At 43.1% G+C, this 272,122-nt stretch overlaps 6 protein-coding genes across 13 annotated transcripts; 4 read left to right on the top strand and 2 right to left on the bottom strand.

Moving 5' to 3' along the window:
- Window positions 1–1,474: 1,474 nt before the first annotated feature.
- Window positions 1,475–44,560, bottom strand: ITIH5 (inter-alpha-trypsin inhibitor heavy chain 5). The gene is made up of 14 exons (XM_056513226.1): window positions 43,325–44,560; window positions 40,208–40,252; window positions 35,977–36,140; window positions 35,121–35,228; window positions 33,729–33,979; window positions 28,284–28,453; window positions 27,600–27,716; window positions 14,350–14,521; window positions 11,603–11,912; window positions 8,405–8,958; window positions 7,991–8,041; window positions 6,809–6,925; window positions 5,150–5,527; window positions 1,475–4,175 (listed from the first exon to the last, which is right to left on the bottom strand). Exons 1-14 carry the CDS (start codon window positions 43,442–43,444, stop codon window positions 3,877–3,879), a joined length of 2,856 nt encoding a protein of 951 aa, XP_056369201.1. The 5' UTR covers window positions 43,445–44,560; the 3' UTR covers window positions 1,475–3,876.
- A 6,828-nt stretch (window positions 44,561–51,388) lies between these two features.
- On the top strand, window positions 51,389–75,780 carry ITIH2 (inter-alpha-trypsin inhibitor heavy chain 2). The gene is made up of 21 exons (XM_056511859.1): window positions 51,389–51,650; window positions 53,180–53,254; window positions 58,326–58,361; window positions 59,087–59,259; window positions 59,925–60,029; window positions 60,345–60,507; window positions 61,000–61,107; window positions 61,838–61,966; window positions 62,633–62,749; window positions 63,886–64,054; window positions 65,673–65,798; window positions 66,782–66,963; window positions 67,745–67,930; window positions 68,893–69,032; window positions 69,226–69,398; window positions 70,198–70,332; window positions 71,477–71,590; window positions 72,629–72,827; window positions 73,970–74,142; window positions 75,039–75,150; window positions 75,429–75,780. Exons 1-21 carry the CDS (start codon window positions 51,567–51,569, stop codon window positions 75,574–75,576), a joined length of 2,847 nt encoding a protein of 948 aa, XP_056367834.1. The 5' UTR covers window positions 51,389–51,566; the 3' UTR covers window positions 75,577–75,780.
- A 1,507-nt stretch (window positions 75,781–77,287) lies between these two features.
- KIN (Kin17 DNA and RNA binding protein) lies at window positions 77,288–87,593 on the bottom strand. 2 transcript variants are annotated; one of them, XM_056511872.1, is made up of 13 exons: window positions 87,357–87,593; window positions 86,701–86,795; window positions 85,802–85,845; window positions 85,502–85,624; window positions 84,435–84,616; window positions 83,420–83,468; window positions 83,052–83,109; window positions 80,954–81,077; window positions 80,417–80,467; window positions 79,971–80,039; window positions 79,372–79,471; window positions 79,024–79,124; window positions 77,288–78,216 (listed from the first exon to the last, which is right to left on the bottom strand). In XM_056511872.1, exons 1-13 carry the CDS (start codon window positions 87,468–87,470, stop codon window positions 78,154–78,156), a joined length of 1,173 nt encoding a protein of 390 aa, XP_056367847.1. In that variant the 5' UTR covers window positions 87,471–87,593; the 3' UTR covers window positions 77,288–78,153. The 2 variants fall into 2 exon arrangements, with proteins under 2 accessions (XP_056367847.1, XP_056367855.1); XM_056511880.1 differs by having other exon boundaries at window positions 80,954–81,074.
- A 20-nt stretch (window positions 87,594–87,613) lies between these two features.
- On the top strand, window positions 87,614–94,764 carry ATP5F1C (ATP synthase F1 subunit gamma). 3 transcript variants are annotated; one of them, XM_056511893.1, is made up of 10 exons: window positions 87,619–87,722; window positions 88,878–88,912; window positions 89,774–89,905; window positions 90,236–90,440; window positions 90,875–91,018; window positions 91,372–91,436; window positions 92,047–92,202; window positions 93,155–93,251; window positions 94,069–94,106; window positions 94,625–94,764. In XM_056511893.1, exons 1-9 carry the CDS (start codon window positions 87,679–87,681, stop codon window positions 94,073–94,075), a joined length of 885 nt encoding a protein of 294 aa, XP_056367868.1. In that variant the 5' UTR covers window positions 87,619–87,678; the 3' UTR covers window positions 94,076–94,106; window positions 94,625–94,764. The 3 variants fall into 3 exon arrangements, with proteins under 3 accessions (XP_056367876.1, XP_056367868.1, XP_056367881.1); XM_056511901.1 differs by lacking the exon at window positions 94,069–94,106 and having other exon boundaries at window positions 87,614–87,722; XM_056511906.1 differs by lacking the exons at window positions 94,069–94,106; window positions 94,625–94,764 and having other exon boundaries at window positions 93,155–93,255.
- Window positions 94,765–97,132: 2,368 nt separating this feature from the next.
- Window positions 97,133–210,532, top strand: TAF3 (TATA-box binding protein associated factor 3). The gene is made up of 7 exons (XM_056515637.1): window positions 97,133–97,397; window positions 107,728–107,970; window positions 183,320–185,136; window positions 189,998–190,080; window positions 203,410–203,665; window positions 207,583–207,689; window positions 208,463–210,532. The coding sequence occupies exons 1-7, from the start codon at window positions 97,232–97,234 to the stop codon at window positions 208,575–208,577; spliced, it is 2,787 nt and encodes a 928-aa protein (XP_056371612.1). The 5' UTR covers window positions 97,133–97,231; the 3' UTR covers window positions 208,578–210,532.
- Window positions 210,533–231,651: 21,119 nt separating this feature from the next.
- Window positions 231,652–259,151, top strand: GATA3 (GATA binding protein 3). 5 transcript variants are annotated; one of them, XM_056481940.1, is made up of 6 exons: window positions 231,652–231,849; window positions 240,626–241,234; window positions 243,789–244,325; window positions 247,162–247,304; window positions 252,675–252,800; window positions 258,688–259,151. In XM_056481940.1, the coding sequence occupies exons 2-6, from the start codon at window positions 240,994–240,996 to the stop codon at window positions 258,970–258,972; spliced, it is 1,332 nt and encodes a 443-aa protein (XP_056337915.1). In that variant the 5' UTR covers window positions 231,652–231,849; window positions 240,626–240,993; the 3' UTR covers window positions 258,973–259,151. The 5 variants fall into 5 exon arrangements, with proteins under 5 accessions (XP_056337915.1, XP_056337913.1, XP_056337914.1 ...); XM_056481938.1 differs by having other exon boundaries at window positions 247,159–247,304; XM_056481939.1 differs by lacking the exon at window positions 231,652–231,849 and adding an exon at window positions 239,561–239,990.
- Window positions 259,152–272,122: the final 12,971 nt, after the last annotated feature.

The raw sequence follows: 272,122 nt of genomic DNA, 5'->3' as shown, positions 1-272,122 counted from the left end.
GGTATCCCTAGTGCAGCCATAGCCAGGCTTTGCTTCTTGCAACTCCCTTTAAGTGATGGATGGGAATGATCTTTTACTTTTTATTTTTCCCCTGTATTTTTCCCAAGAAAAAAGCTCTTATTGAGTAAAAATTAAAGAATTTGAATTTTCTAACTTGGATGGATTTAGATGTAAGGGCTGAGCTTGGAGCATGTGAAGATATTTGGTGGGGTGTTTTTTGGGGTTTGGTTTGTTGTTTTTCTCCTGACTTCAAAGTGGTTTGAAGCCTTAGATGCAAATCAAAGTCTCGGATGCCCCTCAGTGAACTAGACACGCTTGGCTACACTTGCAGCTGTGCAGCTTTAAACTGTTTTTCTGGAAATTAAGTTCTTTTTTGTTTTTCTTCCTTAATGAAGGGTCAAAATCCTACTTCTGCTGGCACATCAAAAGGCTTTTGGAACACATGGCACACAGTGCTCTGAATAGATTATTTATATTGCTCGGTGCACTTGGTTTCACAACACAACTTCTGCTTGTCTGGGGAATTCTGCACTGTTAAGGGCTGGAGAAAGTCCTGTGCTGTGTAAGGTTTTGACTGGAGATAGATTAAAACAGCTTCCCTATTAGAAACTTGCTCCCTGTTTTGAGGAATACTGGTATTTTGGAGTTTTTTTCTTGCTATGGGGCTGCACAGTGCAATCTTGTAGTGGGTGAAGAGTGCAAATTTAGCCAAAGCAATGTCCTTGTCCTAAGCTGGACTGTGAGTGGCATGACTTTCATTTTAGCCCTCAGCTGAGGCTGTCTGGGAAGGTTCATAATTGGCAACAGCAGAGCAAGTAAGATGTGGGGGAAGGTTCTCCCTCTCAATCCTTGTGTAGCCAGTGCTGTTTCAGCAGCCCTATTCCCTTTCCATCTCTGAAATTGCTGTGCAATTGTTTCCATTGCACTCCAGAGTGATTGCTCAGCCCCATTCCTGAGCTGTCTGAGCCATGTGCAATCACTAGACACAGCCCTGTGAATCCAAATGCTCTGTGACACTCTTGGAGATGAGAACAAATGCATCTCCACTGCAATAACTGCATAGAGGTCTGGGAGTTGTGTGGGATAGCATGAAGGGCTGTGAGGACCAAGCCTGAACATACTCCCCCTTGTGAGAGAGGGAAGTGTTGTGATACCCACTTCAGAGCTGAGAAAAATTGAAATTTACAGTCCATGACCTGTCTTTGCTCTTGGGGCAGCAGGAGCACAAACTCTTTTCCCGTGTCCTATTCTACTGTATTTAAAGTCTGTGGTTAAACTCTCATTTCAATGTGGGAGTAGAACCCTAGAGTCTGTTCTTGCCTTCTACCAAGTGTATAAAGACTAAAGAACATCAGTGACCTTTAATTTTCCACTGGAATTACTTTGGTTCCCAGCTTATTGTTAACTTGTGAGTGGTTCTTTCAGTCATCTGGTAATGTGAGCCTGTCCAACAGCATAAAACACACACAACCTAGGCTTCAAAGCTTGTTTTATCTTTGCCAAATGAAAGCTTCACTGCAGTGTTCACTGTAAAATATTTATTGTGAAATGGATAATTGGAGCCTTAAGGAGACCTTGAGTATATTGCTCCAGGTGCTTCATATCGCTAAGAAGTTGGACTTGATCATTGTTATCTTCAGGCCCTGAAAGAAATGTGTTTCCTTGGCTGGAGGAGGAGAAAGAGGAGCAATGATGCACCCAAATTATTAGCAATAGGTGTGTTTTTATATATATTATATACATATCTATGTACAGAGAAGATGAGAGCCTAAGCCAATCACTCCCCTTAGCAACACACGTGGGCAGCACAGTGTGGGAGGAGAGGGAAGGTTTCAGTAAGGACAGTAAACATCTGCCAAACCCTGGGGTGTCTAGAAATCCACTGCCACTTTCCTGTTTGCTCTGTGCTCGTGAAAGGGGAGGTGGTTTGGATGTGGGCTATGGTGACCTTCCTTCCGTCTGCTTGGGCAGAGAAGTCAACTTCACAGCTGTTCTTCCTCATCTCTTTCTGGCCCACAAGCAAACTGCAGAGCATTAAACCTCTGTTACTATTCCACACTCAGGACTGTGCTGAAGGTCTTGCCTTCAGCTCTCCCTTGCAGGAGAGCTATTCCTCAAGACAGCAGGGCCCAAAGCAGTAGTTTCTCCTTTATGTTCTGTTCCGAAGTACGAGCCTTGGCATGAGTTTTGTGCTAACTGAGCTCTCTAAGGATCTTCCAGAGTGCAGTTAAATCTTGCTGGTTGCTTTTGGCTGTTTCCCTCTTCCAGGCAGCACATGGTGTGAGTAAAGAAACCCTGCTTGGCACCTGCTCTGCTGCCACGGTGCTTGCAGCACTAACGAGCTGATCAAGCAACTGGAAAATCACCACCCCACCCCCAGCAGCTGGAGCTCCTACAGCAACATTATGATTTAATTGTTAAATATGAAAAAAATCAGTCAAGATTAAACCTATTTCTGTAGGTCTCTGGCAACTGTTTTCTCCTAACACATGGATATAATTTATTTCCTGGAGATGCTTCCACACCCAGCCTCCCTCCTTTTCAATTCTGGAAAGGCAGAATATTCATGAGCTCAGTTTGGCCTTGCCATGTAAATGTCTTTGTGGTTGTCAAGTCCCCTTTGGACAAGTGCTCTACTAAAACTCCCCTGTGGCTGCTCTATAGCATTGCTCAGTGATGCCTCACTTTAAAATGCACCACAGCCTTGCAGTTTTGGGTTTGGAGCACCACCTGCAGTGGGGGTGGCTGGCAGACCCTTCTGTAACCTCCTGCTGCCAAATTCCTGCTGTGCACGAATTCATTCCTGCAGTGTGAGGAAGGAGAAGAAGCCAGGGGAAATCGGGATGAAACTTTTTTGACAATTTGGAATAAATAAAGACTTCCTCCCTGATTACAAAAGCAGCTAGAAACATCTAGTTGAAATTCAAGAGGCTGCTTTTAGGCTCACAAGCTGTTGTGGGTTCTGGTTTGTCATCCCTTAGGAAATTTTAATCTTTGCTGAGCAGAAGGGGTGTGATGCTCAAGGACATGGCAGGGCTGTTGGAAGCTCACCGTACAACTTTCTTTCTGAGGGAGTCAAGACTTGAGAAATCACTGAGCCTGCAATGTTATTTAAATTGAATTATGTTGAATTAACTGCTCCATGGAATGGGAGTCTGCACCACCCCTGTTGCTGCTGAGGACCAGAGGTGCTTTTTAAGCACACAGCCTGTGCACCAGGACAGCAATAAACCCCATGAAGGTTTTCACCACTGTTTTAAGGGTTTGTAGTGATTCAGGGAATATGATGTTTAGTGGCAAATCCAGACCTCATCCCACTAACCAGGAAAGCAATACCCTCCTGTGGCCTGTTGATTTAAGGTTTTTGATTTTGTTTGATACTGATGGATCACTGTAGATGAATATCCACCCACCTCTCCTCTCTCCTTCTGTCTTTCTCTCCTTTCCCCATGGAACAAGGTTGGAGCACATGCTCCAAGTCCCTTCTTTGCAAAGCCTATCACCTCAACAGGCACTGTGCTGATTATCTGCCTTTTGTGGAGTGACTCACCAGCCCCAGGGGGTACTGCACAGATCCCTGCATGGGTTTATTTTAAGGCCATCAGCCTCTGCACTGTTCACTGGCTTATTTCTCCCTCCCTTCCCCCTGGGAGAGCATCAATCATGCCTTGAACCACATCCTTTCCCCCAGCCTTCTTTTTCTTCAGGAATTTGATGAACGTTCATGTAGCATGAAAGAGAGACAGCTGATTTCCAAGGACAAAATCCTTGGTTTCTTTGGCACCAAGAAGTAAGGAAATATTCGTAAGTTGCCAAGTAAAGGCTTCAGAAGGGACCTGCTGTCACACGTGCTGCCACAGTGCATGCTGTGACTGATTAAAGGCTGTTAATTGTCCCAAAGCTGGTCCCTGTGTCGAAAGGATGAGAAGCCAGATAGTCCCTGTAGCTCCCATCGATCAGTTTGTCTGCATTGTTTTTGGCAAACCAGCAGCTGACTTCCTGCTGCCCGTTGTAGATCCTCCTCTGCTTCCACACCACGGGAACGAGCCGCCCCTTCACCTTCAGGGTGCTGCTGGGGTTTGCCTTCAATGCCTCTGTTTGGTTCTGCCCAACCTCCCCACCACTTGTGTTCAGGGATTCCTGAAGAAGTTTAACTTCATGGTTCAAGAACTGACCTGCAAGGCAAGATAAAATAAGAGTCTGTGACTGGCTGGTTTGTGCTTGTTTATAAATTGTTGTGGTTTGGTGGTTTGTTTTTGGGGATTTTTTTTAAAGGATGCATTTGAGGATTTGAGCTTATGGATCTGGCTTCTCTACAAGAGCAGGATGAATCTTGTTCCTGTGATCCCATAAACATAAATGTTAGAATAAAACCCTATTTTTTTTTCCATGGGTAACTAAAAAGATTTTTTTAGCTGCCAGCAGTAAGTTCCCTTCTGTGGGACATGGTTACTAGAGCTTAATAACCCACACAATGTCCATTAGCAAGCAAAAAGTCCTAGGCCTGAAAATTCAAGTTATCTTCCCTTGCCTTCTTGGGAGGAAGTTCTTCTAAGCCAAACCTAAGTGTGGATTTGGAGGTTTGTCCATGAGAGAGGCCTGAGTCCAAAACCCCACTCCTAAGGGATCATCTCCTGCTCCACCTGGGGATGCCTGAGTGGCACAGAAACTATGGCAGAAGATTTAGAGTTCTGCACCTGTACATGACCAAAAACATCAATACTTCTCACTGGCTGAAAGAACACAACCATTAGCTGAGCCAACCGAAAGCCTAGTTCCTTCAAAAGGTTGGGGTGGCTCTTTTCATTTCACATTTGAAATAAAGGAGCCACAAGAAGTTCTTGTGCAAGATCTGGTTTATGTCTCTGTACTGGGAGCATCAAGCATGTGTATTCTAATAGTAACTGTATTGAACAATCATTAAAAGAGTGGAAATGTGAAAAGCAGACACAGCTGGGACAGGGAAAGATGAGGAAAAGACAGGAGAAGAGTTGGAGGTACTAGAAAGAGAGAAGCTGTTTGAGAGAGGATGTAAAAGTCTCACCTGGGAACTTAATCCCCACCTGCCTTGTTCCTTCCTTTCTGTCTCTGCTCAGAAATATCATTTTTGTCTGACTGACAGCTCTGAACCTGAGAACCTGTCACCTACCCAGTAGCCCATGGGAGTCAGAGGAGAGGCCTTTACTGTTGGAGATGTAGAACCCCAGGTGATTCCTCTGGTGTGGGGCTGGCCTCTTGTAGTGGTGGATGAGGATGACAAAGCTGATGGAGTCCCGGATCGTCACGGTGATGTTGGAGAAGGCAGAGATGGACACCTCCAGGCTCCTGCTTCTCACGACAGCACTCCGGCCACAGGACAGGACCAGCCTTTCCCCATCATCCAGGATGACCCTCTTGGGGGTGATCTCCAGGTAAGACCTCTCTGGCTTATTGCTGAGGATGGTGATGGTGCTGAAGTAAGTCCGATGCTTCTTGTGGCCATTGGGTGGTGCAGGAGCTCCAATTAATTGCCCATTCACAGTTACACCTTGCAGGAAAGCAATCAGTGAGTGAAAGCTGGAACCAGGACCACAGAATCAATCACAGAACAGTCTGAGTTAGAAGGGGCCCAGCAGGAACAGGTCTGTTGTCTCAATGACGCAACGACCTTGTGACTGAGGACATGCAACACCTCGTGCTCAATTATTTCACTTACCAGCATTCAAATGAATATAATCAGCCTGTTATAAATTTATGACCACATACAGAGCACATAAATTTACCCAAGGTCAGAAATACTGGTCTTTTCTGCAGACAGCTGCAGCCACATTAATCCTAACACAGTGTACAGATGCCACAAAAAAGAACCACTTTGAGTATTCTAAGGTGCTGATCCCAGAGTCAATTAAAGCCTAAATGTCCACAGTAACATTCCCAGTCATTTTAATAATTTTTGTGATCTGTTGTCCATAAGACAATGACTCACTTCCCACAAACCTCTGAACACCCACTGAAGAGTGACAATTAAGGAGGAGGCTTGTTACTAACCCAAGCTAAACCCAAGCCATTAACACTGATATGAAATTATCCCATTATTCCTGATGGGATCTCTCATTTCTGCCTTCAAAGACTCTAGGTTCTAGTGCGACAGTCTGTTTTCCTCAAGCTCACTCTGCATTTGAGCCACAAAACCATTCAAGCAGCAGCACAAACTGTGAAAGAACTTGAAGGGAAACTTTGCTGGAACTATATCTTACTAAGGCAGACACGAACACAGAAATATGGTGACTAGACCACTGCCACACAGAACAGAATCCTTACAACTTTACTGTGGGTTTTTTTAAAACAAGCCTATGAATTGTCTCTGGTTTTGACACCCCTTTCTCCCTCTGTTGCCCTAAGCAGGACATAATCTGCTTATTAGCTGCCCTGCTTAGAATTCCAGATCGGATCAGACCACACTTTGGGCCCCAGAGGCTCAGATTGGTTTGGGTAAAGCAGATCCTGAATCATGTGGGTTTTCTCAAGACTGTCATGACTTTCTAGCCAGTTTGGTGGTTTCTTTACTAAAAGAGCCATGGTGCTTGGTGAACCTGCTTGGGTACTTTGTAAGTAAAGAGAGGAATTCCCACAGCAGAGCAATTTTGATGAGTCCCAACCTTTTATTCGCAAGCTGTGACTTTGTAACTGGCTGATGTTAAACCATAGAAGAAACTTTTTCTAATTTCCTGTCACTTTTTTGCCTATGAGGCACCTTGGTGCTTGGTCTCTTCCAGCACTGGCCTTACACTTTGATTTTCCTCCACAAGAAACATAACTTGCTGCTCACCAGATTCCTTGTGATCAGAGACCAGCCGGAGAATGTCCCCTGGCTCTCCATCAATATTGAAGCAGACAGAGAACTTGCTGGAGGGAAAATCAATGACAAAGTGAGGGTCCCCATCCGCTGAGAAGACATGGAAAAGGAGATAAATGTGAGAGGCTGTCTCAAAACCGCCGTGTCAAAGATTGCTACAAAACTGCTGTCTAAAGTGTGTTTGTCCCTGGTTTTTTCTAAGTCCTCCTGGTTTGTTGTTTTTAGAGGGTCAGATGGAGTTTGCCAGGAAATGCCAAGTTTTGCTTTGTTTTTCACAAAGATTGTTTTGTTTTTCTCACAGAAAAGGTTGGGTTTTCAATGACAGCTCAAAACCCAAAACCGTGTAGATGAAAATCAGGGTATTTTCTTCCTGGAATGTAATTCCGGTGATTTGTGGGAATTATCATGTAGGTGTTTTGAACTGCTCTTCTCCATTCTTTCTTGGCAAGCTACATCCCTACAGCACACAGAAATGTACTTTCTGACTAAGGGATCCACCTCACACTGACCCCTCCTGGCCCTCAGTATCAGACTGGAGCAGTCAACAGCAGCTGTTTGATCCCACAATCTTAATTTTTCAACAATACTTGACCTATCACTGACCATCAGCCAGCTTCCATTAATAAGTTTCTAAGTTAAAATTGTTAAAATGCTTCAATTTTCTAAGGTAAAATTGACTCTATCAAGAGAAATTCAAGTCATAATTCTTGATCTGGACTTATTCTTCAGTGTTTAATGTATGAAAAGTTAAGTAAAGGTGCAGGACCAACAGGAAAATTGTAAAATACTATAGAATTTTCTCTATTTTCCATCTTCAACAACTTTTTTTTATATTTCAGCATTATTATTTATAGAAGGTTTTTTAAAATATTTTGAGTACAGAGAGGATGTGTTTCTGTTCTCCCCTAACCTGCAGAAGTCCCAAACATGAGGATGAAGTGTTGCAGATCATCTGCCTTGCTCACACTCCTTCTCATTACTGATCCTCTCTGTATTTTAGTTTTGTTTTCATCTTCCTCCCTACTCTGTAGGTCTGACAAACAGAATTTTGGCTGCTCGCTTGGGATGGTTATACCACAGTAATATGCATCTGAGATTTCCATAAATCAGCCACAATTATTTTGCATTGTTAAAGGCATGAAAACAGGCACTGACCTGAAGTTTTGGAGATTTTAATTCTCTGTTTATCTTGCCCTCTGCGTATACCTAGAAGTGGGGAAGGAAGGCTGTTACAAGTACTTACTGAGCAGTAGAAAGAGACATAATAATGTTCCCCAAATATTATTCAGAGAGATAATGGGATATATTCCTGCAGCCACTTTAAGTTTCATGTAGAATACCAATTTTTCTCCAGTAGCTTCTACAGAGCAGTAAGCGCTTCAAGGGAGTGAGTGAGGAGCCTAAAAGGTTTGCTAAAGGTTACCCAGCCCACAATTAGCAAAATTGCAATAAAAATCTCAGCTTTACCCCTCAGTTTACTGTCTAGATCACTCCTGTGCCAAGGCTGGCCATGAGACATTGCCCATGCAAGAAGATTTTTACCAGAACAAGGTTATTTTTCTCTCATACCTGGTGGGGCCCTGTGCCCCTGCAGGCTCTGCACCTTCTCCCCAATGCCATCAGTAGAAGGGCTGATAAACTCCTCCTGAGGTGGCTCTGAGTGGAGTCCAGCCTCTTTCATCTTCAGAACAGTGAAGGGGGTAACAAAATTGTAAGCCAGAGCCATTGACTTGGCTTTTTCCATCAAACTGTCCTTTTCCTGACTGTCATCACTCTTGAGCTGAGAGTTGAGCAATTCCTTGATGGTGAGGTAACTCCACGCCCTCTCGATGTAATTATTGTCACCTCTGCCATCCTCCAGGCCAGGGACACCTCTGATGTCATTTTTGCTCAGCAGGTCAATAGCCACATCAGTTTTGAGGAGGATGTACTTCTTGGAGTTGCTGGCAGTCACCTCCACGTGGAGTTTATCCGAGGTGCGGTTGATGAGTTTTCCTGCTATGATGATTTCAGAGCCATTGAAGTAGTTGGGGAAGAAGTTCTGGGTGACCTGCTCCACATCATCTTCAGGGTAATCAACACGGATGTCAGACAGAAGGGGTGTCCCTATTTCATCATAGAACCTTAAAGCAAGACATATTTTTCACCTTTAGTACTGTGTGAACACACTTTTGCACTTGCACACCAACAAGGACATAGTCAGATGATCTTAAATGGCTCAGAAGTCATTCAGGGACAGTTTGAGCCATCAGGAACCAAATTTAACTACCACATCCACTCTAACTGGGTCCAGAAAAATAGGGTGGGGAAGTCTCTACCCTTAGGACTTTTCAAAACCTGTGTGGACAAAACCCTGAGAAACCTCACGTAAACTTGAAGTTAGCTCTTCTCAGAGCAGGAGGTTCAATTACAGGATCTCTGGAGGTCCCTGTCAACCAAAATTATTCTCTGCCTCATTTCAGTCTTCACTGTTCCTTAGACATCTAAACAGAGTCTCTTAAGTATGTTCAGAATCATCCCAGCATGGCCTGGCAGCCACCTCCCTTCCACTGTGGTTCCAGACTTCTGCAAGGAGATATTTGTGACCACTTACAAGTAAATTATTGGCTTTCAAGATTCACAGAAAGCACCCCAGTTATTAAAAAATGTACTAGGATGAAATGCTGTTACCCACAGGTTTCTAGTGGTGTTACACATGGTATCCCAGAGGAGAAACTGTAAGACCAAAATTTTAGGTCCACCAAAGCTGAAGAGATTCCAAACCAAAGCTTCTGAATCTCTGAAAAACCCCTAGTTTGGGTTGGTCAGTGGAATATAGGCAGGAATACAGTTTTCTGAGGGCCAACAGAGAAAGAAAATCAAGAAGGAATCTCACCATGCCCCCCATAAATGAGAATGTTTCCAAGGAATGGAGGGATTCTAGCTGCTGTTTGCAGGCACAAGAGAACTCACTTCCTCGTGGCTGATCTTCTGTTGGAGAAAGGCATGGCTTATGGAACCAGGGAGGTTAACCCTTTAATGCCTTGTTAATATGATCAACCACACTTGTGAGAACATCTTACCCTGGACATCCCAGGAAACTTTCACAAGGCTCAAAGCCCAAGTTTACAATGCTGTGTTTTCCCTACAGCAATGTGCTTTTGAAGGTTCCTCCCAAGCTGCTCCAAGAATGCCATATTTCCCATTCAAATGCCAAACTGCTCATCTCTTGGCAAGTCATTCGAGTTTAATTTGGTAAATAAACAAAGAAATTGGCCTCAGCCCTTCTTTAGCTCAAGCTGCATTTATTTGACACATCTGGTTAAACAGACTGTCTGGAAGCTAAAGTCACACTTTCTGCTTTATTCTCTCTCCAAGGGAAGCAAAAGCCTGAATTGGTTGACTTTCTTTTAAAGTCTGTCTGAGCACTCATTGTCTTTCATGCAGAGACCTCACCAGATTTAAAAGCACAACTAAATTAAACTTCAGAACTCTCTGTAAATTAACTTCTGAGTTGTAACAAATGGTGGAGATACACAACCTGCCTTAGAGTACAATTCAAGGAAGTATCTGTATAAAAATACAACCCGCTGAGCATTAAAAAAAAATTACATTGGCACCCATTTAGGTTTTCCCTCCAACTGAGGTTTGAATTGGCCTCCAGCAGTGATTGTGCTTTTCTGTATAAATTTGGCACCAGATGCCAAATGGGTTTGCCATGACTGAGCTTGATAAACAGTGAGCTGTTCATCAGAAAGAGGAGTTTGAACAAGTACTTGCAGCACTGGGCTCCTGCAGCCCAGTCCCTCAGAACATCCTCTGTTTGCCAGGGAGTGCCACTTGCTATCCAAAATACATGTCCTGAGGAGGAAATGACCTGGGTGGAGTGACAGATGGATCTACAGAATTTAGTTCAGAAGGAATTCTTGTTCATGTATAACTGCCACAGAAGGCAAAGCCCTGGTGCAAAGTGCTTGGATGTATTGCTCCAGAGGAGTTAGGCATGAGCCAAGAGAGGTCAGTACTCAATAACTGTTTCTTTTTGGTTTCTGTGGTTAAAATACTAACATTTTGGGAGTGAAAGCCAAACATTTGTGTTTGGAAACACTGACACATTGCCAAACATTTTGGTCAGAGATGTGGTCAAATATCTTTCTGCTGTTCCTTACCAGAGCCTGCCCTTGGACTACAGCTCCCTTATCAGAGAAGAGGAACATAATCTCTGGTCCTACTGAAAGATGAGGATTTCAGGAAACTTATTCGGAGTTTGGGTCACAAAGAATGATGAAATTAAGTGACTATATGATTATCCCAGAAATAATCTTAGTGTGTTTTTCAGAGTCAAGTATTTTGGACCTTGGGAAAAAGGGTATCATTTCCAAAAAATAAAGATTTTTTTTTTTTTTGCTCCAAGTTGGAATCTTCATTTCTGATCCCCTCCATGCTGATTTATGTTGTTGATTTGATGAAGGAAATGCATCCTCTCCTCCCACCATCTACCTGTGAGGAGCTGGGACCTGTGCTCCCAGCTCTCTGGGTTTATATGTCAAAAACAACGATGTGAACTAGGGAAACAAATACCTTGTTCTGAGGGGCTGGGAAGCTCCAGTACATCTCAGGGGGTCTGCTAAGAAAAGAGGAAATTTCTGGGTAGCCATTCAGAGTATCTGATCATACCCAGAGCTGAGCCTCAGGGAAACTCCAATTTCTTGCCACATCTCATTGAAGGATTTTCCATCCCAAAACGCTTTCCCAGAGAACCCAAAGAACAGAAAAAGCAGAACAAACCCCTTGAGGTGGCTGGCTGCATCCTCATCCTCCTGGAAAAGCCTCGTCATGCCGCAGTTCTCCAGTGCCATCCTCTCCAGCAGCTTGTGGTCCACATCATTGCCAATGCCAATGGTGAAGAGGCAGAATTTATCCTGGATGGCCTCCTTGGTGTTGCTGAGGATTTTGGATGACTGTGTCTCCCCAACAGTCGGCCTCCCATCCGTCAGGAAGATGATCAGGGACACACTCCTGGCGTCAATGTCATTCTGAGCAATGTAATCATTCAGCAGCTTGGCCCCTGTCTGCAGAGCCTCATTGATATTAGTCCCTGGGAAGGTACCAGAATGATTAGAGATCGGTTCTCCTCCTAAGAGTGGTGTGAATAATTTCCCTGAGCTCCCTTCAGTGAGGTGACAGCTTCTCTGGACATCAGGATGTCCCTTTTCTCCAAGTGAAGTTGCTCTAGCCCTTTAATTCAGTTCAGCTCTGTTACTCAGCACCAGTTTGGCACAGCTGTTTGTGGTTTATGAACTGAATTATGGATTTCAGTTTGTCATGTGAAATTGCTGTTGAATGTCTCCATATACAGCAATCAGCCTGGTAAACAGTCACACTATGTCTGCCTGGTACAAACAAAAATTTTTAAACCTAATAATGGGACTATCCAGGTGATATCTGAACTAGGAAAGGTCCTAGTGCACAACACTTGGAGTCCAGAAAAAAGCCTTAAAATGGGAAAACAAGTGGATGGGCTTGTTCTTCACACCCCAGGAGATACAAAGTTTAAAGGGAAGAGCTTGGTTAGCTGAGGAGTGTGTTTGCACAAAACAACTGGCTAGTGAAGAACAGAACTGCCTGAAGTGGGGTGGGAGGGAGAAAAACTAAATGAAGGAACAGATGTACATTAGAATAGGCATGAAAAGGATTCAAGCCTGCTGTGTGTTTAAAAAAAAAAAAAAAAAAAAAAAAAACAACAAAAAAAAAAAAAACAGGAAAATGAGTACAAGTGTTCCCTTTCTCCATGTATTTCTAGTCAAAGCACAGAGGGATTGGCTGTGGGACCTTTGCAAAATCAGCACATCAGGGCTCAAAACAGCTCTTAGAAAACAAAGCAGGTGAAACGGATTAAGAGCCATACACAGCTGATTCCTGGGGGTCTGGAAAGAGAGATCTAGGAAGGTTATCAAAAGGATGAGATAGAAAGTCAGCCCATACAGCACCTGCCTAGAAACTCAGGGTGCACAGCTCCAGTGACTGCAGCAAGACAAGGAGAAGGAAAACAGCAAAGACTTCTGAAAAGTCCTTAAAATCCTGCCTCTGACTTCTGCAAACTCCCAGTCTCTAGGTAGATCCAAAATCTCAGAAAGAACTTTTCCCCAAAACCAGAAGAAAACCATGTCATGTAGCAGAGTGTGTAATTTTATACTCAGTTGTATCCTAGAACTACCAAGCACTGAAAACTGCCTTGTGCTCAGGTATTTAGCAGCAGGATTTTTCTCCCATTTCTTTGGTGTGTAAGTACCACACAGGGGTGTAACTACACCATGTTCATTGTGTGTTCATGTTCACTGGAAGATACTCAAGGAATAGCACCTTTATAGGGAAAAAACAGAGTTAGCCAGAACTGAAGTACCTGTGGTGGAGAATCACTGCACCTTCCTGTTGAGCCACAGTCAATAATTTCCTTTTACTTTTGTTCTCTGGCAGGTTCATGGGCAAACCCAGCTGGTTCTGCACAGCTCTCTTGGCACTTCAGGAGTAAAAGGCTTTGTTCTCTGATTCTAGTCCCACTGTTGGTAATTGTTTAACTGGGCAGGTCCCTTCACCATTTCCTAAGCAATTCCTCCCACAACACAAACAGCACAGTCAACCATCCTGTTTGCTGTGCTTTTCCATCAGAGGGTTTCCTCTGTCAGGAGTGGTCTCTGCCCAGGGGCAGCCATGGGAAGGCCCTCCCTGACCTTCAACCAGCTGTGACTACTTCCATGGGGAAGAATTTGAACAGGTAGTTTTGCAGCTCTCTGGGCACAGCTGCTGGAATATGTTTGATTACAAACCTCACTGTAGTTGGAGATTTTTTATACCACTGTCCATGGCCTCACAGAAAACCTGTGAATCAAATTAAAACTCATGCCTGCACTCTGCCACTCTTCTGGGGTTTTCTCTGTCTGCTTTCCTCCAGGCAAAAAGGGCTGAGAAATCCTTAAATATAATTTTGGCTGTTCCTTGGTAGAGACAAGATAGTGCTAGGTGAGAAACTAACTCCTGCAGAAGGCAATCCCACAGTGTGTGCTTCATCTGTGGGGTTTCAGCCCAGACAAAATCATGAGGCTGCTTTCACAGAGCCTTTCAGAAACTACACACTGGCACTGTGTGTCCTTTGCCAGGGTATGTTTTCATCTGTGTCCTCAAGAAATAACCTTGGAAGCTTTCCCATTCTGAGGGTGTCACCAGATAAATGAGAGAATGGAATCAAATTGTGTTTAATAAGTGTACAGAATCACAGACTAATTTTGGTTGGAAGGAACATTTAAAGGCCATCTTGTCCAAACCCCCTGCAATGGGCAGGGTCTGAGGAAACCTTCTTATCATGTATGTTAATAAAGAACAATAACCCTGAGTGGAGCTGAAGGGACCCCCTTGTCTCATTACCTAAATCCCAATGTCTTTTTATGCTGTATGCTCCAGGATCACATTCACCACTCCCTGTCCTGTTGTAGTTAATTGGATAACACAATTAATCCCATCTGTGTCTCTGGTCCTACCTCCAGTAGGTGACATGTTATGGATGTACTTTTTGGCATCCCTGATGTTATTTGGAGTAACTGGCACCAGTCTGTCTTGCTGCCAGACCTTTATTCGGTTGGAAAAGCCAATGATATTGAAGTGGTCTTCAGGCCTTAGGTCCTGGAGAATTGTGAAGAGAGCTTCTTTGGTCTAGAAAGAGAAAAGAGAGCAACAGACACAGCTGTCAGTGTTTTAGTGGGAATTTCGTTTTAAGATTAAAAGATTTCATTTACTCATCTTTTAGCTATTTCTACACTACCCATTTGGCTGATGAAGAAAATTGGGATGTCCTTCCCTATCTCAAGGCCTGATCTCTGTGGTGCCAGGGGCTGGACAAATATGATATGAAAAACAATTCTTGCCCAAAAGTCTAGTGAGGCACATCTAGACCTAACTAAGCTTAAGAATCAGGATAAAAGCTCCCAGTGACTGGGAGAACCATGTTCTGAATGAAGGAATAGTGAATAATAATGACTAATAACAAGTTCTTAGAGTTTGTCTAATGCCCCCTAGACTGGCAGTAAGCTTCAAGTGGCATATATTGAAAATAGGCTACTTGTAAGTTTAAAAATCCTGTAAACATGTCAAAGGATGCACATTGTCTGTTCATAATTAGGATACTATTTGCTACATATACACTCTAATGAATAGTTTTAGCAATTAATAAATGTTTAGGTTAATATAGTCAATTAACTAGATATAAAAAGAAGTCCTGACTAGTCATTGCAGATTCTACTGCCAGTCAGTTTTGTCCCAGGCATATTATTTGTCATCAATATGCCAACTGTTCATCACCCTATGTAAACACAGGCATCCAGAGTGAGGAAGGCTGGTCACAAGATGAGTTCTTAACAAAGGAGGTTAAGGATCCTGGGTTCTGGGAAAGCCAGACCACTGAGGAAGAGGAAGACTGCAGAAGTGTCCAGCTTCCCCCAGTGTGACCAGCTTGGATTTAGCAGCCATGCAGCTGCATTCACATGGAGACAGCTGAGTAAGAGTCAGAAGTTGCCCAAAGCAGCCTCTGTCCATGCAAACATACCCTGTAATTGGATGCAAAACACATGGGAGGAATATGAAGCAATATCTAAGCAGAGGAATCAGCAGATTCTCAGCTCAGCCCCTTCTTGGCCACCATTAAGCCTCCCAAATTCCAAGGAAAGCTATGCAGGAAATAATATGGTGGGCTTACCAGCATTTAAAGATTCCTCTCATGCCTGTCAGGAAAATACGTGAAGGGCTTGTCCAGAAAGAATGTAGAAGCAATCAGCAGTGCTGGAAACCACATAAGCCTAGGGCTGATGTTGCTATGTAAAGAGTTTGGAAAAGGGCTCAAAGGACTGATGAAGCTGTGTCATCAATATCCCCCTGGATTCTGCATGGCAGATGATGATGCAATGATGCAACTGCAAACAAATCTAATCCTCACAGCTGGTGCCTTGGCTCCCAGTCCACCTGAAATTAAGGGGAATATTTCCCATAGCTTCAAACATTCTGGAGCCAGGTCTGGAGACTCTCCCTGCCTGTTTCTGTCCTCTGTACAAATAATTTTCCTCTGCAGGGATCTCAGGATTAATCCCTCCATTTGCTTAGCTGGAACATTCCTCCACGTCCCACCAGCATTTCACAGACAAGAATATTAAAGCAAATGCTGGTGGAAGAGATTCTTTCAAAGAGAAGGGGAGAACTCCACCAGGTTCACATCATGATGTGCACCAAAAAAACCTTGACAAAGGTGAATTCCTGCCCCAAACACGGAGGCTGCCTCCAGTCTAACAGTCCACAGAAACTGGCAAAGTTGGGCTAAATAATCAGTTATTTAGAAAAGAAGAGAAGGTTTTACCCTCTCTCATCTCCTCTTTTACAACACCCTTTGTATTGTAAAAATGCTTCAGATAATGCATGACATCACCCTTCAGAGACACTCTCCATCAACATCCCATTTTACAGAGAGGAAAAGCAGGCTGCTTTTGTAATTATGTCAAGGTCAGAAAGTGAGAGGTTCTCAAAGCTTGGGGTTCCCAGCCCTCAGTCAGCCAAACCATCCCACATGTCCACAGGCAGCAGTCACACAGCAGAGAAAAGGACTCTTGGATTTATTCCATGATAACAAAGTTGGCCTGAGTATTTGTCCCTGAGAAAACAGATCAAAGTAAGCAGAAAGTGAAGATGGAGAACCTTCTATTCTGTGTGTGAGTAAGCCTCCATGCCAAGCTCTGCTGAAGGAAATTTGGGCAGGGTGTTAAAGCAAACAATGAGACCACAACAGCTCCCTACATACACTCCCACAGAGAGAAACAGAGGTTCCTAGAGGCAATGATTTGAAGAAAAACTCCCCAAATCTCATTATATATATTACAGCTCTGATTATAATTAACACTGCTTGACCTCTCCCATTACAAAACCCCTCTTTTCAGTTTTTTTTTTCCAATTCTGTGAAACTGCACTTTTCTCAGAGGGATTTATTTGGCCCAATAAGCTCTGCTGTTTCTGAGACCAAGGCAAGAGGAGAAATAATCTTGCTTTGGCCTACTTGCAGAGAGGCTGCATCTCACTTCCCTTGTACCACAAATTCCTTTTGACATTCTTGCCTGTGTTCAGCCAAAAGAAAAGGAAAGGAGAAGGTTAAACAACACAGAGCAGAAGTAGCTTGGTGTACACAGCATTCAAGCTAGAATTGCAGAAAGGACCAGGAGGGAACTGAAACAGACATTCCCAGGAAACCCAGCACTTCCCCACACCCTCATATAGGGGCCAAATGTGGGGCTGGGACCATCTTTCTCTCCTCTTCTTTCATTTCCTCTTAGCTGTTTGTCTCATTTTTGTCACTCCACGGAATTTGAGTCAATTTTTCCCATATTTTCTGCCATATTTTAATGGATATGCACTGACAGCCTGGATTCTGGCATCTGTATCCTGTGCTTGCCTCTGCAACTTAAATTAAAACCCTTTGAATTTATGTAACATGCACACAAACATATGTACAAGTGTGCACATGATTTTGCTCCAAAGCAAACAGAGTGAGGGAGGCCATATGGTTCATTCTCCTGCAGCTTTTACTCCATCCACAGTGAAAATAAAGGGTGGGATTCAGCTTTCCCAATCAGTCATCAGAAAACTGGGCATCACATCTAATCCTGCTGGAGGCAGGGGAAGCCACCTCTGGGGAATAATCCATCCCATCTGTTTTGGACAGGTTTTAGGATGGGCTGAGTCACTGTCTGGAAGTGCCTGTCTCCAGGCATTGCCTTCAGGCAGAGAAGGTGGGACTCACCTCAAGAACCAATCCTGCCCCATCCTGAGCATTCTGATTCTTGCTGGAGCTAAAAGGAGGTGAATTGTCTCTCCACCTCTCCCAGACTGCTCTGAATCCCCTGTCTCTTCATATTTCCACCTCTCTTCCCAGCCCATCAGGACTCCCAGGTGAAGTCCTAAAGACCTCATGGGGTGGCAACAACACGCTTTGCTCCCTACCAGCATTCCTCACCACCAATGGTTTATGAGAGAGATGTGACTTCCCTCTGAGTGCTGGATATGATTCAGAAGCTGGCAGGCAAAACCAGCTTTTAATAAAGAGAAAATCTTGGTAAAAGTGCACTGCTTGAAATCCTGAAGGGCTTGGCTATGACCAAGTGCAGTTGGTGCCCAGCTCTCTCCTCCCGTCTCCACCAGACCCCAGGCAAGGCTTTGCAAAGCTCTTCTGGCTGCAGCTGGGTTACAGCAGCAGGTTTCTGCTTCTGTCCCTGCAAGGCCACAGCTGAAACTTCTCCTGCCTCCAAGGGCCAAGGGCTGTGGCTGCCATGGGATTCCCCACCTGATCTGCTGCCAATTGGGTCCTTGCAGTTCCACTCCCACCTGGCCCCAGTGAGTCATTCCACTGAAACTCCTGCCAAAGAGGCAGAAAATTAACCCTTTCTACCCTGCTGAGGGCTAGCTTGTTCCTCCCTAGCTGTGCTCATGATGCTAGTTCATTTTGGAGATTAGCTGGACCCCCTCACACTGAGGAAAAAGAGTCTGTGCCAGGTGCTGCAAGGTGAAATACTTTTCCCAATATGTCTGTCTGGGTAGGTGCATTTGGAGCAAGGATTAAAGCAGAGGATGGCAGGAAGTAACAGCACAGAACAGCTGAATAACAATCCTTTTTTAACATTTGGGAATGGTTTGTATGAGTCAGAGTCAAGTTTTAAATGAGGATTTCAAAGAGGATAACTTGGTGGGGGAAGATTTCTCCATTTCCCTCAAATTAGCAGAGATAAAATTGAACTGAGAGGTGGAGACTGGATTGCCACTATTTGAGATGAGGAATTGTGGTGATGAATGAGCTGGCAACACAGCTGGGACCTTGAGATTGAAACAGCCACTTCCAGGGCTACAAAATTTACCTACCCCCACACCTGGAGCAGTACAACCCTGGTCTACAGCTGGGGACAGGTGAGGTGACCATGACTGCCAGGGAGAGACCACAGTTTATGTCGGTGCTTATGAAGGATGAGAGAGGAGAGGAGACAAGAAGAGCTCACACTGTCTAAGTGATTGATGTGCAAACAGTGTCTGCTCAAGCCTACAAGGCTAGACACAAGCCAGCTCCCAGCCACCACTCTGGCCTTCACTGTCACCTCTTTGTCACCTCCACACTGACACCTGGACATTCAACACAGCTTCTGCCTGTCTGGTTCTTGCTTGCTACAAGCCCTGCATCACAGCCAACGTGATTCAGAGCTGTAATAGCCCCAGCAATAGCAGGAAGAGCAGAACTCCCTCAGCTACACTCGAGTTTGGCTGTGATTTCTCACCCTTGTACCCAGCCCCTGGAGTTAGCTCTGACAGACCTCATCTTGCTTAAACACTGGTGGAGCAAAGCATGGGAAGACACACACTCTTATGGGAAAGATGAGAGCCTTCAGCCTTTTTTTGGGTCAAAGATTTGCCTCTGAGACATCTGGAATGATGTCAGACCATCTGGGCACCTTTTAGGAGGAATCTGAGTCCTAGTGACATTTCTTTCACAGTCCCTTGTTTGTTTGGGGAGCGAGGCAAGGGTGAGGTCTGGCTACCCTGAGAGCTGTGCAGCTCACAGGAACACAATATGTGGTTGTTAGGAGCTGTGGCACTGCCAGACATTGGCCCTGCTGGGCAGCAAGGGGAGAATTCAAACACCTCATTAAAATGCATATCCCAAGCCCACGTATTCACACTTTCCATGGCCTTAGGAACACTTCTGAGTGTTTCATCCAGCCACCCTCGCAACAGCTGGGCAGCAGGACTTCATCTCCAGTGGCACAGCCTCTTCCAGCTCAGCCAGCACCAGGAAACTGCTTGGGCTCAGGATCAGCCAGTCTAGAGAGCATTGCTAGCAGAGAGGAAAAAAAAGCATTCCCAACCTCAGCCCTTGGAAAACAGGGCCCACTGACAGGAAGGGATGCACAACAACAGCCTGTAGAGAGCTGACCTGGGGCCATCTGCACCCATGGGCTAAAAGATCCCACAACTAGAAGACAAAATTTCAGCACCCTTTGTCCTTCTAGATCCCTTGTGAGAAACCAATTTTGACAAGAAAGGAGCTAAGGCACAAGCTATAAACTCAGAGGGGATTAGGAAGCCATAGCTCTGTCCAGTAACCTGTCTGAGAGTGCAACAGTGCAGGGAAGGGCTCAGAAATGAGATCTCCTACAGCAAAAAGGAGAAAAGTACAAATGAATATATTATTTGGCAAAAGATTGCAAGAAAATACAGGGAGAAAAACCAAAATAGCTCCTTTCTCCTCTTCAATATCCTTTGTGCTTTGGTTCTTCTCTTTCCCTTTCCAAACATGCAGAGACAACTGATAAAAAGGTCCAGAGCTGGATTTTTCAAACAGCAACAGCCAAAGCTCATCAATGTCCCCATGGTGTGTCAGAAGGATTAATTAGTACTGTGACTTAAGGAAAGGCTGGCATCAAAGTCACACCTGAAATGGTGCTAAGATGGTCAGACAAGGTGCTGCCACAGACTTGGTTTGGGTCCAGAGCCAAGGGGAATGCACTGGGAGCACCACTGCCACATTCCAGGGAGCAGCCAAGGCACAGAGAGAGCAGAGGTTTGGGCAGTGCTGTTCCTGCTGAGGCTGGAAGCCACATCACATGAGTTCTGCTTTCCTCTGTGTCCCACTGTCCTTTCTGCCCACATAATGCTGGTCACACGTCCCCTTCCAGCAACAGGGACTTCTGTACCAAAACCAGGGTTAACCCAGAAGTGTATCCTTGATTGTTTTACCTTCCTGCATCCCACTCTCAGAGAGGACAATTGTCCCTTTTTGCCTCTACAGGGAATGTCCTGCAGTTGAGGAACTGCCACTGCCCCTCTCCCCGTCAATGTATCTTTGTACTTTCTTCCTGGCAGACAAGAATGGCGTAACCAGGGAAAACTCCTTCGCAATTCTGGACAACAAGCATTTTGTTCAACACTGACACAGGCCTGTGATGGGAGGGAGTTGGAATATAGAGTTTTGGACAATAAAGGTTTGTCTCCAGTCCATGGTCCAGTCTCCCCCTCCTGAACATCCCAGATCCTTTGCTGGTCACTTGAACATTGCTGACTCCCTATACGGCCTTAAAAAAAATTGCTTTGTAGTTTTCCAGGCTGAAAAACAACCATCCTTTAGAATAAATATTTGTTCCTATTGCCTTCTCTGAAAAATGTTTTCCACTTAACATTGAGTAAGACACTTAGCTCCACATCCATCCAGGACACTTAAGCACTGAATTTTTGCTCAGTGGATGGTAAAACTGTCTGATCAGTTGGGGTAACTCACTTGTCTAGCACCCAGCAGCATGGTGAGGATAAATACATGAATGAATAACTAATCTGATGATCAAAAGCTGATTTGATTTTTCAGGAACTGGAGTTCCATGGATCCAGAGGGCAGAATAGATGCTCAGTCTTTGCAATCTCACTGCAGCACTGAGGATGTGAATAAATGTCAGTGGGAAGATTTAGGAAGGCAAGTTCTAATCAGCACCAAGCATTGTTACTTGAAGGCCTTATCTCAGTGCAGAATGGATTACAGTTGGAGCAGTAAACAGTTCTGTACAGTAAATAAGGCAAAGGGAAAAGCTCAAGGGCTGCCCCACAGTGCACTACTGAAATAACCCCACTGGAAACAACAGGGCTGCATGGGCACACAGCCAGACTGACACAGCAGTGTCTGAAGACCACATTCTTCTCTTGTGCTTAGCTCATTTTGAGTGGAATCAGATCCCATAAAATGCCCATCAGACAGTCAAACCCCCACCCTGTCAGCATGACAAAAAATTTCCATGGAGTTAGCAGCAAAAAGGTCAGCACCAAGGGAAAAATGCCCCATGCCCTCAATGCAGAGCTTGAAATCTCCCCCTCTGCCCATCCTCAGAAGATAGAGTTCATCCCAGGGCATGAAAACTGTTCCAATAATTGGTTCATTTTCTGTCACACAGATCTTCGCAACACAGTGCTGGGAAGAGCTGACATGCCCAAAAGCTGTCCACAACACATCCCCTCAATTTCAGCAACCATCAGCTGTTGTGTTACAGAGCAGGAACTGAGCTGAGACACAGCTCATCATGCTCTTCATACTGATTACCCCCATCCATCATGTTGCCACTCTCACAGACTGGGTGTCTCAGAAGCCTGCCAGGTTTGGAGCTTTCTACTCCTACTCAGAACATCCCATCCATGGGTGTAACCTGCTAGAAGAGATGTGCTGCTCCTTTCTTGTGACTTCCTCATTTTCAGTCCTTTTTACAGGACAAGCAGTGGGGACTTTACAAGAGGATCCTAGTGACAGGACAAGAGGGAGTGGCTTTAAAAAAGGAGAGATTTAGATTGGATTTTGGGAAAAAATTCTTCTCTGTGAGGGTGGTGAGGCCCTGACACAGACTGCACAGAGAAGCTGTGGATGGCCCATCCCTGGAAATTAAGACCAGGCTGAACAAGGCTTGAAGCAGCCTGGGATAGTGGAAGATGTCCTTGCCCATGGCAGAGGGTTAGAATGAGATGATCTCTAAGGTTATTTCCAACCCATACCATTCTGGGATTCTCTGATTTCCAGTGAGTGAGGGATAGTGATAATGGTTTGTTGGTGTACGCAAAGACCCAGCACTTTGGCTCAGGGTTAGCATTAAGCAATGCAAGAGCACTAAATAGTTCATTTTAAAAGCAAACTTACTGGTTTTCCCACCTAAGAGTCTGCCACAGGGACCTCACAGTCCTCCAATACCTGCCCCCATCCAATTTTCACCATTTCCAAACCCCCTCAGCACCTCCAGGATCCCCACTCCCTCCTGCACATCTCTGCCTCCAGCCCTTCTCCTGCCCATTTCTATCCTAAGCCACTGCCTCAGGCACAAGAAGCCAATTCTTCACCCAAAACTCCTCCGAGAAGAGAGCAGATGTTTTGGAGAAAATTATGTCACTGCATCTGGGTTAACTATCCAAGAAAAGCTCTCTCCTCATGACACAGCATCATAACCCTCATTCCTAAGGGACCTCAAATTACATCATATGGATCTCAGGGCTCCTGTGAACACTGTTTGATGACAGTAATACAACATGGGAGACTTCAGTCCTGCAGGATTCCACATGAGGTTCCACAAGCACTTCTGAGCTTCAGCTGCTCTCCACAGCCATGAACAAATGGTCCCAGTTGAGCAATGTGTAGGACACACCCTGATTTAAGGTGAAAGGGTATTTGATTGGAAATAGCAATGTTGCTGCAAACAGTGCTAATCTAGTAATTTCAGCCTTGACAAAGATCTGCTGTCTTTTAGACTTGGGGGATCTTTATACAGCCATAAGTCCAGACATAGGTTTGCCAGCTAAAGAGCCAAGATTCTGCAGAGACAAGCACAGGCAAAGAAAATAACCTACCTAAATTCACATAACAGATCCATGATGAAAACACATATAGAAGCCAGGTCTGGCTTTCCAGGTGTTGCTCCAGCAGCTGGGAAAAAAACCTTAATTCCAGCTTGGAAAGGACTACTAAAGAAAGATCTTTCACTTCACTGACTTTTATGTATCTGCCAGAGCCTTGATGATACCAAGAGGCTTTAATTGCTCTGCCCAGCCCCAGCTGGGGCCTCCACCCACTTTCCTGCCCATTTAAACACCAGCCTGGGCCCTCATCCCAGTCTCAGACCAAGAGCTGTGCTGTCTGTAGCCTTGGTACACAAACCTCATTGACTCCAATCCATGGACTGACTTCCCAGCTCCATTTAGCCACTTCCATTTCACTGCAGCTTTGTCTGGTCACTGGGCTGGCACATTAGCAGAACCTGTTTCCAGTTCATCATTTGATGGACTCAGTGATAGTCCAATTGAAACATTTGGGAGAGATCTCAGTGTCTTCATGAGTTTTCAGTTCAAGCCTCAGCAGCATTTCCATGCAAACTCTACCCTCACCTTTGCCTCCTATTTACTCCTAACTCAATTAAAGGACTTGCACTTTATAGATGGTCTATGATCTGAGAAATTTTAAATCTTCTACTGCCTCAGCATGAAGCAAAACTTGGCTGTTAGTCCTAAGACCAGAAATAGATTATCCCTACTGAATACCTGAGAGCATCTTGCTCTGAAGGTTGCTTGTTTCTCTGCATGACCCTGTCATTATTTAAAAGTTTTAGAGTTAGGCAGATGATTTTTCTACGTGATAAGTACTTGCATTGCTCTTGGAAGAGAAATTATATTTCTATTTTCTTAGAGCAAATAAGGTCTACATGGATTTGATGTCTTATTTACTTTAGTAGTTCTTATGTCCCACATTCACACCTCCAGAGAGGACTGAGGTAACACTGCTGTGGTGCATTCCTGGGCAGGAGGCAGCTGCATGGGGTTGTTGGTGCTGCAGACAGCTCTTCTGTGTTCTCTTGAGTTGTTTCTTTCCAACAGAAATGGAAAACCTGATACAACTTTCCTCGTCACAGTAGCTTTGAACGCTCTAAAGGCTGCAATTAGAATTAACTTTTTTTCCAAAGTTCCCTGGCGATTTAAGGTTGTTCTCCTGGGCAGCAGCTGTTATTTGGACTAACAGGCAACAGGCTCACAGCCAGCTCTGCAGCAACCAGCAGAAGCCAGAGGAGTTGGGAAGGAGAACATTGAGTGCTCAGGTGCTTGTCTGCTCCTTCAGCACCCTGAAATCCTCAGGGGTGTCTGTGCTGAGGCAAAGGTTGAGGGGTTGGGCACGCAGGGCTCTCAGACAGGCTCCAGCAGTGTAGGTGAGCCAAGGGTACCAACAGTGTCCCTTGGACTGGCGCAGGAAAATGACCTGAAACCTTTGCAAATCCCCAGCAGGTCCCAGTTTCAGCTGGGTTCCTCCTGGAGCAATTAACCTCAGAGAAAATTACAGTCTGGCACACCACCATTGACAAGTTGCCAGGCTTGTATGAAGCCAACTGCTTAACTGAGTGTGTGGCATTTATTGCCTGTGGGAAAGGTAAGGTGAAACAAACTCGTGGTTGAAACAACTCTATTTTACCATACATCTGCAAAATACCTGCAAATTCATCCTCTTGTGGATATATTCACAGCTTGGAATGTTCTTGTTCTATAACAAGGGTCCTTCTCACCATGTGCAGTGAAGCTGGGTGCAATGATGGCAATCACAAGGGGGTGATTTTTCTCCTGGTTGTACCAATGTAAAACTGCTATATCCCCTTCTGCCTTACCAAATGTACCATAAAATCAGCAGGGTAGACAGCTCAAATGGCAAATCATTTTACTTTCCAGCAAAGCCTGCAGATATAACATCTTCCCCAGGCTCTCCTGGCTGCTAAAAGCAACTCTTCTACTCAGAACTTGCTGTCTCTTTGCAAATGAAGGAACAAAGTTCATGGGGATTTTCCTTGCCAGTGGGACAGCAGTAATGATGTGCAAAACCTTGAGCACATGAATATTTTTTTCTCATCATTTTCTATTCCTGAACTTTATCTTCCTGCCAGTGCTAAAAGGAGATTGCAGTAAAGGCTCAGATTCACAGAGGGGTTTGACTGGTGAAACACATCTGAGTCTGCTGGACACCACCAGAGCTCAGAGGCTGTGAAAACTAAGGAGAAATAGCTTCTCCTCAAAGCTAATACATCTCTTAGGATGTGAGTGGAATGTTTCAAGGGTCTTAATCACAGAATCAAAGAGGTGTTAAAGCTGAGAAAGACCTCTAAGATCATCAAGTCCAATAATTAGCACTGTGTTCACCACTAAACCATGTCTCCAAGTGCCACATCCACATGCTTTTAGAACACCTCCAATGATTTTATTCAAGCTGATCAACCAGTCTCACTTTATGTGCTTGCAACTGGACATTTGTTGCTTCAAAGACTGAGCTATCTTAGGAAAAAAAGGGATGGCACAAACAGATAAAAATTCATGTTGGAAAAGGAAAATCTTGGGAGAGGAAAAGATAAATGGCTCACAATTGCGTTGTGGGAACTGTGGGATGCATGAAATCCTGACCCCACTTGAGTCACTGCCATTTATTTAGTGAAGACAGGTGACTGAAGAGTACAAAATCTCCTCCATTTGCTACAGAAAAAGGTGCACAGCTGATGTTTCCCATCCTTGCTTATACAATCCCAAAAACTGTCCTTTGCCATAGTCACTGCAGCTGACCCACAAGAGTACTCTTTACAATTGCTGACTGTATTTTTAGCTGACCTTGCATGTGACTCAGTAGAGAGAAATGAGGAAAGAGAGCCCCATGGGATTTCCCAGCTCTTTACACATCACCACAGATCACTACAGCTGTGAGAGTCCAAGAAAAAAGACAAAAAGGAGACATTTCCTCTGCTCAGATGTATCCTGCCACCAGAGAATCTGTTTGTAATTTAATAAACATCTTAATGACATCAACAACTGGGTAAAAAGGACACTGAGCAGACATGACTGTAACTGATCACACTTTCCTAGAAAACCAAGAGAGGTTTAATTTTCAGCCAGTCCTAGATTTTGGTCTTTTCTTGATTAATCTATATGAGGGTTTTATGATTTTGATCTTAACTCCATAAAGTTCTATTTTTTGGAGCAGCTGGAATCAAAGGATAGTAAGTGCTTCCATCCCATAGCACTCCTCCATAATGTACCAGTGGTTCTCCACAAAAAGAATATTCTGAGATACAGCCAAAAACTTGGGTACAGACTCAACAAAGGCTCTGGATTGACACTTCTCTCACTTCAGGCTCAAGAGGAACCTTCTCTGTAGCTAATTTGCCTGAGATCCACATTTAGCAGCATGAACTGCTTAGGCTATGAAGTAAACCTTTAGGGGTTAATGTCTGTGTTGTTTTTAGAAGGTGTGATGTAAAGAAGCTCTGATACTCAGGAGGAGAATAAAAGCTTTCATAGTGCAAGGTTAATCTGCTGACTACTTGTGCAGCTCACAAAAGCACCAAAGCCCTTTAGAGTTTTAATCTCTCTGGTTCAACACTTGGTCACTGCCTGTCTGCTTCCAGCCTGCAGGACTGGGGCATTTGTGCCACAACTGTTCATTCTGAGAGGCAGGGTGGTCATTTTTCAGCAGGAGGATAACAGAAAGCCAAGTTCCAGGCTTTGTCCATGGGACTTTTCACATATTCAAAGGCATCTTGATTTGAGGCCTCATTCAGCACAGGACTAGGATTGCTTGTTAGTAACACTCTTGATGAGTCGTCTTCTTCCCCAATCACTGGGGAAGATAATTTGGATCCACAGGATATTTGGTGTGCCCTTCAGTTTGGTGTGGTGACTCACATTAAGGTCTGTGCCCTGGAAAAACATCTGAGATTTGTTCTGAAAGACTCAGATTCCCAAAAAGCACAAAATTACTTTTCTTTCAGCAGAACCTCTTGAGTTATACTTCACTAAGAGTTTTGCCAAGGTAATTTAAAGACAGCAGTGTCTTCTCTGTGCTGTTAGACTGGATACAGAGCCTGCTGAATGCACTTTGCTGGGAATTCTGCCTGATCTGCCTCTCCTCAAACTGCTCAGAACAGAACTGCCCCACACAATCCTATGCTCAATTCTGGCAGCACTGATCTTTACAGAATGATGAATCCTTCTACATTCCTTGCTCCCATCCCACTCCCACTAACACAATCATTTCTCATTGCAGGTAAATCATCTCACCTTGAGGTGTCTTCAGAGCCACCTCTCACCTCAAACACAGCAATCATTTTGTGAGATAAACTCTGAACCAGGCTTTGTCCCCTCAGAGCTGAGCAGGGCAGAACAGACCCAAGGAGCTCACCTGCTTCAGCTTTGTGCCCACCATGGAAGCACTGCTGTCCAGCACAAACACGACGTTCTTTGGCAAGGGAGGAAGATCTGTGGGGGCAAAGTAGTGCACAAAATATCCATTGAGGATCTGTGGAAGAGCAAGGCAGTCAGGAATCAAAGGTAGATCATGGTGCAATGTTCTACACACATCATTATGGGACATTTGGATGCTTTCAGTGACTGTCTACACTGGAGGATATGAATGCTCCTTGGAATCCCTCTTAATTCTGTTCCCAAAAACCCTTGGGATCCTCCCTTCATTCAGTTTATCTGGACTGGATGAGCAAACTGGAGCTCTCCACGTCTCCTTCCATGGCTGACACTGGGGTTTTCTTTCTAATGCAGCAAGGATATAACATGTGTGCCCACAGATGAGAACCACAACATGCACTTGAGTAACTGGCTTTGTATCCAGATATGCACAGCCAGGATATTGAGAAACTAAAAAGCAGACACAAAAAAAGAAATTCAGTGAAGTCAGGGTTTAAGTCTATCTTGTGGCTGCTAATTGACTGGTTTTATTTTGGATAGTTCTTACAAGATGGAGGAGTAGCCTCCACTTGGGAAGCATTTTCTAGGAATTTGGAGCAGGCAAAACAATTGAGCCATCTCGGGTACAGTTAAGAAAACAGAAAAGATGAATTGTGTACAGTACCTGAACATCCCCAACACTCAGCTCCCTGCTGACATCGTATCTGATGACGAAGTCTCCCAGAATTCCATTTCGGGCAATCCTGGTTTGCTCAACAACACTGGGATTGAAAGTAACCTTAGCTAAGGTTTTGGTGTGCCCAATGACAGTAGAGGGAGGAGGAGACACATCACCTGTTGAGATAAAAACCACAATACTACAGATTTTTCCCACTGCCTTACAGATGTCAAAGCACAGCACAGTTGGTATTGCCATGGAGCCAAGGCAGCCAGCAGAGTCACTTATTGGGACTGAAGATTCAGCTCTCCAGTGATAAAAAAAAAACAAAAAAACCCTCTCCTCTAACTATAAACTGAAACCCATCTTGCAGTGCTCTCAGGGATATAAATGTTTGTAGAAATTTCCAATGTTCAGTTCTGTTTGGCCAAACACACAACCTCAGACATGCACATGCTGCTCAATCTAGCCAGCTCTAGACATCCTGAGATCCTGATAGTCAATGCAAGTATGATTCATCTGACCTGTTTAAACATTTCTTCCAGGATTAGATGAATCACCCTGTAGATATTTCTTATTGATTATAAAGAATTCTTGGGGTGGCATGTTCAGACATACTGCAGGCATGTGAGGTGGGATTGAGCTGAGTGACTGATCCTTGACCTGGCAAGTGTCTTATGTGTGATGTCTACATTCTAACGAGTCACCTTAGCTGCCTTTATGTTCAGCAAAAGTTATCATTATAGTCACTGCAATTTCCGTCTAACTAACTCAGACAAAATCCAACACTGACAGTGCAGTCACACAAATTGCATCCTTGAGATAAAACTCATCCTAAACTCTGAAAATCCCTCCTGAATCAATAAAGAGGGATGTGCCTGGCAGAGGGCACCTCAGATAAAAACAATTTTTATGTCTGAGTCACCCTGCAGGAAACTCTCCTTGTATTGTTATCTATGCTCATTCTTTAAAAGTTGAGGGATGTGGAAGTTCCCTGTTGCCTCTCTATGTAAACAAAATCCCACCTTACCCTCTTTTCGTTTGCCAACTGTTCTTTCCCTCTGAACTCCATTGGGACCCTTACATGAGACTGATTTGGACCCTGAACTTCTCCATGTTTTGAGGGCTTTCCCCTTTTTCCTAACTGGCTTTTGAAAATACAAAAACAGATTGCCAACTGAAGTTGTTCTTGGTGCTTTAGCTCTCACAGTGATTATTCCAACATGTCTCTGAGGCACTATTATGTCTGCTTCTGGGCTGGTTAGAATTGGTAGGAATCAGCTGCTTAATTATACTGTGAGGGGAAATCTCAAATCTTTGCCAAAAATGCCCAAAAAATCTGTGGTATGACAAGGAAATTAGGGATGGGGGAGACTCAGCTCCAGTTCAGGTGTTCACAATGTAAATATCTACACCTAAGCTTATTTTCTATGTTCCACTATGCAAGTGGAGATCAGGTCAAGAGTGCCAGAGATTAGGGTATGATACATCTGGCCAGACAAACATCTGATTTAGAAAAAAATTTTAATTAACAATAAATTAACAAAACTGCTCCAAATGGCAAGGTGCTGGCAGTCTGGGAAAGCTCCACTCCAGGGGTTCCTGTAACTCTGTTTATATAATGAGCAATGGCACTTCACCTTTGTAAAGGGCCTTGAGCAGCATTAGGGAAAGGCAATGTGACATCTGTGAGCAACAATGAACACAACAGAATTCACATCCAGAATCCACAGTGATTTAGAAAACCAGAAATATGTGATTATGTCCATTTAACAAGCAGGAAAATTGAGACATGGCATGGTTACATAACTTACCTGACTTCCTACAGGTCAAAATCCATAGAAATGCCAGGGTTAGGTCCTTGTGGGTTTATGAAATTATTAGCCAAATCTGTAACTTATACTCTGAAGTGCCATTTACAATCTAGGTTCCTCTAGGCAAAGGAATGAGAGTAAGATAAATCAATAGCACTCTAGGATGTTACTTCCAGGATGATTTTGCTTTACTTTCACAGCTGTCCTGTGAGTGCATTTGAAAAGATAAAGCACAAGACTATTCTGCTGAGATAGAGAAGGGTTTTATCATAGGCCAAATTTTACACAAGCAAGTGTAAAGTATAATTAGAGCACTTAGACTGTGAAACAGCTCCTCAGCAAAAGCCTTGTCCAAGGAGGCTGAATGACAGATATCACTCAATTTCAGTAAAATCAAGAACTTTGCATCACAGCTCTCCACAGAGAGGGAGGTCCCAGCCAATACACTGAAATCACATAAGGACACTAGTTTTTTATCTTAGAGGGGGCTTATAAAATTATTACCCAGAGCTTTGACAGGTTTTCTGAAATCCATGTACAGTTCAGATTTCTTCTGGCAAAGAAAAGTTATAAATCAACATTGCTATAAGATTTTACCTCAGTCTTGATCTGTTTTTATTTTTATAGCTGCCCTTTGATCTGATGAATCAACAGATACAATATGTTTTTAATACATAATGCATCAGTTTTGTTTGTATCTGCCTCCTTGAATTTTCCATCTGTCTTCAACTGGTTCCAGAAATCCCATTTAACTGCCAGTGTGTGGGAAAAGCCTAGAATACATATAAAGTTAATTTATAATTTCTGATCTGATGTTTTCACATTACTTGTCCTCAACTGCTGAAAGGAAAGCCTGCTGTGGGTTAAGCTGCCTGGTCATATCACACCGGGGTCAGAGAGAATCAGTCAGAAGCTCCCTCCTTATTCCTCCTGCTTGTCCATATCTGTGGCATTTGGGCAGCACTTCCATGTTTCTCTGCCATAAATACAGTGATGGGTGAGGATGAGATGCAACAGCACAAGCTCCAGTCTTAACATTTCTATGGACCATTGGAAATCTGCTGATTTAGGTAGCAACTCCCTGCCTCAGTTTCCCCACCTGTTAAATTAGCATAATCACATATAACCCCTTCTTGAAAGCAATGTGGAATCTAGGCGGAGCATGTGGACCACACTGCCTCCCTCTATTGCTCCTCAGAACATTCTCTGGAGGAGATAAATGATAAAAGTCATCCTTTCTAACACAGACAATGCTTTAGGGATTTCTGGAGAGGAACTTTCCAAGGCTGTCTCACAGCCATTTTAACTGACAAGAATTTCTGAGGAATCTCTCCCATCCTCTTCATAGACATTCATCTCCATCCCTGGGACAGAAAACCAAAAAATGGTCTGATAGAAAACGAATAACAAAAATCAGGTCTGACAGGTAACTTATCTAATTCATCTAATGTTCCCAGACCAAGTCCCTTCCTACTTAGTTTTTTGATACAATCAGGAAACACTCCAGACCTCCAGTAATGGAAACTCAGTGTCTGCATTTTCCAGAGCTTCACTTTTTTCACTGTTAGACATTTTCAATGTCTAATTTATATTTTTCCTTGTGGATTATAAACTCATGACTTCTTGTTTTTCGGTTACTGACACAGAAGGCACGATATCCTTTTCCTCCTTGCAGCAGCCTTTTACATGCTTGAACACAGTTCCTATGTCTTCCCCCAGGTTTCTTTTTTAGGTAGCACTTGATATCTGGAACACAATTACTCTCTTCTGTTTATTGGCCTTGCTCTTTTTAAACAAGTAGCAGAGAGAGAAAAATCTATGAGATATTTCGGAGTCCAGAGCATGGATGAGATCCAAATGCTTGGACTGGTTTGTGCTCACATTGAGAGAGTTAGTAGAGTCTTCAGACAAACTTTCCACCAAATTTAGCTGAAGAAGTAAACAGAGCAGGAAAAAAGCATTCTTCCAGATGAAACTGTCGTCCTCACAAGAGGAACACTTAAACCTAAATTATTTTGGAGTCTGGCAGTTTTGGGATTAGAGCTCAAATGCAAAGTTCATCCTCTGCTAACATGTGGAAACTTCCAGACAGCTGTTCTAAGAAGTAAAAAGCTTTCTGAGACCTTTGACTTCAGAAAGAAACAGTCATCCTCGAGCAGCCTGTGCCTCCTGCCCAAGCCCATGGCTAGTTCTCACACAGCTACTCTGGAGGAACAAGATGAGTACAGCAATCAGGAAGTGGCTCTGTTCTGAGGTTGCCTGAGAAGGTCAGGATCACTGGCCTCAATGCCTCCTGTTTTGGGGCTTGTATGTGACAGAAGACAACACCTGCACATGCCAAAAGATCATTTTCCAAAACTCACATGCCTAATGCCTTCCTCTGGGAAAAATACAACTCCCAGATGGAGCCATGTGTGCAGGAGTTACTGCACAAGGAAATATCCTAGAAAGACCTGTCATCACATTGTCTCTGCTCCCCATTCAGAGAGAATGGATGCAGGATTTTTTAAGAGACATATACATTTTACTGGCTAGGGAGGATTATAGAATCCAACAGCTCAGGCCCACTTTTATATGAGCTCTTTGAAATTTGAAGCATGATGCCAAGAATGTCAGTGCTCCCAGACTGCCATTTGGATAGTGAGTTACATGAGTTTTCCCTGTATGTCACTTACATATAGGAATTTCCATACTGTGCTGGACCAACAGTGTGTCTGCTCTGCTTAGTCTGTCTCTACCCTTGATCAACACCAGATGTCTTGAAGAAACCAGATGCACTGGGATATTCCCTGATAGGTGGAAAAGGCTTCCTGCCTCTCCTGATGAGGAGCAGAGCACATTTATCACTTGGCACGTGGATGTACGACACAGAGACTGATGAGGATTGACCTGAAGATAGTCCCAGTCACTGAGAGCCTTGATTTCAGTGATTTGGATGAAATCAGTCAGATCCCACTGAGCAATCAGTTTAACTCCAGTTCACATGCGTTAGGATCTTTCTGTGGCAGCTATGAACAGCTCCACTGATTTTGCTGGCACTGTGTCACCTGGAGTGACTATGGGTCAAGTCCCAAAAGACTCTGCATCCTCCTTAACTCATCCTGTTTTTTGACAACATATAGCAATCACAGTATCCTGAGCTGTTGGTTTATGCCAGGAAAAATTACATTTACACTGTCTGAACAGTGAGCAAGGACGGTTAGGGGTAAGAGCAGATGCACAGATAGCACTTAGTGCTTTGGCAAAATATGGATTTTCCTCTTGGAGTTTCCCATGTTCTGAAGTGCAGGATTTCCTATCTTCCTTGGCATGGATGGATGGAAAAAACAATTCACTTAAAATAAACAGTTCCCAGGAGATGCAGAGGCCAGGGAAGAGCCTGCTCCAGTGCTGAGCACCAGGCCTGAAGGCCCAGTTCAAAGCTCTTAAAGACAATAGCAAAAAAATAAAAACCCCTATTGAGATGAATGGGATCGTCCCTGTATTCATAAAGCTTCAAAGTCCTCACAGGCTTAGGCACAGATGCCACACAGACACAGTCATCAGAGAAAACAGATCCAACACTGCCAGGCCACTTCTTGAGAAGTGATTGAGGCCTCACAGAAAACAGAACCACGGGTCATAAACCACTCCTTACCTTCAGCTTTCCCATTGCCTTTCTGCTTGCTGTTTCGAAGGGGAGGCACCTCCAGGGACACGATTCCGGAGTTCTCCAGGATGTTCACCTCCACCCGTAGCCGCCCCACCAGCTGCTGGGGCCGGATGCTGACGGTGTATTCGTATTTCCCCAGGCGCCTTTGCAGAAGTTCCTCATAGTGCAGGATGAACCTGGCCTGCATCTTGCGAGGAATGAAGACAGAGGCCTTGAACGTCTCGTAGCCATTCTCCCTGGAAGAAAATCCAAAGACACCGTCACATCCCACATTGTCTTGGCTTGCAAAGCAGGATGTAACCAAAAGTATGTATTCTATCACCATCTCTTAAAACCAGCTGGGGCAGTGCTCTTTTATCTTTTCCACAGCCCATCCTTCCTCCAGGAGATATCTCCTGTTAATGGGCCATTGAGCCCCACTGCATGACTGATAAAATTACATCATCCCATTGGGAGATGCTCCACCCAGGGGGAGGAGCCAAGCATTTCCTAGATAAAATCTGAGATTTGGAACATCAGAACAGCCTTTTCCCACTGGATTCCAGAGGAAAACCAGACCCTTCTACATCATCCCTGGACCTTCAGAGGAAACTGCACCTTCTCCAGGAGCACTGCTCCAGCTGAGCCACATCTGCCACTGCAGGAGGATGCAGCCACCATTGAATGGGACTGCTGCCAACACCCTGACTGACTGACAGGTGTCAGCTTGGATTCTGACTCTGGCAGTGTTTTATTGTTTTGTATTATTGTATTTTTATTTTAATTTTCCTAGTAAAGAACTGTTATTCCTATCCCCAGATCTTTGCCTGAGAGCTCCTTAACTTCAAACTTAAAATAATTTAGAGGAAGGGGGGTTACATCTGCCATTTCAAGAAAGGCTCCTGCCTTTCTTAACAAACACTTGTCTTTCAAACCAAGACACATACACATCACACATTACCTCCTTTCCCTCCCCCCAATAGTTTTGCCTGACTCTGTTCCCTGTAAATAATCAACTGAACCTTCCCATTGAATCTCGTTGAACCATTGAACTTTTTTGATTTACTGCCTTATAGAAATAAAGTATATTCTTGCTTCGCTCTTGAGTGAAGTGGATGACTTTGTCTAATTAGCACCCTAATTTTTCTTTCTGTTATTCAGGAAGTAACAAGAATTCTTGTACATCTTGGAGCATCTTAGAATTTGAAAAGGGTTAGAAAAGGCCACACACAATTGTTCATGGCTTGGAGTATAGGAATGACACCAGGCAGGGCAAATGACATTCAGTTTAGTTGATCCTCCCTATAAATCCATGGATGAGCATGCCAAGGCAGCCAAGATAAAGATGGCAGGAGAGTGCATCACTTTCCAGAACACAGCCAAATGCACAACACTCACCTTCCTTCTGTGGGGCTTGGAGGTTTCTTGTGCCTTTCTTTGTCATCAGTGCTATTTTTCTTCTCTTTCCCTGTGACCTCTCCATAATAAGTCTTGTTGCCAATGCTCCTGGAGAGATCAGAGATGTCAGCATGGCCACTCTGCACCCAAGTACAGTGACAGGTATATATTTTGCTGCAGGTTTGTTCACAGACTTTGATGTGAGAAAAATCTCAAGAGTGTTGCTGGTATCACTCTCCTGAGCCCACCCAAGTCTCTGGGACAGAAGCCAACTCAGAAATTCCCTGGTTGTAAGTACCAGCCCAGTATACAAAGGCAAAAGTCTCTTATTCTTCCTACTCACTCTTAATGGAAGTATTTCTCAAAGAGCAGACCCCTATCCTCTTTGGTCAAGTCTGAAGCTTTGGCCCCAAAATCTGTCTGTAGAGAAGATCTGAGCATGATCAAACCAAATTTGTTTGATACCAAGAGTTTTATTTATTAGTCATTTCACTATGAGGTTTCTCTCTATTTGGTTTATCATTCACACCTCCAGAAGCCACTGAACCCATCTGCTGGTGGGAGTTGACTTCTGCTCCACTGACAATGTGGAGAACATGAAATAACAAGAAGATTCTTAGGCATTACAGTTAGTCAGGTGAGATAAATATATCTGCCAGTGTTGCTGAAACTTTCTCTGGAAAAGTTTTTGATGTCTTGAAGTGAGTTTTCTCATTCAAATCAGAGAGAGAAGGAGAAGGAAGTGGTTAAAAAATACTCAGATGGAAAACAGAATACTTTCCCTCCCTGTTTACATTGAGGATTTGTATTTAGTATCATGGCATCCATAGACTTGGCCTGTGCATTACTTACTTACATGGTAAAGTTGGAGATGAAAGCTGCAGCTGGGATCTGCATCTCAAACACTGCTTCCCGTGCCTCAGAGCCGCTGTTCACCATGGTGCAGGACACGGTGGTGAAAGCATACCGGGAAATGATGGTGGATCTCACGTGGAACTCCGACATCCGAGGCCTGGTTTCCTATGGCAATCAAATCACCTCTAAACAGACAGCTGGATAAACTCACCCTTCAGTGTTTCAATGGATTTAGTATTTAATGTGGGCTAGCAAACTCCCACCAGTGAGTATCACACCTCCTGACAGCAACAGGCAAGGTGGGCTTGTCCTCAAAATTTCAGGTGAGCTGCAAATAGCAAATCAGGAATGTGGTACTGCCTTTGTTTGTGCACAGAGGCCACAGACATTTTCCAGTGCTTGGGAAAGGTCTGAGAGCTCTGCTTATGCCAGCCTTTAAGTTGTGAAACACCCTGACAAAATCCATCTGTGTCCTAAACTAAAGCCTTTAACTCTGACTGTGTGAGAGGATCAGGATTGTTCCCGTGTGGCCTGGGAAGAGAAACCCAAAATGTGTCCCCATGGGGTCCAGAATTGTGTCACAGACCCTGCCCTGTGCACTGTGCACAAGAACAGTTGGAAGACTTCTTGAATGACTGACATCACCATTTATGAAGCAGCACCTACAAATTCATCCAGTCAGATCCCTAAGTTATGTAAACAGAGAAACTGCTGTCAATGGAGTCAACTGAGTCCTCCTCTGCTGAGAATCCATCCTGGAAGTCTGCACCAATGGATGAAGAGACTTAATAAAAAAAAAAAAAAAACGGACACTGTGACATCTCAAGCAAAGTATTTTAAGCTTTTTAGCCCACACTGGACTCCTTCCAGCAGAGATGCAGCAAAGACAGCAGTGAATGACACATGATGTAGCAATGGAAGCTGAAAGCCAATTTCTGCTTCTTGGGAATGTGTTTTCGTGCACAAGTCTTGAGTTGGAGCACTTCTCCAGACTAATGTTTTTTTTGACAGCAACATCTCCATGGAGCTCAAATGTTTTCTTCCTGGAATACTTCAATGTACTTAACTGTAAGCAGCCCTTAAAAAAGAAAAATCTGTACATCAACTTACACAATCAAAGACCAAACCCTCAAAAGCAGAAGGGGGATAAAATGGTGAAATATACTGTAAATACAGAGCAACCTCACTAAGCCAAATACAGAGAGACTCTTCCTATTGAGGTTGGTAAAAGACTCACAGTCACGTAAGAGTTGTGAGGACAAGAACAGGCTCTTCAGCTGCATGTCCAGGCTTTATTTCAGAACAGAAATAATGTTGGCAAACAGCTTAAGAAAGGGAGCAAGTGTTTGTCTGAGTATGAAACAAGAACATTTCTGCAGTAGCTGATGGTATCAGAGTAACTGAGCATCCAAGTAACTAAGCTGTTGGACCAGTGAATTCCAGACAAATGAAAGAATGAGTATCCACTGGAAACACAGATCTACCAACAGACCTGGCATAAAGCCCTGCTTGCCTACACCTGCAAGGTTTGGAAAGACTAATAATGTGTCTCAGACGAACCTAGTCATGACAGATATCTTTAACTGGGGAATGTGCTCTGTGTCCAGGATCCTGCTCAGCTCACATGGAGCACAATGGCTAGAGATTAGAACTTCCAGGGTTAGATTCACCTCACTGATTTTAGGCAGATCAGTGCAATAGATCTGTGGATCCAGCTATAACACCCCTGATGGATCTAATGTCCCACCCTTAGACAACTGCTTAATTAACTGCTGTTAATTAGAACTAGATCCTGCTGTTCTTAAGACCTTCCCTGATACATAGGCATGGCTTTCCAGTCTCATTATCCTGAAGGTGAAAATGGGGAGTTTTGATTTAAATAGGGTGTAGGAATGTTTTCAGATATAATCAGCTGATCTTTCATTCAGTCTTCCATGCCACTAATTGCCTGTGGCATAGCAAGGTACACAGAGGGTTTAATAACAGAAGCTATAGAAAGAATCAGAAACTATAGCAAAGTATTTGGTGTCAGACCTTCTACATTCAGCCCCATGTGCTGCAGCTCATCAGAAACTGTGGGTTCATATGTAGCTAACAGATGATTGACAAAAGAGGATCAAGGCCTTTGCCTTTCACTTGAGATACAAGTGGCTCTGCAGTGACCTGTCTGACACTGTGAATGCACCGATGGATTCATAGGAACTCAGAAAGTCTTTCAGATGTGACAGAGAACATGAACTTGCCCTTGTTAGGACAACAACAGGAGAATGGTTGTGTTGGGTGAGAGAAAAGCAATTTTAACCCTGTAGCCTGTCACTGGCAGAGGCCAACAGCACATGCTTAGAGGAGAGTGTAAAATCAGTCCAACCTGCACTGATACTACCCTGAAATATTCTCTCAGTTTTCAGTAATTTGTGGCTGAAGGAACTCCCAAGTCAAGGGTGGTATTTTTGTGGTATATTTGAATTATGTGGATTTCTCTTCTATTACTTTACACAGCTGCTTTTTGAATCTATGCCAACTTTTAGTACCTGCAACATCCTGCTGCAAGGAGTTCCATAGCTTAATGGTATTTTATATGAAAAAAAGTCCTTTAGGGTTTTTCTGCTAAATCCACTCTTTACTGTCTTCAGCTGATCTGTTACAGAATCACAGAATGGTTTGGGTTGGAAGAGACCTTAAAGCCCATCCAGTTTTAACCCCCTGCCATGGGCAGGGACACCTTCCACTAGACAGGCTGCTCCAAGCCTTATCCAGTCTGGCCTTGGACACTTCCAGAGATGGAGCAAATATCTCTATGACACTGAACAAACTCCAGTTCTGATATCCTTATAATCTCAGGAATGGCAAAAAACCACAACAACTACAACAAAAAAAAGACATTCAACATCCCTCCCTCTTCCTGGTGGATGTGAGTTGCTGTTGGGGAAATCAAACCCTGAATAAGGACATCATGTAGAGCTGAGGATGAAAGAATTGGTTCACCTTCCCATCCCTGGAAGGGATCTGCTATTCCCTGTATGCAGAAAATATAAATGGTGGGGGCACAGGCCATTTCCAAACAGGTTGCTCAGCCAGGCTGGGCAGGCATCCCAAGTTCCACTCTGTGATTCCTGTGCTGCATTCCCTGGAGCTCTTGCACAATCCATCAGTGCCTGGTGCTCTGACTTACAGCTGCACAAATGCCTGTTTGCTTTCTGCACTTTTTATTGAGACTTTCAAAAGATGAGAGGCAGCTCAAAGGAAAAAGAAAAAAATAAGCAAAACAAACCATTTGTTTAATGTTATTATTACCATGATTTATCATCCCTATTAAAAATAAAGTGAGGGAATGCCAAGGCAGCAGATTAGCACACTGCTATGAGGAAGGTTGGCTGGATGCTTTGTGGAGGTGTCCTGGTTGACATGATGATGAACTGGCAGCTGAAATTTTCTCAGCAAACAAATTATTCTGTGTTTGTTTACATTAAATATATTTGGAAGGACAGAAAAGGAGCTGAATATAAATGAAATCCATTCCGTATTTTTGCTTTTATCAGTTACTTTCATCAAAACAAACTAACTGTCTCTCAGATTAGAAGTAATAAATTGGTAGTAAGTCTGAGAGTTTCTCTCTAGGCTGCTGATTCCAAACTGTCTAAGATGAAGGGGACCAGAAGCTATTAAGGTGATGGCTGCTCACTGTGTGAAATGAGTTCCACCAGTTCTCAACTGGGAAGTAGCCCAGAAAAGCCAGAAAAATCACTGGCCATGAACAGCAATTCCACTTGCTGCCTCTATACATCAAAATTTTAGATTTCTGTGCTGAAAGAAGGATATTGGTTTCCTTGTTTTCTTCCTTTCTCCAGGAGATTTTGTCAGAGAACAACAGAGACCTCCAAATTTCAAAGCAAACTCCCTTTCTCTTCAAACTCAATGAGATTTCACCAGGCTTATGTTCACTGCGTTGTTAAGGTTTGTAATATTAGATGTTCTTTCTCCAAATCTGGGTTTGAGAAGATGGATTATTTAGTTTAATATGGAAATATTAGAAGAATCTCTACCTGTTGCATTGACCAAAATGAAGATTTCTTTTTTTTTCCCTTATCCAGAATCTCACTCTACCATCAAATAGTTAATTTCTGGGCACAGGGATGCACACACAAACACACACACACACACAGACACACACACACAGATCCAGGGAAAGTGCAGTTCCCATGAGGTAAAATAAGACAGGGTGTGATACATACCAGCCTCTGCAGGAATTTGGCCTGTCTTGGGACACGGCGAGCAACCTGCAAAGAGTTAAGGGAGTGAGTGGATTCTGTTCAGCTTACAGCAGACATGTCACTTGTTTAATCCCACACACAGGGCTGTGTGACTGATCACCCATGGCCAGGTTCAAATGTTTCTCTGGTTAAAATTAAAACCTGAGTCTCCTCTGTATTAACAGACCCACTGATCAAAGCTCAGCAGTGGAATGTGGCTGTCTCAGGCAAGGAGGTGCTGGGTGTTTTGCAAATGGTGCTTGGAAATGGACCCTCTTTCTATATGATGGCATGAATGTCAGCCTTTAGCCCTGGCCCTGGATGCTAAGAACATCCCTGGAAGTATTGAAGGCCAGGCTAGATGGGGTTTTGAGAAGCCTGGTCTAGTGGAAGATGTCCCTGCTCATGGCGAGGGCTTGGAACTGGATGCTCTTTAAGGTCCCCTCCAACCCAAACCAGTCTACAGCTCTATAAGTAGTTTAAATTAATACTACAGCTTCAGCTGTATAAATATTAGCTCAAGAGCAGATCTGTTGCCTAAATACTCTCCACAGGTACTGTGTATTTATTGTGCAGTGACAGGAAAGCACTAGTTATATGCAAAACAGGAATAGAGATATTAAAATTCAGCCACAGATCTTATTATGAAACAGTGACATGAAACCTATGACAGTGCAATTTTACTCACTGTCTCTGATCTTTCTTATCAACCCCTCTGACTTCTCATGGTGTGAGACCCAGCTCAACAACATCTCCAAATTAAGTCCCTCCCCAAAGCAAGTCTTCTGTCAATGAGGGAAGCCAAGAGCCATCTTAAAATGTCAGTGGAACTCCAGAGAGCAGAAGAATGCAACAATATTTTTTTACCTGATTTGCCCTTTCAGTTGATTTACTCTGAAATAGCAGCAGCCCTTGCCAAAGAGATGATTTTATGTCTGTTTATATCATGCATTGAAAAGCTCAGGAATGCCCAATGGGGAAATTAAAGTTTCATCCACGAGAATCTTTACTATTTCCTTCTGCATTATTTTAGCCAACATCTTGCAGAATTAGAACCAAGGGAAAACAGCCCCCTTGGGAGAGGAGAGGAGAGGAGAGGAGAGGAGAGGAGAGGAGAGGAGAGGAGAGGAGAGGAGAGGAGAGGAGAGGAGAGGAGAGGAGAGGAGAGGAGAGGAGAGGAGAGGAGAGGAGAGGAGAGGAGAGGAGAGGAGAGGAGAGGAGAGGAGAGGAGAGGAGAGGAGAGGAGAGGAGAGGAGAGGAGAGGAGAGGAGAGGAGAGGAGAGGAGAGGAGAGGAGAGGAGAGGAGAGGAGAGGAGAGGAGAGGAGAGGAGAGGAGAGGAGAGGAGAGGAGAGGAGAGGAGTCTGTTCTTAGCCTGGCTTAGGGGTACAGTGAGGACAGACAGATGTCCTCTTCTAGATCTGGCTGTCCCAGGGCACCAGGTCACCACATCTATTTAAACATCACTGCTTGTCTGGTGGAAGTGACTGCTGCCACTGACCTGCCAGCTGCACAGCTCTGAGAAAACTCCCTCACGTGCCTGAAGCAACATCAACCAGGTTACTTCAGCACTGTGAGACAGCTCTTAGAGCTTTGCAACTGATTTTCCCCCTAAAGCAGGTGAGTGATCTCAGATACCACTGGCAGTGGTGGAGATATTCTCTCTCACTGGGACAGGTGGGTTTGTAAAACAGTGTTGGTTTGGGGTTGAATTTCCCAAAAAGGAATATGCATCCATAATAATCAGGACTGACAACAAAGTTTTTGGTGTCCCCATAGGGGAGAGATGTGGATGCTTCTGGAGAGAGATTCTTCCTATTATTCCATAGTTCCTGCAGTGAATCTCAGGCCCACATGGCTGCTTCAGGTGCTACAGAGCCTCTCAGATCTGATTAAATTTAGATAAATCATTGATGCCCTAAGTGACCTAAAGCCACATGTGGTATCTCTTATGGAGACAGATGTGAGCACAGACCTGAAGCTCAGGCTTTTATAGAATCTGAGTGGTTTGGATTGGAAGGAACCCTAAAGACTGTCTAGTTCCAACCCCTCTGCCATGGGACACTTTCCATTTGAAATAGATCACAGCCTCCCAAACCAGCACTCAAACTCTTGCAAAAAGTTCATTGCTCTTTCAATCCCATTTCCTCAGAAAATCTAACACAACATAATAGCCCTCACTTGTAGAATACATTTTTTTCTTTCATAGTCAAGAAGCATTTTAGAAATTGAAAAGAATGCTATTTGTTTCACCCAGCGTGAGTTAAAAATCAAGTACAGTAAGACCATAGGCAGAAAATACTATCCCCTGAGTTTGAAATACAGGGAATTACTGAGGCTGGAGTGTGGCCAGGACATGGCAGTAACTCCCTGGTCCCTGTGAGGTGCCTGGTTAACACAGTTTGGGATGGATGTGGGACCGAGCCCTGGTTAGCACAGTTTGGGATGGATGTGGGACGGAGCCCTGGTTAGAAGAGTTTGGGATGGATGTGGGACCGAGCCCTGGTTAGCATAGTTTGGGGATGGATGTGGGACCGAGCCCTGGTTAGCACAGTTTGGGATGGATGTGGGACCGAGCCCCGATTAGCACAGTTTGGGATGGATGTGGGACCGAGCCCCGATTAGCACAGTTTGGAATGGATGTGGGACCGAGCCCTGGTTAGCATAGTTTGGGGATGGATGTGGGACCGAGCCCTGGTTAGCATAGTTTGGGATGGATGTGGGACCGAGCCCTGGTTAGCATAGTTTGGGGATGGATGTGGGACCGAGCCCCGATTAGCACAGTTTGGGGATGGATGTGGGACCGAGCCCTGGTTAGCACAGTTTGGGATGGATGTGGGACCGAGCCCTGGTTAGCATAGTTTGGAATTGGATGTGGGACCGAGCCGGTCCCGGGACAGCAGCACCATCACGGGAGGGTGACCTCCTGCCTCAGCACAACCCCACGCCGGCTGCAGCACCTCCCACAGAGCTGAGCAGCACGGACAGGTGGAATAAATGCATTTTTATCAGCCTGCCCCGCTTGTCAGCACTGCTAGAAAAGGGGACAATCCAGCCGCGTTCTCCTGCTGCTCCCGAACAACCCCCTCATGAAAACCCACCTGCTGCACGATGCTGTAATCCGCCAGCAGCTGCTGCTCCAGGTACCTGGCCATCAGCTCCGAGTCGGGCTGTGCCGCCGAGGGCGAGAAGCCCCAGCAGAGGCAGAGCCAGAGGATCATCGTGGATGGAGAGGAGCGCCGGGGCTCCCGGCCCGGGGTGAGCGCACAGCCGGCCCCGCTGCCGAGCCTGCAGCACTCACAGCGGCACACCCACCCTCTCCTCCTCCTCCTTCCCGGCTCGGGACCGGCCCCTTTTCCACGCGGGGCGGCCGCCTGAGCTCAGGGAATCCTGCAGGGCCCGCGCGGCTCGGTCGGGGTCCCTCAGCTGGAGCGGCCGGGGTCCCTCAGCAGTAGTGACCGGGGTCCCTCAATAGGAGCGGCCGGGGTCCCTCAGCAGAGCGGCCGGGATCCCTCAATAGGAGCGGCCGGGGTCCCTCAGCAGTAGTGACCGGGGTCCCTCAATAGGAGCGGCCGGGGTCCCTCAGCAGTAGCGGCCGGGGTCCCTCAGCAGTAGCGGCCGGGGTCCCTCAGCAGAGCGGCCGGGGTCCCTCAGCAGTAGCGGCCGGGGTCCCTCAGCAGTAGCGACCGGGGTCCCTCAATAGGAGCGGCCGGGGTCCCTCGGCAGTAGCGGCCGGGGTCCCTCAGCAGTGTGGCTGGGGTCCCTCAGCAGTAGCGGCCGGGGTCCCTCAGCAGTAGCGGCCGCGGTCCCTCAGCAGAGCGGCCGGGGTCCCTCAGCAGTAGCGGCCGCGGTCCCTCAGCAGTAGCGGCCGGGGTCCCTCAGCAGTGTGGCCGGGGTCCCTCAGCAGAGCGGCCGGGGTCCCTCGGCAGCAGCGGCCGGGGTCCCTCAGCAGAGCGGCCGGGGTCCCTCAGCAGTGTGGCCGGGGTCCCTCAGCAGTAGCGGCCGGGGTCCCTCAGCAGTAGCGACCGGGGTCCCTCAATAGGAGCGGCCGGGGTCCCTCAATAGGAGCGGCCGGGGTCCCTCAGCAGTAGCGACCGGGGTCCCTCAATAGGAGCGGCCGGGGTCCCTCGGCAGTAGCGGCCGCGGTCCCTCAGCAGTAGCGGCCGCGGTCCCTCAGCAGAGCGGCCGGGGTCCCTCAGCAGTAGCGGCCGGGGTCCCTCAGCAGAGCAGCCGGGGTCCCTCAGCAGTGCGGCCGGGGTCCCTCAGCAATAGTGACCGGGATCCCTCAGCAGTGTGGCCGGGGTCCCTCAGCAGAGCGGCCGGGGTCCCTCAGCAGTAGCGGCCGCGGTCCCTCAGCAGAGCGGCCGGGGTCCCTCAGCAGGGACTCCTCGCCCGCCCCTCCGGTCCCCTGAGGACAGGAACAGTGCTGGGGGTCCCCGAGGAGCTGCTGATCCTTTAAGTTCTAAGTTTTCCTGTTCTCCTTGGGTGTACTTTTCTATTGTGCCTGGGTGATGAAGACAAAACAGTCCTATTCCAGCTGGGAGCTCCGACAGTTTCTTCAAACTTCAGGCCCTAAATAAACAACGTGAAAAGAGGAGGGTGGGCCAGCAAGCAAGCAAGGAGGATGAAACCACTATTTGAGACTATTAATTGGACAGTTGATGCTTGCGTGCAAATGGACTAAAATCTATAGAGATATGAGATCTTGTGACAAGCCCTTTTTTTGCTTCCATCCTGGAGCCATCCAGGGTGTGGCCTTCGAAGGCCTCTCAATAAATACCCATTTTATTCCTCTTAACGCAGTGTAGCCTCTGTTCCAGCTCCCCTAGCATCACTGCTACTTGGCATTCCGGCACTGACGGCCAGAATTCCCCAGGGAATGCTGAGGGGACAGCTCCTACACCTGGCTGGGCGCCGAGCAAGGGATCTGCCCCGTGCCAGCATCTCCTACCCACACCTTAGGGAACACAAGCACAGGAGATGCTTCAAGGTTGGGGCTTTCCTAAAGGATGGTAAAACCCTCTGGTTCCACCCTCTGTGAAGGGAAAGCTTCTCTTGCTCCCCATCTGGAGAGCCCTGGCTGGTTTAGGAAAGCTGCCCCCAAGGCAGGGTTTCCTCCTCAGCCTCACCTTGGCACCGCCCGACCGCCAAGGTGGCCAAGACACCTCATTCCTCCTCGCTCTTGCCATCCAAACTGGAGAAAGCTGGGGTGACCTCCTGCTCTTCCCTCCACATCCCAAAGGCAGAGCCCTCTCCTGCCAGAGCAGCCCAGTGAAGGTGGGGCAGGCTGGATTCTGCCAGGGACATTCCTGGGGCATGGCACTGCCAGCTGGCACCGACCCGGCAGCTCTCACCTCCAGGCACTCGAAACTTGTGTCTGCAGAGCTCACCTCACCCCAAATCAGGTGTATTTGCTACTTTGTTTTTCTGTGACAGCAGTAACTTCCAAATCTATCAGACCCAAAGTTCCTATTTTTGCTTTGTTTTGGGTTTTTTGGTTTGAGTTTTTGTTTGTTTGTTTGTTTGTTTTGTTTTTCTTTGTTTGTTGGTTTTGGTTGTTGTTTTTTGTTTTTGTTTTTTATTTTGTTTTGTTTTGTTTGGTTTTTGTTTGGTTTGGTTTGGTTTGTTTGTTTTTGGTATTCTTTTTGGCAAATGCCCTATGCTGCATGCAGAAACCTGACGTGACACAAACCACTGTATCTTCTTTTTCCTTTCCAGCTCTGGGCCACCAGGGACTGGAGCTGTTGTGGTTTATCTCCCATCCATGGCAGTAATAGTCCAGTGAGTTGTTCAGTGTTTCTGTGGCCTTTCTGAAGCTTTGTGTCCTCCACATTTCACACATGTTTTTGAGATGTTCCCCTTTCAGAAGGGAAGAGGGCAGCTGGAGATGGAGCAAAGGGAAGGTCATGACCACCATCTTTGGAACTCCTTATTAACAAATCAATGGCTCAAAATGATGGCTCAAAACTTGTGACACCATGTCGACACATGAGGCCCTGCTGGCATTGCCAGCAGCAGGGAAGGAACCCAAAACCTGTCCAGTCCTTTTCCCACTGGGACCACTGTCAGGTACAAAGGCTTCTGTAGTGGCCACATCCTCAATGGGAGCTGCAGAGCTGGGCAGCACTGCAGGGAAGGATGAAAGGCTGATGTGGATGGAGAGAAGATGCTGGCAGAAAGCTGGAGGCAGGCTGGGACAGGATGCTTCAGGCCCCCAGAGACACCCCAAGTGGTTCCTCTACTGATTTGATTCCTGCCAGAAGACACTTGAAGCATTTTCTTCAGCTCCTCACCTTTTCAAAGTGTGGCAGAAGAGATCTCAACCATCCATTTGGGAATCAGTGAAGACACCACAATGGTTCAGGCTGAGACCTGGCTTAAGAACACACCCAAAAATGGTTTTAAATATTTTTCATCTGTTTCCAGTTAGTTTCAGCTCCCACATGTCTTGCCTGGCTTGGACAGAGAAGTGCATGGGAGCAGCATGGGAAATAGGACTGCAGCCTCCTGTGCCCTTACTACTGACATTAGGATGATCTCAGCCTGCCCTATGTTCCACCACCCTGGGGACACAGATGTGTGAAAGTCTTACAGTATATGTCTAGAAATGCTGAAAGCAGGCATCCAAACCAATACATATAGCATGACTTTCCTCCTGTTCTGGAAAATTTAAAGGGAATCAAGACAGCACTGTAAAAGCAAGTCAAAAGCAGCCTGCTAACCCTAGGGGTAACAGTAGTTTCTGGTCGGGAAGATCAGGACGGGGAGATGTTTGCCAGTTTGAAATGACCATTGCACAGTCAGGAGGCATTGGGAATACCATCCAAATCTCTCCAGCTACAGCATTTGGCCACTCTGCATCTCTGTATCAGAACAGTGAGACTCTGCAAAGATGCTGCAATAAAGCTGAGCCTAAGCACACCTGGTGAAAGAAGGGTGTTCAAGCTAGAACAGGATCCTGCAGCAGGTACAGGATAACCAATGGGCATGAGAGAGTGAGCTGAGAAAAGCACTGCCCTTCCTGAAGGGATTAGGAACAGTTCTGCTTGTGCTCCCCTCAGCAAGGGCACGTAAGGACACAGCACGTGGGTAAGAACAAGGTGTGTTTTAATGTGGTTCAGATGCAGTTAGGTTTGCTGAGTGAACACTGAGCCTGGGGTCTTGATTATTCACATTATCCCCTCTTGCTCCTCCTAGGAATACATTCTCCTGGTTTGGGGTGTGAACATGGCAGGCACTGTTCCGAGGATGCTTGTCCAAGACAAGCAGTTACTCAGGTGTGTTCACATCAGACATGTTCCATGCTGACTTTTGCAGACTTAGCAAGATGAGCAGCTGTTCTTTGGATGGGGGCTCTGCAAATTAAATTTCCTGATGTGCGTGCAGCCAGCATGAGTAGAGACAGCAGAGAGAGAGGCATGATCCAGCAGCTGAGCTTTCACACACATTTCACCTGGAACAGATCATTTTATATCAAGGAGTCTCTCTGTGTTAACACACAAACACAGGCACCCTGGGTGACCTCATGCAGGGTTAAATGCCCAAGCAGAAGTGTCAGAACCATCAAGTATATGTATCCAAAACACCAACAAGCTGTACCATTTAGTGGCATTCAAAGCCAGCAACTGGATCAAGAAATTGGCAAGAGTCCCAAAGGGTTACACAGGTGCAGTCACATAAATGTCCAGAGGTAAAATTAATTACCATGAAGTTCAGGGAATTGCATTCCATATTTTCCTTCAGGTCTTAATCTAAGCAATCTCCTCTGAAACATCTGGATGGGATCTGCTGGTCCCCATTTCTGACACTATTGAGGAGTGTCTGTGTTCCTGGAAGAATCACAGAATGGTTTGGGTTGGAAGGGAGCATAAAGATCATCTAGTTCTAACCCTCCTGCCTATGCAGGGATGCCTCCAGATTGCTCCAACCTGGACTTCACCCTGCCAGGGATGGGGCATCCAGATCTTCTCAGGGCAATCTGTTCCAGTGCCTCACCTTCACCTGCAAAAAGAATTTCTTTTTAATATCTAATCTAAACATCTCCCCTTTTAGTTTAAAACTGCTACCCCTTGTCTTGTCACTAAATTTCCAGATAAGAAGTCAGTCTCTCTCTTTTTTACAAGCTCCCTGTAAGTACTGAAAGGCTGCAATAAGGTGTCTCCAGAGCTCTTCTTCTCCACAGTGAACACCCCCAACTCTCCCAGCCTGTCTCCATAGCAGAGGTTCTCCAGCCCCCAAAGCATCTTTGTGGCCTCCTCTGGATTTGCTCCAACACGTTTTTGTCATGTTGAAGACTCCAAACCTGGATGAAGCCCTCCAGGTAGGGTTCCACTGGGGAAGAGAAGAGTAGAAAAGTATTTTCTGGGGTTCCGGTGTCTGCTGATCTCCCTGCTGCCATTAGCTGTGTGCACCATGGCCCAGCAGAGCATTTCAAAACTTCCAAATCTGGTATTATTTGGATGAAAATCACCCAAAGTCTCTGCCAAAGGTGCTTGGTTCTGGGGATGTCTGACTGTGTCTGGGGCACTGCTGTACATCCATGTATATAATTTCCCAGAATGGCTGGTATGGGATGGGATTAATGTCAGGGCAGTCACAAGTCTGTTCCTTGCTGGTACACCCTGTTCTCACCTGGATCACTGGAAATTTTCAGATATGGAATTCAATATGGGAAAAGGATACTGGATATATCATGAGACACAGAAATTGTGACATTCCTTCCCAAGTACAAGCCAAAACAGCAACATTTAATTTTTCTGAGGGACAGGCTCTGCACAGCACTAATTCAGGTGGTTCAGGGCAGACAGTGCAGGAAAACTTCCTTCCAGAGGGATCCCAGCCATTAGAGGACAACTCATGGAACAGCCCAATGGACACATAGCACAAAACATCCTCCTGAGATCCTGTCCTTCTCATTAAATTCTGGGGAGGTTCACCTAGACTGATGGTAGGGCTCTGAGCATCCTCAGCACCTGTTTCTCCTGTAAATTGTGTGTAGCTTGGGAGGTTTCAGCCTTTTAGGCTCTTTAGGGCAGTATATTTGAGCAGTTTGTGCCATCTAGTGGTCACACTAATTTCCCACTCTGGATGTTTTTGCAAAAAAAAAAAAAAAAAAAAAAGTCACATATAGTGGTTGAGAGACACTGAAATAAGAGGCTGCAGACTTGTTTTTAAAAATTAACTTTGTTCTAAAGGGATTTTTTAATCTCTTCAGAGCAGCTTCCTTGTCCCAAGGTGCAGATGACTCCAGAACAGCTTTGAGTTTCTGATGAGACAGGACTGGTCACCCTAAACCAGGGGCATATGTGTAAACAAAAATCAATTTATATACAAAATTCAAGTTAAACTAGGTACCATCAGTACAGCAAAGACTGGCTGCCCTGTCCTGCTGCTCTTGCAGCTCTGGAGAAGCCCTGTCAGCCATAGCTGCGATAGCACCCATTGAGGGTTTTCCTAAGCTAACTTTGAGATAATTAACTTAAATACTGCCATATTGTACCACAAACAGTGAGGTCTGCAGGACAGGGCAGTGACCATGATCCTGAATTTGTCAGTGGTGAGGCCATGACTTGGATCCTGGGTTCAATTTTGAGCCCCTCACTACAAGAAGAAAATTGAAGCTCTGGAATGGGTCCAGAGAAAGGAACTGAGCTGGGGAAGGGACTGGAGCGCCTTAAGGGAGCTGGAGGAGCTCAGCATGGAGAAAAGGAGGCTCAGGGGTGAAGTTGTCCCTCTCTACAATTCACTGACAGGAGGGGGCAGCCAGGAGAGGGTCGATCTCTTCTCATGGGTAACCAGAAACAGGATGAGAAGAAGTGGCCTCAAGTTGCACCAGGGAGTGTCCAGGCTGTACAATAGCAAAATTTTCTTCACCAAAAGTGGTGTCTAGCACTGGAGCAGGTTGCTGAGGGCAGTGGTGGAATCACCATCCCTGGAAATATTAAAAAAAATGTGTGGATGAGGAGCTTGGGGACAGCTAGTTCCAACCTAAATGATTCTCTGATTATTGAAAAACCCTGTTCCTATCCTCTCTATTCCCCTCCTGCACACTCCCCCTTTCCAAACACATAATTTCTCCTACCTCTCTTTCCTGGCAGAGAGCTGAAAGACTCTGCTGAAATTCCTTGTGAACTTCTTGAGGTGAGTTCAAGGCTGAGACTGAGAAACAATCTCTGGAAAAGATGGAGAAAGGATAAGTAACAGCAGACCTGTGCCACAGAAATCTTTGACTGAAACATCAAAGTGTAGACTAACATAACAGAAGATAACAGAATATTATTAGCATTATATAGTAAATATCATATAGTGTAATATACAAGCATACTATAATATAGTATACAAGAAAATGCAATGTACTGTAATGGGAGAATAGAATAGAATAGAATAGAATAGAATAGAATAGAATAGAATAGAATAGAATAGAATAGAATAGAATAGAATAGAATAGAATAGAATAGAATAGATAAGTAATATATATTTGAATGCTTTTTTTGTCCCAGAGTTCACACAGTGATTGTGTCATTTGCATTGAAGCTGCTCAGGTGTCTCCAACAATCCTTTATTTGTGGAAGAGTGGAAGGGATATCCCAACAAATTTTTCCAACAGGTGTCTTCCTCCTTTCTTTCTCCCTTTTGCTTTGCTCTCTATATCTCATCACTTTAAGCACCCAAAAAAACAGGAAGACAAAAAAGCCTGTTTCAAAAGCACCCAGGAGCCATAGGACATGCACCTGAAAATATCATCAGATGTTCTCATGTGACTGATTTTGGAAAATTAGCACTATCACATCATCAGCTATGATTTTTTTTTTCCCCAGCAGAATGGAAAAAAAAGGTCTTTGTGTGGGTCAGGATCCAACCCCAAGGTCTCTGCCAGCCCCTGTGGGTTGGCTGGGTGGGCAGGCCCTTGGAGAAGCCCAACACTGCTGCCTCCATCACGCTGAGACCCAAACCTCGCCTCGTTTATTCTAAACACACAAGCTGGAGCTCTTACTGAGATCTTTTGAAGTTTTTAGATACTGCAAGCTCTGTGCCTAGCAGGAAATTAGCCAAACATCACGGGAAGCTAGAAAAGCAAGGAGTGAGCCTATCCAAGCCAGCGCTGTTATCGAGGGCAGAGGCGGGTGAAGACACTATTTGGATAACCCTTGCTCAGGCACCACAGCTCAGACTTGCGTTGCAAGGCTAATATTTACCTACGGCCTAAACAAAGTCAGCATTTCAGAACTTTGCTCAAAATGCTACACAAACCTGGGCTGTTTCCTTGAACTTGTCTCAGAGAAGGGAAGAACTTGTGTCCATACCTGTGCAGGCTGATCTCAGGAGGAGGCAAGCGGGAGGAAAATGAAGTGTCTGAGCAGCTTCCTGGTTCTGTTCCTCATTTCTGGAATCGGGGGCTTTGATCTGGTTATCGACGACATCCCAGATGTGAGTACTGGGAGGCAGGGCCCAGGTCTCCCTTCCTTGCTGAAGCAGCAGTGGGAGCAGAACTGGGTCACTGCTTCACAATTCTTTTCTACTTTTAGCTGTGAATTTTTCTGATAATTTGTCTTCATTTGTCGTTTGTAATGTTGGGGGTTTTTATTAAAAAAAATTAAAACCTATTATTATTATTTAATATTATTAAAGGGAGAGTGTGAGCATAAGTCTGAATTTCATTCTGAGCAAGTTTCATATTTTTACTTCAGTGTTGCCTTTTCTGGTGTGTTTTTAACCTTTAGACATTTAAGTGGGCTTCTATACTTAGATCTTCAGCATATTTTATACCCTGTTTCCCTGGAATAAGCAGAAACAGGGCACCTAGACATCTTTGTGGATGGAGCCTCCTGTGTGGAGCACTGTGAACCTCAGCAAAGCCTTGTATGGAATTGTGTTTCTGTTAAAAGGAATTGAAATACAGAGTGAATATTCTCTTGACTTGACATTCCTCAGCAGAGGGATGAGAGAATTTATAAAAGAGATCATAATTTCTTGGGATAATACAGTGATGAAAAGAAATATACATATTGCTTTGACTCTAAAACTGAGTCTAAATTTAAACCCCCAGGCTCAGGTGAACTTAGATTTGGTGTCTACACCCATTTCCACATTGTAGTTTTGAAATATTTTTGTGAAATCAGCAGGGATGATACAGAACATTCTTCAGTGAACTGGGATATCCTATTTTTCTTTATTTTTACAGCCATTTCCTTGACTCAATGAGGTTTTAAAACTGGGTTTTTAATTCCCAGGAAAAATATTCCAGACCCATGGTTCTTTCTAATTGTAGATGTCTTATCAATTTAACATCAATGAGCTTAAGCAATCTAAATTAATTTTGTGCAAACCTTTGTGTGTATGCTATCACATAAGTTGGAAAGGAACTCATGCACTTAAACTTCTTTATTGCCACAAATTAAACTCATAACAAAATTTAGTTAAGGGTATTGCTGTGGTATGACCCACACTTCTAAATGAATCAGTGCAGCTTTGCACTTGGAGAAGACCTGATGTTCTTTTGCTGTCATTGGGGGAAATTTAGTTCTCAGGTATATTGGTGTAAAACCAGAGACAGCTTCTACTGGTTTGAGCAGAAATTCTCTGAACTTGCTTTGAGTGAGATCAGTGTCTGAAATGCTGTAGTTTCCATGGCTAGACCCATCCTGATGATAATCATCTGTCTCTTGCTCTTTGTGGTCATTTCATGTTAAATATTACTTCTTGTTTCAGAAGGAAAGGCTGTAAAATGATGGTAAAGGTCATGATTTTACAAGAGTTTATAGAGCTGGTTGGCCACTGAGGGAAACTGAATGTGTGAGGATTTTGGTCTGAGATGGTTTGTTCTTCTGCTCCCCATTAGCATCCAAGGGAGGTAAATTCCCTTTGGAACTCTCCTGTATAGTGCTAATCAATAATAAATCAAGTGATAAATCAAACAGTAAGGCAGCAGCAACTCTTTCTTCTTCTCCCTCCTCTAGGAAGTGGAAAATCTAATTGATCTGGAAATTGATGGATTTCCCTCAAGCTCCAAGGCGAGAAATGGCAGGTACCAGGTACAGTACCCAGAAATGCTTTGAACAGGAAGGAAGCCAGAATGCCTGGGAGCTCCCTCCAGGTGTCTTTTTCCATGTCCAGGGTTGTGTGTGTACAATCATATGGGACCAGCTGGTTTTTATAGTCATTGAGGCTTCCATATCTCTGGTTGGGACAAGAACTGCTGCTCTCCCTTAAGCACAACAAGGGTTTGTTCTGTACCTGTGCTCCAGAGGTGATAAACAAAAGAGACACTTGTCTAACTTCATGTCTGGGGAAAATCCCATTGATATGGGTGAGGTTTATCCATGAGAAAATTGAAAAGGACTTCAGACACTGGCAAGTGTAGGCTGTAAACATTCAGTCGATTAATTCCTGTTTAACTGTGCTCAGAGAGTGACACTCAGTGATGAACTGGTGGCATCTGAGACCTGGAAACAAAATTTGTTTCCAGCACACTGATGGGTTGCAGATTATTTTAGTCTGTTGGCTTGGGAGGCAGAAACATTTAAAGCAGCATTGCAAGAGTTTTGCTGTATTTTACAGAGTAACAGTTAATGATAATACTCATGGTATCAGTTGTTTGAACATATTAATTTTTCATTACACTGCATGAAAGAAATCATGATCAGAGTGGACCTTGTCCTCCACCAAGCTCTGGTGCTGCATGTTTTGAGCTTGTTCAATGTAGTGAAAATGAAAGATCTTCTTGAGTAACATTAGATTTCCCAGAGTCTTTGAAATTACACACAGGCAAACCAGATTTTCCTCTGTCCTAAGGCTTTGGATGGAACTTATTGATACCTAAAGCCTGCATAACAGTGGAAAAAAATGGCAGATTTTAGCATGAGTATGAATCAAGCCTTCTCACACTTGCCACTCCAGTATTTAAATAATTGAGTCATGATCTGAACAGAAATCCCTCCTAGCTGCACTTCTTCAGGGCATCATTTCTTTCCAATGTGTCTGTATCAGTGCCATATGTATTATGTTGCCTCTGCTCCCAAAATTTCTGGATACATAGAGGCACAGACATATGCATGCAGTAATTTACAATTCTTCCGACTGGTTTCATTATACCATTTATTGCTTTTATTCCCATACGTTATTTCCCATCCTTTACCTATCAAATAAATTTTTGCAAACCAGTTGAACTAAGATCTCAGCTACTCTTATATTAATTGAGTCACAATAAAATATAATAAATGATATTAACCTGAACTATGCAAATCATCCTGAGACAGCAGCTCTTGGCCAGCAGCAGGCACACAATTATTTACTGTTCATCACTACAGGAATGCTGTCTCCCAAATTATTTTTTCAGCACTATGCTTTTCTGCAAAGAGCTCACCAGCCCATTGGCAACAAGGCAACAGAGCTCCCTGCAGACCCTGTTGATTGGCTGTAAATACAGAGGCTGGTTTTCTAGGTACAGATAAGGTATTCTACTATTTTTCTCCTGAGTAATTCCCAAAATGATGTGCCTCAGGTGTGTGACTGGTCCTTGTGACCACAGCAGCAGTGTTCCATGGGCTGGAATGCAGGTGACCTTGTGAACCTCTATATGGTGGTGCACAGCTGTTATCTCCCTTTGGGAGGTAGATAAAGTGTCTAGACCTGTGAGGCACCCTGTGAGGTGGGATGTTCTGTAACACATTCCCCAGACCTGGGTCCTGATCTCTGGCTGCCCAGAGGTGGGTGAGATCACACCTTCTTCCTTACTGTTCTGCCTGCCTGGTCTCCCCTCCAAGAGAAGCAGCACAGGGTGGAATGATGGAATTGTGGTATGGTTTGGGTTGGAAAGGACTTTAAAGCTCATCTCATTCCAACCTCCCTGTGGAACACCTTCCACACATTTCACTATCCCAGGTTGCTCCAAGCCTCACCCAACCTGGCCTTGGACACTTCCAGAGATGGGACAGCCTCAACTTCTCTGGACATCCTGTGCCAGGACCTCACCACCCTCACACTGAAGAATTGCTTCCCAAACCAGCTGGCTGGGGGCTCCCCCAGCTGCCAAGGAGGAAATGTAACCAAACAGACAAGGATCCATCTGCAGCACCATGAAGACAAACTGCCAATTCTTAGGCCTGAAATTTCTCTTCTTGCATCTCACAGTGAGGATCCCCTGAAAGGAGTGTGAAGAGGCTGCAATGGATTTGGAGTGTGTTAAAAGCTGCTTAGAGAAATAAGTGAATTATGAGAGAACAGCACCTCAAAGAACTGGAAAGGCATTCTGGATAGGACAGTCATAGATGATAGAATCACAGAAACATGGAGTAGTTTGAGTTGGAAAGGACCTGAATGCTCATCTAATTCCAACCCTCTGCCTTGGGCAGGAACACCTTCCACTAGACCAAGCTTCTCCAAGCCTTGTCCAACCTAGCCTTGAACGCTTGCAGATCACATCTTTCTAGTTTCTCATGTTGGGCATCTGCTTTTCAGCATTTTTCATGCCCCAGTAGAAAAGAAATTTCTGATAAATGTAGAACATCTGTGATTCTGCCCTCCCTATTTTACTAAATAGCTGCAATGTTCTTGCACAGTGATTTGAACAAAGATCACTGTGAAGGGTTAAATATCCATATCCTGCACAGGTTTCAGGAGAAGATGCATCTCAGTATCTTTAGACAGAGCCCAGCATCTGTCCTTCAAACAGTTCCTGAGGCACATGTTGTCTTCATTCTGATTAGCAATTTGGCACACATGAGATATGGCTCAACATCCTGTTTTTGTGCAGTGATCAACAGGTCTGTATGTGGTTTAAAAGCAAGGATCAGCCATGAATCCTCATGCTGGAAACAGCAGGATTTTCAGGTACCACAGAAATCCCTGTTCTCAATAATCATACCAGCACTTAGATCTGAAGTAGGATCTCCAAGGCCAGGTTGGATGGGGCTTGGAGTAACCTGATCTAGTGGAAAGTGTCCCTGCCCATGGCAAGGGAGGTGGAACTAGGGGATCTGTAAGCCCCTTCCAACCCAAACCATTCTGTGGTTCTGTGCTTCCATGATTCTGGTGCTCAGATACCTGAAGATAAAGGTACAGCTCTGTCCTCCTGACCTGTTGGAGTGACTGCACTCTGCAGACTCTGAGCTCCCAGGGTATGGCTGGCCCAGCCCATGTCTGATCTCTAACAGCAGCCATGGGAGTCACTACATGTGGCAGTGGTGAGCTCCCTCTCCTCCAGCTACCCCCTCTCCTCCACCAAGAACTATCAGGAGAGAAACCTGGGCATCCTGAAAGCTTTAGCCACCATTCCTAAAGTGGTCCAGGAGCTCTAAGCTGAGAACCAGAAAAGTACTCAAATAAAACAAAACCCCTGTGTTGTAAGGTCTTGGTCTTCATCTTTCTAAAATTAAATTTGTTTCAGTTAATGTTGGTTTAATCTTAATTTGTATTCAAGCTGGTGGTGTTCCCTGTGCCAAGAGTATGTGTGGAGCCAAAAATCACTCTTCATGGTCTGGTCCTTGATCAGGTGTGGAAGTCCCATTCACTGTACAGTGAAGTTTGTGGGGTGTGACAGGATCGGTCCATCAGGCTTTGCAGAAGGTCTCTAGAGAGCTATAAACTTCCATATCCTGAAATCCCAGTCTGAATGGTTCAGGTAGAGCCTTTAGAGCTAGAAATTAAAAACTGCATTTGTTCTCAGACAGGCAGAAATCATCTCTATCTGCCTTTAAAGGGTCCTGAAAATGATGTTTCTAAAATGAATATGCTATGACATCATTATCTCTTATAGAACACAAGATTTCTCTAGAACAGCACATTAATTAGCTTCAAATTAACTTAGCAATTGCAGAGCAATCTTCCAGTTCATCATGGGATTACAGCTGGTTTTGTGAGCATCTTCTGTGATTTTGGGTCCTCTTGACCTTGGAGAGCTGAGCTGGCCTAGTTGTGATGATAATGTGAAAGTAGATTTCTGCATTAAAAAGTTGCATCTAGGTGAGCCAAAATCACTTTCAGGGGATTAATATAAAATATTTCTTAAGGGAGAGAGATTTTGGGGGGGAATTAAACAGAGTTATTCGAATGGCCACAAGATGTCAGTACCTTGCCATAGAAATTTCCAAATGGAGCAATTCTTAGGGTAAGGGAAGACCACAACCATTAATGGGCAATTTCATCTAAGTAATGCATGCATAACTAACTTCCATAGGCACAAGCATGTAAATGTAATACCGGTTACACAATGATTTTTTAATTCATACATATTGCATATAATACATAAATAAATATTTTCTAATGTAAATGGCAACAAAGTGAGCTAAAGAAGTCTGGGGTTTGAGTTTTTTCCACTTTTCATAGAAAAACAAAGAGAACCTTTCTGTTAAAAACAAGAGGATCACTTTCTGCCAGCGTGATTTGCTTTCAGGAGGAATGTTTTTCTAGAAGAGAATGTTTTCATACAGAGGAAGAAAGCTGTCCTGTTTATGATAGTTCTGAGGCACAGTGGGACATCACATGCTCCAACATCCCATGTAGAAATACAGGAAATAAGACAAAAGGAATATTCACACTTTGTCTGGGAAATCAAACTAATTCTCATTCATGTCCAGAGAAGGGCAACAGAGCTGAGTAAGAATCTGGAGTACAAGTCTGATGAGGAGCAGCTGAAGGAGCTGGGAGAGGGGCTCAGCCTGGAGAAAAGGAGGTTCAGGGGGGACCCTGTGGCTCTGCACAACTCCCTGACAGGAGGGTGCAATCCACTGCTCCCGAGGAACAAGGGACAGGACAAGAGGAAATGGCCTCAAGTTGTGCCAGGGGAAGTTTAGGTTGGATATTAGGGAACAATTCTTCCATGAAAGGGTTGTCAAGAATTGACAACAATTCCCATGAAGTGTTGGAGTCACTATTGCTGGAAATATTCAAAAAAACTTGTACATGTTTAGTGAAATTGGCAGTGTTGGGTCAATGGTTGGACTTCATCTTAGATGTCTTTTCCAAACTTAATGGTTCTGTGATTCCCAATGCTTCTATGATTCATCATCTTAGAAAACAGTTTTTAGGCACTGATCCCTGTCTTGAAACAGCCAGTCAGTGTTCTTAGCTTTGCTGAAATATCCCCTCCATATTTTTCCTTTCCAGAGGAGCACATCTGACTGGGGGTATGTTGGAGATCTGGTGAGTATTTTTCTTCCTCTGTGGTAAATAATATTGAACAAAGTTATTTTCTAGTTAACCATTTTTTTGGAAATCAATCCCTCTGTTTGTTCATTTCCTTGTTTTTACTGCTGGTTGGGTATTAACCTATTTTCTTTAAACAGAGAACTGTTTGCACAATACTGTTGATACATCTGCTCTTGGAGGGAGAAGGGTATGGTAAATATGAAGAAATAAGCATGAAAAGTGATTAGACAATGTCTTAATAAAACACTTAAATACTGCTATCGCCCTGCTGTGATTTAACCATTTATAACACTAGGTCAGTAACCAATGCTTCGAGTCTCCTCTATTTAGGACTTCTATTGAAAATGTGAAATGTATCTCTCCTCCTTGTTATATAATGTTCAGGATTACTGTGTAGCTTTCCATGCTGGATTGCACTCATAGAGTCATTCCAAGGACTGGTTGCATGGTGCAAAACAAGGAAAACATTCCAGCTTAAAAAATACCCTCTTTCAGCTTAAGTGTTATCATGAACTACATTCACGTGAATATCCTGCCACAATTTCCAGGTACAATTATGGACATGTCCTGCACTGGATCTCATGCCCCTCTAGCTGCCATATTGTGAGGACCAGCAATTAAAAAGTAGTACTGAGACTACAAAAAATGATTGATATTGTCCTCTAGGGCATTTTTTCCAACGGCACTCTAAATTTATGGAGCAATTTTGTCAAATGCAGGTGGAGGATGATGACAAGATAGGTCTTTACAGCTACAAGGTTCAATCCACCATCACATCCAGGCTGGCCAACACCATGATCCAAGCCAAGATGGTGAACAACGCCAGGCGGCCGCAGCCCATCGTGTTTGACGTGCAGGTCCCCAAAGGAGCTTTCATTGACAACTTTACCATGTAAGCAGTGGGCAGGTACCAGCCTCATCTTCTGGAAGCATTCCATGGGCTGGGAAGGAAGTGTTTGTAAATGCAAAAAGCTCTTACTGTTTTTCAGGTTCAGTGTAAATTTTGCAGGCTTTCTCAAGAAGATTCATGTCATCAGTCTGTCTGTCTGTCCAGGTCTTCCTCTCCAGTAATGAGTGAGCTGCTGGTCAATATCAACAAAAATGGACAAAAATCTCAAATAGATTAAGCCTCTACCTTGCCAGTTCAAAGGAGAGAGACCCAAATCAGAGCCCTGACTGAACAGAAACTGGCCTGGTTCAGTATGCATTCAGAGAGGCAGCAGCCAGGTTGATGGTCACGAGATGTCCTGATCCATGTTCCAAACCAGCCATGATATCAGGATCTGCCTTCCCTGCCTGAAACTTGGGGAAAGTGTGAAGGAGGTGGAAGAAAGCAGATCCTCCTCAGAGCACAATGGTGCTGGCTAATTGAAATAAAAATCTGGTAGGGAAAAAGATAGAGCTCTAGTGAAAATCAGAGTTCATTACTTTGGGGTTAAACAAGAACCTTGTTATTTAATTTCTCACCAGCTTAGATTTCACTGATGTAAACTGAGGAAACAGTCCTCAATTGTAAAGTTGTTTCTTTTGCAAGCTGACTGTGCTTCTTTCTCCTAGGGATATCAATGGTATCACATTTACCAGCCATATTCGGGAAAAATCTGAAGCCAGGAAAATGTACGCTCAAGCAAAAGCCAAAGGCAAAGCTGCTGGAATAGTCAGGTATAAACACTCTGGCATATGGGTTTTGTACTGAACTTACTCACAGGAAAGCTGAGAACATCCCAGGAGGAGATAGATGAGGGGAAATCCTGGAAAGGAAAATGCTTACTTACAGCAGCTCTGATATTTAATTGTCACAGACTTAAATTGTGTTTCAGCTTTCAGCTTGCTAAAACACCCTGTGCTAACAGACAACTGCAGCTCCCTGACAGAGGCCACAGTTAGAATCAAAATCCTCAATCTAAACCAAACTGCAAAGAAGCTTTTCCTTCTCCTTGTATTTTCTCAAAAATAACCCCACAACTGACTTTTCAGGAGCAATGCCTTGGATATGGAAAACTTTCAAACCGAAGTGAATGTGCCCCCAGGAATGAGGATCCAGTTCCAGCTTCACTACCATGAAATGATCCGAAGGAAGCTGAGCTCCTATGAGCACGTCATCTCTGTGAAGCCAGGACGCCTGGCCAAGCACATGGAGGTAAAGCAGAGCTGGGATGTGTAGGATTCACCTGTGGATTCTCACCTTGATGAGAAAACACCCACAGTTTCCAGGGAGGTGTCCCTGCCCAAGGCAGGGAGATTGGAACTGGATGAACTTTAGGATCCCTTCCAACCCAAACCATTCTGTGATTCTAAGACAAATCATGGTTGTGGAGGGACAACCAGAGATCATCAGCTCTCATAGGATAGTACATCATTAAGCTGGGGTTTTTGTGAAAAGGACTGTTCCAAATAAATAGTAAGTATTGTTTGTTTTCCTTCAGTCAAGTTTACACAAGAGTATAAAAATGTCCAAGCTTGTTTGCCTAAGTGGTTCTGATGCGATTCAGGAGATTCTCAGCTGTGTTTATGAGTGATGACAGGACACATTTGTTCCTCACTAGACCTCCAAACCCTGTCCAACCTGGCCTTGCACACTTGCAGGGATGGGGCAGCTCTCCACAATAAATGTCCTCCCTCCTGCCTTTAGGTGGATGTCCGCATCATCGAGCCGCAGGGGCTGCGCTACGTGCACGTTCCTAATTCACTGGGGGATCATTTCAGTGGGATCACCACCATCTCCAAGGGAGAGAAAAAGGTAACCACCACAGACTGCAGTTAGCACAAAATCTCCAGTTTTCACGCTTTCTCTGCACAGTATTGGCCATTGTACCTACTGGAAGCATGCAATAATGCAATAAAATTTGTCTTTAATTCCGTAGTAGTAGTAGTGTGCCAGGCAGTATTGTTTCCTGATATTCAAATTCACTCCCATTCCTAGCATAGCAAATTATTTCAGAGGTACTTTGTGTCTATATTAAGTCTTACCTTCTCAGGCAATTTCAAGTTATCCAGTTAAAACAGAAAAAAATGCATAAAGTCTGCATGATCAATCATATGACTAATGAAAATGTTTCCTATTACTCAATTCACAGACAAATGGCAATCCTCTTTGTTTGGGGGAAAAACGTCAATTAGAAATCTATTTAAAATGTTGACAAAATCATGGATAGTTTCAACTAGGAAAATGTTAATAAAACCCAATGTATTTCTTAATAGAAATGGTTTGCACAGCTTTGGCTGAAATATTTGGTGTTGTAGATGGGTCATGTGATTTGTGTCACAGTTGCTACTACTGAATCAACATATCCAGGCAAACCTTAGTGCTGTTTTTCTTCTGAAGTGACAAAGTCCATTTTCCACAAATAATGAAAGCTGGAAAATGTTCAGTGAAATCAGATATTTCACAAAGATGTGGAGTCTTTTTGTGTGAATCATCCCCCTCTCACACAACACCTGGCTGACTGATGATCTCTCCTCACTTCAAGGCTCATGTTTCTTTCAAGCCAACAATGGCTCAGCAGAGAAAATGCCCTAAGTGCTCGTCCACGGCCGTGGATGGAAATTTTGTGGTGCAGTACGATGTGAACAGAGAAACCACAGGGGGAGAGCTGGAAGTAAGTGTGGCTGCTCAGCTGGGAGCAGAGAGCTGTGAATAAAGGAATTGCTGTCCTTCAGCAAACTGTGCTAAACTTCATCCTTCAGGGGAATAAGCATGAGGACAAGCTTTGAATCCAATTGAAAGAACAGAGGGATTTTAAGTGGGCAGAATGGATTTATTTAATTTATGACTAAGACATGGGCTTATATATAGTAGGAGAAGATTCCTGTCATGTCCAAAAGCCAATGTCTTTATACCTGGCAGCACTCTGGTGATTTAATGTAGAATCAGAGGATGGAGTCATTGGATGTTGTACCAATACATCACAAGGAGACAACCAGAACATCACTATTTTAATGTTAACATGAAGCTGAGTTATGAGGTTGAATTATTACAGGCAGAACAGTCTTTTTCAAAGCATTTTTCATTCCTCCATATGCTAGGGCATGGAAGTTGTCTGAGAACTAGGCTCTGCTTTTATTGAGTAAAAATGGTGTAAGGCTACAGAGATGTGCAGAGCTGAAAGTTAAAACTGGCCAACAAAGAAGAGAAAAAGACAATAGGCAAAAATAATTAGTTCATTAAGAAAATAAGAATTTTCTGCTCTGTCACTGTCTTGATCTTTCTGAAATCTTCTCTATAGCTCAATTCATTGTGATTTTTATTTTATTTTATTTTGCAGATTTTTAATGGCTATTTTATTCACTTCTTTGCTCCGGAAAATCTTGATCCACTGCCCAAAAACATTTTATTTGTTATAGATGTCAGTGGCTCGATGTGGGGACTAAAAATGAAACAAGTAAGTGTTTGACCTCTGTTGCAAAATTAACACCTTGCCAACTTTCCCCATGTGCTTTACCATGCAGTTCTCTAGCACACTGGCATGTAAAATTACCAGCCTGATTTGGAGAATATTTGGAATCCAAAACTTCACTATTTTACCCCATTACTTATAATGCTTCTTCCATGTTTTAAGGAAGAGTGGTGCCAGATTTTAACTCTAAATTTAAATTTTAATGGACAGATCACAAAATATTTTGCAAAGGTTCTGACCCCCTTTTTCTCTAGTGCTCCATACTGAATCCTGGGAAAGTCTCAGTGGGGATACTACATCCTTGCTTTCCAAACATGGATGAATTGTTGACAGCCCTCTGAAGACTACTAAGGATTGTTTACACAGCATAACCCATAAAGGGGAAAAAATGTTAAAATAAGATATTTTAATCTGCAAGAGAAAATGCTTCAAGAAAGATAATCAGCCTCCAAATATGCAAACAATTGCCCAGCCAGGGTAAAATAAGATAGAATCAGATGGATTTGCAGGAGGAGAGGTTTATGTTATATATTTGGGAAAACCCTGTAGGTCTGAGTGAAGAATTTAGGAGATTGTATGTCATGTATCACTGAAGGGTTTTAAGAACTGACTAGACAAATATTAGCTGAAGATCATCCAGGTATATATGAATTTCCTTCTGAGCACAATAGTAAGGCTTGGCAGATTCTTCTTAGGGGAAATCAGTGCTGCCAAACTGAGATACAGGTTAATTGTCACTTGTTTAAATCACACACCTTCAGCCTGAAATGACTGAGTTGCAGACACAGCTGAGTCTCCTGAGCTGATGTGATCTCTCCTGAACCACAAATGTTTCTCTCTTTGCCTTCACTCTGTGTTAGCAGGAGTTGAGCAAGTTGAGTCACATGAATATATCCTTCCTAATTGCAATTTTTCTGCTTTTCTTTGGTGAAGATTTCGATATTATGCAAGAAGTGGGGGGGGGAAAAAAGCAAATAAGATTTGGATAGCAGATGCTAATTTGTATTTCAGTGCTCATGTGATTATTCCTCAGAAGCTAATCTTTGCCTGTGGTCACAAGTTAAGAAGAGGCTTTCATAAGCAGGAAGCATAAACCTGTCTTCTCTTCCACTTCTCCCCAGACCATCGAGGCCATGAAGGCAATACTGAGTGAGCTCCGTGCTGCTGACCAGTTCTCCCTGATCGACTTCAACCACAACGTCCGCTGCTGGAGAGATAACCTGGTCTCAGCCACCCCGTCGCAGGTGGAAGATGCTAAGAAGTACATCCAGACAATCCATCCCAACGGGGGTATGAGGTTTTCATTGCAGGGTGCTCACAGAAGTTGCTTGTCACAGGAATGGGTACCTCAGACAGCCTTCAGACTGTCAGAGTGTTCCTAAGAAAAAAGAGTCTGATTCCCAAAGCAGGAAAAGCATGCCTAAAGAAGAGCAAGAATTGCAGTTTATTGTATTAGGAGATGGGATAGCATCTCCTTCTATGGCAGAGAGAATACAGACCACAGAGCAGCTGGCTTTAATCTGTCTTACCTCCCACCTCAGAAATCCCAAATACCATTGAAAGATGAAGTCCATATCATAGGCCTGGATGAACAGGTAGATGAAATATTTCCTAAGCAGGGAATCACACATTTGCCCTGGGCTGACAGCCAGCTGAGCATGAGCCAGCAGTGTGCCCAGGTGGCCAGGAAAGCCAGTGGTGTCCTGGCTTGGATCACCATTTCTGTAGCCAGCAGGACCAGGCCAGTGATCCTCCCCCTGTGCTGGGCACTGGTGAGGTCACACCTCTAATCCCCTGTTCAGTTTTGGGTCCCTCTCAACAGGAAAGACACTGAGGGGCTGGAGCATGTCCAGAGAAGGGCAACAGAGCTGGGGAAGGGTCTGGACCATAAGTCCTACAAGAAACAGCTGCAGGAATTTAAGGACATGGTTTAGTGGTAGACTGGGGTTAATGGTTGGACTCAAACTTAGAGGTCCAACCCCAATGATTTAATGATTCTATGAGCTACTAAATGCCATTTTATTCCTTTGTGCTTTCATTCCTGATAAACAAGGGCAGCTGTCTTTTTCATCTGTACAGGTCTTTGGAAGGGGCTTATGATTATTTTAATCTGCCGCTCTCTGAAGTGCAGTTCTAGATTTGTTATTCAGTTATTTGTGCATCAATAGTGTGGAAAGACTCTTCCTAACATCAGAGTTTCCTGGTGCTGTGGCACCTTTGTCTCCAGAAGTTTTCACTACAATTAACATAAAGTTATAGACTTTTCCAAAATCATCAGTGTGTTGGGAATAGGAAACCAAGCTGGATATATGAGTGACTGAATTTATTAGCCCAAAAAAATTGACAAATAAGCTTAGAGATCAGCTCCCATACAGCAAAGCCAGTTTAAATACAGCATTTTATTATCTTGTCTCTGGAGCTGGTGATTTTTTTTTTTCTTGACAAAGAAAATACCTATTTTCTCACTGTTCAGCCTTCAGATTTCTGTTCCTCTCATTCTAATTTCTTACTCTTCTCCTTCTGTGTCACAAATCAAACATTAGATAGGCTCAGCAAACATACACTTCTTCTTGTCCAAGGATGGGCTGATGGCCAGAAAAGGAAGATTTTCCATGCTCTCATTCAATCTCCTGCCTGCAAACCCAGTAATTCTTCCCACACCAAGTAGTTCCCAACACCACAAATGGTGACACTGGAATTAGTGTGGGGGAGTGGAGGGGCTCATGAAGAAAACAGCCTGGGATGAAAAAGGGAACCAGAGTGCAGAAAGGTGTACCTAAACATCAGAGAGGAGGTGTTTTGCTGCCTTGATCTCAGCTCTTGTCCCTCTTAACTCCACTAGAATCTTAGAAGCAATGTGGATTCAACAAGAATAAAAATCTTGTTTTCTTCATTATGTCTTTGACAGGCACAAATATCAATGAAGCTCTTCTGCGAGCCACTTTCATCCTGAATGAAGCCAAAAGTTTAGGCATGTTGGACCCAAACTCAGTTTCCATGATTGTATTGGTATCTGATGGAGACCCAACAGTAGGTAAGGATCCTGCTTTGGGTGAGAAGAAAGGCTGGTGGGGTAACACTGAGAAAAGCAAGAAGTAGACAATTTGGCAGTTAAGTTTTAAAAATTCCATTCATCTTTCTTCCAATGTCTTTTGCTGCCCTTTTGCCAAGTGCTAGAAATGCCACAGGGCTTTGCACAGAAGCTCTCAAAAGATGAGTAGCTTGTTATGCAGGTTGATTTTTTTTAAAATTTACAGAGCTGCACAAATCCTGTAGGACAAGTAATCAAAACAGCCTGGGAGAAATTGGGCTTTTGAGCAGCCTGGTCTAGTGGAAAGTGTCCCTGCCCATAGCAGGGGGGTTGGAACTCAATGATCTTTAAAGTTTCTTTAAACACAAACCATTCTATGATCCTATGATTGTACAAAAATTTCCTATTCTTATGACCTTAGCCCACACAGATCTATGCAGTCACAAGCATAACATCAAAACCAGTAATAAAGAGTGGAAAGCAAATTAATTTGGATTCAATTTGGTACAGGTCAAAGCAATTGCTGACTTGAAGATGTCAGCTCCAAAAAACCTACCATTAAAAATAAGCCTGAAAAAAACAAAACAAAACAGTTCTGATGATGACAGAGAACATCTTAAGTAAAATCTTCATGGAGATGTCTTAATCTGCAGAGAGTTTGAATCATTAATTCTGAGAGAACTCGATATGTGCTAGAATTTGAAATCCCCTAGGAAGTTACTAAGAGCCCTGGATGTACAAAGAAAATGCATCAGATACCAAAAAAAAGTGTCCAAAAGGAATTGTCTTCAGTGCAAACACTTAGTTAATCTCTATCTAGAAGCTCAAACGTTGCTGTAGGCAGTGGAAACTTGGCATTGAGCTTCCTGTCTAGATTTCCCTAACATCCAGAGAGAACCAGAGACACAGGGAGAGCAGGAACATGCTCACCCTGATGGAGACTTTTCTGTTGCTCAGGTGAATGTCACCCTTTCTGTGTCTCCAAGGTGAGCTGAAGCTGACAACAATCCAGAAGAATGTGAAGCAGAGCATAAAGGATGACTTCTCCCTCTTCTGCCTCGGGATTGGGTTTGATGTAGATTACGATTTCCTGCAGAGAATCGCAACCGACAACCGTGGCATGGCCCACAGGATTTTTGGAAATCAGGAGACTTCTCTCCAAATGAAGGTGAGTTTCTGCCTCATTGCCTCTGAAACTCTCCTGTTTGTTCACAGCTGTAACTCCACTAGCAAGAAGTTCTCAAAACCCATCATTTTTTGGAGAGTCCTGCAAGATATCAATCATATTTCAGTTTAAGTGGTCCTAGTAACAGTTTTAATAATATCTATAACACATACTTTACTTCCCTGTGTAGGATTAATATTCTATAAAACAGCCTTAACTATAAAAAAAACCAAACATTTTCTGAATTAAAATTAAGGCCTGGATGTTACTTTAGGCCATTTAATCACCAACAAAAACCCTAGATATATATGCTAAATGATAATCCACACTTACCCAGTGTTAGAAAAAGTTCCACTCTAGCTGTGGCTCCAAATCAATGAGCAGGAATTGCTGCTGATCAAACTCTGACATCCTTATACTGTGACTGTTCCCTGATTTCACCATCTGTACAAGAATTAGGTGGGGAGTAGCTGTGTGTCTTACACAGTAGCCCAGAGCTGACCATGCTGAGGAAGGATTCACACATATCTGTGCTCAAGACTTTTATGTCTAGGAGCAGTACAGCCCGTGGACTCCTGACCATCCTTTGACTTTCACAAGACTTGGACTAGAAATTCTTGTTGTACCCCCTTAAAAGTATGAAGAAGTCAGCATTCTATGAGAATTCTTCTCTTGCTCATTAGGGCTCCAGGTTTTGTCACCCACTGCCCTTTCAGTAAGAGTGGCCTGTGCAAGGGTCACTTCATGTACAGCAAACTCACTTCTCTGTCTCCTTCCCTCTCAGAATTTCTACAACCAGGTCTCCACCCCTCTCCTGAAGAAGATTCAGTTCAACTACCCCCAGGAGTCAGTGTCAGATGTCACCCAGAGCAGCTTCCACAACTACTTTGGTGGTTCAGAGATAGTGGTGGCTGGGAAGGTGGACACAGAAAACCTGCAGCACCTGGAGAGTGTGGTCACAGCCACTGCAGTGAGTGAAGGGTCCCTGGGATATCTGCTCAGGGGTTTTGGGCTGGTTCATTCCCTCCTGTGAAGGTTAATGCCAGCAGAGGGTTTTGTCCTTTTGGGTTCTGGGTGGGAGTGGGGATACTCATTGGACATTTTTCCAATCATGTGTCACAACAGCTTCAAGTACAGCCAGTCAACTCCCTGCACCCTGCACCCTGCCAGAGGAACTTCCTTCTAATAAATGTACCAAAAAGATTAAATCTAGACAAAAGCATGGATTTTCCTTCATGCTTTATGGAGAAGCAGGAGTGATCACTCCCTAATTTCCCCTATTTCATGATTGAACTTCCCACTGTCAGGGAGTTCAAGCTGATGGATCTACAGCACACCAAATCCTAGCACTGCCCTTTTATGTGTGCTGAGACTTTCCCCATGTTTTCAGGGCTGCTCTTCCAGGTGGAGTGGGATGGGAAGATTACATCCAGACTCTTCTTTCTGAGGGGGAATGGAATTATCTGCACTCTTACGGGGCTTAGGAGTTATCATTTGTCAGTTGTTGGAAAGAACCCAAACATCTTCAATTTTTTTTCCTGCCAGAACACAGTGCAGTCCAAGGGTCTGTATGAGAAAGTAAAATTTGGTTTGTGTTCTTCAGTGGAACTGCATGAGAAAAAGCCTGAGGGGAGGATTACATAACTCTGTCAAGAGCCTCTTCTTTTGGCAGGAGGTAGCACCTCTTGGGCTACTATTAACAGCTCCTTGACCTACTTTAATCCACTCTCACAGAAGTGTCTTTAACAGAAGGACCTCCTGCTACATCTTCCCTCTCCACTGCAGTCAAGCCAACAGTGCTGGGACTTTCTGACCTAGAAGTGACCAAGGGCAGAGCCAGAGAGGGTCCTTAACACCAGCCAAGAGGGGAATTCAAGGCACCCCATTCACCTGCCTCCTGTCCCTCATCTTTTTCTCTCTGTGACTGCACAGGCAAATGCAGAGCTCGTCATGGAAACACTGAGAGATGTTGAGGAGCTGGATGGATTCATGAAGAAGGACAAATATGCAGATCCTGAATTCACAAGGAAGCTGTGGGCCTATCTGACTGTCAACCAGATGATGGCAGAGAGGTGAGGAGAAAAGTGCTCAAACAGGCCTGGCTGTGGGACTGAGGGAATGAAATTATGGGGATTTACCTTATGGAGCCTGAGTGAGAGCCATGGAGCAACGCCACTTGGCTCTGTGACCCCTCCATGACAGAATTGCCATGGCAGCTGCCCTGTAGAGCTGCTAGCCAGGATTTCTGCTTCTGTTTCCACCCAGAAACGCAGCCCCCACTGCAGCTTTGAAGAGGAACATCACCAAATCCATCCTGCAGATGTCTCTGGACCATCACATTGTCACCCCCTTCACGGCCATGCTGATAGAGAATGCTGAAAAGGATGAGATAATGCTGGCAGACCAGCCCAAAGACCCCAGGAAGGGCTGCTGCCCAGGTCAGTGTTTCACTCTGCCCATTACTGTGTATCTCATGTGAAAATAGCCTCTGGTGTGAGTTAGGGACACAAGGAAGAAAATGCTGACAGAGATTTGAGCTGTGCCATCTTCAGTCCTGCTGTTGTCCCCTTACTCCTCTTCAGAGCAGGGTCAGCAGATGTGAATGTCAGCCCAGCATATTAAACAAACAAAGTTTCATGGATTGTTTAAGATCATGGTGCTTTGTGAACTGAATGGGAGAGAGACAGGGACAAGTTACTTTCTCCTGTTTCCATCATGGCAAAGGCAGAGAGAGTTCTAGTACAAAGGAATATGATCACAGATATTAAACTCTTGCACTTCTTTGAAACCTTTATTCACATGGATCATCCCAGAGCATGCAGGAAGAGTCCTGCCTTTCCTCAGGCACCTCAAACTCAGGACCCAAATTAGCAAAGCTTTTACCATATGCTGAATTTTTAAAAGTCAGCTTTTTTCTCAGCAAAACACTTCAGCCCTAACATTGGAAGCTTTGCTAAAGAGGGAGCTGCTCTCATGAATGAGAGATAAAAAGCCAGGTTCTATTTTTTCACTGATAATTTATGGTGAGCTATCTACCCTCAAAAGTCATATTTAACTGGTGGAGACACTGAAGCAAATCCAACCTTATGTCATTACACAAATCCATTGTAAATGGTGTTGTACCTGCTTTACATTGGTATAACAACATCAGGCTTTGATCTACTACAGTGCTCTAAAAATTACACTATTAAATATGTCAGCACTTCCAGAACCCTAATTGTGGCTGTCCTCTAACAGGTACTCTGGGATTAACTCCAAATGCACCCAATAACAACAAAGGGATCCCATCCTGGGCCAATGTCACAGCTGTGCCAGTCAGCTTCATGCCTGAGCAATTGAGCCCACCTGTGTCCTCTCTGAGCATCAACAGAGGTAAAACCTACAGCATTCCTCTGCAAAGGAGCACCAGGCACATCAAAACTCATCACCTAAGGACTCACCACTGTCCCTAGAAGTGTTTCAGGCCAGGCTGCATGGGCATTTAAGCAACCTGGTTGAGTAGAAGGTGTCCCTGTCCCTGGCAGGGGATTGGAACAAGATGATCTTTAAGGTCCCTTCCAACACAAGCCTTTTCTTTATAAATTATGGATTAATTTTGATTACAATTAAAAATATGCTGTAAAAAATGCTGTAAGCTACAAGGATGAAACTATTTTGGATCCTAATAGGATCTAAAGTATCTAAGTGACCTCCTGAGCTGCTGTGTGTTCCCTGAGGCTGGGGCTGTTTGCTGAGGTTTACTTTAGCTTCTCTGCAGTAGCAAAGTTACTTCCATTGTAAATGACAGATGAAAGCTATTGTAGAGTTACTGCTGTTGTAAATGGCAGATAAATGTTCTGTGCTAGATAAAAATCTCTGAGTGTGCTGGTGACTGATGGATCCTGTTAATTCTTGGGCCTTTGCCACAGTTTAGTGGCAGTTTATTTGAGCAAGCCAGCTGTGAGAACCACTGCCCATAAACACGGTGTTACCACAATAACTCTGTGTGTGATGTGTGTATTTATGTAGTGATCACACAAAGAGCTCTCAAACTCCTTCCCAGCACAGGGAAATCTCAGCCACCACCAACCCAGCAGGAGATGGGCAGAGACAAGGCTGAAAACAGCTGCCTTCAGTGATGGGTGCAGTTATTTGTCTCATCTGAGGCAAATTTTAAAGGACATAGGAATTTCTGTGGGGCCCAGTCCAAATACACTGTGAGAACAAGTCCTGGATTGTATTCCTCAGTGGGGTTAGTGGGCAGGATGTGTCTTTACCTGACATCAGTATGGTTCACTGCATTTGGCAGCTCTCAAACCAAGAATGTCACTTCCTTCCCTTAAACCAGGGAATTGTATGAGGAGGAAGTGTCTGAGGGGCTTTTCTGAGGAGCATCTGAGAACTTTTTTACCTTAAGGTAGAAAGGCCCCTCATTTTACTATGAGGAGTCCGAAAAAGTTCTTCAAAATCCTTTTGAAAAGCCCTCTAGGGCAGATGCTGACCTGCTTCTCACACTTGTTTGTTTTCTGTGTTTCAGTGGACAATGACCCACATTTTATCATACATCTGCCCAAGAGCCAAAGGAACATCTGCTTCAATATCAACTCAGAGCCTGGGAAAATCCTAAACTTGGTTTCTGATCCTGGCACTGGTAAGGGAGTAAAACATGGTTTATTTTACAGCACAAATTTTTTTTCTTGGGTCAGAAAGATGGTCAGAGGGACCAGGAGAATTGCCTACAGGGGGATTTTGTGCTGGCAGGAGTGTGGCCAGCAGGCTGAGGGAAGTGGTTATTTCCCTCCACATTTGGAATATCATGTCCAGTTTTGGCCTTGCCAGTACAAGAGAGATGTTGACAAACTGGACTGAATTCAGTGGTGGCCATTAAGGTGATTTTGGGGCTGGAGCAGAGGACAGAGAGGGAGAGGCTGAGACAGCTGGGTTTGATCAAGCTTAATAAAAGAAGTGGTGGTTCCATGGTGGATCTTGTTGCTGTGCTCAACCATGTGAGCAGAAGGTGAAGGTGAAGCCTCACACATCTCCAAGGTTCACAGCTAAGGGACAAGGGGCTACAGGTGAAACTCAGAGTAGGAGTGAGCTGGGGAAAACCCTTTAATTGTGAGGATGGCCAAACACAGGCAAAGGAGCCAAGATCATGGAATAACAGAACAGTTGAATTGGCAAAGACCATAAAGATTATCAAGTCCAAATTTTAACCCAGCATTGCCAACCCTACCACAAAACCATATCCCAAGTGTCACATCCACAGGGTTTTTTGAACATTTTCAGGGATGATGACTCCACCATTTCCCTGGGCTGTTCAAATGACCACCCTTTCAGTGAAGAAACTTTTCCTAATATCCAATCTAAACCTCCCATGGCACAGCCTGAGGCCATTTCCTCTTGTCCTGTTCATCTCTTACACTACAGCTGAAGGGGTTTTGCTCCTACTCCCAGCAAGATCTAACAGCAATTCCCACCAGATTATTGTGCTAAAGGATTGAACAGTAGCATCAGGAGGCAATTTAATAAATTATTCTCTTCTTTGGCTGGAAAAATGAGAAAAACAGGGGGTCAGAGGGGTTCCTGTTTCTGTTGATCCCATGGTGCTCCCTGTTGAGATCAGAACTCCGAGTCTTCAGGCACTGCTCCAAGACTGAAGCAATATTTCCTTCTCTGCTCTTCACAGGAGTTGTGGTCAATGGGCAGCTTGTTGGGGCCAAGAAAGCAGAAAACAAGAAACTCAACACATACTTCGGCAAATTTGGGTTTTATTTCAAAAAGAAAGGTCTGAAAGTGGAGATCACCACAGAAACAATAACACTGAAAGATGGCTCATATGCCATCACACTGACCTGGGCTGACACAGGGCACATCATTCGGAAACAGTGAGTTTTGATCATTTTTTAACTGTTCCCACTCAATTCTGTTTGAGATACCCTCAGGGCTCCAGCCACGTTGTCTTGGTTTGAAAGACAGGTGTTTGTTAAGAAAGGCTGAAGCCTTTCTTGAAATGGACAATGTAAACCCCCTCCCTCTGAATTATTACAATTTTGAAATTAAGGAGCTCTCAGGCAAAGATCTGGGAATAGGAATAACAGTTCTTTACTAGGAAAATTAAAATAGAAATACAATAATACAAAACAATAAAACACTGCCAGAGTCAGAATCCAAGCTGACACCCGTCAGTCAGTCAGGGTGTTGGCACAGTCCCATTCAATGGTGGCTGCATCCTCCTGCAGGGGCAGATGTGGTTCAGCTGGAGCAGTGCTCCTGGAGAAGGTGCAGTTTCCTCTGAAGGTGCAGGGATGATGTGCAAAGGTCTGGTTTTCCTCTGGAATGCAGTGGAAAGAAGGTTCCTTGGTGTCCAAAATGTCAGTTTTTATCTGGGTAGGAAAGGCTTGGCTCCTCCCCTGGCTGGAGCATCTCCCAGTGGGATGATGGAATTTTATCAGTCATGCACTGGGACTCAATGGCCATGAACAGGAGATATCTCCTGGAGGGAGGATGGGCTGTGGGAAAGATAAAGATGATTGCCCCACCTGGTTTTAACAGATGGCCCATGAGCAGAGGATATCTCCCTCAGAGATAAGGGTCACTGTCCCACCTGGTTTCAACAGATAGAATACACATCCCTGATCACATCCTGCATTGCAACCCAAGACACATTCTATGACTTACATCATTCAGGAGAGCTTCCCCTGCAGATTAACAGCTGTCAGCCATGCTGGACACCTTACAGCACTGTTTAGGCAACAGGACCACATCCAAAATCTCCATTCACTGTAGGAAGAGCTTAAATTTGTAGGGGAAATAGGTTGCCTCAGCATGGGGATGAAGTGTCTATTTGTTAGACCCTGTCTTGCCAAATCTCTGGGTACCAGTCCCAAGGTTCAGGGTTTTTAATGGATCCTCTGATATTTCTGCCATCCCTATGGGATTGCTCTGGATGCCTGAGTGCATCTCAAGGGGCTGAGAGCTGTTGTGTGGGCAGATGAACTGACCCTGCCCTTTGGTCCCTCTCTGCCAGGCTCCTCATATCTGTGAGGAAAGAAAGCAATGTTACCATCACTGTGGGGGAGGAGATGTCCTTCATGGTTTTGCTGCACCGTGTGTGGAAGAAACACCCAGTGAATGTTGACTTCCTGGGAATCTACATTCCCCCAGAAAACCAGTTCTCTCCTGAAGCCCATGGGCTGATAGGTAAGGGCTGGGGGGCAGGCAGTGGGAATGGTGGGACACTAGGAAGGGATTTTGCCAGATCTTGGAGGGAATTTTATATAATCATAGACATAAAATATCCTGAGTTGGAAGGGGCCCACAAGGAATCCAGCTCTTGCACAAGACACTCACAAGAGTCCCACCATGTGCCTGACAGCATTTTCCAAATGCTCCTTAACTCTGATTTAGTGCTGTGACCACTTTCTGGGGAGCCTGTTCCAGTGTCCAACCACCCTCTGGGTGAAGAACCTTTTCCTAATATCCAGCCTAAACATCTCATGGCACATCTTCATGCTGTTAATTTGTTGGTGACTGTTTTCTGATGGAAAATGTGTGGTAACTATTCAAAAGGAGAATAGGGAAACTCCTGTAATGTCCTAGAAGACCCAAGAACATTGTGGAACATCAGGAACCAGGAGATTATTCCTTATTCCAGCTAGGGAGGGTGTTTTCAAAACAGACCTGACTAGACTTGGTAACAGAACTGAGACAGGACTTTCCCTGCCTTGCTAAACTGCTGCATGTTAAAAATAAAAGGACCAAAACAAACTCCTCAAAGGTTTCTGAAGAGATTTCTGTGCAAACCTCTGTAATCAGCTCTTCCCTATATGACAGCCCTTTCTAGCAGTGGTATAAAACAAAAGCAAGGCTTCAGTTCATAAGGCAAATCAACCTTCTGAGTCCTGGACCCACCCAGAACTCCTTTTGAGGAGCAGAGGTTGTTTTCCTGATAAGTGAGAGACAGGGTGTCCCATGATCCATGCAGGTTTGGTTTGCCTACTGGCACTGGGTTGATTTTCCAAAAGTGCTTGGCAGCAGCTGACATGGAGCTTCAAAGGTCAGGACACACAAACAGCTTTAAACCTCTCCCTGACCAGGTCAGTTTGCATCTGAACCAGAAGTGTCAATCCACCACCAAACACCTGGGCAAGCTCCAGAGAAACCACAAGCCATCATGGAAGTGAAGGGCAACAAGTTCACTGTGACCAGGTAGGAATCATGTGCTTTATTACTCTCTTTCTAAATCACTTCTGTCCTTAGAGCTGCCTGGCATCTGACTTTGGACAGGTTTGAAGTGTCTGGAACCCCCAGAATAGGCTCATAAGTTTTACAGAACTGTAAAATTAATTGCATTTTGTGGTTATTTCCACTTCCTGCTGGTGGAAGACACGTCTCCCTGCTTTGGCAGGGCAGCACCAGTATTGATCAGGATGTCTCCTTGTTTATTTGCCATTTGTGACCCTCCTTTGGGTGTCCTCTCCCTGCAGGGGTGTGCAGAAGGACTACAGGACAGACCGTGTGCAGGGCACGGACGTGCTGTGCTGGTTTGTGCACAACAGTGGCAAAGGCTTCATAGATGGCCACTACAGGGATTACCTGGTCCCTCACCTCTACAGCTTCATGAAGAAACCCTGAATGCTCCAGTTCAGTACAAAAATTCCCATCTGCTCCTTCATGCCCAAGCAACTCCTCTGAGCAGCAGCTGTCAGCCTGTCACACCAGGGTGACTGGAGGCAGCCCCACCACTGTTTGCTTTATTTTATCAGTGTTTTAAAGTGATGTAAACTCCCTTTTCTGCTGAGAAATGAAATCTGTAATAAAGTGACATGCTGGGTTGGAGGAGGTGTCTTCCTCTTGCCATGTCTGATTTAATGGGCTGTAAAATCCATTAAAATTTTCTACTATTTTCTAATATCCATTTCATAGTAGAGGTGTAACAGTGTTGTGGCTCTTGTAGTGTAGGTAACACACACAACCAGATTTAATATGTATTTAATACTTACACCTTTGCATTTCCAGAGTGCTGGGAAAATTTAAGTTCATATAGTGCTGGACTAGGCAAAAAGAAGGATGTGCATTAAGTAAAGGAAATTTAACAGAAAAGGAACATGGGTCTGGAATGGATATCATGAGTAGTCTCCAATATTTAAAGATGTATTAACCAGTGGAGAGGAGGGTCCTTGAAATAATTGTTACTGCTATATTGGCAAGAAATTAGTTCGATGAGTCTCAGACAGCCTCCAGCCTTTCGTGAAAATTCAACATCAGAATGGGGCATCATGCAGATACAAATCTTAAAAAGCAGGAAACATTCACACTGTATAGAAATAATCATCAGTACTGAAATTTCCCTTCCAGGAGGCTTAGCTCCCAAAAGATCACTTACTTTTCAGGAGCATTTAGCAATGAATGAGATCAGCAGTGAAACAAATACACCTGTGTGTGTACCGAAAGCTGGATTTAAAACTCTGCTTTTTGAACACCTTATTAAAACACATTGGCCTAATTATTCAAACACATTGGCAGCCCTAATCTAGGAAAGCAACTCAAGTAGCCTCCTTGCCCTTCTCAACTTTGATTTCTTTCACTTAGGCACTAAAAGCTGGTACAGGATCTTTCTTGCAGCTGTGTCAGAGTCAATGTGGTTTTAAAATGTCTCCTCAAAGTTCCTCTCGGAAGTGTCAGAGACTTCCTGCAGATCATTTATTGCTTCTTTCAACTCTCCCATCAGTTCTGGCCTCCACATCCTGCAGCAGCCACTTCCCGTTTAACCAAGCAGTGAGTTACCATTCTCTGGTCTTCTCTACACAACTTGAAACTTGTCTACTACATTTACTCTAATTCATCAGGTTGCAGCATGTCAAGTGTAATTATTTTCAGTGATACAGAAGCTGCTCTCTTCTGTCACTTGCCCTCATTACCCTCCTAAAAACCTCCTCTCTCTCACTACCTGTTCTCTGGGAGAGGGGAGTGCAGAAAGAGCCTGAATTTACAGACAAGTAAATTCAGTGTTCTCTGCCTCCAGTTCTAGTAACTCTCCACTCTTTATGCTTGAAAACACAGCTGATGTCCTGTGTGAGGTTGTTCCAGGCTACCTCAGACAGCAGCTGTTTCATTAAACCTCTGCAGACTTCCAGTTTTGTGCAGGCTCCCCTGGAAACCACAAATCAACAAGACCTTTTGAGCCAAGGAAAGGGAAAAGGTTCCAGAGACACACAACCTTCAGGTGATGGGTTTTATTTTGCCCAGGATCACCCACATGTTTTTTTTTACCCAAATAATGTGGTGTACCAACCCAGCACTTCACTGTGTTCTCATGCATTGGAAAGGTTGGTAATAAACACACTGGCCTAAGAAAGGTTTCTGTTTATTCCTGAAGTGCCTTAGAAATTAAACATTGTACAAAATGTGACTTTTAAAAAAATAAAACAAGTAATGCTATATCATTATCAGGAGTAACATTACTCATATAGCAGAGCAACAATGGAAGAAAGGAAAAGGCTTTGGAAAACCAAAAGAGCAACCCCCAATTCATATCTGCACAAGCTTCAGCTGGCATCCCAAGACACTCCACAAATAGCATCCATGGAGCAGCTCCACGTGGATTCCATATGAAGATAAATTCCATATCAGTATTATCAGGAGCCCTGACTAACCTGCTGGAGGAGCAATGACTTGCATTCTTCTATAACTGATGTGCTGACCAAAATTAAACATGTAATAAACCAGACCATTCTTACAGCATCCAGGAAATAATCCCTTGCAGCACTGCTATCTTCCAGCTATTCCCTTAATCCCTTGCCTTGTTCCTGCACCCAGAAGTTCATTTTGGCTCTGGATTGAGAATTGTGTTGTTTGAACTATACTGGCTTCAACCCACACTGCCTCCCTGTAGGTAATTCTCTCTTCAGGACCTGCCCTGTTTGCAGCTCTCTGCTACATTTTACAAAAGGAAATTGAAGCAAATATTGTAACTTTAATATAAAATCAGATGAAAAATTTCCACTGATAGTATTTCCATAAACATTTTATGTAACAAATCGATAGCTATCTTTAAATAAATCAAATTTTCTGTTGTTAATGTCTATATACATTATAAATACATGCACACACAATTAAAACCCTGACATGGTAGAGTCTTGTGTCTGCCTGAAAGATGTCAGAAGGAAGGTTTTGAGAATCAAAAACTTCTCTGATGCACGATTTAGCACATCAGGCAAGTTTGGAAACATCTTCATACTGGATATCTTCAACTCTACGCCCTTTTAAAGGTCCCTGGAGAATGACAAAAAAAAATTAACATTAGAACATAAAACTGATTGTTTCTTGAATTCCCAACAGGGAGTTTGTAGTAGGAGAGGTAAAGGGGATTTGTTCATGACATAATGTTCCTTGATTAATAATTTTCAGCCTGACCAAAGAATGTGACAGGGCCTTGACACCATCCCAGAAATCCTTTCACTTTCAGGATGTTTTTAGTACCAAAGTTCCTTTTCTCATCAGGGCATCTACACAGTCTCTTCCCAAATCATCCAGAATTCAATCTGGGCTGAGTTTGTGCAGCCCTTCTTTGAATGGGATCTAACAGTGTCTCCCTCTTGCAAGTTGTGTTTAAGAAGTTTGACTTTGAGCCAATGTCCTCTGTGGCATGGACTAACACAACTGTTAGTCATAAACAAGACAACAAATGAGCACATAAAGCCCCACATTCAGTCTGGAAAAGGCAGGAGAAAATTCACATCCTTGCATATTTTGCATTTTTTACCTTCCCACACAACAGTACCATAACAGACATGTTCCACATAAACACACAAAATATTTTCCAAATCTCTTTCAAGTTCAAAACTTGCTAAATTCAGCAGCCTAGCATCTTTTTGAAGATTCTCTATAAACAGCAAAGAATAAGCCTGTGATAGGTAGGAATATATGGCTGTTGATAGGTGGGGGATGTCCACAGAACTTTGCACACCACAAATCCCAGCTGCAAGGCAGGATTAAGGGTAACAAGGTTCTTTGTAAAAGCTCTCCAAGTACAGATGGAAAGCTCTGTGCAAACAAGAGCTTGCAATGTTTGATACTTACTGAGTCAATGGTTATTGTCACTGAAAACCTCTTCTCATTGATGGATTCCAAAATTCCTTCATTTCCCCTGTACCCACCATTTAATACCATCACCTTCTTGCCTGAAATAAAAATAGGAAAACAGTTACACAACAGGGTTCCAAACTTCTGCTAAAAGTCCCCATCTTTCTTATAAACCCCCTTTAAGTCTTCACAGCACCTTCCCTTTTCCAGGCTGAACAATCCCAACTCTCTCAGCATGTCTTCTCAGGAGAGGTTATGGTACATACAAGTGGATGAATTATAGTTTAAAAGAACTGAAATATAAGTTTTGCAGTGGCAGAAGCTGAAAACAGAAAACAAATGTACCTGGTGCTGGTATTACAGTTTCTAGATGTGTCTGATCAAGTTTCAGCTTGTCCCCAGAGTCAATCACCTTCACAACTGCTGTGTATTTGTCAATCACTTCCTGTTGTGAAAAAACCGAACATTTTTCTCTAAATTTACATTTCAAAGTTAACAAACTCTGGCATTGTGACTGTGCAATTCTACATTTTCAAAACCAGCAAAATGCAAGGGCTCCAGCCTGGAGATTTTGTGTGCAAATGAGATCCTGCAGGTTAAACACTGGTGCAGAACAGACTAGTCTTGGGTTAAAATCCAACTGCACTGCTCTTGGTCACATCCCATGGACACAGGGATTATTCTCCAAGATGGACATGTTAACAGGGACAAAACTCACAGGAAAAAACTGTGCTTAAGAAAGGATCACTGAATAAATGACATTAAACCAATTCAGAGGTTCACTCCCTGTCCAGAAAAAGTCCAAATACAGGTGAGGTGACATTTCAGTCCCCAACCATGTGACCTTAAGGCTGAACAACTTGCACAATGAAAGAATTCTTCCTAAGTCACCTAATTCCAGAAAAGCCAAACCAATGCCCCATGTTCCTCATGGCCCATCTTACCTTAACAACTGCCTTCTTCTTGTGGTACTTCTCTCCAAGCTTTTTGGTTACAATTTTTACAATGATTTCCTGGGGGATTTCAAAGAAGAGAAAAAATAAAATAAAGTGCCAAAATGTGCAAACAACTCTGCAATCTAAATTAATAGTACAGCACAGTGCAGGAAGCAACAATAGTAAAGATGTGGCTTTCAGGAATGTATTTATATTGTCAAATTACTGGCTCAAAGTAGCATCTCTCAAGACTTTTTTGGGTTTCTTTGACAAATACAGTTACATTTGAATTCACGATCTAATGTGGCAGGCCACAATGGGTCAAGAGCAGGAAAGGGAAAATAAGTGTGAAGTTAGTTTGCAATCTGCTTTTGGATCTTTACACTGATCAACAGTGGCTTTAGAAATGCAGAGTTGGCTGTATTTGGTATAAAAATAATTTTTAAGTCACTCACAGGTTGTAACCAGTAGTCTCTTCGAGATGTTCTTTTCTTCTCCTCTTCAAGCTAAAGAAAAATAACAAATAATCACCATTTACTTCCTCCTTCCACTGCAGCCTTCCCATGCCTTTGAACAGCTTTGAACCAATTCTCCAGTTCCATGTCATGTGGGGAACAAAAACAATCCCAAAATCCTAAATAACAGTCAGTCAGTATGCTCATGCCTCAAAAATCAATTTGATGAATCCAGGAACTCTTGATAAAATGATGGTGATTTTTTTTTTGGTAAGTGTTTCTAGGCATTTTCTTCTCTTGCAAAATCTGTATTCCTTTACTTCCAACACTTCAGTCATCTGGGGAATAAGCAAAGTTGAGCAGCCAGTTTTATGAGGAAATGAAACCAGTTTTATGGGGCAATGAAATTATTTTGCCTGGTAAGATGTGAAAGTTGGAATTCCATATGAACTGAAGGTCTAAGGTCACTTCAAAGGGACATGCTGGTGAAGTGGACATTGTCACAGGCACAGGGGCGCATAGAATCATGATTATTACCTCCATGATCTCATCCAGTGCAGATTTCTTCTTTTTCTCTTTGAGCTGACCAGAGCTATGAGCTGCTTCTTTTCTTTTAACTGCCCCCTCCACCATCTTCAGTGCATTCTGTCCAAGAACACTGCTGGAAAAGTAAGATGGTGTTTTCACAGCAGATCTTGCATCTTTTTGCTCCACTAAGATGCATTTGAAGAACTGGCTGTGCAAAAAGACCTGCTGATCTGCTTGATTTCAGTTGTCCCAGTCCCCTTCCACACCCTGCACACCTCCTCCACTAGAACTGATCTCCTTGGGGTGCAAAGTCCATGTCCACTGAGGGTCACTGCTGGCAGTCCAGCAGAATGGACATAGCCCAATACCCAGTTCATCACTGCACAAGCAAAGAGTTGATCAAGGACTTGAATTCTTCTGCAAATAAGGTTTTAAAACTTGAAAGGACAAACTTTAGGGAAGCCACCTGGACAGAGGAACTCTCAGACATGGCAGGTATCCAGAATTCCTTCCAGACAGAGACATTGAGCCTATGAGGGAAAACATCCTGGAATCTGTAGAAAAGAGCTCCACACCCAGCAAACAAATGCCACCTTCACAACCATATTCAAAACAGGCAAACAGCCTAAGAACTCTGGGAAATAAAGAGCAATCTGCACAAAAAGTTACATCTAGAGGATGAGGGAATATGTAGATAAAGTGACAACTGCCCACAGGCAGCTTCAGTTCAGCCATTTCTATAAACGACATTTGAAAACAGTAAAAACAATTTAGGTATTGTTTCAACCCAAAAGATGAAGGCAGCTGCTCTGAGGTGAACAGTGATGCAATAATTAATATGGCTTTAGGACAAATTGCATCTTCTGCCTGTGGTGAGGATGTTGGATACACTCCCACAGGGAGGATACCCCCCAGGGAATGAAGATACAGGAATTGCAGTAGAAGCAACTTTAAAGAGAAAAACTGTATTTCAGAGGAAGTCTGAATAATCACAGAGTTTGAGAAAAAAATCACACCTTAAAACTACAAATCAAATAGCAAGTACTTAAAAAAAATCTCATTAAAGGCAACATACAATTAAACCATTAACAACTGCAGAGTCCATATTTAAGAAGACAAATATATCTAGCTGTGAAGTAACTACACTACCATTTCAAAGTTTACAGATAAGTATTTTGTATATGCTGTGAAGAAATTAGACCACTTGATATATGATTTCACATTTGGCCAAATTTAGCAAGGACCTGAAGTATTCCCCACTGAAACTACTCAAGTGAGAGCCTGAATTAAGTTTCAGAGTTGTCTTAAGCACAACTCGATGCTTAGGGATAATTTACAAGTTTTCCTCAAAGCCTGCAATCTGTATCTATTATTGCAAAGAACTGCTTTACTGTCTCATTTTCTGCCTGGCATATATCCCATCAGATACCTTATCTAAGACCTCAGTGTGATGAGGGGAAAGCTTTCTTTTTACCTGCAATACATTAAATTACAATACTGCCTCACATGAGAAGATGTACTGCTCATCAAACAGTTCCACAGACTGCTCTAAGTCAGTGTTATTCACATTATTGATCCCTTTTGTCCTACATTGCTTGTGGTTACATGATGACAATTAAATTCCAGAGCTCTAGGAAGATTAATTTCAGGTAGATTGAGCTGCTTAAACGATGACCAGAGAAAAGTATTGTCTCCAATTAGACAAGGCAATCAAACCTTTTAGGAACCAAAATTAACAAGTCATGAATATCCATTCACAGAAGGCAGCTGGGACTAGATGGCATCACTGCAACTGCTTTGGCTGGACCCCTTCCCACCCTCCATGGAGAAACCTGTAACTGCCTCCTACTTTATAGGTATCTGCCATGAAGCACAGAGAACTCAAGAAGGCTCCTCACAGTTCACATTTAAGATACACCCACTCATCCATTTTAAATACTAAACCAACCACCAAGTCACCTAGTAGCCCCTTCTGAATACCAAGAGGAGATGAGAGATTAGACTCCAGATATTTCTGGGCAAGACAAACCTTCCTGTTCATACAAATATCACTGTCATAGAAGTGCTTTTTAACAGTAAAAAGGTTGTCCTTAAATTCTTTTCTTACCTTGTTTTAGAAGATGCTGCCACTGAAGTACTTGCTCCTTTGTTTAAATTAAATGTAACTAAAAAATAAAGAGACATTACTCTATTTCTATCATTAAAAATAACTGCACTGAAGGATGCTACATTTTTTAAAGATCTGCAAATAGAAAAAAAACATAAATTTGAAAATATTTACTAATCTACATTTTGGTTTAGTTGTAAAATAAATTAAACTTTGTAATACAGAATACTCTGCATTTCCATATTCTACTGCTCTTTATCTCATAGCACTTTATGAAGCACCAAGCAGAATTTAATGCTCATTTCATCTGAATCACAAAATCATCTCCAGTAAATTCTAGAAAATTACATCCACCAAAATCTGGTTACCTTTTTCTTCTTCATTTTCTCTGTTCAGTTCAGTATAGACTGGCATTTCCTGCCAAAAAAACACAAAGCACATTTGAAGAGTAATTAAAAAAAAAAAAAAAAACAAACAAAAAAAACAAAAACAAACAAACAAAAAAAAAAAACAAACTGAGTCAAGACATCACTTTTTGGTGATCATTGATTAGCTCAGTTTCACAGACTACTGTGAGATTATTACCAGTAACTGTAATATTCAACCTGGTTTGATTTGTAAAAGATTAAAATTGAAAACATTATCTCATTACAGGTTCCTGTGCAAAATTCTCTAATTAACAGAGATGCTGCCTAAACTTGCTCAATTCCAGCATATAAAGCAAGTGGCCTTGCTGCAGCATTTTCTCTATTTAAACCAGCATGATCTGACTGGTTTCTGGACAGACTGATAACTCAAAGAAGGAAATTCTGGTATCTTTCCAATTTTCAAGCACCAAAGGCTCAGACCATTTAAATTTCAATTAGTTTTAAATTAAGAAGCAGGTAATTGCTTACAACAGCATTTAAATGTACCCATCAATACTCAGGATCAAATGGGAGATTTCAGCTCCAGGCAATGTGTATGGGGGTTATGGAATGATGCCAAATAAACAGATCCCAAATAACCACACCAGCACCACCAAAATAGAACTTTTCACTATGTGGATTTGATTATGCCAGATCCCTCTGGTTATTTATTTCAGCCTCCTCAATGTACAAGGCACTTGTTATCTGCAGCCTTATCAGTTGTGAAATACGATAAATGAAGACAGTTAATGGATTGTTTGCTCCCCTTTCTTAAATTCAAGAGTGATTTTTAAATCACTAATCACTTGAAGAGCAGTAATTATCCCTTCCTTAGTACTACTGTAAGCTGGTACAATGTAACTGCAAGTTAGGAAGCAAATACCAGTACAAGGATTCCAGCAGCATCAAATTCCCCATTGACTTAACCACAAGGAGCTTTGAGCTGAAAGTTCACACCCAGTGCAATTTTCCTCACCAATTCTTTTCCCTCCAAACCTCTTCTAACTTGTTGCTCAATGAATTTAGCAGTTTTTTCTTCATCATCAAGGTCCTGTTTCTTCTTCCTCTCTTGCTCTTGCTGCCTGCGAATGGTCTCTGGGTCCCTGTCGATGTACTGGATGTACCAGCCCTTAGGAGTCTCATCAACCTTGCAAAGACCTAAGAAGTCAAGGCAAAACAAAGTAAGACTAATATTAACAATGTCAAGATCATTTTTAGTCCATGTTCACTGTAGCAGTGCTTCACCAGAGACAACATGCCCCTTACCAGGCTGCTAAAACTGACTTTGAATTATCTGTACCATGTGTTTCTGCCCTCAGCTACCCAGATCTGTTTGGACACAGGCCAGTGTATGTTACAAAGTGCACGAAGTGTTTTGCAATACTTTCCTTATTGAACAAAATGTTTCCTTTCCACTGTTTTAACAAGGAAGAAGGCAGAACTCTAACGTACAAATGATACACATTCACAGTATGGTACCAAAGGAAATACTGCAGTGCTGTGCTATTGTTACTGACTCTGGCTAGCCTGACTTTCCAAACACTCTGCAACTGCTGGATGTATCCTGCAGAACAGGGACACCCTGAGCCAAAGTAAACTTTCTGCCATTTAATATCTCTTCCTCCCACTAAACACAGAACTAAGATCTCCAGCTTTAATCCTTCCACTAGGCCAGGAATGAAAATGACTGCTTGCCTCTTGTCACCTCAGATGTGGAAAGATTCTGTAGCCTTAAGGCATGTCCTTGTTTTTAATTTTTAAATGGCAACTGTTGGAAGTTGATTTAGATTTTAGCAATGCATCCAGTAAATACAGACCAGCAGATGAAAGTAGGAAAGGTTCATAACTGATGTACTTATCCCAGACTTCTGACACTTTTCATAAGCAAACACCTAATGGTTAGCATAGAAATATGTTTGGAAATCTTTTCATGTATATACAGGAGGGGAAGAAATAAAAAACTAACATAAATATTTACTGATCAATTATCAGGAATTAAATTTCCAACTTTAAGAGTTCTCAGCCCTGAGCAGGCACACTCACCTTCTCTCCCCAGCCATTTTGTAAAATCAGTCAGTGTCTCCCACTGTGTGGCATTCATGTGGATGTGTTCTCGATGGCTGATGTACTCATTGTATACAATATTATTGTGGACCCTCTTAGTTCCTAAAATACAGAATTATTATTATTATTATTAGTAGTAGTATTAGTATTAGTATTAGTATTACTGTTGTTATTATTATTATTACTGTTATTATTATTATGTGGCTTCACTGAACCAACAAAAGACACTACAAACAAACAAACAAACAAACAAACAAACAAACAAACAACAATATTTACCAAATCGCCTCCTGAGCAATTCTAGGAAATCATTTCGGAATTCCCTTAGGGAATAAAAAAAAAAAAAAAAAAGCATTTTTTAGTAAAACTTTAACAACTAGGAAGCAATTTTCTATTGTCATTAACAATTAAACATCTGCAGTATAAAACTGATTATTCTTTTGAGCTGAACATGATGATATTCAAACACAGCTCCCTTTTTCAGGATTAAATGCAGGATGAAACACAATATGATACATGCACACACCTCAAATCTCCAAGAGATTAACAGCCTCTCAAAGGGATAAAACAGAGCAAAGGAATCTCAACACTTCCCACTAATTGCTGGTGTTTGGTTACCAGGTGTATTCCCAGGCTGAGTGACACAGACACAGGGCAGGACAAAGGGCAGAGGGGTGGATGGGGCAGATGCATCACTCATCTCCCTGCTAATTCCAGGGCTGAAGCACAAAGCCTCACTTCAGACTCGTGCTGAGGACAGCTCCAGTCATCCCAGCTGTCATGTAGGTCAGCTGGACAAAGGCCTGGGAGAAGCTGGGGGATGTCAGTCCCTCCCCTGACTTGTTCTCTCTCTGTTATGGCTCTTTTAACTCCTGTGTGTGTGTGTGGCAGTCACTCAGCCAAGATAGAAAGGTGCAGTAATTGTAACACTGAGCAATTTTAAACAGGATTAAAACACGAGACAAAAACGTGAAATTTGACTAAAATCATGGCTTTCTGAAATCTCTTACCTAAAGTTTAAAGGTGGCATTGCCTAAATTTTCAATTACAAAAAGAGCTGACACTAATATGAATCACAACAAAATGTTTTCAGTGGGGCATTATTGGGCCTTAGGGGTGTGGCTGTGCAGACCTGACACAGGGATGAAGATCTGGGTAAGAATATACAGAAAACTTACTCAGAGAAGTAATCCATGAATTGCTGAGGATTTTCTGAAGCCAGCAGCAACTGCCTCTGGTGGGACTCAGACATGCAGTGACACTTGAAGCCATTCTATAAAGCAAAAGTAAATACTTTGCTTGTCTTTGTCTCAATTTGCAACACTCATGGATGAAGAGAGTATTAAAATCCTACAAGTGTGATCATAACTCCCACAATGTTCCCTTCAATAGCACTGGCGACATTTACAGGGGAGATTGATAGGACAAGGGACGATGGCTTTAAACTAAAAGACGACAGAGTTAGATAAGATTTTGGAAATAAATTGTTCCCGGTGAGGGTGGGAAGGCCCTGGCACAGGTTGCCCAAAGAAGCTGTGGCTGCCCCATCGCTGGAAGTGTCCAAGGCCAGGTTGGACGGGGCTTGGAGCACCCTGGGATAGTGAAAGCTGTCCCTGCCTATGGCAGGGGTTGGGAGTGGATGATCTTTAAGGTCCTTTCAACCCAAACCATCTTGTGATCTATGAGATCGGAGCTGTCATAAGAGCTGACCCCAACCAAGGGGCCCCGACTCCAAACCACCCAAGGAGCCCTGACCCCAGGAGAACCGGGTCTGGGGGTTCTTAGACGGAGATCGGGGCCGAAGGAGCGGGGACCCCAGCGCACCCGCAGTTACCTCATCGCGGCACTGCTTCTGGCACATCTGGCAGTACCAGCGCAGCTTCTGCAGCCCCTTGGACTTGATGCGGTTGGCGATCGCCTTGGGGCTGAGGAAATCCGACTTTCCCATGCCGCCGGTTCGATCCCGATCCCGATCCCGATCCCGATCCCGATCCCGATCCCGATCCCGATCCCGATCCCGATCCCGACCAAGCGCCGGCCCGGCTCCCGCCCCGTCCGGAAATGGCGGCGGCGCCCCGGAAGCGGATCCCGGCGGGGCGGCGCATGCGCGCTGCGGGCGCGCTGACCTTCAGCGGGGCTGTGGTGGAGGCGCCGCCATGTTCGCCCGAGGGGCTGCGGTCGTGCTGGTCCAGCCGCAATGGTACCGGCACGGGCTGGGACGGGCGCTGTGGGGACGGGGGACCGTGTCCCGATGGCCGGGGCGGCTCTGCGGGGTGAGGGGGGGAATGGCTTCCTTCGCCGTGCGGCGCCCGGGGGCGGCGGGGTCGCGGCCCCAGGCGGCCCGTGAGGGGCTGCGGGCGCTGAGCGCGGTGGCGGAGCGGGCAGCGGGAGATGGGGGCAGCGGGAGATAGAGGCAGCGGGAGTCGCAGGGATGGAGGGTCCATCCTCGGTGGGTGAATGGGACAGGCGAGGGTTAAAGAACAGGTTTGTACACGGCAGGAGACCCTGCTCTGCCCAGGGAATGGTGCGGCTTCCTCTGCTTCGTTTTAATAGTCTTTAGAAACAAATTGCATTGCACGCATTTCAAACAAGCATGAAGCTTTTCTTGAAATTATTTGTTTATCTCTAATTTGTCCTTCCAATGCCCTCGTTTGCTCCGTGCCATTACCCGAGGCGTGGATAATGCATTAAACCTTTCTCAGTACTCGGCCCTGCTGGGGCCAGTGCGGGGCCGCTCAGCTCGGGAAGGACATCGAGGTGCTGGAGCGAGCCCGAAGAAGGGCTGGGGAACTGGGGAAGGATCTGCAGCCCAAATCCTCTGGAGACCTGGAGGAAAGGAGGCTCGGGGTGACCTTATCACTCACAGCTCCCTGACAGGAGAGTGCAGTCAGCTGGGAGTTGGCCTCTTCTGCAGGCAGCCAGCGGCAGGACACGAGTACATAGGTTCAGGTTGTTCATTAGGAAGAATTTTTTCACCAGAAGTGTAATTAGGCATTGGAATGGGCTGCCCAGGGAGGTGGTGGAGTCACCGTCCCTGGAGGTGTCTAAAGAAAGACTGGATGTGGCACTCAGTGCCGTGGGTTAGTTGATAAGGTGGTGCTCGGTCATAGGTTGGACTTGATGATCTCAGAGGTCTTTTCCAACCTAATTTATTGTGTGAAATTACATAGATGAGGGAAGGATGAAGGTGTGCATACAAGCCACAGGTCAGAGTGGCTTGTCTCTGCCATAGGTGTTTTTTAATAAACAGCAAATCCTGGCATTTTCATCACTCTGAAAGGGATTTGCCCTCTGCAGGTGTAGGTTTGCTGGAGAGCTAGTGAATTATCCTAATTTCTCCTGCATTCCTTTTCAGGGGCCAAGTCAGGAATATGGCAACGCTAAAGGACAGTAAGTAAAGGTTTTATTTGTTCTTGAGAGAGGAAAAATGTTTCAGGAAAACCATATGTTAAAATATAATTCTGTCGGGTAAAATGATTGTGATACATAACAATGTATCACATATACAAGTGTCCTTCAGAAAAGGAATTGCTTGAAGTGGTTTAGATGTCTTTCTGTAGTTTTACTCAAATACATGTTAACAATAATTTCATCATATGTGCTAAACCAGATTCCTGCTCACCTCTGAGAATTAACTTAGTTTCTCTTATGTTATTTCCTTGTGCTTTTATGCAGTGCTTGGGAGTTAAAAAGGATTGACTGAGTGATTTTAGTGTGATAATGCTTCCTTAAGCATTCCTTGTAGTTCTGATATAGGGATATTGCCTTCTATGGGATACTGGTTTTAGTTTCTTTTTCCATTTGTGCTTTTATAAATGTCATTTTACCACAGTCTGAACATAGGAGGAAATTTTATTCTGTCTTCACACTATGGGGACTTCTTTGTTTGTTTGTTTCCTGTGCTTGTCATCTATGAATGGTGACATTATACCTCAGTTGACAAATTTGTGAAACAGGTAGATGTGGAAGCAAAGAGAGTAGTAAATAGACTTCATGTTGGGATAAATATTAAATGAATTTTATGTCTGAAGGAAATACCATCTCTCTTGTAAAGATGAATTTGTGTTAGCCACGTTTTTACTGCTAATACTGAGGTCTTTTATGAGGTTTATTTGTGTGCTGTTTATTTATTTCTTCTTGTTTGAGGAACATGGCAAAATATTCTTGAATGGCTCTTGCTGGCATTTTGTTGTTTGGGTTTGAGTCATTATGCCCAGTACAGCCCATGACCTTCAACTCTTAACCTTGCAGTCACCAGGCGTTTGAAGTCCATCAAGAACATCCAGAAGATCACCAAGTCCATGAAGATGGTTTCTGCAGCCAAATATGCAAGAGCTGAGAGGGAGCTGAAGCCTGCAAGGGTCTATGGAACAGGAGCTCTGTGTGAGAGAAAGTTCTTGCACTTTGTCATGGAACGGCAGAAGAGGAGGTTTTCATAGTGGTGATAAAATGGCAAGGGTTTTTAACCTTCCAGCAGTCTGTGTCCAAAAGAATTTGCACAGTGAACTTCAGTGAGTGACATCTGATCAGAGCTGTGATTTGCTTTGTTTCTTGCTCACGTTTGGTCTGACCATGTGAGAACTAGAGATAAAATTAATCTGGCTGAGATCTGGAGCCCCTTTGGTATAGGTTTTAGTTAGAATAATTGAGAGCATTTTTTCTGACTTACTTGCTTTTTGGTCACTGTTGAAAAACATATATTTTTTTTTTCAGCTCTTTATGAAAAAGCAGAAATAAAGCCACCTGAGGACAAGAAGAAGCACCTCCTTATTGGAGTGTCCTCTGACCGAGGCTTGTGTGGTGCTATCCATACATCCATTGCTAAAACCTTGAAGAATGAGATTACCAACCTCTCAAATGCAGGGAAAGAGGTTATGGTGGTTGGAGTAGGTGACAAGATCAGAGGCCTGCTTCAAAGGTAAAAAGGATGGGGCCCTAAACTTTAGCTTGGGGTTTTGTTTTCTGTGGTAGAAATTTCAAGACTTTTTGTAAGATTGTGTGCCATTAGCAGGAAATTGCACTTACAGGGACTTCAACTTAGCAATTTCCTTAAAAAAAGATCTGCAAATACTCTAAAAAGTGGTTCTGATAATCTCACAAATTGGGAAACTGCTGTACAGCACTATTATATTTTTGAAATAAAAGTCTGAAAGCTGACAGCTGATGCTGTTACACGTATGTATTGTGAAGCTATTGTAATTTAACTAAAGGCAATGTTTCTTTCAGACCCTAATTCAATAAAATGTTCTGAACACTTTAAGTTAGTCAGTTATTTCTAGTAAGTGAGTCTTGCTGCCTTGTTCTACTTTAGAGCATCCACTTGGTTCTAACCCAGGTTTGTTGTTGCTGCAGGACACATGGTAACTATTTCCTGGTGACATTCAAAGAAGTGGGACGGAGACCTCCGAGCTTTGGGGATGCCTCAGCCATTGCTTTAGAGCTGTTAAACTCTGGGTTTGAGTTTGATCAAGGCTCTGTCATCTACAATCGTTTCAGGTAAGGTTGAACTGAAACTTCACTGGAAAAATACTTGACAGAATGCTTCAAAGAGCATATTGCCCAATGAAGTTATATGGAAAACTGCCTGTGATTTGGCATGTTCACTTAATTTGTTGTGTGTGAGGAACTGGGCTGTTTTTTCTAGTAGCTGTGGTTGGAACTCGTTTTTTACTTGTGTGTAGTGAATGCTGTTATATTTACAGTCAGCACATCATTCAAGATCTTTTCCTCAGGGTTATCACAAAACTTTGTGGCATTGGAAAGTCAGAAGTTGTCTATTCTAGCTTGATTTGAACCATTCAGTTTAGAGATAGTTGAACTGGAGAGCCTGTTTTGCTGTTTTTGTACAGGTCTGTCATCTCTTACAAGACCGATGAAAAACCAATCTTCTCCTTTGAAACTGTGGCTGGCTCTGGTAAGTAGGGAGCTAGAAATCACCAGTTACATGCAGTGATAAATCACAAGAAAAGTACTCTGCAAATGGGAATATGGTATTAAAACATTTTATTATGGTGCTTGTATCATAAGTTTAACAGATGGTTTTATCTTGGCCAGGATCAGTCTAAGGCTGGCTTCCAAAGGTGCTGTGGGGCAAGGAGGCTAAAAGGAAAGTGGTACTAATTCTGGTTTGAGATTCTGTCTCAAGCAAGAATTGTGCATAGGTAAACTCCATCAGTTCCAAAATTTTCAGCACTGAGTAGTGATTGACTTTTCACTGCTCGCTTAAAAATACCCCAGAATGTTTCTGCAGCATTTTATGGAAAGGTTAAACATAATATGGCAATAGTGTATTTTGCTTTGGTCTTACTTTCCTAATATTAAATAGAATTAAAACACATAAAATAGTTAACAGAATTATAACTAGCATTGAGATTCTGAAGGTACACATAATATGTGCAGGAAGTCCCTCTGTGCTGCCTAAAGTATTGAAACAGCCCAGCCAAGTAATTTTCTCCATGTCGTTGTATTTTGCTGGAAGTAGTAAATCTTGGATGTCTCTAAGGCTGCTCTTCCATGTTTTGCAGAAAGCCTCAGTATCTATGATGATATTGATGCTGATGTGCTGAGAAACTACCAGGAGTTCACACTAGCAAACATCCTGTACTACTCCCTGAAAGAATCCACCACCAGCGAGCAGAGCGCCAGGATGACTGCCATGGACAACGCCAGCAAGAATGCTTGTAAGTCCTCCTTGGGTTTTCCAGGTCTTCAGTTGTTCAGCAGGAAAGTGCTGACCTCCCTTTGTGTAATTCTTTGCTACAAAAATCAGCTATTTCCTCTCTTAATTCCATTTTGAGGGTTTTTTGAGCCAATTCAGCTGAGTTTTTGTTTCAAATGTGAGCTGTATTTAGTTCCTGGAAAGAGGGATTGCTGTCAGAAGCAAGCCTAGGGCTGGAAGTGAAATAACATATTATGTAAAAGGCATATGAAATACTAAACTAATCTTATAATGGCAAAATACTCTCTATGCTCCTCTCATGTGACTGCTCTGAGGATTTCCTGAATTTTTATAAATCTGACCTACTCAGCCACCAAATATAATTAGTGCAACACAATTTAAAGTTGGGAAAACTTTTAAACAGTAGTTAAATACCACCTGTCATGGAGCAGGTAGAGAATACATAAGTATTCCTTGGAAGGATCCTGGTGATTGTGTGAAGCTGAAGTGATGTGCAGTTGTGCTGCCTGGTACTGTAGACATGGCTCTGATGACCAGCTTGAGAGAAAGAGGTGATACCTTCTGTGTTTAAAACTAATTGAAGAAAAAGTAATTCAGAAAAATCTGTCTCCTTTTGCCACAAGTTGAAGGAAATTACAATGCAGTTAATTGACAGTGAAATCTAATTTCAAAGCAAATGATGCATGCTTGTGTTATGTTACAATAAGCCATGTCATACCTGGTATTTACAAGTCTGCCAGCTGTTCTGCAGATGTTTAACTGACAAGCTGAATTCTCAGGTTTCTAGATTGTTTACTGGTAATACTACCTGTAGGGTAAAACTGTCAGGAGCACTAAGCCTCTTGGTATTTGCAGTGCTTTACAAGACACTTGGATATTCTGCCCATACAGCTTCTCTTTATCTGCATTTATAGCTCATTTTGTGTTTAAACTCCAATCTTGCCTTTTTCCAGCCGAGATGATCGACAAGCTGACCTTGACGTTCAACCGCACCCGTCAAGCCGTCATCACCAAGGAGCTTATTGAGATCATCTCTGGTGCTGCTGCTCTGTGAGTATTTGTAGGAACATGCACTCAGAGCTCTTGCAGTCATGTGCTGCTTGTGTGCCAGGGTAACAGGCAAAGTTTGGGATTGTAGGCCCTAAAAGCAGAGGGAAGGCAGTCCCTTGGCATGGCTCCCAAGCTTTTCAGCTTGTGCAGTTCTACTAACCAGAGTGAAATTGGGCAGTTTCTTCTGAGCAAATGCAGTTTAAAAGCTGGTAAAATAAATCATTAGCCTCACCATGCATACTTGCCTGGAGAGGTGAGGGTTTTCCTCCTTTCTGGTCTTTGGTGAATTTCATCCCTCCTCCGTTTTACCTGGATGTTTCCTACTTTGCCTGGTCAAATAGCCCAGTAGTGTTGAGTGGGAGAGAGCAAATGATGTGACTGAAATGCTTTTGGATAAGTCAGGTGTTCAGAAGCTGAGAGTTTGGGGGTGGGTATGCAAGGAGGGAATTTCCAGAAGTTATGGAATTTGTGTTTTACTTGAAGTTCAGTATTTTGCTTGTTTGCCTGAGGCTGAGGTTTTTGTGCAGATGCGTGCTGCAGGTTACAAATGTGTGGGCTTAGACCACGATTTGTAACTGCATGTAGCTCATGTGTATTACTGTAACAGTTAAAAATGTGTGCTCTGTATGGAAATACAGGTGCTCATATCCTGTGTATTTACAGAATGCCTGGAATATGTACTTCATATTATTTCAGTGCTGTATTGTGCTCCTCACAATACATTTGTGGTCATAAATCCTTGCAGAGTTTTGCCTGAATTTGCATGAGTTGCTTCTTAACCTGCTTGTTTTGTTTTTTCTCATAATACCATAACCAGGGATTAATCGGAAAAAGCGGTTCAGCCGAGTCCAAGAGGTAAAGTTATGTCATACAAACAGAATTGTGTTTTAAAATGAATTAACACAGAAAATATGAAGTCAGATGAGGAAGTCAGAATTGAGTGGTCTTGGTCAGACAGAAATTTTTCTTCCTAAAGAGCTGTGAAATTGAATATTTCAAGTTTGATTCTTTCTGGACAAAGAGTTCTTAATTTTCAGTAGTTTTATGGAAAATACGTCCATGGGAGCATAATCCCACAAGAGTTATAATTTTCTGTGGGGTTTTTTTTCTCTATTATTGGATTCACTTGCCATTACATTAAAATGTCCATAGTTAAGACATACATAAAGAGGTTTTTGTATTTACATGAACATATTCAAAATCTAAAATATAAGGAAAATTTTGAAATTTAAAATGTAAGAAAAAAGTAGGTTTGAATAGTTTGGAGGGTGGTAAGGAATATTAATGAAGTATTCAGATAGGGGAAGATAACAGCTTAAAATAAGTACATAAATAGATGAAAGGTTTTTAATTTGTTTCAATTTTCCTTACAGGTGAAGAGGAGCTCTTCTGAGCATATGTGGTTTAGCCTGCCTGTGTCTGTGTTAACAAGATTGGTCTGTTATCTTGTGAAGAAGTTGAAAAGCCCCAGAAATCTGTAAATTCTTAAAATAAACAACCTCCATGAAACAGATCCATTTGGTTGTCTGTGGAGCAAATGCTCTTGGAGTCTAAATACCTGGGTTGGGCTTGGGTGTGCTTTGAAACTTTATTTTTAAAAGTCTGTGCTCTGCATTTTTAATTTATTTGTCATGTGAAACGTGAGTGGATGTTTCTTTTGAAGAATGGAAGAGATTTTCTGACTTCACCCTGTGCTTGAAAGTGAAGTGACCTACTTTGACAGGTACATTATATTGTGGGCTGAAGGAGTAGATGGGAAAAGCCTCTAAATCACACAGTTGGAACACTGATATCTTCTTATTTGAATTTTGTATTGCTACTGTTTCCAGATGTTGACTTTTAAAAATTAACCATGTGATTAGGTGAGTCACTACAGAGGTTATTTAGAATGCACATTTTATAGCATGGTCAGTGTGTGTATAGAAATGTAAATGTCAGAGGACTGGGGCACCTCTGCTCTGGAGACACCCTGAGAGTTTTGTTCAGCCTAGAGAAGAGAAGTTCCAGGGATACCTTTCAGCATGTAAAGGGGCTCCAGGGGAGCTGGAAAAGGACTTTAGATAAGGGCATGGAGCAACAGGACAAGGGCAATGGCTTTAAACTGATAGGGGGCAGGAATAGGTTGGATATTGGGAGGAAATTCTTTCCTGTGAGGATGGAGAGGCCATGGCACAGGTTGCCCAGAGAAGCTCATTCTGGCCCCAGTGTGGAGCCCTGAGGGGCACCATCCCCAGCACCTTGAGCTGTTCACCAAACCAGGAGCTGCAGGACTTCGTTCTGGATCCAGGTCCTGCTCTTCAGGCTGCAGATGTGAGATGTGGATGTGACTGATACAACAGACTACTCATAAACCAAAGTGCTAATTTATGAACTAATTTAGTTTTTATACTAAAGTTTTATTATTTACAGGTCTGGCCTGCATGCTCTGATTAGTTACACACAACTACTGAGTTACAGTTTAGCTCTTGTATATCTCCACAGCCACCACTGGGCAAGAGCTCTGCTGCTCCTCCTTGTGCCTCCTACACAACTCAGTTACTGTAAATTTTGTTTCTAGGTCCTTTTTGCTGCTGGAGTCCCATCCTTTCCCTACCTTTTTTTTTTTTTTTTTTTTTTTTTTTTTTTTTTTTTTTTGTTTTTGTTTTTGTTTTTGTTTTTTGTTTTGTTGTTGTTTTGGTTTTTTGTTTTTTTTCCCAATTAAGCAACTCACCCAGAAACACTTTTTCCTCATTGCTGCCAATGTGGTGTTCAATCCAGCTGGAAAGAAAAGAGAAAAATAACCTTTCTGGGCAGCCTGTTCCAGTGTTCTGCCACCCTCTGTGTAAAGAAGTTCTTCCTCACAATGAGTTGAAACTTGTGATTTGGTTTAGTTTATGGCCATTGCTCCTTATCCTGTCACTGGACATCACTTAGAAGAGTCTGGCACCATCCTCTTGTCAGCTGTCTCTGAGATATATTGAGATATTTATATTTATTTAGAGATATTGAGATTATTTATAGAGATCATAAGATTATTTATAGAGATCATAAAATCACAGGGTTGTTTGGGCTAGAGGGGACTTTGAAGATCATCCTGTTGCACCCTCTGGGCTGGGCAGGGACACTTGAGTATCCCAGGTTGCTCAGAGCCTCATCCAACTCATTACCACTACGGCTGGGGCATCACAGCTTTTCTGGGCACCCTGCGGCAGCGTTTCACCACCCTCACAGTGGAGAATTTCTTCCCCTCGGTTTGAAGCCATTCCGCCTCATCCTGTCACTACATACCCTTGCAAACAGTCCTGCCGCATCCTTCCCGTACGATCCCTTCAGGCAGCGGGAGCCGCTCGGCGCTGCTGGGCCGGTGGCGGTGCTGATTTGGATTACCCGAGCGCTGCGGGACGTTCCACTCGGCGCTCTGGCACCGCTCCCGCCCCGCTCCGCCCCGCCCCGCTCGATGCGCTCGGCGCTGCTGGGCCGGTGTTGGTGGTGGTTTGGATTACCCGAGCGCTGCGGGACGTTCCACTCTGTGCTCGGGGCACTGCTCCCACCCCGCTCGATGCGCTCGGCGCTGCTGGGCCGGTGGCGGTGCTAATTCAGATTATCCGCGCGCTGCGGGACGCTCCGCTCGGCGCTCGGGGCACCGCTCCCGCCCCGCCCCGCTCGATGCGCTCGGCGCTGCTGGGCCGGTGGCGGTGCTAATTCAGATTATCCGAGCGCTGCGGGACGCTCCGCTCGGCGCTCTGGGCGCCGCTCCCGCCCCGCCCCGCTCGATGCGCTCGGCGGTGCTGGGCCGGTGGCGGTGCTAATTCAGATTATCCGCGCGCTGCGGGACGCTCCGCTCGGCGCTCTGGGCACCGCTCCCGCCCCGCCCCGCTCGATGCGCTCGGCGCTGCGGCGGCGCTGCCTGCCGGGGGCGGGGCGGCGCCAAGATGGCGGCGGCGATGGCGGCGGTGGCGGGCGGTGCGTGAGAGCTCCCGCGGCCCCCCGGCCCCGGCGGGATGTGCGAGACCTACTCCCGCTGGCTGCTGCGGGTGTCGGTGGCGCAGATCTGCCAGGCCCTCGGCTGGGACTCGGTGCAGGTCTCGGCCTGCGACCTCCTCACCGACGTGCTGCAGCGGTACCTGCAGGGGCTGGGCCGGGGCTGCCACCGCTACTGCGAGCTCTGTGAGTGCGGGCTGGGGCCGGGCTGGGCCGGGGCATGCGGCTGGACACGGGCTGGGAGGCCTCTGGGAGCGGCCGTGCTTGAGCGGGCTCCGGGCTGAGTGAGCTCCGGGAGCCCGGCCGGTCCCGCCAAGGGAACAGCGCTGGGCACTGCTGGGGCAGGGCAGGAGAGTATGGGGGGGTGGGATTTGGGCAGGCAGGAGGGCATAAAGTAGTGGGTTTGGGCAGGCAGGAGGGCACAGGGAGGTGGGTTTGGGTAGGGGGTCTGGGGGTCAGGACAGGAGAGTATGGGGAGGTGGGATTTTGGTAATGCTGGGGTCTGGGCGGCAGTGCGGGATGGTATGGGGAGGTGGAATTTGGGGAGGGCAGGAGGGCACAGAGAGCTGTGATTTGGGCAACACCGGTCGGGGGGACAGGGCAGGAGAGCACAGAGAGGTGGGATTTTGGTAGTGCTGGTGTCTGGGTGGCAGTGCAGGAGGGCTAGGGGAGGTGGGTTTGGGCAGGGGTCTGGGGGACAGGGCAGGAGGGCACAGGGAGGTGGGTTTGGGCAGGGGTCTGGGGGACAGGGCAGGAAGGCACAGGGAGGTGGGTTTGGGCAGGGGTCTGGGTGGCAGTGCAGGAGGGCACAGGGAGGTCGGTTTGGGCAGGGGTCTGGGGGACAGGGCAGGAGAGCACAGGGAGGTGGGATTTTGGTAGTGCTGGTGTCTGGGTGGCAGTGCAGGAGGGCTAGGGGAGGTGGGTTTGGGCAGGGGTCTGGGGGACAGGGCAGGAGGGCACAGGGAGGTGGGTTTGGGCAGGGGTCTGGGGGACAGGGCAGGAAGGCACAGGGAGGTGGGTTTGGGCAGCACTGGGGCCCTGGGTGGGGGGCTATGGAGAAAGGCTGTGGGTAGCATTGTGGAGGTGAGGGGAGGGCAGCTGGAAGCTGCTACTGGTCAGGCAGTGCCAGGAGCTGGGGATGCTTGGTAGGGGAGGGTCATGGAGCTGTGGTCATTTGGGCAGGGTAGGAGGGTGTGGGGAGGTGGGATTTGGGCTGTGCTGGGGTCTTTGGGTCAGTGAGTGTGAGGTGTGGGTTTGGGGGAGATCAGCTCATGGGCCAGGGCTGTGGGGAAGGGGAACCAGGCTGTGGAGCAGTTCACAGGACTGAGAGGATGGGGGAGAAGCCATGGGGCAGCACTGGGGCAGGGGGTCCTGGTGCCAGGAAGGACTGTGGGGCCGTGGGTCTGAGTATGGTGAGGAGTTGGGACTGAGGGGCTGGAGATGGAGGAAAGGAGGCTCTATGGCAATGGGTCTGGGGTGTGGGGACATGGAGGTGCTGTCCCCCTCTCTCTGGCTTCAGGGTGCAGGGTGCTGGGGAGACTCAAGTACAGGAGGGGAGAGGGCACTGTTGGCCCCATCTGGGAAGGGGATGAACTGGAGGGAGAAGGGGCAGCCAGTCCCTTTTCCTAGTGGGATGTGTCCCTAGTGGGATGGGAAGATGTGGTGCTGTGTTGTCGTGGCTCATTTTTGGGTCATCTTTTGGGGGCTGTGTGGGCTCACTGCAGGTGGGGATGTGTGTGTGGGGTTCACTGTTCTGGCACAAGGGGAAGTGCTGAGGATGGAGGGTGCAAGGCTTGGACTCTCTCCTGCATGGGGAGGGAGTGGTGTGCCTGGAATTCCTGTTGCTGGGGTGCTCTTGGAATGATTGTGTAGAGAGGGAAGCAGTGGTACTGTGGGACTGGGAACATGTGTATAGGGAATATGGGAATGCAGGGATGTACTAACATGTTTTTGGGGGTAGGGGAGCTGTAGTGCACATGATGTGGGAGTGTGGCAGGGCTACACATGGAATTTTGGAGTGCAGAAGGGGTGGCTTGGGACTGGGGATAATTTAGTGCACATGGCATGAGGTATGAGTGTCCTCATGTGGATGCAGAGGAAGAGGCTTGGCTGGGTATGTGGGGGCTGGAGTTAACCAACACTGCCATTGAGGTGGTACAGAAGGAGCTTGAAGTGATGGTGGGGGACAGGATGCCCAGGACCTCACTGGATTTTGGGTGAGGTGGTGCTGGGGTGGGAGCATGGAAGGGATGAGTTTACAGCAAGTGGGAGAAGAGAAAGAAGAGAGGCCTGGGAATCAGTGCCAAGGACTGCTGGCTGGGTCACACAGGAGTGTGCAATGTGAGTGCTGATGGGGCTGAGAAGGGAGCACCACTGCTGGGTCTGGGTCTACCCATTAGAGGAGTCAGCTCTGAGTAGAGGATGCAGTTGTGTGTCTCTTGGGGTTGTGAGTGTCCCTGCAGAGCCTGCAGTGGGGGTGCTGAGGAGTTGGGTGTCCTGCAGAACACGGGGTGTTGGAGACAGGATGTCCAGTTGCTTGCATGGTCAGTAATGCTGCCAGTGGGGCTGAGAGGGTGGTAGGAGTGTGCTGGGTCTGGGAGTGCCAGGAAAGGGTGCTAATGGGTCAGGAAAGGGTGGGGAGGTGACAATCTGCGGGGAGAGGGAGGCTGGGAGGGTCACTGCCTAAACACAGGAACTGTTGTGGGGAATGCAGAGCAAGGCTCAGGCTGTGGTGTGGTTAGAGGGGCACAAGTCTGTGTGTGTGGAGCTTTGCTGCCCCACCTGTGGGGCAGGGAAGGTGTCATGTGGCAGAGATTTGTGTGCAGAGATGGGGCTGCCAGTGCTCCTGCTGGGTCTGTGAGGAAGGAAATGATAGTGGAGGGACTTTGGGGAGCAAGGGTACCCTGGAGAGATGGATGTATGCTTGGGAAAACAGGGCTGCTTGTGCTTCCTGTGCCCAGAGGGACATGTTCCCCTTCCTTTGGCATGCTGGACAGCTGTGGCATTGTGGGCAGCAGCTGCTCCATGTGCCCTGGACTTGTGATGGGGAAAGTCCTGGAGAGCCCCTGGGGCAGAGGTCAGAGCAGTTTGGTCTGGCAGGGGTTGGAGCTGGGATGGATAATTGATTGCCTGAAGTGCTGGGTGGGGAGAAGGTGACTCATTGCTGGTGGACTGGGGGCTACTGTAGCCACCACCAGTTCAGAGAGTGTGCTGGGACCTGTGGGAGGTTACTGGAGAGGTAACAGGGATGGCAGCCCTGAAATGCATCTCTGGGAGTGTTTGCCAGTACTTCTGTCCAAGCTGTGGGAACTGTGCTAACGAGGTGTCAGCCACAGGTGAGAGGAGCATCAGAGACATGGTGCTGTCAGCTGGTGGTGGATTGGATACAGCATCCAGATCCAGGGAGGTGTGAGGTTTGGGTGTGTTGTATTCCTCTGCAGGGGTGAATTTGGAGAGTGTGCCAAGCTGGAAAGCGCAGTGTGAGTGGCTTGGTCAGGAGAGGAGCAACCACAGCCTGAAAGTGCTGTTGCTGGAGGTTGTCCCTTCTCTGAAAAAGGGAAGAGAAGTTCTCACTGCTGCAGGGATCCCCCATGAAGCAAAGTGATGAGCTAAGTGTACCTAGTACTGTCTCTGCTTCATCATTTCAGGAATAATTGAGATCAAGCTTAGGAGCGACTGTGTGCTTCAAACTGGATTTCTCAGGTTGAATTGGTTTACTTGTACAACTTTTCCCAAATCTGAGAGCAAGTTAGTCTGGAAATGGGACTGTGCAATATTAACCCATATATCCCAGCAGCACAAGTGCAGCTCTGAAGTTTGTATCCCAATCCACACAGAAGTTATCTTTAAAGCGATTAAAGGAAGCAGCAAAGAGTGTTTAGCAGGATAGAGTAAAGAGGTGAAAAAGAAGCTCACTTAAGTTTGGTCAGAGCTGTGCTTTCATAGGATTATTATAAATTTTGGGGAAGATGCTTGTGCTGCAGTGTTTCTAAGACTGGGAGAAAAAGACATCGAGATGATGCAAATAAATTTTTTGGTGCTGAGGACTGGAAATTTGTAGGGCTCAGGTAAACCTCTCTTGCTTTGGCTTTGCTTACTGAAAGTGGGAAAAGGCATTTTTCCCCTCTATGAATTGGGAGGGAAGTACCATAAGTATCACAATCTTTTTGTTTGGTGTTTTGTTGTTGGCTTTTTTTATTCTTTGAGGAGAAGGGGAATATGCTGTGCTTGTGCCAGTGATGTGGTGTTTTTTGTATTGCCTCCTTTAAAACAATCTCTGTATTTCTTTCTTTAAAAAGGTTTGTAAAATGACATCTTAATACTGAGCTGACATCTCCCTGCGATTTCAGAATTGTTTCCTTTTGCTCCTAAAATAAGTTACTGTACAAACCCAGCTCTGGATGAATGAGCTGAATTCTGCCACGGTTTTGCATAAGTAGAATTAATTAAATTCCAATTGTAGCATCTTCATTGTCAGGGCGTTATCTGGGAGTCAGAGCAGTGGGGTTTGAGTTAGCAGGGCTGTCACTGAGGGACATAATCTTTGTGTTGCAGAGGGAATGGATTTGCTCTGACGTTGCTGTGAAAAGTCTGTCATTGCTGCTCACGTGTTCTCTCACTTGCAGAAGAAATGATGCCTCTCCCAGCTGGGTTAGATCTTGTTCCAGCTGTTACATCCCATTAAGAGAGCTACATTCAAGATTTTCATTACTTTTCTGCTGTTGTTTCTTTGCATTTGCAGTAGCTGTAGTTGATGGGAGCTTCTGTGGCTGCAAAGAGAAGGCAAAAGGATTTGCAAAGCGGGTTTGAGATGTGTTTGATGCCGTGAAATGCTTCTGAATGCTGTTCTGGGGGTGGAGGAGAGCTGAACTTACAGGGAGAAAATCAGGGTTTTTTGCTCCTAAAGTACACCATCCGTCTGCTTTGTGCTGCTCAAATTTGTGGAAAGCTTGTCAAAGGAGCACCATTCAGTATGCTGTGTGCTGTTTTATCCTCAAATTTAAATTAAATATTTGAAAAGCAGTGTTGAAATATGTAATTAAGGTATCAGGCTGCAAAACAAACTGATGTAGAGCAGAGTGCTGTGTTGTTGTTGTTGGTGTTAAGCAGAGGTGAAAAGGGGAGGGCTCTCTGTTAGGTGCCCCTTTGCTTTGCACTCCTGTTTCATGTGGTTTGATAGAGGAGTGGCAGAGCTGGTGCTTTGAGTTATCTGCTGTGGATTGTACAGGTTGGGTTTTTTATACTGGGGATCATGTATATGCCCATGAGGACAGATCAGACTCTGCTTTGCCATGAATTTAGCTAATGTGGCTTGGCAGTGGAGTGGTGGGTTATAGATGTGCAGAATGTGTCGTGTTTTACCTCTTAACACATCCAGTGAGGCAGTGCAATTTCCAGGCTGTTTATGTGAGTGGTGCAGATCATGGGAGGGATGAGGAGGGGAGTTGTTGTTCACACCCCACATAGTTTCTTTTTTCTGATACATCGCTCTAAAAACCAGTTAGATGGCAGCTACTTAACTTCTATCACTGAGAGCACCTGGGCTTATTTCAACAGGACAAATTTAGATTATCTCCTGCTACAACTAGAAGTGTAATAAGCTAGGTAATTAAGTTCTTGATTTTAGAGGTGGATTTTTCTCTGCTTTCCTTCAATTATCAGTGTTGACCTTATGCTTGGATATACTGTGATTTTTTTTTCCTCCTGAAATTTGCTAAGAATTAGAAAATAAAGTTTAAAAGTTGGTCTTTAGTTTCATATTGTTTGACTACTTTTTTGAAGATTATTTTTATGCAAACACAGGATTGTAGAATATCTCAAGTTGGAAGGAATCCACGTGGATCATTGGGTCCAAGTCCCTGTTCCTTGCAGGACTACATACTAATTTTATATACATATAAAAATATTAATGACTATATTGAAATTGGCACGATGAATGCAACTGCATTTTTGTTAAAAGGCGGGTTCTGATCTGGTGAGCACAGTATTATAACTGGAAGGAAAAATTGCCAATATTGCAAAATGTTTTCTGTGGCAGAGCTGGTTCTAAAACTGCTCCAATGTCTGCACAGTCTCTCCTGTAAAATTCATTATAGCAAAGGGAGAATGCAAACAGCAGACCAATATTTTAATTGGTAATTACCACAGAGGAGAGAATTCACCTGGCATCAGCCAATTTTTTATTTCTTTATGTCAAATTTACCTCTCATGTTTTGTTTGGTTTTATTCCTTTATTTAGTTACTTCATTCTTACCACTATACAGTAATAATCTCTGTCAAAGGATTAGATTTTGGTGATCAGTTTAAATGAGCTGATTCCCTCTGCTGGTCCTTGAATGACTTTGTAACAAGCATCTGTCCTGGACCTGTAACATTCATTGTAAGTGTACATTTTATGTCCTTAAGCATTGATGTTTTTAAGCTAATTAACTTCTTACTGGCTATTAATATAAAGAAGGACTATGTGCTTTTTTTGCTTGACATTTCTGAAGTTACTGGAAGAAGCAGCAGACTCTGAGCACCAATAGCAAGAAGATGCTTTTGCCTGGCTGGTAACTACATTAATATGACCCATTTTTTCCCCCACTTAAATGCATTTAAGTAAGGCATCTATACTTATTAAATAACTTATTGTGCATGCTTATGACTTTGCTGGATGAAAGCTGTGTTGTCTCCTTGAAACAGTTATCCTGGAGTAACTTTGTGTGATGTGCTGGAGTGCAAGGAATCTGTGATAGAGCCTGTAATTAAAATACCAAGGAGCTATACCTAATAATTTGCTGGTTAAAATAAAATCTAAAAAAAAATAAAAAATCTCTTTTACAGCAGCCGTGAGGGGGAATGCTGAACTATTTATAACACGTGTACATGTTGAATGTGTGGTGACTCATTAATTTTTCTCAGTATATTTATTACAGAACTGTAGTTGCTTCCTCTAAGAAACCTGGCATGAAACTAAAAACTCTTCTGTTCTGTACTTACTTGCCTGCTAAATTTTCACTCATTCATGTGAACTTTGGGCCAGGAAGGAGGAGGTGGTGGGGGTGAGTTTGGTAAAAGCAAATCAGCTATTCCTGAGACTGAATTTAAGGCAAGTAAGACAATTCCTAACTCCCCCACAGCCCCTCACAGTGCCTTTGGATGGTATGAGCACTGGCCAGCTTGTTTGCTGGAGGAATTCTTGTGACTTTTGCAAAAATAACTGGCCTTTAGCAGCCTCTAAAAATTCCTTTGCCCCACAACCCATACCCTTTTTTGTAGCGTTTAGTGCTCCATCCTCGTTCTGTTTGATTTGGTTTTCCTTGTGGACAGGTTGGTTCATCTGCAGGTGATGCTGAGCAGTGGGGCTAACTTTCCACACAAATACTCTGCTCTGCCTGGATTCTCTTTGCCCATTACTTCAGTCCAGTACTTTTTTGGGATGCAGTTCCCTGTGCAGATTGCTCCTCACCTGGTGCTCATTCTCATGCCCAGGGAAGCTGACAGTGTCATAGCTGCACGGCTGTTCCCACAGATTTCTGGTGAGCTGTTTTGAGACCAAATGGTCTTCATTTAGCTCTGCTGCTGCCACAGCTTTACCACTTTTGGAGCACAGTTCCCATTCACAGAGATAGTGCAGCTTAAAAGCTTGTGAGAAAGGTATTTTCCTGGTTCACTGTTCATGGGGTGTAAGGAGGGGAGTTGTAGCTTGCTGAATAAACTGTTCCCACCTCCTTCCGTCTCTTTCCAGCCCTGAGCAATGATAGTATTTAAAGTGTTGTGGTATAAAAGCAGCAAGAGACTGGAAACCAAAGCTCTGAAGTGTCTGATCTGGCACCAACTTGCTGTGTGACATTAGATTAATTATTTCACTGGGAGGCTTCAGCATCTGAATTTTTTAACTGGGGATAGCACAGATATGTGAAGAATAATGAGATAAGTTCACTGTGCACAGATTAAACTTTTTTCCCTGGCATCATTTGCTCACAGAAAAAAGCCTGAGACTAAATAAAACACCAGGAGAGAGTGTGTTACATGTTTGTCAGCATTCTCTTTCATGTGTCTGCCTTCTGCTATTTACTGATTTTTTTATTAAGCCAGAGAAATAAGAGAAATGCTGAACTGTTGAAATAAAAGTGTAAAGTCTTTATTTGATTAATAACCTGGAAATACATTTAATGCCTTTTTATGCTGTGATAATTTTTAATTGATAGCTGGTGTGATTTTAAATACAGATATGAATAGAGACTTGAAACTTTTTTCAAACACTTTTATCACTGAGGACACTCTCTTAAAAAGAAGGGTTTACTTCTCCATCCTTACATCCCTCTGACAGTTGCAGGTTTAAACATTATTTATAGCTTTCAATCAAACTTAAATCTTGGCATTGTCTCTTTGGAGGCAAATGTCAAAGCTCTGGGAAAATTGAATCTTCTTTGGTCTTTTTTTGGTTACCTTTTGAACCCACTTTCTAATACACATAATTGTTTCGTGATACAGTTGTTAAATATTTCCTTGCTTCAGTTACACTTAGTAGCTGCATCTCTGCCACGTGTTCCTAAAAACCACTTGTAGAAAGAATTCCTTTTTAGTATTTACCACTTTCTAATCATGTCAGCACACTTTTCTGGAAGTTAAAAATATCACGTGCAGATCTAGGAAAAGACCTTTTGCAAGTTTTCCCCAAGTTTTTCTTTTCACCTGTCTGTCAAACTTGTACCTTTTAAATCTTGACACCTTAGAAAATGCTTCAGTGAGTTCACAGGTACCTTCATAGCCTGAAGAGCAGCTAAAAGTGACAACACAAAATTTCTCGGTGGTGTCAATTATCTGAATTTAATTTTTTAAGCATAAAACTCTTTCCCCCCCCCCCCCCCCCCCCCCAATAAGTATAAGGATCTCATAATTACTCTGGGGTGGTGATACTCTCATGTAATTTTGTGCAAGTCTGGATTTTGCAGAACAAATTGGTATTGCACTTATACACACACACAAGTTTTACACAAACACAAGCTCTGAGGTGCTTCTCACCCTGCAGAGTTCACATTCCAAATACAGGAGGGTACAGCTGGCAGTAACTTGGTCTGATCTCCCTTTTAGCTGTGGAAAGAATTAAAACAGAAGCAAGACTTGCCTGGAGTCACACAAGAGGCCAGTGTTGGAGAGCTGAGAATCGACCCCATGATCTGAATATTATCCTTATCTTCACAACAAGACTTAAGAAGGGAAATTCTAGAACAAAATTCTCATTTTCTAAACATACCTGCAGGCGTGAATGGGCTGGGGGGGTGGAATTCATGCAGTGATGTGAGAACCAGCTCAGCTGTCTCAGCTTCAAGATAAACCAAGAAGAGATTAGGTTAAAGGACAAACAAAAGAGCATCCCCCCATTCTCTGGAGCCAGGGCTCCACAATAGCCATTGTGTTCCTTCAATAAGCACTTCAATAAGGGCTGCTTTTCCATAATTACTTTTAAAAGTAAATCACAGCTTATCATCATATAGGGATGTAATATCTTCATAAGCCAATTCTACACAATTGTAATAATTCAGTATATCATTTTATTGAATTAAAAATCGTGTTTGGGGTTTACAGCATTGTTTTTGGGTTATTGTTGTTATGAAAAGTCAGGAAGAGACTTGAAGTGATGCCTTGGCTGCCAAAGCCAGGTGCCCAGTTCTCCCTCTGCAGGCCTTTCAAGGGATTTTCCTCTGTCAGGTCAGGGAAACTGAGGTACTTGGACTTCAGCAGGTGTAATTTAAAGCTTTGAGCCAAATTAATTGTACAGCAAAAACTGCATCCTCTGTTGGACTGTTTTCTTGGAGATCCTATTAAATAAAGATCCTGATTGCCTGTCAGTGAGGTTTCACTGTGCTTTTTGTGAAGAAAGTAAGATTTTTGTAGAATTTTTGCTGTAGAATCAAATTTAAGTTGCACCCCAGGAAATCAGCCCGTGAAGATAGTATAAAATATTCTCTCCTCATCAGACCACTACTTAATATTCTTCTTTTTTATCCAGGAGGTGTAGCTACCCAGTATATGAAGTGTCTCATAGTTTATGAATCCTGTAGATTTCATCTGGTGTAAAGATACTTTTTGAAGGTTACTTTATATCAAGAGACTTTTGTTTTCTTTTCTGTCTGTAAACTACAGTCAGTTCAAAAAAATGAAATTGTTCCTCTTCTAGGTTGAGAAATAGTGTTTGATTTGTTCCATGCTGATGAAGAGCATTTTCTGCATGTGGGGTCATGTGGTGGTAATTGACTGTTGCCAGGTAAAGAGCAGCCTGTTGTTGCTCCCTCATTTGGGCTTGATTTGTTTCCTGGAGTGCAGTTCTTCAGTGGTATGATTTGAAACAAAGTGATGGCTCAAAACAAAACCCTTCTGAAAGTAAACCTGGTAGACCTGTGGGGCAGCAAATCCATCTCTTTTACTGGTGTTGAGCTGAGGGACTGTAATCTTGAAGCATCTTCAGGTTGAAATTTTAACCTGGCTTTCTGTGAAAATATTGTTCTTGTGTTGTTTCCTTTTGTTCCAGATGGCCGCACAGATCCAATTTTGGATGACGTAGGCGATGCCTTCAAGCTTATGGGGGTCAACCTGCACGAGCTGGAAGATTACATACACAATATTGAGCCTGTCACTTTTGCACATCAGATCCCTTCGTTCCCTGTCAGCAAGAACAATGTCCTCCAGTTCCCCCAGCTGGGAAGTAAGGATGCAGAGGAGAGGAAGGAGTACATCCCTGATTACCTGCCACCTATTGTCTCCTCTCAGGAAGGTGCGAATCAATCCTTTGCTTTCAGTTTTGGTCTGTTTGGGTATTTGTGGGCATCCCCCAGCAGCTCAAGCTGTGCTGTAACACCTGTGGGGTGTTACCCAAGCAGGGTTGTAAAACAGGTAGCAGTGCTGTGGCAGGTTTGTTCTCCACTGTTTTTACTTTCCTGCCAGATTAACTCATGCCAAAAATTCAGCATGTTACCCTGTGTTTCAATAATGCATTCTAAATTTTAAGTTTTCAGAAGGAACTAATGCTTTATGTTACCTTTTATGTGTTAGCCTCCCCCTTATGCATCCTACAAGAGCTCTAATTTGGTAAAGGTAAAAGAAGGAAGACTGATGAAACTGGCACAGCATTTCCTGCTCCTGATAGCTGCTTCTCCTTACTTGTAAAAAATTTCAACAAAAACCCCAAACCTAACCAAACCTAAAAACCTCTTTTTCTAATTAAAATGAATTCAGCTTTAAAATATGGAAGTAAGAATATTTTAGAGGCATTGTACTGGCTTTTAATTCTCTTTGCTAACGTTGATTAGGGTTTCATTATCATTGTTCCTGCTGCTCCTTCCCTTTCTTGTCCCACAGAGGCAAAGGTTGAGGAAACAGTGAAACCAACTATACAAGTGCTACAAGATGCAATTAGGCTGAGAATTTTAACTGTGACAGTGGAAAAAGCATACTTGTTTTCTCTATTTTTCAGCTATATGAGACTTGATTGCTAATAAGATAAACCTTTAAGAAACATGACCTAGTCTGACTTGCCCTTTGAATAGTGAACAGCATACAACTGTACTTTGTGTGGAAATTAATATATGTAAGGTTGTGGTTCTAAAAATCCCAGACAGAAGAACTTAATTTTCCAGAAGAGTGTAATGAACAGGTGCAACCTGCACAAGATACATAACTTAGAATTTTGTGGGGACAGGAGGGATATCATGTTCTATTGTGTATATTGCTCTTTTTTTAAGAACTAAGGTCTCAAAGTCTGCCTGTTGAAATAGCTATAAAAACTGCCCAGTGTAGGGATGAACATAAGCAATATCACCTTGTTGGGCAAAGAAATCCATTGCTGTGCAGCTACAAGTGTGGCATGGTGCAGTATTCCAGTGATTTAGCAAGCTGTAGGAAGTGTGTGTTCAGCCTTTCTGACATCATGGTCAGCTAAAGGATGCAGTTGCTGTGTACTCCAGTTGGAGCAAGTGGAATTGTGGTCAAGAACAGGTATCTGAGGAACAGGTACTGGATTTGATGTGTTCTGAACAAATGTGCTCATTCCAGTTACAAGGTCAGGACTTTGTCATCCTGGTGAGTATTTCTAAGGCTCTGTAGACTTCAATTTTCTATTTCCTTTAGTAGTATTTTATAGATCACATTTCAGTGTTTCTTGCCTTAATACAACTCAGGAAATGGAACTGCTGTTCAAAACAGAAATACTTTCTTAAATTGGTAAGGAGATCCTAAAGTCTCACCCTTGTGAAGCTTGTTAATCTAACAATGAACTCTCTCAAACCAAGAAGAGGCAACCAAAATATAAAATCATATGTGTAGACAGCATATATAAAAAAAAGAGTACAAGGAAGAAGACTTTGAGAAGTGAATGGGGATTTTAGCTCCCCTGTTCTGGCTACTTGCTTTAGCCTGGTTTTTCAGGAGGTAAACAAACACCATTGTGTCAGAGAAATCTGGCGTCTTTGAAGTGTAACAACTTGCCCAGCAGTGTTGCAGTTGTTTTGGGTTGTTTTTTTTTTCCCTTGGAAAATCCTACTTTAAAATATGCAAGGAAAGTCAAATCCAGGGAGGCTCAAAGCAGCTGCAGACAAATATCTGAGTGTGGGGAGGCAGAGAGGAGAGTTACAGACTCAGCCTGACAATACACGACATACAAAGACAGGCTAAAAATTGAAATGGGGACAGTTGTGCTTTTTCTTTTTTTTCTATATGTAACTTTTTATACTCTTTCTCTTGCAAGTTAGATCCAGGAGTTAGATTTTAGCAGTCCTTATAAATTATGTATGAATCCTTTTAACACCTGAAGCAAGAAGATATTATTTCCAAAGTTGGATGAGAACCAGGAAAACTTCTGATGCCTAAGGGTAGTGTATCAGAGGACCTATAGGTACACACAACTTGAAAAAAATGGATGTTTTTAATGGAAATTTAAAGGAAGCATTAAGTACAGTTGCTGAATGCAGATTTGTTATAGTTGATTTAAAATATTTACAGTTGAGGACATTTTAATTTTGAATTAAGTGTTTTCTGAAAATGGTGTTTGTGCTCTCTGGTTTGTTTTTTAAAGGGATGAGGTGGACCACCACAAAACTGCTGCATATGTTTTGTTCTATGTTATTCCAAGTAAAATTTGGAAGAAAAACTTACTTTTGGAGATTAAAGGTATCATGGTAAAAATATGAAGAATTGCAGAAGCCATTTAAATACTTTGCAATATTTTATAGTGTAGAAAAAAATGAGCTTCTCAGATTGCTCAGTCCATAATATTTGAGTTGCTTTGAGTAGGCAATAATTAGAATGGAGGAAGGCTTTGTGCATATTAGACTGTGTGATGTAAATCTTTCAGTGACTTTAAGAAATTGTCAGCAGGACTCCTTATGTCCTGTTTTATATCAAAGCCTAGAGCTGAGCTCAGTTATGAATATTTATTTACTGTTAGGGGTCAGAAATTTTGAGTGTTGATATATTTCAGCAATAACATAGCCACGAGTTTTAGTGAGAAAATCTCTTTTTTCAGTACTGTTAATTTGAAAACCAAACCAAAGCAGTGTTCAGTCTGCGCCACGACCAGTAGGTGTTGCTGCCCTCCTTCCCAAAAGTCCTTTAGCTCTGCACATGTAACCAAGTTCTTATTTCCACTTACTCCAGAACTGGTGGTGATTCAGGCTGTGCAGAGGCTGCCCAGCAGCTTGAGAGATGTCTTAGTTATCATTGCCACAGAATCTATAAAAGCAGAAAGCCCTTCCAGCCTGAGAGGAGCCATCTCCTTCATTGTACACAGCTGTAATAAATTCTGAAAGAGCTCTGAGTGATTCCTGAAGTTATGGGGGAAAGGGAAGAAGACAAGTTTTCAATATATATCATTTATGTCAATCAGAAGGCAGTTCAGTGATACCAGTTTTTTTCCAAGAAAGCAGAAGATGTTTTCTTGCCTTAAACATGGAGTGCAAGCTCTGACCAAATGCTTGAGCTGTGAGGATCTGCATATATAATTCTATATATTATGAAACAATCTGACTCAGTATTGCCATGGAAAATGCTGGATTCTTAGCAGTATTTTTACAAAGGACACTGAAGGGATAATTTTATGCCAATGTATCATGATGTTTGCTGTCTGCCTATTTTTAATTAGTCTTCTTTTTGTTTTTGAGTTAGTTTAGCACTGTTGTCACTAAAATGTCATGGTAAACTTGTAAGACAGATTAAAAAAGGAGAAAAAATAAATTAGTTACAAAACATGATGGTCATGCTTTATTTCTTGTGCTTTAATGCAAGAGAACATACATTTTGCAATAATAAATCAACTTCATAGAATTTGTTGATTGCATTTGAAGCAAAACAGTATGTGCTGAAACTAGGCCAGCTGAGAAAGCCCAGATACTTCTCCACAGCTAATAATAATCACTATTACATTTTGTGATAATGTTGAGAGGCCTGAGTCCTGATGTTATAAGAACATGTACTATTCTCCAAGATTAAAACAAAGAAAAGTAAGGTGCAAATCCTGCATGTGTCCCAGTATCCTTATTTTTCAGCTTCCTGGAATTAATCTCTACCTGCACTTGATGCCTTTTGTTACCACTTCATTTAAAGAAATAATAATAGTAATTTATTTTTTATAATAACCCCTTTATGTCAACTGTTCTGTTTTTGTGACTTTTTGAAGTCACAGGCAGTCCATCCCTTCTCTGTCTGGAAAACTGAAGAAAACACATTGGTTTTGTGTCTGCAATGCTGTTCCTAGTCTGTGATAGTTGCATTGGACCCTTGTTCCTCTCTTCCACTCTAATTGTTCTGGTGCATGTCAGCAGGATATGAGGGAGAAGACACAAAGTCTCTTCCCACTAGTTTAGATATTTTGTGGGGACAAGGGTAGCTTTTAGAAAGTCAGACTTTCTCTGCAGTTGCAGCTGCACTTTTTTCCATCCCTTGCTTCATACCAGTTCATTCCCACTCCTAGAGGTTCAGCTCCTTTCCCTTGAAAGTGATCTGGGAACAAATGTAATTTTTCCCAGGCGTTAAATTTTGTTGTCTTTCATTCCTGGTAATGTGTGCTCAAGCATTGGCATTGTATTTCTGATCATTGAGTCAGGACAAGTTCTTGGCACAGTTTACAGATTCAGATTTATTTGTAGCCTTTTCTGTCAGAGCATTTTATTTCCCTGTCAGATCAAAGCATAAAATTGCTGATCTTCTTACAGTCCTGCCTTTTCCCCTCTTTGCTGCTGATGTGATGTTAGGACCTGTTACCTACCAAAACCTGATGCTTCCAGCCACCTGGAAGTGTGGAAACCCAGCTGTCAAATTGCAGCTCATCTCAGCACAGCTCTAGTTTTTTTCATGCTATGGTAGCTGCTGCAAATCTCCTTTGAATTAATCAGAATTGGGGGTGCTGGTGAAGCAAGGTGCTAATCAAAGGAACACATTTTTGTGTCTGGGTTCTACCAGTGCTGGAATTGTAATTATATAAAGCATTAAGCATCAGGGTGACAAAAAGCATTAGCATTGAGCTCCAGTGGGAAATAGATCAGAACTTGAAAATTGTCACTGTCCCTTCAGGCTGGCAGTGCTTTCTGTGGCTGTAGTCCAGAACTGAATGGAGCAAGTTGTGGATCTCAGACCAGGGTGGTTTCAATCTCTGGTTTCTCCAGGGGTTGAACAAAGCCAATCCCTCTTTGTGAATCAGAATGTGATGGGGTTTTAAAGGGATCTTGGGGTATCCACTTTGCCATTTTGGTAAAAGAGGTCTTGCTGTTTTAATTTTCTGCCTTTTCCCAGCTCAGACTAACTCTCCCTCATTCTAGCAGCTGCACCAATGATTTTAAAGCAGCAGTGATCTTTTCAACAGAACTTTTCCAATGTAGTTGGTCAGGAAACCACCACTCCACGACCAACAGGTACTGTGTATTCAAGCAGTCTGAAGAGTTAAAGCCCTGCCAGAAGATTTTTCTCTGGCTGCTCACTGTGCCTGGTTGCTGATACTCACAGGCATCCTTTACCTGAGTGTGCAGTGTGCTGAGAGTCAGACTCTGATTGCTTTTGTGAGGAGGGATCCTCACGTCTGCAGCAGCCCAGCAAGGAAGGAGCAACAGGAGAAACAGACAAAATGAGAAAAAGCAGCCAAGCTTGAGATGCAGCCAGAAGAAAGGCATTGGGAAGGAGCCAATAGGAGAGGCAGGTTTCAAAGGAAAAAAGGAAAATACGAGACAGGAACAAAAAAAAGTGTACAGAAAATGTGCCTGGTTTAAATCGTGCCATTAGACAGAAAAATAATTTTTCTGGAAGGCATGCTGATAAAGCTGTAGTTGGGAGGACAACTGTATCTCTACCTTTTCTTAAGAAGTTGTATCATAATCAAAAGCATAGTTTCCAGTGAAATCCTGCAAGAAAGGATTTAATGAAGTTTGATTTTTTTTCAATGTGGAATTAAATAGATATTTTCACAGGAGAGCTTCTTTAATTTGCAGCACTTGGCGAAAAAAAAAAATCAATATAATAAGTGCCATAGTAAAACTTTATCTGTGGCAGGAACTAACATAGCTGGGATCCATAGACTGTGGAAACAGACACGTGCACTGTTTTATATTGTCTAGGAGGCTGGTACCTAACTTCTAATAATTCATATATTTGGAAAAAAAAACCCAAAACTCCTGCTATTTCTTAAGAAACTTAATGGCAGCTGGAAATGGGAAATGGAGGATATGGATTAATTTTTTTTTAATTGTAGGAGAGGCTTGTGATGAATTTTCATGGTTTTGTTTGTTCGGGTCTTTTAAGTGTTTTATCCTTCAAAATAAATAAGCCAGGTGGAACCTGGCTATACATGAAGAAGCAAGTCAGAAAATAAATTTTAAAAATATGCTGCCTCCATTTTTTTACAAGTAATAACAAGGAGTTAGTAAAACTAAGTATAAAAATTCAGCATTGTGAAAATTTATTGCTTTAGTTTCTTAAGCTATCTAGTTTTATATGCTGCATATAGCAATTGAAATGAAGTTAATGTGACTTCAAGGGGATATCATCCTTTTAAAACCTTCTCACAAAGATTTTTTTGTTTTTCAGACCTGTTTAGATAACTTACAAGTTAGTGATTCTTAAGGATTCAAAAATATAAAACTGCAAAACACAGAAGTTGTCTGATAAAAGCCAGCCTTTTGCAGTAAATTATTTACATGGAATGGGAATGAAAGTCATGGATCCTTTCACTGCATTGTGATGTGCAAATTGCAATTTTGGTTAGAATATAACTGGAGGAGAAAATGGGACTTTGTGATAAAAGGATTCTATTGTCTTGTGTGTTTTGAACAGAAAAGCTGTCATGATTTTAATTTCCTACTGATCCTTTTTCAGCAAAACTTTTGTCACTTGTCTTGACTTGTCACGTCAGATCAGTTTTTTCCCTTTTCTGACAATGTGTGACTTTGTTTAGTGCCTGTGTTGCTTCCTGCACTGTCTACTGCAGCTATGCTCGAGGATTTTATTTCAGCTGGATCATCAGACACCTTTGTGCCTTTGGAAGCATAAGTTTCAAATTAGGTTATCATCTGATAGCTGGGTGTTACTGTTCTTGGGCCTTTCAGACTTTCCCTAACTGCCCTGAGTATTTTTGGGGACTTGGAGGAAGAGAGTGGGAAATGAAAAGTCTGCCTGATTCTTTAAGCAGGATAAAAGAGAAGCACAACCGGCCTATTTTAAGGGCTGACTGTGTAACTTTATTGTATGTCAGTGTTTTTACTTCATGCAGGAATGTTTCCTATTTTTCTTTAATCAAGTGCTTTTCTTTCTTTCTCTGACTTCTGCCACCAAGGATGCTTTAACTTAATGAACATGTTAGTGATTGCTAACAATTCCTGGCACTTAAAAACCAAATAAAAATAATTTTAGCTACTGGGATCAAAGCCACAAATTTGATTGTTACCTCCCTGCATGGGAATTTATGCCAAACTTCTGGAGAAATGTCTCAGTCCAAGCAAGCCTAAATTGTGTACTGTGTTGTAGAAGTAGAACATGTTGGTTGGGACCTCCTACCATGTGTCTGATTTTGAAACATGTGGCCTTAAGCAATGCCAGCATTCTCCTGCTACTTATTAGCAGCTGTGGCATTTCCATGGACACAGGGGATGGTTCACACCTGGAATTCAGGAGCTGGCCCTCCAGGTAGTTGTTCTGAATAACACAACTGCCTAGAGAACTGTTACTTGCACAGTAACTTTTCTCAGTTTAACACCTCTGACATGTCTGAAATACTTTTTCCTCCTGTGAAAAATATCCGTGCTTGGAGCTGTTTGAGAATAGACACTGTTTGGTGTTTTGTGCACATTTTCAAGCGTAGCTGAGCCTAACCTTGATCTCAGCATCAGAAAAAAACATTGTCTAGACAAAGATCACGAGTGGATTACGGGACCCCGTATCTCTCTTGCATTAATCAAGGGAATGACTCATTATATGCTTCTGCTTGTGGTGCAGTCCAGGTTAAGACTAAGGAATTATGCCTTCTGATTTTTAAAATTATGACTGAGAAAGCTCATTTGAATTATTTGTCTTTTGCCACACACAGATAAGCACTTTACCATACAGCTCTTGACTTCAGTGTCTTCTCAGAATTAGGGTTGGAAGGGACCTTAGAGATCATCTTCTTCCAGTCTTCACCTTTGGTGCATGCTCCTCGTTTCTCCAGCTCTCAGCTAAAGAGAATGCTAGTGACTGGGTAAGTCATTAGGAAGGGATAACTCATTTTTGTGTGTAGGCAATTCTAGTTAATTCTGCAAGACTTGGAGAAATGCAAAGTTGGATGGATAACAAGGAGAGTTCAAATGTGAAGACATTTGGAGACACAACCCTGGTTCAGGCAGCCAGATGCTTGGCTTGGATAATTAAAGTTCATCTTTAGCTGTGTTTTTTCAGAATCTTTCATTTTTGTAATTGCTCTCATTAGAAACATTAATGGTTTTCTGATGACTTGACAAGACAGTATTTTTCTGTATTTCTCTAGTTTGGATTCTGTTTCTTTGAACAGCGTGACTGGGTAAAATGTAACCCTGTGTGCGTGTTGTGTATAAATGTGCATTGTTTGGGTCGGTTAAGCAAAGCCTCCCATAGCATACCTGTGTTTTTGAGGAGCAGTGTTAAACTTGAGCAGGGCTGGATCTGGCTTGTACTTAGCCCAAGGCTGGAAAACAGTGGGTCTTCAGGTGGTAACACAGAAAGTCACAAATTTCTCTGACTTGGTTTGAGATTAATTTTTCGGTGAGGGTTATAAGCGATGACGCCACGCTGCCAGGGGTGGTATTTAATATGGAGAGATAAACTGAAGTTCAGCTCTGCCTGTGTGTGTTTGAAAGAGGTCGATAACAACTTAAATGGACTTTCTTCTGGCCACTTTACCATCTGCAGCATTCTGCTTAATTTATTTTCTTTGGTGAACTTGTTTGCCCTCTGCATTCCCACTGTTGATGTCTGCTGCTTTCCCATTCCAAAGGGTTGTGTTAAAGGAAGACTCTGTGTTTCATGTGTATTCCTACGGTTGGGATGGAGCATACTTTTCTTCAAACGTTATGAGCTCTTTTCCCTGAGGGGAGGAGGATGGTACAGATTCTGGGTGTCTGAGCAGTACAGCTTAACAGATTGGCCAAATAATCCATCCTGAACTGGAGAGTGAATAATTTTAATACCCCTTATCTTGCATAGATTTTTATGGATATTCATCTCAGCAAATGAACTTTGCATTTCTAAATATTTAGAGCAGCATGTTCGTTCAGGCACAGCATATTTGAATCTTAATATTCTCTGAGTTTCTCCATGTTTCTTTGGGTTTCTGTGCATGTGGGACTTTGGTTCCAGGCTTATTTAAACAAATATTTTGTGCTTGTGTGCGGACAACACTAATTACGTCTGACAGTCACAATTGGGAATAGCATGGAGGAAATAATAGTTCTTGACCAATCACTAAAACACAGGAAGTCCCGGTGCCATAGGAAGGGAGAGAAACTCACTTCTCATTTCCTTTGGAGTCCAGTGTGTTCAGATTAACTTTAAAGGGAGCTGAGGTGCAGCTCTGAGGATTTAGGCTTCAATCGTGCTCCCTTCGTGTGGAGCCCGTCTCAGCAGGCAGCAAGGCACCAGCCAGGAGAGCTCTCACAGCTCAGCTGCTGGGGATCCTATTGCAAATTAAATATCAACAAGGATGCGTTTGGTTTTGCATGGGAAACTTTTTAACACAGTCACTCACGAGCCTTTCTCTCTGCTCTGAGTATTTTAAATCACAATACTGCTGGAGGTGATAGCTCATCTGTAATCTTTCAGAAATAACTTGTTTCTTTTGCTGTTTTAAAGAAAATTGATTTTTTTTATCACACAGTTTTAATTTTCTGTTTTACAGGCTTTACATGTTCAGAATGGCAAAGTTTGCATTCAGTTACCTTTTATTGGGGTGTGTGTAAAATATTCTACAAACATTTTCAGCGTGATCAAAACATACACCTATATTCTTTGAGGTCTTTTAATATAAAAGGTACAGTTAAATCAAATGTCCTTGGACAGGCATCTTGACTTGGAATATTTTGGGGGGGATTTTAAGAAGCTTTAGAATTAAAAGTGAAAGTCTTTTTGGATTTTGGAGAGATTTAGCCATCTGTTTATCCTCCCATAGCATCAGACCGTAACTTTTCTTTCCAAAGTCCTTAAAACCATGATATTAAATCACATTGGTTGTGATGAGCAGAAAAAACAAGGTGGAATTTTATTGTCATGGTGTTGCTGTGTAGTTCAGTTATACTTATAAACTCCAGCCTGTGAGGGATTTGTCACAATATTGTATGTATTGTGTAATACACAATTCAGTATTTTTTTAGGATTCTTGGGGAAAGTAACCTTTGTGTGAATTAAGAAGTGATAAGTATCTTAATGCTGACATTGCAAACAACAGACTCCCCTTAGATGAGCTAATTTTCACAGAGTACAGTTTATGCTTAGTATCTGTTTAAAATTTCCAGTGATTGAGGCTGAAACACTGAATTTCCTCAAAACCTCAATTTTACAAGGAGCACAGCTATTTAGGGAGTTTTTCCTTCACACAGATATTTCTTCTGACATGAGCTCCTTGCAGGTATGTTTGGTCCATCTCTGTTAAGATGAGCTTCCATCACATCTCCTAGATCCCCTGGTGGAATGTCACACAGATGGGGTGCCTGGATACAGCTCTGGTCCTAAAATCTAGCCCTGCTGCCTGGCCAAAGCCAAAATGTGGTGTTTCCACTGGTGTGGAAAGTGAAAAATGTCAATGAAAATGGAAATTGGATTTTGCAATATCAATGATCCATATGCCCTGTGTGTGTGATGTCTCCTGTGCCCTGCCATTGTGGGCTAAGATTTTCCTAGGTCACAGGCTAAGCCAAGCAGGGCTGCTGCAGGACTCCTAACAGGAGATATCCAAGGCAATCCAGTGAAGCAGGAAACAGTGTTGATTAATAGATGGCACTTTATAAGAGGCTCGGTCTGCTGTCGAGCCTGGCATATTTCAAACGAAATGAAAAATTAAGTCCTTGCCACTTGTGGTGATTAAAGCCTCGGTGGCTCACTTTTCAAGAGCAGCATGTGAACCCTGCTGGCGTGGTTCCAGTTGGGTTATAGAGTTCTGCCAACCTAAATGCCCCAAGCAGTTTCAAATTCGTGGAGGAGAAACAGCTCAGTGCTGTTCTGTGCCGCCAAGTAGCCGCCACATCCTCCCACCTCAGTTCCTCTGTTCAAGCAGCAGTTGAAGGGATGCTGTGCTAAAGGCAGTCCCAGTCACTGAAAGCATCCAGCAAGCCTCTGCTTATTTTTTTCAGGGTAAATCCAGCAGTGCATGTGTGTTTTCTAGCTTGGTGTTAGACCTGTGTGTGTGAATGATGATAAATAAGTGCAAGGTTGTTACACTCTTTCATAACAGGGAGTAGAGCCCATTCTGGTCAAACCTGTGTTTACGGAGGAGAGAATCATGTTTTATCCAGAGGTGCTGCCAAGACAGTGAAGAAATTGAGATGAATAGAAATGTTTATTTTTAAAATCTCAATAATTTTCTTTCTTTCTCATGTATATAAGGGCTGATTCTGTGCATAATATAGAGAGTAATGTCCACGGGGTATTTTTAGCAGCCAATGTATAAAAAAGGTGTGGACTTCTAGAGTGATCAAATGCAAAGAGCCAAGCAGAGGGACAGGACAAGTGGTTACAAACTGCTGTGGAAGAAAGGTGTGGGATGTGGGAAGGTGATGCTGGCAGTGCCACCAGAAGAATCCATGTTGAGGGTAAATAACTTCCAGTAGGATTTGTATAAAATGGAATCGTTCTTATCAGCCCCTGGTGGAATGGCCAATGCCTGTGCTGCTCTCAGACTCCAGTGTTACACATGTGTTTGTGCTGTGCAGTAGCTTTGGCCTTATCTAAATGGAAAACCCTTTCCAGCTTGAGAACAACTTAGCAACTTTTTAATATCAAAAAGAGCACATTATACACAACACATGTACAAGACTCAAAGGAACATGTATGCTGCCTAAAGTTTTTGGAGCTGGCGTGTGTGTGTGCTAATCTCCTGAGAGTTCATTGCTCCAAGCTTTTATCAGGAGCAAAGGGAGGCAGAGCTGAAGACTTCTGTGCACTGCCACTCCATCTGAAAGAACCAGCTCCTTTTTCCTTAGTTCAAGGCAATGAAGTGTGTGTACATCGTTCCTATCAATGCAGTCACAGGACTCTGACTTCCTTTTCAAGTGAAAATAAATGAAAATTTTCTTACTCTCTATTGTTAAGTGGCAGAGGAGCTTTCTGCTACAGCCTCATTGTCTTAGATCTGTTTCTCAGTGCAGCACATCTTTGCATTAAGCAGTTACTACCTTTTAATGTCATTTGGAAGAGATGAAATATACTGGTAATTTCTCAAGGGGAAGACTCTAGATGCTGGTTTTCTGAGGAAGAGCTTAGATGTGGATTAAAAACCTGCTTGCTTTTTTGCTTGTCTCAAGCTGACTGCAGCTCAGACTCCTCAGAGTTGCTGCAGCCTCTCCATGTCCAGTTTTGCAGTTTCTTTGCTGCCTTAATTGGTGTAAGTTTGGTTTTCCCAGATAATCTTTTCTGAAAGGACAAGTGAGATGAGGGAACAAGTGAGCTCCAGAGGGAGAGATCCCAGCAATAAATTGTGTCCACTTAGTATCAAATTAACAGGGGGAGAGCACCACTGTGATCAGGTAACACCTAAACACTATTCTCCAGAATCAGATGTCTTTGTTTCCTTGCCTGCATTTGTTGTCCCAGCATCCTGCAGAGGTCGGGGTTGCTTTTTGAACAGCTGCATTAGTGCCATTCTCTCTGGGAAGGGTGGGTCATTCCTTTCTGTGGCATTAGAAGGAGCTGTAACCTTGTCATTTTAATGAGCCAAAGCTTTGTTCCTGGTCAGAGGTGCATGGTACATGAACATATCTAAGGCAGTTCAGTCTCTGTAAGAAACAGCAAGGAGAAGTCTTGCTTCCCCATGCAGAGAGACAGATTCCTAATTACCACAGAACTGACAAAGAATGACATTTGGCAAAAATCCAGAGGAGTATTCAGGCTCATTGCCTCCTGCTGCAGAGTGAGGCACCTGAGCTGTCCTGCCATCACACCTTCTGATGTAAAGAAAGTTACAGATGTAAGTGGAGATTTTAAAGGTTTTTTTTCCCCTCACACTTCTACTGGAGAGCATATTATTGCCATACTTATCAGGAATTTATATTTCTTTAATGTTAGCTCTCTGTATTGAGCTACCTACCTACCTTCACTTTGCTGTATCAAAGCTGCAACTTTTATTCTGCAAAACCCAAGTAATTTCTCTCCAGTTTTTATTTTGCCTTTTATGTTTATGTCCCATTTACAGCAAAATATGTGTTCTTTAAATAACAACAGCATAATCTGGTTACATACAGCAAAGGAAATAATACTGATGAAAAATCTAGGCTTTCCCTAGTCTGAGTCTATATAGCATCTTATATTGCTGTATGTTATGCAGCTATAAAATGCATTGCACAAGTGAAATATTTTAAATCATTATTATAGATATGCAATTAATAAAATATTAGAAAATTTTTAAAATTTAGCAGCACTAAAATATTAGTAATGTTTAATGGATTTTAATTAAAACTAATTAAATGTATTCATTTCTAAGTTTACTTGAAATTGCTTACTAGCACTCAAAAAGAAACCAAAGGAGCATATATCCAGAGGGAGGGATTGCTTGCTCTCAGAATGGAAACTTCAGGAGGGAAGCCGAGAGGAGCCAGATGAGCACATGCAAGGAAAATTAAATGTTTCAGGACAGTCTGAGCAGTGGAGATCAGATAACTACACTCGTGGTGTATCTTCTTGGAGGTGGTATTAGTAGTTCCTCTGCAGAACTGAAGAACAAGAGCTTAGTGTGATGTGTCTGGCACAGTTTGGAGCACAAAGTCCAGGGGTTTGCTCCTGGCAGTCCTTGGGAGATGTAAAAAGAGAGGCACCACAGTGGAGCCACAAAGGGGCTGTAGCAGGTGCTGGAGTTTGGGGAAAATGAAAATAACTAAAATACTAATCCACACTGGAGTTGAACCAGAGCCATCGGGGAAGTGTCAGTGCCCTTCCTGATGCAGCTCTGGGAAGAGCACAGCACCACAGTCTGTCCCCAATTGCACCCTGATCAGTTTGGGGTGCCAAGGATGTGGTGATGCTGGGTGACAGGAGGTGATGCCTTGGAAAGAGCCAAGGTCTTCCCACCAACTTGTCACAGCAGTACATGTAAGGATGTCTGCTTGGGCCTCGTTAGTCAGAGGCTACATCCACATTTATTGCTGAATTTTCCTTTCTGCTCTTCCTTTCACCTAAGGAAGAGCAGGAATCTCTGCTGTGGAGCAGAATACATCAGTCCAGGTGGAGTGCCATGTTAAAGGGTTGCTACCTGAGCAAGAATTTGGGATACAGGGACACCACTCCATTTAAATGGTTTGCAGATGTCCTTTCTCCCAGCAAAACAAGGGATTTGGTCAGTGTTAGGAGTCTGTTAATGAGCCAATTGTACAGAAAATCTTTATTCCACTATTTTTTCTCTTCATCGATCTTTTAGATATCCTGGAAAATTAGATGTTTTCCCTCTTGAAACTCAATCAGATGAGATTAGGTGTTTTCCAAAAACACAGCTGTGGTTTTTTCACCCTAGTTATTATATCTGATTTGCTGCTTAATGCAAATTCAGTGATCATATTCGTTCAGATTTATACACTGAGTTTTAACATCAGTGTTTTAACAGTAATATTTTACAAATCACTGCAGAAAGGTGTAGATTGCACTCAGTTTTCAAAGGAATTTCCAACTTGAAAGTGTGGTGAGCTTTATATGAGCTAGAAAATCCCAAGGTGTAAAAGCCCAAAAGGTCTCTATCACTCTTCTCCCTTCAGATACCACACGTGCAAAAATTTTACAGCTCCGTTCCAAGCCTCAAGTTGAGAGAAGTTATGACTTTAGGCTATTGGACATGAAATTTTCAGACAGCTGCAAGTTCTGCTATTTTTAAACCCTTCTTCATGTGTATTAAAAAGTCTGGTTATTATGCACAATGACATATTCAATAAACTTTGATTTAAAACATTTTTTATATTTTAGCTAATAAAAAAAAGAGTGTGGAGGAAATATTTTGTAAACTCAAATAGCTTAAGTCTTATGGTAACTTTCTCACAGAAATTCAGCTTCTAAGTGGAATCCAGGCATAAGATGTATTTCTGATAGATACAGTTGTGTTTGGGTTTTTTTCCTCTGAGAAATACAAATGTTTGAGGCATGATTTAAAATGGAAATTGCATTGGAGCCTTCAGTGTTGTGTCACTGTGTAATTTGGTAGAGTTAAACCATTCGGGGAGATGAAATAGATTCAGTGGAGCTATCAGATAGGATCTCACAGCCTTTCTGTTTAAATGTGCTTTACTCCTAATGCAAAAAGAGCACTATATATGTGCTTGTGATGTTACTGAAATGGACTAGGGAGACTAAATACTGTTGGTGCTCAGTGAGTTTTGGTTTCTCTATTAACCCATGTTTTTGCAAACCTCATGTGTTCTTTCCCATACTTTTTGCAACTGGCATGTTTAGGGTTTTTTTTCCTCTCCCTTAAAGTTCAGTCTTTCCATCATTCTGAAATTTTGAATTTTTTTAAGCACCTTCCAATTGCTGTGCAATTTTCCCAGTTGGAAGTGGAACCTGGTTTTGACAAACAGTTCTATGCTGTTTCCATGCTCTGTTGTGGATCTTTTAATACTAAAACTGACTAGATGCTATGGTTAAATGTGCTCTGCCTTTCCTCTGCCAGAGCCTTGTACCAGTAGTTCTCACTCCTAAGTATTCCATGATTCTATTCCTGATAAACAAGTTTCTTGAAATACACTAAATATATTTTTCCTTCATGCCAAGATCAGCTTACATTGTTCTGAGCATAGTAGTTTATTTATACATCTGTTTCTCAGAGCTGTCATTTTCTGTGAACATTTGTGCCATGTTTGCAGCATGACACTTTCTGACAAGTTCCATTCAGTGGGATCACACTTGTTTTTGGAATATGCCACAATAAAACCATGCCTAAATGATATTCTTTCAGTTCCTTCCTTGCTTGTTCATTACCACTTGCCTGCCTTCTTTCAGCATGTTTGATTTTTTGTCCAAGACTTTTCAAGTAAGATTTTGTGATACTGTCAGATGTCGAACTTTAAAGCTTCTATTATGATTTCCAGTTATCTATTATTTTTGTAGTTCTTTCAGAACAATCTGAAAATTGATCAAATTATCTTTTTTTTTCCTTGTCTAATGTTGTAGTGGGTTTTTTTTCTTAATACATCATAATCTGTTGTAGAAGTGGTAGTTGTTAAGGTCATTCTTTTGAAGTGGGTCTATATTCTGGACTTACTGATAGTAATAATTAGATACATGTAATAACAAGTAGCTTTAGTAATTAGTGAACTCCTGATAGAGACAGCACAATAGTTTGACACATTAATTGTCTCAAACAGAAGGACATAATGATCCAGATGCTCTTTGTTTCATTATTAAAGGAATGTTTCCTGCTCTGTGCATGTTTCTTGAGTTTGGGATACACATATGTGATACCAACTGGTTGTTCATAATTCTAAAATTTGGTAGCAATTGTTAAAATCTGCAGCTACGAGAGTGAATAGCAAAAATGAAATATATTGGTTTTATACCACTGAAAAAGCTTTTCTTCTCTACAAGTTTTGTTACAGAAATGTAAAGGTATTATTAAGTGAGCAGAAGCAGTTTTCTCCCAAAAAGAGAAACTGTTCAAGAAATTCAGAAAAGTCAGCATAAGGTGCAGAGAAAGAAGGAGGCTTAAAGTGTTTGTAGTTTGTGTTTCCATCCCTGTTTGCTGTTGGGGAAGCTTGCCCTGGATTTGTACTTGAGACCAGCTGTGTGTGGCTGTAGCCTGGGGCTGCCCTTACATGGAAATATTTTTCTCTTAAGTCCTTGCTAGAGAATAAAAACAAAATAATTTTCAGTCTATTTTCATTAGAATTTCATTTTGTTTCCCTAGTTTGTGTTTGTCTGAAATGGCAAAAGGGTTTTCTTTGCAGAGCTGGACAATGCAGGAGTCCTTGGCTGTTAATTTTTCTGTCTGGTTTTATACCCAAACTCAATGTCTGCTGTGTCCCAGGTCTGACAAGTTTGAATGTTTATGTTTCCTTAAGATGAAAAAAGTTTTGACATGAATGTTGACACTGTTGCATCAGTTCTAACTGCATTTTTAAAAAATCAAATAACAGATTTACTCTTATATCCTATTATTTTCCCCTATCAAATGTGCTTATCTTGGCTTACATTCCCCTTATCCTTTCAGTAAGATTCATCAGTTGCCTTAGTAAAGCCTGATGTGAGATACTGAGGGTTCAAGGAACAAAACTAGCAAGGAAGAATGGCTGAAAATGCTGAAATGTCATTTTTACTGGAAATAAAATGTTACAGCAGCAGATGGTTTTGTAGTTTTCTTGTTTTGCTTTTGTTGTTGTTTTTTTTTTTTTTTTTTAATGAACATCTGGCTTAATTTTTATAAACAACTTTTGTGCAGATGGGTAAAAGGATTGGACTTTGCCAGTGGAGCAGCCTATTTAGTCACCTTGATCAGGTCCTAGATGAGGCTTGGATAGTGAAAATGCAAAAAGCTGGATGTGTCCTTTAAAGATTGATTTCACTCCTGGTGCTTGTGATCTTTCCTGAGCATCTTTTCTTTGCTGTTCTCACTGCATCTGCAGTGCTGAGAATCGTTTGTTCTGATGAACAGACTGTTGTTAACAGCATTTGTTACTGCTGTATGTAAATCTAAAAGGACAGATAAAATATTAAGGTACCAAAAAGGTAAAATGTTCCTGGTAATTGCCTCTTAAAGTTCTCACAGTCACAGTTAGTTTTCCCTCTTCCAGTTACTTTCTTGTATTTGTGATGATTCTTCTCTATTTACTCAACTTTCAGATTTTTTTCTGAATCTTGTAGGAATCTTTCATTTAAGAATGATGCAGTTTGGATTTATTTGACAGCCATCACTATTTGGCAGCAATCTTCTACATATATATGCAAGTTATTTATACTCTGAAATTAGCATTTTTAGAGTTATATTATTTCCTGAGTTTGGCTAATAATTTAATTTGAAAATAGTAAGCTGTTCTAGTTCCTTTTTGTAAGCTATCCTGTTTTAGGCTGTTTTTTTGGAGGGATGAGAGGTGAAATTTCAGTGCATTTCAATAATTTTTAAATCACCCAACTTAGAGCATCTTTTTGGGCTAAAATTACATTTGTTTCCCTTACTGACCAAAGTTTAAATGTGCTGATTCCATTACCTTTTACAGGAGCAATCTGTGGGTGAAAAGTTCTCCTTTTAGTGCTTGTTAGTGATACACTATTTTGGGAGAAGTTTCTTATATTCCTTTACTGAATGTGCAAAATTGTTTCTGGAAGATCATATCTAATATTAGTTTTTGTGCTGTAGAAAATGCAACTAAAAATCAGTTCGAGGCAATACATGAATCTCTGGTAAAAACATCCATTTACTCCTGGAAAAACCCTGCTTTTCACATTTAAGCCTGAATTCTCCATCCCAGCAAATATTAATCACAAAAGCTACAATGTACATCCCAGCTATTGGCACCTGGTTGTTAATTGAGGTAGCTTACACACAGAAATTAAGGCATTCTCTCTCATTTTCTTTGAGCAGAGAGCTAAATATCCTGACTAAAAGCTAAAAAAACAACTTTTAAGGCATAGGCCAGGGTTCTTGAGATTGAGAGAAAACTGCTCTGCAAAGTGCCTTTTGTGTGCAGTGAAATCTGTTCTGTAGGTGCAGCAGAGTGTGTGGGGCATTCTGGGGAAGGTGGATTTGTACTCCCTAATTTTAGCTGGCTTTGATATTTGTACATCCCCTCTGCCTTTTCATAGGGATTTGTGCACAGACTGCTTCTGAGTAAATTATTGTTTCATTTTTTTCCCATGATTAAAGGAAAAAAAAAAAAAAGTTGTATTTGTTGGGGAGAAAGAAAAAAATTGTTCCTGAAATGGGCTCCCTAGTTCTAGAAATTACTTGAATTTGCAGGTAGCTTCAGTTTTGTTTGGGTAGCACATTGATGATTTGGGGAATCCAGGCACTCCTGCCTCATTTTCCTTCCCTTTTCCTCCCGAGGTGGATCTCAAAGTTCAGGGAATGTCCTTCTGTGTCATCTGAATAGAAAATTCCTGAGAATCTGGATTTTCAGATTAGTGAACAGATAGATCTGTAGCAAATTGATTATTTGGTTGCTGTTTTGATTACACCATCCTGCTTGAACTTCCTATGGGGACAAAAGGTAGACAGATCTTTCCATTTATAGCTGCCACGTTGCTTTAAAAATTCCTATTTTAACCCTAAGAGGAAGAAAATGCTTTTTTGCCTTTATTGCTTTCTGCATCTGTGTATTTTGCACCCTGAACTGTTTTAATTATTGTGATTATTCAGAAGATTGTGCAATCATCTCTGAAGATTTGTTGACAGGTAGATGAGTTTGTGCTGGAGAACTTCTGTGAATCACAATGTGTTGGGTTTTCTTAGAAATACATACTGAATTTAAAAGTCTCCCTTTGGGGAATGAAAAGGAATAAATGCAGTTAATCACTCCTGGCATTACCTGTCTAAAACAACTGGAAGGCAACGGGTTGAGATTTTAGATTGTGCAACTGTCCTGCAAAGTTAACATTCCTTTTAGAAAGCCAAAACCAAGCCACCTACAAGCAGGATATTGCTTTAAGGCTGCAGATTTAAACAGGCAGAAAATGGACCTTTAGGATCCAACAGCAGCAGTAAATCTGCCATCATTTGCATTGTATTTTGAATAAGCAAGTTGTTGAATGTTTTTGTCTAGCTTGAACTTAGGGTAATATTACATAGCCTTGATATTGCTTTATTAATATGTGCTTTTTTAATTGTTGTTACTGCACTGATGTGGCTTTAAGTAATTTTATCACCTCCATGTAACCTTTGGTGTGTATTACTGTTAAGTATATATACTGATATATGTCTGTGTGTATATATATGTATATATATATTCTTATGTATACTTAAATACATGAAGTGACTGGAGGCTCACCTGCTACATCTGTGCAGTCATCTCTCTTGAGGAGAGAAGAGAGATTTATAAAAATTAGGCTCACAACACATATTTGAAATTGAATTGGTGTGTGAGGAGAGGTGCCAGACTCCCGAAAAAGACGCACTTTTGATCTCAGCCTTTTCTGTACTACTCTGTTTAAGCAGCTAATTTTTCAACACAGTTAAACAAAATATTCCAGCTTTGCTGACATAAAACAGAGGCCAAAGAGAGGCAGAGCTGGATGGACGAAGCCGGGCGTTTGTCACAGTGTGCAGTAAATAAAAAGGCTGTTGGGATTGCTGAGAACTCACATATTTCTCTGAAATCAGCAGCACCTTAGGTACTCTCAGCCCTGGATCTTTACACCCAGTTTAGCAGCCTGATTTCGAGCTGGCGTGCTCGATAAAGATTCTGGAAATCGGTGTCCGTATCCGCGGCTGAACGAGCATCCCGCTCCCGTTCCCAGCAGCACCAGCTGGATGAGGGTCTGATAGTTTGCCACTTCTCAGGGGGCTTGTGAGGTGGTGGAAAAGTTGCTGTGATCTGCAGGGTGTGTTAAAATACCTCACCTCAGGACTTGCCAGCCTGCGTTTAGTTTTTATACTGAACACTCCCCGTTATTTTAAACCATGTAAATTTAAGACTCCTCAAGGATAGGGGAGTTTTTTGAATTTCTGATTTTAAAATGAAAGGAAGATAACCTTCAGTTTTATAAAAGGTGTCACTGAGGTAGAAAGATGTGAGTTTTTAGTGAGTCTCTCTGCCCCTTGCTTCTCTGAGTACCGGGAGATCTCAGAGTCTGCTGCTCAGAGGAGCTGAGTTTCAGGGAGCTGCTGGTATGAAACAGGCTTATACAATTAATGGCCATTTTGGCATTGTCTTATCCCTGCAGCCGTAAAATTATCTAAATTCTATGGCTACAATCTAATCTGAAATATCTAGGCACATTTTTTTTTTGGGTGATAAACTATTTGCCAGTTAATCATTAGAGCTATAGAATAACTTGTGAATTTGGGGAAAAGGCAAGGCTCAGACTTTTAAAAGTGTGGCTCGTTTGTATTAGTGGAAATTCTAAAAATTTGGTCAAAGAAAAAGAAAACATATTAACAAGGAAAGGATTTTGCTCTTTTTATTCTCCGAGGTTAAGGTGGGAAAGCCAAGGAGTGACTTAAGAAAAAAACAACTGTGTTTTCTTTAGAAAAAAAGGAAAAAGGAAGGGTGAGGGAGCTGTCAGGAATTTCTGTTCTAGTTTCAGTTGTGCTAAGATCCTTTGCCTGCTGTTTTCTTTCCCTTTCCTTTTTTCACTTGGCCACCTGAAACTGGAGTTTTGAAACACATCATCCAGTCTTTCCTTGGTGCTTAGGATGGCATTTAGTTCACTGGTTTGTTTTCAGGAGCCAGACAGCAATATTTTTGGATACAGTTACCATCTGAAAAAATCGTAGTAAAATGTATGGAGTAATGAAACAGATATTTTGTTGTTTGCTTTAGATTATTTTGGAGCCTGTTTGCTTTCAAAGGTGTTTCTAGTATTAGCCAGTCGTATCTGTCACAGTGCAAAAGCAAACTAAGTTGGATTTTAAGAACAGCAGTGCTTTAGTATGGGATCCTAAGCAGATTTGTCTTTGGGAATCTCCTCGTTAGATGGATTTTGTGAGCGAGACTGCAGCGATTCAGAACTCAGATGTTGCTTTTTGGATGAAATCTTTGAAATTATTGGTTGCCATCTCACTACAAAATGCACACTGACTGCAGTGCTGCGCTGCATATATGACATATTCATCCTGCAGGAAGTTGGCTGAATTGGGTTTTGTGAGGTGCTTGGTTTGAGGCAGAAAGGATCCCAAAGCAGCAGTGCCTGGCTGTGTGCCGTGTTCGGTGCTGAGCACTAACCCAGCACTATTTGGGAGCCTCGGCAGAGGGCACTGTTGGAGCATTAAAGGCACTTGAAAGGCTCATCTCCAGCTTTTCTTGATTTTTTTTCTCCTGTTTGGAAAGTGTTTAATGTTCTCCATGTAATTAAATTCAGTTCCCTGTATAATTAGCAATGGAGCCTTATTCTTTGTGCCACTGCTGTGGATAGTATTATTTTTGTCTCTATTTGCCTTCAGTCAATATAAAATACTGTTGCCTATCAAAAGGTAGAAAGTTTTATTGCTGTCTCCCAAAGCTGAGCAGTATTTAAAGGTAGAATTAGAAAACTATGGAGTTACTTTCATTTAGCTGCTCAGAGTAAACAGGAAACCTTTAAAATTCCTGCTCATGACCCGGGCAGGAGCAGAGTTAATGCATCACAATAATTTTACATTTGTATCCGAGTGTGTATTATAGTATTTTTGAATTGTCACTGGAATAGAGTCTGCCAAAAATATATATGAAACATGTAATATTTAACTCTGTGTGAAATCTATTGATTTTATTTGGCAGATTTTGTTTTCTTCTTTAGTTTGTTTTTCTCTGGATCTTTGCAAGAACTTGTATTGGTGCTGTTTAGCACATTGAAATATTAATTAGTGATCGGGCATAATTATTTTTCATTAATTGCATATGCAAAGTAATTACTGTGACCTAGAAACAGTTCCCTTGTCCAAATTCCTGTTAACATCCTGATTTTTTTTTAATTTATGAGGACCAGCTATGAAACATCGTGTCAGAAAGAAATAATTTTCTGAGCTACTAGAGTCCTTAACACTGACAGTACATTAGATTGCTCTTACTGCTTGTAAAGGAGAGATATTTGGAAGATGAAAGTTTGATGTGTTTGGCTCTTGAGTTGGCAAATACATAGAGCATTAATTGCAAAAAACACGCTGTAGGTTTCTTTCAGAAAGCTCCTCTTTGTCCGTAACTGGTTGAGTTACACGAACAACCTGGAGAAGTTTGCATTAAAGATCGAGGGATACGCTCTGCTGCTGACTGGCAGGATACTCTTGCATTAATTTCAAAAGCAACCACAAAAGACATCTTTTCTAAAAATCTCTGTTGCATTAGAAATAGTGGGGAATATTTTTTTTTTTTCCTGCTCAGAAACGTTAATTAAGTTATCGGCAGCTGAAGGCAGGCGGATTGCAAGGGAAGGAGCGCCGAAGAGTTTGGAACACAGGAGTTCAGTGGGTTTGTACAGCTCTTTGCTTCCAGGGGAAATTATGGGGCTGGAGCCTGATCCTGCTGCTGTGCCCTGGTGGTGTTGTAGGATCCACAGGGATAGCAGTGCAGGGTCTGTCCCTGCCTGCTGCAGGGTTCATGTCTCAAGACCAGTGCCACTGTCTGCAGTCACCGCTGGGATTGCAGCTGGAAACAGCAACTTTAAATAACAAAGGCAAAAGTTGGTTGGGTTCCTTCTTAGTGCAGCACAAGACAGCTGGGTTTGACTTTCAAACAGAGAGGTGGATTCCTCAAAAAAAGAAAAAGCATATTCACTAATATTACTGTGCAGTAGGTCATAACCATCTCTGCCACATATTTTCTAAGGGGACTAATACAGTGCCCAGGAAGACTCTAATTAAATGTACATATTTGTTTTTTACAGCCTCCTTTCATATTGTTTCCTATTAGTGTCTCTTTACATGAGCTCGGTAGGGTAATATTCAGGCAAATTTCTGTTTTGTCTGAAACATTAATACTGATGTTCTGCTCCTGTATCATCCCTGTAGCTGTTATCTGCTGTGTGTTTTCCCCACGAGAGGCTATCGCAGGTTTTTAGTCCAGACTGTTTGTATTCGACAAGGTCAAGATAAGTTTTATCTCTATAGATAAGTCAAGTGCATTAGGATCGATATAGTTACAGTAAAATACATTGGCAATATTTATTGCCAAGATCCTAATGAATTTTTAAAGCTGGGAAGAGTCTGTCAGTGGAGTGAGGATGCCCTAAATGGTTGTTTGTAACAGAGCCTCTGTAATTATGCAGTTAAATACTTTTTGAAAATAAAAAATTGTACAATTTCATGGTTTTTGACAAGCTTTATGCTCCTCCTCCCCCAAATCCTAACAGATTCTTAGGACACCTTCGAAATAAGTATTTAATTTCCATTCACTTGGGTGTCTGGATAGGGTTTTATGAGACTTGTCCCCTACTTACTTGCTATAATTATAAAATTGGTTTATTTTTAGCACACTAATAGGGTTTTTTAATTTTACCTTCAATTTTTTATTGACAAGATAATTGTCTTTGTTTTGGCTTAGACATAGTGGCTTTGGCCAGTTTCATTTGTGATATAAATTTCCCTAGGTACATATTTATGCAGTTAAATCAATAAGTATTTCATAATCTCTCTAAATACTTATGTAACTTAATAATTCCAGCCATTATGATGCATCTGCTTAAATATGTATTTTATGTAGGGGCATTTAAAAATGCAAATTATAGGGATTATTTTCCTTCAGGCTTTGTATTTTTCTGTTGCATCAGATAGACAGTAAGAAAATTAACCCACAAAAAATCCTGCTAGAGTAATAATGAAGATCTGCCTTCTATCTGGTAAAGATAATTTGTTGATAAGACTCCATGGCTTGCTTGAACTCATTTTGCTTTCTCTGCTTTCTGTAGTTGATCTTTGAAGCCATACGACACAACTGTGGTACGGGCTAAGTTAAGGAGAAAGTTTCCACCTTTATCACAGTCACCTACTTTTGGGTCTTTTATTAATCTGTCATCTTTCATAAGTCTGTTTTCTACCCCTCCTGTCTCCAGAGCACCAGAGACTGCTTATTTTTATTGTTAATACTTTGAGATTCAAAATCAGGATTGATAATACCGTGTTAGGAAGCTGCTGTGTAGTTTCTCTTCGTCTTTACCGTGGAGGTTTGATACCTGACACTTTTAATTTAATTTAATTAGGGAGGCAGAACCCCATCTTGGTGTTCATTAAGGGGATTATTCATCAAAGTTATTGCTTCCTTGATGGAAAATAACAATATCACTCACAATGGCTGCTGTTGCTCTCATAACTATATTACTTTCTACTATTTTTCTCTCCAGGGCTTTGTACTTAGTCTCTTTATTTGAAAATTTCAAATTGAGGGAAGCATAAACTTCTGGTATAGCAAATTCACCAGGGTCACATTTATTTTGGTCTAGTAGCTTTATGTCGTGTAAATGCTTCGCAGAATATTTTTTTTTCTGCTTTTTATTGGTTCTCTGCACTGTCTTTATATATTTGTATTCCTTTCAAGCTTAGCTGCACTTCAGCTCAGGGCCTGAGGTTTCTGGCTGCCTGTTTGCTGATGTAGCTGAACTCTGCCATGCCGAAATCCTGCAGAGATCGCTGTAGGAAGGAAGCCTCAACGGAGCAGGGAGTCACCGCGGGCTTTGCTGGAACAGAGTGGAAATCTAATGTAAAATTAATAAGGGGGGGGTTGGGGGAGAGCAGACTGTTTGCAAAAGTTATCTTTTGTAACGCAGCCCTAATCAAATATTCAGAAAATGACAGCTTTAAAAATAGAACAATTGTCCTTTTAAAACATGACTAGTTTGGTTAATTTACCCCCAAGTATCCGGTGTCTGTGACTCTGAAAAACCCTTATCTACTAAGGGGGGAAAAAAGAGCGTTGCAGAAAAGGTGACAAGTTTTCACCTCTTTCCTCAGAGAACATTTTAATTCCACTTTAATCAGCCTGCCAATAAAAGAGTACTTGGCTTTCAAGGGGAAACAAATCAAAATATGCATTTATCAGTCACGAGGCAGAATTCAATCGCTCGCAACTGATGAACTCCAAAAGGAATGAAACTAGTACTATCACACTGCCTTGGTGGTTTGCTTTGTACTATCAAAGAACTGGTACTATCTTTTCCTGCCACATCCACTGTTTGTCTGTCATCCCTAATTATGGCCTTTCAAAAGCAACGCTTCATAATTGCTGTTAATGATTAAAATAAAAAAAAATTCGCATCTAGATAACTAAACTAGTGTTCTGCAGTGTGCAGATTTGTGTGTTCTGCAGCTGCTAAAATAACTAAAATTTAAAAAAAAAGAATTAGCCAGAGATGAGGCAGAGGAAAGAGAAAGAGGTTGCCAAGTCATATTGTCAGTGTTACCGTACAGGGCTCCTACAAGGGCATGTCACAAGCCTGTCTTATTAAAATAAAACTTTATTTTCCACTAGGAGAGGAGACTGAGGTTCACGTTGCGCTGCACAGGTGGGCTCTCATTTCAGACTCCTCTCTGCTGCTCTGCTCCGGTTAAGAAAGAAGAGCCTGAAGTGGAAAGAAGGGTTTTTTTGTATTGAAGCAAAGTTGGATGCTGTTTCACGTATGGGTGTTTCTAGGTTGTGGGGATTGGTTGCTCTGGGTTTTCAGCTCGTTTAGCATGAGGCGAACACATTGCTCACTTTATTGATATTAAACAGAGTTGTCCTGATGGTTACAGTAGTTAGACTACAGCATTATACACAAAGCTGAATCTTTCTGGTGAGAGAAACTGCATTCTTTGGGCTTATCTTGCTCCCTGCGCTGGAATTTACATGCGTAACTACCAGTGCATCAAGATGAGTTTTTTGCCTTTGTGTGGTTTGCATCTCAATGAGGGTGGAGAGATGTAGTCTGTTTAGTTTTCCTTCTCCCTGCCCTGAAAAATGGTTAAAACTCACCTCCTGCTTTATTTATGCTTTGTTCCATCTGACTTCTCTTCTGCAGCTAAGGATTTATGAGGCCAGAAAGCAAGAGCCAAACTGCACTTGTGTTTCTTTCTCTCCGTTCTCGTCCTTGTTTGATTTCTTGTTGATTTTTTGCGGACCCCTTTAGGGCCAGGCTGGGGCAGCCCCCGAGATACTCAGCTCCCCTAACACAGCCCCGTGCCTTGTTCAAATCCCAGCCTCGACTCTGGTGTCCTGGGATTGCAGCCTGGAGCTGGTAGCGCAAAATACCAGCCTTGGCGCGAGTTTGATGTGCAAAAACACCAGGATCTGACCTCTAGTCTCTCCTTTTCCCCTTCCTGTGGTTCCACAGTATCTCACTTGTGTTGCTGGGGTCTGGGGAGCTTTCTGCTCTCCTCTGTCCCACTGAGCTCCATCCTCTCTTCAGATCTCACCTCCTGACCTCCTTTTTTTCCCCGGGAGTCGATTAGACAAAGGAGGTACGTTGTCATGTGGATGTGATATACAAATAAATTGCATTGTATTTTTTTTCTCTTTTACGGTAGTTTTTAATACTGTGTTTCAAAAGTGTGTTGGTAGCAGTTTCAGGTAAAAGAAATACAAAGTAGATTTGTTCAAGTGCCTGTTTGGGTCACAGATTTGTGGAAATGAATGTGTTGATATTGCTTGAATAGACAGGACAACTTATGATACTCTTAAAATTAAAAAGCGGGGAGAAACAGGGTGAAAATGTGATGGGGTGAGAAACTTTTTCTTCATTCAGCAGTGGTTACATCAGTCATAGTGTGGTAGGAGTAAAGGGGTTTCTGTGCTCAGCTGTTCATTTCAGGACTGCTTATATTTAATTGACATGAAACTAAGTGCTTGATTAAAAATGTATGTTGCACAGCTTTGGAAAATGAAGTTTAAGAAAGCCAAGTAGAACTGTAAATAATAATACGTTTATAAAAGTACTCTAATGGCTGCAGATAAATGATTTAGGATTATAACTTGCTGTTGCTTAAATAAACATTGATCATACAGACAACAGATAGTACAGAAATCCGAAGTTTTCAAAATAATTTTTATTTTTAAGTGAGAGTAAAGGAGAATTGTGAAGCTTTGCATGGAGCTTCTCACATTTCGCATATTCTTTTGCTTTCATGATTTTGTCAGACAGACCTTCACATTCTTCACACTCTCATGCATGTTGCTGGAATTCTTGCCCCTGCTGTCCAATTTCCCAATGATGCACTGCACTCAGCAAATATTTATGCATTCACTCATGGAAAACATGGGAATATTATTTGTCTGTTAGGTTATTTTACTCGATGAATAATCTGCTGAAGGTGGTACTGTGTTATGACCCAAACTTGAAATATTGTACATACAGGCTACTAAATTAAAGCATTCATACTGTTGTGTATGATTATAGATAGTTCTGTGCTTTCCAGAGAGCTGATCAGAAAAATGATAAATCATTAGGCAGCACTAAAGAAGGTGTGTTGCATGAAGGTTGGAGGAGGAGGAGGTGGAGGATGTGAAGGATGAGTCAGAAGCCAACAAGTTCTTCAGAATCTGGTAATTGACATAAGTGAAAACAGGAGTCAGCAGGGGCTGGAACGACAGAAATCTCTAAATGCTTTTAAGAATGCAGAAATCCAGGTGTTCTAATGTTGGGTCTGTATCCTCATAGAGGATTTTCTGTGTTATCCTCTATGTGATGGGTAAATTTCAGGTGTATCTCAGAGCAGTATGAAATGTCCTTTGGAAGGCAACTGTAGATTATCCTACCCCCCCAAAAAACTGGTGTTTTCCCTTACCTCTGTCTGTAAGGCTTGCTGAATCGTAAGGACCAAAAATTTTATTTTTATTAGATCTTTGGCTGATCTTACTAAACATTTGAAATTGTGTTCAAGTTTTTAATAAACTTTAGAGATTTTTGGCAATATATTTCCTGCATTTAGTAGTATGCTTTTGGGATGGAGGGAATTAAAGATGCATTTTTATATTTTTGTCTTAGGGTATTAAATATCTAATTTTTGCTTTATCTTCTCTGTGCCTCCACTTACACAGCTCTTCTGTACTTTTTTAAAGTAAGCATGTAAGATAACCAGATACCTGTGTCACAGCTTTGACCAGTGAGTTCTGCCCTTGCAGGTCTAATTATCTGTTTTATTGCCCTGTTTTCTACTGTTGTGTAACAGTCACCAGTTTTTTTTTTCCCTGACCCTCCCATAAAGAGAAACCACAATAACTGAAGTGGTCTCTGATTCTGCAACCCTTTCACTGGATGTGTTGGATATGTTACTTAAATATTTATGAGTAATTTTTATGGCATTTCTCGTGGCCAAATCTTGTTCTCTGTAAGATCAGTAGGAAATGTCCCCCTTATTTCTTCAGGGGCAGATCTTGCTACTGTGCATTTATAACTTCAAAGACAGCAATAAACCTCTGGTCCCCATCACTGGAGTGAAACCCACTTGCGGTGAAAGGTCAGAAAGAGGTGGCAATGCTAAGAAATGTCTCTGAATGTCAGAATCAATTAAAATATTACTTCATTTAAATTACTGATTTCATGGCATTATTCTAATTCATGGAGCCTTTAAAGCCATGAATTCTGTTTGGAAATATTAGCACTAGAAAGCATTGAGTGCCTGAAAGCAGGGGGTTTAGGGGGTTTTTTTTAGGAGATGAGTCTGTCTAGTTTATGAAAGCAAAGATGTAAGACATGAAGACAGATTCAAGACCCTTTCCTTGCTGCTTTTTAATCTGCTGCAGTTACTGTACATTCTTAACCCTGTAAGTAAAAACAAGTTGGAAACTCAGCTATCCCTTGAAAAGAAAAACAAAAAACCAACAATTGATGCGTTGGGTTTCAGGGAGAGGCGCCCCCGGCATCACCTGCAGTGAGGTGTAACCTGGGGGTCAGGCGAACTTGAACTGCAGCATCAGGGCTCTAGTGAAGCCTATCAAGCTTTTCCTGTGAGCTGCTGCTCCTGTGCTGCTGCCTGGGGCTCCCATGCTGCTGCTGCTGAGTTTTCCAGGCAGCTCCTTCCTGCTGTGTCTGGCATGGAAGAGTAGAGGGATACTCATCACCTGCTGGGTTTGCCTTCTCTGGGCAGAAGGAGCTTTTACCTTCCTGTTTCACACCACTGACAACTTTTCCTGAGCTGCTGTGATGGAAGTAGTGCCATTTAAAGAGAGAGATGTTTAGGTATGCCAGGTTTATCTTACAATAGGAGTTGCTAGTGTCTAACGTTGTAGCCTGTTTTTATCACAAACTAAAAAACTTGATGCAACATTTCACATTTTATTTGATCCAGCAAAAACATTTTTGGTGCTCACTTAGTGTTCAAATCAGCTTTCTCTAAGTAACTCTCTGCTCTTAGCCTCATTTTTCAGATTGTGATGCTTCATACTGCTTCAAAATACAATCTAGTCTTTGTAGGAATAGCTCTTTTACAGCACTCATTTGCTAAACACATCCTTGGTTCAAAAAGGTACTTGAAAAACTTGGGTGGTAGCTGACCTGGAGGAGAGACAAATTGTCTTCTTAAGAATTTCCCCCAGTGTTGCTATTTGGGTTTACTTAAATTAGACAAGAAGACCAATTAAAAAAATCAAAATTTTGTGAATTGGGAGCTTTGCTTTTTGAGCATTACTAAGGAGATATTTACACTTTGGATTTTACAGTTGTGATAATGCACAGGGTGGTTCAGTCTGACTAAGCTAGAGGAATCATTATGACATTTATTTCAACCTTCAGTATAACAGGCTATAGTTTTCTCATAAGCTTGCTTTGTATGGAGTCCAGGATGTTTGGAATTTTAAATCTTATCTTCCCCTCTAGTATTGCCTGTGTGAACCTCTTGCAGCAGGCAAATGCTTTCCCTCCAGGACAGGCTGAGGAGCACTTGCTGATGAGGAAAGTGGCAGTGAACTTCCAAAGAAACCAAAACATCAACCCCTAAAACTCAAAATGTTTGGAAGCCTGACCTCTGCTAACCTGATTCTGTTTCAGGGCATTTTGTTTGTTTTGGATGCCAAAGGGTGGTGTGGGTCTGCAGCGACACTGAGCGAGCACCAAACCCCAAAGCTGAAAGCTCCTCAGGGATTAAGTCTTGATTATTGGAATATCTTTATTATTTTGTTTATCTTGCTTTTTGAAACTCCTGGATGTCCTTAAAGCATATTACATTGATAACTATGAGAACTGGGAAGTGCAGTGACAGCCAGATCACAGACCTACACAGAAAGTCTAGAAAGAAATGCAAAATACTCCTTTCTAAAAAAAAAAAAAAGGTGGGAAAATGTAGAAAATGTCTTTCTTTTTGTCTTTGCTTTTTTTTTCCACCCCCATCAGTTATTTCCCTTAGCTTCTGGAATTAAGAAACTTGGTTGGGACAGCTATATATGACTTGTATTTGTAATATTCTAACAGACCATTTACAGAATCAGAGAATGAATTAGGTTGGAAAAGACCTCTGAGACCATCAAGTCCAACCTGTGATCGATCACCACCTTGTCAAACTGACCCTGGTACTGGCTGCCACATCCAGTCTTTCCTTAAGCACCTCCAGGGACTCCACCACCATTCATGCCCTTCCAGGGATTTCTCAGGAATAACCACCCTCCTGGGTGGGCAAAGCATTTAGTTATTTTGGAGAAATTTCTCCTTTCCAACTGTTGGAGCAGGAACAAAACACAGATCATCTGCTTCTTGCTGCCTTGTTGCTCAGTAGGGTAGGGAAGGACCAAGAAGGAGGGGGAGAGGAAGCAGCTGAGGTTTTGGGAGTAGGGGATGGAGATACTCAGTGTGGTTCCAACCATAGGGAGGGTTTGGATCTCAGCAGCAAATGCTGAACAGCAGCACTGGTCTGGTTACCTCTTCTGCCTCCCTTATGTGAGAGTGTTTTATGCAACAATTTGTTCAAATGAAAACAAGAGCATCATTTTGCAAAGCTGGAGAAGGGGTAGCACTGTGTAGCAGGACATCAGACTAGAAATCTCTAAGTGTAGTAGGTAAAGGAAGTGCTGGGGGTGCAGGTTGCTGATCTGCCAGAGATCTCAGGGAAATGCCAGTTGTGTTTGGGTTTGTGTTTGTGTGTTTATTCCCTGCATTGTTAGATGCCTCTGTGGCTGTAGGAGTGGGGCTGCTGCAGGAGCTTCAGAGAGGTATGAAAAACATTCCTTCTAAAAATACTGGGAAGCTCCCTCCACCCCCATTGTTTATTGGAAACTTTTCCCCTGTCTTAAGATATTTGATTATGGTGTAATGCAGCTAATTTAAGCATCTGTTTATCACTGCCTGGCTAGACTGAATGTGAAATTTCAATTGAATTACCTCCCAAGAGAGCTTTGAGCTCTGAGGGTAAAACAAATCATTTTCTCTCCATTCCCCTGGGATTGTCAATAAAAAGAATTCATCTAAATAGTTTACATGCATTTTGAAATGTTGCATCTACTAGACTTGGGTTTGTTGTTAGTGGAAAATTGCCAATGTGAGTGGAATATTGGCTTTAACTCGACTATGGCAGTGTTGTAGCATGGTGGGACGTTGTCTGGAAAGGCTGCAGCTGTGAAATCATTTGCATTTAATTCATATTTGATCAATAAGTGTGTGTGCTTTATTTTAGAAAAGAAGAGAGCATATAAACCTAGCTTATTACAACCTCAGGCAGAAGATATCACCTGCCCTCTAGCTTAAAATCATAGAGTATCCTGAGCTGGGAGGGATCATGGAGTCCATGGATCATTGAGTCCAATTCCTGGTCCTGCACAGGACAGCCCCAGGAATCCCACCCTGTGCATGAGAGCATTGTCCAAACACTTCTTGAGCTCTCTCAGGCTTGGTGCTCTTGGTCCTTGGGGAGCCTTTTTGAGTGCCCAACTATCCTTTGGGGAAAGAATCTTTCTCATAATATCCAACCTGAATCTCCCCTGGCACATCTCCATGCCATCCCCTCAGGTCCTAAGGTCTTCTCCAGCCTTTCCAGTTGATCTGTTACAGAGAAGTGAATTATTGCTGTGGGCTGCTGCTGGGACATGGCAAGCCCCTCATCATCACCACAGCTTTGTCTGCTCCTAAATATTTGTGTGTGTATATATGCTGTTAAACATATTTTCACTTACACAAGAAACAGTAGGTTTTCTTTTTTATTTGTCATCATGTCAACAAAGATCTGGGAGAGGGCAGAGTACAGGTTTTTCTTGCCCTGCAAAAAGAGCACTCACTTTTCATCTTCTCTGTCATTGTGGTAGTGAGAAGAGAGATTTTCCTTCTTGTTTGCCTTACTTGGGTCAGAAGTGAAATCTGCTGCCATCCACCTGCAGAAGACCTGCAGGTCTGATCTGTAAGTGCTTTTACCCTAGACTGGAATGCTCTGCTCAGGGGCAGGTGCTGTCTTTGCTCCAGCTGGGATGTGTGGACATGTCCATGAGCTGCAGGCAGCAATCCATGTGCTGGTGATGCCCCAGTGCCTTCCCACTGCTCTCCCTGGAGGACAAACAAGTTCCTCTCAGCTGACTTTGCTGATTGGGCAGGAGCCCTAAACTCCCAACACCTGAAAGTGTGGGCTACATTTCCAGATGCAAAGGAGGACACAAAGATAAGTCTTCCTTTTGGGAATATCCATGCCAGCCTTCATGCCCTTCACCTGAGTCTCACCATTGGAGTTTACTTGGAGTTGCAGCATTCAGGTTGGGGGTAATTACATACAAGGAAGAAATTTTTTATTGTGAGAGTGGCAGTGCATTGACAACGGTTGCCCAGAGAAGCTGTGGCTGCCCCATCCCTGGAAGTGTCCAAGGCCTGTGCATGGGGCTCTGAATAACCTACCCATGGAACAGGGCTGGAACTGGATGGACTTTAAGATCCCTTCTAATCCAAACTATTCTGCACTTCTCTGAGTTTCATTCAAGTAGGAAAATTGCAATCCAGGAGCCAAATTGAAAGGTGACATGACAGTGTGAGTGTTTGTACCCCACACCAGCACATGGGTAACCTGCACAGTGAGCAGACTGAAGGAAAGTGGATGGCAGAATTTGTTTTCCTGGCACTCTACTGTTGCCAGCAATTCATATGAGAGTTAGAAGAAGGTCCAGTTTGCAGTAGGAAGATGCTTCACCTTTACAAATGGTTTATGATGCAGATAATTTAAAATTTACTCTTATACAGATATTTAGGCAGTGAAAAAAACTTCTTTAAAGATCTTGTAGTAGTGATAGCAGTGAGGAGCTTGGAGGTGGCTGTGCAGAGAGAATGCCTCTTGATTCCTTTGGAGGGGAAACGTGCTCAGACCTGCAGGAGCCAGCCCAGGTGAGCAGCTAAACCATGTAATCACCATCACTTTTTCAGACTCCTGTCCTAGTTCTGTTTTTATTGATGGTAAAAAACATCTCCTTATGTTAACTGAGATCATCTTAGATGACACAGCTGTTGGAGTGACAGTCAAAAATGACAGTTCAAAATTGCACAAACAGATGAAAGCTGTGAGAAATTTTAGAGTTCCCTTGTTCAGGAGTTTGGTGTTTCTGTGGTCATTCTTGTAGCTGGTCATGTTTCATGACAAGACCCAAGGAACTGAAATGCCACATATGTAGGCAGTACATTTTCTGACAGCTATAATCAGCAGTAGTTCCTGCAGTTGTCTCAGGGAGGGTTTGAAGAGAGAGGCACAGTACTTCTTGTTTACTTGTCAATATTTTCTTCAGCATAGGGGGCTGACTGTTGAAAGACCTTGTTTGCAGAAGCAATAAAAGTTACTCACAGATGGCAACAGCATGGGAACAATTACAGTTTTAACTTACAGCAGCACTCACTGTAAAGAGCAAAAGCATAATCGAGGTAAAGATAATTCTGGATTTTTATTCCAAAACAGTAGTAGACCAGAAGTCTGTAGGTAAGTTGATGCTTTGGCCTGTGTTGTGAGATGCTAATAGTCCCTATTTCCTTTCTGGTTCTAAATATGGAATTGTTTTGACAGTTTAAGTATACTGTTAAGCAATTAATCCTGACAGGGTTGATAGTAACTTAAGAAAAACATTTTTAAACCCCAAAACTGTAGTTCATCTTAATGAGTAGCTCACACTGTCAACAGGAAAGCCCTGTTACTGTGTGTAATAGGACTTAGAGACTATCACCATGAGAAAGGACAGGCCTTGTGATTTGAAAATACATGACTGGAAGCAGGAGATACTTTCCACTGAGCCTCCAGCCCAAGGTGCTTCACCTGTGCCTCTCTCACCTTGCTTCTAAACAATGTAAAGAACAAATTTATTTTTGAGGTCCTTGAACTGAAATGATCATCTCTTAGGAGAGGTATGCAAAGATACCAGCTGCTTAAGATAAAAGATTGAAGATGCAAGAGTTTGTGTAATGTTAAAAGTGAGCACCTACAGGAGAACAATCTTGGAACGTTTCTAGTTACAAATAAGTCCTGTGCCACAAAAAGTCAGAAGTCTCCCTTGAATGAAGATCATTACCCTCAGGGTGCATGTTGGCCACTCTTTAAAATTCTTATAAAAACAAAGAAATTAATTATCCAGTATAAAAATGGGACATACGTCTCCTGGCAAACATTCAATTAACTTTTTAGTGCTTGCTACTTAATGTTGTGTTTGACCAGTGGAGCATTGAGAACGACTTTCCTTTGAGAGGGAGCTGGGGTGGAACGTGGCATTGGGCTGGAGCTCTGCTCCGCTGGCCAGTCGGGGCTGGTCATCAACATTTTTCCCATGATCGTTGAGTGTGGAGCTGGTTATATTTTACTTATGCATGTGAGATGTAATTTGCTTTGGGACAGGGTTGGTTTTGGTTGCTTTTTTTTTTTTTTTTTTTTTGCAGGCTGGATGATGTTTTATTGAGAATATAATTTAGCTAGTTTTGCAATCATAGACTGGTTCGCAGTGGTTGAGCATGAACTACCAATTAAAAGCAACTGTATAATACTTGTAATTCCCATGACTAATGGGCTGAAAATATGGAGCTCTTTGACCTGGATCCAGTCCAAGCCAAAGATGAATTATGCCACATAGATCACATTTTCTACTGTTAAAATATCCAACAGTGCAAGTGTAAACCCCAAACTTTATGAAATGTTGACTTCTGAAGGAAGAGCTGACATAATGACGAATATATTTTAAGAATAACGCATGAGAAGAACTTGAATAACTCTGTTTTTGTAGAAGTTTTACCTATTTCTGTGTACATTGATATAATTTATAATCCCCTTTCATCATTAATCTCCTGCTGCTTTACTAGCAAGTGATTGTGTACTGAAACAATCGGAAGGAAAAGATTATCTGGGATTTTTATTGTGTGTGTGATGTCCTTTAGATTGGCAAAAACCACACTACTACAAGGTAAATATACATATCAATTTTTTCAAGTGCATCCAGTGCGTAAAGATTCTCAAATTGATCTTTGATTGTTGTACATTAATTTATTTTTTTTTCTCAAAAGGATCATAACATTATGAAATTTGGGATTAAACTAAATAGCTGAGTTTTGTTGTTCTTGTAGCAGAACAAAATTAAATATCTGTGGGTTAAAGTTAGTTGATCGAGCTGCTAAACGATGTATAAATATGCAGGGGCCAAAGCTGATGAGAAGGAAAGTACTCTGCTCGTCAAACGAGGGAGTGATTGTGTGGCAGGGCAGTAGGAGTTCTCTTGGAAACAGGGGAAATTATCAGTGTACCAGGACAGAATGCAAAGGTCGATCTGCTGAATACAAATAAAGTATTGAGCACCAGGTTCTGCCTCATGGAGCTGGCGCTTTTGGAACCGCTGTGATAAATGCACTGATAAATTCAGGGGAATGAGTGCTATTGCAAAAGCCTGATGAAGGCTAGAAAGTGTCCAGCTAGTAGGAATTGCACTGCTTGGTCAGGCACAATGAAATTAAATAGAATTTGCTTTAGTGAAATTGCATCAAGGATGATTAAAGGTGCTGCTGGGAGAAGGTGGTGATCACCTTCCACTGAAGCCACTTCAGTGACTCCGTCGTTTACTCCTTACACATTTTGGCTTTTTCTCATTTTTTGCTCATTCCCTCTTGACTTCAAGGCTTCTCTCCCCCTCCTGGTCCTTTCCACTTTTGTGTTATGTCCCTGCTCTGAGCCTGAAAGCGACACCAGGCTGCTCAGAGAGCAGGGGGCTCGTCAGCACCGTTCCTTGGGTCCAAGAGTTTGCCCAAATACCCCGAGTCCTGTGCCCCCCCCTTACCCATACACAGCATTCTTCATTCCCCTGCTCTTTGATAGTTATTAAGATTTGGCCTTTTAGCTGCAGAAAGCTGATCCATATAATGCAGCACCATGTTCCCTCCTCAACTGGGTGAAACAGAGCTGTGCTCCCAGAGGTGGGAGCTTCTCCCTGCTCTGCCACAGCTCTGCTGTTGGGATCTGCAGTTGGGATTCCATTCTATATCTCCTTTTCCAGTTTCCAACCAGTCTGTGATTTTGAGCTGCTAAAACCACCTCAGTGTGGTGTCACAGGAGTCTCACCTCAAGTCTCACTGAACTGCTCATTGGATGTTTCCTTGATGTAAAAGCCTGCAGAAGAGTCTTGAGTCAAACTCCCCTTGGTTTTGCTTGGATATGTTTCACATTTTGCATTAGTGTATAGAGGCCTTTGGCCTCATGGGTGTTTAAAAATGAATTGTAAGAGAATTAACAACTTTCCAGTTGTTTTACTTTCCTAAAAAACAACAGCAGAGCAGTGGCCAGGGCTGCAGGCAGCACCGAGGCCTCGCTGTGCCCTGCTGTGTGTGCAGGGGAGCTGAGATACCAAATGTGAAGTTTGAGTGACTTAAACTGGACTTTTTCCCAGATGGGCTGACGGTGTATAACCAGTCTTTTATGGTAAAATAAAACACGTGGTTACAGAAATACACACATACACATATATAACCACATGTAACATCCCTGTGCTACCAAGATGAGACCATCTCATGATTGCATTGTTTCCATTTGACATTTAAATGATCCTCTGGCTGTGGGACTGGAGTTCTGTACTCCAAATAAAAACAGACATCATCAAATTCATATAAGAACATCTCAGCACTGTAAGAGAAGCTTATTTCCTCAGTGTATATATTTTCTTAAAGTATTTGTTATTTTACCTCTTCTGCTGCTGGTTAATGCTGGACTAAGGAGTCTGAGGAATATTTTTTACAATTGCAGTTGTTGGAGCAGTACATGTGCAGAGTTGTGTTCGGTCATTTATTCCCTCTTCATTTTTGTAGCAATTGTAGCATGAACTAATTATTTTCTCAGCTTGAGATGTGTTTGAGTTGCATTTGATAACTGTTTATTTTACAGAAAAAGCTTTTTGGAGTGACTTAAGCATGGACATGGGGTCCTCTGCTCTGCTCCCTTAAAAGGCACAGGAGAGACTTGCCAGGGGGAGAAAAGTTTGGACAGTAAATTGATGCACCTCCTTTATGCATGTGTGAAGATCCAGGTGTAAAGTTAATGCTGCCACTAATGAAATCATCCTTCTCTTTGCTTATCCTGGGAATTGAAGCCACCAAAATGTCAACTTTTCTCTGCCATTGACTCCTTTCCAAAGGATTTGGCTATTGATCTGTATGAAGGGACCTTAAATACACCACAGAGCTCAAAACTGGTACCAAAATGAAGTAATACTACTACTACTACTACTACTACTAATAATAATAATAATGATAATAATAACAGTAATAGAGTTCCAGTTTTCTGCAGATAGAAATTGGCCAAGTAAATTTGACACCACATTTAGCTTCTGAGGTGCTAATGCATCAGATTACACTGTGTGGGTATTTTTCATGGCTTGTCAGTAAAATAGAAGCTAATATTCTGTATTGGCATTTCAGAAGGTATTTCTTCAGAGGGTGAAGCTTTCAGTGAGGATTTGAAGACTGTTACTGTAAATGTGACCACTCTGTGTATTTTTCATTACAGGCAGCTGACTTCTATTATAGACAAAATGTTAACACTTTAATATTTTGGTTTAGAGTTATAGGTGGTAGAGTTTTAGAACACAAATAGATGTTTTGTATGGCAAAAAAAATGAAAATAGCACTTGAAAGAATTTATTATCTCCATATTTCCATAACTTCATTAGTTCCCTAACTTGGTGCTCCAGCAGCATTTGCTGGGTGCTTTGTGCACACAAAGGGGCAGTTTTTGCTCTGAAAGCCTCAGTCTTGGGGCATCAGATGTTGGATTTGATAATGCAGGAAGCAGTAAACAATGACCAATTCTGAACAGTTTTAACTGTAACAGCTGGTTAAAGAATTTTAGCCTTTTCTTGAACAGAAAATGAAGTTCTCAATTGCACTAACACTTTCCTTGAAACAGCTTTTGCTTTCTGTAGAAAACTGCCTTTTTGTGGTAGACCAGAAAACTTTTTTTTTCCCCTTATAGGGAAGAGTTTTTGCATAAAGCTATTTTCTGATCAGCTTTAAAATGCAGAGATAGCAAAGACCACTTAGAGGTTTTTTCTCATCACTCCTAAGGAAACTAAGTGCTAAACTACCACCATTATATGAGGTTTATTGAAAGCTAGAAAAGGTCCTTGCTGTTTTTATCCTCTCTCCATACCCCAGAAGAGGAAGAAAATTAAATAAAATATATATGCCAGGGTATTTTTGCCTCCAGGGTTGTTAGTGAGAGCTTTAGCTGCTTCAGTGCTTCCCTGCCTGCTCTCTGAAGCTGTGCTTGTTGGTCCCACTTGCAGCACTAACCTAAAACATTTAAAAACATGTGGGGCAAGAGGAGGGGAAGCAGGAGGAAATTATATTGGCTTTTTCCAGGAAATTGTGAGTTTTGCCAGACATTGATACAGCAAAAGCTTTTCACGGGGGAAACCAGTTTCCAGTTGGAAATGCTGCTGAGATATTGCTGGGTTGACTCTAGTGCTTTCTCTTCCCCACCTGGGCTCTCTGCATGGCCTTCATTCCTTTCCTCTCACCTGACCTTAAAGAGCACAATAATTGGTATTTTCTTAGGGGCTTTAATTTTTTTTTTTTTTTAATAATTATCTATTTTATTCATTTTGACAGTCATCTGGTCAGAGCCTCTAGCCCAAACAAACAAAATCCAAGTTATAATAGATGAATCAGCTTTGTTGATGTTCTGTAATATTCCTGCTGTAGCAATGGGCTGCCACAGGTTTCCCTCCAGTGGCTCTGGTGTGTGGCTGCTCTCTGCATCAGCCAGATTGGAGCTGCATTCTGCCTGGGAATGGAGATGGGAAAAGCATCTTAGCTACACATCCACCATAAAATTGGGGTTTCATAGTACTTGGAATGGTGAGAGGTATATGTCTGTGTGATTGGGGTTTTTTTTCAGTAGCCGTACAAAGCATCCATCAATTCCCAGAAGTTTGGAGTTGGAGATAACTCTAAATGAAGTATTTTTTTGTTACATTATCCCTTTGCTTGTCTGGCTCGTGCAAAAGCAATGTAGCACTGTCACTGTGGTGGAGGAACCCTGTTCTGCAATGTATTTTTAAGACAGCAAAACTTCATTTGAAATACAGGGCAGAAGGAGAATCCACTTCCTTGTTAACCTCAAAGTCTCCTCTCTGTGAGCACTTTGATGGCATCAGGTGGTTTCTTCTTTCTAACTCTAAAAAGTGGGTTTTCCCAATTTTTAGCCAGGTTTATACTAATTCTAAACTGTGTATTTACAGGCTGCTCATTGTGCCCATTTCCCTTCTCACTAAGCAATAGCTTTCCATGTAGCCTTCCAGATCTTCCCCTCCAGGGTAATGGGAGCATGGTTTTGGAGTGCTCAGCACACCAAAATTTTCCCCATCTGTGTTTATTTCAGTGTGTGAGGACATTCAGATAGAGCTTGTGCCTCCATTCCAGTTTCATGTTGCCCATTCAAATAAATAATGTCTGAAGAGCTGATCCAGTAGGAGAACAGTCCCTCCCTTAGGCAGGAGGAAATCCAATGGGAAAATTTATTATTAACATGGTGCAGTAGAAACAGAGGCAGAAAAAGCAGGAAATTGGGCTTGAGTTTTTGGAAGCTTTTAATTAAAGTTTTAATTTGGCTCCATAGTTCATAAAATGTCCACAAATTAAGTTGTTTGCTTTGGTTGTTGTATGAATATGGATTTTGGTACACCAAACTCTGGAAATCTGGTTTTGGTTGTGGGAGAGCCATGCACAGAACACAGAACATTGGGAGTGAATAGATGGGGATGTACTGTCAGTACAGGAGTGTTCACATTGCAATTGTACTCAAAAACTAACCCAGAACAACGTAATTTACAAAGTGTGTTTTCAGGCTTTTGTATGGCTGCTTGGCTATAATCTCATTGACTTTTAAAATTAATATGAAGGCAGACTTAAGCTCTGAATTTATGTCTAAATATTAAAAAAATAAAAATTGAAGGATTTGGTTCAGGACCCACTTTAAACACGTGTGGGAATATTTACACTGGCTAACACAGATGCTGAAGTTGTTTAGCAAGTCGTTATAAATAGGAATCAAAGATCTCTATAAATCCATTGAAGAGACATGCAGACACCTCAAGGAAGATGATGCAAATTGCTTGATGTTTAAACTGGATGCCTAAAGAAAATTATATAAATACTTTGGATTCTCCTTCCTTTTCTCTCTACCCTGTTCTTCCAACAGACATTTTTACTAATGCATTACTTTAAAAAAAAGAAAAAAAAAAGGCTTTTTCCTGCTTAGTTTTGCAGATGGTTTTAGCCTTAAACACAGCACAATCTACAGAAATGCAATTATTTAAGTTTTGGTTTTTAATGTGGCTCATCATTGCTAAATTGAAGAACCCAGGATTAAAAAAAAGCACGTAATGCGAATTAAATGGTGGTGGTGGCCAGCGAGTGTTTGTGTTACAGCAATAGTATCACAGGTTCATTTCCTTTGTATATCTTACTTCGGTTTTGCAAACTAGGATGGGGTTTTTCCAGCTTTTTCTGTATACTTTTTCAGGGCCTTTTGTTTCCAGAGATGTAAATTGAAAGAGATGCCATTTCCACGCAAAGAGATGAAATGTTTATTTTAAGAACACACAAGGACTCTGTTACGATATAACTTGTTGAATCCTTGATGCCAGACTGGCTTTCCTTGGAAGATGAATGGGAATTTGAAAAGGACCCTGTCAAAGGAATTGGGCTTTACAGTTACTCCTTTTAGCCAATGCTTTGCTTCATGCTCCTCTGTTTTGTCTTTTAAGCATGAAGTAGCAACATGTAAGAAAACAAATGGTTTGCACTCTTGGTGCATGTATTGGGATATTTTTGTAGTTTATGGACCATTTTCAAGCCTTCCTCTGTGCCCCCTCCCCAAAACAAGGGAACAAAACCCTCCAGACAAGCAGAGGAGGAAGCAAAATGAGCAAAATTCAGATGAGTTTTCGTTAAAATTTAAGGGGTTTTTTTCCTGCCACTATGTTGTAGTTAGTTCCCAGCTGGAGCAGCCTGCAGGGAATTGTGCTGAGCTCCCTGTGGGCTCATGGATAGGGATGGGATGCTGGGACTCACAGGGTTGGGCTGCAGGTCCCTGGCTGGGTTTTCAGTCCCCAGGCACAGCAGAAATCGGCTCAGTTGTGCTCTCAGCTCATGTAGAAGGAGCTGGTTGTTTAAAACAGCCTGCCATGATTTTGCTGTGCCTTCGTTCTCTGCCAGTTTTCCAGAAGCAGGGGGTGAGAATATAGAATATCCTCCTGCCATGCCAGTGGCCCTGCACAGGGCATTTTTAAACCTGCATGTCAGTGTAAATCAGAAGAGCAATAAAACAAGGGGAAGGAGCAGTGCAAGGTTCAGCTGAGCTACAGCAGCGACTTCTGACGGTGCTTAACCTTGCATATAATATTTTCTTTTAGTCTAACTGGAGTATCTGTAGCTGCAGCGTGCTCTTAATAAAATTAAAAGTGGGAATTAAATATGGTAGTACAGGGTGATAGGGCAGAGCTGAGAGTTTCTCATGCAACTTTGCTTCCCTCTGATCTTTTATTCAGCATTTAGAGATGGCAGATCTGCCGTCCTTTCCCTGGCACGTTTTTTAATACCAGCATGCTTCTTGCACTCCATTTCCCCATTTGGATTTCTATACTGCTGGAATGTTACATGTACGAGCAAGGGTTCATAAATATATATGTTCCCTGACGGTTTCAGTTCCTGCATGTGTTAATGAATATATATCCCTCGATGGAGTTTCAGTTCTGCGGCAGACGCGATGGATTTCTCCCTCTTTATCAGTGGCACCATTAGTAGAGATAGAAATGGAAACTTTTTCAACTAAAACCAGCTGGGATATCATTGATCGAGATACAGTCTAACCCAGGAAAGTGGGGTGTAAGTAGTAATTGGAGCTGTTATGCAGTTGAAATGATGTTTTTCTTGCTGTTTGTTTTTAGCATATTTTATGACCTATTCATTTATTCATTCTGTCTCTCTTTTCCCTTCAAAATATAAATTTCTCAAAGCTGATGATAGAAAGGGTTTTAGTGCTGATGAAACAACAGATAGAAATATCAGAGATATAATTTTGTTCTTTTAAAAATATTTAAAAATATATTACAGGTAAAAGAGGTAATATCACACTCTAATGAATTTTCAAATTCATGGCATGTTTTCCCTTTAACGTGTTACTCGATGATCTTAGAGGTCTCTTACAACCTCATTATTCTGTGATTTCTGTGATTTCTATTATACTTAACATTGCTGTTTAGACTTCATAGGTTTGTGTCCTAAAAAAAAAAAACCAAAAAAAAAAACCAAAAAAAAAAAAAAAAAAAAAAACCAAAAACAAAACAAAACCAAAAAAAAAAAAAAAAAAACAGAAAAAAAACCAGCATTCCCAAGACCCTGGATTTACATTTAAAAAAAAGAAAACAGGTTACAAAGACCCTGCCTTTAACTGTGCAGAAATGAGCATTTGATGATGGGTTTCAAAAGAAGCAGATTAAGAGATTCACAAGTGCCATGGCATTTGGCACTGTGTGGGGATTGACCAGTAAGTCAGAAAGGCACAGATTAAATACTGTCATTGACCTGGCTTTGCTGCATCTGTTTTCATGATGATGATCTAATTTTGAATTATTTTGACAAACTAGAAATGCAGTTTACAACAGCAAATGTTTTTTTCCATTAAATTTAGGGTCTCAGGCAGACTAACTGACTTGCCTTGACTGTCTCCCTTTCAATACTTATTCTCCACAAATAATTCTGGAGTCAGATCTGGAGACTGATTTGCTTTACTTTCAAAAACGTGTTTTAAAGACAAAACCTAAACTATATTAAATATTTACATGTCATCAGTCGCTATAATTACCACAGTGGTTTTTTTGTCTGGGAGAGGGGAGGGAGGTGGTCATGCAACAAACATCAGGAGGCAGCTGATATTTAGGGGACAATTTCTATCATGGCATGGTCACCGTGGGAATATGACTCTGAAGCAAGGAAATTCTTTTTCCAGTCAGATGCATTTTATTAGAAGATTCAGTCCTCGATCCTGCCTTGCAGTCCTCTTTTCTCACATGGCTGCTTTGATGTTACTGGTTTTTACCACAGGTTAGCACAGATATGGACCAGATTTTCCCAGTTTCTGCCCTCTGTGATTCTTTCCATTCCCTCCTTCATCCCAAGTAATTCTTCCCTGCACATGCCTGTCATTTTTGTACTGTGTGTAGGAAAGTGATATTAAACCAATATTATAGCAGCCCCTAGTAAATGTGGGGTCTGTGTGTATTGGTTACATGGGTTTAGTGATTTCAGATATGCAGACACATAGAAATAGTTGTTGTACATCTCTGGCCACTTGACCTCACTGCTGATCAGTCTTCCATTGGATTTGTAGTATTTAAAAGTTCTGTAGTAAATTCACAGAGTTGCTTTTTAATTACTCTTTATTCTGGAAACAGGAAAATTTCTTTCCTTTCTCACTTGATTTTTGAAAGATCTTCTTCAGTTGCTTCTCTCTGACACAACAAAATCAAGTTCATTCCTAGAGCAGTGTTCAGGCTTGGTGTGTATTCTGACAGGACATTATTTGGGAGGGGTATGAAGCACCAAATTTGAGCTTGTGTAGTTCATGATGTATCAAACAGTGCTGATACATAAAAAAGAATTGTTTTCCTTTAAACAAAAAAAAAAAAATTGTAGCGATGCAAGAAGTTTTTTTGTCCATTAAAAGTTTGACAGTGACATTTGACTGTGAACACTTAGGAGAGATTTGAAGTGGTCTGAATCTTTATTTGTTAAAGCAGAAGTATAATCTTTATTTCTAAACACACAGAGCATCTCAGTTGTACTCCAACTTTTAATTTCACCCCCAAAAAATGCATTTATCTCACATCAGGCCAGGAGAACTGTTACACAGGAGGTTTTTATGTGTGCATTTGCAGACATAAATCGTGCACACAGTATCTTGGTTTTATGCTGAGGGAATCCCAAAGCATCTGAAAAGTCACACCTGAGCAGGTTACATGTAGAAACAGTAGAGCCACCTCTATGAAAAGCAACAGGCAGATGATTCACAGCTCTTTGCCTAAACTCTGTCCTCCTGCACCATGGCACAAAGTACTTTCCCTTATACACCCCAGTACTGTGAAAAAGGCAATAACAAGTGTAACTTCTGAGCAGAGTAAGAAAACTTGTTTATTTATGCCTTATTTGCAGTTCCTTCACTCCTACATAGATGCATCAGGCCCTAGGGCAGTTACCTTAAGGATGAAAAGCAGGTTGGAAATCCCATTAGGATTCCACATGAGGGTCTGAGCAATCCCCAGCAGCAAAAAAATTTAACATTTCATCCCATCCCTTGGGATTGTGGAGGCAGCACTGCTCCTTGTGGGTAGAGGACTGTGAGCAGCTGTTCCACCTACTCTGAAGTGGTCAGAGATTTCCTTGGCCATAAGAAATGCAGAACCATGAGACCAGATAACTGGCATTTGAAAGTGAAATTGCCAGGATCATATAAAATGATGCTTTATTTTCTCACAGTTCAGAAGAGTTTTTTTCTTTTTTTTTTTTTTTTTTTTTTTTCTTTTTTTTTCTTTTTTTTTTTTTTTTTTTCTTTTTTTTTTTTTTTTTGTGGTAACAGTTACAATAAATGTGCTAGTGTTACAAAAAGCATAATAATATATTATTTTTCTGTGGAAACAAAGCTCCAGAGGAAATGATGGTTGGATTTTGTGCATATTTTCTGCAGTAAACATTTTTGGCATTCCCTTTTTTCTTTATTTTTTTGTCCTTTTTTAATACTTTATTTTTTCTGCTTGGTTTAATGCAGCATAACCTCCTCTAAATTTAGTGGGAAGTGTAAATGTATGTAATGCTTTTTCTGTGGTTAGAAAATACATGTAGCATTAAGTTATTAAAGCTTGACTTTAAACTATGTCTTGGGCTAATGATTTTACAGTATAATTGCTTTAGTTAATTTGAAGGCAGGTATACATACAGCTTATTCCATTTTGGCACTATAAAGTTTGCCATTGGTATTATACCTCATTTTTTATATGATTTACATAATTTGTGAAACAGATTTAATACTTTGTGTGTGAGCTAATTAGTTTCTGGTTTAGAGCCTTATTGTATGTTCATTGGGTTCTGAACACCTTTTACAGTAGCACAGAAGGTCATTGTTGGATCTAAATTCTTTGTAGAGCAATCAATCCCCTTTTAATAAAATAAGTTGCATAATTTTTAATGTAATTAAATTGGGTTCTGTGGAATTGTTTTCAGCTGTAAATTTGCTGAATTGGAAGAAATATGTGGTGATGTGTTAATTACTGAGTTGTGCTCTTTCCCTTGTTATGGTGTAGTTTGAGATTACTGGACTTTACATGAGTGTAATTTTACATTTTTATATTTACCTCTGAGGAGTTTGTAAGGGGTGTCCAGCTTTTTCTGGTAGAAGAGGAAAAAAAAGAAAATGAGTTGTTTCTCATAGAATTTAAGAAACTTCCTGCCTAACTTTAGAAGATTCCATGTTAATATATCTCTAACATTTATTACCAATTGCCAGATGACAGCCATACCAGCACTGGGCGAGCACTGAGCTCTTCAGCAGGTGACGGTGACCAGGTTGGGTGGGAGAACTAAATGTCCCTTTTCCAGGGAAATGGAGCCCCTCCGTGCACAATGAGCATCTTAGAGTCACGTCACACACCAGCCCAAAGACGTTCTTTTCCTCTGGAATGTGATTTTTACATGAGGGCACATGCTGGCTGTTTTCCTCTCCAAGGAATTGTTTTCTTGGCTGCCGCCATCCCGTGTTTAACAGGACTGTGCAGCTCGGGGCTTATTAGGAGTCTAAACAGTCTCCTGTATCCTCTGTGTCAGAGTGAGTGAAGGCTTTGGAAATCATTTTGGGATTCACTGAGCAGGAAAAGGAGTTTCTCGAAAGAGTCAGACCCTGCAGAAAGGCTGGCTTCCCAAGTTAAAAATGGACAGCAGCAATTCCCTTCTGAAAGTTTTCACATCCATTCCCAGTGCTAACTCAAACTTTTAATTGAATCAAACAATTTCTGTAACCAGTTATTTTTATTTTGGTTTTACTTGTGTGTTTCTACCTCGCTTTTTCTCTGTGTAGCTCTCTCATGCTTGTGCTTTTTAACTTGGTAAAGTAGGTGCATTTAGTACAGAGATAAATTGAAGTTAATGAGACAGAACCAGAACACAGTACAGGTATTTACCTTCCTTGCATTTGTGTGCTGTTAGGAACTGCTTCTGGGATTTTTGTACTCTGTGTATACCCTGGTCTGCTAAACATGTTTTGTGGGAGAAGCAAATATCACCAGTTGCCTTCGTGCTCTTGGCCAAGGCGCAGCTGATTTCATTTAACAGTGCACAAAGTCTCTTATGCAGAACCACCATCGAGGGCTTTTGATTATTTATAAGAGCCTCTAACCAAGGAGTGTTTTTCTGATGTGTTTACATGTATACATAGCTATAAAAAATAAAGAACAGGAAAAACTGACTTTTTATTGTTGTATTTGCAGCCATTCTTGCTCAGCATAGAGCTGTTAGACCTTTGCAGTGCAATTACACCAGTGGAAGCCTTTAAGGCATTTATTTCCGAGTGGGAATACTCTTTCTCCTACTTTAAACAATTAGATGAAGTGTAATCTCACTTTCTTCCTGTGGAATGCCACACTTTTATTGCTATCATTTATCAGTAGCGAGATGCAAATAAGAGGTAAGCTTAGGAGCCTGGCTCAAATAAAACCAGATTGTATTGATTCTTGTGTGATACAGAATTAAATGGAAAATCATCTGACAGCCAATCAGTGCTCATCAGAGTGATTTTTAAAGAATAAAAGCTGAATACGTACAATATAAATTCCTTATCTTGTTTACATGATGTACATGTGCAGTTTGAAAGTCAGAAACCTGATAAAAATTGCAGCTAATTGCCTGAGATAGTGCCAGTTGTTTTCATTAGGGGTCTAAAATGTGAGGTGTGGCTTGGGCTAAAAGCACTTTCAGAGCACACAGAAACTTTGGAAATCATAGAATCATAGTTCTGAGTTGGAAGGGACCCACAAGAAACACAGAGTTCAACTCCTGGTCTGCACAGGACAGCCCCAACAATCACACCGTGTGTCTGACAATTTATTGATGGATACCTGAAGATGGAGGGGAAAAAAAACCAAACAAAACACCAAAACTTTCACATCACTGACAGCAAATGAAAGAGGCTGAAAAACTGAGGTTTTGTCCATGTAGCAAGTTAATGATTTTCTTTTTTTTAAAAAAAAAAAAAAAAAGTTTCCCCATCCCCCTGCACTGCTCAGGAGACAAGACGGCTGCTGATTTCTTAAAGCCTTAAAGTTAGCTGACCTCCTCGCTGAACCCGACTTTAATGTAAACATTTTCTTGAGATGGTTCGTAGCAGGGCCAGCAAATCTGGAGAATATTAGTGGCGCTGTGTTTGCGGGAAGCAGGAATCCCTTGGTAATTCTCAGGAGCTCTTTTCCAGGCCAAGGCAGCCTGAGACACAGTTGTGTTTTCAGTTTTGCAGGGTTCGTTGGTAATGCCCTGTGTATCTTTCTAAAATGTAATTAGTAAAACACATAATTAGTTTTTGCTTTGAAGTCGAGTTTTTCTTCCTTGCTTTCACTCCGTTAAAACTCTTTATCTCCCCCCACCAAAGGTAAATAATTTGATAGCCCAATATTGGCGTTGATTTGTCGGCGTTTTGGCATTGGTTTGTGAATCTGTGTAGAAGAGAGAAATTAGAGCAGGGCTTCCTCCTCTTTGCAGGAATATTAAGTTCCTTTAAATGCTCCATGCCTAAGTGAAACACACAGCTGCTGTCTCAACCCCAATATTTTGAAGAAAAGTTTTATTCTTGTTTGGCTGCTTGCATTCCTTCTCTACAGTAGGAGTTTTTTGCAACGTGTGTCATCATGTGGAGTATTTTGCAAGTAGAAATATTGCAGCTGACTTTCTACATTTTCCTTACCTGTGTGCCTTTTTTTTTTAAGATACATTGCATTTATCATAGGCTTGATCAGCTGCTGAAATAAGATATAATGCTTAGCACTTCTTGCTTTTCAGCTTCAAAGCACTTTTCACGCATTAACTGATCTCCCCAGTGTCCCAGTCTGCCCAGTACTCACTGCAGTACAGCAGCATGCCCAGAGTGGCTGCACTGGTGGGTAGAAGCCTAATGGACATCAGTCAGCAGTGTTTATTATCCCCTAGCACATGTTATATTTCACTAAATATAAAAATCTTATTTTTACCTGGAGAGAAAAAATGTTTACCCATAAGAAACCTGTGCCTGATATGGACAGTCCTTGCTGTCACCGCATGTTGTGTGTTAATCTGCTAATTTGGCTCAGTCTGTTTTCCCAACAGGTAAAAAACTTGAGAGAGTAGAGAGACTGATGAAAGGAAACTCTGTGTGTAGTTGATTTTTTTTTTTTTTTTTTTGGGTTTAAAAAGAAAAAACACATCAAAGTTGCCTTTTTGTTTTGGAAGGAAACTTTACAGTTCTGCTATTAGTGTCTGAAATCCAGCTTTCACTTTCAGCACAGGGCACAGAGATGCAAAACTCCCTTTAGATCTCTCATTTAAATTATTGAGAAAACTTGCAGAAGGGAAGGGGGAGAAAGTCAAAGAGTGATGTTTTCTGCTTTTACTTTTTTATTTTAATTTAGAGAAGTATGTGAAAATTCCCACGGGCAGCACAGAACTCGTGCTTTTGCAGAGGTAGAGTGGAGCCCTGCCAAAATGTTGCCAATATTGTCTGATTTTCCAAGATGAGTTGCATCAATTAATTGTTCTTTCACCCTTCTGTCCTCACTTTTTGTAGTCATGAACTGTCCTCCGCATTTTCTGGAGCAAGGATTCTTCGCATTTATCTTTTTTAGAGGTTGTGGGGTACACTGAGCACACTGGACACTAATTGGAGCATGTGCAACTTCCTGAAATATAAATTATAGTAAAGGCTTTATATTACTGCATAGTAATTTGATTGGCATTTTTCTAAGTTTGTTTTCTCCAGGTTTTGATCACAGAGATGTTTAATTGGTGTTAAAATTGGCTGTTGTGTGTGTTGGTTGTCATGGCTTGTTTAATACCTCCTGTTTGCAGTTGTCCTTGTTTTACCATCTTGAAAGATGGTTTCTATTTAGTTCCCTTAATGTTTGCCACAGTTTGTTTTAAAACCCACAAATTTAGCTGAAGTGTTTGTTTTTTTACTTAAGAATGTTAACTTTAGAAATAAAAGATTTCCTGTTTATCAGCAAAAGTGTTTCTTCCCACTTGCTGGCATGATTTCGAAGATGGATTTTTTATTTCCTTCTCTTACAACACATTTCTTTCTTGTGCTAAACATAATAAACCCTGAGCTGTGATAAAGCTTATTTAACCCAAGTATACCTGCCTCACCTCAAATAAATACAAAATAAATTGGGCAAAAGAAAGAGATAATATTTTTGAATCAGGACACAAACATCAGTCTCTGTAAGATATTCATTGTACTGCTGTAAATGGGGAAAATATATTGAATTTATGCACACATGATTGACTTTTCATACAGTGAACCCAGGTTAAACATCTTGAATATGGAATATGAATAGAGCTAACATTTTCATATGAAGCAATAATGAAAATTAACAGAGCTCCATTTCGACTGATAGCAAAGAACATTTGATACTCCAAGGCATAAAATGTGTTTAGTACTTGGGTTTTGTTAAGCTTGTCAGAAGCCAGGAAACGGGATGGTACAACTGCAGCATAAAGGCTGCTTCTGTACCCGATGACAGGCTGGAGGGTGGAATTGGGGGAAAACAATGACAGCACCCACCCTCCCCTCGTTCCCTGCAGTAAGAGGAGAAGGCATTCATGGCTGTGTGTCGTCAATGGCATCGTCCCTGCACCCGTCCTTGGGACCTGGGTTTTGTTCCCTGGCGCCAGGCTGCAGGCACAGGAGGGGAAAAACCTCCTCCTCGTGGATTTTACAGGAATCATGCATTTGCTTTTGTACTGTTTGTTCTGTAACAGCCCCGGATGAAATGGGGTTTATTCCAGGTAACAGGAAGGATATCCTGGTGCTTTCCTGCTTTAGGGAGGTGTGGGGCTGCAGAGCAGCTGCAGCTGGAGGTTGAGGCATTGCTTGCTGTGGATTCCTAACCCTGGCGGTCTGTCCTTCTCCCTCCCATCAGCATCTTCTACTCGAGCTGCTCTGACACAGGATAACAAGCCTGCACTTTGAGATTTCTGCAGATTTCAATCCCTGTTGAAAGTTACTTGTTGAGTCTGTGTGTGTGACCGTTTGACAGGCAGAAAAATCAGAAGTCAAAATATGCAGGTCAGGCAAAAACTGCCAGAAACTTTCTCTAAGTTCCTTCCCTCCCACCCCTTTCTCTTCTAGCAGAAGCTCAAGTTGCTTTTCTCTTGCAGCCTTATAAATGCACTTGTTTCCTTAGTTGTAACCCTATAAATGCTCTTGTTTAACAGGGGCTGTGTTTGAAGAGTTGACCTTTTATTTGGTTTTAGTGCTTTAAATTAAAAGTTTAAAGGTACCTAAAATCATCTTAAAGAAAAACGTGGCCTTACAATTAAGGTTTGACATCTGAGCCTCTTCAGCTCCTGTGTACACACAAGAAAACTTTCCTGCATAGTCACACAAGGGAGGAATTCCTCTGGCCAGTGAATACAAGGCACTTAGCCCTGGAGGAAAGCTTGGCTTCCACTCAATTAAAATAGGTTCTTAATTGTATCTGTGCTAACCCAAAATGGGAACTTTTTTGCTTTCTTTCAGGGAAATTGAGACAAAAATAAATGAACAAGGACACCTGTCAGCTTCCAGGCTCTGGGTGTTTTCTGACTCTGCTGAAAGGGAATTGTGATGCTTGTGGTTTAACCATTCGTAATGATGATTTACACTAGCAGCTTAAATGTGTAGAACTTCCCAGTGAAACCATAACTCAACTTCTACCTAAATTCCTAGGACTGACCTAGAGTATTTTAGAATTGTGTGTTTTAAATACAAATGTTGTATTTAAAGCATTAAAAAAATCTAATCAGCATCCAGGAGAGTTCAGAGCTATTGAAGGGGCAGCTGCTTCTGCACTAGCCTAGAAATGACCTGTTTTGCTGTTCTTCATCAGTTTCAGCCAGTGTAAGTTAAAGGTCTTGGAATAGTTAGCTTTGCAGTGACTGTTCTCTGTTGTGTAGAACCTGTTAAATGAATTTTAAACAGGTTTCTCTGCACATCTTGCAAGTTTATTATTGTGAATAGAATCTTACTTCAAGAGCTCCTTGAATTTGTGTCAAGCCTTCAGCTGATCCAGCAAACAGGCTTCTTGTATCATTTAATCTCAGTTTGTTCACCTGTGAAATGGGTGTTTTAACAGCTTATGTGATGTAATACTTTGAAAATGTACTTAGTACAGAAGTTTATCCTGCAAATTAATAGAATATTATGTAGAGAGAATTTGCTGTAGGGTGGTAGGACAATGGTATATGCTAAATTTTCTGAACACAGATGGCGTAGAAGGGACAGTACAGTAGTGTTCTTAAGTATTGTGTGAAAATAAACCTTTGTAATCCACCATGAAGGATAAAGTACCTCATTTAAAAAGTCCTTTGGGATCCTGCACAGACTGTTGGAGCTGTGCTTTCCTTGCTGTGCCAACTCCTCACCTCGGGAGGAAGACAAAGAACAGTTTGCAGTTAATGGGCTGGGATTTGGGAGATGGGGTCACACTTGCTTTGTGACCTTAGGTAGGTCAGTTCCTCCATAAATCAGTATTATTACAGTAATATTTCCTGTCCTTCAGCTTAGGTATGTCTTCCATATTTGATTTGTAAACTGTTCTGACTGAGGGCTTTTCAGGTTAAGTCTGGACAGCATCTACCACAATGGAGTCGTGTTGTTAGCTGGGATTTCCAAGATAGTTCTTTAATAAAAACCATCATAAATTTAGTGGTACTACTATGTTACATCTTTCTTTTAAACATTGACACATATGAGGTTGCACTTGTTAAACTCAAAAATGTTCAGGTGAGGCTGGACATAGAATCCTCCCATGTCATTGCATGACGGTGTTGCCATCACAATTTATTTTTTCAAGTGCACCATATCATTAATATTTGATTTATCCTAACTCTGCAAACATGAAATTATGGTGCATTTAGTTCTTCACTCAGATCAGTGATTTGCTGGAGCTTGATTTGGCAAATCTGGATCTACAGTGTATTAGTTTTGCTTGGTATTTACATCCTAATAACTACTTTGGTCCTTGGTGTAGTTTTTTGGGTACTTGTGCATATATGACATTTTTGTCTCCTTGAATTTTACTCCTAATAATATACTTTACATGTACATTTATATTATACTTTACAGTCCAGAGGAGAATTTTAAAAGAACAGTAAGCTTTTAATCAGTTTATGTCATGTGAAGATACCATGATTAGTTTTTCTGTTCTGGCAGGATATACAGAACCAGCAGATCAGCAATTGAGCCCCTCCACTGTCAGAGCTCCAGTCTTTCAAGAGTTAGCAGTCATCTCTGTCACTGTCTTGGGATGGTTTTGCTTTAAATTTGTTGAATATTTAAAACAAATATATAGAGAGAAAATTAATTTTATCTTGATAAGGAGCAAGGCAAAGATCCCAAAGGCTTGACTTTTTAAAGCAGGAAACCTTGTTTGTTTATGGAAGTGGGGCCAGTTAGTTTAGGAGTATACCTGGCACAGCACAGCACAGCCAAGGCCAGGCTGGATGGGACTCTGAGCAGCCTGGTCCAGTGGAAGGTGTCCCTGCCCCTGGCAGGGGTTGGAATGTTGGAATGAGATGATCTTGGATGTCCCTTCCAGCCCAAACCATTCTAGAATTCTTGGATGATGCTGCCTCTCTGTTTCACATTGCTTTGACAGTCATGTGAATTTTCACATTATTTTATACTTTATGGAATGAGTGGATTCAGTGACACCATACCTAGTTTTCACCAAAAATCTCCAAAGCACCATTAAGAGAGGATGGTCAAGTGTTTTTATCTCTGCTTCATCACCAGTGGGGCAGCAAAACTGCACTTACTTCCACTTTTGTTCTGTTTTCCCATGATTTGACTAGAAGTCAGCAATGTGGCCCAAACTTTTTTTTCCCTAAAGGCTATGACAGGCCAGGCCTGATAAATTTTAGCATGATAGAGGGGGTAAGCTATAACCTGCTGACACTGGGGGATATAATTAAAATGTGTAGGCACCCTGAATTACAGCTGTTGCAAGTGTTCCAGCTATCTTAATAATTGAAGACCTTTTAATAATTGTATATGTTCTTTACTAGCTTGGCCTTGAGCTTAGGCAGGACTTCAGTTTCAAGATAATTTCCTTGTCCTCAAAAGTTAAATTGCTTTCTTTAATATAAAGCATACAATGAGGAGTGCAATTGAAGAGCTGCATGCCTACTGAACCTGCTCTTTCAGCATGAGACTCCACTTGTTTGAAGCAGATCTGGAGGAACAAACACTCTTTTATTATTAGATGATAAATCCCTGATGCCATATCACTGCTTTGGCTTTCAACCTTATTGAACTTTCAAGAGAAATGCCTCTGTTTATAACATGAACTGCCCAGTAGCATCCAAGTATCTGTCACTGCACTGTGGACTTGAATTTTTATTTGGTGAACTGTACTGTGCTGTGTTGTTCATGGTGTGTCTGGTGCTATACAGCTAAAGTCTGGCTCATACCCTGATGAAAAGCTGCAGAATGAGATGTGGGGGCTACTCTTTTGAATTAGAATTCTGTTTGCAAGTTAGAGCTTTTAATAATTTTTAATTAAAGGAGTTGGCAAATTAAGGTTGTTTTTTTTCTGAGTAAAAAATAAAAAATAATATTTCTGCTGAAAATTGGGATACTTGGTCTTAGTTACTGGAGTTTGTTGGGCTTTTTTCTAAAATATCACAAAATGTACATAAAGGGGGCTTACAGGAAGGCTGGAGGGGGACTTTTCACAGGTGCATGGAATGATAGGACATGGGGGAATGGCCATGAGCTGCAGGAGGGTAGATTTAGATTGGATATGAGGAAGAAATTATTTATTATGAGGATGGTCAGGCCCTGGCACAGGTTGCCCAGGGAGTTTGTGGATCTCATCATCCCTGGAAGTGTCCAAGGCCAGGCTGGATGGGGCTTGGAGCAGTCTGATCTCGTGGAAGGTGTCCCTGGCCATGGCAGGAGGATTGCAATTGGATGACCTTGAAGGTCACTTCAAAGATCCTATGAAGTGCCACTGAAAGTACGAGTTCAAAAATATCTGTGCTGAAGGCAAAAATTCTTGGTGCTTTAGAAATACATAGTTTTTAATATTTTTAATAAATATTATTTATTCCACATAGAAACATCTCAATAAAAAGTGACATCTCTAGCATCTGACTTTGAATGGAAAAGCAATTGGCATTTCTGCATGTGTATTTGGCAAATTATATTTCTGTATTTGACTTTGAATTCACCATTCTCAAGTAGCTTCTCCAGCCTCTAACAGTGGAGAAACTGAGGCAAGGATCTGAATTTATTTTGCAGATGGCTTAGTTTAGAGGTAGCTGTAGTGAAGCAAAGATAAAAGCTGAAATTCACTGTCTCCTGGATCAGTGTCTCAGGCAGGGTTCTTGCTTCCAGAATTTCCTTTGGGATATCTAGCCTGTTGCTTCAGCAGGAATCTGCTCTTGACACAGCAGTGGGGTGTTCTGCCAACAAACATTTTTTCAATATTTATATCTTAGCCCACAGCACTGCATTTGTTTAATATTTGGTAAAGTCTCAGCTACAACAAAATTTTCTTCTCATGGAAGTTTTCTAGCGAGTTCTTGAACATGGTCGAGATCTGGTGTTTTATAATGCCAAGATATGTTGTTAAAAGACTCTAAAATCCACCAGGCTCTAAGTGGTCCTTTCTCCTGCAGAGTATCAAATTGATAGTCAACCATAACTTGGTTTTTAAGTTTGTCTGTTGAATGAGTCCCAATTTGTATAGATAATATACTGTGTGTTCAAGTGACTGCTCTGCTTTTGTACATTCCCTTCCATTAGGAAGATGAGGCCTTGGATAACTCGGGAGTTTCAGATAATGTGGAATTAAATACTTTAGCAAGCCTTACTGTAACAAATCAGCACAATGACTATTTTATGTTTGAAGTGGAGATGGTGTTTGGAGTGCCTGTAAATGCCTTGTTGGAAAAATCAATTCTGAGCATCTCCTTTCTCCACATTTTGATTCATTTTACCTCAAATGCATTTTGACACTGAAGTTTCAGTCTGTCCACATGCAATGTTTAACTCTCCTGGCTTTTTTTGAGCTTACTCCAGGGTGATACCACAGTAGCTGAAAACAACATGGGATTTTGAAGGGAACATTTCCTAGTGCCTAATTACTTTATAGAATGATATAGTTGCTAAGGTTGGAAAAGACCTTTAAGCTCATCACATCCCACTGTCATTTGACTGGTAAAACAGCCTAAGAAAAGTGTGCATGAAGAAGAAATTAAGCAACAAATCTCACTTCTTGCTTTCTCAAGTGATCTCAACCTCAGACTCCATATTTTTGGGAGACTTGTACCATGTAGAGTAGTGCTGGTAGGATTGACAGAGCTTGTCTTACTTGGAGCAGGCAAATGAATAAATAAGGCTTTTTGGTACAGAGAGCTCAAGGCACTTGGGGAAAATATCAATAATCCCCATTTGATAGAGGGTGGGAGTCATCACGGAGCTGTCTTGCAAGCACTGCCAAGCTGGTCACTGGCAGAGCAGGGCCCTCAAATCTGCTTGAAATGGGAAAGCTGGTGAGACAGAGAGATATGGGAGGGCTCCTCCAACCCTCTGAGTCAAGGAGAGGGTTTATACAGAGATGTAACATGTTCCTTAGTTTGATTTACTTTTCTTTGCTAAGGAGAGAGTCTGCAGTACTCAACATTAGATAGTCTTTGCCCTGGCTGCACCGAGCTTTTGCATTTTCTGAAGGGATATATTGGTAGTATTGTGAAAATGTGACTGTGACCTATTTAGATGGGTTAAAGTGGGGTCCAAATCTCTGCACTAGGAAGAAGTATCATTTTCCAGCTGGGCAGAAAATCGCATTTATTCTGTAATAGAACACAAGAGCTCATTGAACACCGGAGTGGAGTGGCTGAGCCGTCAGCGCTCCACCGGGGGAATGAAGTCTCCGCTTAAATATTCCATCAGATAGCAGAAATCCTGGGAATCCAAGGAACAGAATTACTGGCTTCGGTACATGACCAAAAAGTTCTTCTTTCTCTCGGGAGAGGCTGTTCAGCTGCAGTACAGGATTGTTTTTAGAGGAGCTGCAAGACACTTTCTCTGTGTGTTCTTGCTAGTTGTCAAGGACTGAAAATAAAAAGGAAATTATTATACATGAGCATAACCCCAGACTGATGAGGAGGTGACGTGCAGAGATCCATGCACATTTAAACAGATCTCTCTTAGAAACAGGAACTTTTGAATCAAAGATTTCACTTTCTCAGAAAATTGACCATTTGGCCTAATAGCTCAGAAGTTGTAGATGACTACCCAAAATTACCACGGGTGGAACAGTCCAATATTTGAGTTGTTAATGTTGCAGCTAGTGAATGGATCAGACAGTTTGTAAGAGGAGGTAGGATCTCCTCTTAGACAAATTATTGTGTTCAGGAAAAAAGCCTCTGTCATGGCAAATAGTTTCTGCATCCAAAACTGTCTGTTTATTCTATCCCTCCTTACACATCTAAGAGGAAATTGCTTCCCCTTATAAACCTAGAATTTGCTGCCTTTCTTCAAGAAATACTTTAATACAACAGATTTTTAAATCTTATTTAAAGAAGCTTCACAAATTCGCACTGTAATAAAATATTAACATACAAGACATTGGTTTGGGCAATGTCACATCATTAGGTTTGTGCAGGTGCTCTGAAGTGCTTCTCAGTTATTAAATTTCACAATGAGAGTTGGGCAAATCTTATCTCTGCCTCATGCCAGCATCACAGCAGCGAACTTGTTGAATTCCCCTAAGTTATGGAAATACCTGGTGTAGAACCTAAACTCTGTATTACAAGTTTTGACACAATTTCTTTGCAACCAATGGGGAACACATATTATTTTCTGTCCTTCAAAGCTGCTTTTCTGTAGAGATAACGTTGGCAGGGATAGCTCCGAAGATAGGCGCTCACTCAGCAGAGGAACATTGCTGTATTACTCACAAAGATAAGGAGGTATTAAGAACTTCCTTGGAGTTCTTACCAAAAATCAATTCTATCTTTTATAGTTCTCCAGAGATAATTCATCCCTCTCCCCATCCTAATCCGCACTTAGCGGGGATGGAGGCAAGGAGAAGATGTGGTGCAAAAACCAAAGGTTAAAACTTCGCAGTCCTTTTGTGATTTATTTTGAAATTTAAAATTATACCTTTTCTGAATGGGCACAAGCCATAAAGTGATGGCCATTCCTAAATCAGCCATAAATGCATTACAAGGAATTAAACTACTCTTCCTGCCAGGAGAAACCAACAGTTTCAGTGGCAGGAGGAGCATCCCTCTCCTAAGGAGTAATGCAGGATCATAATGTAGATGAATATGGTGTCTCCCCTAATCCAGGCAGCAAGAGACATGGACTCTCTCCTCTTCTGACCACAATGAAAATACCTGATTAGCCAGATTACATCTTCTCTAAAGTAAAAAGTGAGCTGGTAGGTTCACAATTAGATTTTTAAACTCATCCTAGACTTTGAATTTTCATCCCTGCCATCAGTATTTTGTGTGACAATGGCCTTGAATCAGTAGTTTGTCATTTCTGAGCCCTGCTTGTTTTTTCCTCTGCAGATGAGACCATGGTGTAGTGGAAAGAGTCCCTGCCCATGGCAGAGGGATTTGAACAAGATAATCTTCAAAAGGTCCCTTCCAACCCAAATCAGTCCAAGATTCAATGATTTTGGTTGTCTGTGCAAATTCTTTCCCATCTGTGGATGAAGAGTCTGTAAAAATATGTGGCCATGCCCTGAGCAGGTTGTCCTGAAATACCTGGTCTTGGTAATAGAAAATTCCCCAAACAGTAGCTTGGCAAAAATCTTACTCCTGACTAAGAATGAATTTAGACTTTTATTCTGAATTGGATATTTTGTATCCCTAAATACCTGGTGTTCTTTAACAGTCAGAGAGCTTGTTAATCATATTGCTTATGATAAATTATATTTTTGGCCACTCTGTCATTCAGCATGTCTGGTGTATGTCAAGGGTAGTACTCCATTGTGGTGCTGAAGGATATTGAAAATGGAAATAAAATCTTTACATTTCCTCAGGTATCCTGACTAAAATTGTAACTTGTCTTTTCTCCTCCCAGGTCCTTATTATTTTGACCATCACTGACTTTTTTTCCTTTTTAATTTGCAGAAGGCACAGATGCAAGTCCTGACAAACCCTTCTTACTTAAAGGATTAAGACAGTGTCCTTGTTTTTGCTTGTCAGAGTTATATTTCCTTCTCCCTGTAAGGCACCTAGGTTTTTTAAACAGCTTTCTGTGCAGATAAGTAAAATCTTAAATTTAAGTAGGAAATTTAAATTTTTGTAGGAAACCTATAATAGCTGGAATACAAGATATTTATCCTGTAGTAGCAGATTGTGGCAAAAGGAATCAAATTTTTATTGTGTTAAAATTCCTAATACTTAATTTTTCTTCTTGCTTCATCCCACAGTTCTGGAGGTCACTTTCATTGAACTTAATGAGTTCCTGGGTGTACACAGAGCACACCAACCTTTTGGGTATATTTCTCTAGCCCAGAAATAGTGGAGGAGGGGTAGGAGCTCCAAAATAGAACAAGAATCTGAAATCTGCCAGAGTTTTATTTAGAGCTTGAAACAAATTCAGATCTGTTTCTGGATTTGAAATTCCTTATTAAAGGCTCTTTAGCTCCCTGCAGAAGAAGTGGTAGCAGGTCTTCTTTTGTACATTTCAGTTATATTTCATATTTGAGAGTGATTCCTAGGTGTTATCTGAAGTTCTGATGTCTTTCTTGCTGCTGGGAGCAGTGAGAGTTTGTGGTGGGAGGGAGAGAGGAAGGGGTTTGCCATTTCCCACTTTATTAGGGAATAATATAGTGTAAAAATAATCATTGTGTCATAGAATATGCTGAGTTGGAAGGGACCCAAAATGATCATCAAAGTTCAACTCCTGAAGAGAGGAAAAGAAAAAAATGAGTATGTGAATTGAGGAGTGATCTCTGCTGAGTCAGAGATGCCATTCAAGAGAAATAAATATATCTCCTACCCCAGCTGGAAAAAGAATCCTCTGCCATACTGCAAAGTGAGAGATCTGAATAAATCTTTTACTTTTTAATAATTGCTGAGCTATGTCACATCTAAGCAGCTTTTTATCTACGAGTATCCTCAGGCATTTTTTTTTTTATTTTTCTGGATGTGCACAGGAAATGAAGCCCCAGTAGCTACATTGACAGGTGAGAGATGGAAGAACTCAGGAGTGAAGACACTCTACATAAACAAGACCCTGAGCACCAAAAAAAAAAACAAATCAGCAAACAATTGCTGCCCATTTACATTCTGGCTTGTCCCACAGCCAGTTTGAACATGTGTCCACAACACACCTGCTTGTCCTGTCCTCCTTACTTTGGTCTGGAAATGTTTATTTAATGTAAATCCTCTTTGCTTCTTCTTACTGCTTCTTATAGTTCCATGTTTCATGGGCTTTTTGAGTGTTTTGTCCTTTACCTTTTGCTTCAGTCTGACCTTTGGCCATCAGTCTCCTTCATGAAAATATCCTGAGTGAGGTAAAAAGCAAATGTGTTATTCCCTTTTCTAGATTTTATTTTCCTGCTAAATGCTAAACAAAGAGAAAGCTCAGGAAGGCTCAGAGTGAGGGAGAGGAAAAAGCAGAAAAATTCCATAATACAGAAAACTTGTCATTTTCTGGGTTTTGGAAGGAGCAGTTAATGAATTGTAAAATCATAGAATCCTGGAATGGTTTGGATTGGAAGGAATCTTAAAGATTATCTAGTTCCAACCTCCTGCTATGGGCAGGGACATTTGCAATGAAGAGGTGGAAAAGAGAAAAATACAAGGATGAAAGAAAATAGAAAATCAGAACAAAAACAAAACAAAAAAATAATGTGAAATAAAAACTTAATTGTTTTTCTGTTCCCGATTTGTGTGGTGAAGTCCCTTCTTTACAAATCTAATCCAGGTCCCTGTCCCATGAATTTACAGCTTGAATTGGGAAGTGGGAGAAATTAATGGGGAAAACCTCCCTCAATTCAATTTATTTCTCTGTAACGCATCCCAGAGCATATTCCATTTTGGGGAGAGGAGGGAACGACAGATTGTTGTTGCTAATAGGATTTGGGTCAAACTGCTGCTCACTGTTTGGCAAGTAACTAAATTAAGAGGAGGGTGTTCTCAAAAACGACAGGGCACAGCAGGATGATAATCCCCTCCCCACCCAATTCGAGTGCCCTTCATCAGCAGAGATGTTTGGCTGAGCGTTTTCTGCAGCAGTTTATCCATTAAAACTCGAGCTTCCCCACTGCTGCCTTTAATCCTGGCTTGGAAGGAGCTCCACTGCCACGGCTGAGCGCGCTTCGTTCTGCCTCAAGCCCAGGAATACCAACAGTTTGTGCTCACTCCTGAAGATAAACCTCCCCTTCACCCTCCCAAACTCACAAAGACAGAGGTGGTAAAGGAGTTTCTGGAACAGGGGGTTGGAAAGAGTGGCAACAAGCAGCAGAGCAAATAAAGTTACAGATGAACTGCATCAGCTGCAAAGGTTTTTGCAACGTTTCACGAGTAAGGGAAGTTTTGTGTCTCGAGATGAAAAAGTTGTTTTCAGTCTGTGCCTTCTTTGGGGTCTTTGTGGATCATCAGCTGGTGTCCCTGGGAATTGCAGTTCTCCCTCAGCAGGGAGTCACCTGGTAGTGAACCAGCCTGAGGTCCATGGAACGGGAAGGTTACATGGGAATCCGACAGCTCTGAAATGAAGGGGTTTATATTTTTTTATGTCTGAGTGGAAAGTTAATGTTACGTAAAACTGCCTGCTGAAGCCAATTCCTTCACTAAATTTGTTTTTGTTGGATTTTTTTCATTCCTTTCGTGTGTCCAAGAAAAATATTACTTAGCTAAAAGGCATTAATTCAGTTTAAATCAGAGTATCAAGCCTTCTGAGTCTAGTACTGATGTGTGCACAAGTTTCTTGTTTAAATTAAGCCTGCTGGTTACTGGCTTGTTTGTTTCTGCACTATCCCTGTTTTCCCTGTATTCAGGATGCTTATCTCATAAACTGCTAGAAAAATAATGGCCATGTACCATTTTTTTAAATAATTCAGATGGAAAAGCAATATCCTGTAGTATTTCTGTAATCAAGTATGTACTCAATCCAGCTCGTGCAGAAACTTGATCAAAATAGATCCTTAACTCCTGGTTAAGCCTAATTAGGATACAGAGTTCAATACAAAGCCACTTCTCATTTTCCTTTGCAATCAGCACATCATTTTTGTTTTGTTAAAGGACACAAGTTGCATCCCTTAGATAAACAGCTTGGGCAAGCTCTGCAAAACAATTAGTGCATCTTTCACATGGACTAAACTTGATTGAATAATTACTCAAATAATGGTCAGTAATGGAATACATAGGGTTATCTCCTGGCTAATCCTCAGGTAATGGAGTTGGTGTATCTCTGATTTTTCTCTCAGCTGTTCCCAGTGAACAGGAGACTGAGACAAAAGTGATTATGGGAAGTGGAGGGAGTCACTGGAGGCCAGCAAGGAAAAGGAGGCCTTATCTTAAGCAATTAATCAAGAAAACTCCTATTGTGGGACAATTATTCAAAGCTAATTCTAAAATAGCTTTAGAGCCTGAGGTCGTGAAGGTTTTTAGTGTGGTTTTTTTCTGTTTTGTTTTTGTTTTGTTTTAAGAATTTTGCCAAGGTCATTGGGAGCATAGGGGCAGCCCTTGCATCCAAATGAAGGTTGCAGCATAAAGAGGGAGTTGAATCTAAACTGCAGCATCACACAATGTGGGCCTTGGGATCCTTGTCAGAGATATGAGTTTTTATTTTAAAAAATGGGTTGGAATGTTTCTAAACAGAGACAATACTCTAATAATTGCTTAATGCTTCTGCAAAAGTCATAGAATCAGAGAATTATTTGGGTTGGAAGGGACCCTGAATCTCCTTTTGTGCCACTCCCCTGCCATGGGCAGGGACACTGTCCACTATCCCAGGTTACTCCAAACCCATCCAACCTGGCCGTGGCCACTTCCAGGGATGGAGCATCAACTTCTCTGTGCCAGAGACACCCCACCCTCACAGTAAACATTTTCTACCCAATATCCAATCCAAACCTGCTCTCTGTCAGTTTGGTCTTGCCCCAGTGTTCTGTCAGTACATATTCGTGTAAATGGTGTCCTCTCTTGCTGTGTGTCCTTCGTAAGTGACACCACGAGAAGTGTATCACAATCATTTCACATCCGTGCCTAGTTTTACTTTTGCAAATGCAGGACTCGCTTCTGAATCTCCCTTTGGTTTTTTACTCTGATTTTCACTGTTTCTCAGTTTTTCACTGCTTTATTCTTAGCTTAATTGTCCTACAAAGTCTTGCAGCAACCTCAGAAGTGCAGGATTCTATCATGGCTGTGGCCTTGTAAAAGCCCACGAGGTCTTTCCAGTTGTCTCCCCAAAAAGCTCTTGTACAGTGATGAGACCATCTGACTCCTGTGCTGTGTTTTCAGCCTCTGAGCTCCCTTGAAAGTGAGATTTATTTGAAGATGTTGCTGTGATCCATGAGGTCCTACAGAAAGAAGCAATTCATTTTAGCAGCTGTCCCTGAAAAATTATAAGGTCACCAGAAGAAAAAAAAAAAAAAAAAAAAGCAGCGGTTTTAAATTGGATGTGGTTTAAATTTTCCTACGGCCTCCTGAATCAGACTCCTTGCCAGAGTGGGAAGCTGCCCACAGAATTATTGCTCAGCACAGTCACCCCATGCTCTCAGAGCTCTTTCTCCAGGGTGCTGACAGCAGCATTTTGAACCCTGCTGGTTTCAGATGGCTGCGGAGTGTCGCCGGGGCAGTGCTGCTGGCTGGGTGATCACACTGCCTGATTAGTTTTCTCTCTGCCTATGGGCACCTTTTGCAGGGCAGGGTTACAGCCTGGACACACATGTGCTCCTGTATGGAATAAAGCAGAGAGGCTGCAAGACAAAGAGAGTCACTAATTGGATTTGTAGCTGTAAGAAAAAAAAACCACTTAAATAAACATTTTCCACTCTTTAAGTCTCCATGGCTTCTTTCGTGAAGACCGCTTAAAAGTATCTGTTTCGGGGGTGAACCCTTCCCAGCAAATTTAATTTTGAGGCTTGTCAAGCTTTATTAAAACCTTATCATCAGTGATTTCCTTCTCTGCTAGATCAAGAAGATTGTATTTGTTATGGGATTCATATTGTGGCTCAGAATTCATCCCAGCAAAGGAGGGGGAGGTTCATAGATGTACCAGGACACACCAGAGCCAGTTCAGAGCACTGAAGTCCTGGGATAAGTGTGGTCAGTGCATATTCCTAAAGGCTTTGGATGCTCTTTAGGTAGAGTTGGGAGCTGTAACTGCAGTTGTGTTTCTGAGTTAGCAACTATGAATATAAGCTCATTGCTCTGCATGGCAAAAGCATTCACATGATTGCTGCTGGTAGCATTAAAGAAATGGGTTCCCAACATCTGAAATATTCCCAACAGCTGGAATATTTGGTAAACACTTGTGAGTATGGTGTGTATACATTCATTAAGGGAGAGAGTGAATGTGTGCCCTTTTTCTTTACTCTTAAGTAATTCTGTTTACATTAGTGAGAGTTTTCCAGTCAATTGCAGAGCTTTTTTATGTATTTATTTTTAATTAAATTTCAGTGACTTCTCTTAATTTGTGCCACTGTGGATCAATACCATAGATCAGGATTTCACCTAACAGGGTATGACAGAGCTTTTCCAATTTATTCTAGAGCCCATGGCCTGGCTAGCTTTTTTTATACCTTTCAATTAATCTATTCAAAATAAACTTCTCCATAACCCAGTCTTTTCTCATTTGTAGAAAATAGTTTTGAATTGTTGAGAAAATACTGAATTTCCCTTTCTTACCCAATGAAGACAAAAAGATGGATGGAAGAGTCTATTAAATACGTGCTCTGTTTGTTTTTCTTATAGTGCCAGAAGTAACCACAGCACTTTGGAAAACACAGATACGGTTCTTGCCCTGAGCAGCTTATCATTGGGATTCAAACATGCCCTTGCAATTGCAAGTAGTGCACAAGAGGAGGAGGAGAGGAAAGGCAATTAATGGCCAAATGAGTTGTTGAACTAAAAAGTTATTTGAAGGTGATTTAAACACTCAGAGCCTTTTTTACGACAGCAAAATTGCATCTTTGTCCTGCATAGCCAGAGTGATGATGGTCTTTAAGCTGAGTTGAGCCAAGATTTCCTTCTGGGAATGTGTTTTTGCAGAAGCTCCCTCATGTGAATAAGAATATGAGAGATTAAGACACAGAATAGCCCAGGTCCACTTTTGGGGGGTAAAGCAATTCGAAGGCAGACACATGTAATTGTAGCTGATCACAGACCTTGTCTGCCAGAGGAATTCTCTCTCCCATGTGGATTTTGTGCCCCACCTGGCAGTGTCTGTGTTTATCCTGTGAACTTGGAGATGAGTTCATCATTTAATAGGAGTCCACTGTCTTCATGTTGCCATTTCTTCAGTGCCACACATCTTCCCTGTGCTGATCAGAATTGCCACAACCTCCCCTCCCATCTCCTCTACCTTTGCCACAAAACCAGCAACGAGTTGGGTCACTCTGGGCTGAAGGACACCTTAGGTATTTTTAGCAGCAATATAAATACAAATATGCTTGTTAGTACAATCTAAAATAGCCCATCGTGCCATCATGCCTCTTACTTGCTGTCTCTGGGACTCTTGAGGATGAGAAATGTGACTCTTCAATTCTAACACCTGAGCTTTCAACCACATTTCTGCTCTCACGGATGCATTGCACAAAAAAACCCAAACATTTTGGGGTTAAAATTTGAACTTCTGGGGAGAAAGAGTGGGATCTGAAGTAATATAGTGAAAGAAATCTGTGATGTCTATGGCACATAGTTATGCCTTCCTGTTTCTGGAGCTTTTTATTAAATAATTAACAGTATTAAACATTAAATAATCGCAGTATTTTCTCACTGCCGAATCCAAGTACCCAAATATACATGTAGGTTGCAAATCTGTGAAGTACTAAAATTCTGCAATGCCAGGTAAAAATTATTAATATGGAAGAAGTACAGGTATCCCAGTGCAATAAATACCTAGTCTGTTCCTTTGCCAGGAGGTACAAATAGTTGCTTCCTAAAATATTTGTAAAAGCCTAGGGATTTTCAACCTAGGATTTTATGGAGGGTAGAACAGCATATTTTCTTACACAAGACCATAGTCTAGAAAAGGAAAAGCACTGTAAAAATCTTTCCAGATGTTTATAGAGGTTCAGTGTTTTTGTTTTTAGTAAGATTTGTGATACTTGCAAAGCTGGTTTGGAAAGCTCAGCCAGGAAGATTAGATACAGAGGTGCAAAGCGAAAAGACTGATGGTCTGCTTTCCTTTTCTCAAGAAAAATACATATAAACCCTTCATATTATAGTTGAGAATTATTAGGTACAGATAATACGATGTGGATTCTGAGTCTTTAGATGGTAAATTTGATCTTTGTGAGAGGAGTGGTGCTGAATCTCAGTTGTAACAGAAATTCTCATCAGGACTACTCCTGGGAAGATTATTAAAATACTCCAGGTACTGACATAGGCTACAAAGATCTACTTGTGCATATTTCTTTAAAGGGGGGGAAAAAACACCTTAATACACAGTATTACCATAGCTAGGCCCTATTATACTATTGTAATCATAGCTGAAGCAAGAACGGTGATTAACGATGGCAATTTATTGTATCTGACGAGGGGAGAAAATAGGAGATGTTGTCGTTATCATAAATCATATCATAAATAACCAAAGAGAAGCACTCAGAAAGCTTGTGTGGTGTCAGCAGCAAGCCCTTTCAGGCACGTTAGCCCAGGATGTAGCCATAGAAACCCCAAAGTCATATTGTTATCTTAGTCTTGCTGCAGTTATGTGATACAACAGTATTAACATATAGATTAGGCCATTTATAATACTAGGTGTCATTTCAGGTTGGCTTGCTTATATAGCATTTTAGTTTTTTTATTGTGCTGAATGTTAGGGAAACACTGCATTTTTACAGGTCAGTACAGAGCCATTTATAATGTATCAGCTTCACACCTCTGTCAGTCTTGCTAATGTACTCTGTTATTGATTGGTTGTACTCTATGAATTGTCATTGCCTAATTACCTTGTCTTTGCTAATAATTTTATTTTTTAGAAGTCAAAATGTTCCTTTAAAGAGAAAAGCTCTGTGCCTGCACACATACTTTGGGACAAGTTCTCAGTTCTGTTAAGGATTGTACACCCCAGAGGGAGTAAAAAGTGAAATAAAAAGCATGGAGACAAAGCCAGATTTTGTTGTAGAGGTTTTCTGTCCCTGGCTCTGTGTTTTGATCTAACTGCAGTGGTTTTCACATTACACTCTGCAGAGTTCAGGGGAGAGACTCAATCCCAAGTAATTCACAGCAACACCAAAGTGGCTGAGCCAAGGCTGCCCTGCTGACAGAGAGCTGGCTGGATCTCACACATTTCTCATTCCATCACTTCCTACAGATGCTTCTGGGGTTGTTTCTACTCTCCAGGCCCATTAGCCCAGCACTGCTGTGTGTTTGGGTATGTGTGCATGAGCTACAAAAAATGTTGAGCCACTGTGTAAAAGTCAAAACAAAAATAAAATCTCCCTTGTTGTATTTAGACAGAAACAGGTTTTTGCTTGCTGTAGCAGCACAAATTCTGGACTAATATTTTGTCAGGTCAGAGAGAGATTGTGGGTGTAGCAGATAACAATCTGCCAACTCTGTTTTTCTGTCTTCAGCAGGGAACTGGCTGTGTCATTTTAAGAATCCTGTGTAACTTGGCTTCATAAAATTCCATATTTTTAAAAATATTAGAATGAGGGCAGCCAGTAGTAGCTACTTAGAAGTGTTAATCTCATCACATCAGGTATCCTAAAGCAGCACTGGAAGCTAAAATCTCACATGATATCCTAGCCAAGATCGGATGCCCAGAGTGATGCTCCTCACAATTCTCTTTTTTCCCCACTCCCTTGCACTTGTGTTATCCTGAGCTGGACATAAAAATACTTTATCTTTGGGTTTTTTTTTCTTCCACCCTCAGATATATTTCCATTTGAGTTATCCCATTAGGTCACTTCTAGCCCAAAGTAGCAGATAATCTTCCTTATTTTACCTTCAATTAGTTCCTCATTCTCCTGCACAGATGCTTGAACCAGAACAAAAGAAAGGGTGGGAGAGTTTCTATTTAAATGTAGAAGTACAGGTTTAGGAGTTATGGTTTGTTTCTGACAAGCTATCAATACTTTCTTCTCATACTGGTGCTCAGTAGTTTATCTCCAGTGATTTCATACCAAGATAGAGAGGATGGAGAGGTAACTGGAGATTTTTGAGTCCAGAACCAGATTATTGCTATCCTCCATATTTCCAGATGTTTGGAAGCATTATGTCAGTAGGGATGGAAGGGTGTTTTGTTGACCTCTTATAGCTTCTTGGGCAAGTTAATAAGGGCTTCTGGAGTGATTGATAAATGTATACACCAAGTCTTAGTCCTGGTGGACACCTCAAAATTCAGTGCTGGCTGAAGGCACCACTCAGCCGTTTGGGGCAACATTTTCCAGTGTGATTAACAAGTTGAGATGTTTAACATCAAGCACCTTCCATGTCTTCCTTACAGTGTTTTAATTCTTTTTACAAAATCACTTGCCATACCTAAAAGCTCTTTTTTTTTTCCTTTCTTTTTATATATTGGTGGTTTTTGCATTTGATAACATACTGAGAAGGCACTGCAGTGAACTTGCTGACAGTGGAATGTCAGTGGAAAAATCTGAGACACATGGAAGATGAGCTCCTTGGTGGTGTTCTCTTCCCAGCTTCCTTCCCATAGGAATTATCAACTAGTAGATGTCAGGGTTTGGTATAGTTTGGTTAATCTTTATAAAGTAAAGGAGAAATCTTTTGTTTTATTGTCTGTTTGGTAAACAGGTCACATCAGTGATCAGTTGTGTTAATATAACAGAGAAATTATATTTACAATTATAAATACAATATACAATATATTTACAAATATAAATACAATTATAATACATATATATGTAACATATACACAAGCATCTATATAAAATCCAGTATTCTAAGCCCCACATGTGTCACAGGTATCTCAGTGTGTTCATTTTGCATTAAGGTATCAGGATATTGGCATGTAGGATATCAGGATTGAATTTTGTCCTTCTTCCATTAATTTCCTTTATGGACTACAAGCACACTTTCTGTTTGTTTTGGGAAAAGGCCATTGTTATTACAAGTTAAAGAGATAAAACATATCATGGCACAAGAAAAAGACTTCAATTTTAACAGAAATCAAAAGCTCCTGCTTATTAGGATATGATAGGGATGTAAGCTCTTGACTTAATGACTTAAAATTTCCAAAAACTTATCTTTGGTTTCATCTCATGCTTTAACTAGACAGTATGAAAATTATTCTGGAAGTCTGCAGGATGTTTTTTTCTATTTTTTCTTTCTCACTAAAATGTTTCATATGTTGGGTGGGAACAATCCCTTCCTTGCTTGCATTTGAGAGGCTGAGCTGGCTGTGTATAAAACCATCAGCCTTGATATCCATGTGGTCCTAAGGAGGATATGCTTGAAAACAAAGATGGTTTGAAGATTTCAGTGCAGGCACTGCCAGATCACTTCCTTTCCCAAATCCTGATTTTCCTTAAAAACCCTGATGCTTCCAACTCCTGTTCTCAGGTACTTGGTACCATGCAGTACAAAGGAGTGGGGAGACTGATCTGAACAGAACTGTGTGTGAAAGAATTCTGTGATCTACTGACAGATCTTATTTGGTCATTTTGCATTCTCTTAGAAAAGAAAATGTTCTAGTTCTGTTTAAAAAGAGGATTATGGAAGAAATTTAATAGTTGAAAATAGGCATGGAAACATCTGCTTTTTGAGAATTGTATCCTTAATGGGTTTACTCTGATAGCTGATCCTGTTTATCTGCCATACTGCAGTTAATATCAAATGCCAGATGCCTAAATCTTACATTATTATAATAACAAGAGTTGGCTTCCACAGGAACTGTTACCTCCCAGAGCTTTGTGCAATTAATACATGAGATGTAGCACTGGAGGTAAGAGCTGCTTTTACTAAAATCAAGTTACTCTTTCTTCAGCAAGTAGTGTCCAGCTTTAGGCCAGCATGACTCTGCTTCATCTTGTACATAAGAAATATTCATTTATTCTTAAATCTGTCTGTCTTACCCAGATGCTTTTATCCTGTCACCACCCTGTGACAGAGCGAAATGTTAATCTAGTTTTCAGAAGAGAGACTGGAACTTTACTTAAATTAAATGCCAGCCAACAGACAGGGTAAGTTTTTGGCAGGGTCAGGAGCTGAGCAGAGATTTTGTCTGTTCCAATCTGTGCCATGTTCTCTAGAACACCCATCTAGCTGTCAGTGCTAATGTTTTCTCACTGAGGCTACCAAGTAAAACGTCTGGTGATGACCAAGATGATGACAATTGTAATTTTATAGATGTATTTATATATAATTGATTTTCTTGCTTGAAGAATGCCCATACATAGGTGCATTTCTATTCAATCAGATGAGTTTTGCATCTATTTTTCCTTCCTTCACTTTTATCTGACCTGTTGTGCTGCCTCTGACAAGGCAGCCAGGTGAGCATGGTAATGTGGTACAGGTGATTGCATTTGTTTTTCTGCAAAAAGGCAGAATTTCTGTTCCTTTGTACCCTTGTGTCAGTTTCAGGGACAAATAGTCCCTCACTTTTCGTAAACCTGGGAATTCATTACTGAAGTGTTGAGTGTTGCTGTCCTGAAACTGAGCTGTGGCCAAATTAAGAAGATATATATTCAATAACCCTTTGGTCTGGGGTCCCTGCTGTGCTACAGGAACATGATGCACCAAGAAATAGAGTTTGAGCTTCTTTAGTTGTTTTTCCTTAAAAACGGTGCAGGAGTTTCAGTTTCTTACCTGCACTGTTCACCCTAAGAAATTCCCCAGCATTTGAAGTGGTGACAGATCCCCACGGTTTGCATTTAGGATTCTGATGATTTATGTTGAGAAATCTTGAGGTGCTGTGTACTTATCAAGTTCAGCTTTTACAGCCCCTCTGTGAGATGGAATTATCATTGGCAGATGGGAAGGCAGCAGGATGTGGAGTGACCTGCCCCAGATCACCCTGCAGACCTCTGTCAAGAGAGGAGTGGATTCCTTCCTCCCCTAACTTCAAAATCATCCTTCCATGAAAGTGAATTTGCCTTCTGACATAGATACAGGTGTTGTTGTTACCCATTGAATCATTTCAGTTGGAAAAGCCCTCTGAGATCATCAAGTCCATTAACCCAACACTGCCAAGTCACCACTAAATCCATGTCCCCAGGTGACACATCCACATGTTTTTTAAACAATTCCAGGGACGGTGATTCCACCACTTCCCTGCACAGCCTAGTGTTCTCAAGTAAGGAATGCTGCCTTTCTAACCAGATTTCTCATAGGCAGCATGCTGACAGCTCTCAGCTTGTTTTATTTCAGTGATGGACAAATTCAGTGCTGCAATGACTGAACTCATCCCTCCTGTAACCAGGCTCTGCACAGGGGGCCTGCTGACATAATAAACAATTGCTCTCTATAGCTTTAGTAATGTGAGCATTAATATTGATCCAGCACTGACTTCTCTAACGACCAAAAAAAAAATGTATCTGTTATCTTGAGAAACCTCCCAAACAGCTCCAGTCTCCTTTCATTACAGGGGAGAGTTATGAGGGCAGATGGCTGAGGTGATATCCATTTGACCTGTAGATGCTAACTCGGGCTGGATCATTAATAAGGTGGCCAGAGATAGGGAGAAATGGCAGTAAAGAGAGTTAAAAAGCAATCCTGTGCAAAAGGATGGTGCATGCAGAAGTGCTGGGTGGCAAATGAGATGGACAGAGGTGAGGAAGTGGCCACGTGGTTGGAAATGCTCATCTCCAAGTCAGGCAGCAAACACTTAAAAGCTGATGTTTTTCCATATTTAGTTCCTGCTCTGGTGTGAATCCTCTGGGAGAAAAAAGAGCCGTAGGTCTTGAACTCAAGATAGAAATTTCACTTTCTCTAATTAACTACCCCCCAACCTCCAAAAAAAAAAAAGTGCTTCATTGTTTTCTGCCACAGCTGTGGTGGCTCAGGTTTGAAAGCCACTGCCTGGCAGAAAACCAGTCCTTGCTAAGGATCAGACTGTGGCCCTGTTCCAAGAGAAATTTGGATTTCATTTGACCACGATAGGATTCCAGATTGTCATCTGAGCATGTCTGAAAAGTGGTGAATGTGTGTCAGTAGTTAAGTGCTCATGAACTTCCTTAGTCCCTGGATTGTTCAGGACTGACCCAGGCAATTTTTTCCAGATGTTTTGGGGAATCCAAGTGCATATAAAAGGGATGGTAATGCTTCTGCTTCCTTACTAAGTTGTCTTTGTGGCTTGCAGGAATGTGCATGAAAGCTGGAGCCAAGACACCCCGATTTCTGGTCTCACCTCTACAAACTGCACTTTAACCTTTCTGCCCTTCCCTGGCACCTCCACATAAGATCACAGAAACTTTGTGGGCCTGCTGCAAACTTTACTTGGCCTTATTAAAAAAAAAAATAAGCATTGGTCTTTTTTTTATTGTACAGGACTCCGGTCCCTGTTCTCCCAAGCTCCCCTGAAACTGTTTTTTTGCCTTTGATCCAGCAGCTGCTGGTATTCTGCAATCCTGAGTAGGTAAAACATGAGAAGCACCTTGGGATGGGAAGGAGTTATAAAAATATGAAATACTGCAGTGCCCTTCCATGAGATACAGTGTAAGAAAGAGGCTGTTTAAATGGACACTAGGCAGAAATCCTTAGCAAATAAATGATCTGATTTTTTCTAGTAAATGTAAATTTTTTACTATTGCAGTAGTTTATCTTCCACTTTATTGACTGTTTTTATCCCCACTTTCCTGTATTAAAATGGTTAATGCTCCTGTCTCTGAAGTCTGTATCATCAAACCTTATCTTTCCTAATACTTTAATTTGGCTACACTTTCTATCCTGTGGCTGAGGCGGAAGATTTCTCTAAATCCCAATTTTAAAGTATGATGTTTGTTTTAAATTTTATCTCCTACTTTTAAACGCAAACAAACTCTCAGTGCTGAAGTAGGTGGAATGGGGTTGGGAGGGAATTGCTCAGTAGCAACCAGTGCTGTGTGACATCTGATGAATGCTGATTCTTCATCCCCAAAACCTTCTGAGCGGGCCAAGGCAGCTGATTTCTGCAGCAGCTTAAACAGAGATTGAAATTACTTCCATGATGGGGAAGCAGATTTTTTTCCCCCATAGCAGGTGCAGGCTCAGTCCACAGTGATTTCTCAGTTATACTCTAACTTTGCAGTTTAAAAAATTTAATGTCAGTGCCCAGCCAGGCAAAACCTAACTCCCTAACATTTCTGTTTTTCACGGAAGGCTAAGGCTTTATCCTCAGGCAAAGTCTCCTCTCTGGGCTGGCTGCTGTAAATCCTCTGGGCCCTGGTGAAAGCCAGACTTGCTAGCTCATTTTACTTAATTTGTGATGCTGGCAAGATTTGTGCTGCAGCCCAGGGCTCTTGACTCAACTCTCCTAAATCAGAGCATTGACACATTACAGTAGAGAAACACCAGCGCAGAAAACCTGAAAATAAACTCCTTGAAAAGAGATATTTCAGAAAGATGCTGTCTTACTAAGTTTTAAATAGTGTTTAGTGGAATGTTTCAAGTTTCTTGCTGCTTTCTTTGTTAAAGCTACCTGCTCATTAAGAAGTTGGGCTTTAGCCACTGTCCACATGAATACATCTTTCATGTGAGAATCTTGGGGCACTGGGTATCTTTCCTCAGAAGCCCTGCTAGACAAAATGTCTTGAGTTTTTGCAGGTGGGTAAACAGAACTTGGGGTAAAGTGAAATGAGGTTGTCTGTGTAGGACTATCAGCCAGCAGAGGTGTAATGATATAATGACTGCAAATACAAATGTGTCAGGTTAATGCCTGTGTAGACATTCTTATTCAGGACTAAGAATCCTTTTTCCTGCTCGGATAATTCCATTTGGAAAGTGAGGAAGTGTATCCAAGAGGATAAAGTGCTTGACTGTGGTTGTGGAGATCAGAGGTTCTCTTTTTAAATTTACTGTGGATTTGTTGGGAGATCTCAAGTGAGTTTTCTCTTTTCCCTGCACCATAGTGTCATATGTGGGTTTGAAGGTGGTGTTGTATGTAGGGAAAAAAAATTAATTTTTATTAAACAAAAAAAAACAGAGCCGTCACACAGATGGTATCCACACTGGTTTGGAATAGTTGATGTGGGATGTCTACACAGTAGATTTCAGGTTTATTTTGTTTTCAAAAGCTGGTTTTTGGTCTCACAGCCCGAATGCTCACTTGCTCTGGAATGTGTTAAGTGGATTCCCCCTTCATTTTGGTATCACTGCTGTAGAAGACTGCATATGCACTCCAGGATTGTCCCACAATGCAAAGAAAACAACAGTAAGGGAGATGATGGGGAAATGCATTTCAAAGGCACGTTCCTGATCCAAACCAACACACACACACCATGCTGGGACATTCCCATACAGTCATAACAGATAATGTCCACCTGCAGCAGCTCTTAGATGGTATCACAGACTGAACCTGGCAGGTTGAATGGGCCTTAGTCCTCTTTCTTAACCTTCAGACTGTGCTGCTTCAGGAAGAATAAACTAGGTTTAGGAAGATGTTTTCTTGGTAGTTAATCTGCAGCAAAATTGTGCGATATATGGGCAAGAAAGACAGTTCTGGTTAATTTTACTTTGACACTTTGCTTTGACACTGTGTTACAGCAAATAAATGCTTCAACCTCTTTCCCTAATGAATGAAGTCATTAGGGTGGTTTAGGGTAGAAGTGACACTTTAGGCCTGCTCTGCAGGCTCTGCCATGGGTGAGCTCTACCCTCCTCTCCTTTGCTCATGTGTTCAGTGTTACACTGCAGTGAGGGCACCTGCCAGTTCCAGCAGTGGCTGGTGTGAGACAGGAGGTGCCCCAGATAGACCAGTAAGTAGCCTTTAGGTGGCCAGTTGTCTCTTATGGGTTGAGCTGCACATGAATATTTGCTCTGGTGCTTGTTTGTTTCTGTAAAACACATTTCAATTATCCTAACGCTCTTCTAAATGTTCTTTGTTACAGAAGAGGAAGAGGAGCAGGTTCCTACCGATGGAGGTACATCTGCAGAGGCCATGCAGGTCCCACTGGAAGAAGAAGGAGATATGGAAGAGGATGAGGCAATTAATGATGAGAACTACTTGAGCAAGAGACCATTAGAAAGTCCTGATGCTGAGGAATTCCCACCTGTGAAAAGGCCAAAACTGTCTGTTTCCAAAGGGGATGCCTTGGACGGAGCAGTGGAACCACGTGAGCCTCTTAGCTCAATAAATACACAAAAAGTCCCACCAATGCTTTCTCCAGTTCACGTTCAGGACAGTACAGACTTAGCCCCTCCTTCCCCAGAACCGCCCATGTTGGCTCCCATTGCAAAACCCCAAGTGCTGACCCCCAAACCTTTAGAGGCAAAGCCGTTTGTACCCAAAACGAAGTCCAAGACAAGTTCTCCGGGTCAAAAGACAAAATCACCGAAAACTACACCCTCACCAGTGGTAGCTGGGAGTCCCATTCGTTCACCAAAACCTGGATCCAAAGAAAAAAAGTCACCAGGCCGTGCCAAGAGCCCAAAAAGCCCCAAAAGTCCAAAGGTTCCTGCTCATGTTCCGCAGCCACCTGTGAAGCCTGAAACACCGAGCAGAACGCCTCTGGCTGCACTGAGTGAGAAGATAGGAAAGGAAAATATTCAAGTGAAACAGGGACAGACACCCCCTGAGCCTGCCCCCAAGCCAAATATGGACAGCCAGGTGAAGAAAGCGCCGGTCATGGACAAGACCATTGATGATTCAATCGATGCTGTGATTGCTCGTGCGTGTGCAGAACGAGAACCCGATCCCTTCGAGTTTTCCTCTGGGTCTGAATCAGAAGGGGAAATTTTTACCAGTCCTAAAAGACTTTCTATTTCAGAGTCTACAACTCCTAAACCTTCTGTTCCTGCCAATAATGCAAATAAGGCAGGAGCAACTCCAATACCTGCCTCAGGTGGGACTTCGAGTTCAGACATTTCATGGACAATGGATGACTCCATTGATGAAGTCATTCGGAAAGCAAACATGGGGACACCTTCTAATCCACCTACCAGCTTCCCTTACTTCTCTTCTCCTTCTGCTTCACCTCCAACTCCAGAGCCTCTTCTCAAAGTCTATGAAGAGAAAACCAAGTTGGCTTCATCGACAGAAGTGAAAAAGAAATTGAAAAAAGAGCTGAAAACTAAGATGAAGAAGAAAGAAAAACAAAAAGAAAAGGATAAAGAGAAGAACAAGGAGAAAAATAAGGATAAGGAAAAGAACAAGGAGAAAGATAAAGACAAGGAAGGAAACAAGGAAGCAAAGTTTCAGTGGAAGGAACTACTCAAAGAGGATGATCCTGATCCGTATAAATTCAAACTAAAGGACTTTGAGGATGCTGACACAAAAGTAAAGTTGAAAGATGGCAATACCAAAAAAGAGAGAGAAAAACATAAAGATAAAAAGAAAGAGAAAGAGAAAGGCAAAAAGGACAAGGATAAAAAAGACAAAGAGAAACTCAAAGATAAGGGTAAGGAAGATAAGATAAAGGTGCCATCAGCACCTCTTGTGTTGCCTCCCAAAGAAATGTCTATGCCCTTGTTCAGCACACCATCTGCCATGAGGCTTCCCAGCATGTTACCTTCCTTGTCTCCCATGCTACCTGAAAAACTGTTTGAGGAGAAAGAGAAACCGAAAGAGAAGAAGAAGGACAAAAAAGAGAAGAAGAAAAAGAAAGAAAGGGAGAAGGACAAAGAAAAGGAAAAGAAGGAGAAGGAAAAGGAGAGGAAAGAAAAAGAAAAGAAAGAAAAAGAAAAGGAGAAACACAAACATGAAAAGGTAAGCTGGTTGGATGAGTTGAGGTGGCACACTTGCTTGAAGAATCCACATGGATTCCTGTGTTTGCTGCTGAAAATTGTCCAAGAGCTTTGAGGAGAAGGGTGGTTTTTAATAACAGCTCCAAGGAATGTGTCCACCAAGAGCTTCAGAGATTGTCACACCTCATTGGAAAACAAAATCAGTGCAATCTAGTTCTGTGAATTTGAAATGTGCGATTGTCCTGGCTTTTCTTAACATTTCACTTGGAAAAGCTGAGGCTCAGACTCAGCAACAGCACACACAGCAAAGGGATGTGTTGTGATGCAGAAAGTTTGTTTTGTAGGTTTCCCCTAAAATAGCAGCAACCCTATATCTTTCATATAAACTTTAAATTTTGTTTCGAAAAGTCTGCTGTTTCAAAATTTGTAGAAGCCTGGAGATTCCCAGGTGGACAGAAATGAGAAGCTGATTGCCTTCAAATAAATGTTATCTAACATGCTCAAAAGAGTTGCTGAGTCTTCTCTTAGCAGATCTGCCCCCTTGATGCTCTGATTTGTTTGAAGTAAAAGAATTATTTTCAAATTATGGTCTAAGTGTTCAAATGTCACCTTTTGTTTCAAGTTTTATGCTTGAGAGACAGAAGGGGAGAGCTAATTTTCAAGGGGTTTGAGCTCCTTCCATTCCTGTAACTCTTACTGATTTACATCAGCCAAAGATAATTTCTTCTTTGCAATATCACCTAATCTTGAGAATACATTTAATATTTAAGAAATGAAACCAGCATATTTGCATGTTATCAGATTTGAAATCCCATTAGAAGCAGCTCCCCTAATTCAGGATTTACTCTAATTTTTTTTGTCACTTCACCTTATAATACGCATTAAGTTGTTAATATTGAAAAGAAAGAAGAAAAGAAAGAGATTGTCTTCCTGTGTGATAACCTTGGATACAAGAGTTCCTAAATCTCTATCCTTAGCCTTAGGAAGCACTGTGTGAGTTCCATTTATACCAGGATGCTCTTTATGTCCTGCTTTGAGTGTAATACTCGTTTTATACCAGCTCAGATTTGGGACATTCCTCACTCTCCTTTTCTTGCCACTCTTCTCTTACCTGCTGGACTTGAAGCAAAGTGCTGATTTCAAAACTTGATACTTTTTTTTAAGTTTGCAAATGGTTTTTCCATGCAGAATTTGGGCGATGTGCAGGACTAAGGTTTGTCTGCTGTGGATGAGTTGGTGATCAACAGAGTGATGGCCCAGTTGTCCATGATAATTTCATGTCTGGTTTTAGACTGCAGCAACACTTTCACAGACTCCTCATTTTACTTGTCTGCATGAGCTATTTTGGCAGTATTTCATTGAGAATTTCTGCTGAGTTTTCTTTTTAAGTTAAATATGGGTGTATGTAAAATAGTGGCAATGAGTTGCTTGTTTTCCATACATTCAGTTTTGCATTTCTTCTGCAGCTGTCTGTGCCAAGTTTGCTTTAGAATGATAAACAGTCACATAAACAAACTGGTAAAACTTCAATATAGACTCACCATGTATATATATATTAGGAAAAGGAGTTCAACACTAATAAAAACTTGGACAAATTAAATTGATATAGCTGCCCATTACCTTGGCAAAAAGTCCCTGTCAAAAGATAAACTTTAAAGCTAGAATGCATGAAAGAGTCCCTAGATAGAATTAAAATTTAAACTGATTCTTGAGAGATAAGCTTTTTTTAAATCCACCTCTTTGCTGCAAGTCAGGATTTTAAAAATAAATTTCCCCTTTAAATCTCTTGAGCGATTTTCATTTTTTGCAAGGCCGCACTGCTGGTGTCCTGGAAAAATGGAGAGTTAGAGCTTTATCAGTTGGTGCCCTGAGGTATGTGGCAAAGAAGCTAAATCCTTGAAGATTAGCAAAAAAAATGCAGCACATGGCAATAAGGGGCTTATATGACTACTAGTATTAGTTCAGGTGAAAGAAGTATTGCTTATACATAAAACTGGACAAATCCACTGACAATGTATTTTTAGTTAGCTACAAAGGAGTCTTATATTGCTGGACTTTACCTCTTTGGTGATTTGGGAAGCTTAGTAATCCACTGTAAATGCTCTTCTGCTGGCCCCAATTCCCAGTATTACTCCAGAATGCTGCTCTTTCGTTTTAACCCCTAAAAGTACATGTTTCCTTAATTTAGCTTTTAGATCACACAATGACTTATTTAGGCAGCAGTTGTGCTGCAGGAGCAAATGATCAAGTTACAGCTTGGATGTTTAATCTGCCCAGCGCTCCTCGAGGTGTGAGCACAACCTGGGAGATGAGTTTGTGGGCTCACTGCAGTTTCAGCTCCTGATAGCCAGGAGAAATATCACAGTCCCATTTCTAATATTGCTGTAGTTAAACAAAAGACTGACTCAGCTGTAATGTTCCCATTTCTGAGCCTTGTTGTTATTTCCTAAGTGTGCATCCCATCCTGTTGGGTGATTGAGGCTTTTAATCAAGTTTTTCCTGGAATATTGCTGAAAGGCACAGAGCAGCAAACAGAGCACTGCATAAATGGCAGAAAGCAGAAGCTGAAAGCTTCATGCTGGGAGTGTTTGGTGGTGGCACCAAGGAGGACAAGCTTTGTCTCAGGCTTGCCTGCAGCTCCATGCCCTGCAGTGGTGTTGGGTGCTGCCCTTGGAGCCAGAAAAGGAGATCTGGGGCACTGCCTTGCAAGCTCCACCGGATGAAAAGCAAACACTTGGAGCAGTTACACCCCACTTGTACTCCAGAGATTACCAGGCATGCTGTAGGAGTGACTGAGCAGCTCAGGGAGCAGCTGCTGACCCAGTTTCAGCTAACCTTAATAAGCTGAGCTAGAAACTAAAGTAGTTGAGGAACTGCTTCAAGAGAAATGGAGCCATCCTTGCAGCAGGGCAGGGCTTGCAAGAGCTGCCCCAAAGTGAGCTGCCCTTGCTCCTGTATCAAAATCCTGTCATCAGTGTAGAGGAAGACCAAGCTCTGCAAGATGTAACTGTGAATGCTCCTTGGTTTTCTCCCTGGTCTCATGATGTAAACCCACAAATTCACTTTGTAGAAAGATGCTTCCTCTCTTGTATCAAAGGATAATATTTAGCATTGTGGTGGAGCCTGTTTTCCTCTCCCAGCAGACTGTGATATCGGTATCTGAGCATAAAGAAGTAATTTATGTGCTTTTCTTCTGCCCCATGAGCCCACACCACCATTGTTTGGAGTAGTACCAAGGACCTTTATAAATGATGTGGACATCTCTCTGTGATGTGTGCTGGAAGCTGCAGCAGCAGTGTCTGTCCTAAAACGTTTTGTATTTAAAACAGGCACTAAAGAAGGAGGAGAAAACCTGCAGGGAAAGAGGTAGGATAGCCTGTGTAAAGCCATAGTCATAGTCCTGAGCCTCCAGTACCCAGGGTTCAGTTTCAGTCTCTAAGCAGTGGGATATTACAGGTTAAGATGCTGGGAAAACAGAGAAAAGGCTCTGTGGAAGATTGCAATGAAATTGTTGCAGGCATTAGAAGCTTCTGAGGAAAAATACTCTTGCAACACTCCAAGGGAATGATGTAACAAAAAATGGTTCTACATAAACAAAGCATGGAGAGAGGCCTGTGAAATCAGCTAATCCATATCCATGGAGAGCTGTATTGCAAAGCACAGTTCACTGTGTCAGAGCAGGAACATCACTCAGGCTGCTCTCCTTCTCTCTCTGGCCTGGACATCTCCTAGAGAGCAGCTCCAATTCTTTTGCCAAAATGTGTGCCACAAGATTCTATTACCTTTCTCAAAATAAGTCCCACTTGAGTCCTCCCACTCTGGCCTGCTCTCTCCCACACTGCTTTCTGTGCTTTGCATTGATTGTTTGCCCTCCCTTTTTCTGTGAAAGCTTTGTGAAACTGGAGATTTGATCAGGTTTCCATTTAGTGTATGCATATTCACTTTGACTCTTAAGTTCCTGGAGCAGATTCAGCCAAGTGATTGTTTTATTAAATATGGTGATACACATACTTAAAATGAGATCAGTCTCCATCTCTCTTTATATATCTCTCTATATGTAATGTGTATACTTGTCATATATGGACATGAGTAATGACTGGCTGGAGAATCATCACAGTGTCAGCTGTAGCATCTGTGGTCATTCTGTACAGGTTTTGCAAACCAGTAGCTCAGTGGGAGTTGGTAATTTTGGCAAATGCTGGTACCATAAGTTCAAGGACATATTCAAGTGGCCTAAACTCCACCAGATACCATGATGGAAATCCCAGGCCGCTTGAAAAGTAGTCATTAAAAACCTCAGCCTAACTGCAGTAAAATGCAGTGCATGTTATGCCTGTGTGGATAAGAACTTTCATAAAGTATTCAGTGTTGCTGAATTCATCTTGGAGTTTATTTGCTTGTTTTTGTCTCTCCTTTTGATTCAAGAGTGTCATGGTACATTTATGTGATGAATCTGAAAAATAATTGAATTTAAATCTCAGAAAAATGTGCAAACACCAATGGGTGCCAGACAAGTTTGAATACTAAGATCAAAGCATTTCATGTCATTGTTTAGAAACTAACTGGGAAGTTTTGTGTCTCTAGAAAACTACTTAATCAGGAAGATTTGCTAACAAATGATATCAGGAGGTAACAAATGCAGCAAAATTTCAGATTGGTTTCTTTAGCTTAGAGTTTGTGTTTGTGAATTGCTGCATCTGGGACTCCCCACAACCTGAGATCCATCCTTGGGATGAGATGAGAGAGAGCAGTGATGAGTCTGTCGTAGTTTTGTCTCATTAAGTTGATATGCTCTGGTTAACTCCATCAGTGCTTTCATGTAATTAATATATTTTGGGAGTCTGCTTGCAGTCTTTGATTGATGATTGTGTTCCCCTGTACAGATAAAGGTGGAACCAGTTGTTCCAGCTCCATCACCGGTTATTCCTCGGCTGACTTTGAGAGTGGGCGCAGGCCAAGACAAGATGTGAGTATGAATCCATCTGTGAGGTGTATGCTCATCACACTCCATCCTCTGGCACTTGTGGGAGCTCTTCCTTTCAGTGGGAAAAGCTTAAAAATTAGAGCAAAGTGTATTCTCCAAGTGAGACCCATCACCTTCCATCCATCCTACTGTGTGTCCCATTCCATGTCTTTCTAGGGCATGGACTGCAGGACTCCAGCTAGGCTGGTATGATGCCTCCAGTGACATTTAGTGAGGTTTCTGTAATGCATGCTTATCCTGAGTGTAACCTACAGCTAAGTTTCACAACACTCCCCAGCTAACAGTTGTTTTGTGCTTTAAAACATAACAGTTGGAATTCCTTTATACACATCTGTTTTATTATAACTGTTGATGATTATTCATGAGTGTACCTAACGCATTTCAAGTGCTGGTTCATTAGCTCCCTAATTATTGGGTGCTGTTGTACAAATAATAGTTACTTTGTACTGGATGAGCATAAATAGGGTGATCCCTATCCTGAGATCATCCAGCATAAACAGGAGGCTGGAGAGGCTGGGGAAACAATGTGTCACCAGGCTTCTTAGGCTGGTTCTGTGTTGTATGTGGAGGGTTTCTTTTAATCAGGTTTTTCGTGTTGATTTCATGGCACAAGCACACTTTCATGTGCAGTGGTAAATATGAGCACCACACAGATCTTTCCTTTCCATTCCTCACATCAAATGCTGCTAATGCAGTTGTTTCTCTTACAGAACCATTATGAACTAAACCCCCTAATCACTAATTTTTCTGCTCTAGAAGTTAAATGGGATTTTGGTGATTATTTTCTTTTTCTCTGCTGTCCTGCTTCTCCCTGGTAGGTAACCATGGCTTTTAACTGGTTTGAAGCTTCTAAGGGACTTCAGTCATTCCTTGGTTTCTAGGGGACACCTGCATCCCAATTATTAATCATTTTTGCTTTCTTCCTTTAACAGTATTTGATTGTGATCTAAAATTTCCGTGCCTCAGGTTGCTGTGCAAAGTTCCAGCTTTCTTAGAATACTTGTCTGTCCTGCTGAGCATGTGCATGGCTGGACATGCTGTCCCTTGAGAGCCACAAATCCATTTTCCTCCTTGAGGAGCTATGGATACTTTTAAATTCTGCTTTTTAAAGGACTGTAAATTGTTTATATGGGAGAAATTAACTCATATTCTTGAGGCAGAACTTCTCAATTAAAGTTCTGAAGCCATATTTTAGCACCAGTTATCTTCCAACCTTATCTCACCATAGTGTTTCTCATACCCACACACATTTTGAGAGGGAACTTCAGATTCCATATTTGCTACAAATCATGGGGGTACATCATTGTCATGCCTGCCAGCCCTTAGTGGGGCTGAGATACTGACATCTTGTTTAATGGGCTTTTGGGAAACTCATTTTTATTTCAGATCAATTTTTGCATCTTTAGTGGCACCCTCATCTGAGGACCTCATAGCAGTCAGAAAGGAAAGCTTTTTGATGTGTTACAGTAAGGGAAAGTTAAACTTATATTTTTTCTGTGTTGGTAATGAGGTTCTAAATATCTGGCAATTACCATATAAAAATGTTGTGTTTCAATTAGCCTGTCTCTGGAGTTTACTGACATGGGGTTGTTTGAGGATACTGGAAAGGTGTAAGGAAAATTTTTAGGCATTCCTAGAATTTGATATGAGTGGAAACTAGATGGAGAAATTGGTTATTTCAGTTTCTCTGTTAGAGAGGAGAGCTGTTTGGAAGCTTTTTGGGAGTACTCAAGTACCTGTTCAGTTGGAAGGTAATTTGTTTGGGGGAACTTCATATAGAACATCTTTAATAGAAGTGCTTACAGATCTTCATGAGGCCACAGGGCTTTCAGGAGTCTGAAGTGAAAATGTCAGACTGATGGTGCATGGAATGGAGATTCACATCACACCATAAACTCAGCACAACCCCAGCACAAGCTGAGTAACACAGCAGTGGTGAGCAAAATGCCTTTGCAGTGCAGTGAGCAGCTGGGGCTCTTCAACCTGGGGAGGTGAAGGCAGTGGAGAGACCTGAGAGCCCTCCCAGTGCCTAAGGGGCTCCAAAAAAGCTGCAGAGGCACTTTGTGCAAAGGCCTGGAGTGACAGGATAAGGGGAATGGCATCAAACTGACAGAGGGCAGGATGAGATGGGATATGAGGAAGAAATTGTGCCCTGTAAAGGTGGTGAGGCCCTGGCACAGTGTGCCCAGAGAACCTGTGGCTGCCCCTGGATCCCTGGAAGTGTCCAAGGCCAGGCTGGATGGGACTTGCAGCAGTCTGGCATAGTGGAAGGTGGCCTTGTTCATGGCAGGGGGTTGGAACTGGATGATCTTTAAAGTCCCTTCCAACCCAAATAATTCTATGATTTTATAATTTTCCTTCTTGACTCCTCTGCTGGGACAAGTGTACAAAACAGTGGTGGCAGCAGCAGGAAAACCTTTTCTCTTGTGTTTGTGAATAAAAGTACATATTTCTCCCAGATTCAAAGTAATACTTGAATTCAGCCTTGTCTGGAGTACAAATGTTCTTACAACACACATCAGCTCAAAAAAAGTGGCTATTAACAACATTGGGTTAATGGACATGAAAATTGCTGAAGGATGGACAGACCAATATTGGAAAAACTGTCCTACTTAAGAGTTTTTTTGCAAGTGTTTTAACTGCACAGTAAAACAAGAAGAAAGTAGATTATTATCAAAGCATTTCCATCTTAGTTGTAAACAATTACAGCAATACTTGCATGGATGCCACATTAGAAGAAATTTACTGGATTCCATTCTAATGCAATTAGAGCTAATTTTGTTCTTTAAATGAATAAAAGGTCAGCTAGTAAATCTAGTTTATCTCAAGTCCAGGCTTCAATAAATTGTTTTATTTAATTTGTTGTAAAAGATCTTATCCTTAATGGGCCTTGCTCTTATTGGTTTGCTTGGGTTCTAAAATATTTATGACCACCTTTTTAGATATGATTTGAATGATATGTTGGAAAGGTTTTTCACTTTTTTTTTTTTCCCATTCCAGTGTTATCAAGGTAGATTGCTAACTGAGTTAGTATAGGAAGGAACTAGAGATGCTATCTTTTTTCAAAACAAAACAAGCAAAACAAAAAACACAGACTTTTAAATTTTAAATGAACTGCAAATGATGAGTAGGGTTTAATACTTTTATTAAATTGCATCATGGTTTCTTTTTGTCTTGTTATTTTTCCTAAGCACTTTTCATTTTTCATACACATAAATTTTTTTAAACCATATCTTTTGATAATGTGTTGACATTCCAGCTACTACTACAGCTGACATACAGCAAAAGAACATGCTGTTGTGTTTTATACTTCCCATAAATTTATTCTACATTTAAATACAGCCTTTAAGAAAAAACACATGGCTGCTGACACTAATGCCAGACCACAAAGCACTGTACTACTCACTGGGTGCTGTTTCAGTGTTTCTGTGCCCTGGAAGCAGGATATATGTTCTTTGTGAAATCAGCTCTCCAAATTTACCTTAGAATTTCAGCCTTTTGCTCCAGACCCATATCATAACTTTGCCATCAGCAGGGAACCTGGAAAGCAGACAGGAAGAAGGGGGAAGACAGGCATTTTAACAATGTTTAACTGGTAAACCTGACCTGCTGCTCTAATGAAATTGTCCTTTGTCTTCTATATTTTTTAAGTGAGTAGATACGTGACTTTCTCCAAAAACAAATCACACACATGCTCAGATATGTATGTGTGTGTGCCTATAAAAATGTATATTAAATAACCTGTGGATTGTAAGATAAGGGATTTAAGGATTAAGGGATGAAAAAAAAATTGTTTTCCAGATATTTAATTGGCCAACTAAAAATCTTTATTATCATATTATCAGTCCAAGACCAACTTATTTTTGTGTGGAGGCTTGTTCAGCTGCATGATACCCCCTTGACAAAAGCCATGAGCAGAACCAGCTGACATCCTGTGCAGAGGATCTCAAAACCAAGGGTCAAGATAGAGAAATTGTCCTGTGATCATAGGTGTGACCTCTCTGTATAATATCAGTGACCCAGAAGAGTATTTCTGGGACTAGGAGGATAGGAGAACCTAGTTTATTACACCAAGTTTCTTGATTATCCATCTAAGAACTTCTGCATGGGAGAATGAATCCATTCATCCAAAACTTCCCCCACAGGGAGAAAATTTTTCCCAATATCCAGTCTAACCCTGCCCTTTTCTATTTGCTCAAGAATTTGTTAATTTAGGTGCAATACAAAATTACAGTAAATCAGTTCTTCACTCATACTTTTTGAAATCCCACAGAACTATATAATCTCACCTGTAGCATGCAGAGTGCCACCAAGTGTATGCTCACCAAAAAAGAGATGCCTTAATGAGGGATCTTCTGTCTACAAGCTTGATTTACAAAAGAGTTGAGTTGCAAACTCTACAGAGATTGAATTTTCTTGGGAAAACTGCACACACACATACACAATCAGAATTTAAAAGGTCATGGCATCAAGGGAGGAGAGAAGAAGAAGAAGGATTTAACAAATGCATCCATATGCTTCTTATTGACCTGGCTGAAGAAAGAAATTAGGCAAGGACTGTGTTGGTGCTCCCCAAAGCTCACTGGGGATCTGAGTTGTTGCTGTAACATGAATATATGTTCTTTTAAAACTGTTCAAGCTCTATGTGAGTTGTGGAAAAGAAGCTGGATATCCAAGACTTTGCTGCTGGTTGGAGTTAAACTAGAATCCTGCCCTGTGCAGTTTCCAAGAATGCACCTGATCATTACAGAATCATCTTTGGTGTATATTCAGGAGCTTCTTTAATGGAGTTGTTCTCATACAGATAAATCAGGGGGTGTGAAGAAACTTTTGAACTTCAGGTAGTGTTTAGTGGAGCACTAGTCAGACTGATAATTTACATTATTGCCTTCATAGTGCTTGCCCACAAAAGCTGGATAATGGGGTTCATTAAGCTCCCTGTACAGGCAAATCCAAATTGTTTGCCTTCAGCCTTGGCTCCCTACGTGTGGCTGGGAAGGGAAGGATTGGCTTTTTATTGACTTGTCAAGCCTTAGGTTTGCATTACCAGCCAAGTAGCTCATGACCCATTCCATTTATTGCACTGTTCTGTGGTGGGGAAACAGGTAAAGGAATCCTGCTGGAAGCCCCTCCTTGCACACGTTGCCATGAATAAGGGCAGTGTTTGGAGCAGTTAAGGCACCGTGACCAAGCCCTGGGACAGACAGGGTGGGGCCATTGTGGGACACAGTGGGGGTGGTGTTGGTTACCCTGCCAGACCTTGCTTATTCAGGGGAAAGCTCCAGAGGAGAATCATTGAGGAGTTAAAGAGGAGAGGGAAAAAAACCAACAAAAAAAAAAAGTGATACTTCAGGGAGAAAAATGGAGAAGGGCTAACCACTGTTTGGGAAAATTAAACAATAGAGTGCAAGCAGTGAAAGTCTGTGTTTATTGCTGTGCTAATGGCATCCCAATTATTTTAGCAGGGAAAGGCCATGTTAGCTGTGCATTGGCAGAACTGCTGCTCTGGGTGTCAATCCAACTTGTGCTGTAAAAGAGCATGTACTGGTGAAATCATTTTTGATATGATCAATAGACCACCTAAGTGAGGAGGCAGAGTAATGAAAAATGATCTTGCTCCTCTCCAAGGTGTGCTGAAGGAATTCCAGTGATCTTTACAGCTTTCATCAATCTTTGTGAGTGTATTTACTGACATACCCACATTTCTCTGTTCTGTGGTCTTTTAAATTATAAGAGCGGGAAGACTGATTTTTGGTGCCTTTTTAAATGCAGAATGTATTTTAATGAAGATACTGTCTCAGCTATGATTCATATCCCTTTCCCAATTGTTCTTTTTTAGTGTAACATATTGGCCCAAATCCTGCTGTAAACTCCCCATGTGTGGTCCTGTATCTATCCAAAAGGCTCTTTCACTTTGGTGGAGGTTCCCCAGCCTCTCCCTTGCTGCAGGATTGCAGCTTTTACATAAAAAAAAAAAAAAAAAAAAAAAAAAAAAAAAAAAAAAGGTGAAGAATATCATATCCCTTTTACCAAACCAAGTAAATTATCATTTTTGTTTGTATTTCTAGAGGTGATTTAGCACAGCTTTTTCTTCCTTGAACATGAATTAAATTTACACCTTCAGATTTAGTCCTAAGGTTTTTTCTTCCTTTTATTTTTTTTAATTATTGAAGCCACCCCAACTAATTATTCATCCTGTTTATGGTAGGTAGTAGTCTGTGGCAAATTATTTTCATTTTGCTGCTGGCCACACTGGGTGATGACTCCAAAAGTGAATCCATAAAAAGGCTTGAGTCATTAGAAAACAAAACAACTTACTGTGAGATTATTTGATTTTTCTGCTTATTGCTCAAGAGTAAAAAAAAAAAAATGTATACTGTATACCACAATTAAAAAAAAAAATACTTCAGGCAGGTTTAGACACATGAGGGAATTGCTTGTGTAAATGGCCATGAGCAGCTGCCCTTATGAAGCACAACAGAAACTGATCAAATATGTGTGAAAGATTAGAAAGGCAGATGGGTATTTATTTCAAAAATAAACTTTCCATGGAGGATGACTGCAAGAGAAAGGTACTGATTTGTTCTTGTCTTTGACAGAGGTGCTTGATTTTATCCACTCTTTTATTGAGGTTTTTAAACAAAAGTGAGGAAACTGCATGGACCCAAGGATTTGTGAGATAGTTCCTAGAGCTGGATGTGGACAAGAATAGCATAAATAGCCACAAAAGAACAGATGGTCCTACCTGAATTTAGTGAAGCTGTCCTGTTAGCAATTGATCTTCAGCTGTACAGAGTCTCCAAGTCCAGGACTGTCTGTCTTACTTGTTTCTTTCAAAAACAAGCTTAGTAACAAGTTGAAAATTACAGTTTTAAAGATTTTCTAAACCCATACTGGTACAACTTTCTAGTACTTAATACAATTCATGTTCTAGTCCAGTTCCCACCAAAAAGGGTGGATATAGGACTGGTTTATGGGCAGTCTCCTAGATCATGTATCCCATAACATTTCCCAAAACAAATGACAATAAAAGGTAGTTTGCTGGGAACATAGAAGAGAAAGTTTGCAAAGAGCTCATTGATATAAACATGTTTTACCAGGTTCTGGTTTTGCTCTTGAGAACTCAGCAGAAGGGGTTGGTGCCAGGTGGTTTTAACATGGAAGATGTTTGTTATTGATGATAAGAAAAAAAAGATGGAAGATACCAAGACGCCACACTACCAGCTCAGTTTTGTTTTGTCAGACTGGCAGTGAACCATCCAGAGGTGTAAGTCAGAAGGGTGAGAAAATGGGAGGGAGATTCAGGAGTCATCAACAGCAAGGTGCTTGTGGTTGTTGGGAGAAATACTCTGGGTGTAACAGATACAGAGGGTGAAGGTCAAGGGCAGGACTCTGTTTCACTTAAAGTAATGGGAAAATAACAGTAGAAAACCTGTAATTCAATTTCAACAGTGCATGTGTCCATAAAGCAAAGGAGATAGCTGGAAATGTCAGCTAGACTGAATGTCCAGGTGTTTGTGGGGCTTTGCCATAATGTCAGAATAGTAGAGTCATAGAATAATTTAGGCTGTAAAAGACATCTTAGATCATCAGGTCCTAACTCAGCCCTGCAAAGTCCATCACTAAACTGTGTGCACAAGTGACACATCAACATGTGTCACTTTTAAATCCCTCCAGGGATGGGTAGCTCTACCACTGCCATGGGCAGCCTGTTCCAGTGCTTCACAACCCTTTTCGTGAAATAATTTTCCCTCATATCCAATCTGAACCTCCTTGGGCTCAATTAGAGGCTGTTTCCTCTTGTCATTTCACTTGTTACTTGGCAGAAAAGACCAACCCCTGCCTGGCTGCACCTCCTGTTGGGGAGTTCTAGAAAGTGATAAAGTTCCCCCTGAGCCTCCTTTTCTCCAGCCTGAGCCCCCCAACTGCTCCTGGTGCTCCAGACCCTTCCCCAGCTCCACTGAAATGGAGAATGAGCTGTTGGTCTCCATGTGCACCTTTGAAGGTCAACATGCTTTACCTGGGAGAAGCAAGCACCCAGAAGAGTGGATGTTATCTTGGAATAATAATTTTTCTTGATAGAGAAGAATACCACACGGCAGGTGATGTTAAAGCACTGAAGTTTTTTCACTTGCAGAATTGCTTGGGGCTCTGTTGGAGGTTTGGTGCATTCTGGCACTCTACAAACTCACAGGTTGGTCACAGCTTCTGCTTGTAGAGCTTCTGTTTGCCAATATGACTTGTTTGCACAGAATAAAATATTCAGCAGGGCATGAAACAGCAAATAAATTTCCCTTTCTAAAAGTAATAGAGGAATTAGCCTACATTACAGAGCTTAAATCACGCTGATTCTCCTCCAGGGCTGGAATAAAATTTTCAGAATCACCTGTTATCTTTGAAGAATCTAAACCATATGTAAATTTCCTAATTTCCTTAGGTGTTTTTGACACTTTTACCCATAGGTCTTAGAGTGTTTAGGTGTTTTCTGGTGCAACAATTTCAGTTCCAGGTGTGAGATTTTTCAGTAACAAAATAGTTACATCACTTTCTAGCATCAAGGAATTTATATCAATAAGGGAATATCAAAGCTAATAGATAATATTATCATTGATAATCCAGGTTTCAGTTATGTCAGAGCAGTTAATAGTATTTTCCTACACACAGAGACTCATTTAGCTCCTTCTTGCTTAAAAATGGGTCATGGGTTTGGAAAAGAATTAGGACTTTTCAAATGTTACTTTTTTCTTCTGGGCAGAGAAACAGTTTCTTGGGAGCTCTGCCTCTGAGAAACAAAGATTACTGTGATTTTTTTACTAGACCTTTGGAAATACTGATGCAGCATTTTTTTGGAGCTCATTGCCCATAGCAATCATTCTGCCCTGTGGCCCATATCTGTTTTTGAAAAGCCATTTCCTTTTGGTGCACGTCTTTCCCCTGTGTTGAGGTGAAGCAGTCAATGGGGCTTTCAGCCATAAGGATCAGGATGAAATCAAATAAATTACTTTCAAAGATAGGAAACCATTTCACACCTTGGGGCTTCATTTTGCTCCAGATGTAGAATGTTACAGCTTCTGCCACTTAGAGCCGATTAGAAACCAACTGACCTGTTGCAACACTTCAGATCTTGGCAGAATGTGCATTTTGCCTGCAAGCTGGCACTTGGTGTTCATCCTGTTTGGGTTTAGAGCTATCACTGTGAACAGGGTGATTGCCCCAGAGTGATGATTAAAAAGGGTTTTCATTCACTCTACCCTCCTGAGAAACAGAAACAGTGACGTTTTCTTTCCTTCCTTCCCCTTGGAGCAGTGTTGGACACAGTAGATAAATATTGAATCTTTACTATAAGGGTGGTGAGACACTGGCACAGGATGCCCAGGGAGGTGGTAAACTCCTATCCCTGGAAGAGTTCAAGATCAGGTTGGATGGGGCTCTGAAAAGCCTGGTCTAGAGGAAGGTGTCCCTGCCCCTGGCAGAGGGGCTGGGACTGGAATATCTTTAAGGTCCCTTCCAACCCAATCCTCCATTCTCTGATTCCATGAGATCTGTATCCTCAGCTGAGATTCAGATATTACACACTGTTGCATTGGCCCAACACAGCCTTGACATAGTTGAGCAGAAGTGGCAATGGAAAATTTCATTAAGTCCTCATATTGGGTTGAAATGCTGTTTGCACTAGAACAGACTGTGAGAAAGAAAAATAACTTAAAAATGCATTTGTCAGGAAGCTTTATGCTCTGCCCTTTTAGCAAAGGAGTTGTTAAAAAAAACAACACAGAAAAATAATTGATAATCGTGATATTTGAGGATTTCTCAGTCCTTCTATCCTTCCACTTTAAATTTCACATCCCTTCAGTTTGTTCCCTTTTTATTACTTTTAGATGTGTTTTCTTGGTTACTACTGGGCACTCTGACAAATCAATACATGTTCAATGATAAATACACTGAGGTTCTGTGAGCAGGACAGCTCCTGCTGGCATTTAAAAAGAAATCCAAAGTGAATTTAGGTTGGACACAACCAAATACACAGTGTTTACATTAATTTTGGGGTTTTTTTTAAAAGGGAGTGGTAACCTGTAGTCACGATTTGTGGAGGCTCTTATTACCACATCTATTCCAAAGGTTTTCTCACACCTCTTTATTCTGGAGGAACTGTTTTGATTCAAAAACAAGTTTTAATTGATTTTTTTATCTTTCAGTGTAGAATCTGTTTGTGGTACATTGCCAGGCAAGCAGCCTGCAGAGAAGTGCAGTTCTTGTGTCAGGACTCTGTTTTAGTAGTGGTTGATGTTAATTTCTGCAAAAAATACTCATTCAGCCTCAGTTTTAGAGTTCTTGGATTGGTGTGGAGAAGGAGCTGAAAGTTTGTTTTATGTAGTATTGTACTTGCAGACTAAGTGATGATTTTGGACACATGAAAACACATTTGAGAAATAAAGTAACAACAATATATGTGTGGTGATGTCCCAAGGAAGAGTTTAAATCCCAGTAGGACTCAGGTGGATTGAGGCTCTGCTGCAGTGAGAGCCGCCTACTTGCAGTGTGCTCTGTGCCTCAATTTTCCTGTCTATAAAACAGAGCTCATAAATCTTGCCATCATTTACATAGTGTTTTGATATCAGGTTTCTCTCCAGGTCTGAAGTAACAGTAATTATTAGTCGTGGGACTGCTATTTCCCTTTGATTTCTCCCCACCTCCATGTTGCCATGTGTGCAGCCCCTTCTTCAGGACAGGCTAAACCACCCTCGCTGAGATTACTCCATCACCTCTAATGGTGTAGCACAAAACCATTCATTTCTCCACTCTGGAGTCTAAAGTCTCTGAACTTCATTAGCCCAAGGGAGTGGTAGGCCCAAGCGTGCTCCGAAATGCCGATCTCCTGTTTTGATAACTGACTCTAAAATCAAGATAAACAAGCTGCCCTATATACTGAACATGTCCTAATTGCACACTGTGGGCACGCCAGCCAATCCACGAGCGGGTGTCGCTCGCTAATGAATATTTGGAGTTTTGGAAGATTTCACATGTGGTGCTTCTTGCAGATTCTGCAGTTATTAGCAGAGTGGCTTCGAAGACCCTGTGCAGGAGGAGGACCTGGCTTTAGACCAAGAAACTTTGTAATTTAATTTCATGTGTTAGCTGGGCATGGTCACTCTTATTCAAATTGTATTAGCTAATACTTCTTTCAAACTGTTTACGCTGCGTGCAAAGTTGTGTTTAAACCCTATTAGCTAATACATTTCCTAGTCTAGACTTGGGGAGGGTTGACTCCCTGAAGAACTCCTAGCAAGACTTTGTTTACTTGCAGGAGGTGGGAGAGGGAGGCAGGGAAAGAAGGGGCAGTGATGTTTGAAACCATCCAAATGACTTTGCTGCTCCTATATTTTGCTTTCTGTCCCTATCCTCACTTTTGTTATTGCTGAGAGTTTGTTTATTGAGAGGTGGCTCTCAAATCATGAGGATAACTTTGCAAACCATGGGAATATTGGCACCAGCCAAGGTCTTGGGCATTCAGCATTGGGAGCCAGGGCTGTCTGTGGAATGGGGAAAACACAGAAGCATCAGAGCTGGGGATGGCTAGTCTGGCAGGAGCCCCAGGAGCCCCATACTGAGACTTTCACTGAACCAGAAACACATCATGAGCCAAAGAGAAAGCTTCTTTGGTGGGAGATAACAGTGAGGTTTTGGATGTTCCCCACTAACAAGAGAAGGAGGCTGGTTTTGATGCGTAGGTTGCTCTCAGGATGGCCTGATAGTAGTTCCTTCCTTCCTTCTGCAAGTCTCAGACAACATAAATTAAGACTCTTGCACTTTGACTCACAGTCTAGCACCTTACTGACACGTATACAGAGCCTGAGCCCCACATTAGGTACCTGAAGCAATCAATGGGACATATGTAGTGTGAATGTCTTCAGTGTTGCTGATGGAAGAATCATCTATCACCCTTTAGACTCTTTGATTTTCTTCTCCTGTTTGCTCATAGAAGGTGTGATGCTGCAGCTGGGGGTTAGGCAGGACTACCAAACTCATTGCTCTTGTTTCCTAAGTATGTTTTTACTATAACTCACCACAGTTCTGATTTGTAGTGCAGGTGGCATATCTTGTGAGGAAAACCACCATTATCTCAGCCAGGCATTACATACTGTATAATTCCAAGCCTTTCCCAAATGATGGCTTGGAATTTTATTGACTTGAAATTCAGGTAATGTCTCCAATCACAGTGATACTGCCTTTGGAGTATCAGGGTTGCAATAAACTCCAAAGTTGAACTTAGAATTCCCATTGACAGTGGAGCTGGACATTCCTGGTTATCAGGAGTCATTGCAATATGATTTTTGTCATGGTTTTTCTACTGATGTCCCCATTTTTTATTTTCTTAAGCCATCCTTGTCCCTGGAATGTCTAACCTTTCTTTAAATCACCCTCTTCGTACAGTCCCGTCACAAATCAAGCACACTCCCACAGTTCCCATTCAAATATAAATAAATTAGTTAAATGGTTTACCAAAATGTGGTAAAACAAATGGACCTATCCTGTGTTTTGATTGAGGTTTTGGGGTTTTTTTGGGTTTTCCTTTTCCTTCTCTTTATGTTTCTAGCCTAGAGCCTTGTAGTAAGTGCTTTTTCTGGCTTGTCTGTGAAATTGCATGCACATCAATAACACTGTGTATCAACAGTCATTAATAAACGTTGGGTCCTCTATGTATCCCCCTTCCTGGGCAGGATTGTTCTATACAGTGTATTTACTAGAGCTACATCCTGTCTACTTCAGCTCCTCGAGTAAGTAGCAATATTTTAACTGCTGAGTGTCTAGTGTGCGTCATTTATTTGTCCTGACTAGATCCACTGCTGCTTTCATAAACATTTGGGGAAAGAAATACCAAAGTAGCAAATATTTGCAGAACCCCCTAATGTAGGATCTTAACAGGATGATATCGTCTCTCAGTTTGAAGATTAAAATCAGTGCTGTTCACAGCTGATTAACTTTCCTTTCTAATATTTCCCACAAATTGAGCTAATGCAATAAAACTTAACGAAACAAGGTTTAGTTAAAGCCACAGAGAATATTTATATGACAGTGAGGACCAGACTGGCTCAGGCTGTCCTGGCATTCACTTTGTAATGGCTCTGTGCTTTATCCTGTAAATGGATGGGTGCAGCAGTGACAACAGTCCTTGTGTGGGGTTGAACAGCCTCTTTGGTGACTCCAGGGTGATGTGAATTAGCTGCTCTATATTTTCTTTCTCTCTAGTCAGTGATGGATCATTGCTTTCTCTCCCATCAGCTCTAACAATTCTCAATGTTGGTCCTGCAGAGTCATCAGCAAGGTGGTGTCAGCTCCAGAGGCCAAACCTTCCACTCCAGCAGCACGGCCCAAGACACCTCCGCCTGTGCCGTCACCGGTGCCAGCTCCTGTTCATGTCACCCCTCCTCCTGCTCCAGCTCCTCCTCCTCCTCAGGCCACCATCTCACCAGTCCTGATCCCACCACCCTCCCCAGCTGTGTCAGCAGCTGGAGGCTCCAAAGCTCCCGTGCGGAGCGTGGTGACCGAGACCGTCAGTACTTACGTGGTAGGTTACACACACCCTGCTCTGTGCCAGTGCCAGTGCCATTTCTCTCTGGAATTGCTGAGCTCCCTGGTCCTCATCAGCTCAAACTCATGGTTCCTGGATTCCTCATGTTGCTCTCTGTGAAACTGCTGTTTATCCAGCCCTTGTTACCACACACGTGTTTTGAGGGGTTAATAATTGAAACATTACAACTTGGACTGAATTTTTCATTGGTTCCCAGTTCCAAATTTAAGTTTCTTGTAACAAGTCCAACCGTATCCCATACAATATTTTCTGCTAACTGAGCTAGAGCACTTATTTTTGGAGGTGGAGGTTTTTTAGGTGCTTTCAAAAGTGCTGAATTGAAACCTCAAATGTCAGACTCACCATAGATTTTGCTGTCAGTCAGGTAACGTACAAAACCCTCATACAACATCAAGAACTTGACTTAGCCCTCATTTGAAATGTGTAGAGTCCACTAATCTCTTTCCTGGTTTCCTTGACATACAGAAATTGCAGATGTTTGTGCATCTCAGAAGTTTGTAGATTGTTCATTAGTCTGCACTTCATTTGTGTGTTTGACACATGCTCTGAACTTGGCCTCTGTCTGGCAGCATTCTTCATTCCTTTGGAAAAGTCTCTTGTGTAACATGGTGTAGGAACTGCATTCCCTAAAAGAATGTGCTGCTGAGAATTTCTGCTTTAGTTGCTGTGTGAAATGAAGTCCTGAGCATTCCTGATCCTTGAAAAGCAGCACAAGGGTAGTAGTGTTGTTATTCTCCCTGTCCTGGCTAAATTCCAACGTGATTGGTGACACCTTGCTTAGCTGCAGTTTAAAAATCCCACCATTTAAAACACCTAAAGCTTACATTTATTACAGAGTTTGCTGTGCTTGAATTGCAGTATATGCATGATTTTTTTTTTCTTAGTTTTTATGATTCTTGTTCTAGTATTGATTTCTAATATAAATCTACCCTGCATTTCTAATGGAAAGGTGCTTCCCTGCTGGACTTAAACTGCTGTATCATGTTACTGGTCTCTATTTAAACAGCTGCTACATTTCACTCCTGAGTTAGTTACAGCACTGGACAATGTCACACAAGCTCTGCATATCCTTAGGGTGCAGGACACAGCCTTACCTTTGGTATCACAGTGTAAACCCACAGTCACTCTTATTATTACAGTCACCAGTATTACTGTCATTGTTATTATTACAGTAGTGTCCAAAAGTTTCAAAATTTACTTTAAGAGAGAAACATTTCCTAAATGCTCTGCTACATCCCATGTTCTTCGGTGATTATGAAATGAAATTATTTAGAGATTATGTTAGTTTTAAAAAGAAAACCTAGCACTTTGCCTAGATACTTCCACTTAGCACCTTACTGGAGAATTCAGAGGATATGGAGGCTCCAGGTTATTTTTGCTTTTCACAGAACCATAGATTATCACAGAATGGTTTGGGTTGGAAGGAGCCTTAAAGACCATCTTGGTCCAGCCCCCTGCCACAAGCAGGGACACCTTCCACTCAGCCAGGTTATTCAGAGCCCCATCCCACCTAGCCTTGAACAGTTCCAGGGGTGGGAAGTCCACCACCTCTCTGGACAACCTGTACAATGCCTCACCACCCTTACTGTAAATATTTTTTTCCTAATTCACAATCTAAACCTACTTCCCTTCAACTTAAGACTATTCCCTCTTGTCCTGCCACTCCAGGCCCTTGTGAAAAGTGATCTTCTAGAACATTATAGTTGAAACCAAGGCTTTACTGCATTAGGACCCAACTATGTGCACATGCAAAGAAACACCTGATGTGACAGATTTATAAGTCAAAATGCTCAGAGAGAGGTTGGGGAAGAAGAAAATGATTAATAACTATTAGCCTCTTATATGAAGGAAATCCAGGAGACAGTGATTTTCCTCAGATCACATGGGAAAGCTGTTCTAGAGATAAGAGTGTGACAGAGGTGCCCAGCTCCCTTCTGCAGGGGAGGAGAGGAGAGTGATTTTATAGTTCAAAAAAGAGAGGATACACATCTCCCTGTTGGATAGCATCTCAGTCCCTGTGCTCTGCTCATTAGCTCTCAGTGGTTTGTACTGACACAGCAGTCAGCAATCCTGCTCTGTCCCTCCTTGCATGACCCTTGGCGCATTAAGGAATGAGAAGTTAGGCAATATTTTTAATTTCCTTATACAGCAGCCCAAGTTCTTGTTTAACAAACAGACAGAGGTTTTTGTGATTATAGACCACCCTGCCCCTGTCCAGCCCCTGAGAACCTGAGGCAGCCATTCTGCAGGGGAAAAAAATACCTGAAAAACAAAGTTTGGAAAAGTTAGGGAGTATATTTTGTGATGGGGCAACATCTGGCAGTGCTGCCTACACCTGTCAGGGCCAGTGCCCAAAACAGGCAGCACCAGAAATGAGGTGCCTGTGCTGGGGGATGATGGGGGTGCAACCAGATGTTTGGGCAGGTTTTGTAGCCCTCACCCAACATCCCACAGCATCCCTTCTCTGCAGCACATGGCACAGCATCCCTTCCCTCCCCAACAGGGTTATCCCACTGAAATGCCTCTGCACCTCTTCACTCTGAGCCCAGACACTTCACCTGGGGAGCAGATGCTTCTCCAACAACTTAAAATGACTTTGCAGATGTGAGATTAGATGGTAGATAAGAATGATTATTGCAATCAATCAGCTTGGAAATTGAGTTAATTTTATGATGGTGCCTACTCCATATCTCTGTTGAAAAGGAGATTGTTCCCTGGTTAATATTCCTGGAACTTGTATTTTTGAAGTTTAAACCACAAAAACATTCAGGGCTTTAAGAGGAATCAGGGAAGAGTGATGTGTTGGTTGCAGCTCTGGTATGTTCCTATTGATTTTTCAGGAAATGGTGTAAGATGTACAGACCACCGTGTAGTGACTTTTTTTTTTTTTTTTTTTTTTTTTTTTTTTTTTTTTTTTTTTTGCTAAGAACATTTGGAGCTTTTCATCTACTTTTTAATATCATGTTTGTAAGCTGTACAGATAGCAAAAAGTTATTGCCTGAGATATGTATAAATGCACAAAAGCTGAGAACAAAACAGTTTCTGCTTTTGAGATTCAATGATAATGTGCAAATCTTCATAAAGGAGTGATGGAGTCAGGGTAATGCCCCAGACATTTTGTACTTTGTATTGTTAATTGCACTCCTTTAGGTGGATTCTGTGACATTTTGCGTGTATGTTTTTAGCAAAGAGCTGTTCAAGAACCACTGGAAATCTAAAAACACAAACAATGGGTCAAGCAGGATATAAACATTAAAAAAATGCATATGATGAACCCGGTGAGCAGCTGCCCAGTACTGTAAATGATCTGCCTTTCTTGTTTCATTTACCCTTTAGTAAATTGTACTGCGACATAAATGTCATAAGGGGAATGGAAAGTTACTCAGTAACAACTTTTTTTATATCCTGATCTTATCAGCTCGTTGGAGTTGAAGACTTTGGCTAATAAGTAATGCAGCAATATATACACACGGCGCTGTGTATTTTACATGCACATAAGAACTGTTATCTTACACAGGAGGCTGCCATGGCTCCTGCTTGCCATTAACAGGGTCGAATTTTAAAAGTATAGACAGAGAGGGAATTGTGTCCTTAAGCCCTGGCTCTGTGTGTGAATGCCCATGCTTGGGTCGGGTGGTGTAACTGGCTTTACTGGTTTACAGGACAGTGCAGGAAAATACATGATTTTCTCGTCATGAGCAGTGGAGGAAAATCAATTAAGACGTAACACTGAGCTCTCATGATCAGAGAATTCACACATAACAACAGGGGCTGCTGAATGGCTTAGCCAGATAAGCAAGAAACCTTTTTTTTTTTGGTTAGTTTTTTTAAATGTCAATTTTCCTGCCTGCTTAACCCTGAGAACCAGCTAATTTTGCTTTTCTTTGCACCAGATCCGAGACGAGTGGGGTAACCAGATCTGGATCTGTCCTGGCTGTAACAAGCCAGATGATGGCAGTCCAATGATAGGTTGTGATGACTGCGATGATTGGTATCACTGGTAAGTTCTTCTCATCCATCCTGCTCTGCCAGTGCCTGGCAGATTGGGGCTATATTATTAAAAAAACCTTTTTTTTCTAATAGTTCGTGACGTTGGGAATATTTAAATAGCTTTACTGTGTCCAATTTAATAATCTGGAAGATATTTTTATCTCTGTTGCTCTGAAATTTGAAAAGGCAGATTTTAAGCTGTGAAGGAGAGTTACTTTTTAATTAATGGGCATTGGTGATAACGGTTGTTTTTGAAACTGCTGGGAAGTATTGCTGATTCTGGTAATTTTGTGAGAACTACAGGATTATGAGCACAGTGTATACAGATAGACAGTTCAAATTATGAAGCATTGTATGAACAGTAATATAAATGTCAGCTCTTATAAAAAGGTTAGGGGAAATTAATCACTTTTTAGGCAATTTTTTTTTTAAAGCTACATAAAATCATAAGGGTTTTTGCAGATGTGTTAAAGAAGCAATTTGAAATTATTTTAAATCTAGTCTATTACACCTGAAAGAACAATCATATTTTCTACTAAAATAACACTTTTTATCTGAGTATCCTTTTGATATTTCTCTTTTGTTTCAAAGTGAGAAACCTTAGGTTTTGATCATTGTTTTTTAGGTTTTTTAGGTTTTGGTCATTGCATGCATTAAGATAATGATAATTGCTATATTAATTCGAAGGCCAGATCCTGTCTGCCACAGGAAAGTTGCAGTTTTTGGGGTAAGAAACAAAAGTTACTCCATCAAGACGATGTGCTGTTTTCCCGTCCTCCACAGGCCTTGCGTCGGGCTTACGGCTGCACCCCCAGAAGAGATGCAGTGGTTCTGCTCCAAGTGTGCCAACAAAAGGAAGGATAAAAAACACAAGAAGAGGAAGCACAGGGCGCACTGAGGGCCGGGCAGGGACTGAAGTCGTGCGGTCACCGCGGCGCCTCCTGGCCTGACTGGGCTGCGGGAGGATCCGCCCGGGGCAGTGTCCCTGCAGTCACCCAGGGCGAGGAGATGCCCCTGGTCGGGGGCTCTTGGGTTTCACCTGCCCGAGCCCGGGGCGCTGCATTTGGGTACATTCTGCTGCTGTTTCTGGCCCCTGCCAAAGGGCAGTTTGCACAGGGCGCCGTGAAGACTCCGGCGGTTCCCGGGACCGCTCCCGCTCCTGCGGCTCGGCAGCAGCACGGACGAATGTTGTAAATACAGATATCTGTCCTATTCTCTCTTGATTTCTTATTAATCCCTCTTGAGCCTTTGCAGTAAGGTGCTGAGAGGAGGAGAAAATGTAAATTGCAGTAAGTTGTAAACTGAGACAACCTTCTGGAATGATTTCTGTAGTCTGGATACAGTTCAGCCTCGACTCTTGCTGAGCCAGATAATCATAATGTGGAAATAAAAAGTGGCTGGTAAATATTTTTGTGACGAGAATATATGAAGCTTTTTTCCTTGATTTTTAGTACTAACATAAAATAAACATGTTCAAGCTTTTGTGATATATCTTCTATTTTTAAAAAAAAGTTTCTATTGTGTCAATTTTTTTCTTCTGTGTGAATTTCTTTCAGTGGACCTGTAATATATTTTATACTTTGATTTTTGATTTGTTTTTTTTTTTTTATGTCTTTGTCAACATACCTTTTCATTGCTTGTACATTTCATCAGTGTGTAAAAACACTTCCCATTAAAAGATTTTCACACGTGTAAATACCTGATATTTATAAAGTAATTTTTTTTTTAATTATTTCTTAGGGCTTGAGGATTTTTGTTTTCGTTTGCCCGAAAATGCAAACCTAGCAGCTACTGAAAGCCTGTGTGACAAACGCCTGTCCTCATGGCTGTGAGGGATTGGTGGGCTCTGCCCCAGCTGTGCATGCACGAGGAGGTGGCCAGCACCATAATTAGGCCTCGATTCAGATACTTAAACATGTGGCAACTTCTTAAGAAGTGAGTAATCCTATTGCCTTCAAGGAGCCTGTTCCCACACTTGGTTATACATGTGCTTAAATGCCTTCTGAATTGGGAGCTTAGGCCAGGGGGGCTCTGCACTTCTAGTGGCAGCTACAGTGTGTTAATCTGTAGCTGGAATGGACTTTTTTTTTTCCCTTTTACTCCTTTTTTTTTTTTAACAAGTGGTTAGGGAGTTTGCCAAAAGCATCATATTTAGGTAGAAGAGGTGCAGGTGTGTTCCTCTGCTTTGTGTATCCCCTTGGAAAGACCAGTAAACTGGATCCCAGTCACATCCCCCGTTGAAAATGTGGGGTGAAGGTGCAGAGAAAATGAAATAAAAGTCAGTGTTAGATATTGTAGTGCAATGGGTCTCAGAGCTAAATAAGAATTAATCTTGAAAATAATTTATGCCTTTTTTTTCTAATCAATTTTAGATTGCATTGGTTAATTTGGGGATATTTGTATTTTAAACCAATGCAATGAGAACGTCTGATGTTGGAGAAATATGTCCCTTTCACCTGTTGTGCAGATATTAACAGTTATTTTTTAAATGCATCCAAATTGATACTAATGAGAGTGAATTAGTCATGTTTTTAAAAGTACCAGTCTAGTTAGGGAAATGAGGCTTTGCTGATAGAACTGTTAAATTGCAAATCAGTGGAGATATGGATGAAATGGGTTTATTAAAAGTGTACTGTTACCTGCTTTGTTCAATGCCATCTCGTTTATATTCCGTCCCTGTTAATTACCAGTCAAGAAAGTTCTTGGGTTTGATTTTTTATTCTATTTTATTTTGAATTGTTGGATGTTGCAATGCTGATTTTTGGGTTTTTCCACATGTAATGTGCAGACATACAAAATACACCGTCTTTGGTCATTTCTGGTTGCAATAATAAAGAAATTAGCTTTTGGTAAGTTGTTTATGCATTTCCTCCTCTCCATGAATCAGAACTTCTCACATTTAATCAGCTGAATTACTCAGGATGCCATGGGAGGGCTGAACTTGCCCCATTCCATGGCTGTTCAGCTCTTTCTCTGCATGCTTGGCCTTGCTGCTGCTGGGTTGGTTTCTCAACCTGGCTTTTATGATTTTATAAATGACCCCTGTGGCAATAAAACCAAAGCATCATTTTCAGGAGGCTTGTGTGGCTGAGGGGATTAGTAATGGGAGAAGGGGCCCTTCACCTCCAGGTCATCAGTTTGAAGCCACGCTTGGTGCTGAGCCTGCCTCCCTTTCACTTATGCTGGTGTGGGTCAGGAATCAGTGCCATAAATGAATAATCATTCCAGAAATGGTTATCCCTGAGCAGCCATGTGGCTTGGACCTTCTTTACAGACCCTGGCCCCACCCAGCACTGAGCAAGCCCAGCTCCTTCCCCAGAGCTTTGTATTTGCTGCTGGTAACTTCACAGGTTGGGTTACTTCTCCATAACTTTTTGTGTGGAAAGCAGTTGGGGCTGCTCCCTCAAATCACTGCTTGATTTTAGGGTTGAGATTAGTGTTCATCTGAATCCTTTTATGATTTGTGCTTTGGACACCACCATCCGTGAGAAGGGGGCACGGTGGGTGAGCTGCAGGTTGGTTTGCTCACTGGATGTCATGGGAGAGCATCCAAGTCTCTGAATGGTTTTCCTGCCTTGAAACGCAGCTTCATCAAGAGGAGCATCATTTTGGGGTACTGCTTCTGGAGTAAAACTGGTGTAGAGTTTAGAAAGTAAAAAGTTTTCAGTGAGGAGACAACTCACCATCTGCTGCACTTTAGAGAGTAGACAGGTACACTCTTCCCCCTTTATGGATGCACCCTGTATAGTGGATTTAAGCAGGACAGTGAGGAGGGGTTGTAAATATTCAAGAAAAGAGCATAAAGACTATTCCGTGAGAAAAGCTTGTTGAATCCTGCCGTTACTCTGGGGCCAGATTTTTATCTGGAGTCAGTTGGAGCTGTGTCAGTTTACAGCAGCCCAGGAGCTGCCCACTCACAGGCCAGTGTTGGGGCTGGGGAGCAGCTCCTTTTGGAGAGTTTTTCATCCTTTTATCCTGTAAATCCTCCTCCAGGGCAGCCTGTGCCTGTGGGTCGCTGTGCTGGGTGCTGCCTGTGAAGCAGGTTAGTCATTAGGCAAAATTGCAGCTTGTTAATGAGTTTTGCACCCAGAAAAAAGCATGAAGTTGATATCGAGACAGTAAGCACAGAACTTAGAAATGGAATAAACTATCTTGACTACTGATTTTTATTGGAGGACACATGTAAAAGCAAAGCATCCATCCCTAAAGTAATGGGAGTGCACTTTTCCCAAGATAATCTTCCTTTGGGGCTGTATGTTGTGCTCAGAGCATCATTTCTCTGCTTGACAAGGTGTTTCTCTTCTGAAGGTGTCCACAGCTAAGTACAGTGAGGATCTTTATGCTCTGCAGCTGATTTGTGATTCCAAATGTCCTGGAAGAGAAAGGGAATAAAAAAAAAAAAAAACAAATCGGAGGGTATCAGAGCCTGCTGACTTTGTCTGGGCTTTACAGAGATAAAATATAGTGTATTACTTCACTGTATCACCTAAACCTTCTTTGTTCTGCTTTCAATAGGACGATTAAACAAAGACCTACTAACCAAATTAAAGTATAAAATGAACGCTGAGATATGGAAACCTTGCCAGGAAGAATGTTAATGAATGAAGTTCACTAAAGGCATGCTGGCTAAGTTTTCAATACAAATAGTTTTATGGCCAATCTCTTTAGATCATAGCAGTTTTCTTTAGAAGTTTTAAGTCTCAAAAGTAGATGAGTTTCCTTCACTGGGGAATGAATTAGATAATGCTCTGAATAAACTCCCTCTTCGCCGTTTTGTCAGTCATGCTGCTTAGGAAACTCACCCTTTCTTCTGGGGACTTTTGGATCAGCTGTAACCTCAAAAGTAGAAAGCTGCTGTTAATCCATGTGTGCTGTGTGGCAGAGGAGGCTGTAACGGGAGATTTACAGCCAGCAAACAGCTCTACCTGGCTCTTGTGAGCAGAAACCATTCACCGTGAGCTGGGGCAGCCAGGCCAAGGGTGCTTTCCCTGGAAGGTGCTTCAGCCTCTTCAAGGGTTGCAGTGGGTGAAGGAGGGGGTCAGACTTTTATTTAACAGGGTCTGTGGTGGTAGGATAAAACAAAAGGAGGATTTATTCAGAGTAAGTGTAAGGAAAAGGTTTTTTATGATGACAGTGGTGAAACACTGAAACAGGTTACCCAGAGGGGTGGTAGATGCCCCATCCCTGGGAAGTTTCAGTCTCAAGGTTGGACAGGGTTTGGAGCAACCTGGGCTAGTGGAAGGTGTCCCTGCACATGGCAGAGAGGTTGGAATGAGATGATCTGTAAGGTCCCTTCCAAGCCATCCTAGGCCATCTGTTCCCCCTTGGCAGTCACCCCTTGTATTTTCCTTCTAGTCCTTGTGTGCTCCAGAGTCCTGGCCCCTTATCTCAGGTGTCTGGTGGCCCATACCAAAGCCAACACAGCTCAGCAGCTGCTGGGTGCCCTGAGCAAGTGGGGACTTCCAGCATGGTGACACCAAACGTGCTCACAGTTGAGGTTTGGTGCAATATTGGTTGGAAACAGAAGAACTTTAAAGTCCCTTCCAACCCAAACCTTTCTATTATTCAGTGATTGCTGCCTCAAGCTCTGATAAAGAAGGCAAATTTTCTTCAGAAAACAAAATTTGAAGTAAACCTAGGATAGATGGAAGATTTTCCATGCAATTTTTAAAACACAATGAGAAAGTAATTTCATATGAACACAACTCCTTGATATGTTTTCAATGGTGAATGTTCCCATAAGGGCTTCAAAACAGAACCAAAACCAAACAAAAAAAAAATATTATTTCATTGCCTAAATGATGGCATAACAGAGAAGGAGACTTGGAACGCATTTACAAAAATTTAGGTTTCTTCACCTGTCATGGGCAAGAATTTGGTTTACAAATTCCAAATTCTTGCCTGTCAGTTCCTCCCTAAGCCAGCATCTCGCTGTGCCTGTCATTTGCTTACTGTGGGACTAATGACAAGTGTGATGGTTTGTCACCAGCCCTGGTGTCACCTGGGGCCTCCAATGCCACTGCTGCTTAACGGTGTGCAGGTGACCTCCATCCTTCTTCCTTCAAGGTGATCCCTCCCCAGGTGTGGGACTGCTTGCAGTGTTTTTTTTTTTAATTTGGCATCCAGATTCAGGAAAAAGAAATTGAATTTTTGTTTTCCTTTTACATAAATTAATTAGGAAATAGGGACAGGAGATAGTGTGCAGTTGTTTATTTTTAATTGAGTTGTAATTTTCAGCACTTTTTGATAAATGCTGTAAGTATTGTCTTTTTAGGGATACACATCTGCTTGTGGATTTTTCTTGTCCACATGGAGACCATTGCATGTATTCAGAGGGAGAAGCTTGGTCTTGTTACCAAGAAAACTGGGCACAGTTCTCAGTTCTGCTGGTGTGTGTTTAGGCACAGGATCAGAGCATGTCCCAGTTTCCATCCACAGGAGGAGGATAACATTTCCTGCTCTGTGAAGCCCAGACCTTCCCATGGGTTAAATAACAATAACACCCTTCACAAGGGCTAGATAAAACTGCAGAGCCATTGGGAGCTTCCCCAGTGACAGAACTGTCCTTGAACCTGCTCCTCAGCTGAAAATGTTTTCATTGAGGTTGGGAGCCTGAAACCATCTACAACCCTCCAGAGCCAGAGAGACCCTTTGGCTTTGCAGACTTTACTTGACCCTCTTCCAATAACTTTTCCAACATGAAACCAACTCTCTTTTCCTCCACTGATTTCAAGCTTTTCTGTGAAAGAAGCCAAGCTGAGCTCACATTAAGACCTTATTTTCCTACTAGCTCTTCTTTGCTTCCAGGGATATCTGGTGGAGTTTATCTGAGAAACAGCTTCTTGCTTAAAATTGCTTTGGGGACGTCAAAAAACGCCTCTCATGATTTGTACAATAGCTGCCTTCTCTGGGCCTTGTGGGCTGTGAAATGCCTGCGTTGGTGCTTGGAGCTGGCCTGTATTAAGATGCTGTGGATGAAGTGATGCTGTTGTTCTCTGTATTTTCTGCAAAGACACATGCTCAGTCAAGCCCAAAATCCAGGCCTTTGCCTTGGTATCTAATAACCCAGCCCAACCATTGGCTCTCAGTGCCACCTACTCTCTAAAAGGCTGGATCTGCAGTGCCATGGCTCAGGAGGAACCACATCACTCCAGCCCTCACAGTCATATCTGGCTAAATGCTGCATTTTTTGTTTTCAGAATTGCTGACCAAAAAAAAGAGAAGTGTTTCCCAAAGCAAGGATGTTCATCAGTTTCATGGTGATGATTCCACTGAGGGAGTCATAGCTCTCTAATACATGAGATGATGTTTAGGGAATATAACCATGACCTGTGCAATGTCTTGAGCTGAGCCAGTGGGAGAGTCACATGAAAATGCTTTCATTTAGGGACAGCTTGCAATGGAGAAATGTCTTCCTAATTCACAGAATGCAAACTTCATGTGCCACAAGCCCATCCTATCTGGGGTGATTTTTAAGCCTACCTGGAGGTTTCACAGCAAATATGGCAAAGCTCAAGCTGTGCACCTACTGAACCTTTATTTAGACTTCATTTACTTATATTAATCAGATCACAAGGTTCTATTTTGCAAAACCCTTGTGTCCCTTAGAATTGGGAAAAATGTCTGCCTGCCAACCTCTATAGAAGCAGATCCTGCTCCATTTGATCCTCTGTGTCCATGGTTTCCCTCCTCTGCAAATTTTGGCTACAAAAACAGTTTTGTGGGAGCCATAAGGATGGGCTGGTTTTGCCCTGTGCACCCAAGCCACAGTGATTCCAATTCAGATGTGTTTAAGATGACTATTTGGCTGTTTGGAAGATCATAGAGTCACAGAATCATAGATTGGTTTGGGTTGGGAGGGTCTTGAAATCTCACTCCATCTCCCTGACATGGGCAGGGACATATTTCACTATCCCAGGTTGCTCCAAGTCCATCCAGCCTGGCCTTGAACACTTCCAGGGATCCAGGGGCAGCCACAGCTTCTCTGGGCAGGTTGTGCCACAGCCTCATCATGCTCACAGAATTGTCTTCCTAATAATTAATCTAAGTCTCTCCTCTCTTAGTTTAAAGCCATGTCCTGTCACTATCTGTGTGTGTATTTGTCTCTAGCTAATCTAATAAACATGAGATATTTTCATTCTTTCAAAGAGCTTTGATGGGAAAAGGGTGAAGGGGAGAGCAGAGTGTGAAATGTTTTAAGCTACTGAGAAAGCACAGTAGATTTATTAGTCCAGCTTGATTCCACCTTCACCCCTCTTCACCTCCACTTCAGGCTTTGGTGTTCATCACTTGCCAAATGCAGGGCCAGATCTTCCTGCCCAGCATCTTTGGAAAACTGAATTCTTTAGAGTAAAACCAGCAGCAGTTTGCAACCTCCTGCAAGCACCTCCCAGGGCAGATCTGCTGCTAGTGCCAGCAGGGCCCAAGGTGAGCTTTTGGCTGGTATCAAATCCTCCTCTCAAGCCAAGAAGTTCCCACTACTAGAGAGCAGCACTATGGTCTACTTAAGTTTTGTAAGCCCTTAATGAGTCACTGGATCTCAGGCAGATCAGTTTGCTTACATGGAAAGGGCTCCTGTTTCCCTGGTGGCGTCGGAGCCGCAGCTCCAGTGACTGATCCTTCCTACACCCACCTGCAGCAGGACAGAGATGGGCTCATCTCGGATTCCTGCAGGAGGTGGTGACAGAGCTCCACCTTAATGAGTTCATCGCCCTGCCAGCATTCTTCCCACACCCAGGTGCCCGTGTTGGCACAGCTGCTCTGCGCCGGCTCCTGGCCAGAGCTCCCTGGGATTCTAACAGGGAACAGATCTCGGGACACCCGCCTGGCTCCTCGCTTTCAGCTGGGCTTGGTTGGTGGTCTGCTGCTGTTTACCAGCAGAGCCAAGCCTGCTGCTTTGGTGTCAGGGAGGGAGGCTGCTGTGCAGACAGGGGGGACCAGATTCATTTCCAGAGCTCCCACTAGGCCAAGTTTTGTACAAGTCACTGAGTGTGCAGGTGGGTGGAGGGAGGAGCCAGTGCCTTAGCCCGTGCCTGGGGCTCTGGTGAGTGTTAAACCCGCTCTGTTTACCAAAGCCCTGCTTAAACGGCTGCAGGGCTGCATCACATCTTTGTTTTCCTTCTGGCTTCTGGATGGCATGCACTGGTCATGGAGTTAACACTTGCCAAATCACATTGCTCAGGCCTCTGGTATGAATCCAGCCTTGGATGCACACGTTGCAAAATAGTTTCAGACCTGAGCATGATCTTGTCATTGCCACCCCCAAGGTACTCTGATTTTCTGCAATTTCATAAAAATTTAGCTGTTTGCTTTCATTTTCGGTTATCCTTATCTCAATCAGAAGTGTCCTGCTGCTTGCAATGTGTCCCTCACTTTTCCTTGTCCATTTCCCCTCTGTACCTGTTACCATTTTCTGGAGGTGGATCTTCCAAACTTTCTATCCTGGAATAGGGTAGATTTAGATTGGATATTAGGATATTATTCTTGACTGTGAGGTTGATGAGGTTGCCCAGAGTAGTGGTTGATGCCCCATCCCTGGAAGCGTCCAAAGCCAGGTTGGACAGGGCTTGGAGCAACCTGGTTTAGTGGAAGGTGTCCCTGCTCATGGCAGGACGATTGGAACAGGATGATTTTCAGTCTCTTCCAACCCAAACCATTTTATGCTTCTATGACCTGAGATATCCAGTCAAATTTCCCATCCTAGTGCACCTTGCCATTCCCATACATGGTGTCCCAGTGTTTGCTGGGAGAGGGCAATGAAACCAGGTAACGACTCAGCCTTGGTATTTGTTTAATGGCTTAGGGACTCAAAAGCTGTGGCAGTTCCCATCTGATGTGCCTGGAGAAATCCTGGGGCCGGGCGAGCATCGCTCCCTTTCTGTGAACAAGGCCTGGTTTGTTTTCTGCTGGCGTTGGGAGCAGCGAAACCAAAGCAGGGCGGTGACGTGGTTTGTGCCAGGTCACAGAGCACGCTGGGGGCACGGCCAGGCTGGGAACAGGCACCCCTGAGCTCCCTTCCATGAGAGACGACTGGGGCTGGAGCTGTCTGAGGCCAGGAGGGCAGTGTCTGCAGAGGGAAACTTCCTTCTGCTTTCCATGCCTGAGGTCCCCTCTAGCAGCTAACCCTTGATTTAATAGTGATATTTGTTGAGCCTCTTTCATCCTTGGGTACCTGTCCAGGTACTTTTCCAGGCACCTTTATATGAACCTGTCACTGGGGGCACGAGTTTATGTTGAGTTTTTATCCCAAAAATAGGGCTGAGCTGCCAAGATCTCGCTGTAATAGACATGCAAAAGTCTGGATCCCTCTGCAAGGTCCTTCCAAACCAAAGGCACGGGGAAATGTCTGTGCATGGGCTCCCCCCGAGGCTGCCTGACACACCTCTAACCACAGCTGGGATACCATGCAAGCAGAGCTCAGCAGAGCCCTTGCAAGAACGGGACAGGAAATGGTGATCTGGGGTAAAATCAGGTTTATTTCTTCCTGAACCAAAAGATGCACCTCTGCAGAGTCCCCAGGTGCTTTGTCATTAGTGTTTGCACAGACAGGACTGTGGTCTGGTGAGCAAACTGGAAGTGAGTCTCCCAAATGGTTGCAATAAACTCTATCAGTCAACAGATATCTGAGAAAGGCATTTCCATTTCTGTGGTCTTGGGTGAGGATAATGTGTTTCTAAATCCACACTTGCTTTTTCTTTAGGTTACTGCAGCCCATCTCTAAGTTGAAGTGGTTTAACTGCCTTCGCTGGGTAATTTTCCACACCTAGTGCCTTTGGATTTCTTTTCTTAAGACTCACCTTAACTCTAAATTTATTCAGGTTTGTTTTTGTTCATATGATAATCATAACATTCTTCTGATACATTTTTTTTTTGTCAGCCTTGATTTACTGAGATTTGCTTGCAACCTTCGTTCCAGTTTACCATTTTTTGTGCGTGGGGATATTTTAAATTAATATAATTATATTTAATAACATATGCAGGTACTAAAGCATCTTTTGATTTGAGTCCTAACTTTCGTTATTACCCCCCACACACATACACACCTTTTCAGATATTCTCTGTTTAACCTATGCCTAGAGATTAATTAAAGTGTCATTAAAATGCCTTTAGTACGTTTTGTGTCCTACATGCCTGGAAATACTTTTTTCCCACAGTCAGAATTGTTGTGCTTGTACCAGCAATAACTGGCATGTGGCTTGTTTTGTAGATCACCACGAGATATAACGAACACTCCTAATTAGAAGAAAACACATTCATTTTTTGGATGCCTGTTCAAAGTTGTCTCAGGAAGATCCACTAACTTTTCATTTACATCTCCCCATCACTCTGGGCTGGCTCTGGTGCTGAGCACTGGCTCAGAAGCACAGACTGAGTCCCACATTGCATGTTGTTGTGAAATGCAAATTTAGGATCCTCCCCATGAGTTATGGGGCAGAGCTGCTACCTCATCCATCAGTTTCCAAGTTTTGAGTGTTTAATGTGTATAGTCAGCCTTGAGTGCAAAGTTTCTATCCTCTTTCAGTATTTCTGTTTGGGGAGAACTGTAGATTTTTCTGGATTTAGAATAGGTTTGGCATGACCCTGGTTCTGGGTGTGAAGCAGGAGTAGAAATTAGCAGATCTTGGTCTCTTTCTGGGCAAGGAGCATGGCTAGTCCAGATATTTTGTAATTCAGAACATCACACAAATGCAGTTCATTGCTTTCTTCTCCAGCCCTTTGCATCTCCTTAAAAGTTTTAAAAACCCCTGACAAATAAATACCCATGTGAGCAGCTGGGATAGAGAAACAAAACCCAAACTGCAAACATCTTCACAGACCCATCCCATTCTTAGGTGAAAAGCAGGGCACTGAGCTCCTCATTCCCAGTTCCTAGGAAGCCAAAACATGACACCCAGCTGGGCATCAAAGCTCTTGTGCAAAACCAGCACCAGCTTGGGGGTGCCACAGCTGCTTTTTGGTTTCACCTCCGTCAGAAGAGGAGCTAAGAATCACAGCATCCCAGAGGTTTTCATCCATGGAGTCAAGCTTGAAGCCTTCCTCCTCCCCTTCCTCAGCAGGGTGCACCAGGAAGGCACCAACCCAAGGGCCATGGGTGTTTTAGCATCAGCCTCCTGCAGCCTCCTCTCCCAAAAGGCACGAGAAGAAGGAAACACAACACGAGAAGAAGAAAACAAACAGGAGGGGAGCAAATTACTGACTTCTCAGGGAAGATGGTGCTGAAGATATTGTAATTATAATCCTTTCACCAGCTGAGAGGAGTTGGGGTGTTTCATGGCCTGGCTTCCAAAGCTGGACAGGTTCTGCAGCTGTAGGCTTTGGAAGCCTGGCTGAGCAGCTCTGCTCCTGCTGGGGATCTGTCCTGGCCTTGGCAGGTTGGAGCATCCATGGGGACACCTCTGGGACACCACAGGAGCCCCTGGCTCCTCCTCTCCAGTGACTCAGGGCCCCCCCATCACCTCCCAATAACAATTCTGTCTTTTGTAAGAGGGCTGGCAGTGACCCACCTTGCAATTAGCAGGTGGTTTGGGGAGAAGTGCTAATAAGCACCCTGGAAAGGCAAACCTGGGAGGGAGGTGGGTGCTGCCTTGACTCAGCATCCTCCTGGGGTGAGGGAAGAAGGACATTTAGGATCTGCTCAATGGGATTTTGTGACACAGCCTTGCTCACCCTCCACTTCCAAAGATTTTTGGGGCATCCCATCCTAGATGAGTCAGTGAAGAGCCTCTGTGAACAGGTCACCACTGGTCTTAGACTGGTGCCATCCAATGACACCCTCTCCTTTTAAATTTTTGTATTCTCTTTGCCCTTCTGCTTCCATAAATACCTTATTACCAACATCTTTTTCATTTCCTGATTTTCTGGTGGGTGCTGCTTTGCTGGGATGTCCCAAAAGCTATACCAGGCCACTGTCAGTTCATAAAAAATAGCGTTGCCACCCAAAAAAACTTCCCAGGTTTTCACTCCTGTAGCCTTTAACCCCTCCATCCCCCCTCACAGGTCAGTGCCATGGGTTGGAAGTTGTGCTCAGTGGCTCCAATCAGGACCTGGGGTATTATTTATCGCATTTAGTACCTGCCATCAGTCATGAAAACTTAACAAAGACCCTATTTGGTTTATCTATAGGCAGCTAAACAAACGTATCTTGCTCTCCTGTTATCTTCTTGTTAACAAAACACTATCAGGATGTTCTAAACATCAGCATTTACTGTGCAAGAGCCCTTTATCTGGCATGATATATAGAGAGCCCATCAATTAGTGCAGGGGGCTTGGAAATACCTGCCACGCTTCGCTCAAAAGTCCCAGCACCATCCCAGGGCTGCATCACAAGTAAATATCCCTGTGCAATTCCTGGCCTCAAGCATCCCTGAATGAGATAGGAGAGCTCATTATGTGCAGGAATCATGATAAATACGGGGGTTTCATCCTTTTTTTAGTATCAAGGTACATGTGCTGGTGACTTTCCATGAAAGGAGTGATGCAACAGCAGCCAAGGTGCTGGATGGTGCCAGAGCTGGGGAAAAGGGTCTAACAGGTAACAGGCTTTTATTCAGAATGGCTGGATATGGTTTGGGAATTCAGTGGGAAGTGCCATGAGACAGTGCATCCTGCTGACAGCAGGACCTTGTCTGCAGGATCAATCCCTCTCAGATCCCCCCACTGCAGTGGAACAATTCTCACTCTGGCTCACAAAGGTGGCAGTGACAGGCCTTGGACATCAACCCTCATGGATCCTTTCTTTCTCCAAACACCTGTGCCAAATCAGCACCTGGGCAGAGGAGCCACTTCACACCACAAACCAGCCTCCTTGTGTCAGCTGGACCAGGGGTGTTTCACCCCTCTGCACTGGCTGCAGCTCAGTGGGAAAGTGATTCTCCAGATAAATGGCAGATTGGGAGGTTCAACCCCAACTCCTGTTTGTCTCTGACTACCAGAATGTCTTGCAAAACAGAAACTTTGTAAACAAGCACAGGGGCTGGTTTGGAAACCACCGTGGCTGCCTCCAAGTGATGGTTACTCATGGAAGGTGTTTTCCTTGAGGTGCATCTCCAAGCACAGGACTTACTTCATGCACTTGCAGAGGTTGGGCTCTTATGGACTTCCCAGCCATTTAAACATCTCCATGTATCCAGGAAAGTAAACTGAATGTTTAAAGATTGTCAATTTATAACTTTTTTTTAAATTTCCAAATTGAAAATAAAGGGAGGAGCAGTGGAATAGCCAGGGCTGGGCTTTGAAGAGGCAGCATGGAGCATTTAGATGAAATGGGTGTTAGAACCAGTGAAGCCAGTGATGGGAGTCAGCCAGGGGTAGATGGGATCAGGGCTTTGGGGCAGGTCAGTGCAATTAGGATTGTGTTTGCACCGAGCTGAGCAGGACTCTGTAGGAGGGAGACCAGAGAGGTGCAGCAATACAGAGAGATAAGAGCCCAGAGCTGGAGCTGTCTGGACAGGGAAGAGTAGGAGGCACCATAGAAATTTCCTGGGAGCTTATCACCGTGGGCCATCTTCTCCTCCTCTTTCACATCCGCAGCAGCCCTGGTGCCGCAGGACTGGCCAGAGCCGCCCGGGCTGCAGGACCCACCAGAGCAGGGGTGGGGCTGTGGCACACAGACATCTGCAGCATTGCTGGGCTTGACTCCAGTGCTAAAGCCATGAATCCCCAAGGAGGTGTTTGTGCCTCCATCCGTGCTGCTCCCGCTGGGAAAGGGCTAAAAGCCGTCCCAAAGCGCCGCATCGCCTTCGGTCTCCAGAGGGGAAGGATGGGGATGAAATAAAATCCAGCAGCCTGGCCCCATATGGGAAAAGCCTCAGTGCTGGGGAGGGACACTCAGGTTAGCAGGGGGCCTTTCCAGCAGCACTTTAACTCTGTAGAGCCAGAGCTGGCTTTTAATAACCTAGGACCAGCTCCACAAGACAGACCCCCTTCAACTTATGCCCAGAGCCAGGAAACCCAGGTAAGGAGCCAGGTGGAAATTAAATTAAAAGATGTGGTCATTGCTGATGGTTATTCGGTTTTGGGAGGTGCTTGGTTGTACAGGGCAAAGCTCTGTGTGGGTTTTACATTCAAATATTCACCTCACACCACTCTCATATCATTGCTGTCGGCTGTTTTTTCCTCCAACTGCTATTAAAGTTGCTATTTGATAGGAGAACAAAAGACAAATAGGAATCATTGGTTCAAAACCTCACCATCTAAGCATGATCTTTCTAGACCAGGAACTCTAAGCCCCTGATCTGTGTGATATATAGTTTGGGTACAATAATATCTGCTGCAGTTATTATTACCTATATTACAAAGATCTCCAAAAAAAAAAAAAAAAAAAAAAAAAAGTGAGAGATATTGTACACATGCTGGCTAGTTTCTCTGTTAGGGGGAGGGAAAAAAAAAAAAAGAATAAAAGTTTAATAAACGTGTGCTGTGTTGTGGATGACTTTGTGGCGACCTTTGTTGCAAATGGCCTATGCATGCGGAATAATGGTCTCCGTGCAGAGAGGGAAATGGCTTAGTGCTATCATCGTTGCCTCGGTAACCATCAGAGTCTCCATCTAGCAGAGAGAAATGAGTTATGAAAAGGCTTGAGTGAAGAAGGGATTAACACATGATCCCAGGGACAGCATGTCAATCAAAATCAGCGGAGAAATTACACTGCTCTATTTGAGAATGTCTCCGGAAACGCAGCCTAGTGGGTGTATGTGTGTGGGTGTATGCAGGCGTGATGGGGAGACCTATGGCCCTCAGCTCCTATGGAATACAGATATTTATATTTATTTTACAGTGTATCTCAGATCACTGGTGTGCACAAGCACCCCCTGCACACACATTCCCTGTGCATTTGTGTCCAAACACACATGAGGCACCTCTCTGTAGGGACACACCTTTGTGATGCCCACTCTGGCTGGGCTCCATGCTGTCCCAGCCAACCAAGCCAATGAAACACATAGCAATTTATTATTTTTTTTAATAATCCAAAATGCATATTTGATCCTGAAATTTTCTCATCCGCCTGTCCTTACCAGGATTTGTTGAAATGGCCATCTTGGCATCCCTTGTTCCTGTGGGACAGCTCAGGATCTGTACCCCATGAAGTATCTCTTGTACCTCCAAAAGGGAGAGCAGAAGTAAAGGAGTTCCCCTTAAAAGACATTTAAAATTCAAAATCCAGGGCAATATGGAGACTCCAGCTTTATCCTGGGAGCCCCAGTGTCTTCACCTGAATTTCTTTTGCCATCACTGCACTCCTGAGCTCTGCAACTTGTAGGTCAAGGGCATGGGAACTAAAGCCACGATTAACTCCCTCTTGGTTTTAGCTGCTGCAAGCTCTGTGGTGGTTCCAAGCACTGCTCAGCCGTGTGTGGCTGTGCACACATTTCCTATGGCAATTGTTTGTCCTGGTTGGGCTGATGAGATTTACATTACCTGGGACCAGAGTGAGTTTGCTGCTGGTGTTGGGAGCAAAATGTGATTGCTGGGAAGGGAGGACTTGTGTGGACTTGGAGCTGAGGAGTGTGGCTGGAAAAGGCCTTGAGTATTTGTTCTGTTCATTGGCCACTTCAGTAATAGCAACGTTTTTCTTCCAGGAAATTCTCTCTCTCTAGTTTATTTTTTAATTTTAATTTTGAGAAGATGATTATTGCAGACAAATTAGAATGTCACTTTGGTTTCTTTGCTGCTTGCTGTGCCCTCATACTGGGCAGTGCAAGAGTACTCAGGGAAGAGATTTTCCCCCTGAAAGCACTGCTGGGCCACCCAGCTCCCAGTTTTCCCTGTGCTCATCACCCAGCATGTCCCACTTGCACCTGGCCCCTCACATTGGTCCTACATCCCTGCACAGCCCATCCCACACGCTGCAGCTGCAGCCACAGTCACTTTACAACCATCCCTTTATGTTCCATCCATGCACTCCTCTCCTGCCTCCTCCTGCCATTCCTTCACCACAGCAAAATACTTGTGTACATCCCTCTTTTTCCTAACACCCTGGGCATTGTCCTACCTGCCCATAGAGCCCATCAAAACTCATCCATCCATCACCCAAATGCTCCCAAACACACATACACTCCCCTCTGATGGACAGGCACACCCCACTGCAGCCAGGGTCACCAATAAACCTCTGTCCAAGATTTCCACATCCCTCCACCACGGTGAAAACCTTGACCCTGACTTTTTTGGGGGCTCTGGAAGCCGCCACCCTCTTCCTTCCCCCAGCTTGCTTTCACTTCTCTCGGGTTTATTTCCCCTCCTCTCCCACTCCTTCCCCCCTTCCCTTCCCTCCCCCCTGCCACGTCCCCAGCCTCCCACACAAGTTTAAAGCCATCAGCCCAGCCAACGGTTAACCAAATCGCCTTGACCTCTCTGCTATTTGATATTCGCCTCCTTGACACTCATTTAGGAGCGCGCAGCGGTAAAGCAGACATTGGACAAGTCCAGCCTGAAACCAAAGCCCTATGAAAGGAGGAGAGAGATCAGAAGAACCTGATAGCTAGGAACTTGTTCTCTCCAAAGGCTTTCTGGACATTTTAGCCTGGATCAGGGGTCCGTGGAGCGCCAGTTCGTCGCCAAGCAGGGTGTAAACGTTAAATGTTAGCTATTTGTTCCAGAGATTGGCATGAAGATCGAGCCTTTCTGCCTCCTCTCCCCCCGACCCCCCTCCCGCAGTCTCTCCAGCCCGTCCAGAGTCTCACAGACACTCATTCATTAGCGGTTTAATAACCCTCCCGACGTGATAACATCCTTTACTCCCGGCTCTGCCAGCGGAGGTGACCCTGGGGGTGGGCTGCTCACTCGAGGTGCCCCGGGGGGCGGGGGTCGGGGGGTACCGGCTGCTCCCGACACAGTTGTTGGGTGAGGAAAAGCATCTTCCCCACAGCTCCCCCCACCACGCCAAAAAGGGAAAAAAAAAAAAAAAAAGCTCAACTTTGGTGCTCTCGTCCCTAAAAGTTGTCAGGGCGGGTCCCCCCGGGGTCCCCAAGCCTGGAGGGGACACGCACACGCTGCCACCCCCACCCCGGCACTGGTGTCCCCAGCCCGGCTCCGCCGCCGGAGCCCCCGGCGCCCTTCTCGGGTGATGCGGAGATGCTGGAGATGCTGGCGGTACCTCACCTGATCGAGCCCTGTGTTATTTTAAATGGCTCTAATTTCACCATTTATCTCGTTTGGCCCGTAACTGCGGATTCAGGCATCTGAAACAACCTTTCGAAACTCTGATTAGTTCAGCTTCGTTCAGTGCCTTTTCCTCCCTCTCCTTTCTCCCCATTTTTTCCCCCTCTTCTCACTCCCTTTCTGCGCGACTTTCATGCGCTGCAGATAAGATATAAAATGCTCTATCGGGATCCTGTAATATTAAAGATCAAAAGTGGCATCAATTGAAGACCAAACGCGCGGAAAACAAAGGGGAAGGCTGGGAGATGTTCATCAGCTAATTACAACTGCAAATATTATGCAAATTTATCTTGGCACAGAAATGGAGAAAGCGAGTTTAAGTGTGGAGATAATGCTGGAATATTGAATGTTCAGCTAAGGGTGGGAAGCGGTCCAATAAATTCATCTGAGGGAGAACCGGTATTATATATATGTATATTCCTATCAAATCATCTGCACTTCAGACTGGGAGGGGGGGATATCAAAAATTGCGGTTATAATTGATACTTGAAATTCCTTGACAAATATTGCACAGAATATACGGAGGAGGAAGAGTAAGGAAGCCGAGATTAGCGTTCGGATGGGGTTTGTGAAACACCGCGTGTGAAATGATGAATCTATAGCGGGGAGGGGGCGGCGTGGGGTCCCCCCCACTCCAGACCCCGGGTGGGAACCTTTCCCTTTAGGCAAAGGGGGAAACCAAGTTATTTTTCAACCTCATTTGAGAAGCGGCTCTCACTTCCTGGAAAAAAGGACCGTGCTAGACCTGGTTAATGATTAAACACCGTTCCTGTGCCATGAGAGCCAGGAAGGGATGAGAAGGAGCAAGGGAAACTTAACCCAAGGCAGAGCAGAGCTGCCAGCACCTGTCCCTAGAAATTTTAGTATCAAGAGTAGCTGCACACAAAAGGAAAAAAAAAAAAAAAAAGGTAAAAAACCCCACCTAAATGAAAAAACAATCGAGACGCAACAAACTGACCACGAAGAGGATTTTAGGCACCATTTTCTCAGAGGCGGGGATGCTCTAGCACGGGTGGGGAGCATCCTCCAGCCCCTCGCAGGGTTTTGAGGGGGTTATCCCAAACCCCGTTATCGGGTTTGACCCTTGCGGTGATTTTTGTTGAGATCAAGTTTTGGGCTGAGTTGTTACTGTTGTGGGAATCCCTCCCTCCTCCCCCTCATCCCTCGGAATAGAGCAAAGGGGGTTTATTCGCCACAGAAAATGTTTGAAATGCAGCTTTTCCCTGCGCAGGTGAGGAGGCAGAGCCCGGCTGCTGCTTCCCTTCATGGATTCAAACGAATACATTCAAATCCAGCAAAATATCAGCAGATCTTCCCCTCCTCAGGCACGCGAATATCAATAATTTCAGGTGAATGTTTCCCCCCACCCCGCCCTCCATCCCCTATTTCATTTCTGCAGCCAGAAACACAGCGCAGCGTTCATTTGCATACAAAGCAACACGCGGAGTTTCTCCAGTTTATGAGAAATGCCTTAAAAAAAAAAAAAAAAAAAAAAAAAAAAGAAGGCAGAGACGCAAGAAGAGAGATGGGAGAGGCTTCTCGCAGAAATCTTATCGATTTTTTGCTATGCATGTATTTATTTGGCAACGGGGCGGAGAGAAAAAAAAAAAAAAAAAGAACATTATTGGCAGCCGTCCCTTTCAAACAAAAAAAAAAGAAGGGAAAAAAGGAAAGATGCAAATTGTATTTTATCTTAACCCGGCTCCGTGCTTTATTCAATGTTTATGATGCATTATCTCTCCCTTAAATAAATAAATCATGTAAAATTAGGATCTTGGAGCCACAGAGAGGAGAAGCTCCGGTCGATTTTCTTAATTTCAGTCTGAAAGTGACACACTAATTAAAACGCCTCATCATCCCCCTCCAACTTCTTTTTATTATTATTATCAGATTTACCTTATATTTTCCCAATTAAAAAGGGAAAAAAAAATCAGTCTCGCTGCCCCCAGGATGAAACTAAACTAAAATACGGACCCACGAATTTTTTCCCCCAACATTGCCCATCGCTTTCCGCCATCAGATTCATTGTGATGTATTAGATGCAATAAATTATCCCATGTAACAAAACATTGGGAGCTGAAAGGGTGATAATCTGGAAAGCAGAGATAAGGATTCATTATTCCGAATCATTATGAATCCAACGTTGCCTCTGACTTCTTTCTTAATCAGCTCCTCTGATCCTGGATATGTGAGCAGCACAGATAAGGAAAGAGTCATTTATAATTCTGTACCTCGTCTAATATTTAAAAAAAAAGTCAGAGGCAAGAAAACGCTATAAAACACAAGCAAGAGGCGGGCTCCGAATGAAATATCACTTCGATGTTGTTAGAGCCGCAGTAAGATTTAATTAAAATTCTCCCCTTCCACGTGCTTTATATATTTTTATAAATATATTTTGCACCTTGGTTGTAACGGATAGGAATTTACAATCGCGGCTATTTGCTGGGGTCTGGCTTTGACTTTATTCCCAAGTCCCTGATTTGGGTGAATGGAAGATGTGGACGAAGGGGGAAAGAGGATGGGGGGGGCGATTATTTTAATTTCCGAGGGTGCCCCCCAGCCCCTCTGTCCCTCCCCAGCGCTCCCACAAAGTCATTAGGGCGATCCCACCAATGTAGGCGGCCACGTTTAATGGAAATCGTTTTAAAGCGAATATACTCTGCACACACAAAGCGCAGGATCAATGCCAAAGCGCCTGATTTGGGGAGATCAAGAGGGAGGGTGCTTTCTTCCCCTCCTTGGAAACGTAGATTGCAGCAGTGATATTAAAAAATAACCTCTCTAAGACTGTGTTTTCACAGCCGGCAAAGGGGGAATTATTGATTATTGGCAACTTTTCCCCGGGGTGGGGGCAGAGAGGGTGGGTTTTCTTTCCAGAACACGAGAGGCAGTTTAATTATAGCGAATAAAACATCCTCAACCTCCTCTCTGCAGCCGGCAGAGCGGTTATCCCTAACAATAACGTATGGATTTTATTTAGGGAGGGTTCGACTGCAAATCTTGGTTCAGGCGGAGCCGAAATCGATTGTGTGTGTGTGTGTGTGTGTGTGTGTGTGTGTAGGTATTTATTTCGGTGTATGCCCATCTAAATGTGTGCCAAGAGGAGAGCAAGAGGTGGGATCAAGCACATGCAGTGGGAGAATCACAGGCTCCCTTAGCAAGTTGGAAAACACAAGGAAAAATTTTATTCCATGTATTTATATACGGAATATATATATATATATATACTCCATATAAATATTCCATTAGATATGTTCCATATACACACACACAGAGAAATATATGTGCGTGCGTATTTTTTTCCCCGTGTATTTATTTATTTAAATGACCTCCGGATTTCTGTCTGTTTCTTTGAATGCATATTCGGACCTCAACTGCAGGCATCGAGGCGGGTCTGTGATATTTATGATAAACCCCGGGTGCCATTTAAAGCCTCATTAGTTATGTTTAACCTTTGAATCACCGGCCATCGTGGCTGGAAATGAACTTGGCGGTGCGGGGTGGATGCGGGAGGGGGGGATGAGTGTGGATGCGCCTGCGCCTATGCCCAAATTCCCTCTGTCCCCTCCCGCCCCCCAGCAAGCCCCAGCCGGAGGAACAGAGACAATAGTGCGGGGACTCCATCTCCACCGTCTTCCCAAGAGGTTTTTGCAGGATTTTTCGTTTCCCCTCCTCGCCCCCAGTTCCATGATGTGCTCGGACAGCCCGGATCCAGCTCCCTCCCCCCGCTTTTTTTTTTTTTTTTTTTTTTTTTTTTTTTTTTTTTTTTTTTTCTTTTTCTGGGCAGTTTTGAAGGGATCCGGCATCATCTTCCAGGTTGATCTCGTCTCCTTGCCGCAGCATTGTTTTGGGGAGCAGAAGATTCCGCAGGGATTTTCCCAGCCCTCTGATGAGGACCACATTCCCCGAGTGATTTCAGTTTTATTCTCCTTTATTTTTTTCTTATCCCATACCCCTCAAGGATTTATCCCCGGCTCGTCCACACGGCTCAGTCCAAACCACACAAGCCTCGTGGCTTTAAAATCCTCTTTTTCGAAGCCTTTCCTTAGCAAAAGGCACATTTCTTGTCGATGGTAAATGGGCTCAACCCTCCTCCCCTCGCCTTTGGGGTGCCCGAGCTGTTTCTATCGGTGTTTGGCGCTGGGCAGGTTCCCTTCGTGGCTCTAATGAGCTTTAAGTTATTACCTTAATTGAATGTGTTTTCTAAAGATAGAATTGGGAGGCGATCGCGTTACCTTTCACCTCACAGAGAGTCACTCTAGAAGCAGCGATAGAGAACTCCCAGCGTCAGCAGAAAAACCCAACAATATCCCTCCAGGACCAGCAGAGTGTGTATATACATATATATTTATTTTTGCCTCCTAAATGACCAGTTTTGGCCCCGCTTTCTGCCGGGATGTGTCCTCGGGGTCTCCGCCGGGTCCCGCGGAGCCGGGCCGGGGAGGGCAGCTCTGCATCCCCCCAGCACCAGCGGGGTCCCACTGGAGGGGCCTGGGATCCCCCTCACGCACCTGGTTTAGCCCTGGAAATAAAGATTTATTCCGGGTTTATTCCCCAGTAACCATCTTTGCACCGAGGGTGGACGTGGAGCACGGGGAGTGTTTTTCTCCCTCCCCATTTCTCCCACTCGTACGTGGCTGCCCATTCCAGGAGGTGAGAGTGGCCATTCCCAGCCCTGTTTTCCGTGAATAAATCCTCTCCCACCCTCCCCAGGCTGGTCCTCCATGTCTTGTCTGGTTTGGGTGGCTGGACACCCACCCACCCACTCCGAAATGAGCACCCAGCCCTAGCAAACAAAAATATCATCCCCAAAACCTGGGGGAGTTTAATTGTGAGCAATCTGCCGGTGGGTCGAGGTTAACGGGGGAGAATCTGAGGCTGCACATTAGGTTTGGGAGAGTGACACGAGTGGGGGTTTAAATGTGGGAAATCGGAGCACCTGCCCCTTCCCCCGTCGGTTCCTCCATCTCCTCATCGCTGAAAGATCTGGGGCATCCTCCGGAGCCTGCGGCGTGGCCACAGCTCGGCTCGCTGGCTTCTGCTGCCCCTACAGCTCTTTAGGGAGGGGTGTTTATCTTCCCTCCACCTCCAGCCCTCGAAAACCTCCCAGGTGTTCCCAGGAAAAGGAGGCTGAGGAGAGGGCAGGGGGCTGCACATCCCCCGGCCGTTCCCTTTCCCTCCGTAAAAAAAAAAAAAAAAAAAAATAAAAAGAGAGGGGGACACACAGGACCCCCCGGGCTGGGGCCGACCCCTGTGATCGGTGTTTCCCTGTAGAGGTGCTGCGCTCCTGCCCTGGTCCCAAGGAGGAGTGGGAGACAGGGGAAACAATTCTCGTCCCACTCCGTTCTTGGAGCGCCAGAGGAAGCGCGTCCATTATTATTATGATTATTATTTTTCCTGTCTGCATCGTGGAGTTTTACACAGATACCTATTAAAAATAAAAATTAAAAAAAAAGACGGGAGAATAGAGTTGTTAAAAATCCCCCCGGGAGGAGAAGGGGGTACAGAGTAGAAGAACCAGCGCCTTGTCGCTAATGTCACCACTTTTCCTCGAAAGCTGTCGATGCAGCGGAGCGAGCCCCGGCGTTATTTGTATGATCATACGCTTAATTACATTTTCCCCCTGTCTCTTCCCGGCGTTCCCGGCTCCCGGCGCTGACAGTCGCTCCCGGGACGGGTTACATCACGCTCGCACCGCTGTACCTGGCGCGTCCCCCTGGCCCTGCCCCTGTCCCCCCCACCTCCACCTCCCCGCCCCATCGATGGGTGTGTAAAGAAATGGCCCATCATATTCCTCTCACTCCTGCTCTGCCCTTTCCCAACCCGGAAGAGCTCTGATCTTCAGCCCAGCCCGGAGGAGGAGGAGGGCAAGGGTGGGCGTTCGGAGGATGCGGCTCCCCCAGGTTTTCCCCCTCGGTGAGAGCTTGCGACATGCCAGCAGCGGCTCCGCTCCTCCCGCACTGCTGCTCTGAGCGCTCCAGCGGAACCGGACAAAATCAAAAGCATCTGCCCAGGTCAGTGGACACCGATTTGTCTGTCCGTGTGTCCCCACCATCCCACCCTCCTCCTTTTTTTGTTTTTTTCCCCCCCCCCAGTTTTCTTTTTTTTTCTTTTTTTTCTTTTTTTTTTTTTTTTTTCCTTCTTTTCCTTTCATTTTTTTTCCGTTTTAATTCATCCTCCTTTTACTCCTTCTCCACGTGGAGGGCATTAGGATGCGGAGCTCGGCTCAAAGGATTTGAAACTCAGCCCCGACCTCCCTTTATTGCTTAGGGTGGATGGAGGGGAGAGCCGAGTTTTCTCGGTGACCTTGGGGAAAGCCCCCTGGTCCGTAAAGGAGCGATTTTTGGGAAGCTGGGGAGAAGAAGATGTTTTACCCGTGGGTGTTGGGGGCAAAGGAGTGAGGCTGGGGTGGCGGGGACTGGGAGATGGGACACGGCGCTGACATAGCTGGGACGAGAAATATTAATCTGAGGACGGGAATGGAATTATATCTGAGGGAAATACGGGGCCTTTCTGTGCCTGGCTGCCTACCTATGTGCTTATAAATACATCTATATATTTGTGTATATTTATATTGTATATCCGGGCCCATGTACTCCGTGTACAGCGATATTCATGCAGGCAGGCGTGTGCCGATGGCTGCGGTTCTGTGCTCTTCCCGCGAATAGTTCCCATTCGATTTGATTCTGTTAGGTTCTTATGTGCTATATAATATAAAATATATCCTGCATATGTAGTAGTCTATCTCTTCAGGTTAAAAATATCTGTGTATAATACATAACAAGAATACGGTGCTTCTAACAGAATCTACTTCGGGAGATTTTCCGCAGATATTTCTCCTTTTCATACCTTAGAAACGCAAAGCAGAGCTACCCTAGAGGTGTGTGGTTGAGGCAGGCTGGGATGAGGAGGGAGATGGCTCCGCTCCGAGGCGGCTCCGGGTCCCGCCGAGGGGATCCGCGGCCGGGCCGGGCCGGGCTCCAGCAGGACCGGGGCCCGAAGGAGAGGGGAGAGTTTCCTCTCTCTCCCGCATCCCTGCATTAAGTCTCTCTCCTCCTTCCCCGCCTTGTAGGAGGATTTTTTACCCTCCAAACCGCGCGGATGATGTTTCAGGAGGGAGCAATGGGAATGGCTTGTGCTGTCAAAAATACATATTTTCTGTCATCGAGCGTTTTGAAAACAGAAAGAGGAGAAAAATCTGTCTATCTATCTATCTATCTATCTATCTATCTATCTATCTATCTATCTATCTATCTATCTATCTATCTATCTATCTATCCATCCATCCATCCATCCATCCATCCCTTCCAGCTCCTTTTACCTTCACGTGTCCGTACACAGGCAGCGGGCTCCGGGTGACGGATTTTAATGAAACCGGATAATTAATAACCACCGGCCCTGCTTGTTTTCTCCATTATTTATGGGCCGCAGGTGCGGAGAGGGGAGCCGGGACCTGCCGGTGCCGCGGGCAGGGGCTGCTGCTCCGGCGAGGCGGACACGGGTCCCACCTCCCCGGGATGAGTCCCCGGACAGACAGGGGGACAGAGAGGGTCCCGGCAACTTGGGGGCCCCGGGAAAGGAGAAACAGGCTCTGGGAAAGGAAGGAGGGCAGAGGGAAGGTCTACCCCCACCCTGCCGCGGCATTTTGCTCCCGGCTGGGGCGAAGCGCTTCCATCTCCCGGGGATGTGAATTTTCTTTTACAGAGCCGAGGGGAGCGTTTTAATTTCAAGGGGGAAAATAAGACGAGAATGTTTTTCCCGGCAGGGGCAGGTAGGGAGCGGGATGCGGAGGAGGGGGAGCTCCCTGCTGGGGGCTGCTCTCCCCCCGGGATGCGGAGGGCATCGCCTTGTGCTTGGCCGGGGGCGGGACAGCATCTCGGGGTGCCTGTACGTGCTCCTCAGGGGAATTTGGGGAGCGGCAGCCCTGTCTTTAGAGCGAAAAGAAACCGTGCGCATTCTGACACTCTCGGTACTCTTTGAATTTTGGAGCCTCTGACGGTAAATACGAGCCCCACATCTGCGGAGTGTGTTGTCACCGTGCGGGGTCTGCGGGCACGGGGGGTTTATTTTGGGGGGTGCAAGGACGGCTCTGACAGCAGCCGGGCGCCTGCCGGAGTAAATCGCTCCGGTTTTAATCCGGGGAGGTCGGGATATGCCCCTGCGTCTCACCAAGGAGCTGCTGTTAGTTCTGCCGCCTCCTCTCACGCCAGCCGGCGGGGGACTTGTGGCTTTTTTTTGTTTTGTTGGTTTTTTTAATTTTTTTTTTCCCTAAATCCCAGGGTAATTTCTGCTTGCGGGGAAAAAAATTTAAAAAGGGAAGGGAAAAAAAAAAAAAAGACAAAAAGATTCCTTAAACACATCGGCAGCTTCACCTTCTCCGTGGAGTGCGAGGGAAACAGCTCTTGCAGGGTTTAAAGTCCCCAAGGTGCTTTCAATCCGCCTTCAAATCTATTGCTCAAAACGGTCCTGGGAGATAAAGCAAAATCGAGAAACCCGAAACACACCGGCTCCCCCCATTCCCTCCTTCTTATTTTTTATTTTCAATTTTTTTCTCTATTGAGCACTTCTTTAACCTCGCCGTAATTTGGAGTGGCTGTTCAGGCGATATGCTGGGTTTTTCTTCTCTTATTTTTTAATTCGTGGGGTCGAAGCCTTTCGGGAGCGCTGCCCCAGCTCCCTGCAGCGATAGCGGTGCCCGGTGCCCAGCACTCTCCAGGGTCGGGAGCCTCTCCCGCAACCGGGAGAGGGGAAAAAAGGGGAGAACGGGGTAAAATTGGGCGGTGGAATAAAAGGGAGAAGGAGAACCCCTTGCCAAAGTGCACTTTTGCTGTCTGAGAAAGGAAAAGGTGAGGGGGAAGGGAGACAAGGGACTCACCGGGTTGAGCTGAGCCGGGCTGTCTGCGGAGGGACGGGAGCTGGGACCTGCCTGGGTCCTGCCGGAGCAGGACGGGGCACCGGCAGCAGGGGTGACACGAGTCCCCCTCCCCTTCTCCCTCTGCCCGGCTCCTCTCCACTTTGGGGAATGTGTCGGGGGGAGAGGTCGCCCCTGGGACTTGCGGAGCCGGTTTTTGATCTTTCTCAGATTTTTTTTTTTTTTTTTTTTTTTTTTTTTTACTCCTGTCCCGGGGCAGTCGCCCTTCTCTCAGCTTCAAAGAAGGAGGGGGGGGGGAGGAGGGAAAGAAAAGTCCCAGTTTCTCTCCTCCCAATTTTAATTCTTCGAATTTCTTTTCTACGGCAGAGCAGGGTTTTCCCCTCTCTCTTCCCACCCCTCCATCAAATAGCATCATTTGCGCTGAAAAAAAAAAAAAAAAAAGTGTGTGTGTGTCTGTGGTGGGTGGTGGTGCACGAAGGGAGAAAAAATTGGACCCGGCGTAATCAGCCGATGATTTGTTCTCTCTTTGAATTTGCATGGCTCGGCACTTCTTTGTGTGCGTGTTTATGTTTCCTCTCGATCTTCACGAAGGGGAGATAACTGAATTATTAGAAAAGAACGGAAATATGTACGTACATATCTAAAAAAAAAAAAAAAAAAAAAAAAAACAAGAAAAAAGAGAGCGACAGAGATTAAAAAAAAAAAGAAAAACCACCCATGTGGCTGGTTTCGAAGCGGAAGGGAAGGTTCATGTAGGATGGGAAAGGGGAGAGGCAGAAATGCCAGTCTCTCTTTCTTTTTGACTATTATTATTATTATTATTATTATTATTATTATTATTATTATTATTATTATTATTTATTTTAATTTCCCAGCTTCTAGCTGGAGGGATGCTGATTAGCGTTTAAATGATAAAGGAGGGGGGTGGCCTTGGGGAAGTCGATCATAATTCCTGCCTAATTCACTAAGGGAGGGGAAAAAAAGACGAAAACAAAATATTCCCTTTTCTCAGCCCTTTGTTTAACCCGAAATTATCTCAGCAGCCTGACCAGAGCCCAGCAGCCTCCCAGCGGGGCCGTCCCGGGGACTGGCAGGCTCCGTGCCCCGCGAGGGGCTGCCCCAGCCGGGGAGGTGGCAACGGGCTCACAACCCTGGGTCTCTCTCCCTCGGCAAGAGAGCAAGTTGCTATACACAGGAAAAAAAAAAAAAAAAAAAAAAAAATTTAATAATAATCTTCGGAGCTCTGCCCTGGGCCGTGTCCTCTCCATAACCCCCCGATTCCTCGCTCCCGGCTGTTTGTACAGCTTTACCTGTACTATTCTGGTACCCTAGGAGGAAAAAAAAAAAAAAAAAAAAAAAAAAAGCCCAGCCCGACAAACGTAACTTAATCCCCTTTCAGTCAATTGTCGTTTAAAAGGGGGCTAAAGGAGAGGGGGGAGAAAGGGGAGGCTGCCTGTCCCCGCCCCGAGGTGCCAGTCGCGGCGGTGGGCACCAGCGAGGGCGGAGGAGCCGCTGGCCCCGGGTCCCGGCTCCAGAACCACCTTGCCTGTACCTGCTTTCACAGGCAGATCCGACGGAGATCTAAAAAAAAAAAAAAAAAAAAAAAAGGGGGGTGAGGGGCGGCAGCTTTAGTGCCCTTTGACTGGTCATTTTTAGGGGAGCGGCGGGCTGGGAGCTGTCCCATCCCACCAAGTTTGGGGTTTTGTTGTTGTTGATTTTATCTGTTTGTTTTTTTTTTTTTTTTTTCTTTATTTCCCTCTTTTTGTATCTCTAAGTGACAATAAAAACGTTTTCTAGTGACCTTTTAGAGGCAGCATTATCCCCATTCCCCCCATCCCTTCCCCAGCTAGGGGAGCCCCGCTCCCCGCAGCCCCCTCCTTGCCCCCACCCCCGGCAGAATTAACCCCCGAGCCCCCGACCCTTATCTGGCGAGCTTGGGGCTAATTGCTCCAACAATGGGCTCCTATTAACGCCGAGCTGTCACTAGAAACCCTGCTGGGGGCTGCCGGGGGGTGGGGGGCGAGGTGATGGATCTGCAGCCACAGCCTGGGAAAAGGACGGTCAAGGCCAGCGCTCCTCTCGAAATCCCCGGGGATCACAGGATAATCCGAGGAGACAGGGAAAACGATGGGTTTGCTCATTTTCTTTTTTATTTTTTTTTTAATTGGGTGGTTTTTTTTGGGGTGTTTTTACCCTCCCCACCACGACTTCATCCCGGCTGGGAGGGGGATAGGAAGATCGGGTCTATCGAGGACGGGTTGAAAATAAAGGGACAGCCTAAGCAAACTAGATTTAAAAGTGGGTGTCCTCCTCCCGCAGCGGGGGCTGTGGCTGCGAGGGACAGGCAGGGAACAGGTCGCACCGTGCCATCCCTGTGGGGCAGGACCCTCAGTCTGTTCCTATTTCTTTCCCCCCCCTGCCACTGGTGGGACGTGGTGTAGCTGTTGATTTATTGTTTTATTTCACTTATTTATATTATTTCTTACGTTATTAATTTTATTTTGCCCTCCAAACAGCTGGAGGAAAGCCGTTTCCTCACTACCTCCGGACAGGGCTAAAGGCACGTTTTGCAATGGTTTAGCAATTTTGTGACCTTTGGATGGAAATTCCCCTCCTGTGATCCCACGGCTGTAGGTCTCAGGGCTGTAAGCGCCGGAGGGAGAGGGGGTGGGAATCTCAGCTCACCTGCCCGGAGATCTCAGCTCGCATTAAGGCCCCCACAATGCTAAAAGACATAAAGTGACTTTTCCCAAGTGTCGGAAACCCTTCTGACCCGCAGGATGCGCTTGGGCTGTGAGGAAATTTGGGGAGCGGTGATGAGGAGGCAAATCCCGGGGAGACACTTCCTGCTCATGTCCATAAAATGCTTGAAGTTGGGGAGAGGGATGTCGAAAAGAGGAAAGTTTGTGCTCCTCATCGTCGCTCCCCTCTTCACTGTCCTTCTCTCCGAGGAATCCCCCACTCCCGGAGGAGGAGGGGTGGGCAGGAGACCACCCTGGTGCTGGGACACCCCCGAGGGGCATCCCGGAAAGTGCATCAGGACAAATCGCGCCGTTTTCCCCTCCGTTTCCTCCTTCTGCACCCCAGTTCCTGGAGCATAGAAAGGAGGGGACACCCCGCAAAATAAAAACCCTGCCGGCAAAGCGACTCCTCTTAGGGGAGAGAGGAAACACGAGTTTTCCCGGAGTGGGTTAAAGCCCCCGGCTCGGGGAGGGCCATGAGCATCCCCCTCCCTTCTCCTTCTTCCCCTCTTCCCCCTGATGCTGTTCCCAACTGCCCCGGGCTCGATGCCCGCTCGATGTCCGCGGACAGTTCTGGCTGGGGGTGACCTGCCAGCCCCTTCCCGGCTCCTCCGCGCTCCTCACCCGCACATTTCTGCGGTTCTCCCCGGCGGGGCCACATCGACCCCAACGCGTGGCTGGGTCACGGCTCTTATACCAGTCCTGGTCGGCTTCTTTTTAAAATATATATACATATATGTGCATGGCCACAGCGCATCTTTCACGCGTGAAACCTCTGTCCCCACGCCCAACGGCGATGGGCTGCACCGGGGGCTGAAACTCGGGCTTAAAACGGGAGCCCTCGAGGATCTGAAGCATCCATCCATCCATCCATCCATCCATCCATCCATCCATCCATCCATCCATCCATCCATCCATCCATCCATCCATCCATCCTCCGACGGGAGGCTTGGCTCCGCCGCTGTCGGGAGCCGGCTCCCGGCCGCAGTTGAGCCCAGCCCGGCGGGGCACTGGCCCCGGAGCTGCGGAGCCTCGGTTTTTAACGAGACCCCTCGATATAAAAACCCCGGAGCGCCGCTGCCTCCCGCACCGCGGCTGACGCGCTCCGGCCGGCGTGCGGACACAGCGTGCGGAGCAGCAGTGAGTGACTTGTTCTAGTGCTTCTAAAAAAAATTTATATTATCTTTCTTTCTTTCTCTTTCTTTCTTTCTTTCTTTCTTTCTTTCTTTCTTTCTTTCTTTCTTTCTTTCTTTCTTTCTTTCTTTCTTTCTTTCTTTCTTTCTTTCTTTCTTTCTTTCTTTCTTTCTTTCTTTCTTTCTTTCTTTCTTTCTTTCCTTTCCTTCTTTCCTTTCCTTCTTTCCTTCTTTCCTTCTTTTTCTTTTTCCCCCCGTCTTTCCTTTCTCTCCATGCCTTTTGTGTCTCTCTCTCTTCCCACCCTGGTTCTCCCCTTTCCCCCTGCGCGGTCCCCGTTCCCCGCCGTGTCCCGGTGCCGTTCCCGCGGGGATGACCCCGGGGTGCCGCTAGGGGATGCCCTGGCTCAACGCAGCGGCCGCGGGGCCGCGGGCCCTCAGCCAATCAGCGCCGCCGGGGGCCGGCGGGGCGCGGGCTCTCAGCCAATCAGCGCCGCCCGGGGCCCGCGGCCCAGTTCCTGCTCGCCGCCCATTGGCCGAGCCCGCGGGGGGCGGGGCCGGCCCGGGGGTCCCGTCGGTCCCGTCCCGCGGCCCCCGCCCGCCCCGGGTCCCCAGAGGGGCGAGAAGGGGGAAAAAATCCCTAAACCCACCCAAACCGAGCGTACAAACCCGGCCTTTTCTGCGCGCTTGTATCCTTAAAAATAGCAATAGCAATCCTTTCTGAGCCGCGCCGCTGGAGGAGGCAGCTTTATTCCGGGGGGAGCCCCCCCGGTCCTGCACCTGCCGGCGCATCCCTGCTCCCGGGGGGCTCCGGGCCCGCTGGCATCCCCCGGGCTGTCCTCCGGAGAGGCCAACCCGTGCCCTCCATTCCCCGTCTCTCCGGGCTGGCCACTCGCAGAGTTTCTGCGACAGCGGGAAAACTTAATTTCCCCCTTAAAAAAAAAAAAAAAAAAAAAAAAAAAAAAAAGAAGTAGAAAAATTTCAAAAACAAATAAAACAAAAAAAGGAGGAGTGGGGAGAAGGAGCAGAAGTTTGTCGCCGGGGGGTTCCCGCGGGGGCAGCTCGGGGCCGGCCGGAGCGCACGGCCGGTCCCCTCCTCCGGCTCCGCCTCCCCCCGGCTTATGACACTGGAACCTCCTTAAGTTGCGTCTCGCCACAGCTGTCTGTAAGCACTGAGCCGGCTGGCGCCATCCTGCTCCTTTCAGAAAGAATGCCTTCCCTGTAAAAAAAAAAAAAAAAAAAAAAAAAAAAAAAGAGGAGAAAAAAAAAAGAAAAAAAAAAAAAAAAGGAGAGAGAGGGAGAGAGGGAGGAAAAAAAAGTAGGGAAAAAAATAGGGCGAGCGAGCACAATCTGATCTGATCAAGCACTTTCAGCTTCATCCCTCCTGGGTCACATACTGCTTCTCCACCAAGGTTTGTGCGGAATTTCTTTAGCAACTTGTCGCTTTTTATTTTTTTTTCTTTTTCCTCCCTCTCCCCACCCTCCTTTTCTCCTCGCTCCTTCCTTTCGCCCCCACTCTCTTCTCCCATCGCTTTACCCCCTCCTCGATTTCCCCCCTCTCCCTCCCTTCTCTTTACCCCCTGTTCCCCCCTTCCTCGGTTGCATAATAATTAATGAGCAATCAAAGTGACTCTGGGCTGTGCAGCAGCGAATGGCACAAGTTCTCACCGGCTTAAGCCACTGGAGCTTCTCAGGTGCAAATGGAGCAAATAAAAAAATAAACAAACAACTGCGACGGCAAAAGAAAAAAAAAAAAAGCCAAAAAACCCACCCCAAACTCAAGGAAAAGTAAGAGCTGGGCGGCAGGAGCGCGGTGGGAGCTGCTGGGCTCCGCTCCGAGCCGGGAGAGAGCGAAAGAGAAAGAGGCGCTGGGAGAGGTGGGTCCAGGGCAGAGCAGGCGCTTCCCAGGGATGGCTGCCGAGGGATGGGATGGGTTTTCTCCTGCCTAAAAAGTCAGGTGCTAAAGTTCAGAACTTCTCAAGTACGTTTCTCTCCCTCCCTCCCTCTCTCTCTCTCTGCTCCTTCCCTTTCCTCTTTCTCGTTACAGGTGATCAAAGAAGAGAAACATCTGCAACAGAGCGGAAGAAACGAGGGGATCTCGCTTCGTAGAGAAATTTTTCCCCCGAGATTTTTTTTTCTGTTTTCCCTTTTTTCTCCCCTTTTTTTTAATTTTACTATTTTTCCTTTTTTTTTTTTTTTTTTTTTTTTTGGAATCGATCGTTTATCACCATAACCCCTACTCCCTCCACTTTAAACCAAACCTAACCAGAGACATCCCCAAACAAACTCGCCGAGCACTTTTCCCCTCCGCCCTGCATAAGTCCGGCAGCGTCTCCCGTTCCGATCTCAAACCCTCCGCGCCTTGCTGAGGAGGAGGAGGAGGAGGAAGAGCAGCGGCAGAGCAGAGCGCTGAAGATGGAGGTGTCCACGGACCAGCCGCGGTGGGTGAGCCACCACCACCCGGCCGTGCTCAATGGGCAGCACCCGGACTCGCATCACCCCTCGCTTGGCCATACCTACATGGATCCCACGCAGTATCCTCTCGCCGAGGAAGTGGATGTACTTTTTAATATCGACGGACAAGGCAACCCCGTCCCGCCGTATTACGGCAACTCCGTGAGAGCCACGGTGCAGAGATACCCCACGGCCCACCACGGTGAGTGCCCGCTCCTTCCCCGGCTCCTGTCCCGCTCCTTCCCCGGCTCCCGTCCCGCTCCTGTCCCGCTCCAGCCCCGCTCCTTCCCCCGCTCCTGTCCCGGTGCCGGTGGCTCCGAGCCCCCCGCTGCTATCGGGCAGACCCTCTCCTGCCGGCGGGGAAACTACGTCACGGGTGGATTTTGGGGTTGGCTTATTTGAGATAAATAAAAATTCAGGCTTCCTTCCTTTCTTTCTTCTTTCTTTCACTTTTTTTTTTTTTTTTAAGTTTTCTAACTTTTTCTCTCTTTCTCTCATCCTTTCTTTTTATCTCACATCCCCCTTCCCTCTCTCTTCTTTCCCTCTCCCTTTTGCTCGCCTTCCTTCTATTTCTTTCTTTTTCATCTTCCTCTTGCCCCCTTCTCTTTCGCTTTGGTTTCTCCCCCCTCTCTTTAATTAGGTTAACAGTTAGTGTTTTCATACTGTGTTTAGTTTTTGCACGATTAAGCTGCTCTGGGGAAGCAAAGCAAGCTGGAGAGCAGGGGTGTGAAAATGACCCCGCTGTCCTCACGCTTGGGCTATTTAATTCGCACTTGGTGAGCTCGTTAGGCTTGGGACGAAAGTTTAGTGCGCACACCCAGGGCAGCATCACGGCGTGGGCTTAAAATAAGAAAGAAACTAAAAAAATATGGCCCGTGGTGTAATTAGGTATCAGACCTGGTGTGTCGTCCTCAGGGTCCTGCAGGAAGGTAATGATCCACCATGTGAATCTTGTTCCTGGGTCACAGCTCTTAGAAAGGAGGTGAAATACCTGGGGCAGATGGGGCCCAGGACCATGGAGGGATTGGCACTTTGGTGCCATCTTTTATGAAGAAGTGGAGAGATTCAGTATTTATAACTGGAGTTTACCTGGATAATTTAAAAAAATAAGGAAAAAAATTTAAAAAATTAAAAAAAAAAAAAAAAAGAGGGAAAGGACAGAGAGTGGTTTGTGAAGCCGGACAGTGATCTCTGTTGTGGCAAAATCTGAATCCCCGAGGTCTGCAGTGGAAATAACCCGAAAATCGTGGAGAAAATGGGATGAGCGGAGTGGAGATGGAGCCGAGCGGGTTCAGGAGTCTGCTCCCAGCCCTCAGCAACTTGTTGAGTGTGAGCCTGCATTAGGCTCCGCTCAGTAACTGCATTGTTCTGCTATTAGTCCCTTTAAAACAATTATTTTTAAGGATCAGCAGCCTTTGTCCTTTCTTTCTTTTCTTCCCTTTTCATTTCTTTTTTTCCCAATATATCAGCAGAAAGTGGAAATGCGGTCTCTCTGATCTAGCCTGAATATTATTTACTATGCTACTTCCTGGAGAAGATAATGAATCTTGACCCTTTCTATTCGTATAACCCACCTTCCCTTCCTTTTGAGCAGCGACTTTCGGTATTGTTCATGAGTGCCTGGTATGGTGAAAACCAGTTTGGAGCTTTTCTAGACACACACGAGCTCCCATGCAAACGTATGTGTCCACCCTATAACTATCTGTTGCTCTGTACATCCGAGTTTGCATCTCTCCTTCTGTATATTTAGCAATCTCTATACACATATCACAATGCCTACAGAGGTTAAGGATCTCTAGGTGTCAGAGACTTCCCAGGACTTTATCATCAGGCACAAACTTGCTCCCTTCCAGTTGAATAACTGTGTTTTACATCTTACAGCCATTTGCTCAAGTCACTGGAGATTTGGCTAGATTTGATTATTTGGATGTATTTTTCTATTTGTTTAGCAAGGGTCGAAAATAATTTAAAATATTAGCCCTTAGGAACATTTATAGCCAAAGGGAAAAAGATTTGACTGCGGAAATCTAGTTGATTTTTTTTCCCCCCACAAAGTCCAGGTCTGTATTTTAAAATACAAGTGACGTGTCCCTTGTCACAAGAAGGGTATGGAGCGTTTCTTTTGAGGCAGTTGGTACCCTCTGTGTGTGCCATAATATCGCGAAAAAGCCGTCTAACATTTCTGTGCGGTCTTGTAAAAGAAGAAAAGTCAAACTGAGTGGTTTGCAAAGTTTATCAGCCCCTTTGCAGAGGTTATTATCATGTCTGTGGGCATTTTCTGGTCTTCTTCTTTTGACCAGAGAATTCCCAGGGTTTATAGCTCACGGCTCTGTTCGGAAAAAAAATTTCCAGCTAAGAAAAAAATATAATTCTACAGTCGGGACTTGGCAATTTCACGCAGGATCTTTGCTTCAAAGTCTTCGTGGGATTGCCTGGAAAACGGAGAGAGTGAAGCAGAGCTTTCCAAATCCCGTGTCACAGGGCTGGCACCCTGCTTGGAGGGTCCCGACCCCAAAACCTGTTCCTCGACAGGATCGGAACTGCCATCCGTGATCTTGTAGCTTTTAAAATTTAATTTTAAAAGAGGAACGGGGTTTCTCATCAGATGTAATTTTCCTTGTTTCCCCCGCACACTGAGCTCTTTGGGAAGGACAAGGGGTGCTGGTGGGGGAAGCACGTCCCGGGACCCCCACGGGCGGCTTTGCCAGGGTGGCAGAGGGATGTGACCGACGTGTCTCCGTGTTTTCTCCGAGCAGGGAGCCAGGTGTGCCGCCCCCCGCTGCTGCACGGCTCGCTGCCCTGGCTGGACGGGAGCAAGGCGCTGAGCAGCCACCACAGCGCTTCGCCCTGGAACCTCAGCCCCTTCTCCAAGACCTCCATCCATCACAGCTCACCGGGACCCCTTTCCGTCTACCCACCCGCCTCCTCTTCCACTTTATCCGCCGGCCACTCCAGCCCGCACCTTTTCACCTTCCCGCCGACCCCTCCTAAAGATGTGTCCCCGGATCCGTCCATCTCCACCCCCGGCTCCACCGGCTCCACCCGGCAGGACGAGAAGGAATGCATCAAATACCAGGTGTCCCTGGCCGATACCATGAAGCTGGAGTCCTCTCACTCTCGGAGCAGCATGGCCTCTTTAGGAGGAGCCACCTCCTCCGCTCATCACCCCATCACTACCTACCCGCCGTATGTCCCAGAATATGGCTCTGGACTTTTTCCCCCCAGTAGCCTCTTAGGAGGATCGCCAACCGGGTTTGGGTGTAAATCGCGACCAAAAGCACGGTCAAGCACAGGTAGGGCTTTTAGCTTCTTCGTCCCCATTGCTCGGGAGAGGAAGCTGTGTGGGGGAAAAGTGGGGGCACAGGGATGGGGCTGAGCCCTCGCTCCCCGCTGCGCGCAAAGACATGTGCTCAAGCATCCCTGTGATGAGCAGCAGGGCTGACACACGACACTTCACCTTCCCCACAGGATGCTCTGCTAGGTTTACAACCAAATTCCCCCTTGTCCATCCCTGGCTGGGGCTAGAACCAGGCCCGGGAACCCAAACCACCCACCCGGTGCCGCGGGGCTCCGGTCCCGGGGGCGACCCGGCCCCTCCGGCGCCCACGGTGCGCTCAGCTGCGGCGCCCGGGGAGGAAGCGAAACCGAGGGAACCGCAGCATTAGTGATCTCTCTGTATTTTAATAATGGTGCTAAATCCCGGCCAACTTCCCCCGCCCGCCCTCCGCCTCGCTCTTCCCAGGGCCTCTTCCCATGCGGCGCCCGGAGATGCGGGAGGGTTTTCCCCGGGGCGGTGAGGAGAGTTCGCCCACACAGCCCCCAGCCCCAGCCAGCTCCGTGCCAGGGGCTTTGGATCACCCACAATGAAAAAACACCCAAAAGTGTTCCCCTGGCCGCCTTTGCCGCGGGGACCTGGAGCGTCCCAGCTCTGTGCGCACCCGCGAGGGCTGCGCGGCTCCGGCTCCCGGCTGGACACACCGGGCTTGGAGGGGTGGGAGAGAGCCGAGGGGAGTGTGTTTGTGTGCAGAGGAAAGGGCGATTAGTCAAAACTCTTTTTCCCCCTTTTATTTTTTTTTTTTTTTCTCTCTATTTTGTTTTTCCGAGGAGGCTGCTGCGGGGTTGCCTGGCATGAATGAGATCAGTTTTCAGGGTTTTTCCAGGGTGACATTTACTCTGTCTGTCTGAGCAGGGACTGTCTCTATTTAGCTGATATGTTTGAGCTAATCCAATTATTTTCAGACTGCTGCACGCGACAGTTGCATTGTTTATCCAGCGCCAGGAACTTTAATAGAGTCCGGATGCGGTTAGAGTGACAAAAAAACCCAGACCTGTATGTTTTGTACATGAAAGCAGGAGAGAGAGAGAGATGGGGTGAAACAAAAGAGAGGGACAGAGACTCAAACAGCCCGGGAGCGGCTGCCCCGTTTAACCGGAGGGGAACAAAACGACCTGGTATTAACGGGACCGGCTCCCCGCCTGGCCCCAGCACGGACCGGGTGCTATGTCCGGACTAGGGACCGGTTTCTTGTGGCCCCGGGCGGTGCTGAGCATCCCCCGGCCGCCCCGGCGCCCGCCGAGCCGCAGCTCCCGCCGGGGCACCCACCGGCTGCGCGGTATTTTCAAACCGTCCCGGCCCCCCTCCACCCTCCCCTCTTGTTTTCCTTTTGCCACTTTCTGTTACTTTACCTTCTAGAAAGACATCTGCGGTTCGTGATAAACCAACCCCAGCAGCAACACCTATTTTTTTTCTTTCTCTCTATTTTTTTCCGCTTTAAAAGTTGATCTTTTAGCAAGCTAGGAGCTCTCAGACAAAGAGGGCTAGAGCTGGAGAAAAAGGAGGAAGGGGGTGATTTTGCAGGATAAAAGAGGGAGAAAGAGCTTCAAATGTATTTTTTGTTGTTGTAGTTGTTGCGGGGGGTGTGTGAGAGAAGGGGGTTCAGTGCAAAGGCTCTGGAAAAACGGTTGCTGTTTGTGGTTAGGGCACGGATGCCTCTTGCTCGAAGGCAGCACAGGCTGGGGCAGCGGGGAGCCGGCTCTGTGCTGAGCTGGCTCTGCTCTGATCTGCCCGGCTGAGGTCTGCCACTGCTCTCAGGTGGGCCACGACTGACGTTAGGTACAAAAAAACTTCCCCCAGTAAACCAAAGACACAGCGTAACCTCAAGCCCCTGAAAGTAGCTGAGAGGCAGGGGCTGCACCCTCCCAGTTCCCTCCTCCAAGCTGGGAACTGGTGAGCTGGGGGAGATCTCCCCCTGCAATAGCCAGGGAGAGGATAAAGAGGTGCCCAAAAAGAAGAAGAATGAGGGAAAGAACTTATGAGGCAGGCTTGGGGCTGTTTGCTATCCCAGATAGCCACATGGACCATCAGGCTGCAGATGTGGTGGGGAAACCAGAAGGGGTTCTAAAACTTCTGAAAGTTTTGGGTGGTGGAAGCTTAATTTCAAATTAATCAATAGCAGATATTGTCGGACTTATTATATCTCGGCTGGAACTGGGGAGATATTTTGGGGGTTATCTGTGATTATTTTGGGGGTCCTTGATGTGGTTTGACCTGAGGCCAGAGAAAAAGCCCTCCAGGCTCATGAATGTCCCTGGGAGCTGGAAGAGTGCTCAAGGAGTGACACTGGGGTGCTCATACACATCAGAAAGGGGGTCATGGACTTAAATTCTGTATCCATTATTTTGGGTGTAGAGGGCTGGAGGCTTCTTGCAAAGCCTGCAAAGGTTTTTCTGGTGCTTTTGGAAACATGGGGTCTCCAGAGTTGTAGAAGCCCTTAATCACAAGGTGAGGGGAAATTGTTAGACCCCCCACTCCTCCAAAGGAGGGTCCTGTGGGAGGAGTGAGAGTTTCTCTGGAGAGCCCCTGGAGCCACCATGGCATTTGGGTTGTCATTGTCACCATCCCTCTTCCCTGCTGCGGAGGGGAACAGGATCAGACCCCACCAGACAGTGCCAGGGACATTGCTCAGTCACTACTTTGGACCCTTGCTTGGAGATCCTGAGCTTGGGGGGCACTGGCAGGGTCTGGCATGGCTGGGTCTCTGTGGGGGTTTTTGGGGAGGGGAGGCTTTCCCCAGCCCTTTTTATCTCTGCTTTCCCTAAGTGAACCATGTGCTCTCTTGTTTCCAGAAGGCAGGGAGTGTGTAAATTGTGGGGCTACCTCAACCCCTCTGTGGAGAAGAGACGGCACTGGGCACTATTTGTGTAACGCCTGTGGACTCTACCACAAAATGAACGGGCAGAACCGGCCCCTGATCAAACCCAAGAGAAGACTGGTGAGTCTCCTTCTATTTTATTCTTTCTTCTCCTTCTTCTGCAACTTTTGCTTCCTATCTGCAGCTCGGGATGGACAGGGAAACTCAGCCAGCTCCCGCTGGTCCCACTGCGTCAGTGGGCTGGGAGGGAGGGATGCCTGGTCCCAGCTGCTGTGGGTCTCAGTTATCTGCTCCTTTTGCAAATTGCAAAACAGGTTTAAAAATCAAGATCCAGGGCTTCTTGTAAACCAGAACTGAGTTTTCAACTCCACACAGTGCTTCTGGATGGTGACCCAAGGACAGTGGCATTTTCCAGGGCCTAAGGGCAGGATAATAATTTCATAGTAACCAAAGAGATTATCAGGAATATAGGATTTCTCCTGGGCTGTCCAAACTTTGCCGTCCCCTTCTTAATATGTCTCTATCCCCCTCGGCTGGTGGATGGAGAAGGGACCCAAACTGGATCCTGGGTGTCACTGGGGTGTAAGACAGATCTTGGTCCTGCAAAGAGCTGGTACCATCAGGTCCTGGTGCCACTGGTATTTATGTCTGTTCCATCTGGGTCTCAAACTGTGTCACAGGGACACAAGGCAGAGGATGGTGAGTGTGCAAAGCCAAGCCTGTGCCCAGGCTACAGAAGCTGGAGGAAGACAAAATGCGTGGGTAAATGTTTGAAATAATAGTTACAAGACTGGTGACTGTTCTAAGCACAGGCAACACATTACAGCATCCCCAGCGATCTGTTCATGCATTTCCCTGGAAGCCACAAAAAGGTCTGGAAGCTGTGGGCATGGCTAATAAATGTGTTAAAGTGTATTTGGCAAATAATCAGACAGACCACAAGGGGAAAAATATATCAAGCGGGGGAAAAAATTATGGTCCCTGCTTGGGAAGTTATTGAATGTTTCGAATCGAGGCGCATTTGGTTTTGTCAGGATAAAAGATGTGGAAGGGCTCCTGGGGGCTGCTCAAAATGTGGAGGAAAAGTGGCTCTTGCCTCTCTGTGGAATTTCTGATCTGAGGGATGGATCTGGGGAGGCTTGTGCCTGGCATGGCCAGACCCCACAGGCAGGACAGGGCTGGTTCACTCGTGTTCCCCTCGAAGGTGCTCACAGCTTTTGGGTCGGGATCAGCTTCCTCACCTGTGAGACACCCAAAAATTGTATCAGCTTTATTCCCTCTGGCTCTGGGAAGCATTTGCAGGGTACATTCCCAGGAAGGGCTGCACTGTGAGGGGCATCAGCAATAACTCTGTCTGGCCATGGGAGTTTTGGGGAAGATGCGGGTTTGCTCCTCTACCCCGCCAAACTTCCTGTGTGTGAAGCCTCTCCATACGGGCTTTTCCCGCATAGGAAAATATTTGTCTCTCTCATCTTTCATAGCCTTGTTAGAAAAAAGGAAAAGCTTTCTAGGGAGGGAAGTACAGGCTGGAATTTTGATTTTTTTTTTGGGCAGCTCTCTTGTTCTCTTCTCCTCCTCCCCCCGGCCCTTCTCTCTTAAACACACAGCCCTCGTTTTCTTTAGTGTTTTTTTTTTTTTTTTCCTCGTTCTCTCTTTATGTGTAAAGTTAACTTCCTAGGAAAAAGCTGCCGGATATCTGAGCCCTGGAGATAACTCCTAAACAACAGCTCCGTTTCCCCAGTCCAAACACACAGGAGCTTGAGCATATCCAAACAAGCAGAGGGGGAGGCAGGATAGGAAAGCGGCTGGAAAGAGGGGGAGAGCTTTCAAAAAGTGTCTGATGGAACCACGAAAGAATGTCCAGAGTCACCCCGAGCCCGGCACATGTAAAATGAACTATATAAATAAATACATAGTAAAAGGTCGTTCTTGGGAAAAAAAAAAAAAAAAAAAAAAAAAAAAAAAGAGGAAGAAAGGAAAGAAGTAAAGAGAGACCCTGTCTTGTATTATCGCTTCAATCTTTGGGCATTTTAGTTAAAGTTGCAAAAAGTTCCCCTTCTTTAAATGTGGCCTTTGCTAAATGTGAAATTTGATTTTTCTACTTCCCCCCCTGCCACCACCTCCCCCCAGCACTGCCTGGGAAAAAGAAAGAAAAAAAGAAAGAGAAACATCCCTAGTGCTGTTTGCACCTATATTTATTTCCCTTGCTAACCTCTGAAAAAACAAAAATTGTCCAAAGGCACTAGAGCTGGGCCTGCATTTGCATTTTCTGTGCCTGGATGTGGACGTGCGTGTGGCTGTGGCTTGAGTGGATCCCTCCTGCTGTGGGGGCAGGCAGGCTGAGCAAGGCTGTGGATGGAGGCTCAGGGTGGGGATCCAGCTCCTTCCCTCTGCCACAAGTTTCCTGCATGACCTTGGGCTGGTTTCATAGGCTCTGATCACAGCTGCACTGAAACTAATGATAGGATTTGATGGGTGGGAGAGAGGAGGCAAATAAATTCTTGGATGCTGAGAACCCAGCCCAAGCCTTGTTAAATTCAATGGGTGTCTTTGTGAGGGTGTCCTTTAGGTGACAGGGATGAAGTCCTGTTGGAGCTCAGACAGCTCTGCTTCATCTCGAGGGGTAAGGTGGAGATGTTGGCAGGGGGATCCAGAACACGCAGGTGGTACCACACCATCACTGCCTAAAAAGTCTTCAGCCCTCCTGGAGGCCATTCCTGTCCCTGTCACACTCATCACTGCTGAGATAAAATTCTCCTTTAGTTTTTCTCCTATTCCCTGCCCATGCACATGCAGAGCTCTCCGTTCCCATGTCAAGCCAAGCTGGTTTTGGAAGGATTATAGCCAATTTCTCAGCAGGCCCATGCACATGCAACCTTATTTTAGGAAAATGATGCTTGGAGCTTTGTGGGTAAAGGCAGACACTGAAAATGCCCCTTAATTAAGCATCTTTATTAGCACTTGGTTCCTCCAACCTCCTCAATTTCACCTTCTCATCACTGCTAGCGCTTCTGAAGCTGTGCCTTTGCTCACTGGCAGCTGTGCCACGGGCTTTGGTCCTATAGATGATATGGGGCAGCTAATTAGTCATCCCATTACTGCCATGGCCAGGCCCGAGCCGGTGATTAGCGTCAGTGGATGCCATTGCTGGGAGCTTTACAATAGCGTTATTATTCATTGTTTCCTGCCCGCTGCCGTGTCTCCGGTAGAAGTTGGTACAGCACAAAAGGTGCAGCCTGGGACCCAAAGAGATTAAAATACTCGGCTAATGATGCTGAGTTTTTGTAAGTGAAACACAGCAGTTGGAAATGGTTTTAGAGAAGACAGTAGATGTTGTGATTTATTTGCTTATTTAATGTCAGAGTTTGTTTGAAGGCAGCGAGGTGGTGACCAGGCGTGTCTTTTCAACGCGCTCGCTTGTAAGAGAAATTATGGCGAGCGCTGTGTAGAAACCCCAAATATCTTCAAAGGGGATGTTTCCCCTGTGTGGGCTGAGTCAAATATCACTGGTTTTTAGAAATTTCCTTAGGCTTGATTTTTGGGTCTGATAAGGGGAAAGCTGCCACCAAGGGACTCAATCCAGCCTCATGCCCCTCCGAGCCATGCATGCCGAACGTCAGGATTGGGGGCAGAGAGCTGCAGACTCTTCTCCAGCTCTTTAGTGAGAACCTGGCTTTGCAAGCTGTTGTCTCCATGCTACATTTGGAACACATTTGTTGTTTCATTATCCTGGTGATTTTGAAGGGACCCCAGTTTGGGTCCATGGCATGGTCAGGAGTGCATGCATCGGTTCGGGGCTCTGCTCTTCATGGTGGGACGCTTCATCTTTGCTGGCTCTGGGATTTTTTCAAGTCCTATGTGCTGTTCCCAGCTCCTGCTTGTCATCAGCACAGAGAAGTCAGCTAAAGGCCTTCTTGGGACTGGCTTGGTTCAGAGTGGTTTATGGTCGGGCAAAATGGAACCATCCCTACGGGCAGCCTGAGAGAGCCACTTGCTGTCAGATCAGCCTCTGTGATGCTTCCTAGTGCTCATGGGCATTGTCTTATTTATTTTTTAGACAGCCCTTTTTTTGTCTAATTAAAAGGAAAAAAAATCTTCTATCTAAAGCAAAACCAACCCGTCCTCTCTCCACCTACGCCGCATTCAATTATGATTAAAATTGCAACATGACCTAACAGGAGTTGGTATTAATGCTAAGGCTGTGCCAGTGTCCATGTTTGCATTTTGGGTTTGTTGTACGCTATCCAAAGATGCGGTATTTTCTTTTTTTTTTTTTTTTTTTTTAAATGTTGGATGTGCTACAGTGTGCGGCTGTGTGGGGTGAGGGGTAAATTTGAAACAGTAAGAGCACAAAAGAGAGCATTAAAGGCTCAGTTCTGCAAGGTGCCAAGCATTTCTATGATCTGGCAAATCGCTTAAGCACATGTTTTAACTTTAAGCACATGAGCAGTCCCATTGAAAGCAACGCATCGGGATGAAATCAGAGCTCTGGGACCGTGTCATATTGATGAAGAAGAGATAGGATGGGGATCTAAAGGTCTTTTTTTTTTTTTTTTTTTTTTTTTTTAGTAGCTGTAGGCATTTGCACACACGCAAACACTATACGCGCTCACACAGCAGTCTCAAAACTCCTGTTCCTCCTTCAGTGGCAGAAGGACAATTTGTTTGCTAAAGTTACCATTTTTAAATGATAAGTACGAATTTATGCATGTGAAAGAGGAGCAAATTTGCTAAATTTGACTTTGCTAAGTCATTATCACAGCTAACAAAAAAAGCTTCTGTATACACTTTGCCACGTAGCTTTCTTTCCTTGTTCCTACCCCTTTATGAAATGGCAAATTTTTCTTTCAGGCTTGTTACCAATCCTTAAATAAACATGAAGGTTTGGGCTGAGAAAAGGGTGTAATTAAAAAGTTGGGATTCTAGCTCTTTGCCACAGTGTTATTTCCGATCTGGAGCCTGTCTCCTTTGAAGCTGAGCTGAATTTACGGGACCGGGCTGTGCTTGCGGTCGGGCCCAGCGAGCAGCTGCCCACCCTGCTCTCACCCCAGCCAGAGTGACTCACGCCCTTGACTCCAGCAACTGCCAGTTCAGGCCCTGACTGCAGAATTAGACCCCTGGGGGGTCTAGGAGAATTAAGATGGAAAGACATGTTGGCATTTAAATAACATTTTCCCCTCTGGAATGGGCTGCGCCAGCGCTGCTAATTTTGATGAGTTCTATCAGAGGTTTAGCACTCACTTTTAGGATGTCCTTTGGCACCTGATTCAGTTCACATATAATTTGGGATTAAAGTACCTTGGGGATTTTTTTCACAATTATTATTTGTTCTCACAAGTCAGTTTCTGGAGGCCTCTGCTGATGTGCGTCAGTCTTGCAGGGTTGATGTTTTCTTTCTCAGAAATTTTGCTGATTGCATTTTTTAAATTTTTTTTTTTTTTTTAACCCGGGTGTTTTTCCCTTCTTTTTCTCTTTCCCTCCTTCCCGCAGTCTGCAGCCAGGAGGGCGGGCACGTCCTGTGCAAACTGTCAGACCACCACTACCACCCTGTGGAGGAGAAATGCCAACGGCGATCCCGTCTGTAATGCCTGTGGGCTCTACTACAAGCTGCACAATGTAAGTGTGACTGTAATACTCAATAATGGGGCCTCAGCTTCGGTGCTCAATGATCCAAACTCTTCCTAAACTTGAGGATTTCCAGTCTTGGGTGGTGCCGAGACTTCTGTTATCCCTTTGGGGATCTTGGGGTTTGGAGCGATGAGATGCCAGCCTTTCAAACGTAGCCTATCCAACTTGGGGAGGTATAAAACAAGGCTGTCCATGGGTAATGTTAGAGCTTTTCCATGCCTGAGCCAAGAAAGGAGGGGTGGGTCAACACAGAGAGACATTATCTGCTGGTGATTGGGCTCAGAGAGCTGGAAAAGACAACACACTGTCCTGCAAGCCGATACCCCTCCTATGCGTAGCTTGGTTCCTCCAGCAAATACAAACTCTGGAAAAAAAGAAATATGTGCCAGACTCTATTTAGATCATTCTTGGGTTTGTGGCTGCCTTTGTCCTGTCCCCAAAGATGATTTATTTAGGCCTTGTGTTTGTGCTGGTTGATGCAAACGAGCCCCAAACCAAAAAAGGACTTGATTTAGTTAGCGAGCTGCAGAGTCTGCTCAACCTGCGATGTGAATTTTAAAGCATCTGTCATGGAAGGGAAGGAAAAATGAAATGAAATGGCTGGCAGATTTAATCTAATATCTCCATGCAAAGCCAGCTTGCAGGAACCAGGGATATGTGCCCCAGGGAAAGAGCTAAAGGGACCTGAAAAGTCTTCCACTGCATAATACTGCTAATAAGGGAGACTTAAGACTAGTCCTATTCCTCTCATTCCACATGTAGCATTAGAATAATTATTATGTCAAAAGAAGGAAAAGACTTGCAATTTCTCTGCTTTTTTTTCCACTAGTGGTTGATTGCTTTGTGTTTGGTTTGGAAATCTGGGGCTATGTTTTGCCCTTATGTCCACCCATGCAAACACATCAAAGACGTATTGGGTTTCATGGGGCATCCAACCCTTGTGGTATCTCAGTCCCTTCCATTTGTTATTTCAAACATTGTTTGGTTTTCTTAGGATGAGTAAACAAGTTTTGATTAAGTAGAAAAAGCCCCAACAAACAACCAGGCTAATTTTTCACCTGTTTCATGGGAGGCATCTCTCTTGGAAAAAAGGAAAATGTGTTTACCCCTTTAGTGGGCAGGTGTCTCAGCATGCTTGGAGTGTCATGTAGCAGCTAAAGCTTGGCATCAAACTCTGTGTGATCACTGCAAACAAATGGGTTGGACCCAGAATGAAAACTCTCAGAACATCACAAGAAAATATTCTCTTGCTATTTCCTTGGCAAGAAGGGAGCAAGGTCAGCCAGCTTCACTGAGGGGGATCTATGCTTGTGCTCTGTTTCCATTTTGGCCTTGTAACCACCAGTGGTAGGACTTAAATTGTGTAGTTTGGGACATCTCTAAGGAGCTGCTCCTCCTGTAGCCAGCAAAGCCCTTTGAAGAAAACAGGCTCTTCTCAGTTGATGCTGGTGGATGCCTGTGTTTCAATGGGATGACTTCTCCCCTTGAAGACATGTAGTTCCCCCCATGATTGCAAAAGATAGCTTATGATGAGTTATGATGTGTCCACTTCCATTGTAGACATCTGACTGGAGAAATCTTCTCCTGAAGAGTTTAGATTGGTGTCAGAGTGCTGAGGTTCTCCAGAAATGTGCCTGCAAGAGAATATTCTTTTCTTTTTTGTACTAACACTGCAAATCTTGCTGGCCTGAATTGACCTCTAGATCCACTATTTAGGGAAACGCCGATCCAGCTGTGAAATTTGTGACATGGGGCAGGCCTTGAGCACATTGGAACCATTTTCATATTCATTAAGAACACCAACAGCTGCTTAAAAGCTCAGCACAGCTACTTACCAAAGTCAAGTAGTATCTTGCCTTATGAGCAACGCCATTAATGGATCCTGCTTAAATGAAACCCCCAGAGGACTGAGCTGCTGTGTGCAGCAAATTAACCAGGCAAAGATACTAAAATCCAGATATGGATTTTCTCCATATTTTCTCCATTTTATCCATATCTGGATTTTATCTATCCAGTGGGTAGATAATTAAAAAAAAAATTCTTAAAGTATTTGCTAAAGTATTTGGTATTTACTAATGTATTTAGTAAAGTACTTAGTAAAGTCTTTAGTTATGACTGTGATGAGCAGTGTGGTCCTGCCCCCTGTGTTTATATTATCTCCTGATTTCCAGCAGGGGTGGGGTCAGAAATAGAGAGGGTGACTGTAGCATGTCCCTCACAAGCAGCTGTCAGCATAGATGTTGTGCCAGTGCCAGTGGAAGGTCTTTGGATGCTTGGAAGTTGACTTAACCCTGTTTCAGGCTTGGCTGTAGCAAATTCCTGTCTGCTGTTTCATCCAACCCCCCTCCCCGTTTTTTTTTTTTTTTTCTTTGGGTTTAATGAAATTTTCTGGGACCTTAACATCATTAGGATATTTAGTGGATGGTCTGATCTTGAAACTTACCCTGATTTTATGAGCACACTGGGAATGATTGCAGTAAAAAGGTTAATTTTTTTTTCCATGGTGTTAATTTTTTCAAGGAGCTATATCAGTTTGTTTTACTGTTGATTCCCACAGCTTAAGCAAACCCATTTGTCAGTAGGATATAAGCAATAATCATAATAGTCTTGGGGTGCATTTAGTGAAGCTGTTGGCATTCCTCCCACTGACTTCAACAAGAGCCGGCTCCATTAACACCAGTATTAACAATGACTAATATTTCACATTGATACGGTGCCTTTCATCCCGTGGCATCCCAGAGTGCTTTCTAAGATACAGCCAGCCTGGAAGATTAACCCAACATTGTAATGACTATGTCTGAAGGATAAATCCACTTCAGTGACAGGACCTTATTGAGGTCAATGGCAAAATCCCATTGTCTTCAGTCAGAGCAAGATCAGAATGGCTAAGACTATCCCCTGGATTTGATCTGTTGAATATGAGGTTCTCATCCTTCTTATTTTAGAGCCTTTGCACACTTTAGGGATGGGTGGGAGTGTACCTTGCTGGAGGTGCACAGCAAGCTGGCCTGGGCCCATAGAAGTGAGTGATTTGCCATTATTTTTGGCAAAATTAATCAGAAAAGGCCCCTTTCACAATACCCTAAAGCAGGCCTATGTGTCCCAAGAGCAGAGCAGTCAGTATTTTGCATATGATAAAACAAAGAGCATAATTCCTGCCCATAATTAATTGGCTCCATCTGAAATTAATGAATTTCATATACATGCGTTGGGCTGGTTTAATTTTAATTTAGCATGTGTTTGTCATTTTTATCAGAATTAATTTTCACGGAGAAGGTCTTCCCTCCGGGTCTTTAATTTCTCTACCCCAGAAACAGAGATGGGTCCTTGGCTTTGATGTTTTGGGGACCACTTTAACCCTGCTGTGGCTGGTCTTTGAAGTCACTGGAAAAAATTTTCAGCTTGCTGCTTTGACTGTGCTGGTTCCTGACATTTATCTGAGTCCTTATCTCCTTGGCTCTTGGGTTAGTTGCCTGCTCAGGGTGTGAGACCATTCACACTGGGATGATGTGGCCAGCCAGCAGCTTGGATGGCAGCTCTGACCCCAGCTGTGGGGCTGGCTGTGGCTTTGTCACCATCCTGACACAGAGCTAGTGTTTTTATCCTTGAGTTTCACATCAAATCGTAGCCTGGGCCATCCTGTTCTCAGAGACTGAGTGAAACAGGAGAGAATGTTGCTCTGGGGAAGTGTTCACTGTCCTGTGGGACATGCCACCAGGCAAGGGTCAGGACCCTGTGCTTGTTCCAAGAGCCAGCACAGCCCCAGTCCCATCACCAGGCTTATGTCACTTTGCCACAACCAGCTCCCAAACTTGAAACTTTGCTGCTTCAGCTGGAAATTGGTTCTGGCTGCCCCTGAGCCTTTGTGTCATGATACAGATTTGAAGCTGGTGGGGCTGGGGCTGTGTGTGCCTCCCCAAATCTGAGCTGGATTCATCAGGGATTGACACTTCCTGGCCTCCTCTAGTGTTGCTGCCTGATGGGGCTCACTTGGGACTTCTTCCTGGCTTTGAACCTGGGCAACACATCCCTGTTAAAAACTTAAAACTGGCCAGGTAAATCTTTCCAATCCCAGTCACTTATCTGGAGCAAAGGGCTGTCCTTGTGTGTGCATCCTCAGTCCCTCACTGAGGACAGAAAGCCAGGGAAGCTGGTTATGTTTTGTTTGGAAACCCACAACATTTTAAATTTTGCTTGTTGCTGCCATGTGGCTTTTGTTGGGCTGATCCTTCCTTCCTACCTTTAGCTGTTAGCAAGCAGGGCTGCTCTCTCCAGCTCCCTTTATCCAGAGGCAGAGGAATCATCCCTTTATTCACCCATTTTTAGGTGAGGTGAAGGCTCTTGTCACTGCTGGTAAAAAGAGCCTGGGTTCACAAATTCAGACTGGAATGACAAAACTCTGGGATGCCTAAACCAGAGATGAGCCTGGTCCTTCCTCTCCCCATAATTCCATTTTTGCATGTAACAGGGAGCTATTTTATCCCAGCCTCCCTGAGGAGAGAAATCCAGGAAGGATTCCCATGCTATGAAAAGGGATCAGCAAGGGGCTGAGGAGCAGCAAGTGAAATTGTTGGGATCTGGAAGAAGGGAGTGCTTTGTTTCTTGTGCTGATTTAAGGTCTTATGAACAAAGAGATGCTCAGGACCCTTGCAGGGACATCTTTTCACCGTCCTTCAGAGTAGATCCTGGTGGACAGTGGATCCATTTTTTCTCCCTTTTGTAGAATTTCCATCAGCACCATCATGTGCTCACATTTATTACAAAAAATTATTCAGCCTCAGGGTGATTTGCTGCCTTCTGCTATAGGTGAAATCCTTCAGAGGAGGCAAAGCAGGACCCATTTGCATTCTCAAGCCCAGATTTTTAAGTTTGTTCAGGGACATTGGAAGCATAAATCCCTTCCCAAGTGTGGTTTGTGGGAGTTCCATGTCACCTGTGCTAGTGCATGTTGTGATGCTGGCTCTCTATTCAGTATAGAATCACAAAATCATGGAATATTCTGAGTTGGAAGAGACTCACTAGAATCACCAAAGTCCAGCCCCTAGCTCTGCACAGGACAGCCTCAAGTAATAAGAATAGTAAGAGTTTCTTACAGGAAGTCCAACAGATCTTTTGCTACCATTTCCTAACCCTGATGGATGCATGGATGATCATTTCTGCTGTGTAGTTTCAGGAGAATTTAATATTTATCTTCCCTACAGACGTTTGTATTCATGCAGAAAATGCTTTGCTGGTCAGCACAGATACTTGTTTCAGCCCTCCCTTTAAAAAGCCTGTAAGCCTTTAGAAATAAAATCAGATTAGCTAAAGAAAATCAGAAAGGACAATCAGGGGAAAATCTTTGGAAAGAAGAAAAATAAGACAAATACCTGTTCCTTTTGTGAAGAGTTGCCCAGCTTCCTGATGGAGCTGTGAAAGCTTGAGACCCCTCCTAGCACTGAGATCCCAGCAGTTCTTGCTAATGGTTTTAGATCAGACAGGAAGCCTGAGGGTGAGATGGTGTCTGTAGGGAATATTTCCAGGAGGTAATGATTGGTTTCATACCTAAACACAGTGCAATTACCTAATGTGCAGATAGTTGAAATTTTTCAGCTGCTGTGAATTATTCGGGAATGTTTTGCTCCTGTGTGGCTCTGCCAGCAATTTTCTGTCGTCTTGTCTTCAGAAATTTCAACCAAGCTTGGGATTTCCTGGAGGGATGTGAATTTTGGGATGGAAATGGAGAGGTTGGGTAGCCATAGCACATGGTGTGTACAGGGGAGGAGGCGGGCAGTGACCAGCTGGTCCTGCTGGGCTGGGGCATGGGGTACATGAATCTCATGGTGATTTGGGGAGAAGGGATGGAAGCACAAAAAAATAATTGATTTTTGTTTAGATTAACAGACCCCTGACTATGAAGAAAGAAGGAATCCAGACCAGAAACCGAAAGATGTCTAGCAAATCCAAAAAGTGCAAAAAGGTCCATGACAACCTTGAAGACTTTCCCAAGAGCAGCTCCTTTAACCCCGCCGCCCTCTCCAGACACATGTCCTCCATCAGCCACATTTCACCTTTCAGTCACTCCAGCCACATGCTGACCACACCGACACCGATGCATCCTCCATCCAGCCTCTCCTTCGGACCTCACCACCCTTCCAGCATGGTCACTGCCATGGGTTAGCAAGAGACTCCCCTGCTGAATGCTTACAGTCTCAAAATGAGATTTACTTTATATACTACTTGCATTTTTGCAGGCGTGTGGTTATGGGTCTGACGTCCCGAATCGAATGGGAGGGGGAAAATTAAAAGAATTTAAAAAAATAAAAAAAAAAAAAAAAGTTATTTGAAAGCGTAAGAGAGAGAGGAAAAAAAAATTAAAAATCCAGAAAAAAAACTACAAAAAGCACAAAAAAGGAAAAAAAAAAGAAAAAAAAAAGAGAAAAAAGTAAAAAAAAAAAAAGTTTTAAAAAAGTGATGTTTGCCACTTTTTAAAGGAACTCACTATGGCGTCTATGTATTCTTACCCACTGAATCTGGATACCATTTGTGAATAAGCCATTCAGAACTTGCATTCCCTATTGGACAGGATCTCTAGTGCTGTGAAAAAATAAAATAAAATAAAATAAAAAACGCTGAACATTGCATATAACTTATATTGTAAGAAATACTGTACATTTGAGGAAGACTTTATTGCATCTGAGGAGCTGTAAAGAAAAAGGCATGAAGGACTCCGAGAGAATTTTTTTTAAAGGAAAAGAAAAAAAAAAGAAGATGAGAGGACAATTTAAAAACCAGAGAAACAAACAATGCAGACCAAGAGGAAACGTGGTCTTACGAACAAATGGACCAACTGCCAGTCATGTCTTCTCCTTTTATTTTATTTTTATTTTGGATTTTTTTTCTTTTGTTGGTTTTTGTTTTGGTTTCTTTTTTTTTTTTTTTTTTCATTTCCGGGGAGGGGGAGGGGGCTGGCTAGAACGGTTTTGATGATGCATTAACTAACTAACTAACTAACTAAATAACTAAATAAATAAAACCTGTAGGGAGATCATTCATTTTGGGCCACGGGCCTTTTACATAGGAAGTACCAATGGTGTCAGGCAATCAGTGTTAACATGCGGACATTGCCAACAAGGGGGTTTCAGATAGCCATTCTCCAGGTCTATACGCATTGTGAACAAGTTCCTGTAATTGTTGTTTGTATGTATAATTCAACGCACCAAAATAAGAAAGATGTAGATTTATTTCATCCTATTATACAGACTGAATGGTTGTACAAATTTATTTACTGCTAGTGATAAGACCTGCTTTTTTTTTTTTTTGTTTTGTTTTCATATTTTTTCCTCCTTTTTTTTTTTTTTTTTTTGGAGAATAAACTAGATTAAATTCTGTTGACTTAACAGTGTTTTGTGCTTGGGGGTGGGAAAAGGAATATTTTTCTTTCTTTATTAATTTTTCTTAGCATTTGTTTGGATGGTATTTATTACATAGTTATCACGGGTATGGGAATGTGTGTCTCTGCGCTCATGCTGACAGCCAAAGCAATGTTTGCAGTGGCTTGATAAAAAAAAGATAAATCACAGAACAAAGGAAAAAAACCCTCAAAAATAAATGGACTGCATGTTAGTGTAACCCCACTGTCCAGTGTGTGTGCTCCCTGTCCCTTGAACTGCAGCCCAGCTGCTGCCCCTGCGTGTTTTGGGCTCCCAGGTGGGATGGCTCCCTTTGGGTCTCAGGCAATCATCACCAGACTGGTGTTGGGGACAATTTGGGACTGGGATAAGTGCAAAGGTACAGCAGGGTACTTATGATCCTGGCTGCTTTTAAAATGGGGAAGGTTTTGAACAGGAGCTGGAAAAGCACATTCTGCGCTGTCTCGTTGGGTACTCAGTGATAGGTCAAACAAGTGACTGTTGAGATCTTGGTGTGAAATCAGGATGGATCTGATCTGCCCTTGTCTTGGAGGAATGGGCTGAATCCATTATGAAAGTCTGGCTTTGATGAGAGAGGAAAATTCACAAAAATTCCAAGGTCATTACCCAGTCCTGTCCTGCAGTGCAATTTTAATTGATATTACTATTGATAACAGCAGAGTTTGGCTCTTACTGTTTCATTTCTGGCGATTTAATCCTTAGGAATTCATCCTTATTTTAGTTTCCAGAGTTTACTCATCCAGCTTCTTTATACTATCATAAGGGTTGGGAATTCACCTTCCAAATGAAGGGTTAAACTTCTTATCAAACCACTCCATTTGCTGGAGATTTAAGCATGGTGTGATAAGACAGAGGTTACCGGGGCTGTGAGAAAATGCTTGAAAAATCCCAAACAAAAATACAACCCCCAAATGTTAAAAAAAACCCAAAACCTCAACAGATGTGACCTGCAAATTATTTTTATATTTTTAATGCTGAGTGAAATATTTCACCCAGAAATATGTGTACTCCTGCCTTTCAGTGCCAGGTGGATGGAAAAATATCATCATCTCTGCCACAGCTGTCTGAACCCACTTTCTCTTGGGTGATCTCTGGAGAGAGGGGTAACAGTGGCATGGTCTAATCTGCTGCTGCAGGATGGTTCACATGAGTGAGGCTGTTTCATGTAAGAAAAAAAACACTTCAAAATTTTCAGGATGATTATACAGAGGTCAAACAGTTGGTGATTTGGGAATGGGGGAGGAGGGGCAGAGGGGCAGAGGGTTGACCTTTATTTGGGTTTTCTCCCCTGTTTCAAAATCAACCTACTTAAAGTATGTCTACCATAAAGGAGGATTTGGCAGATGGAAGCAGAACAGGCAGTAATCGTTTTGTAATGTTGTATATTCTTTCCTTTCTTCTCTGTTGACAAAAATGTATAAAAAAAGAAAAAAGTCAGAACAAATGCTACACACTTAAAATCTTATGGTAATCACCTTTCTGCTTTCTCAATGAGTATTTTAAGCATAAAGACTAAATGTTGAAATAAAACAGAGTGAAGAATTACCAAGATGCAAATGGAGATCTTGTTGGCTCCTAATTAATAATCTGTGAACTATAAAGCTATTTTCAATTAGCCTGCCAAATCAAAGGAAATAATCATCTTTGCTGATATTAAGCTCGAGAGATTATTATTTTTTAATTCACAATGCTACAACCTTTCCCTCCTTTTGCTCATCAACAGATTGCATTTGGACTAAAGTATTGATTTCAGGACCTCAGCAATGGCAAAAATTAGAGGAGATTTGCATGGCAGAATTTTTCAGTCAGCAATTATTGTGGGGTTTTTTTCCCATTTGCTTTAGGTGGAACTGGCTCCTGAGTTTTTCTCTCTAACTCTTTTTTCCTCAAAAGTGGAAATATATTCTTGCAGTTTCCTTCTGATGTTGTTTCACAGGTCTTAGGGGCATTGAGTGAAGTGAAGCAGGATTGGGGCCAGCCCAGAGAATGAGCATCCTGTAAAGGACACAAATGGAGACACTCTGTCTGCATATACTCTAGAAAATATATACATTTTGTCTAGAGGCTTCTTACATCAATTATCTTATATTTCAATGTCAGGAGGAGGATGAACAGAATCCCTAAGATCACATCCCCCTAACTACCACATAAGATGCTAAAGAACTTTACTGTTATACCAATTTCTCAATTCATTTTTATTTTTTAAGATTCTCTTTTCTTTGAGCAAATATTCCAGAATTTTGATGTCTTGAAGGGTTTTGTTTGTGTGTTTGTGATTATGCTTTACATTTGCTTTGTTTTGTTTGTTTGGGTGGACTTTAATTCCTTCTTTTCTTCCCTTTAATGAGTAAAATCTGGCTTACAGAAAAGGCTGAGAATTGTTGTTCTTGTGCAAACACCTTTTGATTGACCACCCTGCTTTTCTTCATTGCTGAGATTGCTGGGAAGAGCTGATGATGGGCAGGTTGGAGCAGGAAAACCCTCTGAGTCATGGCTCCACTCTGCTAATCTATACTGTGCAAAAAACCACCATGGAAGTCATTAGTGGGGTCAAATCTTGTGGTCTTTTTGCAGGCAAAATTCCTTTTGGGAATTTGAGTGAGTAATAGCTGCTGTGCTGCTGTGTCTGTTGCAGCTACATTTTACTCCAAGCAAAACTCCATTGACATCAGTGGAAAGGTTCCTAATAAGTAAAGCAAAGAGACTTGAATCAAGGCATCCTATGTATTATTTTCAACCTTATCACCTTGATTTATCCAGCCTACAGAAGAGGAGACTGAGGAGAGGCCCCATAGCAGTCTGCAGCTTCCTCAGCCAAAGGGGATGTGCAGAGCCAGGAGCTGATGTCTCCTCTCTGGGGATCAATGACACGACCTGAGGACATGGCCTGGGGCTGAGTCAGGCAGGTTTAGGTTGGATATTAGAAAAGAATTCTTCACTCAGAATGTGTTTGGGCACTGGACAGGCTCCCTAGGGCAGTGGTCACAGCACCAACCCTGAGAGAGCTCAAGGAGTGTTTGGACAGTGCTCTCAAGGTGTGACTCCTGGGGCTGTCCTGTGCAGAGCCAGGAGCTGGACTCAGTGTTTCTTGGGGGTCCCCTCCAACTCAGGATATTCTAGGGCTCCAGGATCTCAGTTAATGTTTTAGCTCTACTGCTCCCATAGTGGTACACATGTGCACATAGGTGTTGTGATATCAAAGGAGTGCTTTTTAGATTACCAGCCTCGGTGCTTTGAGGTTGAAGAAAATAGAAATGTTGCAATTAGCACAATCTGCAAACTTTTAATTTTTATCCTGTGCCTTTGAGTCACAAGTTGACTCAGGATGCAGCTAGACCTGCATTAAGGTTCAGATTAGCAATGTGTTTTTCTCCAAGGTGGTAGTTCCACCTTGAAGTGATGAGTGATTTTACCTTGGCTCATGAAGCGTGGTTACCTTGGACCTCCACGTACTACACTCATGGCAAACCAGGCCTCAGGGCCAGAATAAAACTACACTGAAGTTACCACCAATACATGCTCTTTGAGTCCTCAGCATGGGCTGTTTTCCCCTTTAGAATCACTTGTATTTCTAATATACACAGAATCATTGACCACAAGTTCTCACGCTCCTTTTTGGTCATGGGACTCTTGATTCACTCAAGACTGGGGAAGAATCAGGTTCAGTGATGAAGGGACAATGTTTTTTTGGTAAAGCTTAAAAGCTGTGTAGGACAACAATTCACAAGGAATTCTTATTGAAAAAAACCCTTTAAATGAAACCTTTAAATATGTCCTGTTTACCCCTCTCTAATTTTTTTCATAAAGGTTCTATATGGCATTGGAAAACTCAACCCATTCTTGTCACATAGAAATAGGTACTAAATGTGAGATCATCATAAAAATGCCAAATTTCACACCCTGAACTCTGCTTTGTGGGTGAAGAACTCTCAATGGTGTCTAAAACCAGAGAGTCTCATGCCTGTATTTACCCTTCAGAATGTCAAATATCAAATTCTTTAAAAACACAATGTTCATCTCAACCTGAACCACAGATCCAGTGATTAATTTCTCCCACTTCTTTCCATCCCTAAATCTGGGGACAAGATATGCTATGAAGATAAATTTATCACTTATGCAGAGTTTGGGTGCAGGTTGATGAGCACCATGGAAAACCCATCAGCTTTGACATGTCTGCAGGAAAGCAGGAGGGCACAGAAAAAACCAGGTGTGATTGTCATATGTAGAAGGAAAAATAAAGGAGGAGGGTGAATAATTCAATCTGGTGTTTCCTAGCATTTTGGTGGCTGATGCTTCAGACTGTGTTCTTTTTCATTTCTTCTTCTTTTTTTTTAAATGCAATTTTTGGTTGCATTCTTCCATAGAAATGCACATGTACAAGTATAGGTGGGTGCTTACGGGTGGTGTGGACTCCATACCTTGTCACAAAGGAAATGGAATGTGTGCTGTGCCTGTGCTTAGGTGTGTCTATACCCAGAGAGCTGGAGGGTCCCTGTGTCACCTGTCTGTCTGTGCTGGCTCTGTGTGTACCCCTGTGGATATCTAAGCTCCAGCTCAACAGAAACCAAGGCACAACACAAGTGTATAGCAAATTTATACCTGTTTCACACAATTCCCTGAGGCTATGCAGACTCCTGGATGGATGTTGGATCACTCTATTGTAGAAGTAAATTTCCCTTGTTATAAGTTTAAATTAAGGCTTTGACCTGAAGCTCAACTCATTTTTTTCTCTCAAGGTACAAAACACCTGGTTATTTAACCTGTCCTTTTACATTTCCACTCTGGGTTACTGTTGACTGCAGAGGCACTGAAATAATTAATGAAAACCTGTCCTCTGGGAAGACAGAAGTGACTGAAATGCTCAGGGAAAGTTTGCTTGCAAGCCTCACATGCTGGTTCTCATCCTAACGTGGATAATTAGTGAACCACCTGCATGCGTATTTAGACTTAGCCCATGACCATTTCAATTCCCAGTTATTATTGCATTGTAATATTAAAGTGCAACTGTTTATTTCAGTGTTTGTGTGTTAGAATCACATTAACCTTCTTACACTTTTGAGTGGCTAACTCTTCCTGCTAAATCACAAATCACCCAGTGCATAACTCAGGTGGTCCCGTGGCTGCAGGTAGCACTGCTGTCTGCAGACCTGGATTTCTTTATCCCAAGTCAGAATACAGTCCTCCAGCTCCAGTTCTACTTCTAATTACACCCTTCCCTGATATTCACCAGTCATAGAGGAGCTTCTTCTTTCAGCTGCAACTATTGTGAGAAATTAAGAAGTCAGAAGAAATGGAGAAGTCACAGCATGGACTGCTGTGGATGCAGAGGGGTGATGAGGGCTTGTTTTTGAAACTGGTGGTTTGTTCCCCTACATGCCAAGACTGCCCATGACTAGGGAGGGAAAAGGATCCCTCTCTGCAAGAGGTGAAGTTGCCTCCCTTGCAAAACCTCAAGCCAGTTGCAGGAGGTCATGCCTCTTCTCCATGCATGCAGAAATGATGGCTGATGAATTTACTTCCTGCAGCGTCGCACTGGAGCAGATTTATAGATTCTGTGATAAATTTTAAACTATATTTAGGGACTCTGAGGAAACAGTAATGAATAGACACAGGTCCTGAACTGTTATTCTTGATTGCAGCTGCTTCATAATAGACTTTTTTAAAAAGTATCAGTATGGGACAGGAAGTGGAGTGGAATATAAAATTATGCTGAGCCCAGAGAAAGGAGGATCCTCAAGTAGGAATTGAACAAGACCCATGGGAAAGCCAAAAATGAGGGAGGAGGCACTGACCATATGATGGATTTCTGTACAGTCACCCAGGGTCTTTCCATTAATAGCAGGCAGGATGTTTTCCTTTATGAAAACCCGATTAAGTTTGTCAGACACTGATAACCTTTCTATAAGGATTTTCATTCTGTGTACTGGATGTGTGGATGTAAAAGGGATATTCTTGCCTATTAATTTCCGTAGGGTGGCTTTTCTATAAAATCCTGGACATCCAGAAAGAGTTATGCTTCCATCTGCTCCTGCCAACCTTATTTGTATCTAGGAGACCTTTTCCAGAGGGGTCATGGGAGAGGAAGGTGAAAGCCTATGGATTTGATGATGTATATTCGTCCCTGTTGTCTCTGCATAGGTACTTCATGGATGTCATATAGGAATGGTTGTTTTTTGTTTTACAGAGCTGTCCTTTTGCACCAAGAGATGTAAAACCAGTGTGCAGCCTCTGGTGGGAACATCTCTCCTTATCACTTCATTGGAAAATTGACTGGAAGTTTTATCTCACAAACCTTGAGCAGCAGATTCTGTGTCTCTGCTCAGAGTTGTGATTTCAGTGTCCTGTCTCTCAGCTCTTGCCCTTGGAGTGGACAACACCCAGGTCCTCCTTGGCTTCTGGCTTTAGCAGCAGGTCTCAGATTTCACTTGCCTGTGTGCAGAGAATATCTGCCCAAACTGCTCCTGACCCGTCTGAGTGGAAGGAGTTGGTCTCTGGAAGATTTCCTTTTGTTTTTTTTTTTTAAGAACTGAGAGAGAAGAGAGGAGGTAACAAGCTTTTCAAGCCTCCTGCATTCTCAAAGACCTCAGGATAGCCAAACATTTAAGTGCTTGCTTTACTGGAGTATGATAGATCAGCACAGAGTGACTAAGCAGCCCAGACATGATTTATGATGTTTGGAGAGATGAGGAAATCCTATGTTTTCACAGAATTTTCTTTCCATTCCCTCTGGTCTACTTGATCCACTTCTCTGACATGATATCATGCATCTTCACTGTGCATGTAGAGTGAATAGCTCTTCAAATCAAATCTGTGTTCAAACTTTGATGACCAGGTCTTCATGCCAGTGTTGCTAAAATCAGTTGCCAGGTCTCCTTCTCTGCTCAGTCTCAGGAACTACTGAATTGTCCCTTCAGGCTATTGGATAACCAAATTTTCTCTCCTCTCCACCATAAATCTCCTGGTTTAGCAATGAGCCATTTTTCCTTTAAGGCAGTGGCAGTCTGTAGTCACTGACAATCCAGGGACATGGAAGGGAAAACATCTATCATGCCTATAGGTGTTTATTGATTTTGATAAGTGCTCTGGCTGAGATCAATCCATATAAACATATTCCTACTGTTGCAGGATAATCAGAAAGATTTCCAGGTGCTTTTAGATAGCTCTGTAATATAATTTAAACATAATCTTTGGCAGTTTTTCAGTTTGGTGACTGACTATGGCTTAGGAACATGGGCAGTTTACATTACCTTGATGGGAGATGTGCCCTCCCCACAGTTTATGGGTATAAAGATATTTGTGTTCCCATTACCTGCAGTATGGAATTAGGAGCAGTGTGAGAGGCTCACATGAGAGTCTCCAGGAGCTATAATACATTAAAACATATCAGGTGATGGGGTGAGCACCCACAAACATAATCAGATTAACTTTCAAAATAATTTATTCTGCATCCCTTTTGCTAAACCAAAGTGAAACTTTTCCTTTGTATAAAAACACATGATCTCATTTCAAAAGACTCTGCACTCGTCTACTTCTTAATTTCTGAGTCTATTTCCCTGTCTCACATAATCCATCTTTAAGGCCTCAAGTCTTTGCTAAATTTGCTATTAGTGTTCAGCAATGAACCTTGAAGCATTAAGGCAGCAGGATAGATTCAGCTGATTCAGAAACGTGAATCAACCCAAATCTTGATCTTATGGAAGAGGTGGCTTCTGAAAAACCCCTCTCCTCTCCCCAGAGCTGTTGATGGAAAACCTCCTGCCTCGTTTGTTGGCTTTGGCAGAGCCCTGAGTGAGGGCTGGATTTCCTGGGCTGTCAGCCATTCTTGGTCCTCAAAGGAGCAGACAACCTGTTACAGGTGATCAATAGCTGCCATTGCCTGCCCTGGTGTGTGAGGCTTTTCAAAAAGAAACTCCCAGGAGGAGATTCAAGCCTGGGATGTAATCTTGACCACACTCAGTTGACATTCAGTGAGAGGCAGTTGTGCAGGTGGAGCCTTCCTTCCAAATGTTCACAGCATATGTGCCTCAGGCAATGAAAAAATAGATGAAAAAAAGCTGCCCAATCCTTCTCTGTCACCTTTTTTTTTTTTTTTTTTTTTTTTTTTTGTGTACCAGTATCCCAGTGTTTTTTTTTCCTCCTTGATAACAAGGGAAAGCAGAATTACCCCTGGACTGAGTCATCATTTGGGTTGGTCCTTTAAAATTTTAGGTAGTCAGGAGAAGTCTATCTCTGTCCTCAGTTGTACCAGTGTAATTGGTTTTGGCAGTGTCAGAGCTGTGACACTAAGGCTGGAATTAATCCAGGAAGTTATGTCTGAATTATACCTATTAGTTGAGGTGCATGAAATAGGAGCAACATTGGTGTTCAAACTATCTTTGCAGTGAGTATCCAGTAGCAATATTCCTGGTTTTGAGAAAAGACTTTTATTTAGAATCCTCTGATCCCCAAAACCTGCATCAGTGCTTGGGGGAGCTGGCCAGTGACTCCCGAGACACTGAAAGAACCTGAGCTCTCCTCCTGAGGTCTCTTGCAACAAATTTCTGTCTGTTCTTGCTGCATTACTAGGACCATTTTGCATGTTTCTCTACCATCTAGGCTTGGTATTAGGTCCTCAGACCAGGCTGAATGTCCAGCTGGAGATATGATCTTTTCAGGTACATCTAATTAAATATGTGCCCTCAGCTTAAGGTTTTCCCAGGCTACAAACACAAGGTTTACTTACCAGTAGTTGTCTGGAGCTTCTCAACAGTAGGTAGAGAGAAAAAGGCACTTCTAAAGTTTTAATCTTATACACATTTTTAGGATCCATCCACACCCTGGAAAGGCCCATTTCTTTTCATGAAGTATTTATTTTCATGAAAATGTAGGCTTTGCCAATATCTGGAAATGAGAGAGGTAAGTCCCAGCCAGAACTGACTGCATACAGAGCAAGGATGACTTTGCTGGAGTTTGACCTTCCCATAGAAGATTTTCTGGTTAGTTTGGAAGTGGCCATGCACTATTTGACTGCAAGGGATTTTCCAAGGAACACGGTAGGTTAGGAGAGACACTCCAAATTCTCCTCTTCTGAAAACTTCCACCCAAAATGGCATCCCAGTAAAGCCTCTGAGGCCCAAACCTCTCCAGATCTGTGCATCTTTGTTTTTATATCAAAACTATGCTCAGTGCTGCAGTGATTCTTCTTTATGTTTATTATGATCAACTAATTTGCATTAATCAAGTTTTCTTTTTGGTATCAAAAAGGCTCCTGGCAGCAGCAGCAATAATTATAGACACAAATAATTTATCTTATCTAACATCTGAGCATGTATTTGGAGGGCACCCAGACACAACAATGATGTTAAAGAAGCTTGAAATGCCATTGGATAGGTAAATAAACAAACACATAAATACTTTGATTCTCAGCTACATAAAATTAATGCTTCACACATCTTAAGGGGGTGTTATTTCATGGTAAAGCATTGTTAAAGCTCTAAAATCAAGTCAGGACTACTGAGGCTGATTTTAACTTGTGCATTTAACCTGTTGCAAAATTATGGTCATGTAGACACAAAGCTATGAAGTGGCCCTTAAAAATTATATTTATTTTTCCTTGCCCACATTAGCTTTGACTTTATCTGGGACAGTGGCAGAGAGCTTTAGGCTCCAATGTCTAATTCTGTAAATTATACGGAATTAGGTTCTCATCTTTTTGTATATCTGAAAAATGGAGCTAATTAGCCCCATGTCATCAAACATTGTGAAAGCATTTGAGGTGCAAAATATTGTATCTCCTTCATTATGAAAGAATAACAACACACTTCTGAGGGTGAGCTTAAAAGCTTCAAAGCTAAAAGAAAATAGTAAAGTCACTGCCATAACAGTACCAACCCCATCCAGCTCCAATCAGTGACCTCAGAAATGCCAAAAGCCCCTTTACAACAAACCTACTATTGCAGTACTTTGCTGTGGCAGGAACAAGGTGATGCTCTGTCTGAGAAATATTGTTTTCTGAGATTAAAATCCTGATAGATCTTCTAAATCTGCAACCATGCCAGAACACAAAGCATGGCTGTGCAAAAAAATCAGTGGTTGTTTCAGTTGTCAATCTTAAAAAAGTTAGATATTTAATAACATAAAAAATCATTTTGGCTACTAATGAATGCTAGATTGTGGGTTCTTCTCACAGGAGCTAAGTTCCTGGTGTGTCAAATACATTTGTAGTCTTCCTGAAGCTGGGTTTTGTTTTCAGGTTAGTTTTACTAAAAAATTAACTTGTGAAAGGGATGGAGACTCATTTCAAAACTGAGCTTGAAGGTGACAGAAAAAAGCCATGGGGAAATTAATCCCCAAATATATAATTTCTACATTTTCAAATTATTTCTCTTTTGGAAGTGTATTTTCTTTCATGTTTAAAAAGCAAAAAGTTTTGATATTTCATTTTGGAAAAGCACTCTGAATAAAAAATGGACTTACTTTAAAAAACAACTAATCAGCCAACCATAAAAATATATTAGTAAGGCAAATTAATGTGAAAATTTTAGAGTCAAGTTGAACAAAATATTTTACCTTAACCTATAATGCACTTAAAAATAATTCAGCACAAAATGAAAAATGAATGTTAACCATCTTTAATTTTTTGTATTCAGTTTCTAAATGGAATCCCTCCATCAGGAGGGACATTTCTAGCAAAGGGTAATTTTTTCCACACCCAGGTTATTCTTGGTCTTAATCTGGTTTTTTTTGGTGATCAATAATCAAGCTAGGCCAGCACAGCCTGACTTCAGAAATCCCATCATTAACAGGGATCATGACATTCTACTGCTCTTCTTAGGCACCCTATGGAGATATCCAGTGTAAGAAAAGCTTTATTTTATCTATGCCTGATATATTGAATGTACAAGAATGAGATGCCACATTTCTGTCCAGGCAGAACCACGAACAACAATGGCACCATGTAAAAACAGCACAGGCATACATGTGCAGAGTGAAGAGCTGGGCTTCTTGGCTGGCCATAAAAATCTAAAGGCTTTAAACTATATAGCTATCAATTCAGCTGTCAAATAATTGCATCTCTTCACACTGGGGTTTTGGCATGAAGATTTCTCAGGCCATCTTGCCAGACAAGCACTGAGATGTAGAGGACACGGGAGTTCCTCTCCTCTCTTCTCATCTTTCCAAGTTAAGTTTCCCAACATAGAGGTTCCAAGGACAGAAGCAGGTTTTTTCAAGGCGAGGAATCAGTCTTAGATGGTTTCAGAAACCTCGTCCTGAAGGGTAAGTATCTTGCCAGGTTCATGGAATGTGCATTGTTTTACTTCTTTAGGACAGACTTCTGGGAAGGTTGCTAAAATACTGTGATACAACAGATTTTTCCAAGACATCAGGTACTGGTGGGGAAAGACAAGTCAGCCTACATGAGCCAAAGCTGTGTATTTTCACAAGTCCTTCAGCTGCTCCCCCATAATCCAGGAACGTAGGGGTGTAAATCCCAATCTAATATCTTGGTTATGTTTGTTCTGCTGCTAATAATAGCTCCACCTACTAGACATGGGGCATAACTCACTGACATTTGTAAGGCTTACAAGTAAGACACAGTGTGAATCAAATGTTCTATAACAAAAACAGTGCTAAGATTTCTAATTTTTGTTAACAGGGGTCTTGCCAGCCTGGAAATGGGGGTTCCTGACAAGAGAACCCCAGAAGAGAACCCACAAAACTTTTTACACCTTACCTTTTATGTCCCATTTCCAAAAAGGGATAAATCCCTTGAGAACATAGACAGGCTGTGCCCAAAGTTAGATTTAAAAGGGGAACAACCCATCAGGTCAAGAGAAATGGTTAAGTGCAGCAGTGCTCAGTTACCTCTGCGTGACCTTCCCTGCAAACACGGACAGGAGCCTTTCAGCAGTGCTGCAG

Source organism: Oenanthe melanoleuca, chromosome 1A, assembly GCF_029582105.1.
Source record: "Oenanthe melanoleuca isolate GR-GAL-2019-014 chromosome 1A, OMel1.0, whole genome shotgun sequence".
NCBI lineage: Eukaryota > Metazoa > Chordata > Aves > Passeriformes > Muscicapidae > Oenanthe > Oenanthe melanoleuca.
This window is presented reverse-complemented; position numbering and strand designations above follow the sequence as displayed.

Bases quoted from the DNA above. Each gene is read 5' to 3' on its own strand.
- ITIH5 (XM_056513226.1), bottom strand. From the start codon at position 43,444: ATGATCCTCTGGCTCTGCCTCTGCTGGGGCTTCTCGCCCTCGGCGGCA. The intron at 40,253-43,324 runs GTGGGTTTTCAT...AACTCTTTGCAG, and splicing joins ATTACAGCATCGTGCAGCAG to GTTGCTCGCCGTGTCCCAAG. The intron at 33,980-35,120 runs GTGAGTGTTGTG...ATTTTCTTCCAG, and splicing joins CCAAGCCCCACAGAAGGAAG to GGAGAATGGCTACGAGACGT.
- ITIH2 (XM_056511859.1), top strand. From the start codon at position 51,567: ATGAAGTGTCTGAGCAGCTTCCTGGTTCTGTTCCTCATTTCTGGAATC. The intron at 72,828-73,969 runs GTGAGTTTTGAT...CCTCTCTGCCAG, and splicing joins GGGCACATCATTCGGAAACA to GCTCCTCATATCTGTGAGGA. The intron at 74,143-75,038 runs GTAAGGGCTGGG...CTCCCTGACCAG, and splicing joins TGAAGCCCATGGGCTGATAG to GTCAGTTTGCATCTGAACCA.
- KIN (XM_056511872.1), bottom strand. From the start codon at position 87,470: ATGGGAAAGTCGGATTTCCTCAGCCCCAAGGCGATCGCCAACCGCATC. The intron at 83,469-84,434 runs GTGAGGAAAATT...TTTTTTTGGCAG, and splicing joins GTTTGGAGGGAAAAGAATTG to GAAATGCCAGTCTATACTGA. The intron at 80,468-80,953 runs GTAATAATCATG...ATTTTTCTTTAG, and splicing joins CACTGGATGAGATCATGGAG to CTTGAAGAGGAGAAGAAAAG.
- ATP5F1C (XM_056511893.1), top strand. From the start codon at position 87,679: ATGTTCGCCCGAGGGGCTGCGGTCGTGCTGGTCCAGCCGCAATG. The intron at 88,913-89,773 runs GTAAGTAAAGGT...TTAACCTTGCAG, and splicing joins TATGGCAACGCTAAAGGACA to TCACCAGGCGTTTGAAGTCC. The intron at 91,437-92,046 runs GTAAGTAGGGAG...CATGTTTTGCAG, and splicing joins TGAAACTGTGGCTGGCTCTG to AAAGCCTCAGTATCTATGAT.
- TAF3 (XM_056515637.1), top strand. From the start codon at position 97,232: ATGTGCGAGACCTACTCCCGCTGGCTGCTGCGGGTGTCGGTGGCGCAG. The intron at 190,081-203,409 runs GTGAGTATGAAT...TTGGTCCTGCAG, and splicing joins GGCGCAGGCCAAGACAAGAT to AGTCATCAGCAAGGTGGTGT. The intron at 203,666-207,582 runs GTAGGTTACACA...TCTTTGCACCAG, and splicing joins AGACCGTCAGTACTTACGTG to ATCCGAGACGAGTGGGGTAA.
- GATA3 (XM_056481938.1), top strand. From the start codon at position 240,994: ATGGAGGTGTCCACGGACCAGCCGCGGTGGGTGAGCCACCACCACCCG. The intron at 241,235-243,788 runs GTGAGTGCCCGC...TTCTCCGAGCAG, and splicing joins ATACCCCACGGCCCACCACG to GGAGCCAGGTGTGCCGCCCC. The intron at 244,326-247,158 runs GTAGGGCTTTTA...TCTTGTTTCCAG, and splicing joins AAAAGCACGGTCAAGCACAG to AAGGCAGGGAGTGTGTAAAT.